The sequence below is a fragment of the Geotrypetes seraphini genome, chromosome 2 (genome assembly GCF_902459505.1).
Source record: "Geotrypetes seraphini chromosome 2, aGeoSer1.1, whole genome shotgun sequence".
NCBI lineage: Eukaryota > Metazoa > Chordata > Amphibia > Gymnophiona > Dermophiidae > Geotrypetes > Geotrypetes seraphini.
In genome coordinates this window covers 159908904-160197261 of record NC_047085.1, presented here as the reverse complement: position 1 = coordinate 160197261, position 288358 = coordinate 159908904, and the positions used below count along the sequence as shown (strand labels likewise).

Sequence of the window (288358 nt, the reverse complement as noted above, 5' to 3'; positions counted from 1 at the left end):
CTCCGATCCGCGCATGCAAATGAGGGCAACGGCATGAAAAATAGGCAGGGATGTGATTCACTAAAGAAAACCCTGCAACACCGACTGGGCTGGCTGATCAAAAAAAAGCGACTGCTGAGGACCAGTCGCTGAAGCCCTTTCCAGCTGCCCTGCCTTCTGCCACACTGCTCTCTGCATTGTCAGCCCCTATCCTGCAGCCCCGAACACGCTGCCTGCCTGCCCCGACTCTCCCACCCTTCCCCGCAATGCAAGCCCATGGTTTTAACCCACGGGCTTAAGCGGGTTAAAACCACGGGCTCCCAAAAGTTCCTCGATTGCCTATTATTTTTTTAATAGGCGATTGAGGAACATTTGGGAGGCCGTGGTTTTAACCCACTTAAGCCCGCGGATTAAAACCATGGGCTTGCAGTGCGGGGAAGGGTGGGAGAGTCGGGGCAGGCAGGCAGGCAGAGTGTTCGGGTTCGGGGCTGGAAGGCAGACATGTTCGGGGCAGACAGACAGGCAGGCAGCACTTTTAAAGGTTCCCTGGCGGTTAAAAAATAGAAGAAGAAAAAAAAACCCCTCTGATGGCCCGGAGGTCCCACGCATGCTCAGACCATCTACAGATGGTCTGCACATGCACGGGGATCGCTATAGCGCGATCCATGTCTGCAGATGGGTACGTTCCTCCGATCGCCCTCATCTGCATGTTAGAGTTTGCAGAATTCGTCGGACCTGCCCGATCGGGCCCGATCAGGCAGGTTAGTGAATCCTGGCCTAAGTGGCACTGAATATATCCAGTTATCTCCAGACATGCTGGCTGTTTAAATCGCTTTACATAACTATCCCCATGATGCTCAACTGCCTGCTTTAACCACCCCTCTGCTCAATTGATCCATTGGAAATGTGGCGTAAATCTTTGACTTATCTTATTCCTCAATGACCTCCAACCTCTATCTTCTCTTCATCAGCCCTCTATATTTTTCTCCTGCAACCATCTCCTATAAAACATCATTGGCACTAAAAATTGGTCCATAGAAATCTTTTGTGTCTTCACTGTTGACCAGTACCAACCTTTCTTCACCATTTTTGTACATATATCTAGTCTAACATATGTCCAAAAATATGCATGGGTTTATTAACAAATGATTGAAAATCACACAATTCCAGCATTTATTAAAATTCTAACAGAAGTGATAAGGGTCTTTTCAGTGCCCAATTTTCTTCAGCACTGATTTTTGAGTGCCATTTACTGACTCTATCCATATGTATGTGTGTGTATCCTATATAATAAAACCCTAGCCGCGCATGCGCACTTACCTGCGTGCTTCCGTGATCAGTAGATCCGTGTCAAGCAGAAGTGTGGATGCGGCGGCCATACAACTCGGAGAAACAGCACAGCCGCCGACTCCCCCCTCCCGCCCTCAACCTCTGCCCAAACCACCACCGCCAAAGCCTCCTCCTTCTAGCCGGCTCACCTGCCTTTAAATTATGAGAAAAGCGCTGCACCGCGCTAACTCTGGCCTCGTTGTCTTCTGTCCACTATGGCCTGCCCTCTCTGACTACTTCCTGTTTCTGCTAGGGTTGGCCGCTGTGGATAGAAGATGCCGAAGCCAGCGGTAGTGCGGTGCAGCGCTTTTCTATTAATTTCAACGCGGCGGCTGGGAAGGGGGCAGCGGAAAATGATGATGCTGCACAGAGAAGGCCGGGAAATACTGCTGCTTCACAGGCAAGTGTGTGTGTGGGGGGGGAAATGCTGATGCTGCACAGGGAAGTGTGTGTGTGGTGGGGAAATGCTGCTTCTGCACAGGGAAGGCCGTGAAATGCTGATGCTGCACAAGGAAGTGTGTGTGTGGTGGGGAAATGCTGCTTCTGCACAGGGAAGGCCGTGAAATGCTGCTGCAGCACAGGGAAGTGTGTGTGTGGGGGGGAAATGCTGCTTCTGCACAGGGAAGGCCGTGAAATGCTGATGCTGCACAAGGAAGTGTGTGTGTGGTGGGGAAATGCTGCTTCTGCACAGGGAAGGCCGTGAAATGCTGCTGCAGCACAGGGAAGTGTGTGTGTGGGGGGGAAATGCTGCTTCTGCATAGGGAAGGCCGGGAAATGCTGCTGCTTCCCAGGGTACTGTGGGGGGCGGAACCGAGGGAAGGGAAGGGGGGGTAAGGGAAATGCTACTGCTGCATAGGGAAGTGGTGTGGGGGAGGGAATGCTGCTGCTGTGGCTGCTGCACAGGGAAGTGGGGAGGGATCGAAATGCTGCTGTACAGGGAAATAGGGTGGGGGGAAATGCTGCTGCACAGGGACATTGAGGGAGAGGGAATGCTGCTGTGGCTGCTGCACAGGGAAGTGGGGGGAAAGAAAGACAGACAGACAGACGGGCTAAAATACTAGTATATATATATATATATATATATATGCAATAATTTAGCAAGATTAATTAGTACTACTTCAACAATGTCAATTCGTGCGCTCCCAAATGCACTAACTGCTTTCCGTTCATACTGTTTCTTTATCTGAATAGTCTTCATTCAAAATGGCTCCTAGTACATGCTAGGGGTCATGACAGCCATTTTGGATCCAGCTGTTGCCTTGGGAATCAGCAAGAGGGTTTGGTTGCTGCCCAGATACCACAAACTCACTCTGAAGACCTCTGACTAGATCTAGGGGTAGGAGATCAGGAGATGAGGGAAGACTCAGTGTGCAGGTGGACAAGATTTCTTCTTCAGAGCCTAAATGGTATCAAGAGAAGGACTTGGGAGCTTGATTAGTGTTAAGATGGGGACATTGGACTGCCTAGCCAATGTTGAGAGGGAGGATGGGACAGCCTGACTACTACTATTGGAGAAAAGGAATCAGATGGAGGACTGATGACACTGCACTTCCCTTGAAAAGTCTCGTGCACTACTGGTTTGCAAGTAACACCAATGTACTTATCGCTTCCTCATATGGTGGGAGTAACGTTGGGTGTAGAAGCATAGAAACATGATGGCAGATAAAGGCCAAATGGCCTATTCAGTCTGCCCATCTGCAGTAACCATTATCTCTTCCTCTCTCTAAGAGATCCCACGTGCCTGTCCCATACTTTCATGGATTCAGACACAGTCTTTGTCTCCAGCACCTCTTCCGGGAGACTGTTCCACTCATCTACCACCCTTTCTGTAAAAAGAGTATGTCCTTAGAATACTCCTGAGCTTGTCACCTCTTAACTTCATCCTATGTCCTCTCATTACAGAGCTTCCAGTCATGACAGCTAGCAGATGGTAAAGAATCATGCTCTAGCTGTCACAGCTTGTCGCGCCCAAGCCCAGCACATTTCCACATTGGGTAGCTAATGCCAGTTTTTAACTCAAAGGCTCCCATTTTAGCACCTAAATTTGGGCACCAAAATCAATACTCATTGCTATTCAGTATTCTATCTTTGAGCAGCTATTATAGAAGAGCACTGATTTTATTTGGCACCGATTTTTGAGGGCCATTTACCGAATCTATCCCTCTGCATGTACTGTATATGTGTGGATAACTGTCTAAGTATATTCAAAAATTATCCAGATAGTTTTGGGCAGGTGCTTTTAACCAGATATTCCACCACTCACTGGGTTTCTGAATACCAATCCCCCTATATCTATCACATTTATTTAGCCAAACAACTAATCATTTCTATAGTGTTACTAGATGTATGCAGTGCCATATATGTTATATGTAGGTACTCTCTCTCTGTCCCTAGTGGGCTCATAATTGGGTTTTGTACCTGGGGCAATGGAGTCACAGGAAGCTACAGTGGGAATTGAACCCAGGACCCTAAGATCAAAGTCTGCAGCACTAACCTTTAGGTTACTCCTCCACACCAACTGATACTGTATACCTTGTTTCTACTCTATTTTTCATTATTTTGCAGCTCAGTACTTTGCTTTGTATAGTAACTGACTCAGATTAAATCTAATCTACTACATATTATCAAAACACCTTCAATTTTTTATTACCTGTCAGCCTGCTCGGGATTTAGCCTTTGAAGAAATGAGCTATTTTGTCAGTAAATAGCTCTGCAGTGATGTGCTCAGACTAGTAAATACTATATATATCATAAATGAAAAATATACTCGACATGTAAAACTACAGGCTAGAGCTCTTTAGCATGGAAAAGAGACATCTAAGGAGAAATATGATTGAGGTCTACAAAATCCTCAGTAGTGTAGAATGGGTGTAAGTGAATCCATTTTTTACTCTTTTAAAAACTACAAAGACTAGGACACACTCAATGAACTTACATGGAAATACCTTAAAAACAAATGGGTGGAAATATTTTTTCCATTCAATGAATACTTAAGCTCTGGAACTCATTGCCAGAGGATGTGATAACTGTGGTTAGCGTAGCTGGGTTTAAAAAGGTTTGGACAAGTTCCAGGGGGAAAAGTCTATAGTCTGCTATTGGGACAGGCATGGGAGAAGCCACTGCTTGCCCTGGGATCAATAGCATGGATTGGCAATACTAGTTGGGTTTTTCCCAAATAATTTTAACCTGGATTGGCCACTGTGGAAGCTGGATACTGGACTAGATGGACCATTGGTCTGACCCAGTAAGGCTATTCTTACGTTCTTATAGATCTATAAGCAGAAACAGAGATTAATATTGTTCTTTCAGGACAAACTGGCAGTTCTATAATTGTCTCTAGGTTTTTATGTTTTATTTACCTGGAAACAAGGAAAGAAATAAACACTTGATAATGTTTTTTACTTGAAATTATGGAAAAGCAGTTGTTTGCTGTAATACTTCAATAAATCTAATCTAATCTAAGCTTCCATTTGTGAGTCGCACAAACCTATACAAGCTCAAGGCGACAGATCAAAGAGGAAGTGGGAAAGTAGAATGGGGCATGGAGAAGCAGGGGGAGGGGCCTAGAAGTAGGGGGTACAATACAGAAGCTGAAACAGTTAAATGCCAAAGAGGTGGGTCTTTAGGTTTTTCCTGAATGCGGTGTAGTTTGTCTCTTTCCTGATTGCTTCTGGGAAAGAGACCAACTACACTGCCTGACTTGCCTGGTTTTATGACTAGAAATCCAGTCCATACAAAGAAAAAGGGGAGAAACAATGACGGATGGTGAGGTGAAATGTCCCAAATGCTTAATTTCTTTCCATAAGTCTAAATTAATGAGACCCCTCGTAATAGGCTGAATCACCAGCACATATTTTAAAATGTCAATTAATTGCAAAGCCAAATCTAATCCCTTCTTTCTATGCAACAATGAACTCCCTTTCTCCCTCCCATGCAGCATAGCCACAGCTAGGAGACAACCCAGTACACATAATGTCAGTATCTCACAGCTGAATAGTACTGAAGCTTTTACAGATACAGAAATAGCACATTTTAGAAAAGGAAGTTTATTGCCACTCACAAAAGATTGGGGTTTTATTTCTTCATTTACTTTCTGCTAAAAGTTATATTTTCCATCATATGAAGTACTTGGAAAACATAAGGTTAATGGAATGTCTCTTGGAAAAAGGAAGATATGGGCCCTCTTCACAAAACTGGTGATAGAAAAGACTACAAGCTGGTATGCCTCGTCTTCATGGTCAGAAAAATAATAGAGACAGTGGTGTGCGGTGACATTTATAGCAGGGGATTCAGAAGATGAGCTAAACCAGGGGTAATCAACCGTGGCCCTCACACAAAGTCAGGTTTTCAGGATTTCCTCACTGAATATGCATGAGATCTATTTGTATACAATGGAGGCATATTCATTGGAGAAACCCTGAAAACCCAACTAGATTGTGACTCTCTAGCACCAAGGTTGGGCTTTCTTAAACATTGGTGCAATACCTACCCTTAATGTGCTGAAAATGTCACTTATTAAGTTTGCTACGTCACCTTTTGACTTATGTACTAGTGCAGGGATAGGGAACTCCGGTCCTCGAGAGCCGTATTCCAGTCGGGTTTTCCCCAATGAATATGCATTGAAAGCAGTGTATGGAAATAGATCTCATGCATATTCATTGGTGAAATCCTGAAAACCCGATTGGAATACGGCTCTCGAGGACCGGAGTTCCCTACCCCTGTACTAGTATGAAGAAACCTAAGTTCTGTATCACTATCACCTTTCCAAAATCTACCTTTCAGAGTTTTACACAGACTGGCATTACAACATAACATAATATAACACCATGAGTTATGTGGTATAGAACTGCAGATTCCATCAAGACAATACTTTGAGGAAGAAAGACTTTCCCCCTCTTTTACTAAGGTGTGCTAAGCAATTAGAGCACGCTACAAGCTAACGCGTCCATAGACTAACAAGCACGCATTAGCATTTAGTGCACACTAAATCAATTAGCGTGCCTTAGTAAAAGAGGGCCTTTGTGATATTTTGAGGCTGAAGCAGAAATTTATGATGGACCCACAAACAAGAGGTAAAAGCAGAGAGCAACAGACATATGACCTCCAGGGTGCATGCAACAAAATAAAATAACCTTTGCCTTGTCACCTATTCCTTCTTCAGGTCATACTCAAATAGGAGTGACAGTAGATAATGCAAAGTCATTGTCGCTATGAGCCAAAATGATGGTACAATTGCCTGAAACATCCATGAAAATGTCCTTAATACTGGAAACAGAACCAGTTAACAAAAGGTTTACCATATAGCTCCAGAAAAAAGAGGATGGATTGAGACATCCAGGTTTTGCTTCAATTGAAAGCAATGAAAGTAAAGAGGACAGATTGAGACATCAGGGTTTTACTTCTCCTCACCTCTCTTTCTGCAGCACCCTCCCCCCCCCCCCCCCCCCCCCCCCCCCGGCAGTAATAGGAGGCTCAGCGCCATGGCTGGAGAACATCCACATATATGCGTGACATCATCACATCGATGTCCACGCATTTCTGGGTGTCCTCCAGCCGTAGCCCTGAGATTAGTGTGCCGCAGCTTAAAAAGTTTGCGACACACTGGTATAGATGTACCTTGATAGAATATTGTAAAGTACAAGATTATATCACTGGTCTCCAACCGTTTTCATGTAAAAGGCCACAGTGTGAATATAAGAAAGCTCTGAGGGCCACCAAAAGGTTTCAAGCTTACAACATACTACGAATTTTGTAAAACGCCTTGACCTACTTGTTCAGACTAAATAATAAATATAAATTAATACTAATATTGATTGTACAACACTTCAAAGATTTTTTTTTTAACTCACTTTATTTTGGATTGTCAAAAGTAGCACATTTCATAAATGAGACACTTAAGATATTATTTGCATGATGGGGAGAAAAGGATTGAGTTAGGGAAACACTGGAGGGGTGAGGGAAAGAGGTGGCAAGTTTTAGGTAGACAGTAAAAAAGGACATTGATGAGAGAGTAGTAAGAACGTAATCTAGACAGATGAAGAAAATAAATTGAAAAGGAAAATGAGGGAAAAAAGGGAAAGGGATTGCAGAGGAAAGGTGTGGGAGAGAGAAGGAGAGGAGAGAGATGCCAGACCAATGGGGGTGAAAGGAGAGATGGAAGGGGGAGGCATACAGTTTCTGGAAGGGGCATAGAAGGAGAGAAGATGCCATATGAGGAAGAGAGACAGCAGACAGTGGATGGAAGGAAGAGTGTTACAAGAAGATGAGGAAAGCAGAAACCACAGAAGACAAAGGTAGAAAAAAATTTTCTATTTATTTATTGCTTTAGGAGACATGTGTCACTGTTTCTCTGGTGCACTGTATGCAGAGTCCAGCTTCTTACTGGTTCAATTTAACCTTTGTCTATGTATTTCTATTTTATTCCCCCTTGGAGCGTTTTTAGCGCCAGCCGTGGTGGTAGCAGCTCTGATGCTCAGAATTCTATGAGTGTCAGAGCTGTTACCACCGTGGCTAAAATCCACACTACAGTTTTGTAAAAGAGGGAGGGGTTAGTTTGTGATTACATATTCCATACTAGGCGAAGGTGTTTTCTGTGTTCTGTGTGTTCGAAAGACATGTTTTTTTTGTTAGGATTGACTGCAGGATTGATCTGTACTAGTCTGGCTTGTTTAGTTTTACAATGGGTGTATTGATGTTGTACTGCTCACTGCAGCATGTAAGATGCTGCCTTTTCCTAGGTACTCATGTGTAACATGTGGCTTGTTACTAAAAATCATGTTTTTCGTACAGATGGGGGTGTCACAAAATGATGGGCCCCGGGTGTCACATATGCTAGGTACGCCACTGTTGGGAGGTATGAGGAGTTACCGGCAGTTAAAACATGCAGAAGGCAACACCCAGGTGTTACATCATGTTTATTGAAGTTAGATGTAAACAGTGATATTAAGAAAAGTATAAAGGTGGGCTATGTGAATGTAAGGTCTGCCAGGAATAAATTGTCAATCGTTTATGATATGGTGGAGACAGATAACTATGATGTTTTATGTCTGGCAGAATCTTGGTTCTTGAAGATAGAGATTGTACAGGTGCGACAATGTTACCCCCCCCCCCCCTGATTTTAGCTGGGAATGGGCATGTAGATCAAGAAAGCGGGAAGGAGGAGGAGTAATATTTTATCGGTGTATATTAGGTTTTAGATGTGTGGGTGAGATGGTGAATGAGTATTATCTATTATCTGAACAACCAATACTGGAGGAATCTATATTTGTCACAGCGGATGTGGTGGCTCTGTACACAAATGTACCACAGTCGGCAACAGTCTCCTTAGTTAAAGCCCAGTCATCTAAGCTCAATATAACAAGTTCTAAACAACATATGTTGAACCAATTAGCTGAAATAGTTATTACTAATAATTATTTTAAGTTTGAGGATAATTTATACCTTCAAACTAAGGGAGTAGCAATGGGGGCCACTGTTGCCCCCACTTTGGCTTGTCTTTATATGACTGAGTTTGAGGATACATTCGTGTACAGATCCAGACATTTCCGATATGTTACTTGTTGGAAAAGGTTTATTGATGATGTATTTTTTGTGTGGACTGGTGGTGCAAGAGAGCTTAATCAATTTCTAGAAGAAATTAATCAAAAAGACCCGAATATTAAGTTCACGCATAAACAGGATAAACTTCAAATATCTTTTTTAGATATAAATATTTATAAATGGACAATCATATCACCACCAGTCTACACAAGAAGCCATCAGATCGGAATTCATTACTTCAGTATCAAAGTTTCCACCCCCGAGTACTTAGAAATAGTATTCCAATAGGCCAATTTCTTCATTTGAGAAGAATTTGCTCGGAGGAGGAAGACTTTGATAAACAAGCTAGGTTAATGTATTATAAATTTTTAGATCGAGGTTACCCTGGGAAAGTCATTAAGAGAGCTTGGAAAAGAGCAAAAAATTGTCATCGGCCGTGGCTTCTGCAACCAGTGGAGAACAACAATGAACAAAATACAGTCTGTGTCATGCCATATACAAATAACAGCAACGCTATTAAGAAGATTATTTTAAAACACTGGCCCATAGTTCGATATTACCCTGCATTGGCAGATAAACCAAAATATGCATTCTCCTGTGCACAAAATTTGGGCGAAAAATTGAAACGTAGGAAAACGGACCGTAGTATTTGCAGGCTCCCCCCCCCCCCCCTCCCAATCAATGATGTGGGAAATGCCGTCTTTGCCGGTATATGTTGGATCAATCGTACGTTGACATTCCTTTTTCTGGGGGTAAGAAATATATTTTATCTACCGGCACAGATTGTGATTCTAGCGGTGTAATATATTGTATAATGTGCCCTTGTGGTAAAAAATATATTGGCCAGACTAGTAGGAAAATTAAGGTTCAGATAACAGAACATCTTAGTAATATCCATAAAGGAAGAGTCTCCGCCCCTTTGGTAACTCATTGGTCGCAGGAGTCCCATTCAGTAGAAGCTCTGAGGTACACAGTTATATTACAGATTAAACAGTATGCAGGAGATATAACAAAGCTTTTAATTCAAAAAGAACAAAGATTTATCTATAATTGGCATTCATTGATCCCACATGGATTAAATTTGGATATAGACTGGTTAGAAATGTAATGTCGGGCATTTTCTATTTGATGTCATTTCCGGGTAATAGCAGTCAAGTATAGTACAACGGTTTTATAAATAGAGTAGTTTGCGGCGTTCATCTCTAGGTTGCCCTCCTTCCATTGCCTTCCCGGTTTAGAACGCCAATAACAGGTTTGAGATTGATAGTTTGATGATTTATTATGCGGTACAATAGATCAAGTAGATTATTAGATAGTGACAAATGTTTGATAGTTACTGGATTCAGTTTAACTATTTATTTAGTTTTACATAGTTTGTAATAAATAAATTTTATTGTTTTAACAGTGTCCCCTCCTGATGAAGAGCCGAAACTCGAGTCAGGGGGCCAGGGATCACAATATGGCTTAATAAAGGAGTTTATATGAAAGTTTTAGCACTAACCAGAGCACTGCACTTTAACACAACTGAGGTTATTGAAAGTTCATCTACCCAGCCACTTCAGATAAGTGATATTTATTTATCATCTACCAGTATTGATAATATTTAAAGGTTGGGCGAGGGACAGTGATGGTCCCTTTATTAACCTCAGTTCGATGATAACACTGAATCAATGGTTACATGGTCTGAGCACTTCACTTGACAAGTTTTAATTTTATTCTTATGACTAATAGTTTAAGAGCTGTGATTATAGAGACGGTAGTTGAGGTATTCATCACAGAATAATACTAGTTATCTCCCTAGTTAATGGAACATTTACTGCATGGGAATGACATACATAAGGGTGAGTTATTGGCATTTCTCCAGCACTTAGATGCAAACACTTATGCCAGCTTTATTGTTATCATTAAGGCCCATATTTTATAAATGGCACCTTAAGTTAGGTACCAGTAGGCACCCTACTGGCATCTAACTTCAGTGGAAAACACGATTTAATAATGATTAAAAGTGGTTAAAAAAAAAAAATGTAGGTGCCTACCAGTGCCTAAAAAACCGGCACCTATATCATGGCTACAGAGATGCTTTACGATGCCTAACTTCACTCTAGGAGTGGCTAATGCCAGAAGTGACATTAGGTATCGTAAAACGCCTCCATAGCCGTGATTCACATGAAAGGTAGGTGACAAAAATGCCGGCCTACATTTCTGGTGCCTACCTTTCATGAAGCTGTGATTCTATACACGGCACTGTTGTGTGATTGGCAGATGATCGGTGGCTACTTCATACGCGGCCAATGACAATCAGGGCAGGATTAATTTGTCGAGGGCCCTTAGGCACACAAATACACTGGGCTCCCTGCCACGCCCCACTACACCATGCCCCACCCCTACCATGCCACACCCCCTGCCCCGCCCCATGTATTTACTTCTATATTTCCACTTTATTTCTTTTATTTTAAAATTCAAAACAAACAATTACCATACCAGTGCCAGTGTACAGTTTTTCTTCTATGCAACCTCCAAACATCTCTGAACAAAACTCCCCTTCCTTCCTAGAGGAAGAGATCTTCAGCTGGCAGGGCTTTGGGAAGCCCACCAATTTATATTTTGCATTTGGGTAGGAGGCATGGGGCATAACGGGAAAAAAATTTAGTGCCCATCATTTTATTGGACTAATACATTTCTTACTTAGCTTTCAGAGGTTAAAACCTCTTTCTTCAGATCAGTAAACTATACTGCTGTTACAGTATCCCGTCCTGACCTGAGGAAAGGAATTTTGGTCTCTGAATTAGTAAAAAAATGTATTAAAATTAGTCCAATAAACAGGCTCACCTTATTTCCATTTTCTATTAATAAACAATTATCAATGCAACTACAATAATACTTTATCTTAAAGCAAAAATAAACAAAATAGAATTTTTTTTACCTTTGTTGTCTGGTTTCTGCTTTCCTCATCTTCGCATCATTCTCTTCCTTCTATCCACTGTCTGCCCTCTCTCTGCCTCTTCCATATGGCATCTGCTTTTTTTATATGCCTCTTCCAGAAACTGTCTGCCTCTCCCTTCCATCTCTCCCTCCCCCCATTGGTGTAGCATCCATCTATTTCTCACCACTCCCCCCATGGTGGCATCTGTCTTCTTCCCTTCCATCTCTCCCTCCTTCCCTCTCAGCAGATTTTAGCATCTCTCTCTCTCCTCCTCTCAGATTTGGTATCTGTCTCCTTCCTCTTTCCTCCTCTTCGCAAGTCTGGTATCTGTCTCCTCCCCTTCACCACTGCTCTGGCATCTCTCTCTCCACTCCCTTCTTCCTGTTCTTCCCTGGTCTTCCTTCTCAATTTATTTTCTGCCTCTGTCTAAATTCTTTCTTACTATTCAATCCTCAATTTCCTTCTTTCACTGTTGCCACCTTTCCCTCGCCCCTTCCAGTATCTAATTCTATCCTCTTCCCCCAATCCAGCATGTGCCCTTTTTCTTTTCTCCTCCCCACTATCTTCCAGTATCTGTTCCCCTCACCCGCCTTCCATTCAACATCTGCCCCCCTCCTCCACACTTACATTCAATGTCTGTCCCACTCTCTCTACCCCTTCCATATACTGTTCACCCTGTCTCGCCTCTTCCATCCACTGCCCTCTCTGCCCTTTCCATCCAATATCTGCCCAACCTCTCTTTTCCATATGGTATCTTCCCTCTTTCTATGTCCCTTCAATAAACTGTCTGTCCTGTGCCCCTTCTCTCCTTTGTACATGATTCATTTCAGCTTCAACCCCTCTCCATTTTTCTGTCTCCACCTCGTCACCTATGCTCTGGCATCTCTCTCTTCTCCTTTCCTTCCTTCTCACTCAAACCCATGGCCTGACATCACTCTCCTTTTCTTCTCTTCTATCTCTCCCTCCCACTTCATGCTCTGGCATCTCCTCTCCTTCCTTTCCCCTCTGGTCTGGCATCTGTCTCCTTAGTTTCCCTTCCCTACCCCCATGCCCTCACATCTTTCTGCTCTCCTTCCCTCCTATCTCTCCCTCCCCCTCTATTATCTGGCATTTTCTCTCTTTCCTTTCTCTCCCTCCATCCTTCCTTGCCTCTGGTCTGGCATCTGTCTCCTTCCTTTCCTTCCCCTCCCGCCCATGGTCTTGGCATCTCTCTTTCTTATCCTCTCCTTTTCCAGCTCTTCCTTCTCCCTCCTTCCTTCGCTCTCCCCAATTGGGTGCATCAGCATTTCACACACACCCCCACCCCATTGGGTGCATCAGCTTTCCTCTCCCCACCCTGCCCCGTTGGGTGCATAAGCATTTCTCTCTTTCCCTTCCCCCCATTGGATGCATCAACATCCCCCGACTGGATCAGCATTTCTCTCTCCATCCCCCCACCATTTGGTGCATCAGCATTCCCCCCTCCCCCCGACTGCCTGCCTGGTAAGGTCAGCTTCCCTTGCTGCCCTCTCACCGGTAAGAAACTAAACCCAGGCTGCGGGGCTCTAAACTGCGCGTGCAGGCTCGTCTTCTTCTCCGAAACAGGAATGATGTAACTTCCTGTTTCGGAGGAGAAAGGAAGCCGGTGCGCAGTGTTGAGTCTCCCCGGGTTCAGGGGGGCACAGGGCCGGCATTAGGGGAGAAGCAAACAGGGCAGGGGGACCCCGACTGCCTGAAGGTCAGATTCTCCTTCCTACTCCCTCTCTCTTAATGCAGGGAAACTTAACTCAAGTCGCGGGGCTCTAACTGCGTGTGGCAGCTTCCCTTCTTTGAAACAGAAAGTTACGTCCTGTTTCGGAGGTGAAGGGAAGACGGCACGCGTAATGTTAGCCCCCCCCCTCCGTTCGCTCTAACACTGCTCGCGCCGCCTTCCCTTCACCTCCGAAACAGGACGTAACTTTCTGTTTAGAAAGCCTGACCAGAAGTTTCATTCTAATCCCATAACCTCTCCGAGGTTCATTGTTCTTTCCCTTCCTATTGTTTTTTTTTTACCATAATTGTCTTCTCTTCTATCAATCAATTTGTATTTCTTTTCCTATCCTTTCCTCATGTTTTATTATGTTTGTAAAGTTAGTCTTCAATATGCTTTGTAAGGTTTGGTTCTCTGTTTGTTTTGGTTGTCCCCTTAATTTTGTAATTTTACTGATGTGTTCATCTCTTAGCATTTTGAATAAGCAATCAATCAAATTTATAATAAACTTGAAACTTGAAAGCTGCCACGTGCAGTTAGAGTCCCGTGACTTGAATTAAGTTTCCTTGCATTGCGGGAGAGAGAGCAGAGAAGGAGTAGGAAGGAGAAGCTGACCTTCAGGCAGTCGGGGCCACCCTGTTCTGTTTGCTTCCCCCTGTGACACGCTTATCCCTTGCTCTAACCAGCCGAGGGATTAGGTGTGTTGAGTTCTGGCCTGTCGGCGTGGCCTCCTCAGGTCGGAGGAAGGCTTTTCAGGTTATAACAGACCTAGGCGCCTGCCTAGTCTGCCAGGCCACACTGAGAGTAGCTTGTAAAGAGAAGACCACACAGGTAAGTCTTGTTACAAAAGAATGTTCTTGTACTTTATTGAACTCGGGTGTCTTAATACCATCAGCCACCCGCATGTCATGGCAAAAATATAAAACACAAAATAGCTTGCAGTTGTCAGAATGGCTTGCTCCAAATGCCACATACAGTTCAATACCCTGGACTTTTCAGTCTAAATACAGTAAAGGTAAATGAAAAATATCAGGAAAATAAACTTTAAAACTTTGCACACCTTGTGAACACAGCCAGAGTAATTACAGTTCCCAAACCTAGCAATGAATTTCTCAAACGTCTCAGCTTACCTTGCTGAGACACGGATAGGTTTTGCAGAGCAGGCTTCACAGCTCGTTACTATCAGCTGGGCTTCCTAGCCGACGGAACATAGCATGACATTAGGTAAGCTGTGAACTTTACTTAGGTTTTCACATGGAGCTTTCACACCCCTACAGATAAAGTTCCTTGAACAAACAATGCTCTCCGGGCAGTCACATAGTGTAACGGAGAGATTTTCCTGCTCTTCCCCTAATCACTGTCAGCTGGGCTTGGGTTACGGGAGCCAGCATAAGCAAAGACTTGCTTCCTTCCCCTTAGCAACTAACCTCCATGTCAGTGGGGAAATAGCCAGCTTCTAGCAGTGGCTCAGAGACGTCCATAGCCTCTGTCTGCTCAGCAGCCTCTGGGGTGGAGCTGAGGTAGTCCTCGGTCATCTCCACGTCCTCACTGCTGCGGGCTGGAGGAAAGAGACTTCTCCCCTCATCTGCCTCCAAGCCTTGCTGCTTCTGCCGCTGCCTGAGCTCGTTAGCTCTAGCCCTGTCCCGGCTCTCCCTGCTCTCTCTATTGAGATCCCATACTCTGTTTTTATGTTGGTTAAAGCCCCACCCCTCTCTCCTAGGAGCAGCTGTGTTAGGCAGGAAATCCCTAGGGAAATAATTCAGGTTTCTCCTAGGCTGGTAATGAGCATACCTTCCAGCACTGGTACTCCACTTCTCAATAAGAGTCCTATCAGGTTTTCTAGAGTACCTGTACTGAGATGGCGCGCTCTGCTGGATGTACCTATGTTCCTGTATCTCCTGCCCTACCTCATTGTCTGAGGGGTAGTCAGCCAAAACCAAACCTTTACTTTTAACCTGGTCAGCCCTTCTGACCAGGGACCGTGTTTTGCTTTTATCCTTTACAGGGACAAAGCTGGCCACAGGTTCCACTGTTCCCTCTAAGCTGAGCAGGAGTCCTCCACCCACAGTCTCACCAATAGAGGGTGCTGTTTTACTGTCACATTTTTCAATTGTGAGGGACAGGCAAGTTCTGCAGGACTCCAGGGAACATACCTGTCCTTAGCGACTGAAAATATTCCACCCCCTAGTGGTAGCAATGCAGCTGGAGGACACCTGCTCAGCTTACACACCCCCTAACATTGGCCCTGGGCCCCCCTGATAGTTTCAGGCCCTAGGCACGTGCCTACTGAGCCTATTAATCCGGTCCTGATGACAATGGTGCCATTTATACAATCCAGGCCTAAGTTCTTGGACCTAGTTTGTATTTATACTATTATGCAACTGTTCTATAAAGAAAAGTAGGCATATTGGTTCCTTTATAGAAGAGGTTCCTACTTGTTATAGAATGTCCCCATGTGTCTAATCTTATGAATTCTTAAAGAAAAATGAACAGAAACCTAAAATTGAGATACTAATAATTGAAGTGAATTACAGAAGAAATGGTTCACATCAAGCTGGTACAACAGACATAAGTAGATTTTGCAAGAAAAAGCCAGAAATAAAGATTCAATCCACACAAAACCAGCTACCCCACATCAGTTCAGCTAGACCTACTGCAACAAATCCACCTATGGAAATACCAGCATACAGATCTTGGAATGATTTTGAAGAGATTAAATTCAAAGACACAAAATGACTTCTCCTAAAATACTCCAAAGCAGCCACCCCAATAACCATAGGAATAATAACCCAATGGCTCAACTATCACATAAAATCTGGCCTTTTCCCTAAATCAGAAGGAGGAATTATCTTAACGCCCATTCCCAAGAATCCAAAACTCAGCCCCTCTGATGTGACCAATTATCAGTCAGTAGCTTCCATCCACCTATTTATCAAAATGATGGAAGGATATGTCACAGAACAACTCAAATGCTACTTACAACACTTTAATGTCCTCTACCCTTCACAATCAGGAAAAATCAAAGCACCAAAACGGTGGTCATAGCACAAGTAATATACAACAAAAAACTACTAAGCAAGGGTCACAATGCAATCATAATTCAATTTGACCTAAGCAGCATATTTTACCTAATAGACTTTGATCAAATGTCTGAGATCTTCAATGATACTCGGCACTATGCTATACATAAGGATGGTGTACTTTCTGACAGCTGGCACCTTCCCAGCATGGTCCCCCAAGGATCCCAACTCTTTCTATCAGTGTTCAACCTCTAATGCAATCCTTGGGAGCCAACCAAGATCTCGTATGAATAAAACATTTCATTTTTGCAGACAATATTTAATGATCATGCTACCTATAACGGCTGCATTAGCCAATACCCTTACCACTGTCAAAAAATGTGTCCACATCATAGAAAATTGGACCTCATCCCACTGCCTCAAACTAAGCAAGAACAAAATCAAATTCTTTTGGCTAGGACCCTCAAATGACCAACGCTACACTCCAAGGATTAAAATAGATGCCACAGAGTTTCCATTAGAGCTACTAACCTGAATCTTAGAATTAGAAATTGATAACCACCTATCCATGAAGAGCCACATACAATCAATGATAAAACAATGTGATGAAAAAGCTAAGATCCATCATAAAATACTTCAAAACAGAAGCTTAAATCCCTAATCCTATTTCGATTGGACTACAGTAATATAACACTAGCTCTTTGTTCTACAATGTTGCTATCGTGTCTACAGCCAGTTCAAAATGTAGCAATAAGACTCATATAGAGACTATAGAAATTGGAACACCTACAGTCCTAGTAAATGAGACTACATTGGCTGCCTATAACTGCAATGATCAAGTTTAAATTAGGCATTACTGCCTTTAAGATCCTGACAGGGAATGCCCCTGACTACCTAGAAGAGTTGGCCACCCTACTCCAAGGTGCCTCCAATAGATTTTCCACCAGAAATCTTTTTCCACTTATAATTCCCATCATTTAACAATATAAAGTCTACCAGTCAAATTACCTTATCCATCCAATATCAATTAGCAAAATGCTGGAACCAACTTCCATTTGCACTATGATCTTGTGACCACTATCTCAGGTTCAGAAAGCATTTAAAAACATTTCTGTATCAAGACAGGGAGTAACTGTAATGGTAATTGTAAAAGCCCATTTCTAAACTGTCAAATACAACTCCTGGAACATAACGATGAGCCAAAGATGACCTACTTAAACTTGTAATTTTGTATTTGTAACTGTATTAACTGTACTGATCTATCTGTACTAGCAACTCTATTGAATGTCCATGTCATACTGTCCATTATAATTTCCTGGGTAACTGACTCAACCTCTTGTAATGTAATCTGACCTTGAACTGAATAGGTAAAGGCAGAACAGAAAACCTGATTAACATAACATAAAATCATGCGGCTGGTTGTGAAGTTTCTAATAAGTGAAAATTTCTATATAGAAAGGTACAGTAAGGGGTACATCTCATCCTTTGGAAACTTTGTAAACATTACAATAGCCCTGAACCCAAAAAGCTTTTAGATCATGACCCTAACAGAATTATAAAGAATGAAGAGGTTGTGATCACCTGAGATGTTTCTGTTCCAACCAATTAAAATAAAACTTGATTTAAGGAAATCAGACAGTATAAAGAAGAAAAACACAAGAATGGCAATGAAAAGAGAAGTCCAAACAGGAAAAGAGAAGACAAAAAATTGCCTACAACCAATGTATATAAGAAAAAGGCAAGCGAGATGTCTAAACCACCAAAAAGAGAATTATATTTATTTTAATCAAGTCCATAACTAAAATACACCAAATGAAGTCCAAATACAGTTACTTGATTGTGAATCAAATATTTCTGATGAAGTCTCAACTAGGATCCCAGTTTCAGCCATGCCTTCCTCAGGGGACTTGCATGTAACCAGAAGGATATAAGACTTCTACATTAACTGTAAATCATGTTTAAAAAAACATGCATAAACAAAATATGATAAAATGAAAGTTCTCTAATAAAATATAAATAGTAAAACATATTTCAGTAATTAAACTAAATAAGACACACAAAGATCTCATAACCTTGAATATAAAACCATACTTAATAATAAGATTAAAAATAATAAAAATACCAATTTTAAATAAACAAAAGCAAAAAAGATTTAAACATAAAACATTCAATACAAAGTGAATCACCAACGTGCAGGACATGAAAACCATAATTAGAATGTACTGTATATGGCCTGGAGCGACTAAGAGATGATTTCCATTGTCATTGTAACAGAGAACAGAGCTACTAAACTGTATACATTGAACGTTACATCTGTCTAAATATGGTGAAAGAGCAATAAAGTTGCAGCAATTGTGCCTGTGGTGCTAAAGCAAAAAGTGCTATTTCAGCATTGCAGAAAAACACATGCTTAATACTTAACAGTGGAGACCAAGGTACACAACATAAGGTGAAAAGCAGAAGCATATAATACGATGATACATATATGCATGCCTTAGCGAAGCTTGGCTCACACAACTAACCAATCTGCATAGAAGATAAAAAGTTTCTTTTAAATTAAAATTAAAAACTGAGTAGGAAAAGAACCTTAAAAAACTTTAATCCACATTGTATGAACGTATTTTGATCATAGCCACAGTGATTATTCCGTAAATCATGTGAGGAGAAGATCCTCAAATACCATGAAATGTAATCGAAGAAGTTTTTCCTGATATTGCTAGACAAACCCAACGAAGACGTCAGGCTTTCTTGAAATTACATTCTAAAGTTCTACAATTATGGGGCTTATTCTGGCTTAATTTTCTTTTTGGGTCTTTCCAGAGGTCATATGTGCATGACCCACTCCCTTCCAAAATGGCCCACACCCTGTCCTGGTTCTGCATTCTTTAGAAGAGCAGTTAGTGGTTTTGCATACGTGCAGGGCCTGCTGTCCACATGTGGGTCCAAATGTTTCTATGTTTCCATGGTACAAGACACAAACAGCCATTTCTGTGCTATTCTTGAAGATCATGTGATTTGCAAGGAGAAATTACCCCACTTGTGGTTGGCAACTGTCAGTGAGGCAGGCTTGCCAGGGTTTGTTGGGTTGTTTTTTTTGCAGCTTCAGATCACAGATGTCCTTGTTGTGGATAGGCCTCATGCCTAGATTATTGTCCATTGCTTTGCCAAGCAGGATTCTCTTGTAGACAGGGGAAATGGGATCCAAGTATGCAGGATTCTTTTGTAGACAGTGAACATCTTTTAGGGTCTTATACAGCTGTACATCATGGGCCTCTCTTGTCACAAGTTTCTGTACTTTAGCTGGTAGTATTGCAAATCCTTCCATGCAGGCTGTGTGTTTCATCTTGACAGAAGAGCAGTTCCAGCTAGAGGAAATTTCCCCATAGTACCCAAAGGCAGCATCTCATTTCAAAGTATCAGTGAGATGCCCTGTTGCAGATGAAGTTACCCAGAAGCCAATTTTACTCAGCTTGACATGTTTTTATGTCCCCAGGGTCATGTCCCCAGGGTCTTCAGGTAGGGAGTCCAACCAGGATCCATCCGGGAGTCTCCCTCAGAATTAAGAGAGAAATGAATAAGTAACCCCCCCCCCCCCCCTTTATAAAACCATTGAGCAGGTTTTAGTGCCGGCCACAGCAGTAACAGCTCCAATGCTCATAGGAATTCTATTAACGTCGGAGCTGTTACCGCCATGACTGGCACTAAAAACCGTGCTACAGTTTTGTAAAAGTGTGTGTGTGGGGGGGGAGGAAGTTAAATTTCTTAATTTCATATTTTCTTTTGTCAGTTTAGAAAGATGATTTTTTTTCCTTTTTATTTTCATAAATGTATAAGCTATGGTTGTTCAATGACATGTTTAATCATTTCAATCTTTTCTGATCAAGAGTTGTCTTGCAATTGTATGTAAAAATTTATTTTAAAAAAAATGTAGCCAAAGACCCAAAAAATAAAAACAGGTTTGATTACAAAGTTATTTCCAACCAAATTTTGATAAGCTGTTGAATCCTATGAATTCCAGAAGGAAGTTCTCTTTGGCACAATGTACATACTACAGTACAGGAAATTAGACTCCACATACATTGGTGTAGGACTGAGGTTTGTTACTGTCATGGTACATGCATAATGAAATCCAATCCAATATAAAAAGTAACAAAAACAAATGTCACAGCTAAATTTTAAATTATTACCAAGTGAGACAGTGGAAGGAACCTACAGTGTATCTAGCAATCAGAAACGTGGAGAAAAAAACCTCAAATTAAGTAGCAGCATAAATAAAGAAATTTCTAGCTGCCTTAAATCTTATCACTGGATTTTTTTTTTAAAAAAACCTCCACAGAAAACTTGCTCCATATCTCAAAAAGGTCCAAACCACTGTCTGTCACAGGAAAATTAGGAATATCATTTATCTTTAGCTGGAGAATCAAACACACAGGGCTCAATTACAAAGGTGCGCTATCGGGGTTAATGCGCGCGACTTTTCATCATGCGCTAACCCCCGCGCTGGCCCAAAACTACCGCCTGCTCAAGAGGAGGCGGTAGCGGCTAGCGTGTCCGGCAGTTTAGCGCGTGCTATTAGGCGCATTAAACCGCTAGCACGCCTTTGTAAAAGGAGCCCACAGTTCATAGTCCCCAAATGTTTGCAAAATCTTCAATTCCTCAAAAACTCCAATGGTTCCAAACATTTCACTGCTCCACCAGAACAATGCATATTCCAATCCTTGTTTCACTAGATTATTTGACTGTGTCAGGGGAAGTCACTCAAATCCATACACCATTGACTCTCAATATGGCAAGTCATAAAATGAACATCTTTGCATCTGCTTCCAGGGGGGGACTATTTCCAGGGCAGCACCACAGTCAAAAGTTCCCAAAATGCATCATGCCTTAAAGAAATCCCAGAATGCACCATGCTTTTAAAATGTAAACAATTCCATTGTTTCATTTAAATCCCATGGCCATATTGTATTTAAAGAATAAATCCATTTTTGTTCTAGCTGATGTAATCTCTTCTTAATATTGTCTCAACGTGAAAATGATATACAACACTCCAACACAGTGCAATAAAATTATTTGAAACAATCATTGTTATTAGTGCAGTGTTGTGTAAGAGGATCCATTTCTCAAAGAAGTCTGTCCGGAATCGACCACAATGCCCCAGTGTTGGAGTTCCTGTCAAAGCTAAATTCAACCCGTCCTTATCGGTTTTGCCAAATATGGGACAAAGGGCTAGATTCACTAAAGATAGCGACTCAATCGCTATTAGCCGATTGTCTGGCTGATTTTCCAACAGCAATTGATTCACTATCGAGTTTGCATGCATATGATTTGCATGGAGGTGCAAATCATTTGTATGCAAACCCACCGACTCATTCGCTCAGTGAGCGATTGACACATGTGCAGAGCCCTAACAGTAGTGACAAGAGAAGCAGCCTCCTGTCACTACTGTCAGGGCTACTTCTTTTTTTTTTTTTAATGGAACAGATGTTCTGTGTGACTTAAACATGCACCATTGTCCCATTAAAAAGCTCCCTCACCCGCGCTAGCACCCCCGAGCCACCATCCCCTTTGAACCCCAAAAAGATGGCAGAAGAGATGCCCACTCCCTCCTGCCAGGAAAGACCTCCCCCTTCCCTCCCTCTGAAGAAAAAGGCAGGAGGGATGCCCACTCCCTCCTGCCACTGGAGGCCCCTCTCCCCCTACAGGCTCCAATGCCCCTTACCTTAAAGTTGGGAGCAGGAGGTGATGCACAGGGAGGGGCCTAAAGCCCTGATTAGCTCAGGCGCCTCAGGCTCCTTCCTGAGGCAACTGAGCCAATCAGGGACTTCCTTAGAAAGGAGCTTAAGGAAGTCCCTGAGTGGCCAATCAGGCCTCAAACAAGGACTTCCTTAGTCTCCTTCCTAATGAAGTCCCTGATTGGCTCAGATATCTCAGGCACCTCCCAAGGGAGGAGCCCAAGGTGTCTGAGCCAATCAGACACCTTGATGCACCGGGGAGGGGCCTAAGGCCAAGTGTCGTCGTGAAGAGAGGAGCAGAAGGTGTTTTCAGTGCCTCTTGCTCCCAACTTTACGGTATGGGGCACAGGGAACTGGAGGTATGCAAGCTGCTTGTTGGGGGACACACGGCACAGGCCGCTGCCGAGGATATTGCCTGCTCACCCATCCACCGAAGCCACCACCGGGGATCCCTCCTTCCTGCCCACCCATCTGCCATAGCTGCCATCGGGGATCCCTTCTTCCTGCCCATCAGAGGAAAGCCTTCTGGGTCAGCAGGGGGGGGGATTTCCCAGTTACCTCCTTCAGCGGCACTTGTTGGGGGGATGTGCAGGCAGCGGTTCACATGCTGCATGTAGCCGACCCAGAAACTTTATCTCCGATGTCAGAGCTGATATCAGAAGGAAGGCTTGTGAATCAGCCACATGTAGCATGTGAACTGCTGCCTGCGCGTCCCCCCTTCAAGTTTAATTGAAGGCAGAAGGAGCGAGTGCAGCTCGAACAAGGGGACATGATCTGGGACAAAGGGGGAAAGGAGCATGTTAATAATAATAATAATAATAATAATAATTTATTTCTTATATACTGCCAAAGCCGTAATAGTTCTAGGCGGTTTACAATAAAGAAGGGCTGGACAATCAGCGAATGGGTACAATCAGCAAAAGGGTACAATCAGCAGATACAGTCAGCGAATGGGTACAATCAGCAGATACAGATACAATTAATATATGTAAGCAAGGAATTGGTACAAAAAGGGTCAAAGTAAGGAGATCATGGGAGGGGAGGGGCACAATTTTGGGACAAAGGCTGGAAGGCAAGGAGGGGGCATGAACTCGACACAGAAGGAAGAGAGGGGCATGAACATGGGACAAAGAAGGGAGGGAGGAATGGAGCACTAACTTGGGACATTGGAGGGAGGGACTAGAAAGGGAGAATTGTTGGGCATGAGTGTGTGAGTGAGAGGGAAAGAGATGGGGGTACATGGGTAAAGGAGGAAAGGAAAATTGGGCATAGAGAGAGGTAGAAATGCATGGGGAAGAGAAGGATGAGAGGGAGAAATGTTGGCTAAGGTGGTGGAGAGGGAACAGAGGGACAGATTGATTGAAGGGATGCAAGGGGGAGGAATGTTGGACATAGGATGGAGAGAGAGAAGTGGCAGTGTGCTAGAGAGGGGTGATAGAAGGAGAAATGGCTAAAGGGCATGAGGCTAATAGGCAGTGGTGAAAAATGCTGCACATGATCCTGGGGATGAGAGAGGGTGAAATGTTGGGTGTGGCAGAAGGGGTGGGAGGGATGCCTGGATCTCTCAAGACAGATGGACCGTGAGAGACAGAGAGGGAGACATGTCAACAGGGCTGGATGAGAGAGGGAGAAAAGTTGACTCATGGAGATGTTGGTTGGGGAAAGGAATGAGGTCAAGAGGAGAGGAAGTGTGCAGGAGGCAGAAAGAAAGAAATATTGGATGCATAGTCAGAAGGAACTACAACCAAAGACTCATGAAATCACCAGACAACAAAGGTAGAAAAAATGATTTTATTTTCAATTTAGTGATCGAAATGTGTCAGTTTTGAGAATTTATATTTGCTGTCTATATTTTGCACTATATTTTTCTATAGTTGTTACTGAGGTGACATTGCATATTTTAAAGTCATCTGCCTTGACCTCTTTGGAAAAAAAAAAAGAATATAAATGATAATTAACATTTTCTCTGCGTACAGTGTCCCTTGTGGGTTTTTTTTTAATTTTGTGGTTACCATTATCACTAATAATAAAACCCTAAGCACGAATGCACACTTAGGATGGCGTGTTCCCTGCAACTGTGGTCTCTGGGTCCGTGCCGAATTCCATTTTTGAACACGGAGGCAGGGAACACGCCAGCGACTCCTCCCTCCCACCCTCACTCACCAACCGCTGCCGTCGCTGCTGCTCCTCCTCATAGAGGATGCACCAAGTGACACTACATATTGCTATGCATCAGGCTTTCTTCTTTCAAATTGCCATTAGTCACTTGGGCTCCTTCAAGAAGTCACAGTAGCAACCTGTCACTGGGCCGAGCACTGGGAATCCGTCTCTCACTTCCCCCATTAACAAACATTCCACAGCTGTGGTTTCTGGGCAAGTTCTCTCCGGAGTTTCAAAGGGCTCCACGTGATTTATTTGAAATTTAGCAGAGGCAGGCAAGCTCTCTCCCTGCCAGGATGAGCCGGGACCCCTGAGAGACACGCACAGAGAGTCCAGGACCAATGTAGGGCTAGCGATCGCCCCCTGTCACACTCATGCTCTTACCTACCCTACCCCGGGCTGAGCATGTCTGAAGTGCGCAGCAGCGGCACCAGCGTCAGTGTCCTATGGAGAAGATCGACCTCCGGTTCTGAGCAGGACTTCCAGTCCCAGGTATGGCCCCCCCATCCACTCTGTGGCTGTTCAGGGGAATTAGACATACCGCATTGCCAAGCTTCGTTAGTGCAGGAACCGGCGACTAGCCACCCCCCGTAAAAAGCGATCGTGGGAATTTAGGTTCCACTTCTGTCCTTGAAAGTGCCTGATTTCATTTTCTGGAGTTTATGTAGACAAAGTTGTCAGTGCAGGTGATCTGTTTCCATTTTTTAAGATGCAAATTGGTTTCCAGGCATGCACAACAGGGGCAGGCATGGCACAACCAGGGGCCAGGGGGAGAGGGAAAGGGAGCTGCTTTGTGGGGGAGGGGTGTGCTGGGGGCAGACAGCAATGATGCTTTGCTCTGGGAGGGAGGGAAACAGAAGGGGGCCTGGAGCAAGCAGGCATAGCACAGAAGGGAGTCAGGAGGCGAGGGAAAGGGGGCTACTTTGGGGGGACGGGTGTGCTGGGGGGCAGACAGCAATCATGCTTTGCTCTGGGAGACGGGGGAAACAGAAGGTGGCCATGGAGCAGGCAGGCATAGCACAGCAGGGGGAGAGGGAAAGGGGGCTGCTTTGGGGGAGGGGTGTGCTGGAGGGCAGACAGCAATCATGCTTTGCTCTGGGAGGGGGGAAACAGAAGGGGGCCACGGAGAGACAGGCAGGCATGGCGCAACAGAGAAATACAGGCAGGCAAGGGGCCAGGGAGAGACACAGACAGAAAGAATGACAGACAGACAGACAGACAGACAGTGTCCAAGGAGAGAGAGACAAAGAAAAAAAACCAGACATTAAAATAACGGGCTTAAATACTAGTGTATTAATAAGATTATATTGTGTGTACATGGAAAATGGATGGAAGAAATTGCATTACAATTAGTAATATTATTATGGGGGTGGAGTCTAGGATGGAGCTTGGGTGGGGGTACTTGGTTGATATTGGTTAGACTTAGGGGGTACTTGGCTTGAAGAAGCTGAGAAACACTGACTTTGAGGATCGCTACAGTATCTAACAACAAGCAAAGGCGCTGGTAATGTAGGCCAGGGTTTTAAAGGCCTACCTAGGTTTGTCATAGAAAGGGAAAGGAAAAAGGAATGGGTACTTGTATGTTGCCTTTTTGTTGCTTCAGCATTTCAAAACTGACATTCACAGTGGCGGGCACTGGAGGATTAAGTGACTTGCCCAGGGTCACAAGGGACAGCACCGGGATTTGATCTTACAACCCCTGGGTGCAGAGGCAGCAGCTCAGCCAGTGAGTCACAGCCCTTCCTCCCTAGTGCCTACTGGCACTTAGTGACATCTAAGACCAACTCCACCCCTAGACACACCTACTTAGGCGTGCGGCATCACTAAATGCCCAGGTATTAGTTACCAATCCCGGGAGGTGCCTCACCTTTTTTTTAATTGTTTTAAAATTTACTTTTAATAGCATGATCAAAGCAACTAAGTTAGGCACTGGCAGATGTAATCTAAGCACCTGCCAGCACCTAACTTTATGTAGCTCTTACAGAATTTCCCTCTTTCTCCCTCAGGCAACAAAGAGTTATGTAGTTTACCATGAGTCACAAGGAGCTGCAGTGGGACTTGAACCCAGCTCCCCTGGCTCTCAGGCCACTGTACTAACCATTAGACTATTATTCTGCTACAGATACAGGAAAGAGGGAAGGGAGAGGAGGTGGGGAAGGGGGACAGGAGGAAAGGAGAAGAGTAAGCAGCATGGAAAAGGCAGAACACAGGGAAGGAAAGCATGAAAAAGAAAACAGAAAAACAAGTATAAAAGAAAAAGAGAGCGAGAAGGAGAAAAGGAAAAGGGTAAAGGAGAAAGTGAGGAAAGAACTTCAAGAAAACAGGGAAAGGGGGGGAGAGAGAGGAGGTGGGAAGGGGGGACAGGAAGAAAGGAGAAGAGTAAACAGCATGGAAAAGGCAGAACACAGGGAAGAAAAACATGAGAAAGAAAAAAGAAAATCAAGCAAAAAAAAAGAAAAAGAGAAGGAGAAAAGGGAATGGGAAAAGGAGAAAGTGAGGAAAGAATTTCAAGAAAGCAGGGAAAGGGGGAAAGGAATGTGATGGTGCAAGCCAACAGCGTGGAAAAAATATAAGGACTCAAGAGGAAGGTGAGAGGATCTCCACTCTCACTTCGTCCCATACTTCAGAACTTTTTTTTTTTCATCAAAGATATAATAGCACCATCAAGCTTTAAATGTCACAGTGTTCAATTAATTTTGCTTCCCTGTTAACTTACCCATACAGTATGAATTTATTGATAATTATTAGAATGCACTATTAGAAATTCACTATGGATGGGTTTTCAAAATTCCAGTCTATTGTTTACACTTCAAAACTCATATCTCAAATATTGTTGAAATCAAATATGCGTTTTTAGTCAGGAACCAGAAACAAAACCAATTGCATAACTTTTGCAATCAGATTCAGACTGAAAATTGTCTAGCTAATAATAGATCCTGGATAAAGGGGATATTTTCACACAGCAAAAGGACAATCAAATTTGCTGATTCAGTTTCCCTCCTGCAAGCACATGGTCTTCTATGCCTAGGATGCAGTTTGAAGCAGGACTTTGGTTTAAATGTCCTACTTCAAATGACACTATCACTTAGGGCTCTTTTACAAAGCTGCGCTAGCGTTTTTCGCGCGTGCTAAATATTAGTGCGCGCTAACCCTGCGCTACGCACCAAAAACTAATGCCGGCTCAATGGTGGCGTAAGCATCGGCAATTTAGCGCATGTAAAGTGCGGGCTAAAACCGCTAGCGCAGCTTTGTTAAAGGAGCCATTAGATTGATCACAAATGTGTTACAGGGCACAATTATTTATTCTCTTTATACAGCTCATTGTACTAGAGAACTAGAAAATAATAGCCTTCATATCAAACAAGAACATAGGAAGGAAGGAAAGAAAGAAAATAAATAAATGATAGTATCTAAGTTTTTCCAATGGGGAAAAGAACTCTTAGTGAATCTGACCCTAAATATTGTTATCATGTTTTTAATAACTTTGATATTAATTATTTTTAATTGGGGACTCTAAGTGATGCCTGAGGGTTCTAATATGACGCTATTGTTTTAATGTTATTATGGTTTTATATATTTATTGTAATTTGCTTAGAAAATCATGGTCTAGGTGACACATACATGTTTTAGAAATTATAACAAGCACAAGCCTGGTGGAATTGCATATTGATTGGGCCCATGATAATGTGCTATAGATATAAGACAATATGTAAACGTATAATTGTGATCCATGTACCGCTTGACTCTGACTGTTATTTTGCTGAATTTTCCTATTTTCCTAATATTTGATAGGCAACCCACAAATCAACCTCAAACTGTAGCAACAAATAATTTCCTTGAAGGTTTTCCTCATTTCCTGACTGCGAAAGGCATAGATCAAAGGGTCAATGATGGAGTTGCACATGATGAGGATAAGATACATGTTGAAGTGAGACATGAAGCAAACACAGTAGAGGTTCTGAGGACAAGAAATCATCAGGATGAGGTGAAGAAAAAATGGAGCCCAACAGACTATAAAGATGCCCAGCAATATGGTCAGTGTCATGGCCCCCTTCATACTGGTTCTCTGATGAACTGAGTTGTAGCCGGGCAGAGCAGCTATCCTCATCACATGAGTGCGGGCGAGCAGGAACATGTGTATGTACAGAGACACCATGAGGAATAGCATGGTGAAGAACATTGTAATGAGACAAATAATGACATAGGTTGACTCGTAATAGAGGATGAAGATGATTCCACAGCCAGTGCAGAAGGTCCATATGCATGCAATAATAACCCCAGCTCGCCTCATGGTCATAATGTTATGATACCGTAGGGCATAAAAGATAGTAACATACCTATCTACTGCTATAGCCAGTAAACTGCACATGGAAGCTACTACAGATATGCAGATCATGGAATCAAAAACATTGTCAATATGACGCACAAAGGTTTCTTCCATAATAAGATGCTTATTGTTTATCAAATATATCGTTATTGTCTCCCAGGCATTAGACACACTGACAAGCATGTCGGCCACCGCTAAGCTGCATACAAAGAAGTACATAGGAGAGTGCAAATTCTTGTTCTTAATTATAGCAGAGATAACCAAGATGTTCTCCAGCAGGCTTATAATACCAAGCATCAGAAACACCTGAGCTGTGATGACCACTTGTTCGCATGATGAAGATTCGCTCAGGACCGTAGGCGCAGTGATGTTAGTACGCCAAGAGCTTGAGTTCAGTTCTGAAAAATGCAGCCAGAGGGATGTGTTCATTGCTAAAAGAAGTCTTCCCAGTCAAGTCGATGCGCTGTCAGACCATGTATTTAATGCTTTTTCCTAAAAAAGATACCAAATCCTTAAAAAGAAAAAGAAAACACAAGAAATGTGAACAAATACATGAGACGTGCAAGCTCCAAAGCACCTGACAGGTTCATTCTGTTTATTTTAGGATATCGTGTCCTTGTTCTATCACTTTAGGGGAATGTGTGGTGCAGGGTTAGCACCCTGAGGTTGGGGGTTCAAATCCCTTGCTGTTCCTTGTGACCCTGGGCAAGTCACCTAATCCCCTCATTGCCCCAGGTACACTAGAGTTTGAGCCTGCCAGGACAGATAGGGAAATATGATAACATACCTGAATGCAAACCACTTAGAATACAAGTGGTATAAAAATAATTAAATGAAACTTTCTTAGGATATTATTTATGAAGTTCACTTACCAGATATTTAACACAAGCCCTTCTTCTATGGGTCTGTATCTAGAGCTTCAGGGCAGAAGTAGCCTAATGATTAGTGCAGTGGCCCAAGAGCCAAGGGAACCAGGTCCAATACCCACTGCAGCTCCTTGGGATTCTGGGAAAGTCACTTAACTCACCATTGCTCCTGCTGTATATAATATGTACACCACTTTGACTGCAATCCCATCCCCTGCCCTTCTAAGAACTCACATTTTAAGAAAATATCCCAATCTACTCCTAGTATTAAAGTGAAACAACCACTTGCCCTACAAAATGTTTACTGCTGTGATGAAGCAGTCTTTGCTGGTATGCTCAGAAAGCAAACAAAAATTGTGCAAGAATTAAGGAGTATTTTCAGCTAGAACAGAATATTTCTCTTAACCATTTTGCACAGCACTTTTAAGTTGGGTGTTTTGTTTTTTTTAAACTGCAAAGAGGTACAGTGTCAAACAATAATAATTCATTTGTCATACATTGCTGGTAAAAATAAGCATGAGGCTAAGTCCTTTGTCATATTTACAGCATTCTTATGCTCACTCCAGCTGTATTCTATTGTATCAAATCATTGTTCATGCAGTCCTGAGCTTTGTTAATTAATTAGACTGTTTAAGCAACAGCTGATCTGAACATATATTCAGCTGGTGGCTACAACAGACTGATCAAAATCCTGTCAGCCTACTAGAATTTTACTTAAGCTGCCCACTGGGGATTTAAAAGAAAAAGGAAAGATCTATTTACCTGTATTTTCACTCACCATCTTGCAGTCTTCTTTCTCCTTAAGTCTAGCTTTTCTGCCTTTGGTTGACACAAATGCTGGCTCTTCTTTTCTGCATAGGAAGTCTGTTTCCTCAACCAAAAATACAATTCCTGGCTATCTGAACAATTGAAAGTGTAGGGGGAGGAAACAATTTTAAATTCCATAAAGCAACGATGCCCTATAAATTACTGTTCAGCTGTCTTTTTATACTCTCCTACAATTACTGACTTCGCAGCTCCTCCTCATTCAGTGTCTTGCATTTCTTTTTTCTTAACAGGTTTTACCATTACTCTTAAGAGAAACCTTTTAATTTCCCAGCGCCATCTAGTGGCCCATGCTTTTAAAAAGATCTTTAATTTCCACGTGTAAAGCCAACGATTACAATGCCTGAGGTCATGATGATTTATAGTCAGCAATGCAGTCTTATTTCTTCTAAACAGTAAAGCTAAGCATTAGATGTATTGGTGTGTTTTTACTGTTTGCTATGACGTTTTTAATGTTTCTGGGTTTTTTTCTGCTTTGCAATCTTTTGGAAATTCTTGCACCAGTCTATGAGAGCCATAACATTTCTCCAGATGCAAACCTTTTAATAAGGGTCAGTTCCTCCGGTCCCAAAACCATGATAACTATTTATGTTTAAAGTGAGATTGTATCTGCATGTATAGATTGTAAGCTGTACTGAGCAGGGACTGTCTCTTGTTATAATGTATAGTGCTTTGTATGTTTAGCAGCGCTATAAAAATGATAAATAGTAGTAGGTGGCTGGCATGAGTGTAGGCTTATTGCAAATTTAATCAGGATGATATATGCCAGGTTTTACTGAACAGGGTCAAGTTTTTTTGATTATTATTATTTCTTTATTGAATTTTCAAATTATTCACAAGATATCCTTGCTTAAGAAAAACAGAAGAAAAAAAATACAGCATTAATTCAAATCTCACAGGTAGCCAATTAAACTTTCTTAGACCACCATCTAATCTTCGGAGAGATCCTGAAAATTGTGAAGAGAAACAATAATAACAACAATATGGTAAAGAGGAATAGGCTTAACAGAAAGTTCCCATTAACAAACAAATATTCAATTAAACACTAACACCCTCTTCTATGAAACCGCACTAGAAGTTTTTAGCACGGGGAGCCGTGCTGAATGGCCCGCACTGCTTCCGATGCTTGTAGAGTTCCTTTGAGCATCGGGAGCAACGCTGGCCATTCAGCGTGGCTCCCCGCGCTAAAACCCACTAGGGCGGTTTCGTGGAAGAGGGGGTAAGGGTAGACAACTTCTTCATATCAAGAAATGCTCCAAGTGTTCAGGACCAAAAAAAAAACATATGTAAGTCCAAGGTATTTCACTAAACATTTACAAGGGTGGGCTAGTAGGAAAGTTGCACCCAGTGTCACTATCTCAGTTTGCATTGCCAAGAAAAGTGTCCGCCGCTCTTGCGTCTGCCTTGCGACATCTGGGTAAATCCAAACTCTTTTCCCCAGAAATGGCGATTGGGAATTTTGAAAATATAATCTCAAAAGTGCATGAGCATCCTGCTCAAATACAAAGGAAATTAATAAAGTGGCTCACTCTGTGGTATCTGTGACGGAAGATTGAAGTATTTCTGTAAGATTTAATGGATCCACAGCTTGTGCTCCTTCATCGGGAATGTCACCTATCTCCTTTTTTGAAGGTATATAATATATACAATTAAGTGGAGGAATTAAATCAAAATTTCAGTGAGGTATTTTTTTAGAATTTCTATAGGGGACATTCCCATTGATTTTGGAAAATTGAGGATATGCACATTTAGGGCTCCTTTTACTCAGGTGTGCTAGCGTTTTTAGCACGCGCTGAAGATTAGCATGCGCAAACCCCACGCTAAATTAAAAATACTAACGCAAGCTCTATGGAGGCGTTAGCATCTAGCATGTGCGGCATTGTAGCGTGCGTTAAGCGCGTGCTAAAACCGCTAGCGCACCTTAGTAAAAGGAACCCTTAATCTTCTGTTGTAATTTTCTAATTGCTCTATTTTTCTGTTTAGGATAACTTTGTCTTTAACCATCTCTGATTATAGAGTTTGTAAATCAATCACTTTAATCTTAACCTGATTACGTTCCATATTGAAATGTTCTGTAGTACCTTGGAGTTTTTCACCCAAGGTATTGACGGTACTTACAAGCGTCGCAGTTTCTTTTGAAGAGTTGAAAACTGTAGTGTTGAGCTTCATGAGAGCTTCCTATATGCTCTCTAACGACACCGCTGCCGGTTTTTCAAAATGAGGAAAAATCTTCATGATTTCTCCTGCCTCCGATTGTACTCTTGTGGCTACAGCCCCTGCTGCCGGGGTCTCCCTAGACAATAACATAACGCGAGACTCCTCCGGCTCAGCCACAGTGGACACCGGGTACGGTGGTGGAACTGGCATCAGGGGGGAGAGTGAAACCTCCTAGTCCAAAGCCCCAGCCTCTCTTCCATCCGGGAAACCGCTGGACACTCCTCCGATGCTAGGGGAACCAACTCCGACGAACTCCAGCATGGAGCATTGTAAAGGAGTAGATGTCCGGGCCTCAGGGGGGTCAGCTCGAACTATTCCTTTATGTTTGGAATATTACATAATCACTTCCAGTGGAAAAATATCACAAGAGGAAACAAATTGCTCCCGCTACTAATTGATTTCAGAGATGCCGAAGGTATGCTGCCGCCATCTTGATCTCCTCCTCAACATGGTCAAGTTTTGACAGAATTATGCAAAGAACAAGCTTTGTATAGTTTTATTTTTGAAACACTGTGTAGATGTGATTTACCAATTTCTGCTTTTGATGTGCATATGTGAATTTTGGGGAGAAATCAGTAGTTCATTTACCGTATATAATTGAATATAAACTGGGATTTTGAGGCCCAAAAATTGGCCAAAAAATGGAGATCCCAGTTTATATTTAGGCCAGCGCCCACCCAATTCCCTCCCAGATTTATCGCAGGCCTCCACCAGGCCACCAGGCTCAGCACCCTGTCCCCGCCCCTCCCTGCCCTGTCCATCGAACCTTCTCTGCTGCTGGAATCTCTGCTGGTCCAGAGGTGTAGTGGGCAGGAGTGAACTTTCCATGCTCCTTCCCCATTGCTAACCTGGTTGGTCGCTCGCTGCCACGAGTTCTGGCTGAGCGGTAACAAGCAGGAGCCTGCTTTGGCGCTACTCGGCGCTGAGCGGCTTCCTGAATGGCTCCCGCGAATTAAAACCTAAGTGAAATACAATTTTAAATTCAGCTGAATTTACCAGGATATATTAACAACAATATTCATTTTCTTTGGCAAACAGCATGAATAACAAACAAAATGCAAGAACTTTCCCAGGAGCATATGACACCCCAGAATTTTCTAAATCAAATAGGTATTATCTTACACATTTTCTTTTTTCTTTACTTTCCAAATCTTTCCTTTTCCCTTTCCTTTCCAAAGAAATTATTTTTTTTATATTTTTTAATATTTTTCAGGTACCCAGATCCAGGAATACTACAGGACAAACCACACTGGACTATTTTTGAATGCTCAGATGTTACCCCCAATGCTTTTTATTACTTTCCTTTTACCCCCTTTTTCCCTTTATAAAAGTCCCTGCTCCATTTAGCTCTCTGTGACATCTTTTTCTTGCTTGAATTTGGCTTTGGCCTTGCTTGAATGGTGAGGCTCTTGTCCCACATAGCGATGTTCTCTCTACCAATCTGCTTTCTTTTGTGAAGCTACTATCTGATTTTTGACCACTCAATAAGAAAAATCCTAATTTTCTTAAATCTTAGGAGATGCTGGACATAATTTAATTATAATATTAGTTGCCTTCTAGCTAAAAGGGAAAAAAAGCAGTAGATTATGTTCACTTTGCCTAATGGGATCTACTCTTAAAGGCTGTCCCTCCTACAGAAAATCTATCAAATGTAGTATTATACCCCTTCATACTTTGATTCAAAACCGACCTAGCAGGAGACAGGACAGATTTCATCATTCTATATCTCAATCTGCTGCCTTTGGATGGAGGCCTGTTACTGGTTAAAGGCTTCTATTTTATAGGTGAGTGGAATAGTGAAATGCAAAAACAGTAGAGAATCCAACAATATGTAGTAGGAGGAAAGAATTCCCTGGTAATATGTTTCTGTAGTTTATGGGTTACAATTACAATGAACTATTTGCATGTTTTACATCTCATTAATATTTAATCTATGGCAAATTATTGCTGCCACAAATTTGGACAAGGTGCATTAGAACCCTTTAAGTCGCATTTAGGTGCAAATAATGCAACTTAAAACTCAATGCAGCTTGATAATTCCCACTCCCCATTAGCGAGCTAGGATTGAAGTACTACTTTTAATAATAGGGTATACAGTACTCCCCCAAAATTTGCGGGAATCCCTGCGAACTTCAAAAAACCGCAAATACGTTTTTTAGGCAGGGGAGACAGGAGAGGGCAGCTGGAGAGCAGGAGAGGGTAGCTGGAGCGCCGGCGAGTGAAGGAAATCACTCGCTGTATGCTCTGACCGCCTCTTCCTGTACTAAAGTCGGGCCTCACCAATCACGCATTGGTAAGGCCCGACTATAGTACAGGAAGAGACGGTCGGAGCATACAGCAAGTGATTTCCTTCATTCGCCGGCGCTCCGGGTGCCCTCTCCTGTCTCTCCAGCTGCCTTTCCTGTCTCCCCTTCGTGGTCGGAAAATACCATGAATGACTGGGACCGCGGACCGTGGACCGTGAATTCACAGGGGAGCACCGTATATAGTAAATGCTTGGTAGCAGAAAACTTCAGAAGTAGGGTAACCTTTTAGGAGAAACAGGTCACTATAAATGAAAACTTTTTCCAAAGTTTGTTAATATTCCAGAAGCCATAGTTACAAACCCAATCCACTACTATTGCTTCTTGTCACTTTTGTGGTACTGGGCTCAACTGTGGACATGGAATTAGAAGCTGACTGAGACTGAGGGTAGTGAGAATGACTGGGGTTTATTTTTATTTTATTTATTTTTGTTGGGCTTGTTTAATTTTGCTATATTTTTCCTACTTTTATTTTTAGGATTTTTCTTTGGGGGTTCTTAGAAATTGAAGTTTTCCCTTCTGTTGAATTTATTGTATTATCTTTTCCCTCTTCATTCTCTTTATACAGGTAATTATTTCTTTCATAGGTACTATAGATAGATTGGGATCCCGTTGGGACAGAGGGGGAAATTCAAAATATCTGATTAGATTCTTGGCCAATTTAATTGCTTTGTAAACTACTTTGTATCCTTTAGGAGATTTAGTGGAATACAGTATAAGACACCACATTAAATTTAATTAATTAAATATCCCCCTCTTTTACGAATGTATAGCATGGATTTTAGCGCTGGCAGTGGTGGTAACTGCTCCGACACTCATAGAATTCCTATGAGCATCGGCGCTAAAACCCGCGCTATGCATTCGTAACAGATGGGGTATGTTTGGAATGGAGACATCTGGGAGGCAAAATCCATATAAATGACTGGATCAAAAATTCCTTGTCAGGGACGATAAGCCCAAAACAGCAGATATTTGTCTACACCAGGGATCTCAAAGTCCCTCCTTGAGGGCCGCAATCCAGTCGGGTTTTCAGGATTTCCCCAATGAATATGCATTGAAAGCCGTGCATGCACATAGATCTCATGCATATTCATTGGGGAAATCCTGAAAACCCGACTGGATTGCAGCCCTCAAGGAGGGACTTTGAGACCCCTGGCCTACACTGAAATACCTGCACATAGACCCTTTTATGACTGGTGCTGTTCTGGAGAACCCTGATATATTCTACTATTCTTCCACAGGGAGACCCAAAAAAATCAGGAGTGAATTAATCCTCTAATCTGTTACTGTGAGGAAATGTAAGGGTTCTCTGTTTTTTTCACTCGGAGCCAGTACTGTTTTTAAGCCAAAATAGTGTTATAGATTATTATTAAATGGATTTATTTATTAGGATGAATCTCCACCAATATAATATATCACTCTCTGACAAATTTCAGATTTTGTGGAAAAAACTAATGTTCTTCATCCTAACCAAACTGGTTTTAGACATCACCATAGTACTGAACTTTCATTGATTGGTATGACCACCTCTATTCAATACTCTCTAGATCACCACCAATCGACTTTATTAATCTCTATTAATATCTCTGCGGCTTTCGATACGATCGATCATCAACTCCTTCTTGACAGACTTCAATCCATTGGTATTACAGACCAAGTTCTTTCTTGGTTTGTATCTTACCTAACAGACCGCACTTCTACCGTTTTCTTTAAAGACTCAACATCAAAATCTTCATTAACTACTCATGGGGTTCCTCAAGGGTCTATTCTTTCTCCGTTATTATTTAATATTTTTCTTGCCCCTCTAATTACCTTATGTCAATCCGTGGGTTTTCAAGTTTTTGCATATGCAGATGATATCCAGCTCCTGCATTCAATAGATACTAATAAAATGTCTGATATCCAAGAGATCAGTGAGAAACTTGATCTAGTTCATCATTGGCTGAACACAAACAAACTGGCACTTAACATCAAAAAAACTAATGTGATGCTTTTCCCATGGAAAGAAAATTTCACTCTCATTACTCCTATTACTATAAAAAATGTCTCCCTACAAATAGTTAATAATATAAAAATTTTAGGGGTGACTTTTGACAACAAACTGAATTTTCATGACCACATCAGTAATATTGTTAAACCTACCTTTTATAGATTACATAGGATTCGATCAATTTCAAAATTTCTATGTCCAAAATCACTAAATATTCTTATTCACTCTTTGGTGATTTCTAAAATAGACTATTGTAATGCTCTCTTTAAGGGAATATCATTGAATGAAATTAAACGTCTTCAAATTATTCAAAATGTTTCCATTAAACTCATCACCAAATCTAGAAAGTTTGATCATGTTACACCTCTTCTAAAAAACGCGCATTGGCTCCCAGTTATTCATCAGATAACATATAAACTTTGCTTGCTCACCTGTAAGTCTCTTCTCAATAAAACTCCAGCATTTTTATATAAATTATTAATTCCGTATCATCCAAACAGAGCTTTAAGATCTAATGAACAAAATTTATTAACTATTCCTTCGCTTAAGATTATCAATACTAGACGGCAGTTTATCTTTTCGGTAACCGCTCCACAGACTTGGAACGTCCTTCCAATTTATTTACGAAAGGAGCAGGATTTAGGAAAATTCAAAAGTAATCTAAAAACATTTCTTTTTAAAGATGCCTTTGGTACTTAATTTAACAATCCTTAGGACAGTGATTTTATTGTATTATATTATGCTTTCATTTGTTTCCCTATTGTACTTTTCCTTTGTACTGCTTTTCTTTATTGAATTGTATTTCACATTCCCTTTTTACCTTGTGTTATGAGAATGATGTGTTAGTCTTTAACCTAATGTTATTATTTAAAGTTTATACGGTATTGTTTTCCATTGAATGTATTTTAAATTGTTCATCGCTTAGCAGTATGATTAAGCGATTAATCAAGAGAACTATTAAACTTAAAGCTTGAAACTTGAAACTTAGAGAAATATATTTTATAAAGATCTATTAATATGGAAAAAAAATATAGTTCTGCCTATTTCACATTTAGTTCTATAATAATAATAATATATTTTAAAAAGACCAAGATTCAAAGCATTTGCAATCAAACTAGAATTTTATTTCTTACTAGTGTTTAAACCCGTTAGATTAACGGGTGCTAGATAACCGCCTCTCCTGCTTTTGAACCTGGGCAGGGGCAGAGGCAGAGCCGGGGCGGGAGGGAGCGACGGTGGGAGAGCAATTTCAAAGCCTCGGCAGCGGCGGCTCCTTGACCAATCCGCGCTTACAATGGCCCCACACTCGCGGTCTGGCTGGCTCCCCCACCAAAGCCCTTCGCAGCGGCAGCCCCTCCCGCATCCGTCCCCGCGTCCCAAGCCTCTCCGAAGGCCGGCTCCCACAAAAATGGTACCCCTCTGTCCAAAGCCGCAGCGGCAGCCTCCCTCAAGACACATTTCAAATCTGACATATTGTAATCACAAAACAGAAAATAAAATTATTTTTCTTTACCTTTTGTTGTCTGGTCATTATTCATATCATGTAGGGGTCCCAGGCTATGGTTGGCTTTTGATAACTGGCTTGCCAGGGCCCCTTCTTTCTTCTTCCCTCCCTCCATCCCGGCAGCTGAAGGCAGGCACCTCCCCCCAGTGGTCTGAGACAGGAGGGAGTATCCACAATGCGCAGACAGTGTTAGGAGAGGGTCTGAGGGCAAAGAGGGGCTCAACAGCGCACAACCACCTTTCCTTCCCTCCCTCCATCAGGTGCAGTGCAGCTCCAGCAATGTTAAAAGGAGCCGCGTCAAAATCGGAGCCCTGCCACTGCCGTAGCACTTTCCCCTCTGCCTTGGTCCCGCCCCTTCTCTGACATATGGGACCGCGGCAGAGGGAATGTGTTACGGTGGCGGCAGGACTCCAATTTCAAAGCAGCTCCTTTTAACATAGGCGGAGCTAAACTGTACCTGATGGAGGAAGGGAAGGAACGGTGCGGGGCCATTGCAAACAGCTGACTTCTTCGGCTTCCCCCATTATCTGCACGGCCTAGTATTTTTTTAATTTTGGGAAACCGCCATGCCATTGCTGGAGAGCAGGGAGTGTCGCACACGGAGAGCATGAAGTCCAGCTCTGGCGGTGAGTGGTAGGGGAAAGTAAGGCTGGGGACTCGCGCATGCGCATTCCTGCGGCCACGGAACTACTGATCATGGAAGCACGCAGATAGGAATGCGCATGCGCGAGTTAGCCTTTTATTATATAGGATAGAGCAGAATTAATTATAAAATTAGGCAGGTAGAGTAGTTACAGATAGGATCGTTTAAGCAAGGAAAATAGTATCACACAAGACAAGATTTTGCTATAGTCAAATGATTAAAGTTACTCACAATTGCTGGTAGAAAAGTTCTTAAAATAGAGAAGAGACTGCATGGCCTAGTTGGAGGTCTGAGCACATGGTCGGTGCAAGCACATGGTTATAGGAGAGATGTTGCATCATGGTGATCCAGTGCTGGTTCGAGGGAAAGGAAAAGAGGTGGAACACTGGCACATCATCTGGCTTTATAGATGTGGATGGTTCCCATGATGCATCAAAATCCAGGGACATTTGTCCAATCCTCAGGGGCTATGTCAGAGCAGTCCAGTTTTTCCCTCGGTAATGTCATCTGATTGAATTTTCTTTTATCTTTGAGTGGCTTACAATGGCTAAGTAGGGTTTGATTAGATTCTATTGTTCTTGCAGACTGGGGTAGTTCATAGTTGAATTTGGTGTGAAGAGATGCTGGCCTACACCCTGTTCCACTGATACACCTATTATGGTGCAGTAAAGATCTGATCAGCACTGGTATCCACCCTGGCTGTCCTTTTGTTCTCCATTGAATAGGTGCATTTAACACAACACCTGGATAAGATGGCTGTGCCGGCTCAGAAACTAAGGGCTCCTTTTATTAAAGTGCGCTAGCATTTTTAGCGTGCGCTACAATGCCGCGCACGCTAATCCCACGCTAAACGGAAAATGCTAACACAAGCTCTATGGAGGCGTTAGCGTGTAGCATGCACGGAAATATAGCGTGTGCTAAAACCGCTAGCGTACCTTTGTAAAAGGAGCCCTAAGTCAGAAAATCGCTTTACTTTAAATCCATCAAAATTACTAATTTCTTAGGTCAGGCAATAACTTTATACTTTAACTATCATGCTACATAGTGTATTTTAACTCCAAGTAGAATTATAAAATCATATCATGCTACAATAGGACTCTTATTTCTTTGCTCCTGACATATCTTTATCTGTTTTGTCTTTTTTTCAATACAAAGGAGGATCCTAGTACCACTTATAGAAAAACCAATCTTAAACAGAGATTGGCATTAACCTGTTTAGCCAGTCCCCTTGGAACAACACACTGTGTGACTGTGAGCCCAACGGTACATGCTTTTGGCACTGTCAGAGCCCCAACAAGAGGGAAAATAATGTTACTTTAATTCAAGGGTGAGAGATAGAGCAAAGCAGCAAAAAGTAAAGTGAAGCAAACTGGATAATGATTGTCAGGCATCCCTCTGCTATGCAGTGCCTGTCTGAAAATGAAATGAAAATCTCAACAGGAAGGAAGTAAATGGCATATCATTACACAGCAGGAAAAGAGTTGAACAGGAGAGGATCCAGATGAGACCCTGAATTTCTTTGCCGAGAATCTGCAGCTGGGAATTGACAAGCTACAGAAAGGAAATATATAGATTCCCTCTACTAGTGCAGGTATCAAAAGCTGCAAGATTTGATTCCTGCTGATGAATATACGGCCAGTTTCCTGTATGTTATAGGTAATATTTTCAGCTGATGCATTACCTCTTTTTTGTTTTCCTTGGAGGTCCACAAAGCTGTGCCCAGTACTCTTTCTTGATCATTAACTTCCGCTGTCTGTTTCCAACTGTTGTGAGTTCATGGAAAGGTCCATCATATCCTATAATAATGATAAGGATATTATCTTTAGTCAAACGACCATCAACATTTGTGCCAGTGCAGTGAGGTCTTGTTGCAAGGAGCTAAACAGCATCACAAGCTTTATCCTTTCTTTTTTTTTTTTAATTTATTTATTGGAATTTTAATATAATTTCACAAGAGATCTCTTGTACAAGAAAATCAGAGGAAAAACATTCATACAAATTAACAACTTTAAAGAAGAGAAAAAATATTAAGTCTTTCCGAGAGAGAAACAAGATTGCGACGGGAGCGGACGCCTGAGAAGGAGGTTCCATCCTTTTCGGTCTGCCGGCGTTTCTTTTACAGCATTACTCTTACCTAGCCATGTGTAAGAGGAAAGGAGCCCTTCGCGGCAACCCTCCACGGTGATAGCGGCACCACGTCTGGTGCAGACCACAATTGAAGGAGCTTTTGCCCGACTGGGTGAATCTGCAGCCTCTATTTCAGGGGCATGCCCGAATTCGTTGGGCGAGCTCAGCCTACAGACTCGGGCATTGCTAAGCCCAGAGCAAAGGCAGCCACCACCGCAACCAGGAAGCAATTCAGTGCTGGGAGTGTCTGAGGATTCGATGTCCCGGGAGGAGAATTCGAGCCTCAGCGAAGAAGGGTTGGTAACTCCAATCACATCAGGAGCTGAAGAGGCTGGAGAACAGCAACAGCTACCCCACACTGCAGCAGAGGGGCGAGGAGCTTCGGGTGGAACTAAGATCACATTTGGGGTGCTGGAGAAGCCGGAGAAAATAGACATGGACGCTTTATGGCAGGCCATTTCAGTTATGGACGCAAACCTCAAATTTCCTTTTTCTACTTTAAGTACTGATTATGGGATTATCCATTCTAAAGTGGAGCAACAAGGTTTGGCCCTCAAAGATATGAGTGAAAAGATAGAAACACAGGAGATAAAAATTTGTGAAATGAAAACTTTGGATTTGGAATTAGTAAAGGAAAGAACATTTATTGCTAGGAAAATGGAAAGTTTTGAAAAACAATTAGAGACTCCTTAATTTTCCTAAATGTCCCTTAATTTCACCAACGGAGATGGCAAGGAAGTACTTTAAGGAAATTTTGCCTATTCCTACAGAAAGTTTGCCACCCATAGTCAGAGCTAATTATTTTCAAATAAAGAAACCTGTGGAAATGTCTACTCCAAATGAGATTCAAGGGGCAAATGAAGTGGATACTAATTTAACAACTTTTCTGGAAAACTCTTTAGAGGTTATAATGGAAAGAAAAACCTTGTTAATAACTCTTGCTTTGGAAAGTGATAGAGAATATGTCCTACGTCTGTATTTTCGTCATATAAATGATCAGTTTTTAGGTTCTAATGTTTGAATATTTCCAGCCATGTCTTTAAGATCCCAGAGGCGTAGAAATGAGTTTTTGGCATTGAGGCTGAGTCCTAGCCCTGGGACCCAATTTTTTTGTTGAAATTTCCTATAAAATGTTTTGTTACCCATCAAAATAAGAGTTATCTATTTTTTTAACCTAAACAACTATTAGGATTTATAGAATCAAAAGAGCAAGTAGTGTCCGTAGCTAAAAGTGTATAACTTGTCATAAATGGCTTTAGTAACTGCAGATAAGTGCCGCTTCCTACATAGTAACATAGTAACATAGTAGATGACGGCAGATAAAGACCCGAATGGTCCATCCAGTCTGCCCAACCTGATTCAATTTAAATTTTTTTAAATTTTTTCTTCTTAGCTATTTCTGGGCAAGAATCCAAAGCTCTACCCGGTACAGTGCTTGGGTTCCTACGGTCGAAATCTCCGTTAAAACCTACTCCAGCCCATCTACACCCTCCTAGCCATTGAAGTCCTCCCCAGCCCATCCTCCACCAAATGGCCATATACAGACACAGACCGTGCAAGTCTGCCAGTACTGGCCTTAGTTCAATTTTTAATATTATTTTCTGATTCTAGATCCTCTGTGTTCATCCCACGCTTCTTTGAACTCAGTCACAGTTTTACTCTCCACCACCTCTCTCGGGAGCGCATTTCAGGCATCCACCACCCTCTCGTAAAATAGAATTTCCTAACATTACCTTTGAATCTACCTCAAATTATGTCCTCTGGTTTTACCATTTTCCTTTCTCTGGAAAAGATTATGTTCTACGTTAATACCCTTCAAGTATTTGAACGTCTGAATCATATCTCCCCTGTCCCTCCTTTCCTCTAGGGCAGTGGTCTCAAACTCAAACCCTTTGCAGGGCCACATTTTGGATTTGTAGATACTTGGAGGGCCTCAGAAAAAATAGTTAATGTCTTATTAAAGAAATGGCAATTTTGCATGGGATAAAACTCTTTATAGTTTATAAATCTTTCCTTTTGGCTAAGTCTTAATAATAATATTGTAATATATAGCTAAAGAGACATATGATCAAGAAACTGTTTTATTTTAATTTTGTGATTATGATAAATATACCGAGGGCTTCAAAATAGTACCTGGCGGGCCGCGTGTTTGAGACCACTGCTCTAGGGTATACATATTCAGGGCTTCCAGTCTATCCTCATACGTCTTCTGGCGCAAACCTCCTATCATTTTCATCGCCCTCCTCTGGACCGTTTCAAGTCTTCTTACGTCCTTCGCCAGATATGGTCTCCAAAACTGAACACAATACTCCAAGTGGGGCCTTACCAATGACCTGTACAGGGGCATCAACACCTTCTTCCTTCTAACATAGTAACATAGTAGATGACGGCAGATAAAGACCCGAATGGTCCATCCAGTCTACTGGTTATGCCTCTCTTTATACAGCCCAGCATCCTTCTGGCAGCAGCCACTGCCTTGTCACACTGTTTTTTCGCCTAGGTTGAATAACTTGTTTTTTTCTTTTTCTTCTATTAATATTTTTCTAAAATCTCTCTCAATAAATATGATGAACTAAATAGGCTGATTTAAAGGAATAACCTAGATCACTGAGTTAAGTGAAATTGGGTTTATAAATTTTCTGTTAATAATCTGTATAAATCTGTATACAAGTATTTGATTTGCTTGTTTGAAATTTGAAAAACTGAATAAATAAAAAGATTTTTTTTTAAAAAATATTAAGGGCTCCTTTTACAAAGGTGCACCAGCGTTTTTAACGCACGCACCGGATTAGCTCACGCTAGCCGAAAATCTACTGCCTGCTCAAAAGGAGGCGGTAGCGGCTAGCGCGCATGGCAATTTAGCGTGCGCTATTCTGCGCATTAAGGCCCTCACGCGTCTTTGTAAAAGGAGCCCTAAGTCTTTCTTAGACCACAATATTAAAGCAAGGGAGGAATATTAAGAATGAGGAGCTACTCAGATGATGAATAAGCTTTATCCTATTTCAAGAAGACACTGAGGCCTATATTCTATAAACGGCGTCTTAACTTAGGCGCCCTACTGGTGGCTAAGTTAAGTGTGAAATGCCGTTTAAAAGACCTTTTAAAAGAATTTTCAAGGCGCCTGCCAGCACCTAAAAAAATAGCACTAGTATTGCATCTATGGAGGTGCTTTATGATGCCTAATGCCACTGTAGGCGTGGCTAATGCTGGAAGTGGCATTAGGCACCATAAAGCGCCTCCCTAGGAGAGAGTCACGGCAAAGGTAGCCACTGAAAATGTAGGCCTTGAAACCCCTGGCCTACATTTATGGCACATTTCCCAAAAACTGATTCTCTAAATGGTGCCATCGTGTGATTGACACGCAATTGGCAGCTGCTTTTAAGTTGGTCGACGACAATGGCACCATTTAGAGAATCCGGGCCTGAATGCTTGAGTTTTTGGAACATCACTGTATTTAGCTATCAGTAAAGCATGCTAAATTTTGGTTATTTTCCACAATAAAGTGCAGATATTGAAGATACATTTAATAAAGTACTACTAGATTTTTGCATAAGATGTCCTTTTGTCATTATTTGTTGACAGGAGAATGTTTTCATATTCTTTTGTGGTTGTAACACAGCATTAATGAGGTTCTAAGGAATCCATATTGGAGACTAGCATTATTCCTGTAATGATTTATTGTTCTTTTTAAATAAAACAAACTTGACATAAAATGTATTTTTATCAATGTATAGCTATAATATGAAGAAATGTGCTCCATTAAACAAAAATAATAACAAATTTTAAGAAAAACAGAGCTTTATGCAATCAGTGGCTTTGAGTGACCCCAGGATGGGCTTTAAAAATGTTTTAAAATTTATTTCCTGATCAAGCACAATCATAAAATTCATTAAAAAAATTTCAATTCGCACAGGAGTTTATCCAACTTTAGGCTTTAGATTTTTCTGGAAAACCCTGTTCTATCATTTTATGTACAACTGATGTTAAATTATAGGTCTAAAAATGAACCTAAAATTGCCAAAAGCAATTCAACAAAATGCCCCCCAAAATTTGGCAATAACTGTAGAAAGGGCCGCAGCCCCACACTGTGTCAGCCAATCAACTAGCAGTACGACCATGGGCAGACATAGGGCTCCTTCTACGAAGGTGCGTTAGGGCCTTAACGTGCAGAGTAACGCAGAGAAATTAGCTAATGTCGTTCCTCTGCATAAAAAGGGTTGCAGGGCAGAGGCTGCGAATTATAGACCGGTGAGTCTCACATCAATAGTGTGCAAACTCATGGAAACACTAATTAAAAGCAAATTGGACACGATCTTGAATGAAGGGAATCTTCGGGATCCCAGTCAGCATGGATTCACCAAGGGTAGGTCCTGCCAATCCAATCTCATCAGCTTCTTTGACTGGGTAACAAGAAAGTTGGACTTGGGAGAGTCTTTGGACGTCGTGTACCTGGACTTCAGGAAAGCTTTTGACAGTGTCCCACACCGCAGGCTGCTAAGCAAGATGGAATCGATGGGGTTAGGAGAGACACTAACTGCATGGGTCAATGATTGGCTGAGTGGCAGACTTCAGAGGGTGGTGGTTAATGGTACCCTCTCTAAAACATCGGAGGTGACCAGTGGAGTGCCGCAGGGCTCGGTCCTGGGTCCACTCCTTTTCAACATATTCATAGGGGATCTGACTCAAGGGCTTCAAGGTAAAATAACACTATTCGCCGATGACGCCAAACTATGTAATATAGTAAGTGAATGCAGTTTACAGAATTATATGGCGCAGGACCTGCTTACATTGGAAAGTTGGTCCTCAACCTGGCAGCTAGGCTTCAATGCTAAGAAATGTAAGGTCATGCACCTCGGAAGCGGAAATCCATGCAGGACGTACTTCTTGAACGGAGAAACTTTAACTAGGACTTCAGCAGAACGAGATTTAGGAGTAATCATCAGTGCAGACATGAAAACTGCCAATCAAGTGGAGAAGGCTTCATCTAAGGCAAGGCAGATATTGGGTTGTATCAATAGAAGTTTCATCAGCCGAAAGCCTGAAGTCATAATGCCGATGTACAGGGCCATGGTGAGACCTCATCTGGAGTACTGTGTGCAATTCTGGAGGCCACATTACAGTAAAGATGTGCGCAGAATTGAATCGGTTCAACGGACGGCCACCAGGATGATCTCGGGGCTCAAGGGTCTCTCGTACAAAGAGAGACTGAACAAATTGCAGCTCTACACTCTTGAGGAACGTAGGAAGAGGGGAGACATGATCGAAAAATTTAAGTACCTCACGGGACGTGTCGAAGTGGAAGATGATATTTTCTTTCTCAAGGGACCCTCGGCCACAAGAGGGCACCCGCTCAAACTCAGGAGCGGAAAATTTCATGGCGACACCAGAAAGTATTTCTTCACAGAGAGAGTGGTTGATCATTGGAACAAGCTTCCAGTGCAGGTGATCGAGGCAGACAGCGTGCCAGACTTTAAGAATAAATGGGATACCCATGTGGGATCCCTACGAGGGTCAAGATAAGGAAATTGGGTCATTAGGGCATAGACAGGGGGTGGGTAAGCAGAGTGGGCAGACTTGATGGGCTGTAGCCCTTTTCTGCCGTCATCTTCTATGTTTCTATGTTAAAATGCTGCGCACGCTAGCCGCTACCGCCTCCTCTTGAGCGGGCGGTAGTTTTTCGGCTAGTGTGCACTATAGCGCACGCTAATCCGGTGCATGCGCTAAAAACGCTAGTGCACCTTCGTAAAAGGAGCCCCATATTAACTGATCTTCTAGCTATAACCTAAATTGAGTTTGCCCCATACATCATTATAGGCTCCTTTTACAAAGGCAGTAGTTTTTCAGGTAGTGCGCACTATAGTGCCCGCTAATCCGGTGCGTGCGCTAAAAACGCTTGCGCACCTTTGTAAAATGAGCCCCATGTCTCCTCTCTCATGAAGTATTATAATAATGATGATTGCAGTTCCCCAGTACTGAGATCTCTTTTTTCGTTGCACTTTATTTATTTAAATTTTCAGGCGCTCTTCCCGTTTTGGCTGACACAGGGGTCTTTTTACTAAAATGGCTAGCGCGCCTTAATAAAAGGACCCCACAGTGTGGGGCCCTTTGTTCAGTTATTGCCAATTTTTTTTTTTTTTAGCATTTTGTTAAATTATAGGTCTATCAGCATTTTCTGTTTTATCCTTATTCCTGCTGTTTTAGAACAATACTATGTACATCTGCTCTTCTCTGTTACCTTGACACCTGTCATGTTTTAAGCAATCACCTGAACAAAGCTATATGGACTACATTTAAGGCTCCTTTTACTAAGCTTCGGTAGCGTTTTTAGCGTGCACTAACCCTGCGCTATGCGCCAAAAGCTAACACCAGCTCAATGGTGGCGTTAGCGTCTAGCGCGTGCAACAATTTAGTGCGCGCTAAGCGCGCACTAAAACCGCTACCACAGCTCAGTAAAAGGAGCCCTTAGTACCTCCTTCATGTTTTATTAAAATTTGATGGATCACTTAATCTTAATACAAAGCGATGAACAAATCTAATATTCTAGGAGGAATAACCCTCAAGTCCTATAATTTTGTTTACTTTAAAATGTTCCAGTGTATTGAATATTGCCTTCTCAGTAAATCATATCTAGGATTTGTGGATCGCTCTATGCCTATACAGATGTTAGTAGAAAAACTCAGAACCATAGAGGTCAATTTCTTCTGATGAAAGCAGGAGCTGCACAGCTGGGTGGTATTTTCTTTTTATGTTTCCCATGTAAATGTATAATAAGGTATCGAGATAATAAATATGTGTTTTTTGAACCGGCTCAACTTGACGCTGAAACGTTTGGAGAAGGAAGGAACAACAATATAATAGCAACAACTAATGGACTTAATTAATAGAATATAAGCTCCTTAATCCAGTCACTAGATACCTTTTTCTTATATAGAATTTATTAATTGATTTCCTTAAAGTTCACTCATAAATTCTTGGATCATCTTTTTGAGGACTTGAGATTGTTAGATTAGAGATTTTAGTACTATGGAAATTACTTTTCTTTATTTTTGTGTATGATCAGACAATCTTTCTGTACAAAATGTTTGATTTTGTTAAAAATGTAAAATGATAAATAAAGAATTAAAAAAAAAAAAAAAAAGATTCAAGGTGATTTACAATTACACAAGGGCCCATACAACCAAGGGGAGCTCACGGAAGAGCTGCGGAGGCGGATTACAATGAAGAAGAGAGCTTTCAAACAATAGCCAATGCGGCAAGGGGAGCTTACAAGAACAGCTAAAAACCCAATTCTTTGGAAAAGAAAAGATAGTTCTTCCCTGTTGATTTTAAGATTTTAGTTTGTCATAATTGTTATGTTTGTTTTAACTCATGTGAACCGTTTAGTTCTTAAGCGGTATTGAAAAACTTTAAATAAATAAATAAATAAGACATTGTGGAAACCAGCAGTCAAAGAACGTCATGAGGATTAGGCAGGACATTCGATGCAATAAGTTTATGGCAGTATGAGCTCGGAAGCTCTGGGAAGTCTGTACGGATCATCATGCTGATAGGTGGCTTTTGTAGAGAAATTATTTCCATTTTCTTCTGAAACTCAGGTAGTTTGGTTCTAATCTAGTGTCTTTGGGGAGGTGAACAGTGGGGAGGATCTGGCCGGCTGTGCACCCCCCCTAAGGCTGCCGTCAGAGAGGAAGTTCGGGACAGCCAATCGCTGCCTGGCTGGGTGGAACTTCCTCTCCGACGGCAGAATTGACGTCGGGGGAATGCTGGTCGGTCCGACGGTGGGAAGCAGAGAGAGCTTGGGGCAGCTGCGGCGGTGGCTTTGGGGCCTGTTTCCTCCGATGATGGCAGCAGTGGCTTTATGGAGGGTAGGAAGAAAGAAAGAAAGGGAGCAGGCAGGGAGACAGAAGGGAAACAGAAAAAAAAAAGGGGGCATCAAGAGAGAAAAAAGAAAGAAAGGGCAGGGAGAGAGGAAGAAAAAGTTAGGGGAGGGAATGAGGTCTGGAGGAGAGGAAGCATACAGGCTGAAAGAAGGGAAGAAAGACTGGATGCACAGTCAGAAGGTGAACGTGCAACCAGAGACTCATGAAATCACCAGACACGGTAGGAAAAATGATTTTATTTTAAATTTAGTGATCAAAATGTGTCTGAATTTATATATGCTGTCTATATTTTGCGCTATGGCCCCCTTTTACTAAACCACAATAGTGTTTTTTAGCACAGGGAGCCTATGAGCGTCGAGAGCAGCGCTGGGCATTTAGCGCAGTTCCCTGCGCTAAAAACTGCTATTGTGGTTTAATAAAAAGGAAGGGGGGTATATTTGGTCTATTTTTGTATGGTTGTTACTGAGGTGACAATGCATAGAGTCATCTGCCTTGACCTCTTTGAAAAAAACCCAGAATAGGAATGATAATTAACATTTTCTCAGCGTATAGTGTGCTTTGTGTTTTTTAAAAATTTTTATTGTTGGTAGATCATTTTGACTTGGTCATTTTAAAGTAGCTTGCAAGCACAAAAAGTTTGGGCACCCCTGAGCTAAAACGTTGAAGTTGTGTATTTCTATTTTATCCCCCCTTTTATAAAACTGTGGAGCGTTTCTTAGCGCCAGCCGTGGTGGTAGCAGCTCTGATGCTCAGAATTCTATGAGCGTCAGAGCTGTTACCACCGTGGCTAAAATCCACACTACAGTTTTGTAAAAGGGGGAGGAATTAGTTTGTGATGACATATTCCATACTAGGCGAAGGTGTTTTCTGTGTTCTGTGTATTCGAAAGACATGGTTTTCTGTTAGGATTGACGGTGTAGTATTGATCTGTGCTGGTCTGGCTTGTTTAGTTTTACAATGGGTGTATTGATGTACTGCTCACTGCAATATGTAAGATGCTGCCTTTTCCTAGGTACTCATGTGTGATGTGTGGCTTGTTACTAAAAATCATGTTTTTCGTACAGATGTGGGCCCCGGGTGTTACATATGCTAGGTATGCCACTGTATGTAAAGATACCAGAAAGCTGGCGAAGCAAAAACTTTAAGTAAATTGTTATTCTTCTAAGTTTTGAGTATTTAACCCTCCCACAATCTCACGGGCACTCGTCTTCCGCGCCTGCTCATAAATTTGTGGAGTATGTAACTTGTCGCTCATGCATATTTTTTTTTGCACACACCTCATCAATCCTTAGAGGGAACATTGCCTATGACCCCTCATTCCAGAGTTTCCTTTAAATTGAAAGACTCGCCTCATATGCATTTATGCTATGTAGGTATTTAAAAATCTCTATCATATCTCCCCTCTCCCGCTTTCAAAGGTCCAATTGCATGAACTATTGTAGAATTGATGATAATTAATATATACTAATGGATGTCAGCATGTGGTAATGCTTTTTTCATTCTAAAGTATGTGCAAAAAAGAAGGAACCAGGCCTCGGGGTTAAAACAGACAGTAAAAAGAAGAGGCACAGGAGATGTCAGAACCAACCTTCAGTTACGTATGCTTTATTGGTAATATATCAAAAAGTTCAAAAACAAGTCCTTATCCTTGAATGTTGAATTTAAAAGTAATGTCCTTCAGAAATTCTTGAAGTAGCGGAAGCTTAACCATGAAACACTGGCCATCATCAAATGGATCTAAGGAAAGTATCAGTAGCTACATTCTTAGTTTTTGAATATATAAATATAATTTTAAAAGACAAATATAAATACAGTGAGGATAAAAAGAGAATGAGTAACTGTTCTAAAAGAGTTTTTTTAAAGGCAATGATGAAACTTGGATAGCATATCTAAAGTGTTTGAAAGTATTGGCTTTTTCCTCCTATGAACAGTTAGGCCCTGATTTTATAAATGCTGCCTAAAGTTAGGTGCAGAGATGAAACTTAATTGTCTTAATTGGTGCTGATAATTGAAAGCATTATTAAAACAATTAAGAAGTGTTTAAAAAATGAATTAGCTGGTAGGTGCCTAACTTAACTGCTAGATTCACTAAACCATGATTGTGTCTCCGATCTGTTCCCAATTGCATGCAGGCTGATGAATTCACAAAAGGCCTGCATGCAAATGGGGACGATCGTTGACACGCCCCACACTCACTGCACGGATTGCTACAGAGCGATCCTGGAGCCTGCGCAGACCTTGACAGTAGTGACAGGAAAAAAATAGCCTCCTGTCACTGCTGTCAGGGCTTCTGGCGGCTTTTTTAATTTTAATTTTTTTTTTTTTTAATCAGGCAGATAGTTTGTGTGTATTACACACACAAAATAGCTGCTCGGTTAAAAAAAACAACCCCCCCCCAAAGTGCTTCCTCCCTCCCCAAACTCCTAAAAAAATTCCCCCCTCCCCAATGCTCCACAAAAGGTAGGAGGAATACCAATTCCTTCATGCCACCATCTGACGCTGTCCTCCCTGCCCGCACGAATATGGCCGCTGCCCTCCCTGCCCACGCGAATATGGCCGCTGCCCTCCTTGCCCACGCGAATATGGCAGGAGGGATGCAAACTCGCTCCTGCCCTACCACCAACTGAGTCACCTCTTCCCCCTCCCCAACAGGCACACAAGTCACCCCCTGGCCCAGCCCACCCCATGACCAGCCCACTGCACTACCCCGACCGGACTGGCCCACCCCTGGTCGGGCCGAGCCTGGCCCGACCCAGCCCGACACCTTCCCTGTACCTAAAAGTTGGGAGCAGGAGAGGTGATCAGTCCCTCCTGCTTCTTAGGCCTCCAGTGCTGCTGTCTTCCGGAGCAGGAAGAACTGCAAAGTCCTCCTGCTCCATCTCCTACTCCTGCGCACCATGAATGTGGGCCTTAGGCCCCGCCCCAGTGCACATGTGATGCACATGGAGGAGCCTAAGGCCCTGATTGGCTCAGGTGCCTCAGGCTCCTCCATTGGGAGGGTCCTGGGGCACCTGAGCCAATCAAGGACTTCCTTAGGGCTGAGCCTAAGGAAGTCCCTGATTGGTCAAAGTAATAGCTTAATAGAAAAAAGTTATTGATTGGGTGAAATCTCACTTTGTCCTTTTAACTGATGGTATTGTCAATGGGATTCTCTAAATGGTGCCATCGTGTGATTGACACGCAATTGGCAGCTGCTTTTAAGTTGGTCGACGACAATGGCACCATTTAGAGAATCCGGGCCTGAATGCTTGAGTTTTTGGAACATCACTGTATTTAGCTATCAGTAAAGCATGCTAAATTTTGGTTATTTTCCACAATAAAGTGCAGATATTGAAGATACATTTAATAAAGTACTACTAGATTTTTGCATAAGATGTCCTTTTGTCATTATTTGTTGACAGGAGAATGTTTTCATATTCTTTTGTGGTTGTAACACAGCATTAATGAGGTTCTAAGGAATCCATATTGGAGACTAGCATTATTCCTGTAATGATTTATTGTTCTTTTTAAATAAAACAAACTTGACATAAAATGTATTTTTATCAATGTATAGCTATAATATGAAGAAATGTGCTCCATTAAACAAAAATAATAACAAATTTTAAGAAAAACAGAGCTTTATGCAATCAGTGGCTTTGAGTGACCCCAGGATGGGCTTTAAAAATGTTTTAAAATTTATTTCCTGATCAAGCACAATCATAAAATTCATTAAAAAAATTTCAATTCGCACAGGAGTTTATCCAACTTTAGGCTTTAGATTTTTCTGGAAAACCCTGTTCTATCATTTTATGTACAACTGATGTTAAATTATAGGTCTAAAAATGAACCTAAAATTGCCAAAAGCAATTCAACAAAATGCCCCCCAAAATTTGGCAATAACTGTAGAAAGGGCCTAAGGAAGTCCCTGATTGGTCAAAGTAATAGCTTAATAGAAAAAAGTTATTGATTGGGTGAAATCTCACTTTGTCCTTTTAACTGATGGTATTGTCAATGGGATGAACATGTACTAATTGATTGCTAGTAAAGTAATGAGTTTGTTGAGCTCTCAGAGCTCCTTATGTGTTAATGCTAGTTGTTCATTGATACACCTATGTTGCAAGTTCATGATAATTATTGTTTAACCTCTGTTCCGGGGAAGATGGTCGAATCAATGATCAGGGAAGGTATCAACGAGCATATAGAAAAAAATAATCTGATGAGATCGAGTCAGCATGGTTTCTGTAAAGGCCGATCATGCCAGACAAATCTACTGCATTTCTTTGAGGGGATAAGTAAGCAATTGGACCAAGGTGACCCAGTAGACATTATATATCTGGATTTCCAAAAAGCCTTTGACAAGGTGCCCCATGAACGCTTACTGAAGAAGCTGTGGAGTCACGGGGTGGAAGGAAACGTGTACAGATGGATCAAAAATTGGCTGGCGGACAGGAAACAGAGGGTAGGAGTAAAGGGGCACTACTCTGACTGGATAGGGGTCACAAGTGGTGTTCCGCAAGGGTCAGTGCTGGGACCATTGCTGTTCAATATATTTATTAATGATCTAGAAACGGGGACAAAGTGCGAAGTTATCAAATTCGCGGATGACACAAAACTCTCCAGCAGGGCCGGAACTGTTGAAGAATGCAAAGAACTGCAGAGCGACCTGAACAAACTGAGTGAGTGGGCAAAAAAATGGCAGATGAGCTTCAATGTGGAGAAATGTAAGGTCTTGCACATAGGGAAGGGGAACTACATGTACAGCTATACGATGGGAGGGAGGGTACTCGGGGAAGGAAGCCAAGAAAAAGATCTGGGGGTATTGGTGGATAACACAATGAAGCAGGCGGCGCAATGTGCAGCGGCCTCAAAAAAAGCGAACAGAATGCTGGGCATTATCAAAAAAGGTATCACTACCAGAACAAAAGAAGTTATCCTGCCACTGTATCGAGCAATGGTGCGCCCACATCTGGAATACTGCATCCAATACTGGTCACCATACCTCAAGAAGGACATGGCAATACTCGAGAGGGTCCAGAGGAGGGCAACGAGGATGATAAAGGGTATGGAGAACCTTTCATATGCCGAACGGTTGGACAGGCTGGGGCTCTTTACCCTGGAGAAGCGGAGACTGAGAGGGGACATGATAGAAACCTATAAAATCATGAAAGGCATAGAGAAGGTGGAGAGGGACAGATTTTTTAGACTAGCAGGGACAACTAAAACAAGAGGTCATTCAGAAAAACTGAGAGGAGACAGATTCATAACAAATGCAAGGAGGTTCTTCTTCACTCAGAGGGTGGTGGACACCTGGAACGCGCTTCCCGGAGAGGTGATAGGACAGAGTACAATTCTGGGGTTCAAAAAGGGACTGGATGACTTCCTGGAAGCGAAAGGGATAACAGGGTACAGATAGAGATTTACCTTACAGGACATTGAGTGAACAGGGTATGGGTATTTTAAGTTAGGTAGGGAACACTTTCAGGTCATGGACCTGGGGGGCCGCCGCGGGAGCGGACTGCCGGGCACGATGGACCCCTGGTCTGACCCGGCAGAGGCAACGCTTATGTTCTTATGTTCTTATGTTCTTTTTCATGAGTTACAAAGCAGAACAAAAATGTATGGTCCTCTGGGGAATTAACAGAAAGAAGATTATCCAGGTAAGAATTAAATCTTTCATAGGGTTGCCTACAAGTTAGGAGCAGTTAGGCACCTTTTATAGAATCAGGGCCTAAATGTTTTTACACACAACTATCAATAGGTTTTGAAGAGTCATCTTCCATGCCTTGAACATCTTCCATGCCTTGAACATTGATGGGTCAGACCAGTGGTCCATCGTGCCCAGCAGTCAGCTCTCGCGGCGGCCCTTAGGTCAAAGACCAGTGCCCTCAGTCTAGCCTTACCTGCGTACGTTCTGGTTAAGCTGGAACTAGTCTAACTTCATCTTGAATCCCTGGAGGGTGTTTTCCCTTATAACAGCCTCCAGAAGAGCGTTCCAATTTTCCACCACTCTCTGGGTGAAGAAGAACTTCCTTATGTTTGTACTGAATCTATCCCCTTTTAACCTTAGAGAGTGCCCTCTCGTTCTCCCTACCTTGGAGAGGTGAACAACCTGTCTTTATCTACCAAGTCTATTCCCTTCATTATCTTGAATGTTTCAATCATGTCCCCTCTCAGTCTCCTCCTTTCAAAGGAGAAGAGACCCAGTTTCTCTAATCTCTCACTGTACAACAACTCCAGCCCCTTAACCATTTTAGTCGCTCTTCTCTGGACCTTTTCGAGTAGTACTGTGTCCTTCCTCAAGTATGGCGACCAGTGCTGGACGCAGTATTTCAGGTAGGGATGTAACATGGCCCGGTACAGCAGCATGATAACCTTCTCTGATCTGTTTGTGATCCCCTTCTTAATCATTCCTAGCATCCTGTTCTCTCTTTTTGCCGCAGCCGCACATTGCGCGAATGGCTTCATCAACTTGTCGACCAGTTCTTCCAAGTCACTTTTCTGGGGGGGTCTCTCTGAGTACTTCACCAGACATCCTGTATTCATGTATAAGATTTTTCTTACCGACATGCATCACCTTACACTTATCCACATTAAACCTCATTTGCCATGTCGCAGCCCATTTCTTGAGCGCATTTATGTCACGTTGCAGGTCTTCGCAATCCTTCTGCATCTTCACTACTCTGAATAACTTCGTATCATCTGCAAATTTAATCACCTCGCTCGTCGTACCAATTTCCAGGTCATTTATAAATATGTTGAAGAGCATGAGCCAAGCACCAAATCCTGCGGCACTCCATTCGTGATGCTTTTCCAGTCCGAGTATTGTCCATTTACTCCCCACTCTCTGCTTCTTATTCGCCAACCAGTTTTTAATCCACATGAGTATTTCACCCTCGATTCCATGGCTTGCAATTTTTCAAAGTAGTCGTTCATGCGGGACCTTGTTGATTGCCTTCTGAAAATCCAAATATACAATGTCACCCTTGTCTATCTGCCTGTTTACTCCCTCGAAGAAGTGCAGCAAGTTCGTCAAGCAAGATCTTCATTTGCTGAAGCTGTGCTGGCTGGTCCTCATCAGATCGTGTCCGTCAAGGTAGGCAATGAAGAGGTCCTTTATCAGTGCCTCTACCATCTTTCCCGGTACCAAGGTCAGATTCACCGGTCTGTAGTTTCCTGGATCTCCACCCTCGAACCTTTCTTGAAGATCGGCGTAACATTCGCCACTTTCCAGTCTTCTGGAATCCTTCCCGATTTGATCAACAGATTGGTTATTAGTTGAAGCAATTCAGCTATAACCCCTTTCAGTTTTTTGATTACCCTCGGATGGATGCCATCTGGTTTTTAAGCCTATCAATCTGCCTGCGTACCTCTTCTAGACTGACTGTCAACCCAGTCAGTTTCCTGTCTTCGTTTCCTGCGTATAGCCTGTCGGCTTCCGATATATTGTATATATCCTCTTCGGTAAATATAGACGCAAAAAATGTGTTGAGTTTGTCGGCGATGGCTTTGTCCCCTTTAGCACTCCCTTTATTCCATGGTCATCCAACTGCTCCACCGCTTCCTTCGCGGGTCGTTTCCCCTTAATATATCGAAAGAACTGCTAGAAGATTTTTGCCTCCTTGGCTATTTTTTCCTCATATTCTCTTTTGGCCCCTCTTACCAACTTATGGCACCTGCTTTGATGTTGTTTGTGCTTTTTCCAGTTTTCGTCCATTTTTGACCTTTTCCATTCCTTAAATGAAGTCTTCTTGTCTCTGATTGCTTCTTTCACTGCTACAGTGAACCACGCCAGTTCCTTGTTCTTTTTCCTCTTGGATCCCTTGATGATATGCGGTATATATAGATTTTGCGCCTCGGTGACTGTGTCCTTAAAAAGGGACCATGCTTGCTCTAGCGTTTTTATAGTGCTTATCTTCTTCTTATTCTTCTTACCCACCATGAGTCTCATCCCTTTGTAATTCCCTTTTCGGAAGTTCAGCCCCCATGTCCATGTTGAAGTGGATCATATGGTGATCACTGCTTCCCAGCGTCCCTTCTACTTCTACACCTTGCACCGGTCCTCGTAGTCCATTAAGAATTAAGGGATAAGAATTTATGTAAGGTTCCAATGATTGTTTATAAGTGATGTATTTATTGTTATTGTGAATGAATATATTTAACACTTAATGTAATTTTGAAAATGAATAAAGAATAAAAAAAAAAAAAAGAATTAAGTTCAGAATTGCATTTCCTCTCGTATTTTCCCTGACAAGTTGTTCCAGGAAGCAATATCCTATAGCATCCAGGAACTTGGTCTCCCTATCACAGCTGGAGGTGCCTAGGTTCCACTCTATCCCCAAATAATTAAAGTCGCCCATGATAACTGCATTGCCTCCCTTGCAGTTGCGTTTAATCTCGCCCATCATTTCTCCATCCGTTTCTTCGGACTGCCCTGGGGGTCGGTAGTAGATGCCGATCTTCGTTTCCATTCCATTTGTTCCCAGAATTTTGGCCCATAGAGACTCTACCTTATTTTTCATTTCCAGTGTGTTCGCTCCAGTAGACTCAATTCCCTCTTTGACATATAGGGCAATACCCCCACCTTTTTTACCCACTCTGTCTCTGCGGTATAGCTTGTATCCTGGTAGCACAGTGTCCCAGACGTTTTCCTCATTCCACCATGTTTCCGTGATGCCGATGATGTCAAGGTTATCTTTTTGTGCCATAGCTTCCAATTCCCCCATCTTATTCCTTAGGCTCCTTGCGTTTGTGTACCTACACTGTTACTTTCCTGCTTTTCCTCCCTTTCGATCCGTCAGGATTTCTGCCTTGCCTATGATCCGGTGAGTTTCCCTGCAATATTCCTGCATTGTATCCTCTGGTTATACCGTTTCTCGAACCATCGACTCTTGGTCGACTGTCGGCTCTCCCCTTTTTCCTAGTTTAAAAATTTCCCAATTTCTCGCTTGATGTTGCTTGCAAGTAGCCTTGTTCCATCTCTGCTGAGGTGGAGTCCATCCTTCCTGTATAGCTTGCTCTTCCCCCAGAATGTCATCCAGTTGCTCACCAAGTGGAATCCTTCTGCCTCACACCAGTGCCTTGCAGCTCCATCTTCCTCTTCTCATCGGCCCTGGGTACCGGCAGGATCTCTGAGAATGCTACCCTCAGCGTTCTGGTCTTCAGCTTCCTTCCAAGCATCTGGAACTGGTCCTTCCCTGCTGTAGTTCCTGTTGCTCACGTTGTTTGTCCCCACATGGATCACCACCACTGTATCTTCCTTTTCCTTTCTTTTTGTTTATTCATTTGTACATGTATCAACTATAAGAAATTTATAAGAGATTTTTGTACTCTGTTTTTAAGTAGGAGAAGAGGAAAGTCGTGACATACTTTTCTTTCAAAGTGGCAAACAGCCACTTAGATGAGATTAATGATCTTTCCTTTCAGGTTAAATGTAATACTTCTCTTTTTTTTCCACTTTGAAAGCAGTCAGTTCTATTCTTCACATCAGAATAAAAAATGTTGAGAAATGGTGCTGGTGTGAGCACTTGCAAAGTGGAACAGGAAAACCTTTCAGCATTTGTTTTGTGAATCACGTCCCTGCCTACTTTGCACGGTGTTCCCCTCATTTGCTTGCGTGGATTGGAATCGGATCGGCAGAGAGGTAAGTGAATCGGGCCGGAGTAAAACCGGGTCACAAAAGGGTCGCAAACCGATCAGTACATGATCAGTTTGCTTTGTGAATCTAGCCCAAAGAATTCCTGACGATAGGTTATCTCCCTCTTCCCACAAACTGTTTGCAGAAGGATGTCAATCACATCTTTCAGCTCCGCCTCCTTCCCCAGTAGACTGTACTGCCACCGTCAGTTTTTTCCCTTCTGCAAGCGAAATGAGACATTTTTCTGATCTGCTCTGACAACTTTTATTATTTTGGAGGGGTTCTCTGACTTTTGAGGCTTCAGTGCTAAGAGGACCCCAGTTCTTCTGGGGCAGCTCTGCTGGGAGAGGACACAGACTCTCACAGCAGTAATCTGCAGCTAGTAGGGCAATCATTTATGTCCCTGTGTAGTCAGCCTGCAATACATTTTTTAAGCTTGGCGTCCATTCCCCTAAAATCTAGCTCACATCCCTGATTTATCAGGAGCTTGAGTGCAGGCTGTATGGCCCCCATGGCAGTCCGAGGACTTTAAAGGGTGCCATCTGCATTTAACCTCCCCCTCCCCCCATCGCAGCTCATGGTTTTTAGGGGAGCTGTCTCGGTCCAGCTTCGGCCTGACCAGCAGCCCGAAGATAACAACATTTTGATGAGAATCCAGTCCAGAGGCAGGCATCTTCACCATGATTTCCAGCTACAGGTTACGCTGAAGCAGCCAGGCATCACCACAGCTCTGTAAGTACTGGCTATTGCAAGCTATAGGGAAAATTGGGGAGGAAGGAGGTCTGAAATTTAAATTTCTAACAGTTTCTGGGGCCAGAGCGAAAGCAGGATTGGACACTCTAGTTCAATCTGGTTGGAGGAAGGGATGTTTTGCATATTCTCTCCGTAGAAAATTCAGAAAAGAGCAGAGAAGACCACGCCTTCAAGTCAAAAGATATACTTTAATTACAACCATATAAACTGGAATACTGCCAGCTGAATATTGGGCCTATAGTGGATAAACTTTTTTTTTTTTCAAATTTCTCATTTTCCTCTGAGCTTTTCCCTCCTTAGGGATAGTAACTTCATAAAAAAGACTTTGGCAATCTGTTCTGTGACATCACTAAAGAGATTTACCACAATTGATGCTAAGCAGGTTTTTGATGCACTCAAGTTTTTGTTAAATACGAAGATGAATCAAAAATTAAAGGCAATTGTTAAATTACGTGATAACTAGAACAGAGCTAGTGAAATGCAACATATGTACTTGTGCATTGCCTGTTGGATAGTTCATCCACACACAGTGCAGCGCTTGGCCTTTAGTTGTGTGGCAGCCATGAGGTCAACAAAATGGATGCTCCATTGCACCATCAGCAAATTATCAGCATGGAAGGCATGTACAGATAAGTGGATTTTGGATGTTCTAGAATGAACTAAACTGGTTACTGTGGAAAAAGTGTTGTGCTATCACGTTATACTGCTTCCTGTTTATATTAAATGTTCACAGCAAATACCATTTATCTGCTAAGGAAAGAGAGATTGTTCACCCTCTCCAAAGTGAAGAGAATGAGAGGGCACTCGCTAAAGTTAGAAGGATAAAGATTCCGTACAAACGTAAGGAAGTTCTTTTTCAGCCAGAGAGTGGTAGAAATCTGGAACGCTCTTCTGGAGGCTGTTATAGGGGAAATCACCAGGGATTCAAGAAAAGATTGGATAAGTTCCTATTGGAACAGAACATACGCAGGTCAGGATAGACTTCAATAGGGCACAAGTCATTGATCTAAGGGCCGTTGCGTGAGCAGACTGCTGGGCACGATGGACCACTGGTCTGACCCAGCAGCTACTAATCTTATGTTCTTGTATTCTTTTGACTATGTAATATAGTGGAATTTTTTTTTTGGCTTTTTTTATACCTATGATGACAATGGGTTTACTGTGATACAGCTGTATGCTGTTTTGTATTTCCCATGTATTGCTTTGAGGGGTTTTTTTTCTCCACTTTTAGATCTTTGTAAGTCAACCGGTCTTACCCCAGTAGTAGAAGAGAGTTTTTTTATGATTTTTCCCCATTGATTTTCCAACTCTTTCCTGTGGTGTGGAGTGAAGTTTCTTTGGAAGTAGAATAAAACCACCATTCTTTTTTAGCTATCCCAGTTCCCTTTCATTTTAAAGTACTTAAGTATGCGTCTTGCAAAAACATTTTCATTTTCAAAAAAGAAAAATATCCAAAAAGTAACATAAAGAGGCAGGTGGACATTTTTCTTGCAAAGCCCTTCCAATTCGCTATTTTTGAAACCTATATTCTAGACGGATATCCATGCTGTTGATCAGTAGTTTATCTAAATCTGAAGGGGACTTGTTAGAGGTGTGGTGTGGGTGGGACTAGGGTGGGCTGACTTGGACATTTTTCTGTCATAATTAAACATTTAAAAATACGTCCAGGGCACAATTTGCACATCTAGGGCTTGACCTGTTTTAATAACAAATAAGTACCAAAAAGGTACCCAAACTGACTAGATGACTACTGGATGGATGTAAACATGACCCTCCCCTCCCCCCATACACACACACACACTTCCCAAGTCACTTACCCCCTCCCACCCCTCAAAGATATGAATAAAACATTGCATACCAGCCTATAGGAGAGCTTCAGATGCTATGGCCAGTCCTAGTAGAACAGCAAATAGATTCCTGGAGTAACCTGGTAGGCAGTATAGTCAACCATAGAGATGGGGGACTTAGGCCCATATACTACTCTAACTACTAAACATATGGCAGAATATGTGAGCTTTCCTTAAAGGGGCAGATGACTTGTGTTGGAAGTGTGGTTTGGGCAGGACTAGGGCGGGCTTATGATTTGGACATTTTTCTGCAATAATCAAACATTTGGATGTTTGGGGCTAGACCTGTTTTAACAATGAATAAATGCCAAAACGTTGCCCAGACTGTCCACATAACCATTGGAGGGATGAAGGCAGGACACCCTATATTCTCCCAAAGGTCACTGACCCTCGTTCCACCCCCAAAGATGTGAATGAAACAGTACATCCTGCCTGTGTGATAGCTTTAGATGCTAATGGCATGTCCTAATAAAGCATCATGCAAGTTTCTGGAGTAACTTAGTTGGTGGTGCAGTGGAATGTACAGATGGGGACTCAGGCCCATATCCTACTCTTAAACTATTACACTAATGGTGGATTATGTGAGCTTTCCAAACCCCAACCAAATCCCACTGTACCTACATATAGGTGACCCCTGCAGGCATAAGGGCTATTGGCATGCTGTTCAGTTGATTCCAATAGGTTTTGGGTGGGTTTTGGAGCACTCACCACACACTATAAGGGAGTTATGATGTGATGTGTACCTGGGACTTTTTATGTGAAGTTCACTGCAGTGCCCCCTAGGGTGCACCACTGCTCCGTTGGCATGTCTGTGTGGCCAGACTACTGAAAATGTTGGCCCCTCTTATATCCCAATGGCTTGTTTTGTATGTTTTTGTTTTGGGAGTGTTTATTTCAAAAATGGTTCAAAACATAGACACACTGAGGACAAGCACATCTAAGAAATAGCCATTTTTGCTTCTAGACATTTTTCTGTTTCAAAAATGGCCATGTTTACTACTGATCTTGAATGTGTGTTCTGAAAAATATCTAAACTCGGATATGGGCATCACCTGCCAAACTGATTATTTAAAAAAAAAAAAAAAACAACCCACTTTAAAAGCTTTCTGTAAAGGGGGTCAAGTGATGACAAGGAACTAAGAGGCAGTTCCTCAACTGGGCTTCACTTAATCCTCCCCCCCCCTAAATACCCTCATTTAGACTTGACTAAACAATGAACTCCCATATATCTATGATATTGCAGCAAATTCTTACTGGAGCAGTTTTTCAGAAGACCTGACCGAAAATCTCTTGGCCGTTTTGGATGATAAGCTGTCAAAAATCTGAGCTTCCAAAGATGGCATCAAAAAGAATCTAGAAAGTCAAGCAAACCAGTTCCAACATATGATGCAAAGGCTGGCACATCAAGAAAATAAAACAGATGTATTAGAAATTCAAATGCATGTCTTGGAAGCGAAATTGAAGCACCTGGCAAAAATTCAGGATGCCCAGGAGAATCAGAGTCGCCAAAAAAACAATTAGATGGTAGATCTACCAGAAAGTATAAGAAATATCAAGCTACGGAACATGGTGGAATCATGGTTTCCTGACTAGGTAAGCCTGGGTTCAGTAGGAACCTCTATAAAAGTAGACAGATGCACAGAATGAGACTCAGAAGGGATAGTGATGGGAGGCCCAGATCAGTGATCACCTATATATGGAAATATGCTAAAAAGATCAAATTATGGTACTGTTCTATAAGATTGCCCCTAAACCTACAAAGGTAATAGAATATTGATTTTTGTATGGAGTGATGGCTAGTTGCAGAGCCTTCCAATGAAATTGAAGATTACACCTAAAAATCACACCACCACTCATGAGCACTGTTCCTTCTAAGCTGAGCAGGAGCCTTCCACCTACTATCCTGCCATTGTGGGGTGCTGTTTCACCATCACATTTTCAATAGTGAGAGTCAGGCAAGCTCTGCAGGACTCCAGAGAATCTGCCTGTCCTAGTTGTTGAAAATACAATCTTGAAGCACTCATAGGTGTCAGAAGGGGGGGGAGCACGGGGGCCATGGCCTCCCCAAAAATAATTGGTGGTAGGACCTCTTGTGTGGCTCATAGCTCCCCACTGGGTTCCAAGGCCCCATCACCTCAAAAACTGCAAAGAGGGCTTTGGCATGGCACCGATTCTCCAGTGCTGCCAGGGTCCTTCTCTGCACAGGTCTTCTGCCGTGATCCACCCCCACTGTGAAGCAACTTCCTGTTTCCAGTTGGGCAGACCATGGTAAAGGAACTGTGAAGAGAAGGCCACAAGTAGCGTAAGAGAATCATTCTCGTGTCGACAATTTCATTGTAGTTTTTGAGGTAAGGAGATGCTTAGGAACTGGGTGGGGAGGTTATTTGGTAGAATGGAGGAAGGGGGAAGGGGGGAAGGAGGGAGGAAAAAGGAAGAATGCTGAATTTGGAGGGGCAGAAAGGAGGGGAATGGGGACACATGGATGGAGGGGAGGGGAAGGAGATGGTGTCACAAGGATGCAGGGGAAGGCAAGACGGAATGGGAAAGGAGATGGTGTACAGATGGAGAGAAGTGGAATAAGAGGGAAGAGATGGTGCACATGGATGGAGGGAAGGGAAAGAGGAGAGAAGAAATGGTGCACATTGATAGAGGAAGTGGAAGAGGAGGAGAGAGGAAGAGATAAAAAGTAGAAAGATTTGAAATGGAGGAAGAAAAATGGAAGAAAATCAGTGCCAAAGATGGTTGTAGTGCAAAAGATAAAGAAGGAGACGAAAGAAACAGCAAATGCATAAGGAGGTCTTGGAAACAGAATTAAGGGCACATGGAGATCAAGATGGTCAGAAAAAAAATTGCCAGATAACAGATGTAGGAAAAATGTTTTTATTTTCAATTTAGTGATTGAAATATGTCAATTTTGAAAATTTACATGTTGTTTTTATATTTTGACAGTCACCAAATATAAAGCCTATTAGTATCAAAAATAACTTAGAGTGAAGCTTAACTTATGTCTTCAATTGATGCATCACTCACAATAATGTTCATATTGCTCAATTCATTCTTTATCTTTTTCTTATAAAATTGCTTCAATAAATATAACTAGTCATCTTATTTGCATTTCTTTTAAATTCCTTCTTTCATGCTCATTCAATTCTTCTTATGACCTCAGGGCTACATCTGAATTACCTATTTCATGTATTAGAACAACACGGAGAATGGGGTGATCTGATCTAAATGGGGACCTTCCTTGAAACAGCTTTTTGCGAAACACGAATTCACGTCAGAGTTCCCCCCTGCTGCTAACTAAGATAAGTGCTGTTGGCATGTTAGTAACCTTTAAGGATTTATAAATGAATGAATTTTCGACCGATGAGGAGGCTTGCTACAATATACCTGAATTATACATGAAATAGGTAATTCAGATGTAGCCCTGAGGTCATAAGAAGAATTGAATGAGCATGAAAGAAGGAATTTAAAGAAATGCAAATAAGATGACTAGTTATATTTATTGAAGCAATTTTATAAGAAAAAGATAAAGAATGAATTGAGCAATATGAACATAATTGTGAGTGATGCATGAAATGAAGACATTTTTATATTTTATTCAGGAAGAAATGCATTTCTTTCTATTTCTTTTGTAGTGTACTGTGGGCAGTCTGGCATATTAGGGCTTTGTTTTTGTACAATAGTACTTTTAGATTGTATTTGGGGTTGTATTTGAAACAGGATTTTTTTTTTTTTTTCTGTTTTCTGCATGTGTGACTGAGGCCAGGTGTTCTGGTAGGGATAGAAGTCCAGAAACATTGATTGGTGTCGGGACCCCCGAGTATTTATTTATTTAAAACATTTCTAATCTGCCATTCTCCAAGGTGGCTCACATATTTCTATACATAATAAGATGCACATTTTAAAAGAAGCACAAAATCAAATCAAGTTTGTTTTCCAACTGCATAGGATTTAGTAAATTCCTATAAAAATAAAATTACGCTTATCATGGATACATTTCCTGTCATAAACTTTGATTTTCTGCCTACAGATTCTAATGATTTAGCGGCTACTCCAGTGGATCAACTTTGGAACATATTCGATTTAGGGCTCCTTTTACTAAGGTGCACTAGCGTTTTTAGCACGCGCTGCATTGCCGCGTGCGTTAACCTCGTGCTAAGCGCCATGAACTAACACCAACTCAATGCTGGCATTAGCATCTAGTGTGCGTGGTAATGCAGCGCGCGCTAAAAACGCTAGCGCAGCTTAGTAAAATAGGAGCCCTTAGTCTCTGAAAGTCAAGTTCTAAAGCTATGTGAAAACTTGAAAAAATGTAGTTGCAAATTGGATCCTTTTCCGTCGTATCTTTTTGGAGGTATCCCCCATAAGCTATTACATAGCTGACCTCACTGTTGAATCATTTTCTTAAAAATGGCCATTTCTCATCAAGTATGGGGCACATAATCCCGACACCTTTATTGAAAGGTGCTGATTTGGACTCTTCTGTTCCCTTTCATTATTGCCCAATTGTAAGCATACCATTATTGACGAAAATGATGGAATCTATTATCTCTAACCAACTTTCCAACTACTTAGAGAAATTTTTCATCCTTTTACCATTTCAACACGGGCTCAGACTGAACTTTAGCATCGAAACTCTTCTAGTGTCATTAATTTCAAAGATTCAAAACATACGAGCGCAGAACAAATATGCAATATTGTTGCAATTTGATCTATTGGCCACGTTCAGTGTAGTTCATCATGATATTTTGATCCATATGCTATCAGATATAGGTCTAAATCAAGTAGTTTTGAATTGGTTTTACTAAATTTCTATCATTACGATCTTATGAGGTTCATTTGGATGGTAAAACATCTTCTATTTGGAAGCCTGGATGTGGAGTTCCTCAGGGCTCCCCTTTGTCACCGATACTCTTTAACATCATCTATATGACCTCATTGAAAAACATTTGTCTCACATCTATGGAGACTATGTTTGCATATGCAGACAATATGGGGTGTAACAGGGCGGGGATGAGTGGAACTGGGCATGCCTGGGGGCGGGTCTAGGGGGGTCCGGATTTTACTAAAGTAAAATCTGGTAACCCTACTTCTTGTATAGATCCTCTTCTTCAGACCTGTGCTGGAATTCCTCTCTCACTCTCTCCTTCAAGCCTGTCTGAAGGTGTCCTGAAACTACCTCTTCTTTCTATGCCTCCAAGGTTATTGATTTGAAGGGAGACTTCCTTTATGCCACTTCTGCCTCATCTTTACAGCTCTCCGCCTCCACTCCCTCCTCCCCTCCCCCCCCCACCCACATGCACAGCTTTCTTGATAGCTGTGGTTCGCTCTGCCCACAGTTGCAAGCTTCTCTTCAACAACTCCCACAGCTCTGGTGACGGCATCAGTTCATGACTCTACATTCTTTTTTAAACTGATGCCACCATTCCTGGTGCAGTATCAGCTTTTTCCCTGTCACTCAAAGCTGATTGTACTTGCTTTTTTTTTTTTTAATTTGCTGCTTTTCACTCCCCTGTGGTTGCCTTTCCAGGCTGCTTTTCATTGTGCTGCTCATGCTGCTACAGCTCTGCTAACCCCAGTGAGAAATTAAATCATTTAGATATTCATTTACCCCCAGGCTACATTGTTATCATGTTGGTTTTTATTTAAATATTTGTTTTACTTATAATCTGCAGAGGCCATTTTTTATTGTACATAGTAATATTAGTTTGTTGGGGGGGGTTAAATGAAGAGATATTTCTCTCACACTTATTGTTCTTTCTGTAGCAGCATTATATTATGTACTAGTCTTATAGCCCGTTACATTAACGGGTGCTAGAATATATGTGTGTGTGTCTCTCTTTATTTCTTTCTCTCACTCTCTCTCTTTAGCCGCTTTCTTTCTTTCTGTCTTTCTTTTTCCTTGGCTGTCCATCACCACCCCTTGCCTGCTCCCCTTGTCCATTCTCCCTTCCTTTTACCTCCCCTGTGTCCACCACCACCCCTTCACAGCTCTTCTTATGCATCAGCAGCCCTTCTCCCTTTGTTTTACCTCCCCCCTGTCCAGCAGCACCTTCCTTCTCCCCCTGTCCAATATTAGGCCTCCGTTCCTTTTTCTTCTCCCCCTGTCCATCAGCACCTCTTTCCTTCTCCCCCTGTCCAGCAGTAGGCGTCCCTTTCTTTTTCTCCCCCCTCCTCCTTCTTATCCCTATGATACACTTACCTTGCTCTGCCCCTGATCAGAGGCTCCTGACAGCCGCCCAGTTGCACCCATTGGAAAAGTTCCCTCTGTGGCATCCCGCACCTCTCCTGATGCGACTCCCACTGTCTTTCTTTTTGTCTGTCTCTGTCCCTGGCCCCCTTTGTCTGTTTGTCTTTCTGTATATCTCCCTGCCCCTGTGTCTTTCTTCTTGTCTTTCTGTCTCCCTTCCTCCCTCTGTCTGTCTGTCCAAAGCAGCATTCCCTCCCCCTCCATTTCCCTCCCCCACACCAGTTCCCTGTGCACCTGCCCCTGTGTCTTTCTTCTTGTCTTTCTGTCTCCCTTTCTCCCTCTGTCTGTGCAAAGCAGCATTCCCTCCCCCCACACCAGTTCCCTGTGCAGTAGCATTAGCATTTCCTCTACCCCCTTTCCCTTCCCACAGTCGCGACTACAAACGTGGGCCCAAGTCCTTTGCTGCCCCCCCCTTCCCTTCCCTTCCCGAGTGCCTGACTACACATGGCGATTCAAGCAGCGTGTGCAGCAGTCTTCACACACTGCTTCGGGTCCTTCTACTGCCCTGATTTACTCTGGCACGTCCGGAGCAAATCAGGGCAGTAGAAGGGCCCGAAGCAGCGTGTGAAGACTGCTGCACACGCTGCTTAAATCGCCAGTCGGGCCCGTGGTAAGGGAAGAGGGGGGCGGCAAATGACTCGGCTCCCGGACAGCGGAAAGTTGCAGGGCTCCTCGGTGGGGGCGCTGAGTGGCCGCGATCCCTCTCCTCCCAGACCCCCCCCCCCCGGAGGAACGGAGATCGGCGGCTACAGCTGGCTTCGGCGTCTTCTATCCACTGCGGCCAACCCTAGTGGAAACAGGAAGTAGTCAGAGAGGGCGGCCCGCAGTGGACAGAAGACAGCAAAACCAGCGTTAGCGCGGTGCAGCGCTTTTGTCTTCATTTAAAAGAGGGTGAGCCGGCGAGAAGGAGGAGGTGGTGGTTTTGGCAGTGAGTGAGGGTGGGAGGGGGGGAGTCACCGGCTGTGCTGTGCTTTCCCGATCTGTCCGCCGCATACGCACTCTGGCCACGGACCTACGGATCAGGGATTACAGATCACGCAGGTCTGAGTGCGCATGCGCGGCTAGCTTTTTATTATATAGGATAGTAGGGGTGCCCACACTTTTTGGGCTTGCAAACTACTTTTAAAATGACTAAGTCAAAATGATCTACCAACAATAAAATAATTTTTAAAACACAAAACACACTATATGCAGAGAAAATGTTAATTATCATTTATATTCTGGGTTTTTTTCAAAGAGGTCAAGGCAGATGACTCTATGAAATGTCACCTCAGTAACAACCATATAAAAATAGACAAATATACCCCCTCCCATTTTACTAAACCGCGATAGAGGTTTTTAGCGCAGGTAGCTGCGCTGAATGCCCCACTCTGCTCTCGACGCTCATAGGCTTCCTGCGCTAAAAAACGCTATTGCGGTTTAGTAAAAGGGAGTCATAGTGCAAAATATTTTTCCTACTTTTGTTGACTGATGATTTCATGAGTCTCTGCTTGCACTTTCTTCTTCTAACTGTGTATCCAATATTTCTTCCCTTCTTTCAGCCTCCTGTATGCTTCCTCTCCTCCAGACCTCATTCTCTCCCCCAACTTTTTCTTTCTTTCTCCCTGCCCCCTTCTTTCTTTCTGCCTCTCTGCCTCCCTTTCTTTCTCTCTCTCCATGCCCCCTTTCTTTCTGTTTCCCTTCTTTCTTTGTCTCCTTGCCCCCCTGCTTTCTATCTCCCTGCCTGCCCCCTTTCTTTCTTTCTCCCTGCCCTCCCCCAAGCCACTAGGTTTTCCGCCACTGTTGCAATTGAGGAACAGGCTCTCAAGCCACTAGGTTTGCCACCGCCGCTGCCGCAGCCATCAGGGAACAGGCCCTCAAGCCACAGCTGCCCCAAGCTCGTGCAGACCAGCATCCTGCTCCCCGACATCAATTCTGACGTCGGAGAGGAGTTCCGGGCCAGCCAGGCAGCGATTGACTGGCCCGGAACTTTCTCTCTGATGTCAGAATTGACATCGGGGAGCAGAATGCTGGTCGGTCCGATGCTTCTGGAGGGAGGGTGGTGGGGGACATCAGGGAGAGGAAGGCTGATCGCCCGGTAGATTGGGACAGCAACACGAGTCTATCACGGAGCCCGTAATGGTCGATCACGTTCAATGTATTGGGCACCCCTGATACAGTATACACTTTGCAGCTCTAGTTTTGGATCAGTAAAAGGAGAGTTTTCACTGTATGCTGATTTATCACAGTATTCAGCAACCTGTAGGATAACAGTCCCACATGTTGCTGACTCCTGTGGTAAATGAATAATGCTGCTTTCGATAGACCTTGCAAGCAGAATCAGGACTTAAAGGTGTGGCTTGATGCATCTGGGCTGCATCTGATAGGGCTGTTGGAGCTTCCCTCCCCTTCTCCACCCCTTCTCCAATCCAAGCCTCAAACCTCAGATCAAAACCCAACCCCTTCCCATATTTAAGCTCCCAACTCCTCGAAAGATCCTACCAAGAGACTCTCTGGTTGTCCAGGTGGTGATTGGACAGAAGCAATCCCCAGTCATTTCTGCCCTAGTTGGTGCCATCTCCAAAATGGCATTCCTAGCATAGACTTGTGCTCCTACCACTAGAGGTTCATGTTTAGGAAACATGGGATCTCTTGGTAGCTCCTTTTAGGGATGAAAGGCCATTTGGTGTTTGGGAAGCTTGGCCTGGGGTTTGATGAGGGGAGGTAGGGGTTGGATTGGGGGAGCTGGGGTTTGATTGGCAGAGTTGAGGGCTTGAATCAAGAAGGTTGGTGAAGCTCTGACAGTCCTTTCAGATGCAACCTGGAAACACTGAGCCACAGCCTTTCAGTCTGTAGATGTCCCTTCCAAGCAGAAGTGGCATTCTGTCATCACTGTGGGTCAGAAGGAAGCCTTTCATGGGCTAAATGTGTCCCAAAAGTCATAGTTTGCTTACACTTGTTTTGGATCTACTTATGTAAGCAGTGGCATAGCAAGGGTGAGCAGCACCTGGGGAAATGGCGCCCCATCCCACCCTCTTCCTTACACCCACCCCCCAACCGCGAGTGTGCCCCCTTCCCATTCCCCGTAACTTTTTTTAACTTCTCCAACATGGGCAGCATGCCCACGTTGGTTTTGGTTCGCCCTTTGATGTCACATCCTAAGCATGGGTCCCAGAAGTGATGTCGGAGAGTGCACTGATGCCGATGTGGGCAGCAACCTCATGCCGGGGAAGTAAAAACGGTATGGGAGAAGGCAAGGGGTTCACCTGGCAAGGAGAGGAGCTGGGGAGGTGGAGAGGTGTATGAGGAATGCTGCACCCTTAGGAAGACCGTGTCTTGGGTGGAACCCCTCCCCCCCCCCCCGCGCCCTCCTTACTACACCACTGGATGTAAGTAGAGATTAGAAGACAGCCAACAATTGATTGGCCAAAAGTAGCATCTGGCCCTCACCAAGCCAGGTTTTCAGGATTTCCCAAATGAATATGCATGAGATCAATATGCATACAATGGAAGCAGTGCAGGCAAATAGATTGCATGCAAATTCACTGGGAAAATCCCGAAAACCCGACTGGATTTGGCCTTCGAGAAACGAAGTTGTACAGGCCTGATCTATATCTCTCTATCTATGGCCCAGGATTAGAAAAAGCCACTGCAATTATTAACACTACAAATCACTGTCGGACTCACAAAGAAGAAAACGAGAGGAAAGGAGTTAGTTTAGGGGATTCAAGGCAGCTTTCAAAAGTACCACAATAAAAGAGTCTCACTGACTAATATAAATCTCAACTCATCTCAGATATTGATTCCTGCTAACACATTGTACATATTTTCTAACTAAGTAAATTCTAAAACCAGTTCTAAAACAAACTTTCAACTATCTCCAGATCCAGATCCATCAACAGACAGTTTGTTTCAACCATTTTCAAATAGCCAGTATTTAATTTCTCAGAAAATTGTTTTGTAATTTTTTTCTAATTGAATATATGTGAATATCTTGTTCCAAATTTGGTATGACGGACCTCTTAATGTCTGGTTTCTGTTGATGCCAATATCAACATTGTTACTGAAGACATCTTCACTAAAAAAAAATATGTTCCAATATCAAAGTTCATTGGCCAATATGGACCCTTATCATGTCAGAAATATAAAATGGGGTTGATCCCCACATCATTTTAAAAACAGTAACAAGAAGCATAAATATACATTTTAAATGAAATAGGTAACCAATTCAAATCTTTTAAAAAGTTCCCAGAAAAAGTTCATATCATCTTTGTTTGGAATTTCTTTTCATTTCTGACAAATGTCAATAATAATGCAACCTCTTCTTAAAGAGTGCACACTACCCTCCAGATTCTATATATGGCACCCAGATTTGCATTCCCAAACGTGCACATGACCAAGATGTGTATGTAATTTAATTAACAAGCCCTTAACCATCAATAATTTGGTGCTAAGAACCAATTATTGAAGTTAATTGGTCCTCAAAATTTGCACGTGCATCTGACTGTGTGCTATTTTATAAGGCACTAGTTTTTAGCCTGTTACATTAATAGGTGCTAGCAGCCCTTCTCCCTTACTTTTACCTCCCGCCCTGTACAGCAGCAACCCTTCCCTGCTCCTCCTGTCCAGCAGTAGCCCTTCTCCCTTACTTTTACTTCCCCCCCCCTATCCAGTAGTACCCCTTCTCCCTTACCTGCTCCCCCTGTCCAGCATCTGCTAGCCCGGGCAGCCTCGGGGCTTTTGATAGGGCAGCCCACCTCGCATTATTGAAGTGGGCCGGCCTAGCAAATTCCCCACGGCTGCTTGATGAAACCGCAGCTGCTTGAGCTGCTGGTACGGCCTCGGGCTGGGGAAATGCCACTAGTCCCTGTCTGTGCGCCTGGCAGCAGTGCCGATAGAGAAACCGCCGCAGGGTCCTACTGCACATGCGGGAGCATGGCACCACAGAGTTTGAAGTGCACATGCGCACTAAGAGTTTTATTATAGCGGATGATGCCTAACTCTACTACCACATAACTCAAAAGGGGGCATGGCCATGCGGGTATCAGGGGCATTCTGAAAAGCTGTGCATATAGTATAGAACAGGGGTGCCCACACTTTTTGGGCTTGCGAGCTACTTTTAAAATCACCAAGTCAAAATGATTTACCAACAATAAAATTTTTAAAAACACAAAGCACACTGCATGCTGAGAAAATGTTAATTATCATTCCTATTCCGTTTTTTTTTCAAAGAGGTCAAGGCAGATGACTCTATGCACTGTCACCTCAGTAACAACCATACAAAAATAGACAAATATACCCCCCTTCCTTTTTACTAAACCACAATAGCAGTTTTTAGCGCAGGGAGCTGCGCTGAATGCCCCGCGCTTCTCTTGACACTCATAGACTCCCTGCGCTAAAATCCACTATTGCGGTTTAGTAAAAGGGTGCCATAGTGCAAAATATAGGCAGCAGATATAAATTCAGACACATTTTGATCACTAAATTGAAAATAAAATCATTTTTCCTACCTTGTCTGGTGATTTCATGAGTCTCTGGTTGCACTTTCTTCTTCTGACTGTGCATCCAATCTTTCTTCCCTTCTTTCAGCCTTTATGCTTCCTCTCCTCCAGACCTCATTCCCTCCCCCAACTTTTTCTTCTTCTCTCCCTGCCCTTTCTTTCTCCCTGTCTCCCTTTCTTTTTATTCTCTCTTCATGCCCCCTTTCTTTTTTTCTGTTTCCCTTCTTTCCTTCTGTTTCAAGTTTCAAGTTTATTAGGTTGCTTGTTAAATCGCTTAATCAGAATTCTAAGCGATGTACAATAAAATATACATATAAGGAAACAACAACAATACAAACAATTTCAATTATAACGTAAACAAAGGGTAAGAGGGAAAGAAATACATTTTTTTATAGTAAAGAAAGAACTTACAGGGAAAACACATAAGGAGATTAAAAAATGGGTAAAAAAATAATTAACTAGAATAACACTGTGTAATAAAATTTAATTAATTTGCAAATGCGTCTTTAAACAAAAAAGTTTTTAATTCGCTTTTAAATTTCCCAAACACTTTCTCCTCCCGTAAAAACATGGGAAGCGCATTCCAGACCTGGGGAGCTGTACATGAAAAGATAAATTGTCTTCTTGTATTAATTACTTTTAACGTAGGAATTGATAAAAGGTTCCGTTCACTCGATCTTAAAGTTCTTTTAACAGAATATGGAATAAGTAGTCTGAATAAAAATGCTGGAGTCTTATTTTCTAATGTTTTAAAGATAATAGTACATAATTTGTGTGTAATTCTGTGTATGACTGGCAGCCAATGAGCCTTTTTAAGGAGTGGTGTCACATGATCGAATTTTTTAGATTTTGTTATTAATTTAATGGAAGCATTTTGAATAATTTGTAGACGTTTAATTTCTTGTAACGTAATTCCTGTAAATAATGAATTGCAGTAATCGATTTTAGACATCACCAAAGAGTGAATAAGAATATTAAGTGCTCTAGGACAGAGGAATTTAGAAATGGATCGAATTTTCCGCAATCTATAGAAGGTGGTTTTAACAATACTACTAATATGATCATGATAATTGAGTTTATTATCAAAAATTACTCCTAGAATTTTAGTATTTTTAACTAATTGAAGAGGAATATTTTGAATCATAATAGGAGTAACTAAAGAAAAGTTTTCCTTCCAAGGAAACAGCATGATGTTTGTTTTTTTTATATTGAGAGCCAACCTGTTTTTGTCCAGCCAATGATGAATTTGCTCCAATTTCTCATTAATTGTCAAAATTTCATTTATGTTGTTATTGTTTAGGGGGTAAAGTAATTGAATATCATCGGCATAGGCAAAAACATGAAATCCTATAGATTGACATAATGTCAAAAGAGGTGCCAAGAATATATTGAAAAGTAAAGGAGAAAGTATTGATCCTTGAGGAACCCCATATGATGTTTGTGAAATTGAAGAAGAAGAATCATTAAAGATTACTGTAGATGTGCGATTACTGAAGTACGATGTAAGCCATGCTGTCTCCCTGCCTGCCCCCTTTCTTTCTTTCTCCCTACCCTCCACCAAGCCACTGCTACCACCATCGGGAAACAGGCCCCCAAGTTGCTGCCGCCGCTGCCATCGGATAACAGGCCCCCAAAGCCGCCGCACCAAGCTCTCTCTGCTTCCCTGCATCGGGCCGACCAGCATTCTGCCATCGGAGAGGAAGTTCCGACCAGCCAGGCAGCGATTGGCTGGCCCGAACTTCCTCTCCGACGACAGAATTGACGTCGGGGAGAGGAAGGCTGATCGGCCCGGTAGATCGCCAAGGCAAAGTGAGTCTGATCGACTCACTTTGCCCTGGCGATCTACCGGTAGATCATGATCGACCTATTGGGCACCCCTGGTATAGAATATGACCCCAGAACGCCTAACTTAGGCCAGCATTTACACCAGGTAATAGATGCATGGAATAGGATCCCAGAAAAGGTGGTGGAGACAAAGATTGTATCTGAATTCAAGAAAGCATTGAACAAGCACATGGGATCTCTTAGGGAGATAAGGAGATAGTGGATGCTGCAGATGGGCAGACTGGATAGGCCATTTGGCCTTTAACTGCCTTCATGTTTCTAAGTGTAAATCTGGCACTTACGTTACTCATCACCATAATGGAACAATGGATGACAGATCACAAATTGAAACTAAACTCCATAAACAACTAAATTCTTCTTTACAAGTCCTACTCCACTGAACTTCAGCAAGATCTCCATCAGAGATAATCCCTTGGCTCTACGACCAACCATCAAAATCCTAGGAGTGACACTCGACTAGACACTCACCATGGAAGATAAGATAAATGCTGTGGTATGCAAAGGATTCACCACTCTCTGGAAACTGCAATCTATCTGCTCATACTTTGACATCATCCCCTTCTGGATCTTCACCCAATTCCTAATCTTCAGCACCTTAGACTACTGTAACATTGCCTACCTTACCTGCCTCAAGAAATAGTACAACAGACCCTACTACAAACAGCTCCATTGGCTCCCCATTGAGGGCTGCCCACTGTTCAACTTTGGCTGCTTCATTAACGATGTTCGTTTATCCTGACGCAGCAATCTTTGTGCGAAACAAGGTTCTCTTGTTGATATAAATTTTTCGGGAGGTAGCAGTTCAATTCATTGTGGATACCTTCTAAATGCTGGGACTGTGGTGAAAGGCAGAAAGACTGGATTACACAGACCACAACAGAGAAAGGACCCTACCTTACAGCTAAGAGCTAAGTTTTTGGTTAACTTTTTGCTTGCTTGCTGTTTATAACGTACTGCTATTTGAAGATCTGCCTTCCCGACTCTAGTACTTATCTCTTGATTCACATTTCCCCTCACTGTAGGGTGCCAACATGTATAATTAAGCTAGAATAATTAAAGCCCTGTTTTTTTAGCTCTGAGAGGTTTTTTTCTCTTTGCAGGGAGTTTTTCTCTTGAGCTTTTTCCGGAGCTGGACCCGTGATAGTCATTTATCTCCCTGCTCTAAGTCTTTGTACTTTGGGAGGCTATTCTTTGGATTTTGAGGTCCATTTGTTAATATTGGTGAATACTGATTGGAGCTTGCTTGGGTGCCCCTTACAAAGAGGTAGACACTTCTTATTTTTTTGACTTGTTTGAATATATTTAATGTCAGTTAATAAATGTAGAGCCACATATGTATTATCTATCAGCTGTGCCCCAAAGATGGCATCTTTTTTATGATAGAATAATTAATCAGATCTAATGTATATTCTTTTTAATAATATAAGTAATATAAGGAATGAAATCTCCAGAGTTTTACTGGAGTTAGAAATTGTTAAGTGTAGTTTTCTTATTAATTCCTAGAAAATAGCTTGTAAATAAAGCATTTTATCTTGGAGTATAAATGGGTTAACATCACAGCATAAATTGATTCATTTCAAGAATGCCTTCATATTAGCAGATACTGCCTTGAGTCTTAAGCAAAAAGCATCTGTTAATGTGAATGCAGTTTAATTACCTTTCTTATATCCAGCATTTCTTGCCCCATGCATATCTTTATAAATTGCTTAGGCAGTGCAAGTTGTTTGCTTTAAAAACACTAGGACTATTTTCTTGAATAAAAATTTCCGAGAGTTAACAGAGGTCCAGCCCAAAATCTAATAGTGAAACAGGTAACAAAGGGGTCCTTCTACTAAGGTGTGTTAGGTGACGTAGGAGCATAGGAGGTGGTAACTGGTCCCATAGAAACTCTGAGTAAGTACCATACGCTAATGGAAGCATTAATATATGTTCTGAATAAAAAATACTATATACATCTCCAATTGCCAATTAGACCTACAGCAAACACATGGTAAAATCCCATAGTAAGGATGAGTGCATGGCGCAGTGGTTGAAGCTACAGCCTCAGCACCCTGGGGTTGTGGGTTCAAACCCCGCGCTGCTCCTTGTGACTCTGGGCAAGTCACTTAATCCTCCATAACCCCAGGTACGTTAGATAGATTGTGAGCCCACTGGGACAGATAGGAAAAATTATTGAGTACCAGATTGTAAAACCGCTTAGATAACCTTGATAGGCGGTATATAAAATCCTAATAAAACTTGAATAAGCTGCATTAACTGTAAAGGAAAAAGTGGCCCATTTGTCCACTAATGTAGTTAAGGCTTGAAATTGCTTTGCCATACAGGATTAACCCCTCCATGTCTCTGTTTCGGGTTATAATTAGGGGTGAGAAGCCAGAAATTTGTGTTTCCCCCTCTCCCATTTTTATTTGTTCTGGAATGGATGTTGTCAAGAGTGTGCACTTTTCTAAAAGAGTGTGCATTATCGCACATATTTGGGGTCAAATTTGCAAAGTATGCCAGAAATAAGACCCAAAATGCAGAGAACTGAGCATGAAATCTATAATGGAATCTGGGTACTAGAGAGCGATACGAAGACCATTACCACAGCAATACTGGGAATGCCACGGGAACTGTTCTCATGGCATTTTCATGGTAATGGGGGAGTATCTGCCACTGGTACTGCTGCTGTTTACCCTAACAGCAGCGATGGTGGTGTATACACAAAAATAAAGCTGATGTGGGCCGTTCCTTTCATTCTCGTGGCTGCTTGATCTGCCCAGAACTAGAAATGATATCAGAAGGAGGCAGGTTCGTCAGCCACAAGGATGAAAGGAATAACCCTGCAATGGCTTTATTTTTGTTTTGCCTCTCTGCTTGAAAGAAAGAATAGAATAGCTGAAGAAACCACGCAGGCCGAAGACAACCAGCACTTTGGTTTTCTAGATCTCTTCCATTACCTTAACTAACTCCCTTGATTCATAGAACACATATGGCTCTTCATTAATCCATCTTTACACTTGTGTCCCCTGAGGAGCAATTCTATAAAGGGTGCTAAAAGTTAGGTTCCAACATGTAGTATGCTAAACGTGTATTCTCTATCTGAATATGGTGCTATATGCTTCTGTTCTGTTCTGGAACCTTGGTGCCCAGATATTGTTATAGAATTGGTGGTAAGCAGAAGGCTAGATGAAATCCAGAGAATACTGAATCTAAACCTTCCAAACAACTCCCTTGAAACCATACCACCTATCAAGCTCAAGAAACATTTCACAGTACAGTACTCCCCTGATATTTGCGGGGGTTCCATTCCAGGAACCCCCGCGAATCTTGAAAAACCATGAATACGGTTTTTCATGGGGGAGACTGGAGAGGGCAGCGGGAGAGGCAGGAGAGAGCAGCCGGAGCACCGGCGAGTGCAGGAAATCACTCGCTGTATGCGCCGACCGCCTCTTCCTGCACTAAGTCGGGCCTTACCAATCAGGGAGATGTATGGATGGGCATGGACCTGTCAAACAATGATGTGCTTAGGTTATAGAATACAGTAAAACCTGGGATTGCAAGTAACTTGGTTTGGCAAGACAAGCAAAACATTTTATTAAATTTTAACTTGATATACAAGCAATGTCTTGCAATACAAGTACATACAACATACAATACAAGTACATACAAGTACAATACAAATACATCACAACTGAGCCGATGATTCTTCTCTCTCTGACGCTGTGGGAGTGTGGTGACTGTTCTAAATGAGCAAGGTCTTGCAATACAAGTACGTATAGTATTTTCTATTAAAGTTTTTAGGTTGTGGAACGAATCGTCTGAGTTCCCATTATTTCCTATGGGGAAATTTGCTTTGATATACGAGTGCTTTGGATTACAAGTATGCTTCTGGAACGAATTATGCTCGCAAACCAAGGTGTTACTGTACTGTCATTTGCCACAGACATGAGTTAAGTGGATGCACATAAATGTTGACTCATAAAGGTTGACACATTGTTTAATTTTATTATATTTTTATTATTTTGAATGTAATCTTGTAATCTATTCTTGGCACGGTTGGGAGGATGGGCTAAATAATGGAATGAATAAATAAATATTTGTATTGCATAACAAAATTAGCAGCTAGCCCTGATCAAGTGATTTAATCAGTCAGCAACCAGCTAAATAAGAACAACTGTCCATCAAGCCCAGCAGCCCATTCTCACGGTGGAGTAGTAAAATCATGTTTTTATCGTCTACGTATGATTAGATCCATAGATAAATTTTTGGAACCTAAATTATTAAATATTTTAATGTGTACATTCATTAATCATATCAAAACTTGACTACTGTAATTCTTTATTCATTGGCATTACCCATAAGGAAAAAAAAGTCTTCAGATTGTTCAAAATACAGCCATTAAACTTATAACAAACGCAAAAAAAATATGATCATGTAACTCCCCTTTTACAAAAAGCACATTGGTTTCCAATCACCCATAGAATTTCCTTCAAGATCATATTATTAACATTCAAAACCCAGTTATCTAAAGAGCCCCAATTTATACACAGACAAAAATATATATATATAAACCATGGGGAAAATTATACAATGTAAACATAAAAGTCCCATGTACTAAAAAAAAAATCACCAAAGTCATAATAAAAATTATCAGTATTAATATACTCAACAAAATACAGTATACACAAATAAGAAAAGTAACAGAAACAAATTGAAATAGTAAGGTATGATCAAAATGAAAGCATATTTCTACAATTCAAGGTTCCAAGGTATTTAATAGCCAGAAAATTGGCTGTCTGAAAAAAAGGGTTAAAGTACTGTATATGCAACCACAAATTAACAAAATACAGAAATCTTTCGCAGTTATGAGAAACCTTAGACAAGTCCGAAAATTCTTCGAAAAAACACAATTTCAGCTCCTAGTACAATCTCTAATCCTAAATATCCTAGACTATTGCAACATCCTCTACCTCCCCTGCCCTGCAATAATGATTAAACAACTACAAACAATTCAGAATACAGCTCTGAGACTCGTCTATTCATTGAAAAAACATGATCACATTACTGAGGCATTCATCAATTCTCATTGACTTCCAATCCAGGAAAGAATACAATTTAAATTCTACTGTATACTATTTAAAACTATAAATGGAGACAGCCCAACCTACCTAAACGACCGCCTCATCCAAACCACCTCTACCAGGCATAGAAAAACACACACCCCATTCACTTACCCCCAAATCAAAGAAGTAAAATGGAAAAAACTATACAACGGACTACTGGCCACTCAGGCAGTGAAGATAGACAACCAAGTCTCCAACCTATTGACAACAACCCCAGACTACAAGATGTTCAGAAAGGAAATAAAAACTATACTCTTCAAGAAATCCCTTAATAAAGCTTAATACCATGATAAAGCTTAACCCCCCTCTTACCATCCCCTCCCTAACCCCAGATCCTACTTTTCCCTCTCTTGGAAACCTTCTCTGATCTAACGTTGTAACCCTTCTTCCATAACTCTTTTTGTAATCCGCTTTGAACCAAAAGGTAATGGCGGAATAGAAATCTGTAGGTGAACTCCTACACCTAAAAAGGCAATGCAGACAACTAGAAAGGACATGGAAAAAACAGAAACAAGACCACAATAAAATAGAATGGAGATCCCAAATCAAACAATACAAAATCAAACTGAAAGAAAAACGTAAAGACCACTACTCCAAACTCATTGGCACCGAAAAACCAGACACCAAAAAACTTTTCAGCATTGTAAAAAACCTCACAGATACCAAACCCTTCCTCGCCACCCAAGGATCCCAGGCTCCGACAGCTTCACAACTATTGGACCACTTCAAAAATAAAATCATCACAATCAGAGCAACATTCAACAACTCACAAAATATTATAGAAGAGATACTAATAAAACCCACAATAGACGAAGCCATCTCAGCAGATAGGACTTGGACCAACTTCCCAGCGACACAATGGTCAGACCTGGAACGGCTGTACAAAAAATACAGCAAATCCTCCTGTGATTTGAACAACTGTCCTCCTTACTTACTAGCCACAGCATCCACTAAATTCATAGCTTGTCTCACGCTATGGTTGCAAACCACCCTCAGAGAAGGACAGTACCCTCCGGAACTTGGCGAAATCATAATCACCCCCATACTAAAAGACCCCAAAGGCCCAATAGACAACCCAACAAACTATAGACCAATCGCTTCTATCCCACTATACATCAAACTCATAGAGGGTCTAGTAGCACAATATCTATCCAACTACCTAGAAGACCACCACATTCTGCATCCAACTCAATCTGGTTTCAGAGCCAATCACAGCACAGAAACTCTACTGGTATCTTTACTAGATATAGCCCGACAGCACCTCAGCAAAGGAAACAAGTTACTAATCATCCAACTCGATCTTTCAGCAGCATTTGACTTAGTAGACCATCCAGATACTAGATGCCATAGGAATATCAGGTAAAGTTCACAACTGGTTCCAAGGATTCCTTCAATCAAGATCATACAGAGTTAAGTCAAAAGATCTTTTATCCGACCCTTGGACAAACCCCTGCGGAGTACCACAAGGATCCCCTCTATCGCCCATCCTATTCAACCTCTTCATAGCTTCCTTAGGCACTGCCCTAGATGCCCTAAATATAACATCTTTCAGCTACGCAGATGACATAACCATCATCCTCCCCTTTGACATCCAAGACCCCATCTCAAATGGACGCCTGAAAACAACACTGGAAACTGTGGAAAAATGGATGATGAGACATAAGCTGAAACTGAATGCGGAGAAAATCAAATTCCTACTACTAGAGAAGGAACAAAAACCATCACTAACAGAACTGGAAGTAAACACAATCAAATATCCTATACAGAGCACTCTCATAATTCTGGGAATACAATTAGACAGACGCTGCACAATGCAAACACAAATATACAAAATCATACAAAAAGCATTCTTCACCATGCGAAACCTAAGAAAAATAAGAAAATTCTTTACCAAAGAACACTACAAAATCATTGGACAATCCCTCATACTTAGTACCTTAGATTACTGCAACAGCCTCTACCTACCATGCCCAAACAACATGATAAAACAACTACAGACCGTTCAGAACACAGCCATCAGACTCATCTACTGTCTCAGCAAATTTGACCACATCACCCCCGCCTATGTAGACTCTCACTGGCTTCCGATAAAAGCAAGAACTCAATTCAAGTTCTATTGTCTACTATTTAAAGTAACCCATGGTACTGCCCCCTGTTACCTAAACAACCGCCTATACCGATACCACTCAAACTGATGAAGGAGAACTCAAAACCTATTCACCTTCCCCCCTCACAATGGTACCCGACGTAAGAAACTATACGACAGCCTTCTAGCGACTCAGGCAGCGAAAATTGACCCCACCATCACCAAACTGATGATCAAAACAACAGACATCAAAGTGTTTCGAAAATAAATCAAAACTTTTCTATTTAAAAAACACGTCCACACTAACTAATCTCCTCCCCACTCGCACAAGCTCATTCTCACGTGAATAACACATTAGTCAACTCCAAGAACCTTACCTTCCAAAAACTATTCTGATTCCTAAATAAGCATCTACCTTCAGTATCCAACAAACTTCCTCCTTCATTACTAGGTAATTTTTCTTCTGTAACCAGTATATACTGATATTCTCCACTGTACCCTTGTTATCACTTGATTCCCTTCTATGAAATTCTTTCGAAAAAATCTAGATCTCTCATAATCTATAATTCTCTACCGTACCATGTAAAGTACATGAATCACTGTTATGTAATTCTCTCGGTAATCACTGCTATGTAATTCTCTCGGTAATGTCCAGATCTCTTCTAATTTGTAATCCGCCTAGAACCGCAAGGCACAGGCGGAATAGAAATCACTAATGTAATGTAATGTAATGTAATGTAATATTATTGCACAGCCTTACTTTATGAGACTAAGGGGTCCTTTTATCAAGCTGCGGTAGGGGTTTAACGCACATAATACTGCGCGTTAAACCGCCTGCTGTGCTAACCGCTAACGTCTGCATTGAGCAGGCATTAGTTTTTTAGCCGACCGCGGGGGTTAGCGCGTGATGAAATGTCCAACACGCTAACCCCGTTAGCACTATACGGAAAGAGAAATGCTGTTGATTGCTTCCAGACCACGGGCCGCAAATAAAACCTGGAGAGCCACATGTGGCCCGCGGGCCACGTGTTTGAGACCGCTGCTTTAAAAGAAGACCATTGATGGCAGCGCAGATTAAAACTGCGGGTTAAAAGCATGGGTTCACAGAGGGGGCTTCTGAGCAGGTAGTGGGGAGTTTGGGCAGTGGAAAACTGGGGAAGCAGAAGTGGCAGAGCGAAGGGCACTTTTGATTATTTTTTTCAGGACGGAAGTGAGCAGGACAGTTGGCAAGGACGTGAGTGACTGGTCTTTAGCAGTCGCTCATGTTTGGATCGGTCAGCCCAATCGGTTTGTTTAGTGACACGCTGCCAAATTCATGTCCCCTCATTTGCATGTGTGGATAGGATCGGGTATGGATAGGATCGACCAAAAGGTTAGTGAATCGGGTTGGGGTCACAAAGTGGTTGTGACACGATCGGTGGGCTTAGTGAATCTGGGCCATAGTCATTGTGATTTAAACCTTATTCCTGAGGCTATTGAGGTTGCAAACACCTTAGCAGTGACAGTGTTAATGTTCCAAAGCAAAGACATTGTGAGCCTCTTAGTACTGAATCACTCAGATTTACAGCTCACCAGGACCTTGGAGCCTCAGGCAGAAGTAAATTAAATTCATCTCTGACTGTGGCTTTGAGTGTTTTTCTGTGCTTTTCTCATTTTTACCTAATGTGTCGCATCAACTTAAAACTTGCTGTGCTCTTTATGAATGTTATTTTTATTTTCTACGATAGGAATTTTTAAAGCATTTTTAATCTTCTGACTATTCATGAACTTCCTTCAGTGCTTTTAGCCAGGGTCATGCTGCTTTCTCTATATATAGCTTTATTATCATACAATATATATTTCTGCACACAAGGTTACACAGATAACATTTAGGGCAGGGGTGCCCAACGCGTCGATCGCGATCGACCAGTAGCTCAGGAAGGCAACTCGAGTCGATCGCACTCGTGTTGCCGTCCTGATCTACGGGCCGATCAGCCTTCCTCTCCAGTGTTCTCCCTAGGGCCTTTTAGCTGGGCGGTCCACCCAGCTGTCATCTGCCGCTGCTGAACATTAAAAAAAAACCCCAAAAAAACCGGCTTGGAGATTTCAGCCCCTAGCGAACTTATGCTCCGGGCTCTAACGTGTGCGTGCAGGCTTCTCTTCTCTTCCCTCCGAAACCGGAAGTTATGCCCGGGGAGGGGGAGGGGGGGGAGAAGGGAAGCCTGCACGCACATGTTGAGAGCCCTGAAGCAAGCGTTCGCTACGGGCTAAGGCGGGAGACATGTTAGTGAAGCATTTCCTCTTCTTCCTGCCGGGTCCTGCCTACTTTCTGTTTCCGCGAAGGCAGGACCCGGCAGCATTTCCCCCAACAGTTCCTCGCGATGCTGGTCGGCCGAAGCAGGGAGAGGTTGGGGCGGCGTTGGCTTTTGGGCGTGTTATTGGCGTCGGCTTTCGGGCCTGTTATTGGTGGAGGTTTGGGTCCTGGTCCCCGATGGCAGTTTGGGTCCCCGATGGCAGTGGCAGTGTCTTGAGGGAGGGCAGAGAGAAAGAAAGAAAGAAAAAGGGCAGGCAGGGAGACAGAAGGAAAGAAGAGAAACAGAAAAAAAGGAAAGGGAGGCAGAGAGAAAGAAAGGGCAGGGGAGAGGAAGGAAAAGTTGGGGGAGGGAATGAGGTGTGGAGGAGAGGAAGCATACAGGCTGAAAGAAGGGAAGAAAGACTGGATGCACAGTCAGAAGAAGAAAGTGCAACCAGAGACTCATGAAATCACCAGACAAGGTAGGAAAAATGATTTTATTTTAAATTTAGTGATCGAAATGTGTCTCAATTTATATCTGCTGTCTATATTTTACACTAAGGTCCCCTTTTACTAAACCGCAATAGAGTTTTTTAGCGCAGGGAGCCTATGAGCGTCGAGAGCAGCGCTGGGCATTCAGCGCAGCTCCCTGCGCTCTAAAAACTGCTATCGTGGTTTAGTAAAAAGGGAGGGGGGTATATTTGTCTATTTTTGTATGGTTGTTACTGAGGTGATAGTGCATAGAGTCATCTGCTTTGACCTCTTTGAAAAACCCTGGAATAGGAATGATAATTAACATTTTCTATGCGTACAGTGTGCGTTGTGTTTTTTTAAAATTTTATTGTTGGTAGATCATTTTGACTTGGTCATTTTAAAAGTAGCTCGCAAGCCCAAAAAGTGTGGGCACCCCTGATATAGGGGCTCGTAATAAAAAAAAATAAAAAATTCAAAAAGTGGTCTAAATCGGTACTTGGACGATCAAAAAGACAAATCAAAGCTGGTTGTAGACATATCTAAAACCAGCATAGGCCTTTATCCTTCCTCTGAACGCCTAGAGCGAAAAGAGGCGTTTTAAGAGGAGGGGAAAGGGCGGGAGATAGGCCGACCTAGATTTAGTTGTACTGCAAGTATAACCAAAAGTCTAGGGAGATGGTCTAGTCAGAACTTATACGTTTTGACTTAGACCAAGTCAAAACAGGTATAAATTCCGAATAGGGGCCGCTGAGCTTATCGTGGCTGCCGCAATCGGTTCAGCAGCCCCGGCAACCTGCCCACCCCCACCACAACAATCGCGGCAGGAGAGATCACAGTTCGTCCATCCAATGTTCAAGTAAGTTTAGCGGGGTGCCCGTGGTTAGGGGGGGCCCGGGCAGTAGGGAGTCGATCTGGAGGGTTGCAGGGGGTGCGCCGTGGGCAGAAGGGCCTGGGATCCCTCCTGCCCATATTTGAGAGGGGGTGCCTTCCGGCAGGAGGACTTGGGCTCCCTCCTGCCGGTATTCAGGGGGTGGTTGGAGTGCCGGTAGGAGGGCTTGGGCTCCCTCCTGCTGATATTGTCAGAGATTAGGGGGGTGTCGGTAGGAAGGCTTGGGATTCCTTCGGGGGGGGGGTGTGTCAGCAGGAGGGCTTGGGATCCCTGGCTGTTCAGGGAGGGATCTTGATCAGGGCAGGAGAGATTAGGCATCTCTCCTGCCACGATCGTTGCAGGGGGAGGGGATTCTTTAACCGGTGTTGTTTTTGACAGGCGCTGGTTACAGAATCCAGCTTTTAGGCAAAGGACTGACCCCTCCTTTCTTGTTTTGGGCGTTTGGGACTTGGGAAATTTTTGGGTTGGGAATGTGTGGTCTGGGCAATTAAACTGCTGAACGTAGAGGTAGGCCATTCTAAAAAAAAAAAAAAAAAAAACCCTCAATGTAGACAGGTTTTTGTTTTTTTTTTAGAATGAACATTTTCCTTGCTGCTACTTTCAGCATTTAGGGGGTTACACCAAAAGGGGACTTTGACTTTTTCTTGTATTATGCCCCTCTTAATGTATTTCCTTATGATTTAAATAAAAGAGAAAAAGAATATTAAAAGTCACACATAACAGGAAGAGACAGCATACCGGAGGATCCTGGGCTGCACCAGATTGAGACAGAGGACAGCAGCATTTGATGTCACACACTGCCGCCATGACCAACAGTTCAAGAGAGCACTGTGCCAATGGCATGCAGCCTTGGATAGGCATGTGGGATCTCTCGGCGAGAGAAAGAGATAATGGTTACTGCGAATGGGCAGACTAGATGGGCCATTTGGACTTTATCTGCTCATCATGTTTTTATGTTCCCCCCTCCCCCCCTATTTACTTCTGTTTGCCCACCTGAAAAAGGTCCCCCCAAAGGATACAGCTCAGGTGAACAAAGTATCTGCTGATTTGAATGCCTCTCTTCAGGCACAACCTAGCACTACTGGTAATCTTCCAGTACCTGTAATTTGTCCAAATTTGTCTAAAAATTTGGACCAACCTCAAGATATTACCTTAAAAGATATTTGACAAGTGGTTGTTAGGACCAAAGAATGCATAAAGACTACTATACCACAGCTGTGTACTTTTTCTCAACAAACAGTGGGGAAATTTCATGAGGTTGATACTGATTGGCAAGTTAGGTGTCAGACTGTCTCAAATGTCTTCAAGTTTGCCTAATTATCAATCGGTTTCCTCAGCTTTTGTTAAAGACAGTCTGATTATACATAGGCAATTAGAATTTCTTGAAAATCAAATGACAGCTAAAGCATTACCTTCATTGAATTTTCCTATTTGTTATCTACTGTCACCTGAGATCTTGTTATGCAGAAATTTCAAAGAGGTATTGCTTTGGGATAAAGTTAAAGAATTATTTCTGATTGTAGGTATGTTTCTGTGCCAAAAGCTAAGACCACTGAAGGTAACGCAAGAGGAAATTATTACTAGAGCAACCCTCCTTGCAACCTTTTTCAAACAGAACAGGAGAAAACCATGGAAGGAGATCAAAGCCCCAAGGTAATGAGTATAGATGGGTAAAAGAAGAGGTCCTAGGATAGGGTCTTGGGGTTCCCCGACTGATAGTGGGATGGCAGTGTGGAGAATCCGCCACTGCATATACTAAAGGTGAGATGTGAAAGATAAGAAGAGAACTAAGAAAGAATAGAACCCTGAAATCCAAGTGAGGACAGCATATCAAGGAGAAGGTGGTGGTCTACAGCAGTATTCTTCAACCTTTTGACACCTATTGACCGGCGGAAATAAAATAATTATTTTGTGGACCAGCACCAGACTATGGACCGTGAGTTGAAGATCACTGGCTAAGTCGTGCCCATCACTCAATCTCTGCCCCAGACCCCGCCCTCATAATAGTACTAATTGTAACACCATTTTTTCCATTCATTTTTCATATATACACATAATAAAATTTTATTAGCAACATATAATGGTTAACCACAAAATTAAAATACAGAAAGCACACTGTATGCTTTTCAACATTCATTCCTACCAGAAAACAGATAACCCCATGCAAATGCATGCAAAAACTAAAAGTACTAATATTTACAAACAAACCCTAAAATGCAAAACCCCATACAAATGCATGCAAAAACTAAAAGTACTAATATTTACAAACAAACCCTAAAATGCAAGACTGCAAGCAGTACAACCCCAGAGGAAAACAAACAAATGTATTTCTTCCTGAACAGACAAATCAGTCACTAAATAAACAAAATAAAAGCATTTCCCCTATCGATGTTGTCTCTCTCCCTCCATGTGCCTTGCCATCTGGCCTGCCCCCGGTGTTATCTTCGGGCTGGTCCATTGTGCGATCAACGCAGCATCTTCGGGCCAGCTCCCTGAGTGCTGCATTGCACAAAGCTGTGGGCAGCGGCTCCTCACGCGCGTTCTGTGCCTCATATGGAAGCCTTCCATCTGACGTTGCAACGTCAGAGGAAAGGCTTCTGGTTCAGGCGGGCCGCGGGTAGGAGCCTTTTCCCACAGCTTTGTGCACTGCAGCACTCAGGGAGCTGGCCTAAAGATGCCGTGTTGATTGCATCATGGACTAGCATCTGAAGAATGCTGTCTTGGGCCTGATGGACGTGCCAGCCCTGTGGACAGGCAGAAAATTTCTGCAGCCCAGCACCAGTCCACGGACCGGTGGTTGAAGAACACTGGTCTACAGTGTTCAAAGCAGCGGATGGATTGAGAAGGATGAGGGTAGAATAGAGGCCTTTGGATCTGGCCAAGAACAGATCATTGGAGACTTTAGCAAGGGCAATTTCCATAGACTGCAGGGAGCAAAAGCCTGATTGGTATGGGTCAAAAATAGCTAGGGATGACAAAAAGCAACGACAATGATAGTGAACAGCACACTCAAATAGCTTGGACAAAAAAGGAGGAGGGAGATGGGGTGCTAGTTGGAAAGGCAGGAAGTGTCCAGTGAAGGTTTTTTTGAGGAGTGGTGTAATAACGGCATGTTTGAAGACATCAGGGACAGCGATAGACTGAGGATGTTGCAGTTGGAAGAGATGAAAGTAGTAGAGATAGTGCTGAGTAGATGGGTGGGAATCAGATCAGAGGAGAAGATAGTGAGTTTAGAGGAGGAAAGAAAATGCGGTTTCCTTTTCATGTGATTTCAGGAAATGAAGAAAGGGTAGCAGGGACCGAAGGAGGGCTAACAGAGTAGGCTGGTGGAGGGAGAGGCAGAAGTGGCTTGGTTAAGAATTTACGGTTAATCTTGTGAACCTTGCCTTAGAGGTACTCATCCATAGTCGGGGGTGGGGGGGGGGGAGTGATGGAGGGGTTAGAGGTAGGGCACATTGAGTAGAGAGTTCAATGTGGCAAAGAGACGGCAAGGGTTAGAGCCAAGAGAGTCAAATAATTGTAGTCTTGTCTGGCAGGTGAAAGAGCAGACTGGAAGGAAGTCAGAAGAAATTTGAAAGGTATGAAGTCAGTCTGAGTGTGGGATTTGATCCAAAGACATTCAGCAGACCTGGCCTACAAGTATGTTGCTATAAACTGCCCACAGAAATTTGGTCAGGTGCCCTATTTCCCTTCACAATTTAATTTAATAACAAGCCAATTAGCACCAAATTGGTCACTAATAATTATTGGCACTAATTAGCATTCATTAAAATTTATGTGTTCAATGTAGGGGCTGGATTCTACATGTAAATTTTACACAAGCATCCCCAAAAGGGAGCACCACCATGGGAGGAGCATAAGTGAGTTAGGGGCACTCCTAGAATTTACACATGGTTTCATAGAATAAGGGAGATCCGCACATGATTTAGGTGCAAGAATTTCCACAAGGTTTTACTTTCCCAACTCTGAGTGCCATTTATAGAACAGAATCTAGTGTGAAATTTTATCAGCGTTGATTTTTTGGCACCATTTTGAGTCATAAGAACATAAGAGCTGCCATACTGGGACAGACCGCAGGCCCATCAAGCCCAATATTCTGTTTCCAACAGTGGCCAACCTAGGTCACAAGTACATAGCCTCAAATATCCAAATTTTGCCCTGGATGTTTTCTACAATGTTTCTACATGTAAATTGTTTTGCAGGCCCCCAAGTCTTTCCAAATGTATATTATGCTTTGTATTGAAGCTGTTGTGAAGCAGAATCCCAGGTAGAGAGACTTTAAAATCTGCTGAAAGATAATTTAAATATGCATCAGAAGTTGAAGGCTTAGATGTTACTAAATCATAGGCATCTACTCTGTGGGTGCCTGAGCAGCCCCAATAATTTTGGGATCTCGCGTGACCCCGTGCATCAATTCCTCTTCTGTCCATCTCCCTCCCTTCCCCTCAACCTTCCTGCTGTTTTGTACCAAGGGGGGGGGGGGCGCAGCCCATAAGGAGGTGCTTCGAGGCCAGTCATGAACATCCTCAGGCCACAGCAGCGTTCACAACTCACTGCTCTTGTTGGCTCACCATCTGTATAGTCCATTGCACTGACCACTAGACTACTCCAGCGATCTTGCTGCTCTAATAGGATTGGCCATAACATCTGAAGCTGTCATACAGCTGATATGTACTGTTTCATTCACATCTTTATGGGGGTGAGAGGGGATCAGTGATAACTGGGGGAAAGTGGAGGGTAGGTTATGCCTTAATCCTTCCAGTGGTCATCTTATAATTTTGGGCAGCTTTCTGGTACTTATTCATGCAAAGTTGTTAAAACGCTTGCAGATTGTGAAAAATTGCAGGCAGACCTTAGGAAATTGGAAGACTGGGCATCCAAGTGGCAGATGAAATTTAATGTGGACAAATGCAAAGTGATGCACATTGAGAAGAATAACCCAAATCACAGTTACCAGTGCTAGAGTTCACCTTGGGGGTTAGCGCCCAAGAAAAGAATCTGGGTTCCATTGTAGACAGTTTTATTTATTTATTAAAAAAATTTTTATACCGTTATATCAAAGCAGTTTACAAAATGATTACATACATAAAATCTTAAACTGAGACAAGTAGAACAGAAGAATTCAGTTCTTACAACAGAAAGATCAGTATTCAGAGAAATCCATCCACAAATAATTATGTTTTTAGCAATTTTCTAAAAGAACTATCACTGCATTTCCAAATTTGCCCTACAAGAGTTTTCCACAATTTTATTCCTGCACATGAAAAGGTCTTTGCATTAGTTTCAGTATATTTTGGGTTAACAATTGCTTTCAACAATGCAGAATTTTCAGAATGTAATGATCTTGTTGGTTGATAACTTGACATCTTGCTCTTAAAAAATTCTGGGATTGTGCCACATAAAAATTGGTGACAAATCATAATTGCTTTGTATTGGATTTTAAATACAACTGGAAACCAATGCAATTGTTGAAGATATGGTGCAATGTGGTCATATCTCGACATTCCTTCCACTCAATGTGCAGTGGTGGCCAAAAAAGCAAACAAGTTGCTAGGAATTATTTTAGAAAGGGATGGTTAACAAGACAAATAATGTTATAATGCCTCTGTATCACTCCATGGTGGAGTATTGTGTTCAATACTGGTCTCCTTATCTCAAGAAAAATATAGTGGCACTAGAAAAAGTTCACAGAGTGACCAAGATAATAAAGGGGATGGAACTCCTCTCATATGAAGAAAGAATAAAATGTTTAGGGCTCTTCAGCTTGGAAAAGAGACGGATGAGGAGAGATATAACTGAAGACTACAAAATCCTGAGTGGAGTAGAACAGGTACAAGTGGATTAATTTTTCACTCCATCAAAAATTACAAAGACTAAGGGACACTCAATGAAGTTACAAGGAAATACTTTTAAAACCAATAGGATGAAGTATTTTTTCACTCAGAGAATATTTGCCAGAGGTTGTGGTAAGAGCGGATAGCATAGCTGGTTTTAAGAAAAATTTGGACAGTTTCCTGGACGAAAAGTCCATAGTCTGTTAATGAGAAAGACATGGGAGAAACCACTGCTTGACCTGGATCGGTTGCATGAAATGTTGTACTCTTTGGGGTTTTGCCAGGTACTAGTGACCTGGATTGGCCACTGTTGGACCATTGGTCTGACCCAGTAAGGCTATTCTTATTGAAACTGGTCTAGCCTCAAACATCCAAATTTTGCCTTGGATGTTTTCTACAATGTTCCATTATTGCTGAAAAACGTCCAAATCATAATCTCACCCTAGTTTCACCCAAACCATGCCTCCAATACACCACTTTAAGATTTAGACACACTGCCAATGAACAGCATAGTTTTCTAGTGCTTCACAAATTGTTTTTTAAACACTTTTATATTACAATCAAGCCTTAAACAAACTCGATACAAAAAAATCTATATACAGTGACATTTGACATGGCATTTTCGACATGATGTCAAAATCCAAGTTTGGACATTTTGTAGAAAACTTCCAGAAATCCAATAGCAATCATAACCATTTCAAAACAAGAAAATGTTTATCTTTTTGTTTCAAAATTGGCCATTTCTTAGATGTGTTTGTATCTTTTTACATTAGTGACAGATTGATTTGTGCTTACTGGTGCATTTCTGTGAGGAACAAATTAAAGAAGCACACATAAATAAGCACACTCTGACAGTGCAGTCTGCATGGAAAGGAACATTAATCAAGAGATCAGCAGATAAACGGTGATGAGCTCATGGGCACAATAGCCTTATTAGAGATAATGGTCTTTGATTTTTACTTTTTGCATTTGGGGTGAAAGTGGTACAGTATGGAATAAAACTGCAATGTTAGTCTGATTTGTTTTAACATACCCCATCCCCTTTTTTTTACAAAACGAGCACGGTAAAATGCTAAAAACCGTGCTGTAGTTTTGTACAAGGGGGGATAATGTATAGACTTTTCTTCAGAACCCTCACAACAGTAGAATGATTTCCAAAGACCTTCACATAATAGAGGATAAGCTATGTCATACTGGGTCAAACCAATAGTCCATTTCTTCCAACTGTCCCTCCCCCAATAGTCCATCAAGTCCAGCATTCAACCTTCAACAGTGGCCAATCCAGGTCAAAAGTCCCTTTCAACATCCCAAAGAGTGAATCAATTCCATACTGCTCATACCCATTCCTTTAACTCATAAAAGAAGTGGAAGGATTTTTTGATATGACATCTAAGTCCAACTTTGGACGTTTTGAGAAAAATGTCCATTTTTTTCCCCCCAAAATGACTTATCTGGATGTTCGGGCCTTTAGTTTGTCTTTTTTGGGGGGACATTTACAAAAAAGAAAACATCCGGAACCAAATCATTTTGGACATGCTAGCAGAACAGTGAGGCACCTTAGGGGGCACTGCTGTGAACTTCACATAAAGAGTGCCAAGTATGCATCTCACCAGATACCCCTTACATTGTATGATGTGCCCTCCAAAACCTGTGTACCACCCCAATAGCCTTTATGCCTGTAGGTATCATCTATTTGTCAGTACAGTACATTTTTGGTGGGCTCACACTTTACTCCATAAGTGTGCTAGTTTGGGTGGGATATAGGCCTGGATTTCCTTTTCTGGAATCTACTGCACTGCCCACCAGGCGACTCCAGATGCTTGCTTGCCATTGTACTAGGACTGGCCATGCTCTCTGCAGATATCATAGTGACAGATATGTACTGTTTCATTCAGATCTTTGGGCTCTGGGAGGGGGGTCATTGACTACTGGGGGAGTGTGTGGTGTCCATGTCTTCATCGCTTCAGTACTCACAATATTATAGACTTCTTATTTCCCTCTGTTGCTTCTTCTCCAAGATGAACAGCCTTAACCTGTTGAGTTCAGTGGTCCCCAAACTTTTCAAGAGAGGGACCACATGGGATATTTATTTTCTAATAGCTGAGAGGGCTGGTAGGGGAGTCCCTATTGGAGTTTGCTGAATTTATTTCCATGCAGTACTAGCATCATTTTCTTCAAATGAAGAAGCCTGGGAACTTTACCAGTCTTGCTGCTTTTGCCACTATTGCACATGATAAAAAGTAAATTGGTCAATATTTAGCTGCCAGAAGCATCATTTCTTTAAATGTTGCTCAGCAGCAGCTGGATTAGACACCAATATTCAGTGCTGGCCCATAAGCAATTACTAGCTCTGAATATCCAGGTCTGGAAAAGACACCAGGAGCTGGCCTAGGTTATCAGGTAATTATGTAGGTACTCCTGCTGAATATTGACAATGCCCAAATAACTCCTGGCTCCACCTTGACTGCAACCCTGAATTGTCCTGGAACTAATCAAAGAGTGCTGTGGTGTTCAGAGCAGATATTTATTTAAAAATTTATATACCATATATTACCTATACGGTGTCCATAGTAACGAGCATAAAATGTTAAACAAACATGCCTAACTCAGTTGTTAAAAAACCAACACTCTTAAAAATGGTTGATAAACATCAGAAATCTTCAAATCCAGTTTGAATATAAAATTTCAACTCAAAAAAGCCTTCACAGACAGTTGGGTTTTTTTAACATTTTCTTAAAATTCAGTCTAGCAGCACACAAACGCAGAATTCCTGGCAGGGTATTTCACAGCTTTACACCCACTATAGATAACATAGGGCCTGTTTTACAAAGCCACGCTAGTGGCTGCAGCGCGGTAACGGCCCCGAAGCCCATAGAGATTTAAAGGGCTTTGGGGCCATTGCTGCACAGCTTTGTAAAACAGGCCCATAGTCGCGCCAATCTTAGGGCTCCTTTTACTAAGGTGCGCTAGCATTTTTAGAACCACGCGCTAAAAAAATAATACTAACGCAAGCTCTATGGAGGCATTAGCATTTAGCACATGCGGTATTGTAGCGTGTGCTAAGCACGCGCTAAAACCGCTAGTGCACCTTAGTAAAAGGAGCCCTTAATGTGGGAGATTGACATATTACCTTCCAAACATAATTTCATACTGTTTTCTGATCTCAGACTTCTTTTAGGCTGATAGATTTCAGTGACACTATCTGGTTAAATGACACTAAGGGGCAGTGGCATAGTGAGGGAGGGGGGACAGGGCTAACAGCCCCAGGCACCATCTTGATGGGGGTGCTGACACCTATCCTCCTCTCTACTCCACCCCACCCCTGCTCCTCCCCCACCCCTCCTCCGCTGCATACACGCCTTCCCTCCCCCATACCTCTGCTCGCACTAGCCTTGGCCCGCCCTCTGAAGTCACTTCCTGGTCACAGGACCAGGAAGTGATGTCAGAAGGAGAGCCGAGACTGGCGAAGGTAACAGATTGGCAATGCTGCTCACGTCAATGAAATTAAAGAGGTACGGGAGAAAGGAAGGGGTGCACACATGCAGCAGGGAAGGAGTGGGAGCAGAGAAGAGGGCAGGGGGGTGCCACTGCCCTGGATGCCTCCAACCCTCGCTATGCTACTGCTAAGGGGGGAATTCATCAAGGGATGCTAACTGATTTACCGTGCACTAAATGCTAAGATGTTCATAGGAATACTGTAGAATAGGCATGTTAGCATTTAGAGCGCACTAAATCAGTTAGCACCCTTTGATAAATTCCTCCCTTAATATCTGATCCTGGTCTGCTCAACATGGTTTATCTGGGAAAAAGCCTCTCCTGCTTGATTAAATTAAGAAGCTAAATGTTGATCACATTTCCTCCATGGGTGAGATGCAGCTTGAGACAGCAAAAGTATGGTGGTCTGATAAAATGAGCTTTTGGGCTGCGTCTGACCAGCAGTCATGATTTGGGCAACATCTAATTTTGCCTTTCACGGGGAAGCTGCTCCATCCCACTTTTCATTTTGGTCACCTTTCTCTGCACCTTTTCTAATTTTGCTCCATGTTTTTGAAGATGAGATCTGAAGTGCACACAGTACACAAAGTGCAAACACACCCATGCATCTGTGCAGAGGTACAATAATGGAGAAAAGAATGGAAATTCCTTTCCAAATAATTCCCAATATTTTGTCATTTGATTGCTGCCATCCACTGAGCTAAGGAAAAGATAATCCCTTCCTAAAATGCCCATTTTCTTTTATGTCAAAACCTGTTAACTTAAGCATTCCTTGTAGGCAAAACTGAACAAATATTTTATGTTCCAAATCACTAAGTAGTACTTGTGTCTCCTAATGGGTACACTGACAAATCCGTGCAGGACAAATGCGCTCCGACAATTTTGCACATGGACAAGTGCGTGCAGGACAAGTGCGGCCCGTAAGTGGAAGGTCCCGATTTGCTGACACTCCTCAGGCCCCAGCCTGTAAGTGGAAGGCTGTGATTTGCTGACACTCCTTAGGCCCCAATCTTTAAAGTGTAGTGGGGGGGGGAGTCCTTCCACCTCCCCTCAAAAAAGAGGGTTACTTTGTAACCCTCAATAAGACAAAATAGTATCCACCACCGCAATTGTCCATACACACACTTGTCCATTTGCGCAATTGTCAGTGTGCGCACTTGTCCATGCGCGCAATTGTCAGGGCACATTTGTCAGAGCGCAATTGTTCTGCACTCAATTGTCAGGTCACCCTCCTAATGGCAGAAAAGATGTAACAAATACTTGCAATAACAAAATGGAGGATGAGAGATTTTATGTAGAGTTTATAAACAAAATGGCAGAATATGTTTCTGCTTCGCCCTTTTACTTCCACTGGAGCAGCAGCGTGTCTGGCCGGCTCGTTCGTTCAAAGCCGCGGGTGGCGGCTCCTTGCGAGATCCGCGCCTGCGTCTGAAGCCTCTCTGATGTTGTGACATCAGAGAGGCTTCCGATGCAGGAGTGGATAGCGCAAGGAGCCGCCAACCCGCGGCTTTGAGCGAACGAGCCGGCTGCTGCTCTAAAAGGAAGAGAATGATGGCCTCCAGACCGCGGGCCGCAAATAAAACCTGGAGAGCCACACGCGGCCCGTGGGCCGCGTGTTTGAGACCGCTGATTTAATCTGTTCCTCCAGGAAGGATTTTTTCCCCCCCCCCAGAGGAACAGAGGAACTTAAGCAAGCTGTACATAAGCCAGCACTCAAGGAGTGAGGCTGAAATGAATCAGAGGTCTAGAATTACGCTTTTTTGGGGTGGGGGAAGGGGTAAGATAATTGAAACACGAGTTGGAATGGTTTCTTAGAACATAATTAAGTTCTGCATATTAATCAGTCTGGTTTCCATGCTAATTATAGCAAGGAAACAGCACTTGAAAACCAGCACTTTTTGTGCCTACATAATTAGATCAAGGTAGAGATTCTGTTATTAGATTTTACATCTGCTTTCATGGTAGCATAGTAACAGACGGCACATACAGACCAGGACAGTCTGTGTAGTCTGCTCGGCATGGTAGCTGGAGTCCTAAGTGCTGCTCCGTGCAGAAAATGCAAATTACCTCCTTTATGCTTTTGTATAAGATTATAGCTGCTGCTCTGTGCAGGTTACATCCCTTGTCATTTGTTTTCCTTTGATCCCATTTTGTTCCTAGATGAGGATCCTCTATGTTTATCCCATGGCTTTTTGAATGTTGTCACTGTTTTTGTTCCAACCACTTCCACCAGAAGGGAATTCCAGGCAACCACCACCCTTTATGGTAGAAAAGTATTTTTCTGATGTTGCTTTAAAGCTTACCTCCTTATGGTTTCATTTCTTCCCTCTAGTCTAGCTAAATAGCGTCCCTGCCTCTGAAAAATATTTCTTTGCTCATTGATCCTTGCAAGTATTTAAACATCTATGTCATATTTCCGCTGTCTTTTCTCTCCTCTAAGGTATACATATTCAGGTCTTCAAGTATCTTCACATACATCTTCTGGTGCAGATCCCATACCATTGGGGTCACCCTTCTCTGTATCATATCAAGTCTTGTTATAGCCTTAGCAAAATACAACCTTCAAAATTAAATGTAATACTCCATGTGGCGCCTAATGAATAGGGTTACCATATGGCTCAAGAAAAGGAGGACGGATTGAGACATCCGGGTTTTACTTCCATTGCTTTCAATAGAAATAAAATCCGGATGCCTCAATCCATCCTCCTTTTTCTGGAACCATTTGATCATTCTATTCATGAACAACTTGTACAGAGGCTTTAATTCCTCCTCTCTCTTTTCAGTTTTCGCATCTCTCTATGCAGCAATCCTGCTGGGACTTCCAGTGGCAGTCTCAGGAGGCTACTCATATCTTTTAACAATTATTGTTATTACAGAAAAATAATTAATGTGCAATCACCTGGATTTTCGATTATCCGGACTGCTCTCTGCCGAGGTTAGTCTGGATAATCGGCGTTCTACTGTATTAAAATGAGCACTCCATATAATGCTCAAAAGGAAACACACACTTTTTTCAGACAAAATTTTCTGGAAGGTCTGGAGATGCCGGTAACTGTTTGTGCGGGTGTTGGGGGCCTATGTGTCCACCACACACAACACATGCACAACAGTTGTACCCATTTTAGATTAAAAAAAACCCCAAACTAAAACACAACCAAGCCCTCAGTTGAGCCAGCAGCCACAGCTCTCCTGGATCAGCTGAGCCAGCAGGACTCACTGGAAGCACCGAGTTGGTCATGGTGAGAGTGGAGTCACGATCAGCTGAGCCAGTGCTGAGCTACAAAATCCTGAGGGAACAGTACAGTTTAGGGGGTGAAGAACTTTTGTGCACGAAAGAGGAACGGGACTTGGGTGTGATAGTATGTGATGATCGTAAGTTGGCCAAATAGGTTGAAAAAGCGATGGCGAATGCTAGAAGGATGTTTGGGTGAATAGGGAGAGGAATGGCCAGTAGGAAAAAGGAGGTAGCGATGCCTCTGTATAAGACTCTGATGAGACCTCATTTAGAATATTGTGTACTACTGGAGTCAAAGTCTATCACTCACAGACCATGTCTCCCAAATAGTGTCGACCTCCTTTTACTACCTACGCCAGCTGCGAAACATCCGTATACACTTCTCAGAATCAGAATTTGCCCAGCTACAGTATGCTTTTGTGTTGTCTTGCATGGACTATTGTAATGCATTACTAGTAGGTCAATCTGTCAAAAACCTATCCTGCCTCCAATGTGTGCAGAATGCTGCAGCCGGCCTATTAAAAAACTTGAGCATCCATGACCACGTCACCCCAGTGCTAGCATCAGTTCATTGGCTGCCTATCAAGTGCTGTATCTTCAAAGCCCAAGTCCTGGCCTTCAAAACCTTCCAGAAATTGGTACCAGGCTTTATGATTTCCAAGCTACCAATCTACAGCCCTAGCTGACCGTTAAGATCCCAAAAAGAAAGACGACTGTCCCTACCTCCTGGATACACCCTCAAAACAGAATCAGCCTGCAGACATGCCTACTCGCATTTCATTCCCAAACTATGGAACCTCATCCCCCCATCTATTAGATAACTGGATGACCTATGGAACTTTAAGAAGGCCATGAAAACCTTCCTCTTCACAAATCCAGTTCCATGAAAGACCAAGCCTTAAAGAACTCAAATAGACACCAACTAAGCCATATGTCTAAGTTCTACACCAAAGCACAGATTAGAAACATAGAAACACGAAGGCAGATAAGGCCAAATTGCCCATCTAGTCTGCCCATCCACAGTAACCATTATCTCTCTGAGAGATCCCAAGTGCCTATCCCAGGCCCTCTTGAATTCAGACACAGTCTTTGCTTCCACTACCTCTTCCAGGAGACTGTTAATTAGTGTATCTCAGATGTTTATATCTACTATAACTTGGTTATTGTACCACTTGCTTTCCAAATACATCTTGTCTGTATTATATTTGGCTATACTGTGAATGTACTCCTGTAACCCATTCTGGGCTCTTTTGGGAGAACAGGCTAAATAAATAAATGAATAAATAAACAAATGAACAATTTCTGGAGACTGCACCTTCAAAAAGTAGGAAGGCTACTAAAATGATCGGTGCTCAACAGAATATGGCGTATGAAGACAGACTCAAAGATTTCAATATGTACTGTATACTTTGGAGGAAAGGCAGGAGAGGGGAAAATATGATAGAGACATTTAAATAACTATAGATGTGGCATAAATGCGCATAAGGTGAGTATCTTTCAACTGAAAGGAAACTCCAGAGCGAGGGCATGGGATGAAGTTAAGAGGTATAGACTCGGGAGTAATCTATGTAAATACTTTTTTTTACAGAAAGAATGGTAGATACAAGGAAGTCTCCTGGTAGAGGTGGTGGAGACAAAGCTGTGTTTGAATTCAAGAAAGCATGGGACAGCACCTGGGATCTCTTAGGGAGAGGAGGAGATAGTGGATGCTGTGGATGGGCAGAGTGGATGGGCCATTTGGCCTTTAGCTACTGTCATGTTTGCAATCCGGCTCCCGCCGCAGGCACAAGTATTAGTGCTCTTTGGAGGACCACTCTGGAATAAGCACAGCAGAAAAAAAAATAAAAAGAAAAAAAAACCCTTTCACCAATAATTGCCAGTTGCAAGTTTTATTCTCCAGTTCAGCTTGCACTGGTTCTAATACAGCCCCACCAGCTGATGATGCTTGGAAAAGATTTATCATAAACAAAAGTTCTCTTTTACAGCAAGTCCTTGCTTCAGTCAGGAAAGAAAACAAAAACCAAAACTAGTCCCTTTTAAACCGGGTTTCTTTCTCACAGTCCTGCTGCCATTCTTTGCTCAGTTCTGGGCAGCATTCTCGTTTTAAGAACTTACATACAAGAGCCCCTCCTGGGCTTTAGCTCCACACCTTTGTAGGCTTGGCACAATTATTGTATTGTCCACTGTTTCTTCAGGAAGTTCTCCCCATCTGACTGCCTGAAATCTAAATACCCCCACTACCCTTCTTATTTCTGGGCAGTGAGCTGGGAACCATTCACTCTGGTTTTAATGGTCTAAGATTCCCCTCACAAAAGTTCCCACTATCAGGGATGTGCAATGTCAGGTCACTGAATCCACTCTGGGCTTTATTTCTCCTTTTACGGTTAGTTAGCATTACCCATCCCCCCACTCACTATGCTTTGCTTGCATACAGGGATTCTGGTTTAATTTCTGTTGCTAACCAATCCTCACATTCACACATCAAACTCTCATTCATTATACAGTCCCACATAAGGACAGAAATGTTTCTTTAAGTACTTTAGCCCATTGTTATAGAACAAACTTTCATTCTCTTCCCCCACACAGTACCTTACTCACTCATGCTGCATTCAGACATATAGTCTAAGGCTTCTGGGCTGCAGTCCATTTCATTCCCCCTCAGAGATATCTCCCTCTACTTCCATAAGGGACTCCTCACTCTCTGAAACTGGATACAGGCTATCCTCTGAAGCAGCATTTGGCAAGCCGTGCTCATGGAGCTGTTCCCTTCCAATTAGTCTCTGCTTAGGAAGCAGAGTCTTATCAGCATGGCAGCGCTGTGGGATGGGTTTCTTAGCAGAAGGCAGTAAGATAGAGCCTTCAGTTCCCTGTTCTGTGAGGAATGTCTTTCCCTCCAGGTTCCTGATTGCTTATGGGTGTTCTCAACTGGCTTTGATTTATTCTGTTGGGGGAACTTTCACTGGTGCTCTAACCATGTTCTGCCTGTCAGCTCCACCCCTTTCCTTAACCCTTGCTGTGTTAGATTGCCTGACCAGAGGTTTAACTAGAGAATTAACAGATGGCTTATAAAAGGAATTATAATGGCTTGGAACAGGGATTCTATTCTTCTGTGCTATCCCTTCTCTGCAATGGCGTACCTAGCATATGTGACACCCGGGGCCCATCATTTTTTGGCACCTGCCATCTGTGCGAAAAACATGATTTTTAGTAACAAGCCACACGTCACACATGAGTACATAGGAAAAGGCAGCATCTTACATATGCAGTGAGCAGTACAACATCAATACACCCATTGTAAACCTAAACAAGCCAGACTAGTACAGATCAATCCTACACCGTCAATCCTAACAGAAAACCATGTCTTTCGAACACACAGAACACAAAACACACCTTCGCCTAGTATGGAATATGTCATCACAAACTAACCCCTCCCCCTTTTACAAAACTGTAGTGTGGATTTTAGCCACGGTGGTAACAGCTCTGACGCTCATAGAATTCTGAGCATCAGAGCTGCTACCACCACGGCTGGCGCTAAAAAACGCTCCACAGTTTTGTAAAAAGGGGATAAAATAGAAATACATAGACAAAGGTTAAATTGAACCAGCAAGAAGCTGGACTCTGCATACAATGCAACACCACAGAAACAGTGACATGTCTCCTAAAGCAATAAATAAATATAAATTTTTTTTCTACCTTTGTCTTCTCTGGTTTCTGCTTTCCTCATCTTCTTGTTACTCTCTTCCTTCCATCCACTGTCTGTCATCTCTCTACCCCTATATGGCATCTTCTCTTCTATGCCCCTTCCAGAAACTGTATGCCTCCCCCTTCCATCTCTCCTTTCACCCTCATTGGTCTGGCATCTCTCTCCTTTCCTTCCCTCTCCCACACCTCTCTTCTGCAATCTCTTTCTTCCCTCATTTTCCTTTTCAATTTATTTTCTGCATCCATCTAGATTATGTTCTTACTACCCTCTCATCAATTTCCTTTTTTCCTGTCTACCTACAGCTCACCACCTCTTTCTTTCACCCCCTCCAGTATTTCCCTAACTCAATCCTTTTCCCCCATCATGTGCACTCCTTTTATTTATCCCCTCCTTCCATCATGTTTTCTTTCTCTACCCCTTCCATGTAGTACCTTCTCCTCTCTCTGTCCACTTCCATCGTGTACTCCCCTCTTTCTCTCCTCCCATTTCCTTCCTGCATTTGCTCCCTTATTTCTCACATCTGCACGTCCATCCAGCATAGGCTTCCACTCTACCCGCCACACTATCATCCAATGTCTGCCCTTTCTCTCTCCATCCACCCCTCTTCAATCAGCATCTGCCCCCTTTCTTTCCCTCCAATCCAATTCCATCCAGTATCCTTCCCCCTTATGTCTCTTTCCCCTTTCCCTGTACATCAATTCCATCAGCACCATCCTTCCATTCCACCCTGCCCCCCTTTCTCTCCCTGCACCACTCTTTCATTCCAGCAGTCCTGCTCCTTTCTCACGATAACTGTAGCTGCCAGCAGCCGGTCCACCCCACTCTGACGTACTAACTCTGGAGCAGAGTCGGCAGCCGCGTTCTGGAAGGTCCCACGATGACTCCAGGCTTTGCTCCGGAAGAAGTAAGTTACGTCGGAGGGGGTTGACCCGGCAGACACAGGGAGTTGCGGCAAGGACCTGCGATGATTGCTTCTGCTGGGTCCACCCCCTCTGACATAACTTACTTCTTCCGGAGCAAAGCCGGCAGACGAGTCATCAGGGGACCTTCCTGCACCTCAACGCAGCTGCCGACTCTGCTCTACAGCAGTATTTTTCAACCTTTTTACACCCGTGGACCAGCAGAAATAAAATAATTATTTTGTGGACCGGCAAACTACTAAGTCTGAAATTTAAAAAACACATTTCTGCCCCGTCTCCGCAAGCACAGTCCCCGCAAACCACCTGATCCCATCCGCATAAGTCTGAGTTATGATTTTATATTGAACATATTTTATTAAAGTATAAAAAGAAACAATATTCTGTACAATTGTCATTTTATAAATATAAATATACAAAGCAAGGACCAACAAAACCCCTGTCTCCCCTCCCCTTCACATAAATTCCCTCATCTATCAAGAAAACTGAACAAGCCAAATTATTATAGAATGCTACACAGAAATATCATGCTAACAGAATACTGCAGTCACACTTGACAGGAATAGTGTTAGGGGAATGCCCCCTGGTCCAAGAGAGCCCTAAGCCAACTGGAAGCTAAATAAGCACTGCTTGGGCTTTGCAGTCCCCAGTTATGTCTCTAGCAGGATACATATTTCAAATCTGATATATTATAATGACAAAATAGAAATAAAATTATTTTTTTCTACCTTTTGCTGTCTCTGGTTTCTGCTTTGATCTTCTTTTCATTCTTTTCCTTCCAGCGTCTGCCCTGTCTCTTCAATCCAGCAACTGCCCATTCCATCCACTGTCTGCCCCTTCTAGAAATTGTCTGTCTCCCCCTGCCATCTCTCCTCTAACCCCCCCCCCTTTGGTCTGGCATCCATCATCTTCCCTCTGTTCCCTCATGGTCTGGCATCTTTCTCCTTTCATCTCTCTTTCCCTCCCCCCTGTAGTTTTTAGCATCTTTCTCTTCTCATTTCCTCCACTCAGATCTGATATCTCTGTCTCCTTCCCCGTTCTCTGGCATCTCTCTCTCTCTTCCCTTTCCTTCTCTGGTCTTCCTTCTTTATTTTCTGCGTCCATCTAAATTAAATTTGTTCTTACTATGCAGTCATCAATTTCCCTCTTTTCACTATGTCTACCCACAGCATGCCACCCCTTTCCTTCACCCCTCCACTATCTCACTAACTCTATCTTCTTCCCCCATCCAGCATCTTTTTTCTTTATCCCTCCTTCCATCCAGTATGTGTTCTCTTTCTCTACTTCCATTTAGCATTTGCTCTCCCTTCTCCCCACTTCCATCATCTGCCCTCTTTTCTCCCCACTTCCATCATCTGCCCATTCTCTCTCTTTCCCCCCCACTTCCATCATCTGCCCTCTTCTCTCCCCACTTCCATCATCTGCCCATTCTCTCTTTCCCCCCATTTCCATCATCTGCCCTCTTCTCTCTCCCCACTTCCATCATCTGCCCATTCTCTCTCTTTCCCCCCCACTTCCATCATCTGCCCTCTTCTCTCTCCCCACTTCCATCATCTGCCCATTCTCTCTCCCCCCCACTTCCATCATCTTCCCTCTTCTCTCTCCCCCTTCTCTCCACTTCCATCATCTGCCCCTTCTCTCTCCCTACTTCCATCATCTGTCCCCTTCTCTCAATCTCTCCATCCACCACAGGGCCATCTTTCTCCCTTCCTCACCTTTCCGATTTTGGTAACAAGATCGGCAAGGCCCCCCCCCCCTCCGTGAAAGCATTCAGCGGCATCGCCCCCCCCCCCCGCCGCGACAGCACTCAAGTTCGGCCGCCTCCTCCTGGCATCAACAGAACTTCAGATCGGCAACAGGTGCTCAATCAAAAGCTTCCCTCTGATTGAACTGCCTGGGCAGAAACAGGAAGCTGAGTCTGGGGAAGCTTTTGACTGAGCACCTGTTGCCGAACTGAAGTTCTGTTGATGCCAGGAGGAGGCCGAACTTGAGTGCTGTCGCGGGAGGGGGGGGCGCCGATGTCGCTGAGTGCCGTTGCGGAGGGGGGGCGCTGATGCCACTGAGTGCCGTCGCCGGGGGGAAGGGCGCTGATGCCGCTGAGTGCCATCACCGTTGCAGCCCAGGAATTTTCCGGACCTGGCCCGCTGTGCACCCCCCCTAAGGCTGCACCCAGGGTGGCCTCCCCCCCTCCCCCATCCCCCCCTTGGTACGCCACTGCTTCTCTGTTCTGCCCTGCCTGTCTGATCTTAGCACTGGGAACAGACTTAATGGGCAGCTTCCTTGGCTTAGGAATGGGCACATTTGCTTTAGTGTCAGGGTTTAAGGCAGGTTTTGAACCCATGACAGGGGTTTCCCTGTCACAATATATATGATATTTCTCAACACTTATTGTCTTAGGGTTTGTTTTTCAAAGCTATGGTAGTGGCTGCTGCTGCGGTAATTGCTCTGACATCCATAGGGATTTAATAGGTGCTGGAATGTTTGCCGCGCTGCAGCCACTACCATGGCTTTGTAACAGGGGGAGTTAATCTCTTGTCAATTAAGCAATAGAAGGGCCAAGGGGTATCATTGTTGGGCTGTACTCAGAGCATCAGTAGGCCATAATCTGGCCCTCTATAAGCACTAAATGTGAGGTAGTAGGCATCTCAGAAATCTGGTAGATGGAGGATAACCGATGGAACAAATTATATCACAATGATAGGACAGATTAAATTGGATGTGGGATTGGTGCTATAAATTAAAGAAGGAATTGAGTCAAACAGAATAAAAAATTAGCTGAAAATAGTATGATTCCACTTGTGGTTTCAGTGTTGTCTCAGTTTAGATAGCAACAACAAAGATGCTATTGGTCACAGCGGTTGTGTTGGTGTCCCCTAAACTGAGACACATGTAGGTCAAACATTACAGCCATTACAGCTGTGTTGATAAGAGTGTATGTGTTAACTCTCATAGGTGCACAAAATGTTTTTAAAGGTTATAAAATAACTCAACTTTAAGATGTGTCATAGAGACTTTAAAGTGCAAAATAGGTTTTAAAATGACATTAAAACAAGGTCATTTAAAAACCACAGGTGTGAGTACATTTCTATACTAAAGTGCTTTGACTATTACAAGGGGCCGTTGAAAACTTCTCAGCCCAACCAAGAGAATGATGTGGAACTATGACACCTACAATTATTCCACACTTTTCCTGACACTCCGATGCTCTCACACACTGCAAATCACTGATATTGCAGCTTTATTGCTGCCAGACTTTCACCAGAGCCAGCAAATACCTTTTCAGGGCCTTCATGATCAACTTGTCATTCCTGGCTGCTTCTTCAGCCCCTCAACATCTTTGCCACCAGGCCTGCCTGAGTCTTCTGCGTATGCATGAAAGTTTGAAACACCAATTCCTCTCCCCAGGGCATGGCATAAATGTATGCCACTGCAGCAGGACTGATAACAGCCTGCTTCCTCTGCCAGAGCTCTGTGCAGCCTGGGTCCCTGTCATGAGCCTGGTTCACAGCAGGACCTGTGGCTCTGCCCCTAGCTGCCTACATAAGCTCCAGAACAGTTCCTAAGCCCCACAGAAGACAGATCTCAGCAGTCATTGCCTTCAATTCACCCAAGCTCCAGGAATCATCCCAGCATCCCTGGGTAAGCACCTGCTTACAATAGCAAACTAGAATTCTCATGTATAGAATTCTAGTAACAAGAATACTGGTAGGGTTATACTATTGTCTGCCTTACCAATAGATGTCCAATAAATGGTGATATTAAAATTGTAATGTTCTTTCCTAATCAAAATGTCCAAAAATTATATTTGGTCAGAATGATATTCCATTTTAAATCTTAAATTCTTATTGTATGAATTACGCCATGTGAGAAAAAGATGCAACCTACTGACATTACCCCTCCATAATATAAAAATGTATTTATTTATTTATTACATTTTCTATACTGTTCTCCCTATTGAGCTCAGAATTGTTTACATGAATTTATTCAGGTACTCAAGCATTTTTACCTGTCTGTCCCAGAGGGTTCACAATCTATCTAATGTACCTGGGGCAATGGGGGGGGGGGGGTGTGACTTGCTCAGGGTCACAAGGAGCAGCATGGGTTTGAGCCCTCAACCTGAGTGTGCTGAGGCTGTAGCTTTAAATGTCATCAATATACTGCTTGTAAAGTCTCAAGTCCTCTTTGAATTTATGTTCATTGAGAAATGTTTTCAAACTTGGCAACATAAAAATTGGCTATATCGGGGGCCACAGAGGCCCCCACTGTTGTTCCTTTGATCTGCAGATAATATTTCTCATTCAAGCAAAAGTAATTTTGAGTCAAAGCGTTAGTAGTGAGTATAGTAAATCTGTTTGGTTTACAGGAATGGGTATCTCTCTCATGTAAGGTCTGTTCAATAACACTAATAGCATCGATCTGTGAGAGGTTTGTACACAGGGATTCAAAATCAAGAGTGACCAAATATCTTTCTAGTGCCCGTCAAATTCCTCTAAGATTGGAATTATGTGTGATTAATCATGCACATATGAATTAATCGTTGGGACAAATAGATGTAGAAAAAAATCAACAAAATCTGACAAAGGTTCTAAGACAGAGCCATTTTAAGAAATGATGGGTTCACCTGGTGGTTCAGTCAGTGATATATTAATTTTTAAAAGGATATATGTAGTTGGAGTAACAGGATGTTAATTAATCAAAAACTGTTTCTCTCTAAATGTGATTATCTATTTTATGTGGATGAGCATATATTCTTTAAATGCTGGATTGAACCTGCATCAAGAACATCCTTTCCATAGTTCTTTTCATGATTTTCTTGTGTGGCATGAACTCCAGAATCAAAAGTCCTTCATCATCCCGGAAGACAGTTGCCATTCTTTGCCTGCAGATTTTTCTGTCTTGAAATTTTGGGGGGTGGGGGATGACTTGTGTTGCCCCTGCCTTGACTCCATTTTGGACTCAGGATCTCTGTGATAGACCCAAGTCTCATCTCCAGTCACCAGATGATGAAAAAAAAATTCACTTGGTCTTCATGGAGCTTCTCAAAGTTCTCCTGACAGCACTGGAGTCTTGTGGACTTCTGACATGGTGTCAGCATTCTTGGAACCCATCTTGCACTAACTTTGGACATGCCCAACTTTTCATGAATTATTTTTCAAACTGTACCTGCAGAGATTCCCATTTCTTCAGCTATTCAGGAAAACTTAATTTGTCTATGTGACAAAATGAAATCCTCAACTTTCTTGCTCATTTCTGTAAAAGTTGCTTCCACAAGCAGTTCAGCGTGAGGGTCATCTTCAGTGGACTCTCTACCCCACTTAAACTTCTTGCTTCAAACTTTTACTTAGTATGTTAATGGGACAGACTCACCATAATCTGTAGTTATGCATTCATGGATCTCCTTTGCCTTTTTCCTTTCTTTTGTGAGAAATTTTATCACTGAATGGTGTTCCAAATCTAGCAGTTTCTTATTTGATTCGCACTAGGATTCTCCAGACATCCTGTCTCTTGGAATATTAGAATCATACTGAACCGCAACTGTTATGAGTAATCTTGATAATACTACAAGCAAGACTTCTCAATGTATATAGAACTTAAAGTATAAATATATATATAAATTGTATCTATACAATCTTCACATACACTCAGAAAATGTGTGATCCGACCAAGAGCCTAGACTCCTAAAGCCGAACACACTGTCCCATCACAGTGTATGGCTCTAGTGTAAAAATGTTGGCTAAGGCAAAATGCTCTTTGTGTACTAATAATAAAGATTTTCAGTAGCAAGAAAAATGAATTTACTTAACTTAAAAAATTGTTGCAGGTCCCGACATGGACAATTTATACATTGAGAAGTCTTGCTTGCAATATTATTAGTCTACAAATTTGACCTCTCTACCCTTAAAACCTCTTTGTAAGTCCTCTCCACCCAGCACATTTGAATGAGTAATCTTGAGACATAACATGCAAAGACTTGTTTCAACATGCTTGCTACTTTCCTTCATACTCAGGTAGATAAATTATAGAACGCTCCTTTTATGTCAAAAAGCAGGTTGTGGGCATGCATATGCATATTTTGCAAAAGGTACTTGCCTTTTAAGTATAGCTGGATACTATGGGCCTGTTTTACAAAGCCGCGCAACAACAGCCCCGAAGACCTTTAAATCTCTATGGGCTTCGGGGCCGTTACTGTGCTGCAGCTGCTAGCGCAGCTTTGTAAAACAGGCCCTATGTCTTACAAAATATCAGATCTCCCACAGCAAATTCTCAGGACACTATGAAATAGTTAACACAATCAGCACACTTATATGTGAGATAATACCTGAAAAACCTTAAAATTTATTAACAATTTAACAGATTAACCAGCAGAAAAATCCACGTCAATCCCTGTGGTTGAACTCCAAGATTCAAATTGGTGAGTCTAAGATCCTCTGGAAGCATTGACTGCAGGTGGGTATACGTACATTAGATGATGTTTTATCAAATGGGAAAATGCTTAAGTTTTCACAACTGCAACAGACATTCGGCCCTTCAAAATCTCAAGTATTTAAGTAGTTGCAGTTGAAGCAGGCTATTCAAAAGGGGTTCCCTGATTGGCAAAATTTAAAAACTCTGTATACTTTGCCAGGTCTGTGCTTCCAGACAGATTTGCTGGGGCATCAGGCAGCCAAGTGATATAAATTAATATCTGAATTTTAAAATAAAAAACCAAAAACTAGTCTTAAAGACATTTAAAACATTGAAATAAAGCAACAGATTTCTGCTACTCAATGGCCATGAATTTGGTCTTGGAGGATGAGATGTACAGCATCAGCATCAATGAGACAAACTTGTTTTTTTTTTATTGCAAAGGACTTTTTGGACCCCAGTTCGTTTGCAAAAGTTAGATAGTTCTAAATCTAACAGATGCCGGCACTGTCATCTCGATATAGGGACATTGGATCATCTGTTGTTCTATTGTCCTCTAATACTTAATTTTTGGAAATCGATATGGGGACAGATTAATACCATATTGGATTAATCGATTCCACTGACATATGATATTGTCGTATGTGGAACGCTATTACTTCCTAAACCCCCTCTAGACTGATATAAAAATCGACTACTCCTTGTCATGACAGGGGTAGCTATGCAGATGATTACTCGTAATTGGAAAAATTATGATCGCCTTTGTTTTCCTTTTTGGTGGGCAAATTTATATTTAACCTACAGATATGAGAAAATGTATGCTGATATGTTGGGACATAGTAATCTATTCAAACTGGTTTGGGGCCAATTGACGTCTTTTATTACCACGTTATAATTGTCTTTATCTTCAATGTTTGGGGATCTGCACACACATCCAGGGCGGGAGGGAGGTGGAATGGATATCTCCTTGATTCGTTTTAATCTTTGATTGAATATATTGGAAGAGATAGGGAGAGGATATATTCTTATGTATGGTTATTGAACGAACATAAGTGCTTACTTTATGATTCATATTTATATACTGTTCTGCACTTTTTGTTATCTTTGAACATTAATAAAGAATTATAAATCTTCACAACACACAAACCACAAAGAGCTTCTGTTTCTTATCAAAACACAGAGCTTCAGCTTATTCATAACAGGACAAGAAACTGAGTGATGGATTAAGAGCTCCTTTTACAAAGGCACGCTAGGGCCTTAACGCGCGGAATAGCTACGCGCGCTAGCCACTACCGCCTCCTTTTGAGCAGGCGGTAGATTTTCGGCTAGTGCACGCTAATCCGGTGTGTGCGTTAAAAACCCTAGCGCACCTTTGCAAAAGGAATCCCAAGTGTATGTTAAGGGGGGCTGTGTAGTTGGGGTAGCACTTGAGGTCTACGACTAGAGAGGGCCCATATAGCACTGGATGAGTACAGGTATAGCATCACTTAGGACCTAAGGACACCCTTAATCTGTTCCAGAAGGCATTTGTGATTCTGCCAATGGTTATTTTAAAGTATACAATAGTCAAATCCTCCAAAAGAGACAAGACCTCCATGCACTATCAGAATTCTATACGAATGTAAAGTAATTCATCTTTGCAGAGACAGATGTGTAAGCAAGACAGATTAATGTCTACTTAATTCTGACATTTACTACAATTAGAGTGGGTGCACAAGTCACTCATGAAGATGAGTTAATTACCTTATGTCTATTCTGCAAAAGGAAAATTAAAATTGAAACAATAATGATCTCGCAATCACTTCAGAATGTAACACTTCAACTTTACATATAAACAGAACAGCAAAGCTGAGGTTCAAGTTATTGTACTTGCTGACATTTCATATTTCGTGTAAGCAAAAAAAAAAAAAAAAAAAATTAGCATACAAAAAAGAGGAGAAAGATTTATTTATTTTCTGCATTATAGAAAAAGTTTGTTGCATGAGAGGACCTTCATAAAGTAAATATTACATTACATTTGTGATTTCTATTCCGCCTGTGCCTTGCGGTTCTAAGCGGATTACAGTTAAAAGAGATCATTGTTCATACTTTATAGGTAAATCTCCAAGGGGCAGGTGTGGCTCATTGGTAGAGCTACTGCTGCTTCACCCAGAGGTTCTGAGATCAAAACGCAGGACTGCTTCTTATGAAACTAGGCAATTCACTTAATCCTCCACTACCCACCACTTTGAATGTCAGTTTTGAAATGCCAGAGCCACAAAGAGGTGATATACAAGTCCATTTCCAGTCAAAGGGTTAAAAGCCAGAACCAGTAAAAATATCTGTTGGACCACTAAATGACTGAGGGATAAAAGGGGCATTCAGGGAAGACAAGACTATAGCAGAAAATTAATCTCCCTCTTTTATAAAGCTGTGTTAGCAGCTGCCACATGCCAAATGCTCCTTAAAACTATATAGGCTTCAGAGCAGTTACCACAGCAGCAGCCACTGGCGTGGCTTTGTAAAGGGGAGGGGAGGAGTAAATGAATTCTTTCATTCAGCCTTCACCCAGGAAGATATGGAGGAAATACCTTTGTCAGAAATGGTATTCAGTGCTGATGAGTCAGAGAAACTGAAACAATTCTCTAAAACATTGGAAGTTGTAATGGGGCAATTTGACAAATTGAAGAGTAGCAAATTGCCTGGACCGAATAGTATATATCCCAGATTTCTGATAGAATTGAAAAATGAACTTGCTGAGCTATTAGTAATTAGTAATTTAACTTTAAAATCCAGCATAGTACCGGAACACTGGAGGGTGGACAATTTTTAAAGAAGGGTTCAAGACATTGGGACACTGGATCATCTGCTGTTTTATTATCCTTTGATACTTAGCTTTTGGAGGCTAATATGGGGTAGAATTAATAACATTTTCTAACCATCAATTCCTTTAACATATGAGGCAGTCATTTGTAGTATAATATTACATGTTAAGCCCCATATAGATCAATATAGAGGTCGTCTTTTCCTTATAATGACTGGGATAGCCATCCAGATGAGCACTAGAAACTGGAAGATCTGTGATCGTTTAAATTTTTCGTTCTGGTGGGCAAGTCTTTGCTCCAGTTATAGATTTGAAAGAATAAATGCTGAGAATTTGGGGCATGGTAGTATATTTAAATTGATATGGGGCCCATTGACATCTTATGTTACCTCATTATAATTGTTGAATGTGAGTCAATTTTTGTTTATTTAAGTACTTATCCAGGGAAGGGTGGGAGGGGCGGGGGTTATTTATGTCATAAATTGATTTTTAAATTTCTACACTTGGGATGGTTGGGAAGATATCATTATTTAGAATAGGGTAAGGTTTTCTTGTAGTAATATGTTTTTGTGTTTTATTGGATAAGTATTGGGTGGGTGGGGAAAAATGGTTGATTATGAACATGTGTAAGTTGGATGTGCTTTTATTGTATCATTATATGTTGCATTTGTGTATTGCATTTTGAAATTTTGAAAATTAATAAAGAATTTAAAAAAAAAAAAAAAAAGAAGGGTTCAAGAGGCGATCCGGGAAATTACAGTCAGCTCCGTTTAAGTGCAAGGCCTCCGGACCAGACTGCCACGTGCGCTTAAACGGAGTACCACTTTTTAGTCATGAAAAATCACAGTATGCTGTAGTCAAATGCAATAAAACTTTTATTCAGCAAAAAACACACCGAATACAATTTAACACGGTTCAGTTATAGAAACAGCACTGTTCCGTCTAATGCAATAAACTGTAAACCTTTTTTTAAACCAACATTCTACTGAAATAATCAGACATTGTTTTCTGCACGCAGATTGCACAATTCAGGCTATGTAAAACTGTTCATACTCATGACATCCATTTATCCCCAGATAGCAACTCAGCGTGTGTAGGGACTTCAGTACGTCCGAGAAGAAAACAATCTCTGCAGGTGTTTCATTAGTTGTGATGACTGCAGCAGTATCTCCGTCCTCATCAGATTCTTGGTTGTCTGCAGTGTCCTTTATGACTGTCCTTTATGACTGTACAGAATTAGTGCTGTCAGATTATGTGGGCACATCGTTGTCAATGGCGACATACAGTTCAAACTCTTGTGGCGAAAGTCCAACTGGGGGTTCAGTGGACGAAGTGTCTGCTTCAGTTGCCTAATCAGATGTGTGAATGAAGCTCGTCTGTCGATAGCAATTTGAAATCGTTGATGATGAGACTCAACTCCATGCCTCCCGTACTATGTGAAGAGAGTCGAGCACTGTCATTTTTCTCACGAGCTCAGCAGCTCAGGGGCTGGATTCCATGCTTGCCTCAATCACTGCCATCACATATCTTAGAACGAGTGACCTGAAATGACATTTGAAGTTTGTGATTATCCCTTGGTCCATCGGTTGGATCAAAGAGGTCATTTGGCAGAAGAAACATGAGTTTGATGCTGGTTAGTCATACATCATTGTTGTGTGCTGCACAGTTATCAAACAGCATTACAATGTGCCTCCTACGCCTTCTCATCAGATTGTCAAGTTTCTGCAACCATTCAATCCACAGTGTCGCCGTCATCCATGCATTTTTGTTGCTTTCATATTCAACTGGTTTTTGAAGAACTGAGGATTTCGATTCTACCCAATCACCAGTGGCTCGAGCTTTTCACTACTGTCCATATTGCAACTGAGCAGCAATTTCAATCTTTCCTTTGGCACCTTGAAGCCAACAGTTTTGCTGAGTTTAAAAGCCAATGTTCCAATCAGGGATGGCACACCAGTACAGACCTGTCTCGTCGCATGGTTTATATCCACAAATGACTGATGGCAACACTTCCGTGACCCATCATTCTGTACCAAACTCATCTGTGTCCTGTTTATCACCACGCTGCTTTCTTAAATTTTATGCCATTATGAACTTTACACCTCTCTAGCCATCTGTTTGTTGCTTTGAAGTCTTCTACACCCAGTTCTTCGAATAGCTGAGCTGCTTTCTCCATCAGCAACATCTGTTCAACATCTCCAGCCTTCCCAATTCTTTTCCGTTTTCTGGTAGGATTGCTGTTTTTTTGCCAGTCTTTCAATATGGCTTACTTTTTTTTTTTTTTTTTGTAAATCCACAAAATCTGGCTAGGTTGAATGCTGTAATGTTTTACAATAGAGACCTGACTCTCCCATTGGTCAAGTCTCTTTAAGATATCGACATATTTGGCCAAAGACAATGATTTTTGTCCATGCAATGCCTTGGTGCAGTTCCGAAAGTTCGAACACCTGGCCAGGCCTAGACTGTTGTTCCGAAACACGTGGTTCATCCTCGTGAGAATGTGATTGCTTTTAACTGGAGTGAACATAACATGAACGAATAGAGGTGGGACCTATAACTTCAGTACGCATAAGCGGATTGTGTAATTATTAGAATTGCAATTATTCTTTTTCTTGATGATCTTATCTCATTGGGAAAGGGACCTGTCATATCCGACATGTTTCACCGACAGGCTGCTTCAAGAAAAGGTCCCCCCTTCACAACTTATTCTATGTATCGGGATGGTGCATTTTGAAAGGTAAAGTTCTTTTTTATTGGTGAATTATGTGGAAATGAAGGGGATTTGTGAAAAAACTTGCTGCATCTACACCAGTGACTAAAGGCCCAATGGACAAACATCTGACTGGAATAACTCAAACAGTGAATACATTTTTATCCTCTCTTTCTATGGATATTTTATCTCTGCGTCCTGAAACTAGACCAACTTCACCCCTGCCTGCCTCGTAAATATTCAGGTGGAGTCTGTAATGGGTTGCAGGGCAAACCTGAAAAAGTGCAAAATCCTGTTGTAGCTTCTCAAGGACTGATAACTTTCCTAAATTGCAACCAATCAGTTTTGATACAGCTGAGATGTTTTTTATTCATGATATTCCTGAGCGTGATATTTTCTTAAAAGACATTTGGGAATTGGTCACCCATATTGAGAATTTGCTTAAACGGAAAGTAGCATAGTTATGTTCTTTCGCTAGTCAAGTTGTGACTCCATATCTGTCTTGCAAGATGATGTTACCAAAATTAAATCTGCTAGTGAGAAGATAAAATCAAGTAAAATCACTTTGGTCAATTAGTACGTCAGTTGTGAAAGAAAACTTATTATGCATCATAAATTGGAACAATTGGAAAATTGTTTGCGTGTTAATAAGCTACGCTTTTTAAATTTTCCTTGTTCACCTTTGCTTTCAGCTGAAATAGTGCTTAGAAAATATCTTAAGGAAATTTTAAAGTATGTACTTGCCTTCAGCACTACAAATGTAAACTTGAGGAGCGTTGGATGTAGCCCCAGCATTAGCAGCTGGGGAACTTAGGCCTGGAGTCTATAAGTAGCACCATCATCCATCAAAAATACAGCTGCCTATCGTGTATCAATCACACAATAATGCCCTTTTTAGAATTGTGGCTTCATGAAAGGCAGGCGCCAGAAATGTAGGACAGGGTTTCCAAGGCCTACATTTCCAGTGCCTTTCACTTGAATTGTGGTCCCTTGGGTAACCTGACAGGCAAAAGGAATTTCTATCCCTAAATATTGCTGCAATTGTCTTTCTTGCAGAACTTTTATCATGTTTGACTCTATGTCAGTGTGCATTACTTTTTAATTCAGGGCAGCTTTGGATCCAAAAGGACTGAAGGACAACCTGCAAATATCTTCACATGAGGAAGCACACCAACCAATATGTGCCAATAACATCCATCTCCATCAACTGGTCTCTCAAATCCCCTCCCCCCCTTCCTTATCTAGGCTTATGCCACCAAATTTCCTTCTCCTTATCCCCATACCACCCCAACAGGTCCAGCATATCTCCTTCTCCTTCCTTCTCACCCAGCATCTCTCTTCCTCCCCACTCCCACTAAGTCCTCAGATCCAGCATTCTTAAAGCATTGCCTTATTTAACAAGTATCAAGTGCCATTTTGAAAGATTGCAGGTGCCAAAAACAGGAGTGTTTGAGCATTTCTCCTTCCTTTAGAAACGAATGGGCAGCTGGGGGGATGTCTGGGGCAGCTGAAGTGTGTGAAGACCTCTAGGGCAGGCCTCATTGATTAATTGATTTGGATTTATATCCCATCCTCCCCTAAGAACTCATAATAGGTTATAGCTTACATTCATAGTGTTACAAAATACAGTTTACATTCAATGTGTTGATACAATATATACCTTGTTGTTCTGTGTATGTATAGAAATTGTTGAAGATTCCTGGAATTTACAGGTGTGACAGTTGTCACCGATGATATGAAAACTGAGATTGTGAATAAATCAAAATTACGTGAATAAATTAAAATACAGTATCTGCACAATACATTGGAAACTCAGTCTTCAGGCCTTGTAATAAAGAGATTAAGCTCACAGATTGGCATTCCCTGTCTAAATTGTTGATTCTACATTTCAGCTAATGCTAGGAAGTTCAGAAGGTTGATTTTGTGACTCTTAAGAGACATAGATTTATGTACCATTCTTCATATGGATATGGGGATAAGGTTCTCAGAGGAACAGGAAATTTGGCTGTTTTACAGAGAATCTGTTTCTTATAGATTAGAAAATACAAAACTACTTTGAAGGTCATACAGAAGTTAAGATGTGTCTGCAGGAAGTAGTGCTTTTTACCGACATGATTGATATTTGGAAAGGTCAAAGATCAAAAGTGATTTAGGAAGAAAACTTAACAGAATGGACTTTTAATGTTAACATTGATATAAGGCATTTTTGGAAAGGAAGTCATGTGATCAACTGTGCCATTGTATTCTAAAGCATGATAATTACTACAAATGATGTCACATAGGGTATAAATCTGTTTGCCTTGTTTTCTCGCTTTGAAGAGCACTGAAATTCTGAGGGCTTGCTCTTCCCAGACTATGGAAGCTCTGTCAATAAACATATTTGGTTTTTACATGGCTTTTCCTCGTCTGTTATTAGAATTCACAGAACGGAGTCTCTCGCCCATCATGTGGGAGAGAGAATCCATTCTGGCAATTCTTTTGACCTCAATGTTCAAGTCTCCAGCCTACTTGAACAAAATTGATACATAAATGATTGGTTTCTTTGATTGTTTAATCCCTGAGTTTCAGTCTTTGGAGAATTTCACTGAGGTAATATGGGAAGATAGGGTTTGAGGGGTAAAGGGAATGGCTAGGAAAAGAGGTAGGTTTTTATGACTTTTCTAAAGTTAAGAAATCCTTTAATGGCTCTGATTTGGGGAGGTAGGCTATTCCAGAGGTTTGGTAGGAAATGGGAGTAAGATCGTTTCCAGGCTGTCTGGAGTTGAAGGGAGTGTCCTGAGGGCATGTATAGGTGTATTTCATCCTGGGAGAGTAGCACTCTCCTTGGGGTATAGAGAGGAAGTTCATCTGAGAAACATTTGGGTGTCATGTTGCAGAGTAGTGTTCTTCAACCGCCGGTCCTCAGAAATTTCCTGCCAGTCTGTGGCCAGAACGTGCCTCGGGCCTGAGGAGATCAATGCACAAAGGTGCAGGTGGCGGCTCCTACACGCATCCTGCGCTGGAACTGGCAGCCTTTTCTCTGACGTCAAAACCCAATGTTCTAGATCAGTGTTCTTTGACCGCTGGTCCGCGGACTGATGCCGGTCCGTGCAGGGTCAGTGAGATCAGGGGGGTCAGATTCAGCACTTGCCTGCAGCAGCACAGCAACTCACTTAGGCAACCTTAGGGCTTTCGCCGAGTCACGGCCCGCCTCCGATGATGCAACTTCCTCTTTCCTCATAGTCCGGCGTGACCCAAAGGACCCAAGGCTGCCTAAGTGAATTGCTGCGCTGCTGCAGGCAAGTACTGAGAACTGCCGGGAGGAGAGCAGAGGGAAGGGGAGGAAGCCACTGTTGGAGGCTGGAAAGCTGCTGGACAAGGGAAAATAAAGGGAGAGCTGCTACTGGACCTGGAGGGAGGGAGAAGAAGAGATGCTGCTGGGAGGGGAGGAGAGAAGGGAGTTACTGTTGGATAGGGGGAGGAGGGAAGGGAGAAGGAAAAAAGGAAGGAAACAGCTGGCAGGGAGATTAGAGGGGAAGAGTAGAGGTCTGCACGGGAACGGGGGATCGCGGGAATCCTGCGGTTCCCGTGGAGGTCCCGCGGGAATCCCCCCTAACCCACGGGACTCCCACGGGGACCTCCCTCTGGCCCACAGGACTCCCATGGGGATGGAAGGCTTTGGAAGCAGGGTTCGTCCATATAATATAATGGACACATCAGCCATAGTAAAAGAGGGGGTTTATAAGTTAATTACCTGAACAGAAAACAAAAAAAGGGTTCCACCAAAGAGATTCCACAAGGAAAACAGCAGCGCAAACACAAAAGAAACTGGAATTGATGATCCTGTCAGAAGTAATTGCTGCTTTTTATGGGGACGGGCGGGGATGGAGATAATTCCTTGCGGGGATGGGTGGGATTTCTGTCCCCGCGCAACTCTCTAGGGAAGAGGTCAGGGTGGAATGGAAAGAGACCGAGGAATGAGAAAGTAAAGAGAAATTGATGCTGAAAGGGGGTCAGCAGAGAAATAAGGAGAGAGGGACAAAGATACTAGAACTGGTGTAGGAGAGATAAAAATGAAGAGAGCAGTGAAGCTGGAATGAATCATGTAGAAAGGAGAGAGGGGGCGCAGGCTGGATGGAAAGGGGCGAGGGGCATAGAAAGAAAGCAGATACCATATGGAAGGGGGAGAGGGCAGACAGTGGATGGAAGGGCAGATGCTGGATTGAAGAGACAGAGAGAGCAGACACTGGAAGGAAAAGACTGAAAATAAGATGAAAGCAGAAACCAGAGACAACCAAAGGTAGAAAAAAAAAATAATTTTATTTCTATTTTGTGATTAGAATATATCAGATTTAAAATATATATCCTGCTAGAGCTGGTGTAAGACATAACTGGGGACTGCAAAGCCCAGGCCGTGCTTCTTTAGCTTCCAACTGGCTTAAGGCTTTCTCTGAGCAGGGGGTGCCCTAGTTGCAATCTCCTAACACTATTCCTGTCATGTGTGACTGCGGTATTCTGTTAGCATGATATTTTTGTGTAGCATTCTGTAATAATTTGGCTTATTGAGTTTTCTTGATAGTAGAGGGGATATATTGTGAAGGGGAGGGAGACAGGGGTTTTATTGATCCTTGCTCTGTATTATTTGTATTTATAAAATGACAATTGTACAGAATATTGTTTCTTTTTATACTTTAATAAAATACGTTCAATATAAAATCATAACTATTTGAGGCTTGTGCAGATGGGATCAGATGGTTTGTGGGACCGAGCTTGCAGAGACGTTTTAAAAAAATTTCAGTCTTAGTAGTTTGCCGGTCCACAAAATAATTATTTTATTTCCACCGGTCCATAGGTGTAAAAAGGTTGAAGAACACTGCTCTAGATACTCAATAATACAGGAAGGTATACATTAAGCGTTTTGAAAGACAGGGCATTTAAAAGGCAAATACTGCTCACATTCACACTGCTTGCAGAGGAAGATAGATGCTTTTTTAACTGGTATGGAGAACAAAAATACATGTGGTTACCAGACCATTTATATCTACAGCTTATGTTCTTGTTATTCTTTTTGTCCCCCATCTTCATGTTTCAGAAGGAAAATGGTCCAAAAATGGCCAGTGTTTCCAGATCACCAACCTTAAACATATTAAAACTGTTTCCTCAACTCACAAAAACGTAGAGGGGGGGAGAGGAGTTGATAAATCAGGACAGTCCTCTGATCTCTATGACCTGTAGGGTCTGAAGTTTTTCATAAGCATGCAATTTCTCTATCAAGCACCACGTCCATATTTTATTTCTGAAATTACATATAATAGCTGCCTTCTTAAGGGACATAAAAAAGTTATTTTCAAATCATTTTTCTAAAAAACTAAGCTAATATGAATAAGAGAGAGTATGACATGACCCAAAATATTTTATTTGGCATAAAACACATTAGATGAGACCATATATCTGTAATGGATAAACTACAGAAAAACATTTACCTTCTATAGAACAAATGTATAATTAATTCTGAAGTTATGTCACAATTTTTCTTCAGGCCCATAACGACAATACTTAATCACTAGAACGAGGAAGGTTTACATATATTATTTTTTCCACAGGATTTCTATGAAATGATACTCTAACAATTTCCATTAGTACCTAGCATGCAGATATACTTCTAAATACTTGAAAATATCCAATGTCAGTTTCCCTCTTATGTACATACAAAAGTCCATCTGTCTCAGGCAGGCAACTGTAATTCCTTGTTAATAAGTGACTTTTCCGGCAGTACTCTGCACACATAATAAATGAAAAAGAAACTTAAAAAAAAAAAACCACCTCTCAACACTATGTAAACCCTTTAATCTTGTAGTGACTTTCTGGATCTGAGCTTTGTTTAAAAAAAAAACCAAACAAAACACCTGATTCTTCTGCACTTCCATCCAGCAATTTCTTATATTTTTTCACAAGTGTTTTTCGAATGCAAATACTAAATATATACCTGCAGAGATAAAATGAGAAAAAAAATTAATTTCTCTACACCTTATAAGGAAATCTACAGCAACATATCAATGCCAACTTGGTTACTTCACAACACCCCCTTCCAGATTCAACTGACCATTTTATAGACTAACCAATTTACTAAAGCATACATGAATACCAGTGTCCACTATGTCAGATGCAAAACCAATTTCTCAGTAACAAATTCCTGGAAAACAGAGCTCCGTACACAGAAAAATTAGCTGAAGATGATTGATAAATACTAAATTGATTTACTTTTCAGTTCTATACCATTTTAAATCTCTCCTTCATTAGTTAAATAAGCTGACCATTTTTCAGTTATGCTCAGAACATGCTATTTACCAATATTTGGCCGAGTATTGCCTTAGAAAATCAATGTCGTTTCTAAATATATTTCTAAGGTGCTCTTCAAATACGTTACCCCACTTCAATGAATGCTTCAAATGGTTCTCTAAACATTTCAATAGATTTCAATAGACCTCAGAACTACCATTCCTCCGTCCCACAAATGTGTCTCAACGGGGAGATTCAAGTGGTGAACTCCTCACCGGTCTATTCAATTTAAATAATGTGCAATTCTTATCATTTTTATAAAGAGATTTTAGTATGCACTTTTCTCAATAATGGTGAACTTTCAGTTCTCCATATAGGCTAGCGGTGAGACCCGACATGTTTCACGAGAGTTTCTTCAGGGGTCTACCCTTTTTAACTTCGGTGCTCGCTTCAGCTTCAGAGCACCGAAGTTAAAAAGGGTAGACCCCTGATGAAACTCTCGTGAAACATGTCGGGTCTTACCGCTTGCCTTTATGGAGAACTGAAAGTTCACCATTACTGAAATAAGTGCATACTAAAATCTCTTTATAAAAATGATAAGAATTGTACATTATTTAAATTGAATAGACCGGTGAGGAGTTCACCACTTGAATCTCCCCGTTGAGACACATTTGTGGGACGGAGGAGTGGTGGTTCTGAGGTCTATTGAAATCTATTGAAATGTTTAAAGAACCATTTGAAGTATTCATTGAAGTGGGGTAACGTATTTGAAGAGCACCTTAGAAATATAAACAGAACATGCTATTTGGCATTAGCTGACAATTTGAATAGTGGTGATGCCACTAACAACTTGATTTAATGACCAAGTTAGAAGAAAAAAGAAACATAAGTGAGAATAGTTAGCTAGACCTGAAGACTCCCCCCAAAAAACAACAACAACAAAAAACTACACACCACCAATGTGGATTTAGTAAACATATTTTTCAGTTACAGGAACATGCCTTAGAAAGGTGTGGAGTTTTAAAGTTAATTGCATATGGGAATGGCACAATAAAAACAACAACAAAATTACTAACCAAAGTGATATTTCCAAACAATATTCATTTGTAGATGGCATCTATATGTAACCATTATTAGGAAAAAATGACAGTCATTGTCTTCCAGCTGCTGCATAACTAAAGCCATCTTGGTTTTAATTTTCTTTTAAACCCAATGCAAATTTGCTTACCTCTCAATAGGTGCTCTTTAAAGACAGCAGTTGAATCACCAGCTATAGAAATAGATCATGTAACTACATTCAGAAGCAAATGGGCATGAATCTTCCGTAACTTGATGGAAAAGCAAAAGCCTGACATTACACATGCAGTACTTCCATGGCTCCACTAAGTTCCATAAAATCAGATTTGATTGGGAGAAGAACTTTTAAGGAGAGTAGGGAAGGACTGTGACTGATGAACTGCTATCTTTACAGAAGCAACTTTACTTTCTCTAAAGGCAAGCTTCTCACTCAAGTTACAGAGTTACTTTAGCCATCATAGCCAAGCACAGTCTTAAAAATGGAAAGAGAAGCAGCAGCAGAAACTGACAGGGATTATTTTTTGCTTGACATTTTTCTTCAAGAAAGGACAGCAAATTCATAAAAATGGACTCTACAGGAAGACAAAATCAGGCTCTACCTCTCAATGATCATGGAAAATAGACAGTTCAAACTATCCTGATGTTAGAATATATCCAGCTAGTAATGAAACATGAATGTGTAGAATGAATGCCGTTTTACACTCCAGGGAGTTAAACCCGAGATCACTGATTCTCAACAATAAATATTCCTAAGATAGATTTGCATTCACTGCCTGCACTGTGTACAAATCTTCCTCATACATATTCATTGTGGATATCCTGAAAAACATGCTAGCTAGATTCATCCCAAGGAGTGGGTTGAATACCATTGCTTTAGATGCATGACCATTGTTTTCAGGGCCCTAACAATTTTATAGGAACCTATAAGAGCTGCAATACTGGTTCATGACATGTACTTCTAAAGTCAGCCCTGTCTCATCATAATAGAAGGTGCTATTTGCTAAACAATTAGAAATGCTGTACACCATCATTGTACTCCCAGGTATTTTAGGGTCAAAAGAAACACAAACCTGGGTAGACTCTATGGATTTGAATAAGGTTCAGGTAACAAAAGTTCTCCATTAATCTAGTGAATAATGGCTTTTTATCTTCATAGATATGTACTCAGCTTTAGAAAAATCGAGAACCAGCAGGTATTTACCTCTCTGGCAAAGCAGCTCAATATCAAAATCACAGGCCATAAAAACTAGATAATTCTCGCACATACCTCACAGGTTCCACCAGATGAGAGAACTCTTTCATGTCAGGGAAAACTGATTTCCTGGCTCATTTCAGAATTCCATTTAGTATTGTGTCACGTATGTAACCTGGGACAACACTGTGAAAGACTGGAGCTTACTGTTCTAATGTTTTTCCCCACAGAGATCCAGAATCGAAAACTTGTGTCCAAGTGGCACTAACAGATGGGTTCCAGCATTAAGGCCTTTTAAAAGGCAGATTCAGCTACCATAGTTAATTAGGTGTCATTGATTCGTGTTCTGAGTCCTAGCGACTTGATGAATTACAGATCTAAAAAGAAATCAGGTCCTCCAGCATCATCTCCATGGTTGTTTTCAATGTGTCCAACCATCTGGTTGCAGGTCGCCCTCTTTGCCTGGTTCTTTCGATCTTCCCAAACATGATGTCCTTCTCCAATGATCTTTCTCTTCTGACGGTATGACCAAAATAAGACTGTCATAACTTATCATTCATTAATTTTTCTATCTTGTTCTCCCAGGGGAGCTCACAATGATTTACATTAATTTATTCAGTTACTCAAGCATTTTTTCCCTGTCAGTCCCAAAGGGCTCACAATCTATCTAATGTACCTTGGGCTTCAAGTGACATAGCCGGTTTGATCTCTCCCAGAATCAATTTGTTAGTTCTTCTGGCAGTCCAGCACCAAAGCTCAAATGAGTCAAACTTCTTTCTTTCTTGTTTCCATAGTTTCCAACTTTTGCATCCGTAATTGACCAATGAGAAAATGAGTGCATGGACAAGTTCGAACTTCATCTGGAGTGTTATTTCCTTGCCTTTGAATACTTTTTTGAGAGCATTCATTGATGAGCAACCAAGTGCTATTCTGCAGAGTATTTCTTCCCTACTAGTTGCTTCTTTGTTTACGAAAGAGCCCAGGAGATTGAAATCCTTTACAACTTCTATCACTTTCAAGCTCAAAATCATAATTTTCTGTGTTCATGATCTTCATCTTCTTTATGTTCAGTTCTAACTCCATGTTATGACTTTCAGCTTTGACTTTTCTCAGTAGATATAGCATGGCTTCTTTGCTGCTGGTGATAAATGTTATATCATCTGCATAGGACAGGTTGTTTATATTTTGGCCACCAACTTTGAAAACAATGCTCTCTTCTTCCAAATTTGCCTTTCTGAAGATGATTTCACCGTAAAGGTTAAACAGGTAAGGTGACAAGTTGCATCCAATCAGTATTGATACATTTGGTTCTCACTGCAGCTTCTTAATTTTCATAGAAGCTTTTTATCAGCTAAGTTACGTATTGTGCTAGAGTTCCCCATCGTTTATCATGATCCGCACAGTCAAAAGCTTTGCTGTAGTCAATGAAGCAAAGGTATAGGGGCTTTTGATATCCTTTGCTTTTCTCCAATATCCATCTAACATTGGCAATAATGTTGCTTGTTCCTCAACCTTTTCTGAAACCAGCTTGAACTTCAGGTAGTTCTTGCTCAACATATGATTGTAGCTTTTGTTATATTATTTTCGCAATATTTTGCTGGCATGTGGAATTAATGCAATTATTCTCTAGTTGTTACAGTCCTTGGCATAACCTTTCTTCGGTATAGGTATGAACAATGATATTCTCCGATCAATTGGCCATGCTTTTCCTTTCCATGAGAGCCATGATAGCACCTTCTGAGCCTTTGATTAATTGAATTGGAATATTGTCAATTCCAGGTGACTTGTTTTTCGATAAAGCTTTAATTGCTGCTATGACTTCTTTTAAAATAGCTGGTTCTTCTTTGGCATCAATTTCCAGTTAAATTTCCCCAATGATATCCTGATTGTCTTTTTTGTATAAATTTCAGTATATTAAATTTCAGTATACTCTTTCCATCTCTTTTTAATGCTTTCTGGATCATTCAATATCATTCCATTGACATCTTTAAACATCCCCAACCGAGGCTGGAATTTCTGCAGAAATCTTTTAACCTCTTGAAATGCTAATCTGTTTTGTCTGTTTACATGTTCCAATTCAATTTTCTGACAAATATCCTTTAGATATCATTCTTTGTCCTGCCAAACTTGATGTTGAAACACTCAAGTTTTATTTGTGATACTTTTTCACTATCACTGGAAAATTTTGCTTGTCTGCTTTGTTCTGCTACTTTTCTAGTTTCTTCTGAGATTCAAGATGATTTCTTGGCTTTCTTTATCTTTTAAAAGGCAGATTCAGTTACCATACTCTTGTATAACAACCAGGGTATTCAAATCTCTCAGCTGCCTATAAGATGACACTTCATAGTGCTGGTCTTACAAACAGGAAATACAGTGATTGTGGTAACTCCTATATCCATTTCCATAATACCTAGAATGTGGATGAACACTGCCATCAGTCATCCAGGAGGCTAAGAGACTAATTCTTGACCTATTTTTCAAAAAGGACAGCCATCCTATTCTCAGGAAAAAAAACAAACTAGGAAAGGTCCTCATGTGGAGACTTATACTTGTTTTATGACACAAGAACAGCCCATTGGAGATGCAGAAGGATATATGGTCATGCAGAGAATCATTGTGGGACCTCATTTGCCTAAGACAAAATGGGGTAAAAGCAGGACAATGTGTGAAAAATAGTTGTTCAATGGTAACAGAGGGATGCCTTTTAGGAAGTAAATTATAGGGAAGCTAGGATTCAAATCCTACCGATGTTCACTGTGACCTTGGGCAGGTTACTGCACGCTCTGTTGCCTCAGATACCACTTAGATTTCAAACCCTGTGTGGGCAGGGAAATATCCATTTAGATTTTAAACCCTCTGTGGACAGTCACCTTGGGCTATCAACGAAAAGCTATGTGCTAAATATAAATAAATATTCCTCTTCTGAACATTCTTGTGGCAGATATCCAGAGCTCCAGAATTCTTCAAAATTCAAATCAGGGGATACTGGTTCTATGATAGGTTGAGGATACATCCACCCTGGAGCCAACAACCTCCATTACTTAAAATTCAGCTCCTGGAGCTATGAAACAGAGGTCAAGGGGTAGGAAAGTCTTCCTGCTCTGAAGCCATTCAATTAAATGCACATGGTGCCAACAAAGGCTTGAGGCACTGGACTGGGTTGACACTAATATACTCAGCATTGAAATGGAAGTGTCAACAAGAGAAACACTTGACACATTAAGAGACATGAAGATGCTCAGCCCCAGGACCTGATTGCCTCGGCTATATTAAGTAAACACTTTCATGATCCTCTTGACCCAAATCCTCAAAAAGTTCTGATAATAGCACAGAAGTCTACCTCATAAGAGAGTGCGTGCGCTCCATAGCTCTCTGAAGAACACTTTTGAAGGCTCAAGATTAGATCTTTGGAGAGCAGCATGGCACTATCTGTGCCTGGGAAGCAGAACTCACCTATAAATGCAGCCACTTTAGAAAGTGCACAACTTCAGTACACAGTTCCAGGAGCCAGAAGGGTGCAAGAAGAGACTTTTCATCATTATGCCATTTCTGTAGAATTCTCTCCCTGCAGAGACTTACCTATAGAACAGATTTCAGTAAAAGCCTGATTATTTACCAAGATATTCTAAATTTTTTTTATAGTAAAGGTGCTACATATTGGGACTCGTTAGATGTAATGATTTTATTTTTTGAACATTATTATTTTATTAAGTTATTTTGTATTCTTGTGTTTTGCATTCTTGGACTATTAGCATAGGATGATCCTCACCATGAGGATCAGCAATGATTCCCTTTAGTTTACTGCTTGAGTGTTCAGACCCTTTGTCTTGACCTGAGTAGGGAAGGTTGGAGAGGGAGGCATGAACTCTCTCACAACATTTTGGCCAATCTTTGAACCAAGAAACTGAAAACTCTTATGCATAGCCACAGAATGAGTTCTTTGTGTAAACTTGTGATCCTCACACTGAGCTTTTTATACCAGCTTTATAGAAACTAGATTTTACTTCATTGAGAAGGAAGAATTGGAACATATCATGCCAAAAACCAAACCACTGCCATTGATATCTTGATACAGAAAGTCACAACCTCCCAGTCATTATGACCTTGGCCTAAATTTCGTAATTATGGGTATCTTATTTTACTTACAACTTACTTATATTGGTGTTACTGTAGATTTATTTATTTTAAATTTTTCTATACTGCTTAAGAACTAAATGGTTCACATAAGTTATACAAATATAACAATTCTAACAAACTAAAATCTTAAAATCAACAAGGGAGAACTATCTTTTCTTTTCCAAAGAACTGTTTAGTCATAAGAATGTGGTGACAAACAATTGGGTTTTCAGCTGTTCCTTGAATTGAAAGGGTGACATTTGAATTATATTTAAAATATTATTTCTACAGTTATGCCTACTCTGAAAGCTAAAGCCTTTACTGAAGTTGGCATATTTTATAGTCGCAAACATTGATCTTACCTACAATAGATTATTTTAACTCCTTGTTTTTAGGTATACCATCATCCTGTATGTCAACCTTCTAAGAAATTCAAATACTGAAGCTCTTTTGATCACAGGCTGTGGCCCAATGGACAATAATATACCAAAGTAGACATTTAGGCCCTGATTCTCCAAAGTGCCGTCCCGATTTTAGGCAGCTGTAGGCGTCCTACAGCTGTCTAATCAGCCAATCGGGATGCACGTTTAAAAAAAAAAAAAAATGCTCCCCAGGCAGGCCTGAAGGCACTTCCGGGAGCCTAGGGAGATCCGCAAGATGCCTAAGCTCGTCTAAGGGCCTTAGGCGAACCTAGGCGGCCCTACGCGTCTCCCTAGTAGAGGAGAAGCTTAAAATGTAGGACAGCAAAATGCTGGTCTACATTGTAAGTAGACGCGGCCGCTATACTTATCGCGGCAAGGGATCTCTCTGCCGCTATAAGTATAGCGGGCCACGGCCTGTCCGATCGCTAGCAGGAGGGTGCCCAATCCCTGCTGCCCGAAGACGCACCCCCCCCCCGACACTACCGACCGCCCCCCCCACTACCGACCGCCCCCGACATTACCGATCTCTCCCCCCCGACAATATCGATCGCTGGCAGGAGGTTGCCCAATCCCTCCTGCCCGAAGACGCACCCCTCCCCTCCGGCGCTAACAACCCCCAAACCTCCACTCCACCAAACCTGTTCTTACGGCCAGATGGATCTTGCACGTCCAGCCGGCAGGCATGCCTCGTCGAAATGAGGCGGGCCCGCCCCTTCCCGGCCCATCCCGCCGAAGCCTAAGTCTAAGGTCTGATTGGCCAATCAGGCCTTAGATTAAGTGGGGATGGGCAGACCCGCTATGCCTAAGGCCTGATTGGTCCAGGCTTCTAGAGCTTGGGCCAATCAGGCCTTAGGCTTCGGTGGGATGGGCCGGGCCTGCCTCATTTCGACGAGGCGTGCCTGCCGGCTGGACGTGCAAGACCCATATGGCCGTAAGAACAGGTTTGGTGGAGTGGAGGTTTGGGGGTTATTAGCGCCGGGGGTTTAAGCACCCTCCTGCCAGCGATCGGTCAGGGGGCCGCGGCCCGCTATACTTATAGCGGCAGAGAGATCTCTTGCTGCGATAAGTGTAGCGGGCCGTGTCTAATTTAACCCGATTCTCTAACCAGCGTCTGTAACATGGACGCCGGTTACAGAATCGGGGTTTAGTTTAGGCTGATTCTGATTAGGACGCCTCTCCCGGGCGTCCTATACAGAATCAGGGCCTAGGTGTCTTACGGGCCTCGCCTTCAATATAGGCGGCCTGCCTGGGGAGCATTTTTTTTTAAAAAACGTGCAATCCAATTGGCTGATTAGACAGCTGTAGGACGCCTACAGCTGCCTAAAATCGGGACGCACTTTTGGAGAATCAGGGCCTTAGTATTGGCTGTAAAGCATTAATCCTCCAATCAGTTTAAAATTCAGGAAAATAACAATTTCAACGAAAAAAAGCATCTGCTCATGCTCTCTCTTCAATGTAATCACTGCACCCCCAAAAACCCAGAAAAATATTTTGGGCTTCTTTTACAAAGCCACGTTAGACTTTTTTTTTTTTTTTTAATTGCCAGCCACAGCAATATTAGCTCCGACGCTCATAAGAATTCTATGAGTGTCAAAGCTAATACTACCATGGCCAGCGATAAAAAAAAGCCTAACGTGGCTTCATAAAAGGGGGGGGGGGAGGAGTTTATAAAGACAAAAAATTTGAAAAATTCAAAAGCAATTCCCATAATGAAATTGTGAAAACTGGGGTTTTTCCCCCTCTATTTGAAGCATACTTCACAATTAAATGCACTTTCTTTAGTTGAAATATCTGGTCAGAAATTAAATACACTGGTTCAATAAGCCTTGAAGTCCTCCAAAGCACATTTCATTGATAATGGCTTCCTTAGGGAAAGGAAAGGATCATTCTTAAACTAAGGAGACTGATCTCAAACATCTTGAAAAGTTCAAAGGAGATGACATCTCTAAATTGTGATTTTTATGTTTAACACTCACTGGCTGCCTACAGCCCAGCAAATACAGATTAAAATGACTGTTCTTGTTCAAGGTATCATAAGGTGTGTCTTTACAAGCTCCTACTGCTCTGATTTTAGATTCAAGACAGAGCACATTATTGCATTTCCCTTCAGTCAGAGAACCCCAGTTGGCCATTACTCAGTCAATAGTAGAAGCAGTAATTTGGAATGCAATACCGTATGATGGTAATTTAGAAGAAGAGCTGCTTTTGTTTTGAAAATGCCTAAAAACATTTCTGTCTGCTGATATTTTCTAATTTATCATTTCAAGATGTTCTGTTTTATTGTTTAATTTCATGATATAATTTACTATTTTAAAACTGTATGTTTTATTAATCCTCATTTAGAATTACACTTCTCCCTCCATATCTACGGTTTCGCTTATTCGTGATTTTTCGTCAGCTGACTCCGCCCACCAAAATTACATCACTCTTCCTCGCACTGAGAATTTCGTGTTTTGTGTATTTGTTTGTTTTTTCAAAAGGAAGTGTGTGTGTGTGTGTGTGTGTGTGTGGGGAGGGGGAGCGAGAAGGATAGAGTGAAACAATTACCCCTCAGAGAACATCCCCCCTCTGTCTACTGCGAGATGATTGGCTGGATTTCTGCAGGTGCAGGCCGCCCATTAATGCGGTATCTCGTCAGTCGCAGGGCTTTGGTACTCCGGGTCACTGTCAGTGCCTCCCGATCCTTGCCGAAGGTGTGTTCGTGTGTCCCCCACCTCTTCTTTGTCCTTTGTGTAAAATTGGAGCAGACGCTGAATGGAGCCGGCTGCAGATTAGTGCAGAGCATGGATCGCATGGCCTGGAGGAGAGAATGGAGAGCAGAGCCGTCCCTTTCCAGTACATTCATGTGCAGCTGAAAGGGGGAGCGCCATGGGGTTTCACGTTGAAATGGGGCCTGGAACACAGGGAGCCATTAATTGTGTCCAAGGTAAGCAAGGGGCAGAGAGGCGATTATTGGTGCTGGCCCGCCATGCACTCAACAATGTGTACTTTTCCCCTGCTCAGAAGCTCTTTTAAATCCCCGTAGTACACTACTACATTCGCGGTTTTAATGGTAAAAACGCTGACTTTTACAGAAAACCGCAAATATCTATTGAAAAGTTATTCACAGTTTTTCCAGATTCGCAGCTGTATTCCGCCCGCATCCACCGTGAATACGGAGGGAGAAGTGTATAAAGATAAGCAGGTTTGGAAATTTAAAAAAAATTGTCTGGGTGCTACAGCAATAACTGCTTTAGTGAAAAATATCCATGGGCCAGATTAGATGAATTGCTGTATTGTTCTTTTATCAAAAGCACTGGGAAGACAAAAATCTTAAGCGGGGACAAAAAAATGGAGTGTTTTGACACAAAAAAGAAAAGTTAAGATTTTTATTTAAAATCTGTGTGGCAGAAATTCTTTTAAGACTCATCAGATGTTCTCAACAGACAAAACCAACTGATGGGAGCTAGAAGGTTGCTGCAGTACAGGAACTATTGTGCATGGATAATAAATGTGTTTTGTCTTTCCAGACAGCTTTTGAAGATTCATGTCTCACACCTAGCAGAATCCAACCATATAAAACCCAACAACTGAAGTGCAAATGAGATACTGGCAAAAAATCCCTTTGTAATATCAATTACAAAATCTTTTCACATCCACTATTATTGCCATTTGTTAATACCTACAAAAGATTTTTTTTATATATCTTGAATAAATTTTATTACAAAGGGATTTTTTGTGTTTGCACCTAGCAAAGTCACATGATCCACCTAAATATTTTTCAAAGACAAACTTTACAGAGCCAAAGTATCACTGCTGCTACAAGCCTTTTGAATTAACTTCATTTTTTGCTCAGTGACAGAAAAATAAGTCTTATTACTTGAAGAGATTTTTTTCCCTTTACCTCTATTAACAGGTATTTCAAGAGCTTTCCTTTTTTTAATGTAAGATTTATCAAATTACAATCAAGCAACAGAAACCTGTATATCAATGTTGATCCAAATCTCCACTGAAGAAAAAAATAAAAGCTTAACAGAAGGAAATATCGTCAATCTGCACATAGGCCAAGTCCCCAAGATTAGAAATAAGGGAAATAACTAAGGGGCTCTTTTACTATGCTGCTTTAAGTATCTAATTAGAGAATGACACGGTGGCGGTTTACCCGCGGCCACCGCATTTTAGCTGCGGGTCACCCGCCGAAAACGGGGAAGAAAACTAGCAGTCGCTGCGGCGACGGGGACAAGGCCATTCACCGCACGCGGGGCGGTGAATAGTCTTGTCCCCGCAGTGAGGCATGAAGGATCGCGCGGTCCCCGCAGCTCACACCCGCCTGCCCAATCGATTCTAGTGTTTAGCCAGCTCTCTCCCTTCTCCTCACCTTAGTTTGTAGATTTTCTTTTTCGGGGACCCGCACGCGCGGCTGCTCAGTGTTCAATCTTCTGCTCTGACGCAACCGGAAACAGGAAGTTGCAGCAGAGCAGAAGATTGAACACTGAGCAGCCGCGCGTGCGCGGCTCTCTGATAGCGTGCGGGTTGCCGAAAAAGAAAATCTACAAACTAAGGTGAGGAGAAGGGAGAGAGCTGGCTAAACACTAGAATCGATTGGGCAGGCGGGTGTGAGCTGCGGGGACCGTGCGATCGCTAGTGTTCCCGGCTCAAATTGGAAGGAGGGAGTGAAAGGGAAAAGGATTCTGGGCCAAGGGGATGAAGTCGGAAAGAAAAACCCACAACAGGAAAGAAAGGGAAGGACTGGCAGGTGAGCCAGATGCTAGAAGCAGGGGGGGGGAAGAAAGAGGGAAAAAAGCTAGATGGGGTTGAAAAGAAGAGACACACTGGTATGGAAGAGGAAGATAGGGGAAATCTGGACACAGGAAGGTAACAGAAAGAGGGGAAATTATGTGCATGGGGCATAGGGACAGAGACATAAAGGGGGATGGTATATGGACACAGGGGGGGCAATGACAGATACATAGGGGAGATATTAGAAATGGAGAAAATAGGAGCACAGAAGCGAGATGGTTTGTGGGGATGGGACAGGGACCGAGCTCGCAGGCTCCAGTGGCTTGCACAAATTACATTGTAACGTGCCATGAAAATAAGAGGGAGGAAGGTAGATAGATAAGCCACGTGAGAGGAGCTGAAGGGTAGTAGAAAGGAACAGATGGTAAAGGAGGGAGGGAAGGGTGGTGGTGGAAAGGAATAGGACAGACATTGAAGGAGGGTGGAGAGGAACAGACCCCGAAGGGAAATGTGGAAGACAGAGTGGGAAGAAGACAGATGCCAGACTATGCGGGAGCGGAGGGAAGAAGATGGGTGCTAGACCAATTGGGGGGGGGGTTAAGGGAGAGGCACAGTAACAGCAAATGGAAGACACAGAGAGAAGACACACAGTGGATGGAAGGAATTCAATGAGAAGATGTGGAAAGCAGAAACCAGACAACAAAGGTAGAAAAAAAAATTATATTTATTTATTTATTTTATGCTTTAGGATAAAATAGTATATTAGTTGTGTTGATAAAAATTTATAAACAAAGCCCTGCCAGCTGAACATCTCTTTCTCTAGTTCAGCAGCAGGAACTTTGATTTATAAGAAAGGAATAAGCTAAATATTACAGTACTAAGGCTTATATGGATGCAGCGGGGACGGTGACGGGGCGGTGAATGGGATGGCAGTGGCGGTGACGGGGCGGTGAAAGGGATGGCGGTGACGGTGACGGGGCGGTGAAGGGAACGGCGGTGACGGGGCGGTGCAGAGGATGGTGGGGCGGTGACGGGGACAGATTTTTTCCCCGTGTCATTCTCTATATCTAATGCAGTGTTAACAGTTCAGACAGTATGGGCTAAAACAAGAACCCTTGTTTTTTATTTATTGTAATTTTAGTATATTACTGCAAAGATTTATCATTGTTTAAGAGTACAGAAAAATTCCAGTATAAAAGAAAACATAGTAGCTCATCATTACTTAATAGGAACAGGCAATTAATAGTTATAATTATTCACTTAAGTCCATGACCTAGTGGGCAGGACAGCAAGCAGCAATGAAAAGAAAATCACATATTAATTATAACAGCAATGACAAATCATACGGAAGTGGTTTACTAAGCAGAAAGCATAACCGGAGAACTAGAAAGAGACCTTTTACTGATTACAAACGCAGAAAGCTGAGAAGATTCAAAATTGCATATAAAACTGATTTCAATTTAATTACACACTTGCCAGGAAACAGTAGGAAAAAGAGTGCTCCCAAATAAAGAACAACTGGTTTTAGAAGAAAAACCTTCTTCCTTTTTTGAGTTTTAGTCAAAATCTGGAAACATCCTGACTTGGCACCTCAAAAATGGAGTATCTCTTTTCTTGTAAAATATTCACAAAAGCCAATCTCAATCAAAGGACAATGTCAATGCAATAATCAAAGTAGAAAACATGATGGCAGATAAAGGCCAAATAGCCCACTGCAAATCTGCAGTAACCATTATCTCTTTCGCTCTCTAAGAGATCCCATGTGCCTATCCCATGCCTTCTTGAATTCAGACATGCCACCTCTTTTATTAAGGTGCACTAAACGCCAACGCGTGCATGTTATCCTATGGATGCATTAGCATTTAGCCCGCGCTAAAACGATTAGCGCACCTTAATAAAAGAGGGCCATAGTCTCTGCCTCCACCACTTCTTCCGGGAGACTGTTCCATGCATCTACCTTTCTATAAAAAAAAGTATTTCCTTAGATTACTCTGGAACCCATCACCTCTTAACTTCATCCTATGCCCTCTTTCCAGTGCTTCCTTTCAATTGAAAGAGACTTGACTCAAGTGCATTTATGCCACATAGGCATTTAAACGTCTATCATATCTCCCCTCTCCTGCCTTTCCTCTAAAGTATACATATTGAGAACTTTAAATCTGTCCCCATACGCCTTATTACGAAGACCACGCACCAGAATTGTACATAATATTCTAAATTAGGTCTCACCAGAGTCTTATACAGGGGCATCAATACCTCTTTTTTCCTACTAGTGATACCTCTTCCTATGCACCTTAATTTCCTTCTAGCTTTCACCGTCACCTTTTCAACCTGTTCGGCAACCTTAAGATCATCACATACAATCACACCCAAGTCCTGCTCTTCTGTTGTGCACATAAGTTCTTCACCCCCTAAATTGTACTGTTCCCTCAGGTTTTTGCAGCCCAAATGCATGACCTTGCATTTCTTAGCATTAAATTTTAGCTGCCAAATTTCAGACCATTGTTCAAGCTTTGCCAGGCATGTCTACTCTATTGCAGATTTTGGTATCATCCGCAAAGAGACAAATCTCACCCGACAACCCTTCAGCAATATTGTTTTAAAAAATGTTAAAAAGAACAGGCCCAAGAACAGAACCTTGAGGCACAACACTGGTAACATCCCTTTCCTCAGAGTGATCTCCACTGACCACTTACTCTCTGTTGTCTTCCACTTAACCAGTTCCTGACACAGCATGTCACTTTGGGGCCCATCCCAAGAGCACTCTTTATTTATTAGACATCTGTGTGGTACACTGTCAAAGGCTTTGCTAAATACACCATGTCTAGTGCATTCCCTCTGTCCAATTCTCTGGTCACCCAGTCAAAGAAATTGATCAGATTTGTCTGACAATATCCACCTCTAGTGAATCCATGTTGCCTCTGATCCTGTAATCCACAGGATTCCAAAAACTTCAACATTCTCTGTTTTTGAAGCGTTTCTATTAATTTGCTTACCACAGAAGTTACTTACTGACCTGTAATTCCCTACTTTTTCCTTATTTCCACTTTTGTGTAGAGAGGGTGGTGGATGCCTGGAATGCACTCCCGAGAGAGGTGGCAGAGATGAAAACTGTGACTGAGTTCAAAGAAGTGTGGGATGAACACAGAGGATCTAGAATCAGAAAATAATATTAAATATTGAACTAAGGCCAGTACTGGGCAGACTTGCACGGTCTGTGTCTGTATATGGCCATTTGGGGGAGGATGGGATGGAGAGGGCTTAAATGGCTGGGAGGGTTTAGATGGGATGGAGTAGGTTTTAACGGAGATTTTGGCAGTTGGAACCCAAGCACAGTATCGGGTAGAGCTTTGGATTCTTGCCCAGAAATAGCTAAGAAGAAAAAATTTAAATTGAATCAGGTTGGGCAGACTGGATGGACCATTCGGGTCTTTATCTGCCGTCATCTACTATGTTACTTTGAGACCTCATCCACCCTTCTCCAGTCCTCCGGCACCACTCTCTACTCTAGAGAAGCATTGAAAAGTTCAGTTAGCAGAGCCACCAGAAACTCCCTAAGTTCCTTCAGTACCCTCGGATATACACCATCCGGCCCCATCGCTTTATCTACCTTTAAATGAACAAACCCTCTAAAAATCAATCGGGGTTTACCACTCCATCATCCCTATTCACATTTGTCTTCTGCGGTCCCACTCCCAAATCTTCAGTCATGAACACAGAACAGAAATATTTGTTAAGCAAGTCAGCCTTTTCCTTATCAGCGTCTACATATTTCTCCCCTTCACTTTTGAGTCTCACAATGCCACTTTTGTACTTCTTCCTATCACTGATATATCAAAAAAATGCTTTGACTCCCCGTTTTACTGTGTCAGCTATTTTTTCTTCCAATTTGTATCTTTGCTTTCCTGACTTCTCGACTAGCCTCTTAACTTTTTCAGATATTTTTGCCTGTCTTCCTCTTTCTGTGATCTTTTGTAATTTATGAAATCTAACTTCATATTTCTTACCTTTTCAGCTACTAATTTTGAGAACCAAAGCGGCCTTCTTTTCCTCCTACCTTTATTTACTTGCCTAACAAAAAGATTTAACTACTTAAGTCTCAGTTGCTTCAATGATTTCAGAAACTTTCAAAACGTCAGTTTCCATATTTAAATCAGATGACTTAACAATTTCTTTCTTTACCCTTGGTAAGTAGATACAGGCATTTATCTGAGATCTGTAATACTTCCTTAAGGTACGGAACAAACATTTCTGAGAGAAATAAATGGGAACTTTGGAAAATGGATCAAACAAAGTTGGAATACCTAATTGCATTCTCCAAATTATAAATCCTCCTACTCAACCTGTAGGTCAGATACTTTTTCAGCATGAGTCTCTGTATTCTTAGTTATTTGATCAACTTGATTTTGAACAGAAAAATTATTATCAAAGTTCTTATGAATAATAGAATTATTATAGCAAATTGAGAAGACCTTACCAAGATCAGAGACTGCATTCCAAATGGTTTCTGAAATTGAACCCCAACAGAAATAGCCTTCAATTCTGCTTCAAACTTGGAAGCTATAGGAATTGCTCTTTCTCTGGCTACTACTGCCAAACTACCCAATGCCGACACCGCAGGTTGCTCCAGAGGCAATAGAATCATTGGGTTTTTTTTGTATAATCATGTTTATTGAGCAAAAAGAGTCAACATACATTCATAACATGGCAAAGTGCAATACAGTATATCACAGCAATGGTGCCCAGTGAACATAAGAGCAGAACCAAAAAGCACAGTTACTTACCGTAACAGGTGTTATCCAGGGACAGCAGGCAGATATTCTTAACGCATGGGTGACGTCACCGACGGAGCCCTCGGTACGGACCTTTTTAACTAGAAGTTTCTAGTTGGCCGCACCGCGCGTGCGCGAGTGCCTTCCCGCCCGACGGAGGAGTGCGTGGTCCCCAGTTAGGATAAGCCAGCTAAGAAGCCAACCCGGGGAGGTGGGTGGGACGTAAGAATATCTGCCTGCTGTCCCTGGATAACACCTGTTACGGTAAGTAACTGTGCTTTATCCCAGGACAAGCAGGCAGCATATTCTTAACGCATGGGTGACCTCCAAGCTAACAAAGAGGGAGGAGGGATGGTTGGCCATTAGGAAAATAAATTTTGTAACACAGATTGGCCGAAGTGTCCATCCCGTCTGGAGAAGGCATCCAGACAGTAGTGAGTAGTGAACGTGTGAACTGAGGACCAAGTGGCCGCCTTGCAGATTTCCTCGATGGGCGTGGAGCGGAGGAAAGCCACAGAAGCAGCCATAGCTCGGACTCTGTGTGCCGTGACAGCACCTTCCAGTGACAGACCGGCCCGAGCATAGCAGAACGCAATACAGGCAGCAAGCCAATTGGAAAGCGTTCGTTTGGAGACAGGATGACCCATACGGTTAGGGTCGAATGACAAAAAAAGCTGAGGAGAGGAGCGGTGAGCCCTGGCACGGTCAAGATAGTAGGCTAGGGCACGCTTACAATCCAGCGTGTGCAGCGCCTGTTCCCCAGGATGGGAATGGGGCTTAGGGAAAAAGACAGGCAACACAATGGACTGGTTGAGGTGAAAAGCTGAGACCACCTTAGGAAGAAATTTAGGATGGGTGCGCAGGACCACCTTGTCATGGTGAAAAACAGTGAAAGGTGGATCAGCGACCAGTGCATGCAGCTCACTAACCCTCCTGGCAGAGGTGATGGCAATCAGGAAAAGCACCTTCCAGGTAAGGAATTTGAGCGAAGTTGAGGCAAGAGGCTCAAAAGGAGGTTTCATGAGAGCTGATAAAACCACATTCAGGTCCCAGACGACAGGAGGAGGCTTCAGAGGCGGTTTGACATTGAAGAGACCTCTCATGAACCGGGAAACCAGAGGATGAGCCGTGAGAGGTTTTCCGAGGATAGGCTCGTGAAATGCAGTGATGGCACTGAGGTGGACTCTGATGGAGGTAGATTTGAGACCAGCATTGGACAGAGAGAGCAAATAGTCCAGTACAGATTCCACCGCCAAAGAGGTGGGATCCTGATGATGCCGTAGACACCAGGAGGAGAACCTGGTCCACTTCTGATGGTAACATTGGAGGGTGGCCGGTTTCCTGGAGGCGTCCAAAATGAGACGGACAGGCTGAGATAGATTCTCTGGAGAGGTCAGCCCGAGAGAAACCAAGCTGTCAGGTGGAGCGAAGACAGATTGGGATGTAGTAGAGATTGATGCTGCTGTGTAAGTAGAGTAGGAAACACAGGAAGAGGAATGGGCTCCCTGGAGCTGAGTTGGAGCAGGAGGGAGAACCAGTGTTGTCGTGGCCACCGAGGGGCGATGAGAATCATGGTGGCCCTGTCCCTGCGGAGCTTGAACAAGGTCCGCAACATCAGAGGAAGTGGAGGGAAGGCATACAGGAACCGATCCTTCCAATCGAGCAGGAATGCATCTGGTGCCAGACGATGAGGAGAGAAGAGTCTTGAACAGAATTGGGGCAGCTGATGATTGTGAGGTGCTGCAAAGAGGTCCACCTGCGGAGTGCCCCATCGAGCAAAGATGGAGTGGAGTGTTGGAGGATCCAGTGTCCACTCGTGAGGTTGAAGTATGCGGCTGAGATTGTCGGCCAGGGAGTTCTGTTCGCCCTGGATATAGACCGCCTTGAGGAAAAGATTGCGGGCCGTGGCCCAGGTCCAGATGCGTAGGGCCTCGAGGCAAAGGAGGCGAGATCCGGTGCCGCCTTGTTTGTTTATGTAGTACATGGCGACTTGATTGTCTGTGCACAGGAGAAGAACCTGGGGGCAGAGAAGATGCTGGAACGCTTTGAGAGCGTAGAACATGGCTCTGAGTTCCAGGAAATTGATGTGATGCTGACGCTCTTGTGGGGTCCAAAGACCCTGGGTGCGTAGATCCCCTAGATGGGCTCCCCACGCATAGGGGGAGGCATCTGTGGTGATGGTCATGGAGTGAGGGGGCAGATGAAAGAGTAGACCCCTGGAAAGATTTGAGGAGTTCAACCACCATTGGAGAGATTGCTGAAGAGATGATGTCACAGAGATGGGATGAGAAAGAAGATCCGTCGTTTGTGACCATTGGTTGGCGAGAGTCCATTGAGGTGTCCGGAGATGGAGGCGTGCCAGAGGAAGGACATGAACTGTCGATGCCATGTGGCCCAGGAGGACCATCATTTGTCGGGCAGGAATGGTGGGATGCATGAGGACCTGACGACAGAGATGGAGCAGGGTCCACTGACGATCGGAGGGAAGAAAAGCCCTCATTAGAGTGGTGTCCAGAACAGCTCCGATGAATTGAAGTCGCTGGGTGGGAAGCAGATGCGACTTGGGGTAGTTGATCTCGAACCCCAAGAGATGGAGGAGAGTGATGGTAGCACAAGTTGAGGCGACGGTGCTTTCACCAACCAATCGTCCAAGTAGGGGAACACTTGGAGGTTGTGAGATCTGAGGAAGGCCGCTACCACTATCAGGCACTTGGTGAATACCCTGGGAGATGAGGCGAGGCCAAAGGGAAGCACCTTGTACTGATAGTGAAGGTGGTGTACCTGGAAACGCAGGTAGCGGCGAGAAGTCTGATTGATGGAGATGTGAGTGTAGGCCTCCTTGAGGTCCAGGGAACATAGCCAGTCGTGTTGAGAGAGAAGAGGGTAGAGCGTGGCAAGTGAAAGCATTCTGAACTTCTCCTTGACGAGGTGTTTGTTGAGGTTCCTGAGATCGAGAATGGGACGGAGGTCTCCCGTCTTTTTGGGTACCAGGAAGTAGCGGGAGTAGAATCCCTGACCCCTTTGGTCTGGAGGTACCTCTTCGATGGCATTGAGAAGAAGGAGGGATTGAACCTCCCTCAGGAGGAGGGGGATTTGAGATGAATGAGAAGCAGACTCTACGGGAGGGTTGTCCGGTGGAAGAGTCTGGAAGTTGAGAGAGTAGCCGTGGTGGATGATGTTGAGGACCCACTGGTCCGATGTGATGACCTCCCAACGGCTGGAGAAAATGGTGAGACGACCTCCGATTGGTTGTGGAAGAGGTAGCGAAGGTGGAAGACTGGCTATGCCCTGGAGAGAAGAGTCAAAAGGGCTGAGACGGCTTAGCAGAAGGCAGAGGCTTGTTAGGTTGAGTGGATTGAGAACGTGCCTGCGCCTGGTGATGTTGCTGCCGTGGCCGCCGAGACTGTTGGGAAGGCGGGTTGAGTGGTCTGGCTGAGAATCTGCGCTGGTATGAGGTTTGAGGCCTGTAAGGACGTGTAGGCGGAGCCTTCTTTTTTGGTTTAATCAGGGTGTCCCACCTAGTTTCATGCGCAGAGAGTTTTTGGGTGGTGGAATCCAGGGACTCTCCAAACAGTTCATCCCCAAGACAAGGGGCGTTGGCTAGACGATCTTGGTGATTAATGTCCAAGTCTGAGACTCTCAGCCAGGCCAGGCGGCGCATGGCTACAGCCATGGCAGAGGCACGGGAGGTAAGCTCGAAGGAATCATATATCGAGCGGACCAGAAATTTTCTCAATTGGAGGAGACCAGAGATTTGTTGCTGAAAAAGTGGGATCTTCCTCTCTGGGAGATACTTCTGGAGGGCTGACAACTGCTGGACCAAGTGTTTCATGTAGAATGAAAAATGGAAGGAATAGTTGTTCGCCCTGTTGGCCAACATGGCATTCTGATAGAGCCTCTTGCCAAACTTGTCCATGGTTTTACCCTCTCTGCCAGGGGGGGTGGAGGCATAGACACTGGAGCCCTGAGTCTTCTTTAAGGTGGATTCAACCAGGAGGGACTCATGGGGAAGTTGTGACTTATCGAATCCTGGAATAGGGATAACCCTATAAAGGTTATCTAACTTGCGTGGGGCCCCAGGTACTGTAAGGGGGTTTTCCCAATTTTTATAGAAAGTCTCCCGTAGGATGTCATGCACGGGTAGTTTAAGAAACTCCTTGGGAGGTTGCTCAAAATCCAGAGCCTCTAGAAAGGCTTGGGATTTCTTGGAGTCTGATTCCAGAGGGAGGGATAGGGCGGCAGACATCTCCCTGAGAAACTTTGAGAAGGAGGATTGCTCAGGCCTGGAGGTGGCATCAGGAGCTGAGGGATCCTCATCAGAGGAGGAGAGATCTTCCTCGGTACCGGGGGGAGACTCTTCCCACAAGTCTGGGTCCCGGACCTCCGGGTGTGCATGACGCGACACCGGGGTGGAAGGGTCGGTATGGTGAGTCTTGGACAAAGATTTCCCAGAGCGTACCGAAACGGTACCGGGGGAGGAGGACCGGCGTCGGTCCCGGTCCCGGGAAGAATGGTGCTCCGCTCGGTCCCGAGGAGGATCCGCAGTGGCATGTTGGGCCGAGAGAATCGGCATGGAGGTATTAATAGGTACCGATGGGGTGGACACCGGTGGCTCGGTGCGGGGCTCGGGCCGGTCTGGTACCGGAAGAAGCGGTGCCAGGATAGTAGGCAACAGTTGCTCGAGCTGACGTTTCAGCTGGTCTTGCAGTTGACCCTGGAGGATGGCCGCAATTCGGTCATCCAGGGGAGGCACCGGAACCGCTTTCTTTTTCTTCGGTTCCTTAGGTGCCGCTCTACGTCCCGGCGATGAGGAGGCCGATGATGAGGCACTCACCGAAATCGGGACGGAGCGCTTTCGGGCTCGGCTCGAGGCCGGCAGGGTCGGTGTCGCCACTGTGGCTGGTGGGCGCTCGAGGGAAGGGGTAGGCTTCTTAGCCGGCTTACCTTGCGCCAGCGGCGCCGATGTGGGGTCGGGCGTCGTCGAAGCCGACGGTGCCGATTTCTGTGGTACCGCTGTCGAAGTCGAGGATTCCATGGTCGACCCGGTGCCGAACAACAGATCTTGTTGGATTTTTCGGTTTTTAAGCGTCCGCTTTTTAAGAGTGGCACAGCGGGTGCAGGAGTCCGCCCGATGCTCTGGCCCCATACACTGTAAACACCAATTGTGTGGGTCAGTGAGGGAGATCGGGCGTGCACACCGCTGGCACTTCTTGAAACCGACCTGCGGGGGCATGAAGGGGAAAACAGCCTCCGCAAAATCGAATCCCGAGGCCTGGATAATGGCAACAGGCCCCGCCGGGGCAAAACGAAAAAAGATAGAAAAAATCAAAGTTTTTTTTTTTTTTTTTTTGCAAACTAAAAGAAAAGAAACCCGAAGGTGAATACAGATAAAATAAGAAAAAAATTCGCGAGCGGGAAGGCAAAAAAAAGTGAGTTCAACGGTCGTTGAAAAACACACGCGTCTTCTTCGCTCCGCGGAAACGAAGAAACTGGGGACCACGCACTCCTCCGTCGGGCGGGAAGGCACTCGCGCACGCGCGGTGCGGCCAACTAGAAACTTCTAGTTAAAAAGGTCCGTACCGAGGGCTCCGTCGGTGACGTCACCCATGCGTTAAGAATATGCTGCCTGCTTGTCCTGGGATAAAAAACAAGAATGTGAAGAGCAAGGCCATCAACATCAAGAACATATCCATAGTAAAACTGACTGTAAATAGATGCCCATTTTTGTAGAGAGGCCCTAAAAGCTCCTCCGAGGAAAGAGAATCCCAAAGTCCCCCAATCAACCAACAGACATGCCTACACTTACCCATCAATACCCAAACCCCTCCCCCCCCCTCAAACATACCGCACGCAAACCAAAGCATAGAATATCATGGAGAGAAAACAAAGGCAGCAGCATAGACTAAACTAAACTAAACCTTAAGTTTATATACCGCATCATCTCCACGGATGTTGTGGAGCTCGGCACGGTTTACAAGAACTTAAAATATAGGAAGAGAAGGAAAAAAAAGGTTTACATGAACTTATATATAGAAGAGAAGAGTAAGGGGGGATAGAATTACATTTTAGTGAAAAGCCAGGTTTTCATTTGCTTGCGGAATAATTGGAGGGAGCCCAGGTTCCGCAGCGGGGTAGTAAGGTCGTTCCAAAGACCTGTGATTCTGACATAACAGAGCATATACAATGAGATTCATAATAAGAGTAATAAGAATAAGAGCAATAAAAACCAGAAGGAGCATTATAAAGCTCAAGCCAAAGTTAAGACAGCACAGGACAGCAGAAATTTCTCCCACAGTGCACAATAGTCTTTCCAAGGATCCTGTGGACTTCGAGAACAAGTCTTTAACTCATAATGTGCCAGAGTGTTCATGCGAGATTTCCAAACTGGAAAGGAGGGCGCTTCCATAGATGCCCAGTGCTGCAGAATAAGTTTCTTACCCAGTAAGACAGCATGAAGAACAAATTTCTGTGACATCATGGTGAGGTGTCCTGCACATCTCCCAGCAGAAGAGCAGGAGGGTTCCATTGCAAGGTGCAAACCAGTTTGGCGTCAAGATAGTGACGCACCGGTTCCCAAAAAGAGAGCGCCGAACACTCAAAGAAGGAATGTAGAAAAGTCCCCAGAGAAAGGTGACATTTAATGCAGGTATCATCAGGCCACAAACCAATAGTGAAGCCTCTCGACCTAGTTAGGTAAGCACGATGTAACACTTTAAACTGAGTTTCCTGTAGAGAAACAGCCTTAATAAACAGGTAAATATTTTGAAAGAAAAGTTGCATATCACGGATAGAGACTTCCAATCCCGGTTCCCAGTTCCCGGGACCACTCATTCACAATAATCTGAAGACACTGTTCCCCTTGAAAATTCCTGCCCTTTCTGTACCAAGTAGCAATCTTGTTCAAGTGTGGAGGGGTAGCAAGGGCTTCCTCATCCAAGGTGCCATATCCCCAGGTGTTAGCATAAGTAGTGGTTAAAGAGTCATAATAATGTTTTAGCTGGAGATAAAGATAAGTATGTGTAATGATGGAAACGAGGGAAATTGGCCACCACCCAATTGTAATAAACCCCCTATGGTAGCAGCCCGCTCCTCCCTGCCCTACAAACCAGGCAGACCCAGGAGGCCTGGGATGAAACACAGATTACCAAACAAGGACAAAAAGGGAGACGGGTGCGGCACTTTATGTTGAAGTTCCCTCCACCAAGCCCAAGCCTTGCAAAAGGCAAGAAGGAAAACCAATGTGGGATAAGTCAAGGATGTAGTGGTGCCCGATCCTATGCACAAACGAAACGAAAGACAAAGGGGTGCAGCAAGTGGGTAGGATATCTGGAGGAGAATAACGCTGGTGTGATGACAAACATTCGTGAATCCAGCGGAAGATGGAGGCAATGTTGTAGAGTCAAATGTCCAGAAGGCCAAGGTCTCCCTGTGACTTAGCTCGAAACGGTTTGTGGAAACTAATTCGCGCTCTTTTGGCATTCCAGATAAAAGTACGAATAATAAAGTTAAAGTGACGCTCGTCCTCCTGGCTGATCCAGAAAGGAATCGATTGGACAGCGTACAAAAGCTTAGGAAAGTTGAATCTGCCCAGGAAGTGGACTATCTGACCACACCAGAGGTAAATTTGACTGAATTTTTGGAAGATACACAGGATGTGATTCAGAGTCGATCCACCCTGGTAATAACATACATGAGCGAGATGGATAAGATGTTGATAATGAGACTTTATTTCAAAAACAGGCTAATGAAATTTTGTGGGGACTTGGTTAGGATTTTTCCGGATGTATCTAGAGCCACTCAGTTGAGAAGGAAAGAATTTTTGAAATTGAAGGATAGAGTGTTAGCACTGGATGCATCCTTTTACCTGAAATTTCCCTGTAAATGTATGATTAAGTTACAAGATAATGAATATTCTTTTTGGGATCCTATACAACTACAACAATTTTTGGTTGCAAGAGAATAGAAATAGAAATAAGATTTGTTTCATCTAGTTGAGAATTTGAGGAGAATTAATATAAATAGTATCCCATTTTAAGGAATGATTCAAGGTTCTTAGTGTGAACCAAGAATTCTTGTCCTTTATTTTCTTGAATTCTATTTTGTTAGAAATAGCAAGGTATACTCCCCATTAATGTGGGCTTAAAAGGAATTATGTATGTATGATTTGATTATGTATTGCTTTATGTGATTTTCCTTTTTTCTTTTGAATTATTGGATATTGTAATGTATTCAAAATTATAAATAAATAAAAAAAAAGCTTAGGAAAAAGAACCATTCAGAGATAATGGGAGATAGCGCCATCTATGACAGAGGGATTTAATCCAGCCGATGGCTGCCGAGATATTTGCATCATAAAGCTGTTGTGGGTTACGATGAAGGAGAATCCCCAAATACTTTAGTTTCCCTGGCGCTATCCCCACTCCTAGGCGGTTGAACCAAGGATCTCCCGGTGACTCATGTGACAAAAGGGCCTCAGTCTTATCATAGTTAATTTTTAACCCGGAAAATAGGCCAAAGGAGTTAATAATATGCATCAAGTGAGAAAGATGGACGTCAGCATGCCGAACATAAAGAAGCATGTCGTCAGCGAATAGACTAATACGGAACTCGTGCCCACCTATACCGAAGCCCTGTAAGTTCGGGTCCTGGTGGATCTGGATAGCCAAGGGTTCAAGGGAAAGAAGGAAAAGCAGGGGAGATAACGGGCACCCTTGCCACGGCTCAAAGGGAAGGGCTCAGAGACCCCCCCCCCCCCAGTTGATCAACAACTGGGACGTAGGGCAGTGGTACAGAGCAGACACCCAGGCAACAAAATCCCTCAAAATGCTGTATTGGGCCAAAACCCAAAAAAGATGCCGCCAGGATACCATATCGAACGCGTTTTCTACCTCTAAGCTGGTTATCAATGCTCTATCCAAAGCTGTATACGGGAGTTGCAAAACCGTGAGCACTTTGAGTAAGTTCATAGAAGCGTATCGGCCAGGGACAAAACCTACCTGGTCCTCATGTATCAGACCAGGAAGGAGAGTATTGAGACGGGCTGCCAAAATCTCAGCCAGAAGTTTGATATCTTGGTTCAAGAGAGAAATGGGGCGATAAGAGCCTAATTGGTCCACAGGTCTTCCTGGTTTCGGCAAGATGATAACGTGAACCCAGTTATGAGTGTTCCCAGGCGGAGTTTCCAACCTGAACCCCATAAAGTAAGCCTGTAAGCAGTGCAATGCGATTGGTGGCAAAAGCTTATAAAACTCCAGGCCGAAACCATCCAGCCCAGGCATTTTTGTCAGTTTGAGTTTCCGTATGGCCATCTGCAATTCCTCCTCACGTATCAGTTGGTTAAGCATATTCCGTTGAGTTTCAGAGACCCCCGGCAACTTCAAAGAGAGGAAAAAGTCAGTCTGAGCCAGATCATCGGACGGTTGTTCAGCATATAAATTTTGGTAGAAGTGAATAAATTGTTCCTGTATGGCCTGTCTTTTATATGTGTGATCACGTGCTTAACTCTCAGAGGGCGTATTAAATTGGCAAGCAAATGACTTGTTTTGTTCCCCCAGACGTGTAGTTTATATTTATAAAAGTAGATATTCCTAGTAGCGTGCTGGGTCAGAATAGAGTTAATTTGACATTTAACGGTTTGAAGCCTATCCCGTAGATCCGTCGTTAAACTAGAGATGTGAGATCTCCTTAGGTGCTGCAACTCCACGGTCAGGGTTAACAACTTCTTTTCACGTTTCAGAATCGTTTTCTCTCTTGTCTCAGGAGCCCTCTCCCATGAAGTAGAACTGTCCAGGGTTATCTTCTGGACATCTACCACCGGGCTCTCAAGACTTGCTGTATGTAGCTGAGATGGTAGGGATCGCAAAATGGGGGTTAATGATAGCTCAGTGCAATAGCCTGACACCATTCCTCCTGGCACTGGAGCAGAGGCATCCAGCAACTCTCTGAAGCCCAGAGATACCGGTGTTCGACGATGTGTATACAAATCCATCAGTCCCTGAAATGAAGAAGGCTGAGCTGAGGCCTTTACCCTTCTTTTTTCACCATGCTGAAACAGTGTGTTGAGCTCCACACTAAGATGCCGCCACCATCTTGACTCCTCCCATTCTAGTCAAAACAAGAGCCTTTGTGATAAAAACACCATATTAACTAGCTAATGCAGGAATGGGTTGGGTCTGGGCATGTTAGAGTCAGGAGAAGGTATAGTTGGCTGTGACTGCTAGCACATTAGTAACTACTGCATACTAGCTGTCATAACTGCCGATAGCACAACCAAATTTTTCACCATCTCAAAATGAGACGGTAAGTGCAGCTATACTACTGAAGTCTGGTACCATGGCTGCTGTCAAACTATGTCCACAGTGGTGCCCCAACCTGCCCTGCCTCCATGACACAAGCAGGAGATCCCAATCCCTCTCCTGACACATACAGGAGCTCCCCAATCCATCTCCTTCCCAATACATCACTTTAAATGGCACCTCTTATTTATTGGGATTTATTAAACACCTTTATGAAGAGATTCACTGAAGATGATGTACAGTACAAACAGATTAAACTAATGGGTATTTTTAACGCAGCAAAGTAATAGTAAAATGACCAAATAAATATAATCAATGTGCATGGGTAAAGTTGGACATGGAAAAATTGAAATCTAATAACAGGACCAACACGATATAAATCTCAGAAAGATGTATATTTAACAGTATCGCTGAACAGTCATACAACAGATATATGTCATCATAACAATACAAAGATACATTAATAACATGGAAGAGCATTCAAACACTGATAAGATATTAATGCTGAATACTGTTATTTCAATTCAAAGAAGCATCTTACTATGTAGCCAAGAGGGCAAGAACAGTTGAGATACAGTGCGTTCTCACTATTTGCTGAGGTTAGGTTCCTAGAAAACCCCATGAATACCCAAAATTATGAATACAGAACCATTGATCCTATGGGGAAAAAGGGGGGTTGGGTTCCTGCGCGACCCTGTTCACTGTACTTTTTGCTATCTTAAACCAAAAAGTTATCATTTTGTATACCCTTCTTGTAAATAACAGCGTGCTTATTATATTCTGCATTTTATAAATGTACTTTATTCACACTTTTTTTGTAAAACCAATCTTTTTTTTGGTGTAACAACACTCACACACCTCTCTATGAATATCTTCATTTTCATGAGAATATACTCTGTATGACTGTGAATAAGCGAAAATGCCCATGAATAGCAAAAACAAGTTACTCTATTTTGTGTGAATAAACAAAAATGCCTTGTGAAAAGCAAAAAATGGGTTACACTTGATTTTGGATGAATAATCAAATTTGTGAATATGGAACACACGGCTAAAAAGAACGCACTATAGATGGTGACAAAATGAGTAATACAACATCAATTGGAATAAACAGTTGGGTGGCTAAACTGAAGGCAATTATACAAGCAGTTGAAGGAGATCTAAAGAACTAGTCTAAGTTGCAGGATGTATAGCAAACAGGGAAATTTAAGAAAAAAACATGGCACCCAATGGGTATACCCTTGGACAAAAAAAGAGAAACTGTTTCCATCTTTTTTGGGCCTCGGGATATATCTAGAGATGAAATAAATTTTACAATTCTGAATCAGTTTCTCCTGGTTTTGTTTTTTTTTTTAACTAAGAACTCATTCTGCCTCAGCAAAGTGCAAAATAAACCATCAAAGTAACAGAAGTCACCATCATAGAATCAGAAGACTTACAATGCTGAAACATCCAAGCGGTCTATTGATGTCCCCCCCCCCCCAAAAAAAAAAAAAAAAAAAATTAAAAACAAAACAATTCAGGGGTAGATAATTTGATTCTTCAAGGGCAATTTTACAAAACACAAGTGTAGCAGCCGGATTTCATGGTATTTACCTAGGTAGCAGCCTTGTCATTACATGATTATCATCTGGTACATAATAGTTATTTATTTCAGGGACTGGGCCAGGATTGGAGATCTCCCCAGGAGGCCGAAAAGGCACTATTCCTCACACACACACTACACGCTTAATGCATCATGGGAAGAGCTCTGAACCATATAAAACTTTAAGGAACATTCTTAAAGTAACTTAATTCGAAAGCAGAGGCATTATTAATGCAGAATATTCACATTATGTACATTGATTCTTCTTATTACTTCATAGCTTTTATACTTTCTCCACTCCTTGTAAAAAAGAACCTGTGAAAGGTCCTTGCTTTCTGTCTTCCAATAACTTCCTTCACTTACATTTAAGAGCCAGCAACATTTAACTTCCAGGTTGAACACACTTATATAATTCAGATGATCAAGAGTTACAGCACAGGTGGTGCATGTGGCCCTTGGGCCGCGAGTTTGAGACCATTCTCCTAGATGGGACTGCAGGATATGTGAGGTCTCTCTCTTTTCCCAGGAGGTAACTGCTAATGGAAGGGACCCAACCCTCAAGATCTTACTGTACCTTACAATTTACTAGGTCTGTTAAACCGGATGTCACAGTGTCTACTATTTACCTTAGGTAAGGTTTACCCTAGGTAAGAAAAAAGAAAGACATACCACACAAACCAAATAGGCATAAAAGCCCAAGACACAAAAAACTATTCCAATTACTAAAAGAACTCACACAGACACCAAACTCTACCTAGCCAAAAACGACAACCCTCCTACCTTCAGCCACCCTTTCAGCTGAATACTTTTAAAACAAAATTACAACTGCCAGGACAAACTTCGCAGGAACCCCAACCCACCTAGAAGAGATCACAATGCCCCCCACAGAAAAATAATCAACTGCAGCAGATAGAACCTGGTCCCACTTCTCCACAATACGACCTTAACAAACTATAAAAAATACAGCCAAGCAGTTTGCAACCTCAACCAATGCCCTCCATACCTATTAAAAACCTCCAGCCTAAAATTCCACACTCTCCTCATGCAATGGATACAAGCCATGCTCATAGATGATCTTTTCTCACAAGACCTCTCTGAAATCATTGTCACCCCGATCTTAAAAGACCCATAAGGAGCAACAGATCAACCATCCAACTACAGACCCATAGCCTCAATTTCACTATAAGTCAAGCTAATGGAAGACCTCGTAGCTAAATTCCTCACCAACTACCTAGAACTACCTAGAAAATCACAATTTGCTCCACCTTACACAGTCTGGATTCAGAACCAACTTCAGCACTGAAACACTACTAGGCTCTCTTCTGGACACAGCTAGACAACACATCAGCACAGACAAAAAAAATTATTATTCAATAAGATCTCATCGCAGCATTTGACCTGGTAGACCACGACATCCTGCTACAAATACTAGATACAATAGGAATCACAGGCAAAGTACACACATGGTTTCAAGGATTCCTACAATCTAGGACCTACAGAGTAAAGACAAACAAAGAAAAATCAGAACCATGGTCCAACCCCAAGGATCACCATTATCCCCAACACTCTTCAATTTCTACATTGCATCCCTCAGCACCTGCCTAGACAAAATAGGCATAACCTCCTATAGCTACGCAGACGACATCACCATTCTCCTTCCTTTTGATCAGCCAACACCCGCCATGACAGACACACTACACAGAACTCTAGAAACAGTGGCAACATGGATGAAAGTCCATAAACTAAAACTGAACCCAGACAAAATAAAATTCATACTTCTCGAAAAAAATAAAACTCCAACCATAACAAACCTAGTAATAAACTCAATCACATACCCCACTCAACTCACTCTAAAACTTCTGGGAATGACGATAGACAGATGCTACATCATGCAACCACAAATCAACAAAACAATACAGAAATCATTTGCGGTCATGAGAAACCTAAGGCAAGTTTGAAAATTCTTTGATAGAAAACAATTCCAGTTCATGGTCCAGTCCCTAGTCCTAGGTCTCCTTGACTACTGCAACATCCTATATCTCCCCTGCCCCGCAACAATGATAAAACAACTACAAACAAAACAAAATACAGCCCTGAGACTAATCTATTCATTAAGAAAACACAATGACATCACCGAGGCATACCCCGACTCACACTGGCTCCCAGTTCAAGCAAGAATACTATTTAAATTCTACTGTCTATTATTTAAATCCATAAATGGTGACAACCCAGCCTACTTGAATAACCACCTAATCCAAACTACCACAACCAGACAACAGGAGAACCTAGACACCATTCACATACCCTCCAATCAGATACATCAAATGGAAAAAACTGTACGATGGTCTTCTAGCCACAGAGGCAGCAAAACTAGACCACCAACTCTCCAATCTACTAATCACGACTCCAGACTACAAAACTTTCAGAAAAGAAAAGAAAAAAAACAAACCTGCTATTCAAGATATCCATGAAGACTAACTAACACCGTATGAACCATTTCAATCCTCTGAAGCAACCCGCTCTACTCTGTAACACCTCTGGACATGTCCAGAAATCCTCTTCTGTAAACCGCCTTGAACCGCAAGGTAATGGTGGAATAAAAATCACTAATATAATATAATGTAATGTAATGTTTCTTGAAAAAAGTTGTTTGTTACATTAAAAAAAGGGGAAAAAATACCCTCATCCCTCTTTCTCTTACGAAAAGATGGATGATCATTATTATAAAAAGAGAATAGATGCTATACTCTGCAATTATTATTATAGTAGTTTTTGTTAGATAACCTTTATAAATAAGATGACCAGAAATTTAAATAATTAAAAAAATGATCCTACATGTATTAAGATCAGTCAAAACCTTTAAAATTCTTTAAAATCACTGTGTATGTTGTAAACACCTTAAGTAGTTAAACTTCTAGTTAAAATATCATTTTAATATTGTACTTCACCGATTGTCCAGTTTTTAAACCGCCTAGAATTCTTTTGATTGTGGCGGTATACAAAAATAAAGTTATGTTATGTTAATTAAATTCAGCTGAATTTTTACACTCAAGAGTTCTTTCCCTTAAATATACAGAAATCTCTAACCGCTGGATTCTATAAAGGTCGCCCAAAATTGCATGCCAAAATTTAGGCACAATCCTGAGATGTGTGTGAAACTTAACTGGTTAACAAGCCAATTAATGTCAATGAATGGATGCTAACTAGAGAATGACACGGGGAAAAAAATTTGCCTCATCACCGTCCTTGTGGGCTTGGTCCCTGTCCCGTCCCTGCGAGCTCAGTCCCCATTCCATCCCCACAAACCTACAGAGAATATTGTTCTTTAAGTAGAAGGAGTTAACTAAAGTGGATGGGATTGGGGAAGGGAGGTGGGTAGATTGATAGGGAAGAGTCAAAAGGGGATAGCGATTCAAATATTCTTAATCTAGCCTCTTTCCCAGCATCTTCCCACTCTCTCTTCCCCATTTCCCAGCGTCTTCTCTCCACTCTCTCTTCCCCATTTCCCAGCATCTTCTCCCTACTCTCTCTTCCTCATTTCCAAGCATCTTCTCCCCTCTCTTTCTTCCCCAGTTCCCTTCGGCTCCTTCAGTGTCTTCTCCTCTCCATCCCCCCCTCCCCAGCACCCTTCATGCGGTCCAGCAGTTCACTCCCGCCGGCCAGCTGTGCATCTCCCTCCCTCCCTTACCTTCTCTTTGTGGAGATTTCTATAAGGCTATGCATTGTATTGAAGCCAGAGCCTTGAAGTCGTGTTGCTTTGGCCGCTGGAAAAGTCTCCTCCGATGCAACCGGAAACAGGAAATTGCATCAGAGGAGATTTTTCCAGCAGCCACACACGACGTGACTTCAAGGCTCCGGATGCAATACAACACATAGCCTTATAGAAATCACCATGAAGAGAAGGGAGCGAGATGCATGGCCAGATGGCCTGCGGGAGAGAGAGGGCTGCCGGACTACGCGCTCGTTCACCGCGCGTGCTTACTCTCTTAACTGCGGAGACAAGACCATTTACCATTCCATGGGGTGGTGAATGGCCTTGTCCCCGTACTCGTGGTGACCATTTTTTTGTTACCGTTTTGGCGGGTTACCCGCAGCTAGCCGCAGGTAACAGCCACCGTGTCATTCTCTAATGCCAACAATTGCTGTTAATTAGCACCAATTAGGATTTCTATGCGTGTATGTGGCTGTGTGTTATTCTGTAACACTGGACGTCCAAATTCCATTCAACATTCAACCCAACCCAAAAGGGGGCATGGGTGGGTCAGGGCATTCCAAAAATGTGCACAGTGCTATAGAATACTGTGACTACATGCCCACACTGGACACTAGGAATTAGAACCTGGTTTCATCAGGTGTAATTCCTGGTGCTCAAATCTGGACACAGGAATCAGTTCACTCCACGCTATCCTTAAAGGATGTTCATTTTGGAGTGACTTTTATGAAATAGCGCTGTACACAGATTTCTTTTCCATTGCTGATTTTTGAGCACTATTTACTGAATCCATGCCTAAATGTCTCATCTGAATACAGATGCACATGTACAGAAATTTCACCCACCCCCAATAAAATCTAACCCATACCCACTAAGTTCCTTTCCATTTCCACAATTAATCTCCCACCCTTACCCACAGGAGTTGATACTATTATTTAATTGCTCACAGCTCTCTATTCCCTCCCAATCCCAACAGCCACTCATGGTTTTATTTTTTAGATGGTATTCAGTATTCAACCAATGAGTGTTCCAAACCTAATTCTGGTGTTCCAGACTAGATGGGCCATTTGGCCTTTATCTGCCATCATGTTTCTCTCTCAGTGCATTCCAAGCATTTTTCTGAAGTCAGAGATTTTGACTACACCCTCATGGGAATCCCATGGCAACTTCTTCCATCCCCACGGGATTCCTATGTGGCTCCCTAATCTGAATTCCAAAACTTTTCTAAGGGGACCTCTGAACAGCAATCTCACTGCTTTAATAATCAGGTACCGTATTTTTTGCCCTATAAGACGCACCTAGGTTTACAGGAAGAAAACAGCTCCTAATTGGTGAGGCCCGACTTTAGTGCAGGAAGAGGCGGTCGGAGCATACCGCGAGTGATTTCCTGCTGCTCTCACCTGTCTCCCCCACTAAAAACCATATTCACGGTTTTTCAACATTCATGGGGGTTCCTGGAACGGAACCCCCGTGAATATCGGGAGAGTACTATATATAAAATCCTTACTCCCCCAAATAGTCTGGAAACTCAGCATGCTCTTTCCTATCTGCCTGATGGGAAGGCAAATAAGTGTTTGGATTCAGTGTACTTTGTGTTTTCCCCAAAGCTTAGTGATAGATGTATCTGAATGCATGGAAAGAGTGTAGAAGTGAATCCTTGTAAGATAAGACTGCAAAAAAACAAAACAAAACAAAAAAAACCCAAAACGTATAAATGAACAGGATGGCATATGGACAGTGCACCAAGATACTTGTGCAGTAAGGTAGAGGTTGTCAGCTCTGCTTTACCATAGACTAGTTCTGCAGTCATCTATGATATTCTCTAAAAGAAGAAACAGTTTCAAATGCAATTCTTGCAAAACCAAATAGTGATTAAACATTTCATTTTATAAGGTTAGTTATTAATCTCCTGGAGGACAAACCCACTAGGTGTGGCCCAGCCTACAAAATGGCTGCCAAATACAACTGCAGATATGTTCCACTGATAACCTCCAGTGGGATATGAAACTTTATATGTAGAAAGGTATCTATTACTTACTTGCTGCTTCCCATTCAGATTTTGATAAAGTACCCTAAAAAAATAAAATAGTGAAAATAAGGAAAATGACAATAAATTATACGTTTGAACAAGCATGTGAACTTTTTCCTGAAGGGAGAAAAAGGTATTCACAAAAAAAATAAAAAATTAAACATGCATCAATTTGTGAAGCTAATAAAATTACAGTTTATTATGCACAGCTATGGAAAGAACATTAGTTAATTGAAATAGACAGCCACAACACACTGAAAACTAATGTTGGCTTTTACAAAGCTGCAGCAGAGGTTTCCACCGTGGGCCAGTAAAGTAAATGCTTTGATGCTCATAGAATTCCTATGAGCGTCGGAACATTTATCTTGCCGGCCCACAGTAAAAACCGCAGCTTTGTAAAAGAAGCACTAAGTTACATAAATTATGACTATATACCTAAGGTTTTTCATAGTCAGTTTCAATAAAAGCAGCAAGGCCTCTAGTTACTATTCTTCTGACAGCTCCAGAGATGCCACTTCTTTATGAGAATCTCTTCTGTACATCTATCAATTTGAATAATTCAGGTGAACAATCCTGACAAATGATCAAAGAAACGTCCCAGAAAGATAGGCTAAGAACTCAAGGAGCTAGATTCACCAAGGACACCAATCGTGTCCCGATCACTTTGCGACCCTGACCCGATTCACTAACGTTACTCCTGATCCGATCCGCGCATGCAAATGAGGGGGAATGGCACTAACCAAAATCAGGAATACCAACTGGGCTGGCCAATCAAAAAAGAAGTAACCGATGGGGACCATTCACTCACGTCCTTTCCGACTGTTCTGCTATCTGCCTGAAATCCCAGCTCTGAAACCATCAAAAAAGCTCCCTGCTCTCTACCGCTCTCCTCTCTTCTGCCCTGCCACCCTGCCAGCCCGTGTTTTTAACTTACGGTTTTAATCCGCGGGTTAAAAGCGGGGCTGTACTTCTCGCCACCAGCCGCGGCTGATCTCAGCATGCAGCGACACGATGCCCTGACCTGGCATTTTCCCGTTCCCTAGCGTGAGAAGAGTCGCGCTACCATTCTAGGGCAACCGTGTGTTCATGGGGCAGGGAGGAAGACAAGGGCTGGAGTGTACTCTTCTGTGCGCCTCTGTATTTTAAAAAGGTGTAGGGTTATATCTGGAAGTCCCGATCAAAAATAACTTCCACTCCCAGCATTATTATCAATACAGCCTTACTGTATAACTCGATCACCCCTCTCCCTCCAGCGCTTGTGCTGAAAGCAAGCGCATGCGTAGACCATCTACAGGCAAAGAAGATGGTCTGCACATGCGTCTTGATCACTCTGCAATGATCTGTGCAGTCGATGTGGGGCGTGCCTACGATTGCATTAATTTGCATGAGGAGGCTTGATGAATCGATCACCCAGGGAGACTCAGCCACGGATCACACAGCAAAGGTAAGCTTAGTGAATCTAGCCCAAGGTTATATAGCTTTTACATGCCTTGAGGATATATCTACTGTACCTAAATCATCCTCAATAATTTATTTAATCAATGAAAAATACACTGCCACATGACTACCTGTGGGCTTATAAGGAACTTTCTTTTTAAGTTACATGAAATTGTCCGACTTCCAGTCTACCACATACTCATACATACAAAACTTATTCCTAGCTTACATACCTCAATATTACAAGCTAATCGGTTAAGAATTAATACTTGAGTATTATAGGAGCCCTTTTACTAAAGCTTAACATGTGCTAAGAGAATTAACATACACTAAATTCTAAGCGATCCATTTTATACCCATAGAGACTCATAATCAAAACTTTTAAAACACCCAAAAACCAGCCTAAGTCCGCACTTGGACATCCTAATAGCAGGGACAGCCAATGCCGATAATAAAAATAAACTCTCTGGATGTGCAGCAGCACTTCTAAGCTGCTGTGTATCCAGAGAGCAAAAGGGCATGTTGGGAAGTGTGTTATGAGCAGGAATCGGGCAGGTTTCAAACTGGACATACCCCAGCCATAATCAAAGCTTTCCTAGAGGGAACTTAAGATGCCGGCAGTTAGACCTGTTTGAATTGCGTTTGTAAGTTCCACAAAGGTGCCCAAATTGATAAGATGACCAACGGAGGATTGAACGCATGACCTCTCCTTACTCCCCCAGTGGTCACAACCTCCTCCCACCACCCAAAGAGCAAAAAAAAAAAAAAAAGCAACAAAAACCCATAGTCATCCCATCAGCTGATTGCAGAAGAAGGAATCCCCCTTCAGTTGAGTCTGCTTCAGGGATTCCTGGCAGCTCAGCTGACGGGGATTCCCCCCTGCCAGGATCAGCTGAGCCACGGAGGGCTACACCAGCTGAGCTACACCCCTCCCCCAACATCCTTTGATATTCCCCCACATCCTTCCAACATCCTGGACCACCCCGACATCACCCCCCTCCCCCCGCCCCCGGTACCTTCAGAAGAGCAAACGGCAGGAAGGAAGCTCACTCACTCCTGCCTACAGGGCCATGTGCTGCAAATGAAGGGGCTTCCCCCTCCCAGCTCAGGTGCTGGAGATTTCTTCTGCCTTGATCAGACAAGGTGGTTGGTGGGTATGTCTACAAAACTTGCTTTTGTACGCTTTTATTTTTGAAAATGGGCAAAAAAGGTAGACGTCCTTGCTCATTTTCAAAAATAAAAGATTGACGTTTGGCAGCGCTGGAAATGGACATTTTTCCTGCTAGGTCTGTGGACGTTTTGCACAAAATGTCCAACCTCAGACTTAGGCACATTTTTGATTATGCCCCTCTTAGGCTTCTTAGCATTTAGTACATGCTAATTCTATTAGCGCACATTAAGCTTTAGTAAAAAGGCCCCCATAGTTAGTAAACTGACATAACATGTGGTGGTCTTGTTCTGCCAGTAACAGCATACCATAAAAAAAAATTAAATAGTAGGTATTTGTGATGAAACCATCACAAAAACCTGCTAAGATTTTAAAGACCTAAATGAACTTTGCTAGAAAGTTCAAAAGCTTATATAAAAGGGTATTAGTACAATTGCACATACCATATTGCTTATTCTGGGAGCAGTCTAACTAAAATTCTCCAAGTGGTCTCAGAAAGGGATATCAGTGCAACACATGATGTTAACAAATCTTTTTCATGTGTTATCAAATTTTTCCATTTATATGAGTACTTACCAATGGAGCCTTTGATTGACTATTTTTCAGGCGTTCTTTCACATGCTTGTAATCGTCTTCATTTTCAGATACAAGTTTTGAATTCTCATCTGCAGGATATTGCTGAGAGCACATAAAAGATCACTTACAATGGTATATATAGTCTACAAAAATTATCCAAGGGCACCAACATAAAGTATGCCCCACAGCATTCTGGAAAAATCCTTAAAGAAAGGATTTTCCTGGATTTTCTTATATGATGATGTAAAAATCAACCCCAAAAGGTCATTTTTTGTCTTCAAAGAATGAAAGATTAGGTTCTTACTTTTGCTATTCTTCCTTCTTGTAAATCTGCACTCTATTCCTGAATAAGTGGGCTATGCATCCCATGTCATGAGACAGCTTGTAGGAAGCCTTATTTGCATAATTTTTCTGACCCTCTCCTCTAACCTCAGGCCCTCTGGTCTCCAGTTTGTGCAAAAGCTGAGTGACATCTGTAGAGAATACAGACAGAAGGGTCCTTTGAGGTGGAAGAAGATCTCTTTTTTCTCAAAGGACCCATGGCAATAAGAGGGCATCTGTTGAAAATCAGGGGAGGAAAATTTCATGGCGACACCAGAAAATATTTCTTCACCGAAAGGGTGGTTGATCACTGAAATAATCTTCCACTACAGGTGATTGAGGCCAGCAGCGTGCCAGATTTTAAGAAAAGATGGGATTGGCATGTGGGATCTCTTCATGAAGGAAGTTAGGGGGTGGGTCATTGGTGTGGGCAGACTAGATGGGCCGTGGCCCTTTTCTGCCATCATTTTCTATGTTTCTATGTAAACAAGTCTAATCTGCTCATAACAATCATGAACAAATGAAACATATCATCAGACAGTATAAACCTGAAAGAAACTGTGCTATAAAGAGATGCAGCCTGCACTAACAGAAGGGGGCACCACAGTTAGGGTCCCCCAAGACAAAGTGCATAACATGTTCGGATGGTACTGTTAGAAAGGCTAGTCAAGAAACCATAAGTTCAGCTTATCAGTACATATCGAAGCAGACAATCGGTGAATCAGCAATTCCCAGGGCGTGTTCTAGGAAGAGAGTGTGGATTTACAAGAAAGAAGATTAGCAAAGGTAAGAACCCAATCTTTTGTACAATCCCACTCTATTTCTGAACAAGTGAGAAGTAACACAGCAGTCCTGTAGAATCAGGGTGGAACGGATGAGCCTGCTGTCAGAACTGAAGAACCGAAAGCAGCATCCTGCTTGGCCGCCACATCAAACCTGTAAAACTTCTTTAAAGTATGCAAAAGAGGACGGGGTAGCAGCTCTGAAAATCTCCTAAGGAGAAATCACCAACAACTCTGCCCATGAGGAGAAAACACCTCTAGTCGAATGAGCCCTCACAGAAAGCGGGGGTTTCTTTCTGGCAACAATACAGGCAGATGAAATAGTCATACGAATTCACCTTGAAATGGTGGTTTTTGAAACCAGCCTGCTTTTCCAGAATGGTGGGGGGACCTACCAGTACGAACAGGTGGTCGGATACACAAAACTCATTCGTGACCTCCAAATACCGCAACAAAACTCTGCACAACCCGAGGAAATAAAGGTAGGTAGCTGGACCTCCTAGTTGATGTAGAAACTAGAGACCACCTTCGGGAGAAAGGAGAGAACAGAGCGCAGAAACATGCTGGAATCTCTAATCCTAAGAAATGGATCTCTACTGGATAAAGCCTGAAGTTTGGAAACCCTACGGGGTGAAGTTAAAGCCACCAGGAAAACTGTCTTAACATTAAGGATGCCTGTTCTAAAGGCTCGTAGGGCAGACAGGTAAGCGACTGGAGAACCAGATTGAGATTCCAAGTTGGACAAGGTAGCTGCAGAGGGGGACAAAGCCACAATGCACCCCTAAGGAACCTGAGAATGTCTGGATGTGCATCTCAAGAGGCTTAGGACCAAAACAAGAAAGACCGGCAATCTGAACGCTCAGAGAGCCAACGGCCAGACCCTATCTGGAAGGAAAGCAAGAATTAGTGATACCGACAACAAGGTCGGATAAGCGTTCTTCTGGATGCATCAAGATTGATAACATCTCCAAGCCTTCACATAGGCCACTACAGTTGGCTTCTTTTTGCTGCACAAGAGACTAGCTATCACCCCTGAAGAGTAGCCTCTGCGGACTAAGGTAGCGCGCTCAAGAGCCGTGCCATAAGATCAAAGCAGTCTGGTTCCTGGAACGGAATCGGGCCCTGCATAAGGAGATGAGGAAGCATGAGCTGTAAATAAATTAATTAAAGAAATGGGTCTATACGATTCTAGCAATGTTGGGTCTTTACCCAGTTTGAGTAACACGGTGATCAAAGCTTGATTAGATAAATCTGCAAATCCCTTATCAACTGCTTGTGAAAAATAGTTCCATAAAGAACTTCCCAGTAAACCCATCTGGATCTGGTGATTTATACAATTGTAACACTTTAATGGTTCTAAGAACTTTTTCTCTGGTTACAGGAGCATTTAAGCTTGCGCTATCGGACTCGGACAAATAAGGCAAAGAAATGGAACTAAGAATTTGTTGTATCAAATTGTTTTTGTTCGGTATTTCAGCCTTGTAGAGTGTTCTATAAAAATTAACAAATAGGTCCTCAAACTTTTGTGGCTCAATAGCAATGTTGCCTGACCCATCCCTCAAGGAAGTAATATATAAAGAGCCACTCCAGTTCTTAGTCAGTCAGGCTAATAAGCACCCAGGCTTATTTCCAAACCTGTGCAACTTATAGTAAAAGAGATTATGTTGGGCTTTCTCATGGAGTAAGGTATTACGTGCCACTTGAGCAGTGGTAAATGCATTTTTATTTTGCACAGTTGAAGCAGTAAGATAAAGGAGTTTACTTTATACTTCCTCACCCTCTGCTCCAGCTCAAGGATTCTGGCAGCCAACAGGATGAGCACTGCGGAGCAGCCAACCTCCTAGAAGCAGAATGCAGCATGAGGACGCAAAGTCACTTAAAAACTTAACAGAAGAAAAAATAAACACAAACAGAAAAGACTGGCTCCTACTGGCTCACTTGTAGGAAGGCATCTAGAGACCAGAGGGCAGTCCCAAGGCAAGAGGGGAGGATCAGAAAAATTTTGTAAGTGAGGCTTCTTACAAGCAGTCTCTTGACATGGGATGTATAACTCACTTGTCCAGGAATAGAGTGGGATTGTACAAGAACAGATAAGCAAATTTTCTTATTCTCAGGACAAACAGAAAAGCAATCACAAATATGGGAATCCTAATTCATAATACACTCCCTTCTCCGTATTCGCAGTGTTTAGGGGCAGAACCGGCCTGCGAATATTGAAAATTCATGAATAACTTTTGGTCCGGCTCTGACCCACCCACGCCTCCCTCCTGGACCTTACCTGGTGGTCTAGCGGTGACACGGAGCAGAAGCAATCTTCCTACACTCCGGCCCCATGCAGAGCCATCTTCGAAAATGGCTGCCGTTGAGTTCCCATTGTAGTCTCGTGAGATCACGGGAACTCACAGCAGCCATTTTCTATGACAGCTCTGCACAGGGCAGGTGTGTAGGAAGATCACACCTGCCCCGCATCACCGCTAGACCACCAGGAAAGGTCAGTTCACTGGGGGGGGGGGGGGGTCCCAGCACAAAAAAAACGCAAATAGGTGAAACCGCGGGTCCTGAAACCGCGAATAAGGAGGGAGGAGTGTAGACTTCAACAAAAAGAGGAACATATCAACAAGACCACCAGTGGTGGAACCTTTATGTGGAGTAAAGCTTTATTTCTCTCTTTTTTTTTTTAAATCACTACTGTAACCTGGGTCTTTGTGATTTCTGGACAGAAACTGAAGTAAACTTGACTATACTTTTTTTTCCCCCCTGCAGCATATAAATTCACCTCTAACACAGATTTCTGGGAAATGTCTAGTCTTACCCATTTATGGAAAATTAGCCATATATTTTATTTCTGACCTTGTTCCAGTCAGTTTCCAATTAGATGCCTTGGAAAATAGTAAATGCTTAAGTTTATAGTTTATTCATTTGTATCCCACTTTATACAAAGCGGGTCAAAACAAATACATACACAATAGTAAACACAACAATACACACACAATAAATGAGTCACAAATAATAGAAAAAAATATATAAGCCAGGATACACGAGCAGCTTGTTGGGGGTACGTGGCCTGGCTGCCACTATTGGGGATCCTTCCCTGCCTGCTGAAGCCACTTCTAGGGATTCCTCCCTGCCCGCCCGCCCGCTGCTGAAGCCACTGCCAGGGATCCCTCCCTGCCTGTCTGAACACCCACCCCTGAAGCCATCCCTTTTATTTTGTCGGAGCTGGACTCGCTTCATCCTCTCTCAGCAGCAACTCCATGCAGGGATGTAGGCAGTGACTCACACGCTGCGTAGCTGACCCACAACCTTCTCTCCAACATCAGAATTGACATCTGAGAGGATTGTGGGTCAGCCACTTGCAGTGTGTGAACAGCTGCACGTGCCGTCCCTTCACGGAGTTGCTGCTGGGAGAGGATGGAGTGAGTCCAGCTCTGACAAAGTAAAAGGGATGCTTCGGGGGTGGACAGGGGTGGACAGCGGCGGGCAGGGATCTCTGGCGGCTTCTGTGGACGGGTCGGCTTTGGGGGAGGTGGGCAGGGATCCCCGGTGGCGTTAGCCGCTTCTGTGGACAGGTAGGCTTTCAGGGGAGGGAGGGAAGCTGCTCCAGAACTGATGGGGTCCCCTGTCACTGCTGTTAGGGTTCTGCGCATATGTCAAATCGCTCACTGAGCGATTGATCTTTCGGGTTTGCATACAAATGATTTGCACCTCTGTGCAAATTATTTGCATGCAATCTTGATAGCGCATCGATTGCTCCTGGAGAATTGGCCAAGAGCAATCTAGTCAGTATCTTCAGTGCATCCAGGCTTTTGTTCCTTAAATACATGATATGAGATACTGTAAAAACTGTTGTGTGTTTACTCAGGTTTCCTTTAATATTACATTTTGTTTAAAGATCAGAAACCATTCAGTGTGACATACTGTATGAGCAATAATGGGAAAATCAGAAGATGAGGCAAAACTTTTTTACTAACTGTATATTTTAATGTTACCACTTTATGCTCTTTGCCAACTTTCCCCAGATCCAAACTTTACTTTAAAGAATCCTTATGTGCAGAGTAAGAAAAGTAGGAAGGTTCCCTATTCTTGGTCTCTTTAATACTGGTCTAGAGAAGATCAGTAATCCCTTAGTAGTAAAGTATTACCAGTATTCAATTTGGCCCCCACACCCTTCTGAACTGATACCTTCAGCATCATCTTTCTTGCAGAGACATCTGGAGCTGGAAGGCCCTTTTAAGCTGGGCTTACAACCAGGGATGATATGCTCTAACCAAGACACATTGAATTTGCAGCAGAAGAATGCTTGGAGCTGCTTGACTTCTTTTCAGTTGTCAGAAATAGCAAAAAGCTAAATCACATATGAATAACTTTACCCTTTATACAATCACATACACAGATAGAATGTTTACCAACACAGTTATTGAAAATTTAAATTATGTAGAAGAATTCATAACATGTCCCCAAAATTCCTCTTTTATGCAACCAAATTTCTGTGTGCATTGGCAAACAGTTTGGGCAGACTAAAGTGTGTCACAGAGCATATGGACAATTATCTAGTTGAAACTAATTTTTAATTCCTGTAAGTCCTGACTAAGCTCTGGAAAATTTTACCTCTCTTTGTGCTAATAATCTATACCAAAGTAACCTGAACTCTCCTTGTTTGGCATGCTACATACCTCCAGAGCCTGCATGCGTTTTATTAGCAATTTGTGTTCCTCGTTCTTTATCTTCTCCTCAAAAAACTCTCGAAATGTCTTTTTGTAGACTAGTTTCATTTGATATTTCTTAGCCATTCTGTCAAGAGAAATGTTCATTTGCATATACAGTTTTTAAAATCCATGCACAAAAATGGTTATATTAATGCAGCATGAGCCCATTAGGACAAAAAAAAGAAAAGTCCTACTGTATTAGGAATTAGTGACATCTTATGGCTTTAAGTAGGATTGCATCTCTTCCTTACCTAAAATTACAGTGAAAAAGGCCATGAATGCAGAATCACAGAATTTAGGACACTGCTTGCTTGCTAACCGGAACAAGGGCATCAATAAGCTCCTAACCACCTGTCACATAAACACACATGTATGCATGCATAGAAATACACCCACAAGCCACAAAATCATGGACCTTAATAACTAGGCCTACATAATCCCAATTTATTATGGCCAGGTCTCATGAGTTGAGGCTTAAGGCTAGTACTACAGCCCAGGCTGTATAAAAAAAGTCAAACATTATCAACCCTCTCGGATCTGAATGTTAATGCTCATTAAATGAGTAAATTTTATCTAAATAGGTGGGAACACGGGTTTTTATTGGTTCTAGCCCTTACTCTCATTGTATGTTTAACCTTAGATCTCTTCAGTTCCTTTACACACAGACGTACTCTAAAGTTAAATTCTTCTTTTGGGGATTCTAGTTTTCATTTAAAAAACAATCCTTATTTTTATATCTATCTTCTCTCTAAACTAATAAGCAATGCATCCCATCATCATTCAGTGTCACAGTAGATCACATTAAATACTTGGCCATATACAAGTGGGAAAAAATGTGCAGAACAATGACTCATGGAATGCTTTCCAACCCCTCTGAATGTAAAATGTTGGCCAGTAGGGGTTGAATGAATTTGCATATGAAAGGCTATCTTCTCAGATACCGCACCTTCACTTTGGAATGTATATTGGTAACTATTCCTCCAGGAACTTGTCGAAACCTTTTTAAAACCAGCTACATTAACTAAACACACAGGTGCCTTCTACAGACCCCTCACGTATTCAAACTATGAGTGGTCTAATTATTTCATGTGTTGCCCCACCCAAATCAAACCAATCTAACCTTGGAGCCAAATACTAAAATATTTAAAAGAGCAGAAAGCCTAAAATCTGTAGCTCTCAATCCCAGTCCAAAGGGTCTCAAAAATCATAGAGAATAAAGTCTTTCAAAAATTAATAAACTATCTGGCATAGTGTTTAATTTAAGAGACTTTGTAATTTAAAAACTGAGGAGGGGAGAGTTCAAATATTATCCAGCTATCTTGGTCAGTATGCATGCTCCACCCTCCTGAACAGGTTCATGCAATGATGCGAGACGGAAGTCCTAAAACATGTGTAATAATACTTCTCACAAGTTTCTGATTTGTTTTCTGAGCCCGACAGTCTTTTTCTGCATTGCTCTAGGCTGATGATATGAAGGTTTAGTTTAGAATTATCTTGTAGTCCATGTAAAACACCTGCTATTGGTAAGTAACTTGGTCAAATGACAACTGAATCCCATTATTTAATACTGGTTGCTTTGTGTACTGCTTCCCAGAGCTGAACAACAATATCTGTTGTCTTGGGACAGTGGCATCCTGTGGTTAAACTGTAAAATGCATCCTTTGAAATCTGTTGACAGGAACATTAAATGGTTTCATAGATCATGAACAAGGTTTTAATTTATTGCTCATGGGAACCACACCTTTCAAACCACTCCTCTCCTTTTCTCTCTAGGCCCGAAACTCGCAGACAAAAGATATACAAATACATACAAGTACAGTGGTGCCTCGCACAGCGAACGCCTCGCACAGCGAACGCTGCACACAACGAACTTCATTTCATGATTCATACAACGAACTTCGTTTCACACAACGAAGTCGCCCGAGCTTCCACGATCGCTGCCGATGTATTGCATCCTTCCGCGCAGGCACTGCAGGCAGTCGTTAGTCACTGCGCTTAACGCGTTTCACATAACGAACTTTTCGCATAACAAACTTGCTCCTGGAACGAATTAAGTTCGTTGTGTGAGGTACCACTGTACATAGACAAATTGGGAAAAATGTCAAGAGCCAAGCTTCAGATGCTCTTCTCACATTTTCTATACTTAAGTTCTGCAAATCAATCATTCTATTTGTTTATCCAGCACTGATGATTTCTACTCCAAAAGACATCTTCATTCCAAATAATTGTAAAAGAAAAAAAAATCTACTTACTCTACAAGCAAAGGAAAATATACCAGGAATTCTGGGACATTGACCACCTCTTCCAAGTTGAAGTCATATTTGCAGCCAAATAAAGGATATTCTCCCTTTTTCTGAAACATGACTGTGTACACCTCATTCCCAAATGAGTCTGTATCTGAAGCTTCTAGTCGTTTTCTGTGGAAAATGGGGGAAAAATAATCTGTTTTTTCAAACAAAACATAGAAACAAAACTGCTTACCTGTAGCAGTAGCAGGTCAGTCACATTATCGTATGTGTAGCCAAGAAGAATGAACTTTCTAGAGCTTTCTGTTAAGAACATAAGAATTGCCATACTAGGACAGACCAAAGATCCATCGAGCCCAGTATCCTGTTTCCAATAGTAGTCACAAGTATCTGGCAAGTTCCCAAGGAGTAAAACAGATTTTATGCTGCTTATCCTAGGAATAAGAAAGATTTTCCCCAAGCTTTAAAAAAATCTGTGGCTGTTCTGCAGATGTCTGGCAATTCTGTATGTTAAAACCACCAGATTAGTTTGTCCTGAAAAGGAGCATGATTTCAGATAGAGCAAGACTGTGTGAAAAAGTTGTACTTTCTATAGCAAAATTCACCTGCTACCATATATGCATAAAACTTGCACATTTAAGTGCTATCAGCTAAAAAGCAGTAAAATTCTTCATAAAATGCTTTAGAGTTCAAACATGTACTTTCTACTGGTTAGTTATATGTTTAGAATCTGAATGGCACGTGGACAGCCCAAGGTTCCTGAGGAAGGCCGTAGAGGCCGAAACACATGTGTCGAGTCATCACACAAGACTTTGTGATTTGTGCAATACAATTGCATACCAACATTTCTTCTGACCTCCGCTGTGCTTGTTGGGTACAATTCTGGAGACCACACATCCACAAAGATGTAAACAGGATGGAGTCGATTCAAAGGAAGGCTACTAAAATAGTCGGTGGTCTTCATCATAAGGCTTATGGGAACAGACTTACAGATCTTAATAAGTATACTTTGGAGGAAAGGCGAGAGATGGGAGACCTTTAAATACCTACATGGCATAAAATGCACAGGAGGCAAGTCACTTTCATTTGAAAGGAAGCTCTGAAATGAGAGGGCATAGGATGAAGCAGTAATCTAAGAAAATATGTTTTTACAGAAAGGGTGCATGGAACAGTCTCCTGGTAAAGGTGGTGGAGACAAAGACTGTGTCTTAATTCAAGAAAGCGTGGGACAGGCAGGTGGGATCTCTTAGGGACAGTAGGAGATAGTGGATACTGCGGATGGGCAGACTGGAGTGGCCATTTGGCCTTTATCTGCCGTCATGTTTCTATGTTCTTATGTGGGTTGGTTGAAGTTGCCCAGAAATGTAGATGATGTGGGGTATAAATTTTTTTTTTTAAATAGTAAAAATATACATTTAAAACAATTATTCTCCCAAGACAAAGAACACTCACATGTTCTAGAGATTAGAATCGATAGGCTCACAACAGGCACAATAAACATCTTTGAGAAAGAAAATCTTTGAATGATTGAATTCAATCTACCTATGATGTGAGCAATTGCTTTCATACCACTGGAGACGACAAACAAAAGAGCTAAAAGAAGCATGCAGGTGAGATGCAATCTTCTCAATACAGTAAACACAAGCCCCATGTACAGAACACAATGTTTTTAAAGATTGCTAAAACCCATATGTATTAAATGTGCACGGGCGGACAGTACTTTTGGACATGCTTTTTGGGAATGTCCCGTTGTCCAAAGATTTTGGCAACAGATAGTGACATATTTATCTACCTTAGTGGGCAAACCCATACAGGGTTCCCCTTTACAGTTAATGCTGATGTCCCCAAAGCCTACAGCAATATGGCAAGGGGACATATAATCTTATGTTGAAAACTGAGCCTTCTAGCCATGAAAATTATTCTGCAGAATTGGACGGTGGCAGAACCACCAGCATATTGGCACTGGCGTAATAGTGTCCATCAACTGATTATATGGGAAGCCCGAGATGCCAGAGGGTCCCGGAAATGGAAGATTCTTTTTAGCAGATATGGGACCCTTAGGGACCCAAAGGGTCATAGTTTGTTGTTACATATACTGGATTGAGTCCTTTTAGGATCAGCAAGGGTGAGATAGGGGAGGAGGCGGGTTGGGGGGAATGCTCTGTCTCAGTATGCAGGGAGGTATTAAGTGTTTAACTTTGTTCTACCCTATTGTTAAGGGGGGACCGTATTTAATTTGTTATATGAAAATTTGATGACCCTGGAGCAGCGGTTATTTTTTTCTGTGTAACTTTTTGTTGCTGTTGGCATTGCTGTTCTTAACATAAGAACATAAGCAATGCCTCCGCTGGGTCAGACCTGAGGTCCATCGTGCCCAGCAGTTCGCTTATGCGGTGGCCCAACAAGTCCAGGACCTGTGCAGTAATCCACTATATATACCCCTCTATCCCCTTTTCCAGCAGGAAATTATCCAATCCTTTCTTGAACTCCAGTACTGTGCTCTGCCCTATTATGTTCTCTGGAAGCGCATTCCAGGTGTCCACCACACGTTGGGTAAAGAAGAACTTCCTAGCATTCATTTTGAATCTGTCCCATTTCAACTTTTCTGAATGCCCTCTTGTTCTTTTATTTTTTGAAAGTTTGAAGAATCTGTCCCTCTCTACTCTCTCTATGCCCTTCATGATCTTGTAAGTCTCTATCATATCCCCTCTAAGTCTCCTCTTCTCCAGGGAAAAGAGAGCACAGTTACTTACCGTAACAGTTGTTATCCAGGGACAGCAGGCAGATATTCTCAACAGTGGGTGATGTCACCGACGGAGCCCCACAGCGGACAGCCTCGAAAGCAGTGCAGCACTCAGAAACTCTTAAAAAAGATCTTCAAGCAAGTCTGCTTTCGAGGCTGTCCGCTGCGGAGCTCCGTCAGTGACGTCACCCACTGTTGAGAATAAGCTGCCTGCTTGTCCTGGGATAATCCCAGTTTCTCCAATCTCTCAGCGTATGAAAGGTTTTCCATACCTTTTATCAGACGTGTCGCTCTTCTCTGAACCCTCTCGAGTAACGCCATATCAAGAGGGTTCAGAGGAGAGTGACATGTTTGATAAAAGGTATGGAAAACCTTTCATACGCTGAGAGATTGGAGAAACTGGGACTCTTTTCCCTGGAGAAGAGGAGACTTAGAGGGGATATGATACAGACTTACAAGATCATGAAGGGCATAGAGAGAGTAGAGAGGGACAGATTCTTCAAACTTTCGAAAAATAAAAGAACAAGAGGGCATTTGGAAAAGTTGAAAGGGGACAGATTCAAAACGAATGCTAGGAAGTTCTTCTTTACCCAACGTGTGGTGGACACCTGGAATGCACTTCCAGAGGGCGTAATAGGGTACTGGGGTTCAAGAAATGATTGGACAATTTCCTGCTGGAAGTGGCATTGTCATCAATAAAATTGTTCTAACATAAAAGATTACTAAAACCTAGCAATATAATATTTTTTCAGGTACACAACATTTCAACATGAAGAAGCACTTACACAATTTCAAAGCCATTTGGTGTTGTGCCAATGAAATAGCCTCCAGGACAGAGCCTCTCACAGGCGTTTCTGAGCATCATATCTGCTTGTTCATATGTCTCAAATGAATAGTGGTAAACAAACTGGCAACTGCAGATGTCAAAGGAAATTCTTGGATCACTGTATTTGTCAGTCAGAAGCTCCTGAAACACATTTGAAAAATGAACAGGACTATTTTTTTTTTATAATTCTTTATTCATTTTTAAACTTTCAGCAAGTGCACAATATAAGTAATACATAGATTTACTAACATCACTTGATAAATCTATCAAGATCATAACAAAGGTATATATATCTAAACCCTTCTTCCCTCCTCCCTTTCCATACAATTATTTAATTGAATCAATCTTTGTCATATTTCTTTTTTACATTTTTATTTTTATTTTTTTTCATTTATATAAACCCTCCCCTTTCCCTTCCAATCATAAATAATGTTAAGAAAATGGTGTTTATTCATTACAAAACAATGTCAATGGCCCCCATATTTCATTAAACCTTTTATAATTTCCATTTTGTATTGCTATTGAACGTTCCATTCTATATATGTGACATAGTGAATTCCACCAGAAATTAAAATTAAGTCTTGTGTGATCTTTCCAATTTGTAGTAATATGTTGCATGGCAACTCCTGTCATAATCAATAAAAGTTTGTTATTACTTGCCGATATCTGACTCTTTTTCCTCATAGATATGCCAAATATCACAGTATCATAAGTTAATGCTACAGGATTATCTAATAAAGAATTTATTTGATCCCAGATCGAATTCCAAAAGGCTAATATATAGGGACAGAAAAATAAAAGATGATCCAAAGTCCCTACTTCAAGCTTACAATGCCAGCATCTATTAGACATTGAACTATTTAATTTTTGTAATCTAACAGGGGTCCAAAATGCTCTATGCAAAAGAAAAAACCAAGTTTGTCTCATAGATGCTGACAGTGTACATCTTATTCTCCAAGACCAAATTTGTGGCCATTGAGATGCCAAAATTTGATGTTTAATCTCAATGCTCCAAATATCCCTAAGACCATTTTTAGGTTTTTTATTAACCAATTCACTAATAACTTTATACCACTGTGCGGCCTGGTGACCCAGAAAATCTGCCTGGAAGCATAAAAATTCCATGCTGTATTGAAAATTTAAAGTTTTCCATTCAGGGAACCCTGCCTGAATGGTCTGCTTCAATTGCAACCATTTATAAAATTGTGATTTATTCAGTCCAAATTTATTTTGCAATTGTGTAAACTCAAGCATCTTTCCATTTGAAATAACATCATTTAAAGTTCGTATTCCTGCATTTAACCAATGCCTCCAGACAATCTTAGTTCCGCCAATCTGAATCTTGGAGTTTAGCCATATATGTCGATTTACTAATAGGAATTTCAGTTAAATTACTTACATATCTTAGAGTTTTCCATGTATCTAATAAAAGTTTATTTTCTTTATACAATCTGGGCATCTTGATACTGAGAATGTGACAAAGATGTAAAGGAGACAGGAGTCGCCATTCCAAGTATAACCAATCTGGAATGTATTCAATGAGATTTGGGAGGACCCAATACATACCTTGACGTAAAATATAGGCCTGATGATACCTATAGAAATTTGGGAAATTTACCCCACCCTCCTTAATTGATTTCTGTAAAGATACCAAAGCAATTCTAGGACTATTAACATGGCAGATGAACAGATGTTTTGCTTCCATGGGCTCTGATGCAATCTATCAGCGTCTTAAAAAATTATATTTTATATTTAGATTTTATCTACAAAGATTTCTGTTGCTGCTGCTATTCCACCATATCCCCCATTCCCACCACCACAGACAGACCTCAGACCTCAACCAAGAGCACAGTTCTTAGAGAAACCAATTTTTCCAAAGCACTGGAATCTTATAGTGTAATCAATTAACTGAGTCACTGGTTTAAGGACAGGAAATAGAACAGGCCTAAATGGTTCAATTTTCAATAAAGAGGGGGCGTGGCTTGGACGCGACTCAGATGGTCGGGTGAACGACTAGCTCCGTGTAAACAAGCCAAATTAAAGAAAAACTACAAAAATAATCAAAATCTAAAAAGAAAAAAGAGGATTTAACAACTTATTATGGCATCCAACAAACAAAATAAAGGAGAACAAAAAGCTGGAGGATCTGGATTAGGAAGTAATAAAAGATCAAAACCGGAACCCTCAACTCCTCCCTTGAATATACCGTTACCATCTGATGAAAGCCCCGACGTTATGGAGGAATTAAGACAAATAAAAGAAATTGTTCTAGACAGCAATAAAAAATTGCAAAAGGCAATGGACGATGCGGCATTACTCACCAAGAGAGTAGAGGTAACAGAAAATAGAATAAATATTCTGGAAGAAAACTCAGAACAAATAAATATTGAAATGAGACAAAATAAAACATTATGGAAAGAAATATCAGAAATAAAAAGGGATCTTGAAGACAGTAGAAATCGCGAACGTAGAAATAATTTACGTATTATCGGGATGCCGGAAGGGGTAGAAAGAAATGACCCCATTACCTTCTTACAGAATTTTTTACCTAAAGTGCTCCCATTGAAATTTAAAACAGCTTTAGAAATTGAAAGAGCACACCGGATTCCAACCCAAAGGAAAAATACACAACTGGGTCCAAGAACTTTAATTTTCAAATTGCTCAGACATCAACAAGCAGTAGAAATCAGCCAACTAGCCAAAGAAAATAAAAATCTAAAATGTCAAGACGCAATAATACATATCGTCCCTGACTTCGCTAAAGAAACTGCAATGAAAAGAAAACAATTCTTGGACATGAGACCACAATTAAAATCAATGGGGGCTAGATATGGTCTTTTATATCCGGCGATAATGAAAATAACTATCAATAATACAACCCAAAATTTCTCAGACCCCAAAAAACTACAAGATTTCATAGAACAAAATGAACAACCTATGTCTTCTTAAAAGTAAGTGAACATATCACATTTAATTTTAATTTCTATACAATATATATACTTTTAACTATGAATTAAATGACTTACAAAAATTTTACAGTTGAAAAATAAATTTAAAAAAAAAAAAAAAAAATTCTGACACAACGGACAAAAATCCACGAGGATGGAATTATATTTGAATATATGGAATGTTCTTGTAAAATAACAAGGAAAGAACACTTCATACGAGTTAACGTAAAGTCAAAATTCTTAACTAATTTCCATAATAAGATTCTACAAAATGAAATAAAACAAACTTACAAGAGATGTCACGAGGATGGAAGACTTCCGTTTGAGGTTCTGACGCAGAACTCTGCTTATATAGCTCATTGACTTGGAGTGCACTGTCTGCTGATTGGAAAAATAAAAGGGGCGTTGCTTCGCGAGGAAAGAAAGGAGAAAGAAAAAAAAAAAAAAGACTCCTCCATTTAAAATAAAGAACATAGACTTATGGACAGAGACTTGATAAGATCGGACAAGACAAGCATGGAATCTACGTCTGAAGAATGATAGACTGTGTCCGGATAGCTAGGGGAGACCCAGCAATGGTCGAGATCGAAGAATGGAGGCGGCTAAAGGGTTGTTTTTAAATTTTGGTAATGGTGACAACAATGACAGAGGTTGAGGGACGTGAATTTCATGGAGAATGATGGGCTGGGACGGAGCGGACAGAAGAGATATTGAGCGAACTCTCCGACAGAGGGGAAATTCTGTTGTTGCCAACATTGCTGTCTGCTATCATTTCCCCAATGTCAGAATACAGGAATCAATGGTGGATACATTACTTTTCATTGCCTCTGCCTGACTCATATATACCAGACTTGGAAAGCGAGGATTTGGTCATCGTCTACACAGCCTGAGATCGAATGTCTTTGATCCAGAGTCCCACCGTTTACCAGCCCGTTTTCTCTTCAAGGCTTAATGCCGGTAAACTCATAAACAACAAAACAGAGATCTCCTATCTACCCCAGTAACAGCAACGCCAGCACACTCCGAATTTCAATGACTGCAACTTCTCTACAGTGGAGGAAATTACACAGACACTGAGGACAACTTTCTTGGAACAATAATTCAAGATACAATGTTGAGACAAGGGTGATGAAACGTGAGAATAAACACATAGAAAGTTGAACAAGGCAAAATATAAACTTATGAATTATCTTTAATTTTTTCTGAAGATTTTAGATGCAATTCATATCTTTAAATAAGTAAATGTTAATACTGTTAATGAGTTTTATGGGTTCTCATTCTGTTCAACTCAAAAATTTCATATGGCTTAAACATAAATGTATGAATGCATAAATACTGTTATAATTTATTATAAATCCTATATAATACTAATATAGATTCTGGAAATTTATAATTAAAATAAATAGAAGGAACAAACAATTGTAGTAAATATAGTAAATTTGAGTAATAGCTTGGGAGTTAATTACACCTAACCATTATATGCGTATCCAAGTTTTCGTATTTAAATGGGGTAGGGAGGGAGGAAAAGGATTAGTAAAATTCAATATAAAAATGGGTAAAGATTGGGAAAGGGATAATATAAAAAAATTATTAAAATGGGATAAATTAATAAAAACTAATATTCAAAGTTTATACTTTAAAGAAAGATACTTTAACATTATAAATGGAAATTAAGATATTATCACTGAATGTTAATGGTCTAAATCATATAATAAAAAGGAAAAAAGCTTTATTATTTTTGAAGAGGCAAGAAGCTGATATATGCTTCATTCAAGAGACCCACCTCTCAGACATTGAATCAAAAAAGTTAGAAGGGGGATGGGTCAAACAATGTTTTTTCTCACCAGCAAAAGGAAAAAAAGCAGGTGTTGCTATTCTAGTAAATAAAAAATGTAATGCTTCATTTAAATTGAGGGCATCGGATACTAATGGAAGATGGATAAATGTGGAAATGAAAATGGGAAATACTACCATGACGTTAATTAATATATACGCCCCTAATTCGAACCAAAATGAATTTTTTAAGTCTATTCAACAAATGATATTACCACTGGCTACTTCTAATTTAATAGTAGCTGGGGATTTTAATGCTGTTATGGATCCTCTATTGGATAAAAACCCAAGTAGATATATGAAATCTATGGGTCTAGATAATTTGATACACTCATGTGATTTGATAGATATTTGGCGAATACTTCATTTTAATGGACGAGAATTTTCTTTTTGTTCTCATGTTCACAATTCTTTTTCTAGAATAGATTATATTTTTACTTCAAAGAATTTGACACATCAGATATCACAAGCTGCCATTGATCCAATCATTTTATCTGATCATGGTGGGGTCTGGATTAAAATTAAGATTACAGATCAATATATAAATAGACCATACTGGAAGTTTGATAATACATTGCTTGTTGAATCAACCTTTATTGAAAATCTTCAAATAAAAATGAAAGATTTTTTTCAAATAAATGATAATAATGAAGTCTCTAAAGAAATATTATGGGATGCTTTTAAAGCATCAATGAGAGGTCAAATAATCTCATATTCGGCTTATCTTAAAAAACAGATCAAAAAAGAATTTATAAATTTAGAAAATGAGATTAAAAATTTAGAAAAAAAACTAACAGAAAAATGGGAATATTCTACTCAACAAGCATTAATGAAACTTAAAATAAAATATAATGAGATTTCATCTAAATTGATCAGGAAAGAATTATTTTCTCAACAAACATTGTATTATGGAAACTCAAATAAGGCAGGAAGAATATTGGCAAATTACCTTAAAGCAAAAAAAAAAAACAAAATTAATTGCAATAAAAGATGAAAATGGCGTAACACTTACAAATATTGATTCTATTTTAAAACAATTTTTAAAATTTTATAGATCCCTTTATTCTTCTAAGACTTATTCAAATAAAAAAAAAGAAGGTTTAGAATTTTTACAAATGTTAGAGGGTCCAAAAATTCCTGAACATATAAAACGAAATATGGATGAACCAATATCACTAAAAGAATTAGAAACAGCTTTAAAATCCCTTAGAGTTGGATCCGCTCCAGGTGGTGATGGATATACGATAGAATTCTATAAAACATTTCAAAAATTTTTGTTACCCTATTTACTAAATCTTTATCAATATCAAATTAATAAAGGTTCAACAAATGGCACTATAGCAGAATCATTAACTATCGTTTTGCCAAAGCCAAATAAAGACCCCACTTTGGTTTCAAACTATAGGCCAATATCTTTAATAAATGTAGATGGTAAAATATTAGCAAAAATATTAGCTTTAAGATTGGCTAAAGCTCTCCACATATTATAGGAATGCATCAAACAGGATTTGTAGCTCAAAGACATTCATCTCATAACTCATATTGGCATTTCATATGTTATACCTATCAAAACAAATGAACGAACCTACTTTCGCTATATCTCTAGATGCAGAAAAGGCTTTTGATAGAGTAGAATGGACTTTTATGTATCAAGCAATGGAATGGTTTGACATAGGTCCTGGATTCATACAAATGATACAAACATTATATAGCTCCCCTTCTGCTAGATTATATATTAATAATACATTTTCAGAAAAATTTAATTTACAGAGAGGAGTTAGACAAGGTTGTCCCTTGTCTCCTTTACTGTTTGATATTGTTTTAGAACCCTTAATAATAGCAATTCAACAAATGAAGGAGATACAGGGTATACCACATTCAGATAAAGAATACAAAATATCAGCTTATGCTGATGATTTATTATTATATTTAAGGAATCCAGAATATACCATTCCACATTTACTTGACCTAATTGAAAAATTTGGAAAATTTTCTGGATATAAAATAAATTGGAACAAATCAGAAATACTTCCATTAAATGTACATTGTACAAAAGGATTATTTGATACATTCTCTTTTGTTTGGAAAGAGGAAGCAATTAAATATCTTGGAATTTGGATTACAAAAAATTTGAACGACACAATGAAAATTAATGAAAAATGTTTATTACAAAAAGTAACAGAGATGTGTGACCATTGGAATCCACTGCATTTATCTTGGTGGGGAAGAGTACAAACAATTAAAATGATGATCTTGCCTGTAGTTTGTTACCAAATGGGAATGATACCAGTTTTCTTCCAAGATTCTTTTTATACAAAGTTAAATAGGATATTAACAAAATTTATTTGGCTTGGGAAAAACCCCAGAATTGCTCTAGTGACATTGCAAAAAACAATTGCGGAGGGAGGGGTAAATTTTCCCAATTTTTATAGGTATCATCAAGCCTATATTTTACGTCAAGGTATGTATTGGATCCTCCCAGAACCCACTGATAATATTCCAGACTGGTTCTGGCTAGAATGGAGACTCATGTTTCCTTTACGTCTTAGTCATGTAATTAGTATCAAAATGCCAGGGCTATACAAAGAACATAAAATACTTATGGATACATGGAAAACTTTAAGATATATAAGTAATCTAACTCCTATCCCAATTAATAAATCAACAATTCAAACGATTTGGCTAAACCCCAAGATCAAAATAGGCGGTTTCAAAATAATCTGGAAGGACTGGATGTTAACAGATATTCGTACTTTAGATGATATAATAAAAAATGGTAAGTTGCTGGAGTTTTCACAATTGCAACATAAATTTGATCTTAATAAAACACAATATTTTAGATGGATGCAATTGAAGCAATCCATTCAGGTAGGGTTCCCTGAATGGAAAAATCTTACCAATTATCACAGTTTGGAATTCCTGTGTTTCCAGATTAATTCAATAGGTCATGAAGCTGCACAGTGGTATAAATTAATATCCGGTTATATAAATAAAAAACCAAAAAATGGTCTTAGAGACATTTGGAGCATTGAGATAAAGCACCAAATTAGTGCATCTCAATGGCCACGACTTTGGTCTTGGAGGTTAAAATGTACAGTTTCAGCATCTATGAGACAAACTTGGTTTTTTCTTTTACATAGAGCTTTATGGACCCCTACACGTTTACATAGAATTGATAGCTCTAAATCTAATAGATGCTGGCACTGTCATATCGAAATTGGGACATTAGATCATCTTTTATTCTTTTGTCCATTCATATTAACATTCTGGAAATCAATTTGGCCTCAAATAAATAGGATGTTAGAAAATCCAGTAGCCCTGACATATGATACCATATTGTTTGGAACAACTATGAGAAAAAAAAGTCAAATATCATCAAGTAATAACAAACTTCTACTTATTTTAACTGGAATAGCAATACAACAAATCACTTATAATTGGAAAAAACATGACAGATTAAATTATACATTCTGGTGGAATTCTGTATGCCACATATACAAAATGGAACTCACTATAGCAACACAAAAGGGATATATAAATAAATTTCAAAAAATATGGAGACCATTAACTGAATACTGTAAAGAATGATTAATTTTCCCATGTTTAGAATTAGATAAGAAAGTAAGGGGGGAACTGTAAAAAAAATTTTATTCAGATATTGAGGTTCTGAAGGGAGGGGGGAAGGGAAGGGATAGTATAATATTAAAAAAAATATATATAAATTTAGATTTTTGAAATATTAATATGAATTAAAATATTAATTTTTATATAAAATTAAATCAAATATTAATAGATGAGATAATCAAGTATGTATATATATAAATTTTTATTGAGATTATGTAATTCACTTGATGTAACATTTGAAAATGAATAAAGATTAAAACACACTCAATTTTCAATAAAAGGTAAAAATCATGGAGAGTCTCAAGAATCCTTTTTAGAACATTCAACAAATTTTTCCAAAAGTTCTCAGATTCAGAATCTCAGAGAGAGCGAGATCAGAAGGCTTTGAGCATGTGCAAATGCTCAAAGCCCAGTCCAGCCCAGCACAGGCAACAGGAAGGATCTCCTTTGACGCACCGCCCAGCCCAGAAGAGGGAGGATCTTTGGGCACCGGCATGTCCTATGCGTTGGTGCTGGTGCCCAATCGGGGTAAGGGATTTCGTTTCAGTGCTCGGGGGGATGTAGAATCACAGTGGGGGGGATGACGCGAGTGGGTGGGGGGATGCTCGTCGGGGGGGGGGATGCTGGATCGGGGGAAGATGGCACTCGTAAATCGAGTCAAACTCGGTTTCTGAGGCGCCGATTTTGTGAATGTTTTGCTCGTCTTGCAAAACACTCATAAACCGGTGCACTCGTAAACCGAGGTTTGACTGTATTAGCTTTTCCTTATTTGTTCTTGATTTTTTTTTATTCCTATTTTCACCTCTCCTGCCACGTTATCCCTCCAACCTGATACTCTCTCTTTTAAGAACCCTTATCTCATCCACCCGCTCTTTGAACCCCACAGTTCCTCTCCTTGTCCTCATCTTTATTTTTCTTTCTTCAGCCCATCCTTCACCTTTGTATCATAGCCCATGCCTCCCAGCTTGCATTCATTTTAGCTCTGTTCCCTCTTTCATATTCAATGTGTCTTTCCTCAGCCTCTGTTCCCTTCCCTTTCCTCAGTGCCTGTGCTACTCTTTGCTTCCTAATTCCTTTCCCAGAGCATTACTCCTCCTCTCTATGGTAGGCTTAAGCAGGAAGCCTGTCTGACCTATTCTGCAGCTCTTCTCTGTTCCTTGCTATTAGCCCCATTGGTTAGATATTTTTTAGCCAAACAATAGGCTGCAGGGGAAGATGGGACTAGTAGCTTAGGAGACATCAACCTTCCATCCTGCTTTTTTCCTTGTAGCCTATTGGCCTGCTAAGGAATGTATGAACAATGGACTACAAGGGAAGGCAGAAGCAGTAGCTCCAGAAACACAGTCTTTCTTCCTGCAGCTCTACTGTACACACATACCTCGGTCACCATGTATATATATCTATCATAATAAAACCCTTAGCGCTCATGTGCACTTCAAACTCAGTGATCCCTGCCTCTGTGATCCCGTGTCACACGTGCGCAGTAGAAGGAGCCAGCAGCGGTTTCCCCATTGCCCTCACTTGGACCCGATCCTTTTCAACATATTTATAGGAGACATGACTAAGGGGCTTCAAGGTAAAATAGCATTATTCGCCGACGATGCCAAATTATGTAACACTGTGAGTGACACCGCAAGTAAAAATGATTAGTCTGACAGCATGAGGCAGGACCTGCTTTTACTGGAACATTGGTCCACAACCTGGCAGCTGGGCTTTAATGCGAAAAAATGCAAGGTCATGCACCTTGGTAACAATAATCCGTGTAAGACATACACACTGAATGGTGAAACCTTGTCCAGGACTACAGCAGAGCGGGATTTGGGGGTAATCATTAGTGGAGACATGAAATCAGCCAATCAAGTGGAGAAAGCTTCATCTAAGGCTAGACAAATGCTGGGATGTATCCGTAGAGGCTTTGTTAGCCGGAAGCCAGAGGTCATTATGCCGTTGTACAGAAGCATGGTGAGACCTCATCTGGAGTACTGTGTGCAATTCTGGAGGCCGCACTACCGTAAGGATGTGCTGAGAGTTGAGTCGGTTCAGCGAATGGCCACCAGGATGATCCTGGGGCTCAAGGATCTCTCGTATGAAGACAGGCTGCACAAGTTGCAGCTATACTCTCTCGAGGAACGTAGGGAGAGGGGAGATATGATAGAGACGTTTAAGTACATCACTGGTCGAATAGAAGTGGAAGACGACATTTTCCTTCTAAAAGGACCCTCGTCCACAAGAGGACATCCGTTGAAAATCAGGGGGGGGGGGAAATTTCATGGGGATACCAGGAAGTACTTCTTCACTGAAAGAGTGGTGGACCATTGGAACGAGCTCCCGGAGCAGGAGATCATGGCCAGCAGCATACAAGATTTTAAGAATAAATGGGATGCCCACGTCGGATCCCTACGAGGGTAGCATAGAGGAGGGCAGCTTGGGGACGAGTGATAGAGTGTAGATTAGGGGAGGGTTGTTGGAGTGGGCAGACTTGATGGGCTATGGCCCTTTTCTGCCGTCATTTTCTATGTTTCTATGTTTCTTCTATTGCGCATGCTTAGGCACCTTAAGCACAGACGCGGTGACCACGGTGGCAATTCCCCCCTCCCGCCCTCACTCCGTCTAACAGGACCAAGGAGAGAACAAAAATAATGGAAGCAGGAATATCGACGCTCAGCATCTGGACTGTGGTTGGCCCAAAAATAGGGATCCCGGTTTATATTCAGGTCAATGCCTACTCCCAGAATTTATTTTAAGGCTGCCGCCGCAAGGCTCTGCCCCCCTTCTCCTCCCTGCCCTATCATACCGCTGCCGATCCGTGGTGGAGGTGCAGGTGTAGCAGGTCCTCTGCCAATCCATGGTGGAGGTGCAGCGGGCAGGAGCAAGCTTTTCAAATTCCTGCCCCACTGCTAACCGGCTGCACAATCGAATTTCCTCATCTGAGCGGCACGAGCAGCAGCGCAATTTGGCACTGCTGCTCGGCGTTCAGCACCTCCACCACGGATTGGCAGAGGTATGAAGATAGGGCCGGAGAGGGTGGGGGACAGAGGGCAGAGCCTGAGAGGAAGAATGCAGAGTGACAGGGGAAGGAAGGAAAGGTGCTGGATGAAGAGCCTGACAGAGGAGAGAAGGAAGGAAGGGTGCCGGGTGCAGTGCCTGATAGGGAAAGAAAGGAAGGAAGGGTGCCGGGTGCAGTGCCTGATAGGGGAAGGAAGGGTGTTGGGTGCAGTGCCTGATAGGGAAAGGGAGGAGGGAAGGGTGTTGGGTGCAGTGCCTGTCAGGGGAGGGAAGGATGTTGGGTGCAGTGCCTGTCAGGGGAGGGAAGGGTGTTGGGTGCAGAGCCTGACAGGCCAGGACACTTGAATATTAAGCCGCCCGACTTATATTAGAGCAAATCATTTTTCCTCCTTTTTGGGGGGGAAAAAGGGGGGTCTCGACTTACATTTGGATTGACATATATTCGAGTATATACGGTATATAAAATATATAAACTGCTTTTTGAATGTGTAAACCTCATAGAAAAAGTGGTATACAAGTTCCATCCCCTTTACTTTTAATATTTATTTTACATTATTTTATGATTTATCATTACTGCAGTACATATTTCTTTTAAATAATTTATATTTAATTTGTAAGTCATCTGGGGCTGGCAGGAGCTTCAAATGTCAACAAACAGTAAAAATGTGTACAGCTTATTTTGAAAGCTCAAATTCCATTAACCAAAATAAATACATAAATGGCTACACAGTAGCCAGAAATAAGTAAAGAAGATACCTTAGTGGAATCAGCAGTAATAAATTCTGCACTAAAGATATGCTCATTATAACGGCTTCGGCTCTTCATGTCATTGTAACGTTGCTGGCACTGCTGTATAGAAACATCAGCTAGATCTAGAAAAATAAACATAAAAAGAAGAGAATCTGAATATGTCCATATGAGCACTAGAGTTATTTCTTCCACTGAGTCAATGGAGATGGGGAGGTTTTAGTACATTTTATTCTATCCTATCTTCATGTAGGGTCAAACAAAGAAAAAAATCAAAGCGATAATGCCATTAGGTAGTCAATCATGAAGTACGAGTCTCACTACACTATAGACAAAGCAGGTATTCTACAATATACCTCAGGAGTAAGAGCCTCCAACACAGAAGAGTACAAAAAGGTCTGCTGAGAACAGAAAAGAAAGCTAACAAATACACATTTGTAATGAAAAAAAAAATGTATCACATATATGTCAACCTCATAGGTATAAGAGGGTAAATAAGCCTTCCCTGGAAAAGTGAATAAAACCGATGAACATTCAAATGACAGGTACCATTCATCTATAAGAGCATTCATATTTTTTGTTTGTTTTAAAATTAAATTGTTTCACCGTGTCTAAACTGTGCTTCCCCACTACCCTACTCCCAACATTCAGAAATAAGTCACACAAATACCTATGGCAAAAGATAAGTGTTGATAAAAATGAATAACAACTCCTTAACCCCGCCCCCCCCCTTTCTTTTTTAAATCCGCGATAGTGGCTGTTGTGCGGCAAACGCTACGACTTCCTTTAAATCCCTATCAGCGTCGGAGCAATTACTGCCGCTGTAGCCACTACTGCGGCTTTCTAAAAGGAGCCCTAAGTTAGGTAGTTTACATATTACACATACCCACTAATATTTCTTCTCATGCGATTTGGATTAGAGAATGACACGGTGACAAAATTCATCACCGTTCCCGTCCCCGCGGATAACCGCGGGAAACTATCTTCATGCCATTCTTTAAGGAGAGAGGGAAGAATCAGAGTATGAATGGCCACAACCTCTGACCCACAAGCTTTGCTTAAAAGAATGCTGGTGTAGAAGGACTGAGGTTGAGATAGACACTAAAGAATGACAGTCTCCGGTATCCAGATATTGTGATGTCATAATGCCTCATTCCACCAATGCCTAAGAGCCAAACTCATCAGTAATGTCACAATGGTTTGATTGTCCTATACTTGGCTCCCATAAGAATCAGAGTATGAATGGCCACAACCACTGACCCACAAGCTTTGCTTTGAAGAATGCTGGTGTAGAAGGACCGAGGTTGAAATAGATATTAGAAAATTACACGGGATTATTTCCAGCGGTTATCTGCGGGGACGGGAACGGTGATGAATTTTGTCACCGTGTCATTTTCTAATTTGGATTTTGATCACACCTTTTCAGTAGTAGTTTAAGATGAATTATATTCAGGTACTCTAGGTACCCGTCCCTGAAGGGTTTACAATCTAAGGGCTTCTTTTACAAAGGCATGGTAGAGGTTTTCACTGTGGACCGGCGAGGTAAATACTCCGACACTCATAGGAATTCTATGAGCGTTGGAGCATTTCCCTTGCTGGTCCACAGTAGAAACTTCTACCACAACTTTGTAAAAGCCAGAGTAAGTTTGTACCTCAGGCAATAAATACGAGGTCTGACAATTAAGTTTGTGAACTCATCTTGGAAAAGGAGCTAAATACCTCATTGCTGAATATCAGTAAGGTCACCTACAAAGTACTCCCAGAGTTACGTGGGTGCTGGCAATATTCATCTATTCTAATTTAGGTCGTTTAGCTATAAAGTTGCTAGCAGTCGCTGAACACTCTTCTCAGCCTACAAGCCAATGCAGGAGTAACAGATAACTGACAGGGCAAAGTGTAAGGACTCGTATGCGGTTTTACAGGAAAGAGGATTATCGAGGTAAAAACCTAACTAAACTAAACTAAACCTTAAGTTTATATACCGCATCATCTCCACGGGTGTTGTGGAGCTCGGCACGGTTTACAAGAACTTAAAATATAGGAAAAAAAAGGTTTACATGAACTTATATATAAAAGAGAAGAGTAAGGGGGGGGGGTAGAATTACATTCTAATCCTTCCTTTCTGTGAAAACAACATACAATTCCTTATAAATGGGATGTACCAGAAGCCAATATGCATGGATGGGGAGAGGGACCTTAGGGTGATAGTTTCTGAAGATCTAACGGTGAAGAAACAGTGTAACAAGGCGGTTGCTGTTGTAGAAGGATGATGGGCTGTATAAAGAGAGGAGTAACCAGTAGAAGAAAGAAAGTGTTGATGCCCCTGTACAGGTCATTGGTGAGGCCCCACTTGGAGTATTGAGTTCAGTTTTGGAGACCTGGCGAAGGACATAAAAAGACTTGACGTGGTCTAGAGGAAGGCAACGAAAATGGCAGGAGGTTTGTGCCATATGAGGAGAGACTGGAAGCCCTGAATATGTATACCCTAGAGCAGGGGTAGGCAATTCCAATCCTCAAGAACCACAGGTAGGTCAGGTTTTCAAGATCTCCACAATAAATATGCATGAGATAGTTTTGCATCTCAAGGAGGCAGTGCGTGCAAATTCATCTCATACATATTCATTGTGGATATCCTGAAAACCTGATCTGCCTGTGGCTCTCGAGGACTGGAATTGCCCACCCCTGCCCTAGAGGAAAGAAAGGACAGGGGAGATATTGATTCAAACATTCAAATACTTCAAAGGTATTAACATAGAACATAATCTATTCCAGAGAAAGGAATATGGTAAAACCAGAGGGCATAATACGAGGTTGAGGGGGTGGTAGATTCAAGAGTAATGTTAGGAAATTCCTCTTTACAGAGAGGGTGGTTGATGCGTGGAATGCACTCTCGAGGGAGGTGGTGGAGAAGAAAACGGTGACAGAGTTCAAACAAGTGTGGGATGAACACAGAGGATATTTAATCATATAATAATGGGTATACATTGAAGGAACTAAGGTCAGTACTGGGCAGGCTTGCACGGCCTGTGTCCCGTATATGGACATTCAGTTGAGGACGGGCTGGGGAGGGTTTCGATGGCTGGGATGGTTAAGATAGACTGGAGTGAGCTTTGATGGAGACTCCAGTAGATAGAACCTAAGCACACTACTGGGCAGGATTCAGTTTTGGAGACCATATCTGGCGAAGGACATAAGAAGACTTGAAGCAGTCCACAGGTTCTAAGGCCGCAGAAGCTGCTCGCAACATTTGTGCTATGTATATAGTGGGTGCTATAGCTGAAAGAATCGCTCGTGATTGGTATGTCAAGTTCAAAAATGGAGTCGGTAGATAAATGTTCCGACTCCTCAGTTTGTTGTAGGAGAAGTGTAGGAGTCTATGCCGCTGGAAATACTGCTTAGTGAAATCAAATGAAGCTGCAACTGCATTCTTAAGTATGAGTCGCTCTTAAGTCTGGTATCTGTAACTCAGGGACTGCCTGTACAGTGTGGCCCTCGCAATGACCCCCCCTCCCCCCCAAGCCATAAAGACTGGCATCTGTCGTGAGGATCACCCAAGACTCTATGCGGAGTGGTAGACCTATGGATAGTGACTCTGGCCAGAGCCACCACTGTAGATTCTGGCGCACCTCTGTTATCCAGGCTAATTGTGATTGGAGAGAATCCTTCTAAGGTGACCAATGTGCTAGCAGTGGACCCTGTAGGACGCAGGTGTGCTCGGCTTTGCCAAGATTTCCATAATCTGGCATCTGAGCTTCAGCTTGAGTGGTTCTGGGAGAAAAACTTAGCCCTCTACTGTGTTGAACAGAACCCCCAAATACTCTAGACTTCAGATTGGCTCTTTTTAAAATTTATAATCCACCCCAGGTCCTGTAGAAGCTTGTCTGAGACACTGCCCAATGACATTCCATCACTGATGGCTCCCTGATCAGCCAAATGTCCAATTATGGATGAACCCAAATGACTGCTTTGCGTAGAGGCGTTGCTTCCAACACCATTACCTTGGTGATAGTGCGAGGTGCAGTTGCCAAACCAAATGTCAGTGCCGAGAATTTAAAATGGCTCTCTAGCACATAGATCCTGAGAAACCTCCTGTGGTCTGGAAAGATGGGGATATGCCATTAAGCCTCTGTCAGATCAACCAAACTGATGACCAATCTCACTGTTTCCATCTAGAAACTGGGAACCTTCAACGCTGCATTGACTGCCTTGCGATCCAGAATTGGTCTCAAGTCTTCTTTCTTTGGCACAATGAAATATATAGAGTATCTCCCTGAGCCTAAGTCTGTTTCTGGAACCAGCTCTATGGCTCCAATTTGTAACCACCTTAGTACAATCGAGCTGATCCTTGGCCACTTTCTCCGGTCTTCCTGCCAGAGAATCCAGAAAAATGTCTCTGAGGGGGCTGACAGAATTCAAATTTTTATCCTTCTCAAATGATGTCCAGCACCCATTGGTTTGAAGAAATCTGTGCCGAAGTCTCACAGAACTCTGATAGTCTCCCTCCTATGCATGGGATCTTGGCTGACCTGGCATCATTGGGACTTTTTGGCATTTGCTGCTGAGTGAGAGTCGGATGCAGAGACTCTCCTGGAACCTCCAAACCTCTGTCCAGAGCCCTGAAAGGACCTCATAGATAAGGAATCCACAGACCCATAACGCGGTCTCCTGTAGCTGCAAAAGAAACCAGGGCTGTGGAGTCGGTAGATAAATGTTCTGACTCCGACTCCGATTCCTCAGTTTTTTGTACTTCAGACTCCGACTCCAGGTACCCGAAATTTCCTCCGACTTAGACTCCTCGACTCCGACTCCACAGCACTGGTTAATTTTCAGATCGTTAAAATGGAATGTCAAGTTGAGAGAAATGAGCATTTTCGACACCACCTTCTTTTTGCTTTTAATCAAGGTTCTAAGGCCGCAGAAGCTGCTCGCAACATTTGTGCTGTGTATATAGTGGGTGCTATAGTTGAAAGAATCGCTCGTGATTGGTATGCCAAGTTCAAAAATGGAGTCGGTAGATAAATGTTCCGACTCCTCAGTTTTTTGTACTTCTGACTCCGACTCCAGGTACCCGAAATTTCCTCTGACTCCAACTCCGACTCCGACTCCACAGCCCTGAAAGAAACCATGACTGGAATTGCTGGAATCTTGTGGTTTACTGTCTGGCAAGGACTTGGGACAATGAATCATCATCATACTGAACATCAAGTGGTCCTGTCAATTGCTAAGTCGCCCTGAACCTTGAAGGGGAGCTTGATCACGATGGTTTTAGATGCCGAATCACTCGCTCACTGCCTGATCCAGAACATTCTGCAGGTGGAAATAGAATAATCTGACACTTTACTCATGACCCTAAGCATGTCATAAATAGCATCCGCCACATAGTCCACAACTTCCAGAATCACAGGAGGGCACCCTGCCCTCACCTGCGGCCGGAATCTGGTGAGGCATCATATGGCAGGCCTGTAACACAAAGGAAGCTGCAGTTGCAACTTTAAGGCCTAGAGCCAAAGCCTCAAACTGCCTTTTGAAGAGTAAGTCTAGTTTGCGATCTTGAGAACCCTTCAGGACTACTCCCCCTTCACTAGGCAGAGAAGTTCTCTTAGTAAACTGCATCCTCTTTAGGCGTAGTAAACAATTGCTGAAAATTAGAAGTCATTGAATATAATTTCATCTTTGCCCTGGTCCCCAACAGGGGATCCTATGACGTGTCACAATGCTCCGTTATCATCCTGGTAATCTCTGGATGTGAAGGAAAGTGTATTGGCTGTGACTTAGTACTGCTTAGCAGTGAAAGCTGGGCAGCCTAACTTTGCAGGGACTCTAAATCCACAGAGAGACTATAATAACATGTTAGATCCATCAGTATAAATAGCCTGTGCACTGATCCCTGGTTGCCTGCTCCAATCTGAAATTCAGAATCCTCCAAAGAGAATGCATGACGGGAGAATAGAGAATCACATGCAACCCCAAATCTTTCCAGTCTTTTTCCTAGTGGACCTCTGCTTCCTGCAACTCTAACAGCTGCTGCAAAAACTCACTCTGTGGAGGAAAAAAACTCCTCTTAGCACTGACCAGCTGGCTCACAGACAGAGCTGACAATCCTTTATGCTTCTAGTAAGCTGCATACATCAAAGACACAAAATCTGGGTCAAAGACCTTACCTGGGATCTCCAGGGACCTCTATTGGTCTACCATGTCTCCTTTCAGGGTCAGGGGCATCTAAGTAAAATCACTTTGCTGGCAATGTAGAATCACGATTTAGAGCCTCTACTAAGCACCGTAATATTGACCACATCAATATGTTCATCATATTATTATATTTGATGCATCATCATTGTTATACAAGTTTTAATGTTGTATTTGTTGTTGTTTGCATCAATAAAAATTGTTTGAACTTAGAGCCTCTAGCAGGGCTTTACTACCAAGATCTCAAAATTTCTGTCCCTCTTGACCCATAGAGTGACTCCTGCTCTCTCCCTCGCGCACCCTGCAGCATACAGGATGCTCCTCAGTCAGCCATCTAGCACAAAAAAACAATCTGGGGAGTCCATAAAAATTGATACCAAAATTGAGACAAATTGTGGCAGAAGAAGGCTTTTAAAATAAAATTAGGAAATCCAAGATAGCCACTGTGGCATTTTTTTGGTGCCATAAAATGGCCCAAGGAAGCAAAATAAAAAGTTCAAAAACACACAAAATAAGATTTTATCTTTATATTTCTTTATTAATTTTCAATTTAAATCAAGCTAACCACTTGTACAGAAAGCAATAGTCATAATCAAATAATCATAAGGTAATTAACATCCAATAAAGAAACATTATTTAACTATTTATGCTCAAGTCCTCCTACTGGATCCAAGTTTTAAATTTAGCGAAAAATTAAAATAACAGAAATTTTTTTGCAAGATGCTAAAGGCAGAAGCACTGAAAAAAAAGGTTTCTTAATTATATTAGGGTTCAAGATAATCCTCCATCCAGACGAGACATAGCTACAAAAGTTGTCAATTGAGATGGCTCAAAGAATACATATTTAACAGAACGGTAACACACTATACATTTACATGGGTGTCTCAAATAAAAGGTAGCCCCCAGAGAAGTAACCCCAGATTTCAAAAGAAGAAATTCACGGCGACGCCTCTGTGTCTCCCTTGTAAGATCAGGAAACATTTGTACTTTACAACCAAGAAAAATTTTCTGTCTATTTTTAAAGTAAAGTCTTAATAACCATGTTTTATCTAACGGAAGCGCCACAGTTAGAATCAAAGTTGCTGGCGATGCCAAGTCTTTATCAGATGTCTCCAACAATTCTGAAACATTTAAAGTTTGTTGAGCCAGTTCTTTTTGTTGATTTACAGAAACTTTCATCGGCAAATAATAAACACGTGTGAATGGTGGTAGCACTTCTTCTGATACTTCTAGGATTTCCATCAAGTATCTCTTAAGCATTTCTCTTGGATTTACCATTTCTAATTTAGGAAAGTTAATTAGCCTTAAGTTATTACTACGAGAATTGTTCTCAAGCATTTCAACTTTCCTTCTCAAGTTGGTATTGTCTTTAATTAAAGTCTCTTGAAGTTGTTTAGATGTAATTATTTCCTTTTCAATTTTCTGAATAGATGCATCTGAATCAGACAATTCTTTCCTTAAATGTTTAAGTTCCTTTGTATGTTTTATAATTTTTTCTTCCAGATATTGAAATTTAGGCGTAGTAGACTTTATAAAACCAGCAATTAAGTCCCATAATGAATCTAAGGTTACAACTTCAGGTTTAACCAAAGAAATTGAAGATTTTAGAAAATAAGATTTTAGAGATGGGGGACCTTGGGACAACCCCAGAAACCCCCAGTTTTGCTTAATTCAGACCCACTTCAATTTTCCTATAGACAATAATGAGCTGTACACACAGAAATGCCAAGTGTTGTGTCTGCAACAGCTTCTCACTGCAGCTGAAGATGGAGAAGGAATTTCTGCCTAAGACAAACAAAGGTGGCTCTAGCAGCTTGTCTCTTCTTCGGTTGGGGGGTGAGGGGTGAGCAGCCAACCTCTGCCAAACCTCACAGCCAGTCATAGGGTCAAATCAGCCTGCAATCAATTGCATGACTCCGCAGGGGCAAGCACTGTTCCCAAGGGACCTAACAGCAGTGGCATAGTAAAGGGGATGGGGGGACGGACAGACACCCATCCCGGGTGCGGTCTCCTCTCTGCCACATCCTGTTCCTTCCCAACCCCCCTGCCACCCATGTGCACCCCCTTCCCTCGTACCTCTTTAATTTTCCCTGCGCAAGCAGCATTACAAACTTGCTGCCCAGGTCGATGTTGCCTCTGTCTGATGTCACTTTCGGGCCCTGCGCCTAAGAAGTGATGTCAGAGAGATAGCAGACTTGACGTAGGCAGCAAGTTTGTAATGTTTCTCGCGCCTGGAAAATTTAAAAGGTATGGGGGAAGGGAAGTGGGGGCGGAGAAGAGGACAGGGGAGGGGCACGCGCACCCTCACTACGCCATTGACTCCGAGCTTCCAAGTGTTAATGCAAGTCAGCCGGGCAGGTATTATTTTAAAAATGTGGCCCTTCTGCTGCAGACCCCGAGGTTTCAGGTTTATTTAAAAATTTGATATACCGCCTTATCAAAATTCAACGTGGTTTTACATAATATAAAAACAAAAAATAAAAAGGGCATGAGTTAAAAACAAATTACAATTAATATTACAAACAATCAAACGCACAGACAAAAATTAACATACCGATACAAAATGGAGAAAGGTAGAAATACATTTGTATAATGAGAAAGAGAGAGAGAAGGATCAAAACAAAAGGGAGGGGATGTCTGACCCTTCTCCCAGGCAGAGCTGTCCCAGGAATTCTTACTGGGACAACTACTGGGAACATCTTTTATCACAGAAAAGCCTCAAGAAGATTGAATTAAAAAAGTGAAAATAAAAAATCTAGTGCAAAGCAGATCAAAGGACATTTCTCAACTCATTTGCAGAGTTAAAAGCTGAGAACACTTCCACCTTGAAGAGATTCTTTATTACCTGTGCATACAAGTTTGCCGATTTTGCCTTTTTTCCACTTCAGCAGATCTCCACCCTTTCCACAGCCCAGATCCAGCACTGTGATGTCTTCCTTCTTTGTTTCTCGTACCTTATCTAAGAATTCTCCTAAAAAATAAGCCAAGAAACAGTATCAAATCAATCTACTTTTTCTTTTACCAATCTCCAAAAAATAATTTTTTGTATTTCTTTTTCAACGACAGCAAACAACACAACCATGATATGACAGGGCTTGCTACTATTTGGGTTTCTGCCAGGTACTAAACAGTATACAGGGCTACATGGACTACTGGTCTGACCCAGTATGGCTGTTATGATGTTCTTATGCTGAATAGCTTAGTGGCTACAGATTCAGATGGAAGCGAGGCAGCAGATATTTTTTTACTTCAATGTAGATAATCCTCCCAATTTGGAATGTAGAACTCGCCCCTATTCAGTCCACGTTTCAACAAATATTATGTCAAAGTGCCTCAGGATCATTTGAGTCCAGGAGGCCCTTCGCATGATCATCTAGAACAGGGATCAAGTCCCTCCTTGAGGGCCGCAATCCAGTCGGGTTTCAGGATTTCCCAATGAATATGCATTGAAAGCAGTGCATGCACATAGATCTCATGCATATTCATTGGGGAAATCCTGAAAACCCGACTGGATTGCGGCCCTCAAGGAGGGACTTTGAGACCCCTGATCTAGAACAAGCATCGCTTCAAGATTAGTCTAAAACCAGATATTCCATCATCTGGAAACCTATAATGAAGGTGAGTAGATGTTAAAAAAAAACAGAAAGCACTGCATTACCTGTAGAGGCTGGCATTCCTAACTGGTATTAGGCCACATAAAAGAAAGTCAAGGCACTATAGAACATTCTCCTTCCCTTTTAGAACTTGAAGATATAGGATTGGGCGACACATTGACGAAATGGGTTGGGAACTGGCTTGGAGGTAGGCTTCAGAAGGTACTGGTGAACGGCACCCCCTCCAAAATGATGGAGGTAATCAGTGGAGTGCCGCAGGGCTCGGTCCTGGGCCCGATCTTATTCAACATCTTTATAAGAGACTTGGCAGAAGGGCTGCGAGGTAAAATAACATTATTTGCCGATGACGCCAAACTAAGCAATGTAGTGGGCAAAAGCACAACAGACATAAATTCAATGTCCGACAACATGATGCACGATCTACTCCTACTGGAGCGCTGGTCTAGGTCCTGGCAACTCAGCTTCAATGCCAAAAAATGCAAAGTCATGCACCTGGGCAGCCAAAATCCATGCAAGACTTACACCCTTAATGGCAAGATCCTAACAAGAACTGAAGCAGAACGAGACTTAGGGGTGATCGTCAGTGAGAACATGAAGACTGCCAATCAAGTGGAGCAAGCTTCATCCAAGGCAAGGCAAATCATAGGTTGCATACGCAGGAGTTTCGTCAGCCGTAAGCCTGAAGTCATTATGCCATTGTATAGATCCATGGTGAGGCCCCACCTGGAATACTGTGTGCAATTCTGGAGGCTGCATTACCGTAAGGATGTGCTGAGACTGGAGTCAGTCCAGAGAATGGCCACCCAGATGGTCTCGGGACTCAAGGATCTCCCGTACGAGGAACGGCTGGATAAGTTGCAGCTGTACTCACTCGAGGAACGCAGAGAGAGGGGCGACATGATTGAGACATTCAAGTATCTCACGGGCCGCATCGAGGTAGAAGAAGATATCTTCTTTTTCAAGGGTCCCGCGGCAACAAGGGGGCATCCGTGGAAAATCAGGGGCGGGAAACTGCACGGGGACACTAGGAAATTCTTTTTCACTGAAAGGGTAGTTGATCGCTGGAATAGTCTTCCACTTCAGGTTATTGAGGCCAGCAGCGTGCCTGATTTTAAGGCCAAATAGGATAGACACGTGGGATCTATTCACAGAGAAAGGTAGGGGAGGGTCATTGGGGTGGGCAGATTAGATGGGCCATGGCCCTTATCTGCCATCTATTTCTATGTTTCTATATTTCTATATTGGAACATAACTAATGTTACGCCCATCTTTAAAAAAGGATCGAGAGGTGACCCGGGGAACTACAGACCGGTGAGTTTGACTTCGGTTCCGGGGAAGATGGCGGAAGCGCTGATAATAGTCAGCATCGATGAGCATCTAGAAAAGAATAAACTGATGAATACAAGCCAACATGGCTTCTGCAAAGGAAGATCATACTTAACGAACGTATTGCACTTCTTTGAAGGAATTAACAAACGGATGGACAAAGGGGACCCCATAGACATTGTATTCTTAGATTTCCAAAAAGCCTTTGACAAGGTACCCCATGAACGCCTTCTACGGAAACTGAAGAACCATGGGGTGGAAGGAGACATGCATAGATGGATCAAAAATTGGTTGGTGGGAAGGATGAAAAGGGTAGGAGTGAAGGGCCATTACTCTGACTGGGGGAGGGTCACGAGTGGTGTTCCGCAGGGGTCGGTACTCAGACCACTGCTGTTCAATATATTTATAAATGATCTAGAAACAGGGGGGAAGTGCGAGGTAATTAAATTCGCAGACGACACCAAACTATTTAGTGGAATTAAGACTAAAGAGGACTGTGAAGATATATAAAGGGACCTGAACAAACTGGAAGAGTGGGCGATGAGATGGCAGATGAGGTTTAATGTGGAGAAATGTAAAGTCTTGCATGTAGGAAGCAGAAACCCGAAGTACAGCTATATGATAGGAGGGATGGTAATGGGTGAAAGTACCCTAGAAAAGGACTTGGAGGTAATAGTGGATAAGACAATGAAGCTGTTGGCGCAGTGCGCAGCGGCCTCTAAGAAAGCGAATAGAATGCTAGGTATTATCAAGAAAGGTATTACAACCAGAACGAAAGAAGTTATCCTGCCGTTGTATTGGGTGATGGTGCACCCGCATCTTGAGTACTGCGTCTAATATTGGTCGCCGTACCTTAAGAAGGATATGGCGATACTCGAGAGGGTCCAGAAAAGAGTAACACGATTGATAAAAGGTATGGAAAACCTTTCATATGCTGAAAGATTGGAGAAACTGGGGCTCTTTTCCCTGGAAAAGAGGAGACTTATAGGGGACATGATAGAGACTTACAAGTTCATGAAGGGCATAGAGAAAGTGAAGAGGGACAGATTCTTCAAACTTTCAAAAACTACAAGAACGAGAGGACATTCGGAAAAGTTAAGAGGGGATAGATTCAGAACCAATGCTAGGAAGTTCTTCTTTACCTCGGCGAGAGGGAGAATTAGAAGTCCTTGAGCATGTGCAGATGCATGCTCAAGGTAGGCAGAAGCTGGAAGATCTTCTAGGCACCGGCACGATCTGTGACTGCGTGCTGGTGCCAGACGGGGAGGGGGGGGGGTAAGTTTAAGTTTTTTGGGTGGGGGGGGGCCGGTTCACGCAGGGGGGGGTGCCAGTTAGAGCGAGGGGGCCTTTGCGAGCGGGGGGGAGCGATGCCGGTTATCGGGGGGGGGGATGCTCGCAAATCGAGTCAACACTCGGTTTGCGAGTCAAAAGTTTGCTGAGTGTTTTGTTTGTCTTGCAAACACTCGCAAACCGAGGTTTGACTGTACAGTAAAATACAGTAAACTGACAGGGAAGCAACCCTGCAGACTGGCACTACCTCAGGATTTTTTTTTTTTTTTTTAGAACAGACTCCACTGGCTCTCAAAGCAATATGCCTTGCTTGATTTAGGGGGCAAGGCTTATTGCTGAGGCTCCTCTAAAAAAATGTGGGGAGGTGGAGGAAGTGGGGTGAGGGACCCCGCTCGAGACCCACCAGGTATGACACCTCTGAGGTCAGACGGACCCCCAAACAGGGCCCGCCCAAGCTCTGTCCGGCCAAAAACAGGGACTAGAAACCCCCTAAACAAATTCCAACAGCCCTACCAAGGGAGATGGGTACAGATCACTCAACACCTGCTGGAGACTGAAAGACTGATGAGAATAGAGAAGGGAATATATTATATACTATTCCACAGTTTTGTTTTCAGTCTCTACCTGCTGGTCATAATTGGATATATACCCATTCGTAAAAATTAACCTCTACTGGTCTGGAGAGTGCTAAAGAATAATTGGTTATTCAATTTTACTAAGCTGTTTACAGAGGGTTAGCTTTCAAGCTGTCTTGTATTTGAATTAAAGTGTTCGCGGATTCATTTTAGCACTAATGCACCTTTAAAAATTATTTTTTAACATGGTGTTTGAATACAACAAATCACATATGAATAGTGATATATTTTGGGATTGCTGCAGGATTGCCTCTTTTTAGACTATATGTTCTTTAAATGGAGCCTTTTATTGTTGTTTTTAGCTATACTGAACTTTGATGGGCATATGCAAATTTAGCGAACCTTCACTACTCTCCGCCAACCTCATTTGCATGAGCGTTTTTTGGAGAATGACTTGCTACAATAAACGGCTGTAACAGCAGCCCATCATTTTTTAACGTAAATTTTTGAGAATCTAGCCCCTATTGGGGTTTTTTCCCATATTGATTTCAAATATCCTATGCAATATTTGCATTATCTGAGAAAAATATCCCTTTGACAATATTAAACCAATAAGGAAAATTTTATGAGAAAATTTTCCAATTCTAATTTTTCTAGAAGTCCATTTTCTTTAGCTGATTCCATACAAAAAGAAGAAAGTTAAGCATTGTAAACAGGGAGGGGGGGGAACATTTACATATCTGCTAGCCTTTCCATATCCCATGTAGCACCCTCTAGCTCTGAGCAATAGGCACACCCATTACCCATTGAAAAAACATGTTTCTCTTAAAGGAATATGGATGACCAGCAAAAATGGAAAAATGAACAACTCAGTGCAAGCTATTTACCAATGAGAACACTCTTCATCCAATTGTTGAAGTTTCGGAGGAAGAAAATGCGACTCTGGCTTCGTTTTTCCAGCCCAGACTCCTTAAGGTCATTATAATGTCTTGCCACGTTGTCCCCATGGTTGCCTTCCAATTTCTGTGCAGGAACACAGTGTAAAGAAAATTTGAAAGGAAAGGTCATAGACAAGAAAAGAATCAACAGCAGTTTTGGTTTAAAAAAATAAAAAAAAGTTCTCTGCTGGCTGTCAAAAAAAAAACCCCAACCCATCTATTTCTTAACCACTTCTCTTTATACATTTTTTAAATGAAATGTCTTACTACTTAAACTATTTCTTTAAAGAAGGATAGAGAATAAAAATATTGCATATTTTATAGAGCTGTACTGAATATTGGTAATCGATTCAATTCAGCCTTGAATAGTGCCCCAAATACATTATTCATATTCAGTCAAATAGCGATTATAATTCAGATATGAATAGTCCAGGTCTCTACTGTGCTAAATCCTTCTGAAATATACACATGATCTTCGATTTCATGTTGCTTCCTTTGTTATGCTAAAGCTTAATTTCCATTATTTGTAGTTGGTGTTCATATTCAGACAAATAGTAAATTATGCTATTCAATACAGCTCTATTTTGTTAATGCCAATGTCACAACTTAATAAAATCTTTTCCAGTCCACCTCTTCACACTATCTGCCTGTTTTTCATGAATCATTTGAGACTGAAGTTGGCTGCTGTGTATCTAGAAAAAAAGAAATAGGAGTATGATAATTTCTAAATGTTCTACTTAAAAACATTTCATTAAGCATGGCAGCCTTTTTCAAAATATTAAGAAAAAATATAAAGCTATCTACAGAACTCACTCTTTGGCACCAATTTCCTTAATATAACTGAAGAAAAATGGGGAGACCCAATAATCCACAGTGAAAACAATCCACCGATGAAAACAAAAACAAAAAACTATGGATAGGATGTTCTGAAGATAATTTAAACACTGACATATAAAAACATGAAAATTCAATTAAAAAAGTACAATGATAAAAAATACAGTGATAAAAATCCAACCGTACCCCTACACGGTCCGTGTTTCGGCGAACACGCCTTCCTCAGGGGTCCTAAAAGGAAGAGGTAATGATGAATAATGATAAAGAGAAAGATAAAAAGATAAGAAGTGACTGTGATGCCAATCTGGAGCATGCATATTAGTGTCTATACTTGACTGCAAGATAAAACAAGTGAGACAAGTGTGATCATGCTATATGTGCTTAATCTTATACTCTAATACACACCATGGCACTTTTTCTTCTCGGCCTTTTTTGGCACATTTTTTCCTCTTATGTCTCTTGTCGATGTTTCAAGCCTCTCTATATAGCATAAGAACATAAGCAGTGCCTCTGCTGGGTCAGACCAGAGGTCCATCACGCCCAGCAGTCCGCTCACGCAACGGCCCATCATGTTCAAGACTTGTATAGCAATCCTCTTTCTATACCCTTTTCCTTCAGGAAATTATCTTCTTGAACCCCAAAACCGAACTCTGTCCTGTCACACCCTCTGGAAGCACATTCCAAGGTGTCCACCACCCTTTGGGTGAAGAACTTCCTAGCATTGATTCTGAATCTGTCCCCTCTTAATTTTTCCGAATGCCCTCTCGTTCTTGCAGTTTTTGAACGTTTGAAGAATCTGTCCCTCTCCACTTTCTCTATGCCCTTCATGATCTTTTAAGTCTCTATCATGTCCCCTCTAAGTCTCCACTTCTCCAGGGAAAAGAGCCCATTTCTCTAATCTTTCAGCGTATGAAAGGTTTTCCATACCTTTTTATCAATTGTGTCGCTCTTTTCTGAACCCTCTCGAGTATCGCCATATCCTTCTTAAGGTATGGCGACCAATATTGGACGCAGTACTCCAGATGCGGGCGCACCATCGCCCGATACAACGGCAGGATAACTTCTTTCGTTCTGGTTGTAATACCTTTCTTGATAATACCTAGCATTCTAGTCGTCTTCTTAGAGGCCCCTGCGCACTGTGCTGATGGCTTCATTGTGTTGTCCACTATTACCCCCAAGTCCTTTTCTTGGGTACTTTCACCTATTACCAGCCCTCCCATCGTATAGCTGTACTTCGGGTTTCTGTTTCCTACATGCAAGACTTTACATTTCTCTACATTAAACTTCATCTGCCATCTTGTCACCCACTCTTCTAGTTTGTTCAGGTCCCTTTGTAAATCTTCACAGTCCTCTTCAGTCCCAACTCCACTAAATAGTTTGGTGTCGTCTGCGAATTTTATTACTTCGCACTTCGTCCCTGTTTCTAGATCATTTATAAATACATTGAATAGCAGTGGTCCAAGTACCGACCCTTGCGGAACACCACTCATGACCCTCCTCCAGTCTGAGTAGTGGCCCTTCACTCCCACCCTTTGCTTTCTACCCGCCAACCAATTTTTGATCCATCTATGTACGTCTCCTTCCACCCCATGATCACACTTGGCTCACTTGTTTTATCTTGCAGTCAAGTATAGACACTAATATGCATGCTCCAGATTGGCATCACAGTCACTTCTTATCTTTCTCTTTATCATTATTCATCATTACTTCTTCCTTTTAGGACCCCTGAGGAAGGCGTGTTTGCCGAAACACGGACCGTGTAGTGTCCGGTTGGATTTTTATGACTGTATTTTTTTTCATTGTACTTTTTTAATTGAATTTTCATGTTTTTATATGTCAGTGTTTAATAAATTATCTCCAGAACATCTGTATCCACAGTTTTTTGTTTTCATCGCTTAATATAACTCTGACCATATATTTTCAGTTGATATTCATAGAGGAAAATCTACAAAAATTTTAAGGGGGTCTTTTACTAAAGATTAGCACATATTATCTGCCACTATTGAAATAGGATATTTAGGGAGCCCCAACAGAGAGGTTTCAATAATGGTGAAAAAAAGCCAGGAATGTTTAAGAGGAAGGCAGAGTAAAGGATTCAAATTATCCGTCATCTTCTCTGCAGCCTGTAGATACAAGGAAAAAAAAAACAATTTGAAGTGTTGTATGCAATGCTAGAAGCCTAAAAAAATAAGATAGGAGAGTTAGAGTATATAGCACTGAATGAAAAGGTAGATATAATAATGCATCTCAGAGACATGGTTGAAGGAGGACAATCAATGGGACATTGTGTTACCTAGGTACGAATTATATCGCAATGATGGAGTAGATCAAATTGGAGGAAATTCCATGTGTGAAGGGAAGGAATATACAGATAGGATTATATTACCTTCCCCTAGAACAGAATGAGCAGACAGACGAAGAAATGTTTTCAGAGACTATGAAAGCTGGCAAATAATAATAATGGGTGATTTCAATTACTCACCAAAAAATGTACACACTCTATTTGCAACTACTAAGCCTTCAACTCTTCTTACAAAAATATTAAAAGGGAGAAAAATACCAAAGTTCAGCTTCATAGTTAATTTAAAAAAACCTCCCCTTTATAACAGTCCAAAAATCTTCCATTAAAAAAAAAAAAAAATCAATGGATTACAAAAAGTTCTCTATAGTTCTTCAATATAATTGCACTTCACACATCAGGCTTCTTTTAGATCCCATCTGAACAAAGTTCAAACTTCAATAACCACAGTGAAAAAAACAAAAATCTCTACAGATTACTTAGCTGCAAGCCAAACTGTGGCATGTCTCCAATCGCTTCTTTCAAACTTCACTGCCAGTGTCATTTTGTTTTTTAGACAGCAGTGAATTTTGAAAAAGAGTAAATCCCCAATATAGCCAGGAGGCGAAACAGGGGGTCCCTGTTGGATTAGTTGCTGCAATATACTGTGGAAGTGTTCAGATGTCATTTAAAATGTGGAAGTAATGGGGCTGTACTTAAGTCTCCACAGTGCCTACCTATCAGATCTGTCTGTTCAGCTGAAGGGAAAGGAAAGGATTTTCTGCCTCAGATTTTCACCAACCTCAACCTTCAGGATTTTCGGGCTGCCAGTCAGATGGACTCAGACTGAAACCTCCACCCCCATGGAACCTCTTGGGGTGGTGAGAAAATGCAGCCAGCGCTCCAATATCCTGAGGTCTGTTACACATCCAGAGCACATCCAGCCTGCGCTTAAACCTCTGACAAGTTCAGAAGGTAAGTATACTCCCTGGGGCATGGACCCTGAGCTCCAAAGCCAGCACCACTGGCTCCACAAGTCCACCCAAAGCAGCAGTTTGGCTCTTTGGAACTGTGTCCTTTCCCAGGCAGACAACCCTCCAAAGGGTCACTAAGAAACGAACTTTAAGCAAAAAAAAATAAAAAAGGAAGTAGAGCAGAAAGACTTCTGAATGGTTCACTTGTAGAAATGAAAACTGCAGGGGGTTCTGTGTTCCTTTGCCAAGTGGCTGGATTTCTGCAACACCCGATTCACAGGTTGAGATGAAACACCTGTTGTAATGACTCCAGAGTGGATGTAACAAAAAGATATAGTGGAATTAGAAAAGGTTCAAAGAGCAAACAAAATGATAAAGGGAATGGACTCCTCTTATATAATGACTGAAGTCTATAAAATCCTGAGTGGTGTAGAATTAGTACAAGTGGATCGATTTTTTGCTTTTTCAAAAAATTACAAAGACTAGGTGACTTTTAAAACCATTAGGAGGAAATATGTTTCACTCGGAGAATAGTTAAGCTCTGAAATGCGTTGCCAGAGGAAGTGGTAAGAGCAGTTAACATAGCTGGTTTTAAAAAGGTTTAGACAAGGTCCTGGAGGAAAAGTCCATAGTCTGTTTTTGAGCCATGAGGGAAGTCACTGCTTGGCCTGGGATTGGTAGCATAGAATGTTACTACTGTTTGGGTTTTTGCCAGGTACCTGGGACCTTGATTGGCCACCATGAAGACGGGATACTGGGCTAGATGTGTTACGATATGATTAATTTTGCTGAATGTAACAATTTTAAAAAAATATAGCCTGAACTAATTCTGGGGCAGACATCTGAAAGGCTCTAGCCATCTGTTTTCATACTGCAAACCTGAAACAAAGAAGTTAAATATCCTTTTCAGTGAATACAAAAGATCGCTAGGTTTGGTAACAGTGTCAAACAGATATGCAAAATAATAGAAGATGCAGTAGTGCCAAACTGAACTCTATTCTCCAAGCTATGAACAGCAAATTAGAGGCTGGAGCAGAACAAAAGACAAAGGGTTTGGAACAAAAGTCTTAACTACTTAAGAAGTCAGAAGCTGGGATATAACAAAAGAGAAGCCAACTTCATAAAACTCCCAATGACTCTCTTAATCCTATCAGAATTTAGTTATCAGAAAACAAAGAACCAGTTTGAACTGAATTCCTGACTTGTGATTGGATCTGACTTCCAGCTCCTATGGTCCATAAAAAGGGGTGATTCACCTAAGCTCTCTCTCTTTGGATTGCTGCATGACACCTGCCCAACTTGCTAGACTTCTCATCTGTATCCAAGACTCCATGGTCCACTCCAAACCATTCTTCCAACAAGAGAACATCATCTCATGCTATCCCCTGATGACAGACTTCCTTCATCCTTCTAACCAGAAGCAACAATAAGAAGGAAGAATAATTTGGGGGCCTTTATCAGAGTGAGTTACTTTTAATCCTGTTTAATTAATCATTCTACTTCTTCAGCAATATTTTATCTTATAGAAAATTTCCCTTGTTTAAAGATCCCTAAATGCTCTTAAGTATCTGTTCTTAAATATTATACAGAGCTAAGTTATAGGCAGGTGGAGGTAGTCTTAGTCCCTTTTTGGCTTAAGGCCTTAAACGTTGAAAGCAGAAGCAGGGAAAATGTCCATAACCAAAAAAACGTCCAAAAGGAGGTTTGTTTTGATAATGGCCTGCCTCTACATTCAGCTGTTTAAACGCCCAGACCACCTACACTTATCCCCCATAATGAACCAAAAAAATGCCTGAGCCCCAAACGTCCAACCCGGCCCACAGGAGCGGCCTAAGACTCCTGGGCCTATTCTGATTGGCCTAGGCGCCTTAGGCCCCACCCGTGGGTGGGGTTTCAGCCGCCTGGGCCAATCCGGCCCCATTCTGGAGCCGGCTGGCCTACCGGACGGGCGGGCTTGGCATACGTCCGTCCGACCAACATTTCAAAGGTATGGGGGTGTGGGATTGGGGGTGCGGGGGTCGTGGGGGGGTCGCGGGTTGGCGGGGGGGCCGATTGGGGGTTCGGTCGTTGGGGGGGTTCTGTCAAGGGCAGGAGGGCCTGGTATCCCTCCTGCCCGTATTGTAGTGGGGGGTGGGGGATAGGGGGTCTGCCTGGGCAGGAGGGGTTGGGCTCCCTCCTGCCCCGATATCGTCGGGGGGGTTGTCGGTGCCACGGGCAAGAGGGCTTGGTCTCCCTCTTGCCCCGATGTTGTCGGGGGGTGCCGCGGGTGCCTGGGGCAGGAGGGCTTGGGTTCCCTCCTGCTGGACCGTAATCAGGGGGGAGGTTAGCGATCGCGGGGCAGGAGGGCTTGGGCTCCCTCTTGCCCCGATATCGTCGGGGGGTGGGGGGCGTCGGTACCACGGGGCAAGAGAGGGGGATGGGGACCCATACCCTCTGGCAAGGCCCCATAAGACCAAGTCAAAGCCTCACTTAGAGGCACTAAGGAGTGCAACTGGGGACTGCTAAGCAACCCTTCACACTCAACCAGGTACGGTTGGAAGCTGCAACCCTGAGAGCAGCTGCTAGGTTACATCATGCTGCTTGGCTGCAACCAGTGAAGCAAGGAGATAGTGCTTCCCTGGCCTATCGGCATGACCTACCACTTGCTGAAGGCAGAGAAAACTATTGGATTATTTCAGGGAGCACCTCAACTTATGCTGGTGAAGTCACTGGCAGAATTCAGGTTTCTCTATCTCCATCCACTGGTAGGAAGGGATAACACCCATTTGTGCAGGACAGTGAAGCAGACAAAGAAAGAAGCATTTGTCTTGTTTATTTATCACCATGACATGGGTCCTTATCAGTCTCTCTCTCAACCCCCCCTCAACCCCCAGCAGCCTTCACCCAGTCGTTCTCTGTCTCAAAGCAGCCACTAATTTGCTATTCGCAGCACTACCTCACACTGCTCCTCCTGGCTCTGTACAACAATCAGTCTCTCCACATCAGTACACAAAATCTGGAAAGTCTCAGGGTTTCAGGTCTTGCAAGACTTCCTGGACCGCATAGTTAAGTATGTGAAGAGCTTGATCGCTGTGCAAAGGAGGAGCAGTTTGAAGCAGCACTGCAAAAGGAAACAAAAAATCTTCAGTAGGGTATGAAATCCAGGCAGTGGGGTGCAAATTTTAGGCACCATGGTGGCCTGGTGCCCGGAATTTGTCAAACCCTGTATTGAAGTAATAGCACTGCAATACTCATTTCCAAAAGAATGCGTATGAAACTGTAATAATCAATCTAAGAGGGCCTCAGCAAGTCATTTTTTTTTTTTCTTACAAACCTTCACTGCAAAAAGACTCATACTTTACTAAAAGATATTCATTATACTCACTAGGTATTTAGTTGGAGAATCATCTGTTTCCAAGTTTCTCTTCCGTGATGTACTGTCAGTTTGACTTGACATCCTAGAAGCACCATTCTTTTCTTCAGAACTACTTTTTTCTTTGCAGTCCTCTTCTGTAGGTCTGCACACAGTTTCTTTCTCTTCCTCAAAAGATTTCTTCTCTGTTGCAACTTCTTCATTGCTTACCAAACTGTCCATTTTCCTTAGGTATATTGCCTTCTTATTGGATTAAAGAAATTATGTCTGTCCATTCATTCAATTACCTGAAATAGTAAAGAAGTGAAAACTGTATTATATTCAAAACACTATCTATAATAATAAAACGCTAAGCGCGCATGCGTACTCGCGCCGCGTGTTCCCTGATCCCTGATCTGTCGGGATGTGCCGGCAAGAGTGTGCCTGCGCGGTTATTACGTCACAAAAGCCTCCCTGCTCTCCACCTTGCGCCGCTGCGTGTAGCTGCTTTCAAAACTCCCTGCTGGGAGGGCAGGGATATGGGAGTGCGAGCTACTGGAGGGCCCGGTAAAGGTCGGAGTCGCTGCTTCCAGCTGGCTGCGCCCACAGATGCAGCTCAGATGTCGGGAACACACCAAGGACTTTCCGTGGAGCCGCTTACCGTTTTTGGGCTTAGAGTCAGTGCCGGGTCCGGAGGAGCCAGAACGGGCCTGGCCCTTGCAGGCGCTGCCGCAACCGAAGGTGTCCATGTCCGGGGCGGTGTTGAAGGACATAGGAAGAAAAAGCAGCAGCGGAGGCCTGAGCAAGGTGCTGGCACGGGCGGCTGAGACAGTGGATACCGAGGCTCATGGCGTTCAAGGCGGGAGCTCTAGAATCATGTGGCTTTCTTTGTAGCACCCATGACATACTCTGCCTTGAAATATACAGATATAATTGTGTTTTGAAAAATGATCAGTGTTTATTCTAAAGTGGGTTGTTGTTTTTTTGCCTGTCTTTATTGATGACTGGTTCTGTGAGTGCTGTATAAATCACATTGTGCTATGCAGCAACTATGAATAAAGCTTTCTATGAATCATAATCTATGCTTTATTACCAGCTGGTTGTAGTACGTAAACATTTAACTTTCTATAAAACTTATTAAAATAATCATTATTATTATTTATAATACAGCAGTCTTTTAGAAAATAGGATAGTATTTTTATTTCCATTTTGCAATGTAATGTTCCTTTAAAACCATGTGTAATGTTCTGTACTGGCAACATTCCTACAAATAAGAAGAATTTTGGTAAAACTTTTTAAATAGTTGTGTGGATCTTGAATTGATGAAACCATCCTTTTGCACTGTTTTAACCCAAGGTGGAAGGATCGCCATGTTATCTGGCCAGATTTCTATTTTGGTGCTCTCTGTGCATTGTGGGTCTGCCGAAGGATGATTGGAGCCCCCCCTCCTTTAATGAATGAGCAGCAGCAGCTGGATTGCTGGCCTCACTCTGCCTCCCACAAACCCAGACCTTTTCGTACCTGGAGAACCCAGCGAACAGAAGCGATAGACGCCCGAGCAACTTTATAAACCTGTCTTGAAACGAGATCTCGCCGGATTTAAGGGGGGGTGAGATATTCTTGGCAGAGAAACGCGATTCTGCTAACCTGTCTCTAAAGGCTCTGGAAGTAGTTCACAAGTTCTGCGGCTGGGCAGTCTTCGCCTGTCCCAAATCAAATGTCCGGGCGGTGCGCAAAGACCGCAGGGGCCCGAGGGTGACAGGCACCACACCCGGGATTTCCTGCATGGCATGTTGCTGAGTGCGATCCTGCCATGGGGACTGCATGGGGAGACCGCTGGGAGACAGCCAGCGCTCCCGGTCCAGGGCTTCCAGCTATTCCCGCAAGAGAGCAGGTAACACAATCACGGTCTTGAATGGACAACTCTCCGATCCTTTGATGGAGCAGGTCGATCAAGGCTTCATAAGTCGCTTTGCTGCTGCTCTTCCTGATGCTAAATCTGAGCCTGATGCTGTTTTTATTTCTTCCTCTGAAAAACATTAGCTGTACGATTATGGATTGCTGATTTTTGGTTTGCTGGGTGGTGAGAGAAGATCAGGGGGTGTCAGCTTCAGACCGAGGAGTCCCCCCCCAGTAGTTACTTGGCGTGCAGAATAAGTAATGGCTCTTTTGCAGCTGGAGTTGCGTTGTTAGATATGATAATGGAGGTTGGGAATTTAAACATAATTACTCACTTCCTTTATTAACAGGAGCTGGAGCTAAATAAGCAGATGCGTTAAGGAAGAACAGAAAAAAAGAAAAACAGAAAGCGGCTAAGGAGAGAGAGAGAGAAAGAAATACAGACAGATACCACATATATTCTAGCACCCGTTAATGTAAAGGGCTATAAAACTAGTTCATGAATAAGTCATATATTTTGAGTGACAGCAACTTTGGTTTTGCTCTTATGAATCGCACATTGTGCGTATGCAAAGCTTCTAAGACAGGGGTAGGCAATTCTGGTCCTCGAGAGCCACAGGCAGGTCAGGTTTTCAGGATATCCACAATAAATATGCATGAGATTGATTTGCATCTTAAGGAGGCAGGGCATGCAAATCCATCTCATACATATTCATTGTGGATATCTTGAAAACCTGACCTGCCTGTGGCTCTCGAGGACTGGAATTGCCTACCCCTGTTCTAAGATATCAGATAAAGATACAACCAGAACTATAGAGTCATTACATCAAACCTTCGACTCCAACTCCTTTATTTTTCTGCTATCTGACTCCTACTATGTATAGTAAATCTAAGAGAAACAAGACATTTCTTTATGTACAAAATTAGGACTAAGAGATCACAAAATACATTTGAAGTTTGAAAAAAGAGCCTGAACAAAAAAAATATATGGATTTGCCGGTGTGGGAGTGCACTCTGCCCCTCCCCCTCACTACCACTGACATGATTACACTGAGCCAGTTGGAAGGCTCAGTGAAACACCCAACACCTTTTCATTGGCTCTGTCACTTCTTGAACCGGGAGCAGACAGACAGGATTTGCTGGCGTAGGAGCACACTCCGCCCCCTACCCCCCACTGACGTGACTACGCTGAGCCAATAAAAGGCTCAGCGCCTAACGGTGCACCGCCGTTTGGCGTGCTGTCAAAGGCGCCTTAGCGAGCACCACACCAACCTAATAGACACTGAAACCCAAGACACTAAAAAATTATTTCAAATACTTAAAAAACCTAACTGACACCAAACCCTACCTGACCACTAACAATACCCCCCCCCCCTCAGCCACCCTATTAGCAGAACACTTCCAAAACAAAATTACAAATGTAAGAGCTACCCTCAATGAACTCTATCCATCTTACTGAACTCACAATTCTGCCCACAGAAAGAGGTTCAACTGCAGCAGACAGAATATGGTCCCATTTCCCCAACATACAATGGCCAGAATTCAACATTCTACAAAAAATACAACTTTGCATCCTGTTACCTCAACAACTGTCCACCATATCTCCTAAAAACATCCAATACAAAATTCTGTGTTCTGCTTCTAAAATGGATACAAATCACGCTCACAAGTGGCCACTACCCAATTAACCTCTGCGAAATCATCATCACCCCAATCCTCAAAGACAATAAAGAACCAATAAACCAAACATCCAACTACAGACCCATTGCCTCTATTCCGCTCTATGTCAAAATAATAGAAGGACTAGTAGCCAAATTCCTCACTAATTACCTAGAAAACCACAACATACTCCACCCCACGCAATCCGGCTTTAGATCCAACTTCAGCACAGAGACACTACTAAGATCCCTCATGGACACAACTAGACAACACTTCAGCACAGGTTAAAAAAATGATGCACATACAACTGGACCTGACCGCTGCATTCGACCTGGTGGATCATAACATCCTACTACAAATCCTGGACACAATAGGTATCACAGATAAAGTGTACTCTTGGTTTGAAGGATTCCTAAAATCAAGAACCTATATAGAGTAAAATCAGACAAAGAAAAATCAGAACCTTGGTCTAAACCCTGCGGTGTTCTGCAAGGATCCTCACTATCCCCTACTCTTCAACCTAAACATGGCCTCCCTCAGCACCCACCTGGACAAACAAGGCATAACCTCCCACAGCTACACAGATGACATTACCATTCTCATACCTTTTGATTAACCAAAACACTCCATGACAGAAACAATACACCAAACAGTGGCGACTTGGATGAAGAATCACAAACTGAAATTGAATCCAGACAAAACAAAATTCATCCTCCTCAAAAAAAAAACAAAATACCAACCATAACCAACATAGAAATCAACACAATCAATTACCCCATACAATCCACTCAAAAATTACTAGGAATAACAATTGACAGATGCTGCGCCATGTAACCACAGGTCAATAAAACGATACAGAAATCATTCTCAGTTATGAGAAACTTAAGGCTAGTTTGGAAATTCTTCGAGAAAACACAATTCCAGCTCATAGTACAGTCCCTAATACTAGGTCTACTTGACTACTGTAATATTCTCTATCTCCCCTGCAACAATAACAAAACAACTACAAACAATTCAAAACACAGCACTGAAACTCATCTACTCATTGAAGAAACATGACCACATTACAGAAGCATATCTCAAATTGCATTGGCTTCCAATTCCAGCAAGAATACAATTTAAATTCTACTGCCTACTATTTAAAACTTTATACGGAGACAGCCCAAACTACCTGAACAACCGCCTCATCCATAACACCTCAACCAGACATAGGAAAACTCACACCCCATTCATACACCCCCCAATCAAGGAGGTTAAATGGAAAAAAAACTATTTGATGGCCTCCTAGCAATCCAAGCAGCCAAACTAGACAACCAAATCTCCAACCTATTGACGGCGTCCCTAGACTACAAAACATTTAGAAAAGAAATAAAGACCATTCTCTTCAAGAAATCCCTGAAAAAGACTTAACACCGCAAGTTCAATTCCCTCCTCTCACTAAAACCCTAACCCAAAACAACTATCCATACTCTTTACTCCTTGAAAATGATCAGATTCCCTTTGTAATATCTCTTTGTAATACTTCCCCAATAATTCTTTTGTAATCCGCCTTGAACCGCAAGGTAATGGCGGAATAGAAATCCCTAATGTAATGTAATGTAATTTATAATCTTAAATACCTATACTATAATGTTGTGAGCTTTTATTTTGAAACTGGAGTCAGTACATTTTTACAAACTCCACTCAAATTATTTCCCATTAACTCAGTGGTCTCAAACTCAAACCCTTTGAAGGGCCATATTTTGGATTTGTAGATACTTCGAGGGCCTCAGAAAAAATGGTTAATGTCTTATTAAAGAAATGACAATTTTGCATGAGGTAAAACTCTTTATAGTTTATAAATGTTCCTTTTTAGCTAAGTCTTAATAATAATATTATAATTTATAGCTAAAGAGACATATGATCAAAAAACTGTTTTATTTTACTTTTGTGATTAAGATAAACATACAGAGGGCCTCAAAATAATACCTGGCAGGTCGCATGTGGCCCCCAGGCCGCGAGTTTGAGACTATTGATGTAGTGTATAACAAAATTGACTCAAAAACCACAAATGACCTAGAAATATTAACCGGCAAGATCACCAACACACAATTAGAAGAGGCACTAACCGTGACACTATTCTACATCCCCCCCAAAAAGTGGTCTAATACTAGAGAAGAGTTCTTCGAATACCTCACCACCAACACCCTAAAAGGAACATATAACCTACTACTGGGCGACATGAACGTTCACCTAGAACAAGTGGATAAACCAAATGTGATAGAAATTGTCACTTTCCTAAAAACCCTTGGTTTCTCAGTATCAAAACCAGAGAAAACACACGAAAAAGGCCACCAACTAGACCTAATTACCTTTTCGCAAAAAGAAGTCCCTGACGCAAAGATCCAATACAGCATAGGGGCCTGGAAAGAATGCATCTGGTCAGATCACTACATCTGTAATTTTGATCTTTATTGGCAAAAAAAAAATCACCCCAACCAAAGTATAAAAGAAAAAACCCAAACCCAGCCACAATCACCAGAAGAGGAACTATAAATAAACCCAATAGAATTCTGGACCCGCTACGAATTACAACCCAAAATGGAGGAAACATAAAACTTCCCAAACAGATGTGCAAAATCTAGAAAAGAAATATTAGATCTAATAGCACCATTCCAAACATACAAAAAGAAAGAAAGGGAACTAAATGAATGGTTCAACTCCGAATTACTAACTCTAAAACAGGAACTGAGAAAAATAGAAAGAACCTGGCAGAAAACAAACAAAGAAGAAGACAAAATACATTGGAAACAAAAAATGAAAATCTACAAAAATCTGATCAGAGAAAAGCGAACAACATATTACGCACAAAAAATAGGGACACCCAAAACAAATAGCAAAGAACTATTCAAGTTGGTAAACAGACTAACAGACACCACCCAAATCATGCTACAGAATAATGAATGTGCACCCCCGGCAGAAACTCTTGCCACGTTTTTTAAAAACAAAATCTTAGATGTAAGAGCGACAATACCTTCACCTGCACCCAACTTTGATTTCCAACCAGAACCCCACGAAAAAGAAACAAGAGTAGACATGCTCTGGAACCGTTTTGAACCTCCAAACTGGCACCAATACCTAACCCTTTACAACAAATATACCAAATCAAACTGCCTACTGGACGTATGTCCTTCCAAGACCATGACAGCAGCTACACTTGATTTTAAAAATGATCTATTTAACTGGATAGCAACCACTCTTACTGAAGGAGCATTCCACGAGGAAATGGGGCACATACTAATCACACCCATTCCAAAAGACCCAAAAAACTCACTAGCCCTAAAAACCAACTACAGACCAATAGCAAGCATCCCCTTATTCACCAAGCTGCTCGAAGGACTAGTCAATTTGAAATTAGTGGATTATCTAGACAAATATAACATCCTCAGTGAACACCAATCGCAATTCAGAAAAGGGTTTAGCACTGAGACAACCCTAGCCTCGATGCTTAATCACCTATACGGCTTATTCAGCAAAGGAACAAGTGCACTAATTTTACAACTAGACTTTAGTAGCGCTTTCGATCTTGTTGATCAGGAAATAATGTTACACTGCCTAGACGGAATAGGAAATACGGAAAGAGTAAGAAACTGGATATAGGGTTTCCTAACAAAAAGATCTTACTGGGTGATTAGTGGAGGGACGTACTCAAACACCTGGAAAAACCCCTCGGGAGTACCACAAGGTTCACCACTGTCACCTACTCTCTTCAACATCTACATATCATCCCTAGGACACCTCCTAAAAAAGCTAAACCTAATCTACTACATATATGCAGATGACATTTCTATTTTAATCCCTGTGAACAGCATAACAAACGAGACCTCAGAATACATTTCTCATATTATGACCGAAATAGAACATTGGACAATAAACTTCAAGCTGAAGCTAAACAAAGAAAAAACAGAAGTCTTCCTTGCAAGCCCAACAGACAAAATTACCAATACAACGCTACATATAAAAGATCATGACTACCCGATTACTAAAACAATAAAAATATTGGGAGTCACACTAAACACACATTTGACAATGGTGGAACACACGAACATAGTGGTAAAAAAATGTTTCCTGACACTATGGAAATTAAGGTCCATCAAAAAATATTTCGACCCACTATCATTCAGACTATTGGTGCAATCACTAATGCTTTCAACACTGAACTACTGCAATATCGTTTACATGGGTATACCCAAAAAAACTGTAAGGAAACTTAGGATTGTCCAAAACACAGCGGTCCGCTTGATATTTGGATTGAAAAAGAGCGACCATGTTAGCCCCTACTATAGACTGCTTCACTGGCTACCAATGGAGGCGCGAATAATATTCAAGTTCTCTTGCATATGTTTCAAACTGGTTTGGGGACTAGCACCTACATACCTGCTACCTCACTTCATTCTATACAGTCCTACAAGACAAACCAGAAACAGCAATCTATTTGCATACCCAAGCATTACCAGCTGCAAATATAAATCCTTTCTGGATAGAACTTTTATGTACCAAGCAAACAAACAACACTGGTTAGACAGCTACATAAATAGAGCAAGACTGACATATAATGCCTTTAGAAAAGTCATAAAAACTGCCTTATTCAACAGAAATATCACCTAATAAAAGTATCTACACCTAACACTAAATAAGCCCACTCCTGCTTTTAAATCTGAAATGTCTAACATTTGCTAACAGTCAATATATTATATTTCGCTGCCTTTGTAAGATTCTGTTTGCTGTATATACTGTATTTCACTGCCTTTTGCAAGTTTCTATATGCTATATCTCACTACCTTTTGTAAGATTCTATATGCTGTATCCCGGATTTCTACATATTGTAACTCGCTGACTGTCCAGCTCTCTTCGGTGTGAACCGCCTAGAAGTCTCACGACTATGGCAGTATAGAAGAATAAAGTTATTATTATTATTATTATTAGATTTTCAGAAAGCTTTTAACAAAGTTCCTCAAGAGAGGCTCTTGAGAAAATTAAAGGGTTTTGGGATAGGTGGCAAAGTTCAGTTGTGGATTAGGTATTGGTTATCGGATAGAAAACAGAAAGAGTACAGGGTTAAATGATCATTTTTCTCAATGGAGGAGAGTAGTGCCACAGGGATCGGTGCTATTTAACTTATTTATAAATGATCTAGAAATTGGAACGACGAGTGAGGTGATTAAATTTGCAGATGACACTAAACTGTTCAAAGTTGTTAAAACGCAAGCGGATTGTGAAAAATTGCAGGCAGACCTTAGGAAACTGGAAGACTGGGCATCCAAGGGGCAGATGAAATTTAATGTGGACAAATGCAAAGTGATGCACATTGGGAAAAATAACCCAAATCAGTTACCGGATGCTACGGTCCACCTTGGGGGTTAGCGCCCAAGAAAAGGATCTGGGTATCATTGTAAACAATATGATGAAACCTTCCGCCCAATGTGTGGTGACGGCCAAACAAGAAAACAAGATGCTAGGATTAAAAAAGGGATTGTTAACAAGACTGTTATAATGTCCCTATATCGCTCCATTGTGCGACGTCACCTGGAGTATTGCATTCACGTCGTCACAGGAAACACTTCCAGGTCAGCCGCGGGAGGCGCATAGGAGCCACTGCCAGTGGCTTTGAACAGAAAAATAAAAAAACACACTGCAGCAAGACGGAGGAGGGAGCTGGCCAGAAAGTAAACACCCGGGGGTGGCAGAGGATAATGCCACATCGTTCTCGAGGGGGCCGCACGAAACACCAAACTGCCCTCGAGTGGGGGGCGGGTTGGACACCCCTGCTGTAGATGATATATATGTGCACTGGCCCAGGGCACTACCTCCCGGGAAGCCACAATGGACCCCAACACCTGAAGATACTGCCAAGCAGTAGGGTTTGGAGGCTTCAAGAGATCTCCGATTTGTTTCTGGAGTGTCTGTTTGCATGGCTCGGGAAGAAAAACGCGACCTTGTAGCATGTCATAATAAACTCCCAGATATTCCAGTGGTTTTAGTTGGCTCTTATTGAAATAACAATTCAGCCCAAGCACTGTAGAGGAGAGACACTACAGTCTCCACAGCTTTCTCAAACTCCATTCTGGATGTAGTTCTGATCAACTAGTCGTCCAGATAGGGATGAACACGAAGCCATTCTGCTGAGATAAGCTGCCACTGCCACCACCATCACTTTGATGAAGGTGCAGGGTGCCGTCACCAACCCGAAGGAAAGGGCTGTAAACTGGAAATAGTGCTGAAGAACATGAAATCTCAGATACTTCCTGTGACCTGGGAATATGAAGATAAGCAAGAAATTCCCCCAGAGCCACTGCAGCTAATAGCACGCACCGTCTTCATGCGAAAGTGCGGGATCTGCAGAAAGACGCTGACCGACCTGAGATCCAGGATGGCCTCCAGTCTTCTTGGCAATCTTATACAACTTTATACGATCTAATCAACAAAACTAATGCAGATTTTTATTTTCTTGAAACCGACTTACGTAAAAAGTCTCAAAGTGGGCCAAAAAATGGATGTGTTAAAAAATTTCAAAGTTTAGCCCTCTATGGCTCCTGTAATAATGAAGCTATTCCCATAAAATATTTATTATTTTGTGACATGACTTTGTTCTCAAATATATGATTTCAATTTATAAGCTAATCATATTACTTTATGATAAGAACATAAGAATTGCCACTGCTGAGTCAGAACAGAGGTCCATCATGCCCAGCAGTCCGCTCACGCGGCGGCCCTCTGGTGACGCTCTTCCAGTCCGAGTATTGTCCATTTACCCCCCACTCTCTGTTTCCTATGCTCCAGCCAGTTTTTAATCCACGTGAGTATTTCACCCTCAATTCCATGGCTTGCAATTTTCCGAAGTAGTCGTTCATGCGGAACCTTATCAAACGCCTTCTGAAAATCCAGATATACAATGTCGTCCGGATCGCCCTTGTCTATCTGTCTATTTATTCCCTCAAAGAAGTGTAGCAAGTTCGTCAAACACGATCTGCCTTTGCTAAAACCGTGCTGACTGGTCCTCATCAGCCCATGTCCGTCAAGGTGATCAATGATGCTGTCCTTTATCAGTGACTCTACCATCTTTCACGGTACCGAGGTCAGACTCACCGGTCTGTAGTTCTCCGGATCTCCCCTCGAACCTTTCTTGAAGATCGGTGTAACATTCGTCACCTTCCAGTCTTCCGGAATCTTTCCCGATTTGATCGACAGATTGGCTATTTGTTGAAGCAGTTCAGCTATGGTCCCTTTCAGTTCCTTGATGACCCCCAGATGGATGCCATCCGGTCCCGGGATTTATCGCTCTTAAGCCTATCAAGCTGCCTACATACCTCCTCTAGACTGACAGTTAACCCTGTCAGTTTCCTGTTTTCACTTCCAGCATATAGCCTGATGTGTTCCGGTATGCTGTGTATATCCTCTTCGGTAAATAAGACGCAAAAAGCGTGTTCAGTCTGTCAGCGATTGCTTTGTCCTCCTTTAGCGCTCCCTTTATTCCTTGATCATTCAACGGTCCCACCGCTTCCTTCGCGGGTCGTTTCCCCTTAATATATCGAAAGAACGGCTTGAAGTTCTTCGCCTCCTTGGCTATTTTTTCCTCGTAGTCTCTTTTGGCCCCTTTTACCGCCTTTTGGCACCTGCGTTGTTGTTTGTGCTTGTTCCAGTTTTCATCCATTTTTGACCTTTTCCATTCCTTAAATTAAGTTTTCTTGTCTCTGATCGCTTCCTTCACCTCTACAGTGAGCCACGCTGGTTTTTTGTTCTTTTTCCTCTTGGATCCCTTGTTGATACGCGGTATATATAGATTTTGCGCCTCGGTGACAGTGTCCTTAAAAAGGGACCAAGCTTGCTCTAGCGTTTTTACAGTGCTTCTTATCCTCTTGACTTTAAATTTTGTGATTTTTCAAAACTCATCAGAAGTGGGATATTTTCAACCAGCTTTTGCAAAAGAGTAATCTGAAACATTTTTGAACAAGTTCTGTTCGAAAAAGCATGTTTCAACCCTCCTGAAAAAGTTGGTCTTGTTTTTCAATGTCAGCAAACAGTGCCTGAAAATAAGGGTCAAATGTCATAGAAGTTTCTGTAGTAACAGCATACATTAACATCCAAATACGAGAGCTCTTCAAGTTGTACTTATTATATGACTATTCTTTTGCATTTTTATAAGGAAGATATTTGATTGCATTGGTCTATGGCTAACGTGACCATTTATTTTTTTCCTCAAAACGAGACATCTACTTTCTGTTTCCTGTTGTGTTATTGGAGAAATTCAGCAGCCCCACGTGACTTCAAGGCTCCTGCTGCTTTGTAGAAAGAAAATTAAAACTTGCAACATAGGTAAGGGGGAGGGAGGGAGATGCCTGGATGGATGGTGGCGACTGGATGGACGGCGGCGATCAGCAGGAAGGAGCGAGGGGGGCTGCTGGACTGCATGCATTCTCGCAGAGACAAAGCCATTCACCGCTCCACGGGGCAGTGAATGGCCTTATCACCGTGGCGACCATCCCCCCCCCCCCCGTTTCAGCGGGATACCCGCAGCTAGCCGCAGGTAACAGCAACCGTGCCACTCTCTAGTTCAGATCTTTTTCATCCATGGTCTCCTCTATTTTTTAACCTGGTGGGGTAGAATTGAAACTATAAAAATGGTCCTAGCACCAAAAATCAATTGTATATATATACTTAGTATGATTCCTATTTCATTCCCAGACTCTTTCTAGAAGAAAATTGACATGTTAATACCTAAATTTATATGGCATAATTGTAATTCATACATTGCAAAAACTTAAGCTACCATGAATTTTAGGAGACATAAACCTACCAGATTTTAGGTTGTATCACTGGGCTTTTCAAATTTTGCAGGCAAAATTCTGGTTCTTAAAAGATATTATTGCTAACTTCATTTTGAAAAAGATCTGATTGGTAATGTCCCTTTACATTTACTTCCTTCTATGGACAGATTTAAGTACAAGGACAGTTTTTGCATATTAAGAGCAGCATCTCATGCTATCAATAATGTTATGATTCATCTACATCAGAAATGGACAGATATAATAGGTATCTCTCTTTGGTATACTTCTATATTTGATTGCAAAATTTATTGTAGAACTAGAAATGCATGGTGTGCAGCAAACCTTTGGTTATTCTCACAACTTTATGAAAATGGTTCTTCGATTCCATTCAGACTATTTGTGATAAGTATGACCTAGACCCTAAACAAGAACCAATTTGGTTTTTACTAACTCAATCTAAAGATACTTTTCATAGCTTGTTAACCACTGACGTAAGTACTCTGAAATATCCACGTTACTTCCATTTGCACATCCCTTTTGCAATCTACAAAATCAGCATCCTTAATATATAAAATCCTTCAGGCTAACAAAGCCCAGTCTGAAATGAATTGTAAGTGGAATGCACAGTTGGATTTACAATTGACCACTTCTGGTCTCAAGTATGGAACACTATTTTGAATGTATTCTCCATGTTTGCTCCTTTGGACTTGTATGCCGCTTTTTTGTGTGCGTTTACACATTCAAAGCAGTGGGCAAAGGAGGATTAAATGACTTGCCCATGGTCACAGGGAGCCACGCTGGGATTTGAAATGACTTGCCCATAGTCACAGGGAGCCACGCTGGGATTTGATTCCACAACCTCAGGGTGCTGAGGCAGCAGCTCTACCACTAGACCACGCCTCACCTCCAAGAATAGTCGCTATACTGCAGAGCTAAAAAAAATAAAATAAATCACAACTGTGTGGAATCTAAAAGATATAGGTACTCTGGGGTATGCTGGTGGGGGAAGGTTGCCTCCTAAATCCTGGTATGCTAATACAGTATTGACTATTCCCCTCTTGTCCAATCCCAGTACGATTCACTCTCTGCAACCTCATCCCAAGCAAGAAAACTAGGCTTATGCTAATAAATCAAAACAACAAAGATGTCTATCGTCACTGGACCACTAATTTAACAAGAAATAAAGTGCGTATCCACCACTGCACCACAGTTATCTGTGCTCTCTCCACCTGGGACACCCAGTTTGAGTCGGTGCCATCGTGCTCTTTCGAGCTTAGAAAACGTAGCCCTCGAGAGTGCAGGAGCTACCGATGCAGAGATACCAAGTGCCGCAGTCTGCTACCCTCATACTCTTAAACGCATTCAGGGACCGAGAGGGGCGGGACCAGTCTCCGCTCGCAGTGGTCTGCCATCATCACACTCCCTTCTATTTTCCCCGATCCAACAGCTCTCCCTCAATCCCCATCCATACCTCAGATCACCCGCAGCTCTCCTTCTCCAGCACCCCGTCCCCTCTGGTACGCCCCGCCTTTCCGGAAACAGGAAGTCGCTTCAGAGAAGAACAGGATGCTGGAGAGAAAAAAAAAAAAAGTTGCGTCAGAGGAGGGCGGGGACCCCCGAATCTTTCAAGCCACCAGCAACAAACTCCGAGGCTCGTAGTCCTCCGCTAGCCCACCTTCATCTAAAGCCTTTTTAGTCCCTTCTTAAGCGGACCAAGCTTTCTCTGACGCGACTTCCTGTTTCCGGCAGGGCGTAACGTGGCCTAGGGAGAGAAATAGCGTCAGAGGAGGCGGGGCGCTGGAGAAGGGAAGCTGCGCGGCCAGTGGCGGGTGATCTTAGGCATGAGTTTGAAGGTAGGCTGGGGCTAGGGGGAGAGGTGTTGGGTTGTGGACCGGGCGGGGAGAGAGAGAGCTGGCAGACCGGAGGGAGGGGAGGAGATGCCGGTCGCATGCGAAGAGGGGTGCTCGGTGTGCGAGAGTGATCAAACGGGCGTGACTTTGTGTCTCTGCTTTAGGGTGCATCTTATTCCATGCAGCTGCCAATAGTTTTTTGAAGAAATGCTTTGAGACCGGAGGGGGGAGGGGGGTGTTGCACAGTGACCCTGTTTGAGACTATTTCGTTTGACCATTGTGCCGTAGCCATGATTTATTTCTGTAGCATATTTCTAATGGGTTATAGAAATAATAGTATAACTTTCTTTTTTCTAGAAAAACGTTTGTTTGTTTTTTTTGTTTGTTTGTGTGGTATATTCGTACTTTTTGTAATATTTGAATGCTTAGGTCCTTCAGACTTGTCTCCCGTGTCCTTTGATGCAGGCGTTGCATCTTTTTGCTATTCCTTTTCTCTACTTTCTTTTTTAGAAATAGAGATTTGAGAAGTGGTCACAATAATCCAGAGGCTGACTTTCAGAAGCCAAGCAAGTTGCTACTTTAGTGGTTCCCCCCCCCCCCCACCTTTATAAAAGAAGGTTATACAGTGACTTAAATCTATCTAAGGTGTTCTTGAATGTTGCCACTGTACATCCTGTAAGCAGGGCCACAGAGTTGGCAAACATATACCAAAATCAGCTTCAAAATGAAAACATACAACATTTATATGGTAAATTTAGAATTTTTTTTTGTTCAGGTTCTTTGCTCAAACTTCAGCTAAATATATTATATGGTCTATTAGTCCTGCATTTTTATATAAAGAAATATCTTGTTCTTGTAATCCAATTGCTCTTATATTTTTCTATACAGAGTAGGAATTGTACAGCAGAAAAATAGTTGAGTTGAATGTTTGATGCACTGACTCCTGCTTTAAGAAAGCACCTTATAAGGGTAGTTCTAGAAGGACTTTCTAGCATCTTACAGAGAAGATTTTTGGTTAATAAATTTATAGTATAAGGTAGAGTGTGCAGAATTGTCCTGCTCTGACTTATTTTGCGTGTTGTGAATCTTGGTTGTGGCAAAACTTGAATGATGGTGGGACTGCTTCATGGCATACAACTATTTGCTGCTATTAACAACAGAAATGGAAAGATTATATACAGTATATTTAAAAACTGCTTTTCTGTATACACATCTGAAGCAGTGGAAAACATGAATTGCGCTATAGCTGAGGCATAAACCACATTACCAGATCACAATTACATTTTATTAAAATACTGATTAAGTAGACCAATTTCTCCAACCAAGACTATGGTGCTTATTTCAAAGCAAATGGATGTCTCAGAATAGCCAAAAATAGTCCATCTGTCAAAAATTTCCAAATTGTGACTTGTCAAAGGCAGAATTTGAATGTCTTACACTGCAGTTCATCCAGATAAGTGGGTATATTTAGGAAGGGTCCAGTTTAGGATGTTCAACAGCATTAATGAAATGAGAAGAAATGTCCAAAGTAGAGCTGCCCAATTTGCAATGCAATTCAGTGAATAGATTCGAATTTAATCATTTTTCCCAAAAAATCGGACTCTCCAGTTCAGTGACCAACACCCCCACTCCCAGTGAGACCTGACATACCTCTGGGCCTCCTAAAACAGCAGCGGTAGTAGCCGGCTGGCAGAGGCAGTGCTCTGAACAGGCTTCTTGTGGCCTGCCCCATGGGGTCTTCCTCTGCTGCATCACTGATGCAACAGAGGGAAGCCCTGGTGGGGCAGGCCTTGTGCAGCCTGTTCAGTGCTGCCTCTGCCAGCTTTAGGAGCTGCTGCTGCTTTAGGAGACCTGAAGGAATGTCAGGTCTCACAGTGGGGGGATGGGAGGAAAGGAGGGAAAGTTGCTGCAAGGGGGGTGGGAGGAAGAATTGTTGGGCATGGGATGGAGGAGAGATGCAACAAAGATGTAGAAAGGGGTCAGAGGGACAAATCATGCATATGGTGGAGGGGAAGGGAACATGCATGGAGAAGAGAAAAGGAGAAATGTTTGACATAGAGTGGAGGGCAGGGAGAGATGGTGCATTGGGAGAGAAAGAAATGTTGCACATGATAATGGAGGGGAGGAAGGGAGAAATCTGCATTGAGAGGAATAGAGAGGTTTGACCCAGGGCACAAGGCAGGGAGAAAGAGAGAGATGATACAGTGGGAAAGAAACAGAAATGTTGGATATGGCAGTGGAAGGGAAGGTACAGAGATGGACAATGGATGGTGAGTACGGAGAAAGAAGAAAAGCAAATTGAATCAAATCATATTGGAAAATTGATTCAATAGGCCAAATCAAATTGAAAATTTTTTACTTGAATCGGGCAGTACTAGTCCAAATAAAAAAAAGGATATCCTAAGTTAGACTTGTTTCAATCATGTCCACGGTATTAAAAAGGATCCCTGAGTGGCTGACCACGGGATTAAGGCAATTGCTCCTCTTTAATCCCCTAGTGGTTACTCTATCTCCCACACCCCTCAAGCGATACTGGAAAGAGAAAGTAGGCTTCCTGACAATATCAGGTATTTTAGGCATTCTGAATACAGTACAGCAGCAAACTGGTCTGAAGGGTAGTCTAGTGCTTAGTGTAGTAGACTGTAACCTAGGGAACCCAGCTCAAATCACATTTCAACTCTGGGTTGTTTTGGGTTTTTTTTACCTTCAAAAACAGAGATACCTACTGTACTTAAATATTAGACACATGGAAGCCTGAGGGCTATTGAGGCACCTACGGCATGGCATCTAGTGTCACCTAACAGTAAAATATGCATGTTTAGGGTGGAGAGTGATTTAGGCATTGCTAGGCATGATTCTCTAAAGGACTTGGGGGAAGATTCTCAAAACTTAAACGGTAAAATCTTACAGGCTGCTACCAAGGTCGCTATTTTAACTAGTTCAAAAAGGCAAGTCAATCTCAAAAGACCCCGTATGCAAATGAGGTTCATGGATGTTCACGTAGGCTTGCTAAATTTACATGAGATGATTTGCTTGTGGTAACGATCAGCACGTGTGCAGAATACACCCGCATATTAAAAAAAAAAACCAAACAAATTGAAGATCGGCAGGAGAGATGCCCACTCTCCAGCCACACTCGCACAACCTCCGGACATCAACCCCTGGCAGCGGAAGAGATGCCCACTCTCTCCTGCCACATCTCGCAATCCCTGACATTACTGCCCCTCCCTATCTTATTGATGAAGCACGGCCGGAGGGATGCCTACCGCTCCAGCTGGCAGGCACAGCTCCTACCCCTTCTTGGTGTATCCTGGGATGTGCTGGGGAAGGGCCTAAGGCTCTGATTGGGCCTTAAGTGCCTGGGCTTCTAGGGTTGGGTGTTAGGAGGTTGTGCAATGGTTGCAGAAGAGAGGGCATCTCTCCGCTTCCAGAGGGGAGAGGGTTGTGCGATGGGAGGGAGTGGGCATCTCTCCTAATGCCAGATGTCTGGAGGTTTTGCAAGCATGGTGGGAGAGAAAGTAGGCATCCCTTCTGCTGCCGTTGGGAGGGGGGGGAACAGGTGGTTGTGCGAGCACTGCGAGAGAGAGGCCATTTCTCCTGCATATCTTCAATTTGGGGTGGGTTTTGGGTTTTTGGTTTGTTTTTTTTTAAATTTGCGTGGTGTGTCTGAGCTGTCAAACCTTACTTTCCTGTCGGTGCCTCAGGCACTGATCAGAAAGTAAAACTACAACGGATCAGACTTGACGATGAATTTTGGCCGCAAATGTGATACAACGAAGTTAGAGACTCACTCGGCAATGATAGAGAATCACTCGGAGTGCTCATTTTAATATTAATGACCTCGTACTACATTTGCATAGCAGAATCAGAGACCGCTACGAAATTCTTAAACTGTTTTGATAATCCGCCGCTAAAATACATGCATTCTAAACCGGCTGGAACTGGTTTAGCGAGCATGTTAAAGGCACATTTAAGTTTTGAGAATCTTCCCCTTAGACACCTTAGGCCTTTAGAACCCTAGCCTATATTATAGGCTCCTTAAGTCAGGTGTCGCTAAGTGCGATTCTGTAATGGGCACCTAAGAATGATTGACATGCAATAGGCGCCTATCTTTTTAGGTGCCCATTACAGAATCCAGCCCTAAATGTGTTCAAGATAAGTTTAGAAGAAAGCTCCAAACTAATAACACCTGTTTGCAAAGCTACAATGATGCATCAATTAGGAAAAGACTTCAGTGCTCCATAAATAAAAGCTAAAGTTGAAATTAGGAAATAGATTGACATAATCTCTTTATTAAGCACAATGGCTGTAAAGCAGGAGGAGCAAAAGTAATCCTCCTAAAATGAAGGTCAATATGTGAAGAAATGGATGGAACTATCCAAAGTTCTCAATGTTCAGGTAAAGAGAAATGTAGAACATATGTTGCCCTGAACAAAATGCAGAAAAATGAAGGTAATTGGAATGTTGAAATCTGGAGGAAACTGAAAGAGTCATTGGAAAGAAAGAGCTATTGATAGAGGCAAATTACAGGCATACAAAAAATAAACTGCACAAGCACTCTCTTTCTAGCTGACTTTCTTGTCAGTAATCTTGCTACTTAGTACCAGGATCAGTCCTTAATAAAAAGAACTGGCAATGAAATGGGTATCCAGCTGTTATCCTTCTATACTACTGTACCAGCTATAATAAAGTTGCTAATGAGTTTTTGGCTAACACTCTTGCCCCAACAATCTTGAGCCATTGGACAAGTGGTGTATGAGTTGGAGGTGCTGTTAATGAGCCACCTGGTGATGAGTATAAAAGGGAAGCCGAATAAACAGGGCTTGCTTGCTCTCCCAATCCTAGACCTGTATGCCCACACCATGAAGATCTGCTTTGGTCCCCTGGGATTTTAAGGTATGCTGGGTTTGTAAGGAAGATTTTCTTGGCAAGTTGTTGGCTACAAGTCATGCTGTTTGGTTCTAGATATGATGCTACCTAACCCTGCTAAATCTGTGTACTGTGGTGGTGATTTAAAGAATTAGTAATTAGTTGAGAAGAATCAAAGGTTGGAATTACATTACATTACATTAGGAATTTCTATTCCGCCATTACCTTGCGGTTCAAGGCGGATTACAAATGGTTTGTCCAGAGATTAGAAGTATTTAGGGAGTAGTTTGTACATTTCTTTGAGTTGTTAAGGATTACATCTGAGTTGTCATGATATTAGAAGTTCATATGTAGTGGTTGCAGGTGTGTGTTTGGTTTTATGTGTTTTATGAATTGAAGGGTTTTTCTTTTTTGAAGGTTTTGTAGTCTGTGGTTGTGGTCAATAGGTTGTAGAGTTGTGGGTCGAGTTTTATAGCTTGAGTGGCTAGGAGGTTGTCGTACAGTTTTTTTTCGTTTGACGTTTTTGGTTGGAGGGTGTGTGAATGGTGCGTGGGTTCTCCTATGTCTGGTTGAGGTGGATTGAACTAGTTGATTGTTCCAATAGACTGGGCTGTCTCCATTTATAGCTTTAAATAGTAGACAGTAAAATTTGAAGTGTATTCTCGCTTGTATTGGGAGCCAATGTGAGTCGTGGTATGCCTCTGTGATGTCATATTTCTTCAGTGAGTAGACCAGTCTTAGGGCTGTGTTTTGTATTGTTTTATCATGGTTGCTGTGCAGTAGTCTATTAGACCTAGGATTAGGGATTGTACCAAGAGTTGGAATTGTTTTCTGTCAAAGAATTTTCTGATTTGCCTCAGATTTCTCATGACCGCAAATGATTTTTTTTATTATATTGTTGAATTTGTGGCTGCATTGTACAGCCTCTGTCTATTAGCACTCCCAGGAGTTTTAAAGTGGGTTGGATGTGGTATATTGTAGTGTTTATGACAAGGCTTGTTAGGGGTTTGTTATTTTCGAGTAGGATGAAGTTTGTTTTGTCTGGATTTAGTTTTAGTTTGTGGTCTTTCATCCAAGTTGCTATTGTTTCAAGTGTTCTTTTTGTATACAGTGGTACCTCGGATTACGAGCATAATCCGTTCCAGGAGCATGCTCGTAATCCAAAATGCTCGTTTATCAAAGAGAGTTTCCCCATAGGAAATACTGGAAACTCGCTTTGATAGAGATTTGCATGTAATGGAAATGACAGGCATGCAAATCTGCTCCATGCATATTCATTAGGGCTATCCAGAAAACCCGATTGGCCTGATGGTCCTCCAGGACAGGATTGGGGATCACTGCTTTAAAACATGATAGTACCTTACCACTGATTCCTATTGAGTCCAGTATCTGTAGAAGGATGTTATGGTCTTCCAGGTCAAAGGCTGCGGAGAGATCTAGTTGGATAATTAGCATTTTTTTTCCTGTGCTGAGGTGTTGTCTGGCGGTGTCCATGAGTGAGCCAAGTAGGGTCTCAGTGCTGTGGTTGGTTCTGAAGCCTGATTGTGTTGGGTGGAGTAGGTTGTGGTTCTTTAGGTATGAGTTTAGGACTTTGGCTACGAGGCCTTCCGTTAGCTTGACATAAAGTGGTATTGAGGCTATTGGTCTGTAGTTGGATGGTTGGTCTGTTTCTCCTTTGGGTTCTTTCAGGATTGGCGTGATGATGATTTCGCTGAGATCTTCTGGGAAAAGGCCGTCTGTTAGTAGGGTTTGTATCCATTGCAAGAGTATGGTGCAAAATAGTGTACGGGGGGCAGTGGTTGAGGTTGCAGGTTGCTTGGCTATATTTGTTGTAGAGTTTGTTGAAGTCTGACCATAGTATTGGTGAGAAGTGGGACCATGTTCTGTCTGCTGCAACTGCTTCTTCTGTGGAGGGTGTTGTGATCTCTTCTAGGTGCATAGGTGTTCCATTGAAGGTGGATCTTATGGCTGCGATTTTTTTCTTTGAAGAATGTTGCTAAGATGGTGGCTGTGGGTGTGGGACATTGTTGCTTGTCAGGTAGGGTTTGGTGTCTGTGAGTTCTTTTTGTAGTTGGAATAGTTTTTTTGTGTCTTGGGTTTCTTCTCCTATTTGCTTTGTATAGTATGGTTTTTTTTGTTTGTTTTTGTATTCTCAGTTCAGTTTTCTCCATGTTGCTTTTGTGGAGTCTTGACTGTTTTTCCTCCATTTTCTTTCTAGTTGTCTGCATTGTCTTTTTTTTTTAATAATCTTTATTCATTTTAAAATAATTTCAATAAGTGAAGAACAATAAATAAAACATTTACACTATAGACATCACTTAAAATATTGGAATATTCTTACAGACCAATAACCCTCCCACCCAAATTATTCTTTATCATTCAAGAATCTATAGATCTATCATAATTCCGTAATTCACTACATATTTTAAACATAAAATTACACATTTATCCACTTAGACATATTTTAAACTTATAAACCACCCTGCCCCATCTCATATCTTATTTATTGTTCTTCACTTATTGAAATTATTTTAAATTGAATAAAGATTATTTAAAAAAAAAAAAAAAAATTCAGCCCTCGACTTAGCCTGTGTTTTAGATTTTGGCCCCTTATGTGATTTTGACACCCCTGCCTTATAGGAAACAAGGAAGAGGCAAAAATGTGTAAATATTTGAAACATATTTACACATTTTTTCAAAGATGGGGAAGTTGTAAAATTGGGGCATGAAATGAAGCTGCATGGAGGTAAACTTTAAGAGCACTATCAGGAAATACTTTTTCATGGAAAGAGTAGTGGATGCCCTCCTGGTGGAAATGATTAGAACAAAAGCTGTGACAGAATTTAAAAAATAAAAAAGTGCAATTTAATGTAGAAGATTGCTATATACTTTTCCCTCCGTATTTGCGGGGTATGCGGGCGGATCATGGCTGCAAATTTGAAAAAAATCGCAAATAACTTTTTGTTATTTGCTGTTTTTTGTAGTAGCCAGCGTTTTTCCAACTGAAACAGCAAAAACTAGAGCTGAATGTACCTGGGAGTGTGCTGGATGCCAAGTATGTGAGTAGCTCTCTTGATCTTGCTGGCTGGGCTTTGTGCAGGCTCTGCTTCCACTCTGTGTCGCAACGAGAGGAGGTGGGGGCCTGCATGAAGGATGCGTCCATTTTCAAAGCGCTCGGCACTTGCGTTTCCTGCGCTGTCTTCTTCAGTTCTGTGCTGTGAAAGGCGAGAGTGGCTAACGGAGGAGATGATGCGCTGGGTTGGCGGAGGAGATGATGCGCTGTTTTTGGGTAGGAACTTTAATCATGATGTAATTTTGGGGGGTGGAGTCAGCAGCCAAAAAATCGCGAATAAGCGAATCCGCAGATACGGAGGGAGAAGTGTATAACAAGAGGATGAAATTTAAGCAATCACTTTATACATTTTTTTTTTGAAGTGTGAAAAAACCTACACAGAGCAGAAGGAACAATCCTAAACAATGGCATAGTTGGTGTACTCTGTGCTACTGCGCGGGATACTAGTCTCAATTATGCTTTTTGTCTGATGGCCATATTGAAGTTGACAAAGAAGTGCTAGCAAAATCTGAAACTGGAAGAGAGAGTGCAGCGTCCCCTGATGAAGGAATCATTTGATGCTGAAACTTGGATCCTTGATGGAACTTAACAATAAAACTTGCATACCGGTTGATTAGGACATCTTTCTTGCCTTGCTTTTGTTTTTACCCCCCAGATTATAATTCTAGCCAACTTCCACTAGGCAAACTAGATGAACTGGTATGCTGGTTTTTAGCTGCCATCATTTATTACATTACTATGAACACCGAGACTGCTTTAAAATTTAAAAAAGATCTTTCTTTTTTTTTTTTTTTTTTTCATTTAACAAGGATGATCTTAAGGTGGCCAAATAGGGTCTGATTGTATGTGATGATAAGGTGACACTATTGCCTACAATATTAATGTCAATGACAAATTTCTCTTGTTTAAAAAAATTGATGAATTAAAGAAATGCTTTTCTTGTATTTTCTTGTTTTCTGATTCACTTTTACTTTTTTCTTATGCTAAATACCATTTATAAACCTTGGATTGCATTATTCTGGGAGTGTTAAGCACCAACGTTAAGAATGGTTCACCAAAGCTAAGTATATAGAAATGCCAGAAAGCTTTTGGGTCCAGTAAAAGTGGCTAGGTGGTAATAATTAAGATTATGACTTTGATACAGTGACTAATACTCAGAAAAAAAGTTAAAGTTAAGAAAATGAAATACAGTTAGAGTATGGGGGATCAAAGAACCAATGATAGCTCGCAAAAGGCAATTCTGACAAAGAGAAATTCTTAAAATCAGACAGCTGCGAGCGCTGGAGGTTTTTGTATCCTCAGTAGAGTCATAATCATTTGAATATGAATAATGCAATCCATCGTTTATAAATAGTATTTAATATAAGAAAAAACTAAAAGTGAATCAGAAAAAAAGAAAATATGAGAGAAACATTTCTCTAATTCATCAAATGGGTGTCCAGTCAAAAGCACATGAGATAATCACACATGAGATAATCACACATGAGATAAACCCACCCAAACAATGATGCGCAGGACGTCAGCGTGCTGGATTTCAACACTATTTTAAAGTGCTGTGAGGGTGTGTGGGGGGGGGGGAACCCCCCAAACTTTACTTAGAAATGTTGCTACTCCCTTTGGGGGTGGGTGAGGGAATTGTCCATTACAGAGCAAACAGTAATTTTTCCCTAAAAAAAACAGGGAAAGGGGCTGTTTCCTCTAATGCAGAGGTTCACTCCCACACACCTCAACAGGAGCGCCAACATTTCTAACTAAAGTGGGGGGATTCCCCACACACCCCCTCACAGCGCTTTAAAATAGTGTTGAAATCCAGCACGCTGACTTCCTGCGTACGATTGTCTGGGCAGGTCTGTCTGCGCACGATTGTCTCGCGTGGTTTCGTCTATGAACTGTTGAAATGTATGTGATGATCTTAAGGTGGCCATATAGGTTGAAAAGGTGATGGCAAAAGCTAGAAGGATGCTAGGTTGCATAGGAAGAGGTATGGCCAGTAGGAAAATGGAGGTATTGATGCCCCTGTATAAGACTCTGGTGAGACCTCATTTAGAATATTGTGTACAATTCTGGAGACTGCCTCTTCAAAAAGATATACTAAAATGGGGCATGGTCTTTGCCATAAGGCATATAGGAACAGACTTAAAGATCTCAATATGTATACTTTGGAGGAGGGGTGGGAGAGAGGAGATATAATAGACGTTTAAATACCTACGTAAATGCACATGAGTCGAGTCTCATTTGAAAGGAAGCTCTGGAATAAGAGAGCATAGAATGAAGTTAAGAGGTGATAGGCTCAGGAGTAATCTAAGGGAATACTTTTATACAGAAAGGGTGGTAGATGTGTGGAACAGTCTCCCAGAGGAAGTAGTGGAGTTTAGTGCTGCCCGATTCGATTTTCCTGCCCAATTGGGTGCTTTTTTTTTTTTTTTTTCAAAACATCCTGGTGGGTTTATTTTATAGCTTCTTCACCCATTCCATCCATTTAGCCCTGTCCCACGCACACTGGCGCTGTGGTATAAATAAAATAAACAAACAAGACTTTTCCTCTCTGTTAAATCCTAGCTCACATTTGCAGTCTAACACCACCTCTGGCAGGATACATATTTCAAATCTGACACATTGTAATCACAAAACAGAAAATAAAATTATTTTTCTACATTTTGTTGTCTGGTAATTATTCAAATCATTTTGGTCCCAGGCTATGCGACAAACGTCTTCTGATAACTCGCTTGACAGGGTCTCGTGCCCGTTTGTCATTTTCTTCTTTCTGTGTGCTAACCATCCATTTTCCATCTCTGTCCTCCCCTTCCGTTTCCCTTCTCTCCCCCGGAGGTCTGGCATCTTTCCTTTTTTTTCGTCTCTATTCCCTTAGCTGCAGCGATGGACCCCACCATCCCCAGATCCACCATCTCTCCTTTTCTCAACTATCCTTTCATCCAGTATCACTCTCCCTCCTTCCTCACCAGCTCTCACTTTCTCTTTCTAACTACCCTCCTATCCAGTATCTCTACCCCCTACACACATCCCTTGTGTCCAACTTCTCTCCCTCTCTGTTCCTTCCCTCCCTAAATCCCATTGTCCACCATCTCTCTGCCTCTCCTGTTTTTAGATCCATTATTTCTTCTCTCCCTCCCCCAAGTTCATCGTTGCCACCCCCACCTACCTTTATTTTTGACATTACAACAAGTTGCCAGTGGCGGTAGTGATTTAGCGATCCACTCCTACCACCACTCCTTGCGTCTTCTCTCCACTGCGGTTCCGCTTGGGCGGCCGAATAGAGAGAAGTTGCCTGGAGTAGCAGCAGGGTAGTGAATCGCATTCACGACCGCCGCTTTTGCCTGGCCGGGGAGGAGAAATACTTCTGGCCAGGGCGGAGAGAGCCTTGCTGCCACCGATCTGCACGCAGAGACCCGTTCAGGCTTTTTCTCTGCCGCCGGAGTCCTTGCTTCTGATGTAACTTTGCGAAACCAGAAGTTACATTAGATGACAGGGCTCCGGTGGCAGAGGGAAAGCCCGAACGGGTCTCTAGTGAGGGGGGCCAACGAATCTGTAAGTTCAACTTTTTTTTTTCTCTTCTTCCAAAACAAATCGATTCGAATTGATGCACCCAAAGAGAATCGGTGAATCGATTCAAATCGGGCAGCACTAGTGGAGACACTGTGTCTGAATTCAAGAAGGCATTGGATAGGCACATGGGTTCTCTTAGAGCAGGGGTCTCAAAGTCACTCCTTGAGGGCCACAATCCAGTCGGGTTTTCAGGATTTCCGCAATGAATATGCATGAGATCTATGTGCTTGCTCTGTTTTCAATGCATATTCATTGGGGAAATCCTGAAAAACCGACTGGATTGCGGCCCTCAAGAAGAGACTTTGAGATCCCTGTCTTAGAGGAAGAGGTAATGGTTATTGTGGATGAGTAGACTAGATGGGCTATTTGGCCTTTTTCTGCTCTCATGTTTCTATAACAGAGCAAGGCTATAAATAACAAAAAGGATTCCTGTAAGCACACAAAACTTAAAGACAACATGCTATATTATGGAAAAAGTAAACAGGAAATTTACAAAAGAATAGAAACAAAGAACAACCTCCATATATTTTTTTTTGTGTGTGATTTTACAAAATCAGCCTCCCAATAACTGACCTTAAGACAAAAGAGGCATCTCTCCCTTCATCATTTCAAAACAAAAGCACCAGTGACCAAAGAATGCCTCTCAAGCACAAGCATCATAGGCTCAATTAATGTCATCTCAAAGCTGCTAGAAGACGCTACAGTTTCTCCCAGTTCCTCAGGGCCTTCAAATGTGTAGCCTAAGGGGTCCTTTTATCAAGCCGCGCTAACAGGGTTAGCATGTCAGCTATTTCATCATGCGCTAACCCCCATAGCCGGCTAAAAAACTAACGCCTGCTCAATGCAGTTGTTAGCGGCTAGCACGGCAGGTGGTTTAACACGCGGTATTACGCGCATTAAACCCCTACCGCAGCTTGATAAAAGGACCCCTAAGTCTACCCATAACACAAACATACTACTATTACTACTTATTTCTATAATGCTGCTAGACATTAAACATGTAAAAGACATTCCCTGCTCAATAGAACTTATAATCGAATCAAAACAGATTATAGCTGCCTAGCACCAAACTTGGCGTAGGAGTCTGGTGGTTGCTTCAAATATTGCACTAAAGTTATCTGTCCAGCAAGAAAATACTGCTAGACTCTAAAATGTTGTGCTATTTTCAGGCCTAGAACTGGTCAATTGAATAAAAATATCCCAGGATCCCATAGGATACTATGACACAACAAAATCTGAATTCTATAAAGGACTGCTTGCTAGAAAGCTCTTTCCTTCAGATAGTGCCACCAATATGCCTCATGGCTCCTCTCTCTCCCACAGAGCCATCAATAGGGGGAGAAGATCCTAAAAGTCAATTTTGCATTTAATATATTAAAGCCCTAAGTGCGCATGCGCACTCCCACCTGCGTGTTCCCGTTTTCCATGCGCTATAGGGCACTGCAGGTAGGAGTGTGCATGCGCAAGAATCCCTCGAGGCGGATGTCGGCTGCGGTGGCTGTCAGCGGCTGCAGGCCGCGGCGGAAGATGGCTGAAGCCTGGCTAGAGGAGGACGAGGAGGAGTTGCGAGAGCTCCGCAGAGGCAGGAGGTGAGGAGAGAGAGACAGAGACAGATGGATGAGAAGGACAGAGGGGCTACTAGGGGGACCAGGAGAGATGTTAGGGGATAGGGAGAGATAGACTTCAGGGAGTGTGGAGGGGGCAGGAGAGAGAGATGGTCTTGGGGAAGAACAGAGGGGGACAGGAAAGGGAGAAATGGAAATGGTAGGACCACTGCTGGTTTGGGGCACTGAGGGAGGAAAGGTTGGTACGTCAAGACTGCTGCTGCCGCCTCGGGTAAGTAAAAAACCCTGTCAGGAGGGCCAAAAGGGTACAAAGGAAATGGTGAAAGTTGAGGTGGTGGGACTGGGATCAGTGGGAGGCAGGGTCCGGGCATGATAGAGGCGGAGCATGGGTGGGGTCAGAGTCAGGGTCAGGGTATAGGTGGGGCTATTCTAGCACCCGTAACTGTAACGAATGTAACGGTCTAAAACACTAGTATGCTATATTATCTTATTCCTGTATAACTAGGGCTTTTGTGGTAGTGCAAGCAGCAGCTTCCATTTTGCCCAGTTCTCAGTAACAGAAACATAGAAATAGATGGCAGATAAGGGCCACGGCCCATCTAGTCTGCCCACCCCAATGACCCTCCTCTACCTTTCTCTGTGAGTAGATCCCACGTGTCTATCCCTTTTGGCCTTAAAATCAGGCATGCTGCTGGCCTCAATAACCTGAAGTGGAAGACTATTCCAGCGATCAACCACCCTTTCAGTGAAAAAGAATTTCCTGGTATCCCCATGCAGTTTCCCGCCCCTGATTTTCCAAGGATGCCCCATCATAAATGCGTCATAAATGTCCAGCTCCTCTTCCTCCATCATCTAGTGAGTGACTGGCACAGGGCACTGCGTGCATGGATTGTGATACAAGGTAGACCAGGGTTGTTCAATGTTGATACTCGAGAGAAATAATACAGTCAAGTTTTTGGGATTTCCCCGATTAATTTGCATGATATCTATTTGCATGCATTGCATGCAAATACATCTCATGCATATTCATTTGGGAAATCCTGTAAACCTGACCGAGTGAGGGCTGAGGTTGGGCAACCCTGGTATAGACCAATCCCTTTGTATAAATTGAATCCTCGCACACACCCTGCAAAAAGGCTGTCTCCCTCAAAATCAATTCTTTGATCCTCCTATGTTTGCAAAAAGTACACCAGCTGTAGATAAAAGAACTGATGGGGCTGAGGCAACATGTATGAACAAATCAGTGTGTCAGTCAATCAATTCATCTTTATTTTTAAAAAAGCTGCCTTAGAGGCTTCAAGCCTGGAAAATAGGAGTACTTTATGTCGGCTCTTTGGATTTCACAAAACTATGTCTTCATGGAAATGCAGTAAGGCAAGATCCTTTCTCCCTCTAAATGTAAACATTGTATATTTGGTGACAATAAAAGAACTAAGTGTTTATTTTTAAGATATTAAGGGTGTAATTTACTAAAGGTTTCCCAATTTGTCTATGGAGAAAATGCTTTTTCCCTAGCAACAGCAGCAGATGAATCCAGAGACCAATGGGATAGCCCACATCTACCAGAAGGCGGAGATAGAGAAACTGATTAACAGGTGGTCCTATTGGCTGGCACTCCTCCTGATTACCCAGTATTCTCTATCTCCCAGCAGGTGTGGTCGCTGTTCCCCTAGCTCCTGGACTCTGGCTGTGACTGGGCCTTTATTTTCTCCTGTTGAGATCTTCTCTTCAGTGAGACAGGGGTGTCCGGCTGATCGGTGCCGGCTTTAGAGGTTACACTTGGGCCCTCCCTTGTCCCTGCCTCACCCTCCCTCCAGTGATAGAGGGTATACCTAGGTCTCTCTTTTTCTTCTTTCCCTTAAAAAAAAAAAAAAAAAAGTGAAAGAGACCTAAATTACTATATATGAATGTGCCCTTCCTGTGGGGCTCGGCCGGCGTCTGCCAGCCCTGCCCACAAGGTTGTGAGTATTTCTTTTTGTGAATTTCAACTGTGGTTTCTATTTTCTAGTGGTGTTGGAGCTGTGAGTTTTGTTTTTGCAGTTGTCTTGGAACTGCAGGGTTTGTTGTTGGTGTCCTGAGTTCTGCGGGTTATGTTTTTGTAAATTCTGTGAAAACTGCGGCTGTGCTGTCGCGTGGTTCCCCACCTTGATTATTTCTGAATCACTGCACTTGGGACAGTTCGCTCGTGTTATCTATGGAGCTTAAATTTTGAGTTTTTCGGGTGTATACTTCTTTTCGCCTGGTGGTCTCCAACTTTGTAAATTGGGCGCGATTGTCCCTTCCCGCGCGCGGGAGACGCATGCTTGTGCTAATGCTTGGTCGAGAGGGCCCTAACGTTTCTGGCCTGTTCCCTACAGCTGCCGTTTACCCGGCGTGGGCCGCAGCGGGGTTCCGGTTGCACGGATGGCCATGTTTGCGGAGCCGGTTTCTTTCAGCGAGCAGGAGGCTCGCGCTAATGCTCCGATGCTGGCGGGGGCGCCGCTGCGTCCTCGGAGTCGGTTCGGCAGCTGACTTCTCTCGGCGCTCCCCGCAGTCTCCCTGTTCTTTTTATTTAAAAAAAAAAAAGTAATACAAATTGATCCGGCTGTGGGTTACATTTGCTGTTGCTGTTGCCACGTCAGTTTGATTCCCTGTGAGAGTTGTTCTCCAGCAGCAGTTCTTGAGGAGCCTTCTGGCTGTGCCTAAGGTTGCTGGAGTGGGAGACCCATGCTTGGCTTCTCAGTTGCAGCTTCTCCCTGCACTGAGTCGGTACAGGCAAATTGCCGCTGAGGGAGATCAGCGGCAGGGAGATTCACGGATCTTGGTTCAGTCCTATCCTATTATCTCCCAGGGTGGCTGTATGGTAAGGATTCTGCCTGGTGTCTGTTTTCCTCTGCTTGGTGCCTTGGGGCCACGCAGCTGGTATCTGGTAGTGCTATAACAATTTTCCTGGTACTGGAGTGCTAGGTATCCGGTTGACCTGCACGGTGCTGATGGCGCGGGGTGGCTTGGTAGCACCTGGCCCTTTCCAGTGTGCAGGGCTCAGTTTTATTCATTTCTGGAGCGACGCCAGGACTGTGTTTCCAGGTTGCCATTCCGGATTATGTGGCACCTTATTCTCCTGCCGTCGGCTACGTACGTACTTCTTCACCGAAAGAGTGGTGGATCATTGGAACAGACTCCCACTCCAGGTGATAGAGGCTAGCAACGTGACGGAGTTTAAGAGAAAATGGGATACTCATGTGGGATCGTTAAGGGAGTAAACTCAGGGGGGAGGGATACTTGGAATGGGCAGACTTGGTGGGCTATAGCCCTTTTCTGCCGCTTTTTTCTATGTTTCTATGTTCCCGTCTCCTTGACGCCATGTACTAGGCTACTCTTGGAGGCGGAAGCCCAGGCTATTTTGCCTTCTCCTTGATGTTTCTATTTCGGGAGGGGGGTCTTCTCTTTAGGACATCCGGATTCATGGACTTTGCCAAGGGGCACTGTATCCTGTTTGTGCCTTCCTGTGAGGTCTTCCCTTTCGGAGCAGTTGGTTTTGGGGGACGCTTAAGTGGTGTTATTTCACTCCTAGCTGTCCCGACCCTTCTTTTCAGTATCCAGGCTGTATAGTCCAGGTTGGCCGGGTTCTTCTTCTTCTTACCATCTTTCTTAAGCTGCGAACCTGGGGTCTTCTCCAGGTGGTTTTCTTTCGTCGAGAGCTTACCACTCTCATCCAGCCCGTTCCCCGGCCTCCTGGGTGTCATTCGATAGGGGTCTGCTGACTCCTTCGATGTCCTAGCAGCGAGGGGGGGGAGGATGTGAGCATGTCTGGTCAACCTGGCATCCTCTTATTCCTTTGCTGGTTCTTTCTGCACCTCCCTGTATGTTGGGCAGCCAAAGGTGGTGCGGGTGCAGGGTCCCCTTTGAGAATTCCTGGTGCTCGAGGCGGTAATTCTGGTCCCCCCGGTCCAAAAGGTGCAGGGATGTGTTGCAGTTTTCTTGTTGGGGTCGATTAGTGGGAGTTCTTTACGGCGATCGGTCTCACAGGCGTATTCTCTCATATCCCCATATGGCCATCGCATCGCCGGTATTTGCACTGGTCTCCGAATTGGTGCTTGGTTTGCTTGCCTCTCTTGGAGCAATGCTTTCGGTTTTGCCCCATGCCACCCAAGGCTTCACGTTCATTTTAAAACATGAGGGCAGTAGTTTTTGGCACTTCCGGGCGTTTTGCCTACTTTCTTCTTGTCTGGCGGCTTGATTTGGACGTCGTCTGATCGGGCCATTTGCCTGCCTTGATAAGGGGTGGTTTCTTTTCCTCGGTTCTTTAGACATGACTTCGAATTTGCGTGGCGCTCTTTTCTCTTGTACTACTCACAGGTATATCGGGAAGCTGTGTTTTATTCATATGGGAGAGAACTGTGTTCTTACCTGAGGTTAGGGCGAGGTTTCTCAGTCTCAGGTCTGCGTTCTTATTCGGTCACCATGACCAAGAGTATGGGATTCTGCACCGGTTCAAGGTTCCATGTGGCTGACTCCCCTGGAAACTTCGGCTTGCTTTCCCATGCTAACACTTCAGCAGTCGCTTTTGTTCCGGTGGTTCCCGGTATCTCAGGGCTCCAATTCTTTGGTAGGCTCCTCAAGCATAGCTCTGTAGGATTTGGTGGCTCACCGAGATTTCTCTTTTCAAAGGCATGCCTCGGTCTTTGCTGGACTAGCTTATGGTCACCACACATCCCGGGCTGTCGGGTTGGGGGGCTGGATACCTTCCATCCTCAGCTCCAGGAGTCTGGTATTAATAGGCGACTCAGTACTTGTTCGCTCTTCTACTCTGGAGCATGGTCGGGCTACCTTTCTGGAGCTTCAGACAATTCTTCCGGAATGACACTGTAGGTCTTTTCAGTCAGTATTATGATGGGGGTGTTTCTCTACAGCCTGGGCAGTAGGTGCTGTACTCAGTTGGCGGGTAATGTTGTGGTTCTACTTCGATGGGTGGACCCTCATCTTCCTCTTCTGTTGGCAGTTCATTTTATGAGTCAGGAAAAGAATGTAATGTAATGTAATTTATTTCTTATATACCGCTACATCCGTTAGGTTCTAAGCGTTTTGAAGAAAATATACATTAAGATTATAAATGAGAAGTAAGAAGGTACTTAAAAAATTCCCTTACTGTCCCGAAGGCTCACAATCTAACTAAAGTACCTGGAAATTAATAAAGAAGAGAAAATAAAGATGGTTGAAAAAAGAAAAATTCTATGTGAATTTATAGGATGGAAATTAAACTGACAGTGAAGAACTGTATGAAAAATACATATGGAATTCAGTTAGAGAGGGTAGGTTACAATCTATTTATGGTATTTGTTTAATTGGAAGGTGTTAAGGTGGGTAATTTGGGGGAAGGTTATCTGAAGGTAGGTGAATCTTCTGGAGGTAAAAGAGGAGGGGTTAAGATATTTGGATGAATTTTTTGAAAAGCAGGGTTTTGATTTCTTTTCTGAATGTTTTGAAGTTGTCTGATATTGTCATAAGATTGGAGATGGAATGGTTGATTTTTGCTGCTTGTGTTGCTAGAAGGTTGTCAAACATTTTCTTGCGTTGTGTGCCTTTGAGTGGGGGGAAGGCGAAAGGGTTCGATGTTCTTCTGTGTCTTGAGGTGGAGATTTGGTTTAAGCGGTTATTTAGATAGGAGGGGGAAGAGCCGTGTAATGCTTTGAATATCAGGCAGTAGAATTTGAATTGGATTCGTGCTTGTATGGGTAGCCAGTGAGAGTCTAAGAAGGCAGTTGTTATGTGATCATATTTTTTGAGTGAGTAGATCAATCTGAGGGCGGTGTTTTGTATGGTCTGGAGTTGTTTTATCATAGTGGCTGGACAAGGAAGATATAGGGAGTTGCAATAATCCAGCAGACCTAAGACTAGGGATTGGACGATTAGTCTAAATTGTGCTTGGTCAAAGAATTTTCTGATTTTACGGAGATTTCTCATGGTTAGAAAAGCTTTTTGGGTTGTTTTGTTGATCTGGGGCTGCATTGTGCAACATCTGTCTATCGTAACTCCTAGGAGTTTTAGTTCGGGTTGTATTGGGTATTTGGTATTTTTGATTTTCAGTTCAGTGATGGTAGGAGTTTGGGCTTTTTCGAGCAAAAGGAATTTTGTTTTTTCAGAATTTAGTTTTAGTTTGTGATCCATCATCCATTTTTCTACTGTGTCTAAGGTTGTTTCTAGCTTTGTTGTGGTGGTGGTCTCTGATGGGTCGAATGGGAGGATTATGGTGATGTCATCAGCATAGCTGAAAGATGTGACATCTAGGGTATCTAAAGTGGCTCCTAGGGAGGAGATAAAGAGGTTGAAGAGCGTAGGTGAGAGAGGTGATCCTTGTGGAACTCCGCAGGGATTTGTCCATGGTTCTGATTTGATATCATTGTATTTTACCCTGTAGGTTCTAGATTTGAGGAACCCCTGAAACCATTTGTAGACCTTGCCTGAGATTCCTATGGCGTCGAGAATTTGTAGTAATAAGGTGTGGTCAACTAGGTCAAATGCTGCGGAGAGGTCTAATTGTATTGATATCATTTTTTTTCCTTTACTGATGTGTTGTCGGGCTGTATCTAGTAATGTGACAAGTAGTGTTTCTGTACTATGGTTAGTTCGGAATCCTGGTTGTGAGGGGTGGAGTAGGTTATGTTTTTCCAGATATTCGGTGAGGTATTGTGCCACTAGGCCTTCTATTATTTTAACGTACAATGGTATTGAAGCGATAGGTCTGTAGTTGGAGGGGCTATCTATTGGGCCTTTGTGATCCTTTATGATTGGAGTGATTAAGATCTCTCCTAGGTCCTGTGGGAATTGGCCTTCTGTCAATGTGGTTTGAATCCATAGCATGAAGTTGGTTTTGAATGTGGTGGAGGCGTTTGATAATATGTAGGTGGGGCAATTATTTAGGTCACTGGAAGCATGGCTGTATTTATTGTAGAGTCGGTTCATATCCGACCAGACTAGAATTGGGAAATCGGACCAGCTTCTGTCTGCTACGATGGCTTCGCTAGTTGATGGGTTTGTTGTTATCTTTTCTAGATGGGTGTGTGTGTTGATGAATGTAGATCTGATATTGGTGATCTTGTTTTTGAAATGGTCTGCTAGGTGGATGGCTGTTGGTGGGTGAATACCTTGGGTGGAGAGGTAAGGTTTGGTATCTGTGAGGTTCTTTAATAGATTAAATAGCTTTTTTGTGTCTGGGATTTTTTTGCCTATCATATTGGAGTAGTAGGTTTTTCGTTTTTCCTTGAGTTTGGTTTTGTATTGATTAATTTGGTATCTCCATGCAGAATGTGGATAGACTTTCTCTCCGCGCCATCTGAGCATGGCCCATTTTGTGTATGTTAATGTGTGCAGCGCCGTGTACGCTCTAGAAGGTGTATAGGTGAGTGATAATAATAATAATTTATTTTCTTATATACCGCCAAAGCCATGGTAGTTCGAGGCGGTTTACAACAAGAGGCGCCGGACAGTCAGCGATAAGTTACAAAATAGAATCAATGAATACAAGTACACTGGAAGCAAGTACAAATAAGAGGCGCTGGACAGTCAGCAGTGAAATCTTCTACATCTTGGATATTGGGAATTTTGGCTCAGGCGTTCCAGCTCTTTTTATGGATGCGGGATCTCCTGGGCGTAGACCTCATGGCCTCGTCTCAAAATTCCAAGCTTCCTAGCTTCTTCAGCCGGCACAGGGACTGGGAGTCAGAGGGGGTAGCAGCGTGGCTTCTTTCTCGCCTCTCGTTTCTCCCTTTTTCAGTGTTTTCCCCTGGCTGATCTTAGCTTGGATTTGCCATCTCGAGCTCGCTTTCCAGGCACAGTATTTGTAGAATCTCTAGCTTGGCTGCACCATCCTTGAGATGCGGATCTGATGAGTCTTTCGACAGCTGGACTATGAAGTTTCCTGGTATCTCCAGATTTGCTCACATAGGGTCCGCTCAATATGGATATTCGTACTACTTTGGTATTACGACCTAGCTTTTGAGTAGACATGACTGACCTGTTATGCGAAGCAGGTTGTTTCTTCTCTTATCCAGGCGCTACAGACGTCTTAGCCTGTGGCTTCTGCTTCCTTTTGGAGGTTTTTCCTTTCTTGGATACTTCTCCATATTTGCATCCTTCCGGAGTTCCTTTTTGGCACAGGGGCATTGCCGGGGGCTTAGCGTTCAATTCCCTTCCGCTTCTAATGCCATTCTTAGTTTGTTATAAGAGCCAGGTATATTGCTCTTCGATTACTTCTCAGCTTCATGTAGTTCAATTCTTAAACGGAGTATGGTATATTTGTACACCAATTAGAAAGTCCGGAGTGCAATTTTCATGTGCTTCTTCGCAGTTACCGAAGGCTTTGTGTCCTTCTTGTGCCATGGAACACGGGGTTTCTTGTGGCCATAGCTTCGGCTCTGCAGTTTTCCGGGTTGCAGGCCTTGTTCAGCGGGGATTCCTATTTCTGATTTTCAAAATCTGGGGTATCTGTTCGGACGGTACCACAATTATTTCTCAGGAGGTGTCATCCTTTCTTTTATGACCCGCTCACTTTTCCTTCCTTCTTCCTGGGAGGAGAAATGGGGAGACGTGCGTTTCTTCACTGACTTTTTTGAATGGGCGTAGCGTTCTCCGTGAGCAAGGTTTCTAATGACTTTTAGTTGTTTAGATCAGTGATTCCCAACCCTGTCCTGGAGGAACACCAGGCCAATCGGGTTTTCAGGCTAGCTCTAATGAATATGCATGAGAGAGATTTGCATATGATGGAAGTGATAGGCATGCAAATTTGCTTCATGCATATTCATTAGGGCTAGCCTGAAAACCCAATTGGCCTGGTGTTCCTCCAGGACAGGGTTGGGAACCACTGGTTTAGATCACCTTTTTGTATTCTTCCAGGGACGCCTCAAACATATGGCGGCGTCCAAAGCCTCCATCGCTCGATGGGTCCAGGTGGACATTCTTTATGCTTGCTTGCTGGCAGGGAAGCGGTTGGCGAAAGACATTCATGACCATTCTGCCGGAGCGATGGCTACTTCTTGGGCTCGGCCCAGGGGTTTTTCCTTGGAGGAGATTTGTCTTGTGACTACTTGGTCTTACGAGAGTGCTTTCTCTCCGCATTTCTGCTTGGATGTGGGGGCGCTTGCGGTAGGGGCGTTTTGTGCTTCGGTTGTTGCGGAGGCGGCGTTTGCTTCCCACCCAGATCGAGGATTGCTTTGCTACATCCCATTGGTCTCTGGATTCATCCGCTGCTGTTGCTAGGGAAGGAAAAATTATGTTCTTACCTGTTAATTTTCTTTCCCTTAGACGCAGCAGATGAATCCAGAGCCCCACCCTTTCTGGATATTGTCTCGGTTTTTTCTTTTGCAAGTTTCGCAGTTTGTTATTGTGGCAGGTTGTTTTGTGTATTGTTGCATTTGAGATTTGTTATGGGAAAGAAGTTTTTTACATGCTATGCCTATTGCTGGTTCCGGATGCTTGGGCAAGGAACTATACTGGGTAATCGGGAGGAGTGCCAGCCAATAGGACCACCTGTTAATCAGTTTCTCTATCTCCGCCTGCTGGTAAATGTGGGCTATCCCATTGGTCTCTGGATTCATCTGCTGCGTCTAAGGGAAAGAAAATTAACAGGTAAGAACATAATTTTTCCGTAAGTAGGGCTCTAAGATTCTAACACTTTTTTAAAAAATTTATTTTAGTACTGTATGGGTTTCACCAGTGAGCTCTACAATTGTGATAGCTGCTTAAATTGTGACCTGATCATCACAGCTGTTCTGTAGAAATGTCAGGTTTATTTTGGCCACTAGAAATTTTGTAGAAAATTGCATTACTATCTTTAAAAACAGCACTATGACAGGATACGTTTTTCAAAAATCTTCCCCAATCCTGTGGGTAAACTGAATTTTTTTTTTTTTTTTTAAATATCAAAATCATTCAATTCCTAATCCCTCAAAAACAAATATTTTCTTTAAAAATAAAGCTTCTGGGGTCAGTTTTTAGAATTGATAGTTACAGGGCCATGCCTAGAATGTTCACTGTGATCAAGCGTTTTGAATGTTACAATGGTGCATACTTTTAAGACTTTCCTGAAATGAATGGCTTAAAAGAGCCAACGCAGGAGCCATGTTCTCAAAAGCAAACTGGTTTCTTTCTGACTTAAAACCCTCTTCTGGGCTTATTTTTACAATTCAACCTTTACTTTCCTGGGTTTTGTAAAACTTAGGTTATAATGCAATCTCCACTTCTTTTTATTGCCCATGTTCATCATTAAATTTTGAACACAATATGAAGTATACCATTCATTCCAGGACTATAGCACAAGTTAACCTGGGTAAGCCAAACCATGTAGTACAGTAAGGAAACTGTGTGTGTGTGTGTATTCTGTTGATTGGCATTTGATACTTCTGCTACGTATGCTGCTCTAAGCATGTGAATAACAAGTTGTTAAAACCAAAAGGAATTGACCCCAAAATATCCACCAAGAAGAAAATCCAGAGAAAACCAAAGAAACTCTGTGGAGTGACGATGTTCCTAAATGGACTTTCTATTGCAAATGCAAGCAGTGTCTCACTTCCAGCTCACCACACAATTGGACCCCTGAAGAAGACTTTTTGTCAAAACGCAACCCATGTTGGGTCCTGTATCCCTAGCGGACTAGGTCCTTTAAGGCTTTTATGTGGATGATTTATTTTTATGTGTTTGAAATTATTTTATGTGGACGATTTCAGTGTACCTTTGGAACTTTGACACGTTCAAATAAAGTCCATTTAGGAACATCGTCACTTCACAGAGGTTTTTTGGTTTTCTTTTAACAAGTTGTTAAAAAATGCAAAATGAAAAATCCAAATGCAATCTCTGGCCAAAGAACAGTAGTTAAGAATATTGCACATCAAGTAGATGGGATGAATGTTTTCTGACTTGTTTTTCTTTCTCTTACCATAGGAGTCATAATCTGCAACTTATCATTCACAATGCAGAGGAATTTCTTCCATGCATTAAGTCGCCACAGTGAAAAGATATGTATGGCACCTCTTCACAATGGTTTTGTGACCTGCTGCAGAAATCTTAGAAAGTATTCTGTCTTGCCCCACATAAGATGCCATATGGTTGCTGTGAAGGCTTCTCAGAAACAATGGATCCATGTTTCTGCTTTAATCTGTGCCTCTCTGGAAAAGAAGCCTTCAGCTAGCCCTGTGTCCCAACAAGAGGATCCATATCAGAGAGGAGCATCAGGAGGAGACACTTCATTTCCTGGAAGCAGTACTAGAGATAGAACCCCTGAGGCAGCTACAGTCAACCAAAGTGCCACAGAGACTGATCCTTTGCAAGACACTTCAATTAGTCTAGTTCAGAGATTTAAAAAGACTTTTAAGCAATATGGAAAAGTATTGATTCCTGTGCACCTAGTGACCTCAGCATTTTGGTTTGGATCATTTTACTATGCAGCTATGAAGTAAGAACATCTTTAGTTTGTATTTTTTGGAGGGGTGCATAATTCTTAAATTTCTGTAATATGAACATGTGGGTGGATATTTTAAAAAACCTTGTTTCACTGAACATAAGAATTGCTAAACAGTCAGATTAAAGGTCCATCTTGTCCAATATTATGCTTCCAACGGTGGCCAATATTTTCTCCCATTTATTTTAAAAGTATTACCATGTAATTTTATAGATTATTCCAGGACAAGCAGGCAGCATATTCTCTCAGATGGGTGATAGTGCAAAAGTGTTCTGTCACTTTAAGTTCTTTAGAAGTCTCAAGACTGCCTGTACCGTGCATGCTTGAGTGCCTTACCACCTGACATTGGCTCACGGGACCATACGTTCTTAGTTTTCCACAGAGCTAAGAAATTGTGTTTTGGAGTAACTCCAAGTGCATGTTCTCTAACCCTTTTTTACCTGCCTTCCCATCATTTTCAGTTTTATTTTCCTCATTATTTCATTTCCTAAGTATTTTCCTTTCGAATTCTTTGTTTTTTATTTTGGATTCCGGATTTTTGAGGCCCCTCTTGGCCTCTTCGTAGCCCGGTTGCATCGACAGTTTTATGGACTCCAGTTTACTCGACATCCATTACGATTGAGTCCTTCAACCTCACTGCGTCTATTTTTCCATCAATGTTCAACCCTTCCAGCAGGTTTCAGAAGTGTACCTGGTGCAATAGGGCCTTCAGTGTCTTGGTCCTGGGCTTCGGGTGGATTTGTGTGTCTGCTGTTCTACTCTCCAGAAGCATTCTCTGAAGGCCAAGATCCTGCAACAAGAAAAACCTTTCGGGTTCACTCCAACATCAACCATGTCTTCACTGTCACTTGGTGTTAAGCTCTGACAGTACCATCGACTTCGCCTCCTAAAAATACTCACACTTCACTATCCACTTGTACATCTTCTCAAGCATTGAGTAAGTTGATGCATGTCAAATGCAGATGCAAGAGATCAAGATTAGAGAATGACACGGTGAAAAAATTGGTCCCCGTCACCGCCCCGTCCCCGTCTCACCATCCCCGTCACCGCCCCGTCCCCGTCTCACCAACCCCGTCACCGCCCCGTCCCCGTCTCACCATCCTCTTCACCGCCCCGTCACCGCCACTGCCATCCCATTCACCGCCCCGTCACCGCCACTGCAATCCCATTCACTTTTCTTTATTTACGTATAAAGGAAACATTCTTTAAAACTTTAAAACTTAGTTAAATATTAGTTAATAACTATACAAAAACAAAACACGCAGAGAAAAAATTAATTAATAAAAATTCTCAAAACTGACACATTTTGATCACTAAATTTAAAATAGTTATTTTTTATACAGTTTTTCAATCACTAATCTTCCACCACCCCTGGGGCTAGCAATGCAAAAACAAACACGACATGTACTTTAAATGCTGCTACGGCTGCAAGTCTCCCCTCCCCCCAGCGATCACGGCAGGAGGGCACCCAACCCCTCATGTAGACCCCCCCAACGGCCCTCCCGACAATCGCAGCAGAAGGGTACCCAACCCCTCCTGCCGGTCCTCCCAATGGCCTCCCCTAAGATCGCCGGCAGGAGGGTACCCAACCCCTCCTGCTGGACCCCCCCCCCAACGAACCCTCCCACCCCGGAACCCCCTTAGTCTTACTTTTCAAGTTGGACCGGACAGCTCCTCGCTCGTCTGGCCAGCAGGCCTGCCTCCGTCCAAATGAGGCGGGCCCGCCCCTCCCCTCCCCTCCCCTGCCTCCCAATGGCCTCCCCTAAGATCGCCGGCAGGAGGGTACCCAACCCCTCCTGCTGGACCCCCCCCCAACGAACCCTCCCACCCCGGAACCCCCTTAGTCTTACTTTTCAAGTTGGACCGGACAGCTCCTCGCTCGTCTGGCCAGCAGGCCTGCCTCCGTCCAAATGAGGCGGGCCCGCCCCTACCCTGCCCAACCCACAGGATCCTAGGGCCTGATTGGTCTAGGCACCTAAAGCCACTCCCGCTATAGGAGGGGCCTTAGGTGCTTGGGCCAATCAGGCCCTAGGATCCTGTGGGTTAGGCAGGGGAGGGGAGGGGCGGGCCCGCCTCATTTGGACGGAGGCAGGCCTGCTGGCCAGACGAGCGAGGAGCTGTCCGGTCCAACTTGAAAAGTAAGACTAAGGGGGTTCCGGGGTGGGAGGGTTCGTTGAGGGGGGGTCCAGCAGGAGGGGTTGGGTACCCTCCTGCCGGCGATCTTAGGGGAGGCCATTGGGAGGCAGGGGAGGGGAGGGGCGGGCCCGCCTCATTTGGACGGAGGCAGGCCTGCTGGCCAGACGAGCGAGGAGCTGTCCGGTCCAACTTGAAAAGTAAGACTAAGGGGGTTCCGGGGTGGGAGGGTTCATTGGGGGGGGGGTTCAGCAGGAGGGGTTGGGTACCCTCCTGCCGGCGATCTTAGGGGAGGCCATTGGGAGGCAGGGGAGGGGAGGGGCGGGCCCGCCTCATTTGGACGGAGGCAGGCCTGCTGGCCAGACGAGCGAGGAGCGGTGAAACACAGGTAAATAGCGGTTCCTAGAAGGGGGTACATTGGCCCGCGGGGACAAACCTGTTCACCGTTTCCGCGGTCGGTGAATGGCCTTGTCCCCGTCACCGCAGCGACTGCTAGTTTTCTTCCCCGTTTTCGGCGGTGACCCGCGGCTTAAATGCGGTGGCCGCGGGTAAACCGTCACCGTGTCATTCTCTAATCAAGATCTCCTTCTCTACAGTTAGTGTCTCCTCAAAGGCGTGCCTCCTCATCGAGGTCACCAACACCTTGATACACTGCAGCACCGATGACATTGACTGTACTGATTAACATCTGCAGTGCCAGTGCAATCTTTACAGGAGCAAATCGAGGAGCTTCTCCGAAGGGAGTTGGCACTTATGTTGCAAGAGCAACCAGCCCCTATTCCTCCCTCGGCTTCATTGGCCTGAGCATTGTTCCACCAGGGACTCTGGTACCAAACCTTTCATACCTCAAAGGTGTCATACCATTCAGTCTCGTTCACCTCGACGTCATAGTACTTCTCACTCTGCATCAGATCGGCACCAAGACATGGACAGAAGTTCTCCAGACACTGCAGTCATAGCTCTTCTAAGAGACATCAGTCTAATCTAAAGATTCAGACCTATTGGATCCAACTCGCTCTGATCCAGACCTCTCTGCCCCAGAATCCTATGGTTTAACATCAGATCGTTCTCTACCACCTAGGAGGTTTCCGCCAAAGAGTTTATAATTTTACCAGATTCATCCATCAGATGGGGTAAACCCTACCAGTTAAAATGGAATCTGAATCTGAGCCGAGTTGTTTGATGCCTTGGACTTTGAACAGATTCCTAAAGGTTGCTTGAAATTTCTATTTCATCACCTAATGAAAGATAGATACTATATTTGTTTAAAAATTGGGAGACATCTCTTCTTGTTCCTGTAGCACCAAGGAAACTAGACTCCCTTTACAGAGTCCAGGCAGATTCAGGGTTTAACAAACCTCAACTACAACATCAATCATTTAGTTGTGTCTGCCCTCAAAGGATCATCTCCTGGGAGAGAGGGCCATACCCTGGACACTGTTAACCAGTTGTATCATTGGTTACAATTTTTATATGACTTTCTGCATAAAACAATTAGTCCAGCAGTTGTCAAATTATGAACAATTTATTCCCAGTGACTTGAGCAATTCCAGGATATTACTCACAATGTTGCTTGAGACTAGAAAATTCATGGCAAGATCAGTCTTTGATAAATTTAATGTCACTTCTAAGTCTTCAGCACTCTCTGTTGCCATGTGTCGGCAAGCCTGGTTACGAGTATCTGATCTAGACCATAATGTTCAGAATTGACTAGCAACTATCCCTCGTCTCTTGGATGAATTGTTTGGAGATAAAATCAAAGAAGCAGCTCAAAAAATGACCAAGCACGAGCAAAGTATGACTACTCTTTCTACTACTAAATCTTCTAAACCTCTAGACCTCCTAGATAACAGGTGTTAACTTACAAGTGACGCTATGCCCAGCCAACTTCTATTTCCAGGGCTCCTCCACAAAAGTGCCCCAGGCAACAGCGATCTTACAAACCTCAGACTCAACCTCAGCAAAAAATTCACTCAGTCCTTTTGACTCCCTCATCCAGAGTCTAGCCACCGTTCTTCCATCACAATCTCATCCTTATCCTATCGAAGGTCCATTAACCCATTACTACCATCATTGGACTCATCACAGCTAACAACTAGGTTTTGCAAATGATAAGGCTATGCCCTTCATCCCCGTGAACTGCCTCCAAACAAATCTCTAAGAGCGCTAGTTTCAGCTCACAGCAGACCTCCATTCAACAAGAACTCTGTCAACCAAATAGTTGATCAAGCATGGTCTCTGCTGAAAAACACCATCACAGAAGCACAGAATCTTCACATACCGAAGATATCTAAAGGAAGGCGGAAGAAGAACAAAGGAGAACCAGCGTGGTTATCAAAAGAGGTGAAAGATGCAGTGAGGGAGAAGAGGAATTCGTTTAAAAAATGGAAACGAGAAAAAACATTAGAAGCCTGGAACTGTCACAAAATTGACCAGAAAAAGTGTCAGTGGTAAGAGACGCCAAAAAAGTCTATGAAGAAAAGATAGCACAGGAAACCAAACATTTCAAGCCCTTTTTTAGATATATAAAAGGTAAGAAACCAGCAAGAGAGACAGTGGGCCCTCTCGACGACCAAGGAAAGAAAGGGTCAATTAAAGAGGATAAACAGGTTGCCGATAGGTTAAATTCATTCTTTGCCTCTGTCGTCACAAATGAGGACATTTCAACAGTGCCAGACACAGGAAAGATATTCACCAGAAGCATAGAAGAAAGCCTCACAACAGTAAATGTGACGTTGGACATGATATACTTTCAGATTGACAAACTGAAAAGCGACAAATCCCCTGGACTGGATGGAATTCACCCGAAAGTATTAAAGGAACTTAAGGTCGAAATTGGTGAATTTCTACAATCTGTGGTTATATGTCAATTAGAACCGGGCAAATACCAGAAGACTGGAGGATAGCAAATGTTATCCCAATTTTCAAAAAAGGATCAAGAGGTGATCCAGGAAACTATCGACCTGTGAGCCTCACTTCGGTTCCTGGGAAGATAATTGAAACACTGATTAAAGACAACATTGTACAACATTTGGAGGATCACAACCTAATAAGGGCTAGTCAACACGGATTCAGGAAAGGGAAGTCATGTTTGACAAATTTACTACAATTCTTTGAGAAAGTGAACAAACAAGTGGATAGTGGAGATTCAGTGGACATAGTTTACTTGGACTTCCAGAAAGCGTTTGACAAGGTTCCACATGCAAGGCTTATGAAGAAACTACTAAGCCATGGAGTAGGAGGAGAAGTGCACAGATGGATCGGCAAGTGGTTGGAGAACAGAATGCAGAGGGTTACCATAAATGGGAAATTCTCGGACTGGGAGAGGGTGACTAGCGGCGTGCCCCAGGGCTCGGTTCTTGGGCCCATCTTGTTCAATATTTTTGTAAACGATCTGGAAGAGGAAACAACTTGCAATATAATAAAGTTTGCAGACGATTCAAAACTATGTCGGGCGGTTGACTCTCAAAGGAACTGCGAGGAACTCCAGAAGGATTTGAACAAGCTGGAAGCATGGGCAACAAAGTGGCAGATGAATTTTAACATAAACAAATGCAAGGTGATGCATCTAGGAAAAAAAACCAAAGAACACGAGTATAAGATGTTGGCGGCGACATTAGCAAAATGCGAACAAGAAAGAGATTTGGGGGTACTGATTGACAGAACTCTAAAGCCTTCGGCACAATGCGCAGCAGCGGCGAAGAAAGCAAACCGGATGTTGGGGCATGATTAGATCGGAAGATGTAATAATGCCACTTTATAGAGCAATGGTCAGACCGCAATTGGAACACTGTGTACAACACTGGTCTCCATACCTCAAGAAAGATATAACTCTGCTGGAGAGGGTACAGAGGCGAGCCACGAAACTTGTCAAGGGATTGGAGAATTTGAGCTACAAAGAGCGCCTTAGGAAATTGGGACTGTTTACCATCGAGCAGAGAAGACTGAGAGGGGATTTAATAGAGACTTTTAAATTAATAAAGGGATTTGATAAAATAGACCAAGAAGAAGCATTACTAACTTTTTTCGGAGGTGACATGGACAAGAGGTCACAGACTGAAACTGAGTGGCAGCAGGTTCAGGACGAATGTCAGGAAGTTCTTTTTCACACAGCGAGTGCTGGGAATTTGGAATGCTCTCCCGGAGGATGTTGTGACAGAGATTACTGTTCTGGGATTCAAGCGCAAGTTGAATGCACACCTTCTTGCAAATCATATTGAGGGCTACGGTATATCTGGGTCTCCAATCAGGAGTACCTAAATGGGTCGTCACGTGTGCGGATCACCGGACTGGATGGACCTCGGTCTGATCCGGTGAAAGCTTTTCTTATGTTCTTATGTTCCTGCAGCTGAACACCATTGAGCCAGTTTCTCCTCAACAAAAATTGCCATTGCTCTTACTTTGTGTGCTGTCCCCTAGTCTTTTTATTCTCTTTGAAAGAGTAAATAATCGATTCACATTACCTGTTCTACTCCACCTAGGATTTTATAGCTCTCTATCATAATCCCTCTTCCCCCCAAAAAAAATCTTGGCTGTCTCTTTACAAAGTAATCCTTGTAAGCCTTTTCTCATATGAGAAGAGTTCAGTAACCTTTAATTATTTTGATCGCCTTTTCTTTCTACCTTTTCTAATTTTGCCATAACTTTTTTTGAAATGCGGTAATCATACTGGGATGCATGGAGAGGAGCCTTAGGCCCTGATTGTTTCAGATGCCCAATGATGGACTGGGAAGGGGAAGGCCTGCCATTTTGGAGTGGTAGCCTGCGAGGTACAGGGTGGTTTGGGTGGTGTGGGGGTGGTTCAGGGGGGCGGGGAGCAGCATTCAGTGGCAGGAAAGAGTGGGCATTCCACCTAACAATTTTTTGTAAAGTACAGGGGGAAGGAGAGGGGAGGGGTATCCTGACATGGGGGGGGGGGTCAGTTCTGTTGGGAGGGGGGTCATCCGGTGGCAGGAGGGAGTGGGCATCCCTCCTGCCTCTCTATTTTTATTCTGGGGGTTGTGTGTGGGGGGGAGGGGCTCGACTCTGCTTTTTTTATGGGACAGATATTTTGCATCAATTACATGCAAAATATCTGCCTTCATTAAAAAAAAAAATCTGTGCCATTTAAAAAAAAAAAAAAGGCAAAAGCCCCGAACAGTTGAGTGGCAGGAGGTTGGTTTGGGGCTTCCCCAGCCACTCAGTTGTTCAGGCTTTCCCAAACCAGCTCTGTGCATGTTTGAGAGCCAGATTCTAAGCAAGCTATTGGATGAGATTACAACTGCCCTCCTCAAAACTCATTTGCATGGGGAGCCATTTAAACAATGATTTGTCATTTAGAAATCAGCCAAAAAATTGCCCCACAGAGACCCACACATTCTTTAACAAGCAGTTTTAGCACATCTAGCTCTCTGTCCTTCCTGGAACCTTAACAATGTGTTGGTGGGACTCTCAAAGCCTACCTTCAAGCTCTTATAGGAGACTACTCTCGTGGACCTGACTATCAAGTTGGTTTTTTCAGTAGCCATTACTGCTGCTAGATTTGTCTCAGAATTGTAAGCCTTCTGCAGGGATCCTTACCTCTGTATCACGAATGTGGGGGTTTCCTTGCAGACTGTCCCTTATTTCTTGCTAAAGGTGATTCAGCATTCCATATCAACAAGAAGGTGTTGGATATCTAGAGGGCTATCTTGTGATATCTGGAAGTTATGATTTTCATCTGACATCTCTTCGTTTTGACAAATTCAACAAAGAAGGGGAGGCTGGCTTCCAAAGCTACCATTTCAAGATGGATTAAGTCAGATATTTTGTCATCTTACATTGTCTGCGGAAAGCAGCCTCCTTTAGTTCTTTGAGTGCATTCGACAAGAGGGGTTGCCTTTTCTTGGACTGAATCTAGAACAATTCCACTGGATGAGATTTTGTCGAGCTGCAACTTGGTCGTCGCTTCACACTTTCACCAAATTTTATTGGGTGGACGTGATGGCACAGGAGACTCCTCGTTTGGAGCCTCTATTTTGCGGGCAGGCTTGTCTATCACTCTGGGTTTCTGGGACTTTTTAGGTATGTTCCTTGGTTCTGTATACCACCCTATTGCGCTAGAAAAAGAGGTTAGGTTCTTACCTTAATAATATCATTTACAGTAGATAAGGATGGTATACTAAACACCCCACTGATAGTCTATGCACCTGCCTGGACTGTTTGCTGCCTGAAGGTTGCATCTCCTGAACGTTCTGCCTGCTATTGTTAATTTGAAGACATTGTATATTGCATGTATATAGTTCAATGGGGATTTTCTCCTGAGTTCCATATGGCTTATTGTTGGTAAGGATTGTTGCCTTTGTTCCCTTCTTCTCCTTGGCATGTCTATGAGCATTGTTCTCTTTTGTGTGAGCAGATCAAGTTCCTGTTTGGGGGGGAAGGATTTTCCCGTTCTCCTTTTATCTTCTGTAGAGTTGTTGCCTGCTTTAAAACTAACTGGGGGCAGCAGATGGTAAGGAGAAGGAGGAGGTGCTGAAAATGGTGATCAGTATCTCCTGCAATGGACTCATGGGAGTGGATGGAATACCCTTGGTTCAGCATACCATCCCTTACTACTGGAAAAGATATTATCAATGTAAGAACCTAATCTCTTTTTAGCGGTCAGAGAAAGATATTAAAGAGCAGTGAACATAAGAATTGTTCCTGTTGGGTCAGACCAGTGGTCCATTATGCCAGCAGTCTGCTCACGCGGTAGCCCTCTGGTCAAAGACCAGCACCCTAACTGAGACTAGCCCTACCTGCGTACGTTCTGGTTCAGCAGAAACTTGTCTAACTTTATTTTGAATCCCTGGAGGGTGTTTTCCCCTATCACAGACTCCGGAACAGCGTTCCAGTTTTCTACCACTCTCTGGGTGAAGAAGAACTTCCTTACGTTCGTACGGAATCTATCCCCTTTCAATTTTAGAGAGTGCCTTCTCGTTCTCCCTACCTTGGAGAGGGTGAATAACCTGTCCTTATCTACCAAGTCTATTCCCTTCAGTATCTTGAATGTTTCGATCATGTCCCCTCTCAGTCTCCCCTTTTCAAGGGAGAAGAGGCCCAGTTTCTCCAATCTCTCACTGTATGGCAACTCCTCCAGCCCCTTAACCATCTTAGTCGTTCTTCACTGGACCCTTTCGAGTAATACTGTGTGCTTCTTCATGTACGGCGACCAGTGGTGAGTGAGATGATCCCTGAGGGATATAAGAAACATAGAAACATGGCAGATAAAGGCCAAATGACCCATCATGTCTGCCCATTTGCAGTAACCATTATCTCTTTCTCTTTCCGAGATCCTACATGCTATCCCAGGCCCTTTTAAATTCAGGCAACTGTTAGATTTCTTTGAGGTGATCTTCTGCCGAACCTCATCCCCCTAAAAATGTAGAGCTCGGGGGTGGGGTGCAATAGTGGGAACTGCCTGCAGAGCTGACTCTATTCCATTACATAATTAAGCTTCCCGGACTTCTTTTAAGGCTGGGTTAGGCTTATTTTCTGCCTGATACTGGTAGAGTGGATGACCACAGATGGGGGATTTTGGAGAGGTACTGGAAATACTTAATGTGGATGCCCTCATCACGATTCTTCACGAGAAGACTTCTGTGCCTGTACAGGAGGGGAACTCAACTCTCAAGAAGTATGTACCATCAGAGAATGACATGGTGACAAAATTCATCACCGTTCCCATCCCTGCGAATAATTGCAGGAAACCATCTCCATGTCATTTTTTAAAGAGAGAGGGAAGAATCGGAGTATGAATGGGTACAACCACTGAATGCTGGTGTAAAAGGACTGAGGCTGAGATAGACACTAAAGAATGACACAGGATGGTTTCCAGCAGTTATCTGTGGAGACGGGAATGGTGATGAATTCTGTCACCGTGTCATTCTCTACCATCAGTGACATCTGTACCTAATTTATCCAGAGGTTGCTTTTTATTTTGTTTTTAATCTGTTTGTTTCAAATTATTTTTCCTGGACATCCAGAGACTGTGTTCCTCTTTCTGCTTTCGTACTACAAGGAACACTGGTGGTCCTTCATTTGTGTTTGCTCTTTGAAATATGTACCTGGGCCTTGCTATGTGAAGTTCACTGCATTTCCCCTTAGAGCTCTACTGGGATATATATGTGTGGCCAGTGTACTAAAAATGCTGTCCCTACCTATGTCCCAATGGCTTGTTTTGATGCATTTTTCTTTTGAACTTGTTTGTTTCAAAAATGGTTAAACATAGAAACATGATGGCAGATAAAGGCCAAAAGGTCCATCTAGTCTGCCCATCCGCAGTAACCATTATCTTTATCTTCTCTTCTCTAAGACTCTGTCTCCACCAACTCTTCTGGGAGACTGTTCCATGCATCTACTACTCTTTCTGTAAATAACTAACCAAGCACCTCTTAACTTCATCCTATACCCTTTCATTGCAGTTTCCTTTCAAATTAAAGAGACTCAACTCATGCGCATTTACATTACGTAGGTATTTAAACATCTCTATCATATCTCCCCTCTCCCGCCTTTCCTCCAAAGTATACAGATTGAGAACTTTAAGTGTGTCCCCATACGTCTTATGACAAAGACCACACACCATTTTAGTAGCCTTCCTCTGGACCGACTCCATCCTTTTTATAATCTTTTGGAAGGTGCAGCCTCCAGAATTGTACACACTATTCTAAATGAGGTCTCACCAAAGTCTTATACAGGGGCATCAATACCTCCTTTTTCCTACTGCCCATACCTCTCCCTATGCAACCTAACATCCTTCTAGCTTTTGCCATCACCTTTTCAACCTGTTTGGCCACCTTAAGATCATCACATACAATCATACCCAAGTCCCGCTCTTCTGTCGTGCACATAAGTTCTTTACCCTCTAAACTGTATCGTTCCCTCGTGTTTTTGCAGCCCAAATGCATGACCTTGCATTTCTTAGCATTAAAATTTCAGACCATTCTTCAAGCTTCACCAGGTCTTCATGTTATTCACATCATCCGGCGTGTCTACTCTATTTCTGATTTTGGTATCATCTGCAAAAAGGCAAATCTTACCCAACAACCCTTCAGCAATTTTGTTTATAAAAATGTTAAAAAGAACAGGCCCAAGAACAGAACCTTGAAGCATATCACTGGTAACATCCCTTTCCTCAGAGCAATCTCCATTGATCACTATCCTCTGTCACCTTCCACTCAACCAGTTCTTCACCCAGCCCATCACTTTGGGACCCATCCCGAGGGCACTCAGTTTATTTAATAGATGTCTGTGTGGAACACTGTCGAAGGCTTTGCTAAAATTTAAATACACCATATCTAGCGCACATCCTCTATCTGTTTCTCTGGTCACCCAGTCAAAGAAATTGATCAGATTTGTCTTACAAGACCTACCTCTAGTGAATCGATGTTGCCTCCAGTCCTGTAATCCACAGGATTACAGAAATTTGACCATTCTTTGTTTTAAAAGCATTTCCAGAAATTTGACCATTCTTTGTTTTAAAAGCATTTCCATTAATTTGCTTACCACAGAAGTCAGACTTACCGGCCTGTAATTCCCTACTTCTTCCTTACTTCCACTTATATGGAGAGGGACCACATCCGCCCTTCTCCAGTCCTCTGGTACCACTCCAGACTCATTGAAAAGGTCAGTTAGCGGAGCCGCCAGAAGTTCCCTAATTTCCTTCAGCACCCTAGGATGTACACCATCCGGCCCCATCGCTGTGTCTACTTTTCTTTTAACTAGCTCCTCATGAACACAACCCTCTGAAAATCAATCGGGGTCTATTACTCCTCCATCCCTATTCACATTTGTTTTCTCAAGTCCTGCTCCCGGTGCTTCAGCCATAAACACAGAACAGAAATATTTGTTAAGCAATTCGGCCGTTTCTTTATCAGCTTCTACATATTCCTCCCCTTCACCTTTGAGTCTCACAATGCTACTTTTGTACTTCTACCTATCACTAATATATCTAAAAAATGTCTTGTCTCCCCATTTTACTATGTCAGCTATATTTTTTTTTTTTCTTCCATTACATCTTTGCTTTCCTGACTACACAACCAGCCTCTCAACTTTTCTGGTTATTTTTGCCTGTCTTCCTCTTTCTGCGATCTTTTGTACCTCTTATTCCTTACCTTTTCTGCTACTACTTTTGAGAACCAAAGTGGCCTCCTTTTCCTCTTACTTTTACTTACTTGCCTCACAAAAAGGTCTGTCGCCCTTACAATCGCGCCTTTCAGTTTTGCCCACAGCATTTCCACTCCTTCCAGACATTCCCATCCAAACAATAATTCCTTGACGTAAACCCCCCATCCGAACAAAGTTAGGTGTGTTTTTTTTTTTAAAGTGTAGAACCTCTGCTTTTGAATGAGCCTTCTCTATACATATCTTAATATTAAACCATACCATGCAGCCATCACTGGATGCCAGATCACTCACTATAACATAGTAGATGAGGCAGATAAAGACCCGAATGGTCCATTTAGTCTGCCCAACCTAATTCAATTTAAATTTTTAAAAAATTTTTTTATTTTTTTAATTGAAAATAATTCTTATAATGTTAAACAAAGTAAAGACATGGATTACTTAAACATAATAATAAGGAAATTACAGTAAAATTTTAAAGTACCTAAACAATAAGAAATCCATCTAGCCCACCAATTATGGGAGGAAACATTCATTAAATTCAAATTAAAGATATTATGGAAATCAAAAGAAAAACAATATGGGAGGAGAAAAGACTACCAACCTTCCCTTTATTTTCCTTACTATCAAAGAGTGGTATCGTATACTAAGACCCCCTTATCTGAACCCCCGAAATCAACTAGGCTTTACTACCCTGAAGAAAAGAGTCTAATTGTAATGGGTCCCAGAATACATAGGGCTCCTTTTACAAAGGTGCGCTAGTGTTTTTCGCGCACGCACTGGATTAGCGCGCGCTACTCCAAAAACTACCGCCTGCTCAAGAGGAGGCAGTAGCGGCTAGCGTGCGCTATTCCGCGCATTAAGGCCCTAACGCACCTTTGTAAAAGGAGCCCATAATCTTTATCTTGGATGTGCAGAAGACATTTGCAAGGGAATTTAAGAAAATAAGTAGCTCCCAACTCAATAGCTTTAGGTTTCAAAGCCAAAAAGGCTTTCCTCTTTAGCTGTGTAGCTCTTGAAACATCAGAGAACATCAAAACTTTATCTCCACATAATTTTTTCTCTCTATTTCTAAAATAGTTTCATAAGAGTTTTATTTAATTCATTTAGACAAGAAATTAAGGGAGTAGCACGTGTTGGAATTGTGTCCTGGGAGTCCTCCAAGAAATTAGTTAAGTCAAAATAAATATTTGTTAATTGATCGATTCCCCTTTCCAGCTGGGAGCTTCTTTTTTTGAGGAATATAATATAAATTTGGAAACACCATTGTATCAGAGTTAGTTACCCTTTTTTCTTCTTAGCTATTTCTAGTACTGTGCTTGGGTTCCAACTGCTGAAGTCTCCACAAAGCTCACTCCAGCCCATCTACATCCTCCCAGCCATTGAAGCCCTCCCCAGCCCATCCTCAACCAAAAGGCCATATACAGACACATACCTTGCAAGTCTGCCCAATACTGGCCTTAGTTATTCAATATTTACTATTATTTTCTGATTCTAGATCCTGTGTTCATCCCATGCTTCTTTGAACTCTGTCACTGTTTTCCTCTCCAACACCTCTCAGAAACCCTTTCCCCATTTGTAAGAACTAAGTCCAGTATGACCCAATCCTACGTGGGTTCCATTACCAACTTCTGGAACAGGGAGGATGGATGAGAATACCACCTATGGCACCTGACTGCTTCACCTTCTCTTACATTGCCACAGAATCATATTTGACATGTTTGCAAAGGTACCCGGTAGCATCGTTAGTGCCAATGTGGATGAGCAGCATCGAATAGTAGTCATCAGGCTTGATGAGTCTCGGCAAGCTCATCATAACATCTTGGATTTTGGCACCAGGCAGACAGCATACCTGTCATGACATGTCTGGTCTGCAGATGGATGCTTCTGTACCCCTCTGAAGGGAATCGCCAACTACCACTACCTTACGCCTCCTAGTGATCACAGATCCAGTAATTTTGGGGATCTCAAGCTTTGGTCCTTCCTCTCCTTTGGATGCTCTCATCTCTTCCACTTCCAGGACAGCATACCGGTTCTTCAGTTCAAGGACGAGGGGAGTCACACTACCAATCTTACAGTGTTCTGTAATCTGAGTCCAGCTGCCTTCCTTCAGCATAGCCTCTTCTTCCCCACTGCTGGAAATCTTTGACTCTTCATGAAATATTTCATCGATGTACCTCTCATTCTCAAGGACACTTCTCAGTCTTGCCACCTCCTCTCTCAGTTCTTATACTTCCTTCATGAGGGATTCAATCTGAAGACAGCTTGTACATGGAACTACTCCCTCTGCCTGGGTAACATTTTCTGTCTGCACAGAGACAAAAGTTGTAACCTGTGCAGCAGCTTTGGTGATAATAATGTTTCCCAGCCATACTGTGGTACAGAAGTACTTGCACCTGGAAGAAAAAAAACAAAGCAGACGGTAGTTCACAGGTTGCTGTGAAATCTATCTTTAATGTAGATCCTCTACAAACTCTCTTTTAGAACCAGGCTTACTGAGGGTTAGGCACTAGGCCAGCATTCCTCTCCTCAAGGGTCACCTGTGGAGTCAAGCACAACTGAGAAATAGCCATTTTTGAAACAAAACATCATGTTCACTATTGGATTTTTGTGCATGTTCCACAAAATTTCCAAACTCGGATTTGGTTGTCATATCAAAAATTCCCATCCCTCCACTTGTTTTGCATTCATACACTGAATTTTTAATTTTTTTTTTTTTTTTTTTAAATACATTGTCTTGAGAGTTGATGTAATGGAAGAAAATTCAAAAAAAATTTGAAATAAACTTTTAAAACTTAAGGTGGACAAAGCCATAGGACTAGATGAGATACATCCCAAGCTATTACAGGAGCTCAGAGAATATGTTTAGTAGAATTGTGTACACCATGCTCGATATGATCCACTTGGCTGTCGGCAAAGCCTTTTAATACTATTGCTCCTAGGAAGCTCCTGAGTAAACTGAGCAGCCTGGGAATAGATCCTAAGTTGGTGAAATGAATTAGAACTTGTTTACGAACAGTTGACAGAGGGTAATGGTTACCGTATTTCCCCATATAGAGACCGCGGCCTATACATCGGTTTTACAAACCCATGTATGGGGCAAGGCCTAGTTAAATGAGGCAGCCTATGCAGCAATTTTAAATCATCCCCCCTCCTCCCATACCTTTTTTGGAGCCCCGTCGCTAGATGGTGCATGGCTCAAATCTCCAGTGGTGCAGAGCAGGCAGCAGTGATCTCTTCAGCATCTGGCCTGCACCCACACCACTTGCTAAGTTGCTGACATTAGTTCTCGTGAATCCCACGAGAGCTGATGGCCATTCAGCAAGAGGTGTGGGTGCAGGCCAGATGTTGGCGTAATCGTGGCTGCCTGCCGTGCACCACTGGAGACCCGAGACGCGCACTGAGTGAGGGGGCTCCGACAAAGGTACGGGGGGGACGAGAATAAGATTGAAAAAGGCAGGGGGAGGTACTGGAAGTTAAGTCATGGCTAATACCACGGGGCGGCTTATCTTCCGGTTTTTAAACATAGGCCGCCCTTTTCTGTTGCCTATACATGGGGGAGGCCTAAGCAGAAGGGTGGCCTATATGCAGGGAAATACAGTAATGAAATTCACTCTGAGAGAAGTAGGTAATAGTGTGCCTTTGGATTTGGTCTTAAGATATATCCAATAGAATCTATTTTTAAACAATATTACCAAGAGGTTAGAAAGAAAAATTTGCATTTTTGCAGAGACATGAACTGCAACAGAGTGGATTCCCCATAGGGAATAGACTACATATGAGGAGATCCACAAAAACTGAATGACTTATTGAATGCTTGGCAATTAAGCTTTTATTATGAAGAAAACTGCAGCATCAGACTCACGAGAACTGACGGCAAAGGCACGCAGGAAGCAGGGCAGGGCTGGAGACAGAAAAGATCTCTCCTGCCCTGCACCGCCGCAATTTGAGGAGCAGCAAGTCCAGCGAGGGAGGTAAGAGGGGAGGATGATTTTTTTTTTTTTAATTGTGTAGGCTGCCCCACTTTTAGGCCACCCCAGTTAGTGGTAGATAAGCGGTGGCTAATACAATGGGGTGGCTTATCTACCAGTTTTAAAACATGTACGGTACTCCCCCAATATTCACAGGGGTTCCGTTCCAGGAACCCCCGCGAATCTTGAAAACCTACAAATATGTTTTTTCATGGGGGAGACTGGAGAGGGCAGCGGGAGAGGCAGGAGAGAGCAGCCGGAGCGCCGGCAAGTGCAGGAAATCACTCGCTGTATGCTCTGACCGCCTCTTCTGTTCTAAGTCGTGCCTTACCATTGAGGAGCTGCGTGTCAAAACAGTGGTTTGCAGTCAGAAAATACCGCGAATGACCGGAACTGCCGACCACGAAAGACCGGGAAAACACTGTATAGGCATTTGTGCGGCCTATACACTGGGGTGGCCTATATGCGGGGAAATACGGTACTATGGTAGTGCAATACAATGCATTTATTTTCTAGCATGGTTGTGTGCAATTATTTTGTTTTAAGAATGTTACTTCTATTAAGCAATGCTACAAATAAAAATAAGTTTGACCTAAATGTTCTATTAAGGTTTTTGTCAAATGGCTGACTCGTGCAGGAACCTTACCTTATTTTTCCTATAGGATCCATTGAGGTGCAAAATGTTCTGCTGGACCCTAACTTCTATTTTCCCATAGGCACAGCATTTTGTCATTTTGCGGTTCACGGACTTTTCCAGGAACCATACTACCAGGAATAATGTGTATGGGGCTGTCTGTGCTGGCACTTTCATTTTGTTCAAACATGCGCATGGTGAGCTTCCTTCACTGCAGAAACTTTTGTACACATCTGTCTGTCTTCCTCCAATGAACATGCAGGGTCGGCATGCTTGAAATTATCATTTTATTAGCTTACTTCAGGGGTGTCAAAGTCCCTCCTTGAGGGCCGCAATCCAGTCGGGTTTTGAGGATTTCCCCAATGAATATGCGTGAGATCTATTAGCATACAATGAAAGCAGGGTAAGCATAAATGGGAATTTCTCGGACTGGGAGAAGGTAACAAGCGCCGTACCCCAGGGCTCGGTTCTTGAGCCCATCTTATTCAATATCTTCATAAATGACCTGGATGAGGGAACAAAAGTAATATAATCAAGTTTGCAGATGACACAATACTATGTCGGGCAGTTGGGTCACAAAAGGACAGCGAGGATCTCCAGAAGGATTTGAACCAACTGGAGAAATGGGTGGAAAAGTGGCAGATGAAGTTCAACATAGAAAAATGCAAAGTGATGCACCTGGGTAGGAAAAACAAGGAACATGGATATAAAATGTTAGGTGTAACATTGGGCAAAAGCGAACAAGAAAGGGACCTGGGGGTACTAATAGACAGGACCCTTAAGCCGTCTGCTCAATGCACGGCGGCGGCAAAGAAGGCAAACAGGATGTTGGGCATGATAAAGAAGGGAATCACGAGTAGATCGGCGGACGTCATTTTGCCGCTTTACAGAGCAATGGTCAAACCACACTTGGAATACTGTATCCAACACTGGTCTCCATACCTAAAGAAGGATATAACCCTGCTGGAGAGGGTATAGAGGCGAGCCACGAAACTAGTAAAAGGAATGAATAATTTGAGCTATAAAGAGCGCCTTGGAAAACTGGGTCTGTTCACCCTCGAAAAGAGGAGACTGCGAGGGGATATGATAGAGACTTTTAAAATACTAAAAGGATTCGACAAAATAGAGCAAGAAGCACCTTTATTCACATTGTTAAATGTGACACGAACAAGAGGTCATGGACTCAAACAGAGGGGCGGCAGGTCAAGGACAAATGTCAGGAAGTTCTGTTTCGCACAGCGAGTGGTGGACGCTTGGAATGCTCTCCTGGAAGAGGTTGTGACGGAGACTACCATTTTGGGATTCAAGCGCAAGTTGGATGCATACCTTCTTGCAAATCACATTGAGGGATACGGGTAATCAAGGTCTCCATCAGGGAGCACCTAGCTTGGCCTCCGCGTGTGCGGGTCGCCGGACTTGATGGACCTAAGGTCTGATCCAGTGAAGGCGTTTCTTATGTTCTTATGTTCATTGGGAAAATCCTGAAAACCCGACTGGATTGCGGCCCTCGAGGAGGGACTTTCACACCCCTGGCTCTCTGCATCACGTGGGTTTTAATTTTTGGTAGAGCTGCGTGCTTAGGTTGAAGTATCTTGGACAGTCACTTTGCAGTTATGCATTAAAATTACATTTGTTTAATACGCTAACAATACGCTAATACGCTAACAAATTGTTCTGCAGAATTGTCTCTTTGCCAAACTGATAGAGGAAATGTCAATTCAAGCCTTATTGAAAAGGCATGCACAGCTCAGTTTACTTTCCCTTCCTCCTGGCAATTATAAATATTAGCCATGGTCTGCAAATTTAAAACTGCTTCCTGTGCTCAAAAGTTCTAGCCTTTTATCATCAACATGTAGACAAGGATAAGTATTTGTTGTAGTTACTCATAACCAGCTGGTACTATATTGCCTTTTCCAGGAGCTACAGTTCCCAAAGGTCAGGCTATACTTAGGCACTTGCTATCTGCTATTTAGATATCCAGCTTTGGTGAGAGTCTGCCCTGTGCTACATCCAGAGACTTTACACTGCACTCCAGGGTCACCATGGCAGCTTCTGAAACATCCAGGCCACAAAGACTAGTGCATGGTCACAGCTAGGCTTAAAGTAGTCTCAGAAATAGCTCGGAGAAGAGGAATTTGTTATGGTGCAAAAATAGTAATCGACTGGAGCCTCGGCCGTCGCACTTTATTGCATGACTTGGCTGTATGTTGGGTAGGGCAAATCTGAGCTCATTTGCTGTGCATAGGTAGCATTACAAGAATTGATCAAATAAATTGACTGCGCGTGTAAAGGGATGCTGGCGAAAACAATGCAGTCCAAAAATAGCATACGGTATTTGCAAGTAGCAGTACCATGGTAGGATCACTCCACATCTACATCGTTGTCCCCATTAAATGTGTGTTACCTATGGCTTCTTGCTTATTTTGTTCATGTTTTTACTGCTGCCTCTGAACATCTTAAGGTGGTGGTGAATTGTTAATATGGTAGTGTTTGGGGTTTTTTTTGTTTTCTTTTGTTTGGGTTTTTTTTGTAATCTTAAAAACTATGCTGCTTTTACTAATGCGTCCTGTAGTTAAATAAAAATGCAGTTTGAACAGGAGAATCTAATAGAAGAAAGAAGACATTGCATAGAACAGTTCTGGGATAGTGAACAGTTTATTGCAATAGTAACTATTTGGATAACAATGATGGACCTTGGGGTTGATGCTCAAAGCCGGACCTAAAGCCTGCAACACAAAACCCCATAGCGTAACAGTGCAGAAAAATAGCTAAAATAGTGCTTAAAGAAAATTAGTGCATATTATTTTGCCTAACAGTCTGAAAGCAAGGGAAGAACCCTACTTAACACATGCACACACAGGTTTTGAGACACATAATAATAATAACAACTTTATTCTTCTATACCGCCACAATCTTGCGACTTCTAGGCGGTTTACAATCAAGAGAGCTGGACATTCAGCGAGTTACAATGTGCAGATAGTCAGAGGAAATACAGAGTGCAGAAACTTTAAAGAAGCAAAATTATAGATATATAATTTGCTGAGCGAGAGTATAAGGAGTACAGATTGGAAGAGATTTCCAAGTGGGCCTGTTAGGAGAAGACCGTGCAATTCAAAAATACAGCAAAAATTACAATAGGATAACAGTAACAGTTTATGTATATCACAGAATCATGAAGTTCTATGCGGAGAGAGGAAAAGGGTAAGAGGTCAGGAGGACCGTTATTGAGGAGAGAGAGAAGAGCAGGTCAGTTGTTTAGGTATTTCAGGAACAGGTGTGTTTTTAGGCGCTTCCTAAATTCCTCGTAGGTAGTGGGCGAAAGCAGTTGATCTAGGTCTTTACCCCATAAGGCTGCTTGGTGTGAGAGAAGGTGATCATGGTGTTTTTTCAGTTTGCAACCTCTAATTGGAGGGGAAACGTGTGCTTCTCTTACGTTTGTTGGTGGAAAAGGAGAAAAGGTCCGTTATGTATTTGGGGGCTAGTCCATATAGTACTTTGAAGCAGAGGCAGGCGAATTTAAACTTTACACGTGTTTCCGTCGGCAGCCAGTGCAACTGCCGGTAATAAGGTGTCACGTGATCGAATTTCTTCAGCCCGAAGATGAGTCTGACCGCAGCATTTTGCATTATTTGAAGACGTCTCGTATTCTTTTGGGAAATTGCCAAATAGGCTATGTTGCAGGAGTCAAGTTGACGTAGTACGAGGGACTGCACCAGGATTCTGAATGCTGACGTATCGAAATAAGATACGTCCGATGGGCCTCTGCGCATGCGACGATGTGATGATGACATGCATGTGCGTGATGATAATAATAATAATAATAATTTATTTTCTTGTATACCGCCCAACCAGTAGTTCTGGGCGGTTCACAACAGGAGAATACTGAGACATTTCAGCACATGGTACAGTTTCATAGAACACACTATCTACGTACAATCTAAAATTAATGGATCTGAGTTTCCAGAGAGTGAAAAAACACCCTTTCTGATTACGGAGTCCACCTGATTCTTGTGCACATGTTCAGACTCAATTATAAGCGTTAGCACACCAGTGTTGCCGTTCTGCACCTTTAAATATGAGCCTATCAAAAATTGTTTGCACAGGCCCCAATGTGTGCTTTTACTTTCAATTTTGCTCAGACTCGCAAGTTCGGTTTTTTCCCACTATGAGCACTTACAGTTGCACAGGCTTCCTTCCACTTGCAAAAGAAAATAAAAACCTGCAGTTTAATGCGCGAAATTGACAAGAAATCTTCTAAACACATTTCACGCCTCCCCTGACTTAGCAGTAAATATTTAGCGTTGTAGACCACCATTTCCTTCTGTGCATTGCAGCGCTTTCATTTCTTCGTTGGGAAGGAATAATATTGACCTCAACATCCATTTAGGTTCAATTTGTGGCCATTTTTAGTGAATTCACTAACAAAGCACTTAGGGCTAGATTCACAAAGCAAACCGATCGTGTACTGATCGGTTTGCGACCCCCTTAGCAACCAAATTCCCCTCTGGCCCGATTCACTTACCTCTTTGCTGACCATCCTCCGATCCGCGCATGCAAATGAGGGGAGGGACATTCAAAAGTAGGGAAGGCAGCGATTCACAAACCAAAATTCTCGATCCGACTGGGCTGGCCGATCAACCCCTAAAGCGACTGCTGGGGACCAGTCGCACACCTCTCTACCGACTCTCCTGCTCCATTGCCGCCCTGCTCTCTGCTACCCTGATCTCGCTGCCTGTTCCAGGGGCTGCAGAAGCCCTGTGGAAGGGGGGAGAGCAGTGCCTGTTGGCTCCCTGACTTCCAATTATGCTGCATCTAGCAGAAATCAGTATTAGCAGCCTTCCCTGCAGTGCGAGTTCGTGGGTTTAAAGCGGAGCTGCACGCTGCAATGCAGCCCCGCTTTAAACCCGTGGGCTTGCACTGCAGGGAAGAGGCTGCCGTAGCTGGGGTATAGGAGCAGGAGAGTCGGGCCCCCCCCCAAAAAAAAAGACTCAATACGCATGCGCAGACCGTCTGCAGGGAAAACAGATGGTCTGCGCATGCGCGGGTATTGCACACCAGCGATCTGAGCAGGCAGATGGGAGCATTCCTCCGATCGCCCTCATCTGCATATTTGTCTTTTGTGAATTTGTTGGACCTGCCCGGATCGGGCCCGATTGGGCAGGTTAGTGAATCTGGCCCTTAAAACTTTGAGCATTTGGTGCTGTATAACATACACGCAAACCCAGGGTTAATTGCATGTTAACACCAGTGGTAGTCTTGAGCAATGGCTCCATAGAGCATTGAGGTAAGTGTCATCATATTGCTGGAATTGTCTTACCATGATAGGAACCAGCTTCACTTGTAAACAAGGGTATATTGGTAATGATCTCAATTTCAAATTTACTTTGTATTTGCATCATCATATGCATTGGGCCAAAGAGAACCTCCTGCTACTCATAATGTGCTCAAGCATATACAAGGTGCTCTTGGAAATTCTTTTTCCATCAGGTTGTTGGCTGGGGCCATTCCTGTATTTTTTTTTCTGCCTCATTTTCTTGGTCTCCAGTGGCATTTTTTGGTATTTGATTCTTTTCTGTATACTGGCTGTCTGACATCAGCAAGTGACTCCCTAGTGTGCCGCAGCAGATTCCAGGAAGATTCCAGGTGTTCCCCAAAGAGACACTGGTAAGGAGGAGAGGCGCTGGCTGACAGCTTATAGGCCGTGCCTCTTGCGAGAGGCACATCCTGTAGGCAGTCAGCCGGCATCGACGACTTTCCTCCTTTCCCCACACCTCCCCTCCTCTAGGATCCCCCCACCGAAGCGACGGGTTCAGGGTTGCGGCCGATGGGCCTCTGTGCATGCGACGATGTGATGATGACATGCATGTGCGTGATGATAATAATAATAATTTATTTTCTTGTATACCGCCCAACCAGTAGTTCTGGGCGGTTCACAACAGGAGAATACTGAGACATTTCAGCACATGGTACAGTTTCATAGAACACACTATCTACGTACAATCTAAAATTATATAATAAAAGTAATACAATTGTTAAAAACATTCAAGTACAATGTTAAAAATTATTAAAATATACTATGACAATAAGAATAGAAACAAAAGACCTCATTTAAATATACCAAAATTAATATTCTTATTTGTCAAATAAATAGGTCTTTAATGATTTCCTAAATGTGAAGTAAGAATTAGATTGAACAATCATCGGACTTAGTCAGGAGTTCATCTTCCCAGCTTAATACTCTTAAGCATGAATTTCAAGCACTAAGCACTTCATATAAAAGATGAAAATCACAATAAAATAATATAATAAGATTAATTTAAACAGATGTCATCGTGTTGACGTCCGCTCCCTTTAGGTGCCTTTCGGCCGGGGCACTAGGTTTAATGTGCTGCCGGCTGAAAAGTATGTGGGACCCTGCCCTAATGGCAAGATATGTAGTAGTTTAGTACAGAATCTGTTTTCTTTTTTCTATGCTGACTTTGAATTTTCTTGTCCAGAGTACAACATCCTGTGGTGCAATTTTTCTTGCTGTATGCTGCCTTGAGTAAATTCCTTCATGAAAGTGATAAAGAAAATCTTATCAAATTATATCAATTTTGAAAAAGTTAAAAAACCTGGCTATTTTCACAATAGTTAATTTGATTTTTAGCTGTCGTATAGTAATTTTAAGCAATTCAATATACTTTTTTCTAACTTTTTCCATTTCTGTTTTTATTCTACAGTTTTTACTTGTTTATGTTTCATTTTTTAACGAATTGTAAACCGAGTCGAGCTCCTTAGGGAGTAGATTCGGTATATAAAATGAAGATTAGATTAGATTATCTATCTCGTCAGATTGTTGGGTTCATTTGTCCTGTCTCTTTATAAACTTTCATAATGAGTTAATTTTAGGTGTGCCCGAAATACATGCAGCTGCGACCTTGGATAAAACATATGGTATGGCTGTCAGTTTTGCTGCCTAGTCTGTCCAGCTTTTCTTCTTTTTTTTTTTTTTTAATTCTTTATTCATTTTCAAAATTACATTAAGTGTTAAATATATTCATTCATAGTAACAATAAATACATCACTTATAAACAATCATTGGTACATTACATAAATTCTTATCCCTTCCCCATTTCCCATCCCTCCCAACCATATATTCCATTATCATATAAAATATGTAATAATAAAATACCCCCCTCCCTACACCTTAAACTGATAAATATAAGGGAAACAATTTTATTTAATCTTTACAATATTTTGTTAATGGTTTCCACACATCCTGAAATTGTCCAGCTTTTCTTTACACGTCATGCAGTGTCATCTTGCAGTTGAATTTGGTTGGATGTGGGCTTAGAGCGATCCTTCTCTGAAGAACAGATGTACCATTAAATCTTTGGTTCTCATCTTTCCCCCCTCTAAGCCAGGGGTGTCAGTCCCTCCTCGAGGGCCGCAATCCAGTCAGGTTTTCAGGATTTCCCCCAATGAATATGCATGAGATCTATTAGCATACAATGAAAGGAGTGCATGTAAATAGATCTTATTCATATTCATTGGGGAAAACCTGACTGGATTGCGACCCTCGGAGGGACTTTGACACCCCCTGCTCTAAGCAAAATTAAAAACCCTAAAATTTCCCCCCTTTTAACAAAACCACACTGGTGGCTGCCAGTGTGGTAACTGCCACGAAGCCCACAGAAGTGTAAAGATCTTTGGGGCCTTCCAAACAGCAGCTGATAGCACGGCTTTGTTAAAGGGGGGGGGGGGCTGTTCTATAAAAATTCAACACAATTGCATATATGAGAATGTGAAAATTATGCTTTGCATTTCTATATTTATTTTTTAATGTTTCAGTAAATACTAATTACACATGATTAAAAAATATTAGGTTATAAACGTGTATACCATAATTTCCCTTTTATTTGTACTGTAGTAAAATGGTGTGGTAGCCATGTTAGGTTATATATAGAAATAAGTAAAACAAGGTGATGCATTTTTTTTGATTAGTTTTCAATGGTAACCCTTTTTCATATCAGAAATAAGCAAATGTTGACAAATATCAGACCTCTGATATTTCTACCGTAGAAAATACTCATGTAATGACTGAGATTCTAGTATTTGACCAGCAGGGAGCAGCATGGGACTGTGTTTAGAAGCTAGTCAGTTCACCCAAGTTTTTCAGTATGTTCCATTAATGCATAACATTGCTTCCAAGATGCAACTATTTGATGAAGCTGTTGAAGTTTCCTGCATTCATGAAACGGGTCCTGTTTTTGAAATTGCTGGGGTATATGTAGAATTGGGAAGTGACTTTTTTGAAAACTGTCTACTTTACATTTTGCAAAATGGTTCATAGTTTATTTGTAGTGTTTTATGCACACAGTTCCCCAAACATAAGGCCTAAAGCCTCCTCTTCCTGTTCCTCTTCCAATAGTAAAAGAGTAAATGATGACTAATGAAGAACAGCATGTTACATCCAGTATATCCAGAAAAAGTGGCCAAGATTGAACTTGCTGCTCCATGCAGGTCACCCTTTCCAGTTTAAGATTTACCTTTGCTCTGTGCAGGTTATCCCCGTCACACTCTGTGTATGTTTTACTTTGTGGAGATACTCTTCTTTTATTCTGTTCCATTTTCTATATAGGCATCCTTTGAATTATGTCCCTGTTTGCATGCTTAGTCCCACAGCAGAGTATTCTAGGCATCCGCCACCCTCTCTGTGGAAAAAGTACTTCCCGATTATTGTTTTTACTATCCACCAACCAAAATAGCTGACTCTCACCCCTTTGTGCTAGTTCCCACCTAACCTTGGTTTTCCCCTTGTCTCTCCCCACCCCTGATAGTGGGCTGCATCCTCCTCTACCAGCCTAGACCCAATTTTCATTTAAACAGCGCCATTCTCTGTACAGCCATGCGGTACAAATGAACAGTCTAATCTTGGCTAGCAGAGGAGGAATATGTGGCCTGATGTTTAGCCATCATTATCTCTTCTCTTTGCTGTGTGCCTTCTGTGGAGGAGGGTGCAGAGAAATAGAAGAGAGCTGCTGATATGCAGAATTATGTGCTGGCAAGTGGCGAATTTTGTACAATTTCCATCTTATGCAGTTTTGCAGAATTCCAAGAGTATCATTTGTTGATTTCTCACACACATGTGTTATATGTATATACTTTTCCTCTGGCTTGCATATTAAAATCCAAATGTGGTCATCAAGAAGTTTTAATCTTTAATTTATAGTGGCGGTGCAACATCAATATACAGTATATGTGAGGAGTCGGAATCCATAAGTCTCTTACTTAACCTCTTTTATGCATTTATGCAGTGGGCCATGTGGTAAAATGGCATGTTTGTGGTTTTCCTAACAGCAAAATGGCCCTCCAAATAAGAAAACATCAGTGGCTTATACTTAAAATACTATGTATTAAACCTGAAAAAGGAAAGACAGTAGTTTAATTCACTCTTATTTCTTCCCCTCCCCCTATAGAGGCGTAAATGTTGTTCCTTTTCTGGAGTTCATTGGGCTACCTGAAAGCGTTGTGAACATTCTCAAAAACTCTCAGAGTGGGAATGCACTGACTGCTTATGCCATGTATAAGGTAAGTATCTCTCGTTACTTCTCATCTCTGAACATGTAAACTCCATTTCAAAACCTGAGAATGAACCTACTTGTTCCTAAGCAGTCTGGGTTGGCTCTTTTGTTTTGGTTTTTGTTTTAATGCAGTTCTGCCTGGAAATATTCTTCCCTCATGAATACTATATTTGTTTCTTTTTTGAAAGCCTCTCTCTCCAAACTTTCTATCAAATATTTGTCAGCAAGGCACCATGTGGTGTCCAGCATTCCTCTATCTCCCTTCCTCTGTAGTTTTCTGTGTTTAATTTTCTTTTCATTTTTAAAATATAATTCTGGAAAGTTTCATGGTTTATTTTTCTAACATAACATAAAATGGGAACTGACATTTTAAATATCGAAAATCAAAAACCATTTTTATACATTCCAGTAAATCGGAATAATTAAGATTCTAAATCGTAGGGAAAAAGAACCAGCTTCCTAGCTTTGTAGGTATAACATCGGTCCTTAAACTCCATTATTAGTCAAACAACTTTCTTATCTGAATGTATCCAAAGTCACTTATCTGTGTATTTGATCTTCACCCATATAAATGCCCAATGGATTCACTGTCGTATAAGCTGCATCTAGGATAAAAATCCTTAATATTTTCACGACTGATGGAAATCATGCTAAACTCTTCTTAAATTATGTCATGGCATCAGTCCTGGGACAACGCCATATATTCTCTTCTGTACTTATCACCCCCTCCCCCCCTTTTTATACTAGTCTACTATGGCCCAGAATGCTGAATGCCACAGTAGAAACCTCTACCACGGCTTAGTAAAAGAGAGCCTAAAAGAGCAACCAGTCGGCTAGGAAAGCCCATATCGGACCAGCTTAGAACATGTGGTTGTTCCTGTCGACAAGCAGATGGAGATGGAAGCAAAATAGTTTTGTGTGATTTGCTTCTTAAGTGCACCATGCAGCATTAGAATGCTCTGTATTTCTCTGCCTCTAGTGGATGGTGATGGTACATTGTGCGATCCTGAGCTGGTTAAACCACAGCAGCTCCACTGGTTAGGTGGCGTTAAGCTGCATTATGATATAAAAGGAAAAATTGGATGGGAAGAGGAGCTTGAAGTCCCTGTACAATCTTATTCCACAATAACTGATCTCTAGAGCTGTTAATCTCTAGTTCTTAACTTTGTTAATTCTACTCAATTTGTAAACCGCATAGAACTTCATGGTCCTGCGGTATATAAACTGTTATTATTATTCCCTTTCTTAAAGTAGGGTTATTATTTATTGGGATTGAGGTATCTCTTGGAGATGTTTTAATGGGAGGCCATTTCTTAGAGACCTGATAGTATCTGGTTACCAGTTGAAAATGGATAGACTCCTTGATTATGGATGCCTGTATGAACTGAGGAGCTTTTGATTATCAGTGGGGAATTCTCTGGGTCTTAGTCTCTACACCTACCCTCTTAGTCTTGCAGCAGGATGAATTTGCCTCTGGGAAACCTCAAGTATATTTTATCTTATTTTTACGATTATGGGGCTCATTTTCAAATAAGAAAGATACCCAAAAAGTGGCCTAAAGGAGCAAATGAACATTTTCTTACCAAACCATCCCAATGCGCTATGTTCAAAACCTGCTTTCTAGATGGATTTCTATGCTGTTCGTTTAACTCTAAAAAGGGGTGTGTTAGAGGTGTGGTCTGGGTAGGACTAGGATGGACTTGGGACATTTTTTCTGCCATAATTGACCATTTCAGAATACATCAGGGCACAATTTGGATGTTTGATTTTATTTTAATACTTCACATACCACTAAAAACTGAAGTTCCATATTGGTTTCTAGTGCAATAGGTGTGTCATTCTGGACAATAGAATATTCTGTTACATCCCTTTTGAATTCCATACGCTAGATGTTCAATCCCAACCCACAGTCCGGGTGTTGCAGAAATCCACATCTTTTCTGAACACATGCTCCACCCTCTTAGCCTGAGAGTTAGTAAACAATCCCAGTTTCATTTTCTGCAAGCAGTCTGTGCAGAAGTCTTTTTTGCAGTTCTGTGTCTTATTTCTTATTTTTTCACTTAAAGTTCACTTAGTTTGTTTTGGTGGTTTCAGTGCCTTCAGACCCCTCCCCAGTGGTCTCTTGTCAAAGAAAAGGATGCAGTTCTGTGGTGCAGCTTCACAGAGAAACTCTGGATCTGTGGATCCAGCCTGCTGTGTGCTACCTTCAAGTACCTGGGGTCCCTTCCCTTGGCAGTCTGCTAACCGGTGACTGTCACAGGTTTCTAGCACAGGCTGTATGCGTCTGGACAGAAACTCACCTGGATTTAAAAGCACGGGCTGGCTTTCCCACCCATGATCGTGTGGCAGAGGATCTGTGATAGTAGAGGTTGTTGTCAGTTGATGGCTGGCAGGCCGAAGAACTTCAATTCTGTGCATTTGGAGCTATTTCTGAGGCAGAAAGTCCTTTTTCTCCACTTTAAAAACACTGATAGGCAAAGGCACTACAGCGACTGTAAGTACCTCTGTTATTTACTATGGGAACTTCGGAGATGGCTTGTGGTTCGTTTTAAACTTTGTTTTTCACAGTTTCTGTGGGTAGGGTTTAGGTCCCCCACCTCCCCAGACCCCAAATCACTATTTTTTTTGTTTGTTTTTGTCTTTTTTTTTAGCATGAAAGCGTGACGCTGGCCATCTTGGATTTTAAAATCATTTTTTCTGCCTCAAAAACCCCTCGATTTGACTCAAAATTGATTGGAATGGACTCCCCAGGCCCTAATCTATTGGATGTGGACATTGATTGTGCTGGATCAGCGATTTGTAACGCGTGCCTTAGCGCGCCGAGGGAGGGAGGGGGGATCTGCGGACTTTGCCTCCTCTGTGTCCTCTTGGGCTGGGGATTTGACCTGGGCCATTTCTGGAGTATGGCGCAGTACGCCTGCGTTCTGAATCTGGGTACTCTTGATGAGACGCATGTACCTCAACAGAGCTCTGCCCTGGTTGCGGAATGGGCCTTTCACCAGATTTTATTCAGCTCCTCTGAACAGCGTATCCTGAGACCCCACTCATTTGACACAACCAGCAGGTGCGTGGGGGCCTTTTTGGCCTATGGCATCTGTGGCGAAGCTTCTGTTCAGGAGCTCTCTTGTTTGGCTGTGCCAGGCCTCGATTTCAGTAGTTGCCATTCAGATTTTATGATGTTTCTGTCTCCTACTACTGTATTTAATTTGGATCTGGCTGATGCCTTTGCTGAGACTGGTCTTCTTGGCCGCCTTGAGTGTCCAGATTTGGGGTGCTGCTGATTTGAAAGAGCTCCATTTGGATTTTCCACCTTCCCATTCTGTGGATTTGGTCCGCAACGTTGGTTGACCGATCATCTGGAGCTTTGGGAAATTTGACTTGTACTACTCGCTATTCAGCCCCTTCAAAAAGACCAGCGGTGCAAGTTTCTTTGATGCCACGACAGTGGCGTATGTACATCACAAGGAATCTCTAGTTCTCCCTCTCTCTCCACGTCTTCTGTTTTTCTCGGTGACCCAGGGGCTGGATCCCAGTTCCTGGTCCTTCTCGCAGTAGGTATTCTGTCTGATCTTACAAGATCTGGTATTTGCCCCAGAGGGTCTTGTTGGCTTCAGCAGAGAATTTGAAGTCCGGGTGCTTTTTCGGTTGCGAACAGTGCGGAAGCTAGGGCCGGATGCCTTGGTTTGGCTGGCTCACGAGTTTCTGTATGATGTTCCCTCCTTAGCTTCTGGTTGGTCAGGTTATCTGCCGGACAGCAACATATCCCTGGTGTCTCTAGTGGCTCCAGATTGACCTTGCCGCCCGTGGTATGTGGTTCTTGTATGTCTACAGGGGGACGATAAGCTCTGCTCCCTTTTCATCACTATGTTCTCGGTTGGGGATCAGTGTCCATGGAGAACCCATGATGTTTTGCTCTTACGCTCAGCCTTGATGATGCGTGGTTATTCAGAGGTAGTTCTCTCAACTCTTTTGCACTCGAAGTAACCCTCTCCTATGGCTTCCGCCAAAGCCTGGCAGGTTAGGTAGTCCTGGCTTTCCTTCAGGAGGGTTTAGACAAGTCTGACAGTGGCCTCCCTGAACTGTTCAGGTTGCAGGTTTTTCGTGTTTTCGAGCACAAAGTGGCACTAGTTCACTTACTGCTCTTCCAAATGTTACTAGGTATATGAAGGGGGGCGCTTCATCTGTGCCCTCCCTGGTGTCTTCCTTTCTCTTCAAGACTCTAATATAAACCGAGATACCCCCCCTCCCCCCAAATTTTATATTCTAGTATATATGGTATTCTTCTTAGAACCTCTCCCCGTTCTTTACTACCCTGCAACTTTTTAAATTTCCTTACCCTCCCTCAGTAAAAATATATCACACAACTTCTCTACCACTCTGCAAACTGCCCCACCCACAACTACGCAAACTACTCTCCTGGTTTAATGAATGTGACTGAGCAGACTGGATAGACCATTTAGGTCTTTATCTGTTATCATTTACTATGCTACTATTTTTTTATATCATGGAGACAAAAATATATATCAGAATTCAAGAAAATATGGAACATCTGCAGAAAATTAAGGGTAGATAAGAGGGTACACCTCATGATCGCTGTAGATTACATGACTTGTCTTTCTGTTTTATTTTTGTTGTTTAAAAAAATTTGGCAAAATTATATTGAATATTTGATATCTGAACTTGTAAAACTAGCTGTGATGTTAAATCACCATTGACTATAAGCAGCATGGCAACAGAATAAAATAGGAGAAAAAAGTACCACAACTGGAAGAGAAATTAGAATTACAGTGGTACCTCGGTTTACGAGTGCACCGGTTTGCGAGTGTTTTGCAAGACGAGCAAAACATTTGCAAACTTGGTGCCTCATAAACCGAGCGCGCCTCGATTTGCGAGCGCCCCCCCCCTGCGAACTGGCACCCTCCCGCCGCGACCTGAGGTCTCCCCAACCCACCCGAACCCTCTTTTTACTTTGATGTAGCCTCCGCACCTGCACCAGCATGTCCTGTTCTGTGCCGGTGCCCGAAAATCTGCCTCCGGTGCTGGGCCTTGAGCATGTGCGCATGCTCAAGGCCTGAGAGTTCACGTCCAACGTGAACTCTCACGTCCAACGTGAACTCTCAGGCCTTGAGCATGCGCACATGCTCAAGGCCCAGCACCGGAGGCAAATTTTCGGGCCCCGGCACAACACAGCACAGGATATGCTGGTGCAGGTACGGAGGCTACATCAAAGTAAGAAGAGGGTTTGGGTGGGTTGGGGGGGACCTCAGGTCGCGGCGGGGGGGTGCCCGATGGCGGCGGGGGTGTGCCGGATCGCGGGGGGGAGAGGGTGCCGGTTCACGGGGGGGGGGCCTTCGGGGGGAGCAATGCCGATTCTCGTGGGAGGGGGGGAGCAGTGCCACTGGCCTCGGGGGTGGGAACGTATCAAAGCGAGTTTCTATTATTTCCTATGGGGAAACTCGCTTTGATAAACGAGCATTTTGGATTACGAGCATGCTCCTGGAACGGATTATGCTCGTAATCTAAGGTACCACTGTATTGATATATAGCTGTTAGTAAATAAGTGAAAGCGGATCAATTTTTAAAATATAATTTTCTTTTTGTGTTTTCACTTTCAAAGATTGCAACACCTGCAAGATATACTGTAACCTTAGGAGGAACATCTATCAGCGTTAAATATCTTCGAAAATATGGCTATTTGTCTACTCCACCACCTGTGAAGAACTACATACAGGACAGAATGGAGGAAACTAAAGAGCGGATTACGGGGAAAATGGAAGAAACCAGGGACAAGATCAGTGAGAAAATGGAAGAAACAAAAGATTTAATAACAGAAAAAATACAGGAGACCCAAGAGAAATTTTCCTTCAAGAAAAAAAAGGATGAATGAAAGCACTCGAGGTTTCAGTAAATAAGTCTCCTCCTTTGAAATTAATCCTCATTCTTGCCCTGAAGTGAATTCTGTCATGCCACAGAATGTTACCAGTTATCTACAGTTCAGTAACATGCATAGTAATAGTTAGAAGCCAGCTCAATCAATATATTTTCCTGTGGTGGCATGCCCAAAAAAAAAATCTGCAAATATGAAAAGTAACTAAGTGTGTGCTTTATAGGAAATGCCGACAGACCCACTTAGCAAAACCTTATATTTCCTAAAAAGAAGAGGATCAGGCATCCTAATAAACATTTTTGCTACTTCATTAACCAAACCATGCTTCAGTTCCTAAGAATTTTCAATGATGTGATAAAATGAATTCTTATAAATAGTTGGTTACAGACTTTTTTTGATACGTTCTTGGTGTGCCTGGTCGTCTTTCTTTTTTAAAATCCAATTTAAATTACTATCAAGTGTAAACTACAGTGGTCCAATGAGTTTGTTTGTTTATGTGAAATGAGTCGCTGGTGGTTCCATTTAATGAAAACCACCAAAATAAGAATTCCCTGTTGTTCACCTTATCAGAGAGATCAGAGAATATATGGTCATGGAGAGAATTTTCCTCTTGCCTTCTGATGTAATTCAGTCACGTCAGTGGGACAGTTGAGGAAAAGACATACTACCACTATACATATAGGCCTTGATTTTATAAAGTCTGCCTAAATTTAGGCGCCGATAACAGCACTGATTCTATGAAACTTAGGTGCCCATTATAGAATCATGCTCAGTGTCACCTAAGCATGCTTAACGGTGCTTTGCATCCTAACATTTAGGTGTCCTCCAATTTATTCTAGTGTGTTCTATGCCTAAAGTTAGACACCAACACCTGATTCACAAAGAGGCGCCTTACTCAAAAACATGTCCATGAGCTACCCCTAACCATACCTAATTTTAATATAGGCGCTTTGGGCTAGATGCCTACTTTTTATAGAATTTAATTTTTTTTTTAGCTAGGCACCTAATTTTCAATTAAGGCTGATTGTTGAGTGCCAATATCAGCACTGATTAAACCTATTGCTCATTTAAAGTAGGCATCGATATCAATGCCTAACATTTGGCGGACTTTATAGAATCAGGGCCATAGTATCAAAAAATGTATGAATAGATGACATTTTCTAGTGCTCTCAAGGCAGAATTGTTACAAATTCTACAAATTTGCTTAAAACAAAACAGAAAAATACATACAAGTTCAGGCCTGCAGAATTATCCGTTTTTATAGGCATTGTCTCTTGTTGCTCAGCCTTGATGTCTAGTCTTATATTCCGATGACCTCTTTAAAAAGACAAGGGATAAAACACCTTAATCTTGAATACATTTTAAACGTAAAACCAACTCACTAACACTTAATATAGAGACAGAATGTGAACTGTAGACAAATGGAAGGATGTGTGAACAAATAGTGTCTGAAATTTCCAACAGTCACCAGATGAGTTAATATGAATAACTTGATGATGTACTCTGATTCTATATTCATAAATTAAAGCAGACTTCAAACTCCAGGATTGTGTATCTATTTATGTAGAAACAGAGAAATTATACCAAATTATCTTTTCCTTGAATCTTGACAAACTAGTTCAGTCGTGCGAGTATTTGCCCTACTAATAGTGGATAAAGACATAGACAAAATGGTAGAAACTATTTTATAAAGAACAAAATTACTGAACACACAGACAGACTGACATGTTTCAGTGGGACAGAGTTACCGTATTTTCACGCATATAACGCGCGCGCTATACGCGTTTTTACCTACCGCGCATACCCCTCGCGCGTTATACAAAAATTTTTTTACATAGTTCCCACCCTGCCCGACGCCCGATTCACCCCCCCCCAGCAGGACCGCTTGCACGCGCTCCCACCCGCACCCGCATCCACGATCGGAGCAAGAGGGAGCCCAAGCCCTCTTGCCCGGCCGACTCCCCAACTCCCCGACAATATCGGGCCAGGAGGGAGCCCAAACCCTCCTGGCCACGGCGACCCCCACCCCGCACTACATTACGGGCAGGAGGGATCCCAGGCCCTCCTGCCCTCGACGCAAACCCCCCTCCCTCCAACGACCGCCCCCCCAGCCGACCCGCGACCCCCCTGGCCGACCCCCACGACACCCCCACCCCCCTTCCCCGTACCTTTGGTAGTTGGCCGGACAGACGGGAGCCAAACCCGCCTGTCCGGCAGGCAGCCAACGACGGAATGAGGCCGGATTGGCCCATCCGTCCCAATGCTCCGCCTACTGGTGGGGCCTAAGGCGCGTGGGCCAATCAGAATAGGCCCTGCAGCCTTAGGTCCCACCTGGGGGCGTGGCCTGAGGCACATGGGCCCAACCCGACCATGTGCCTCAGGCCGCGCCCCCAGGTGGGACCTAAGGCTCCAGGGCCTATTCTGATTGGCCCACGCGCCTTAGGCCCCACCAGTAGGCGGAGCTTTGGGACGGATGGGCCAATCCGGCCTCATTCCGTCGTTGGCTGCCTGCCGGACAGGCGGGTTTGGCTCCCGTCTGTCCGGCCAACTACCAAAGTACGGGGAAGGGGGGTGGGGGTGTCGTGGGGGTCGGCCAGGGGGGTCGCGGGTCGGCTGGGGGAGCGGTCGGAGGTTCTTGGGGGGGGCGGTCGTTGGAGGGAGGGGGGTTTGCGTCGAGGGCAGGATGGCCTGGGATCCCTCCTGCCCGTAATGTAGTGCGGGGTGGGGGTAGGGGGTCGCCGTGGCCAGGAGGGTTTGGGCTCCCTTCTGGCCCGATATTGTCGGGGAGTCGGCGGTCCTTCAGGGTGGGGGTGCGAGTGGTCCTGCCGGGGGGGGGGATGTATCGGACGTCGGGGCAGTGCACGGAAAGTCAGGGAGGGTGAACGGAGAGTCGGGACAGCGCACGGAGAGTCGGGGAGGGCGAAAGGAGAGTCGGGGCGGCCAGAGGAGAATCGGGGCGGGCGAAAGGACAGTCGGGCTGCATGCGTGGTATACCCGTGAGCGCGGTATACAAAAGTTTTTGTACATAAAAGCGTGGTTTCTGCGCGCTATACCCGTGTGCGCGTTTCACACGGGTGCGCATTATCTGCGTGAAAATACGGTAATATGGATTTAAAGTGCAATAGGTGTCTAATTCTGGATAAGCATATAGTCTTCCCATGGCCGCGAGCCTCTGCAGAAGGAATCCACTCCAGATTTTTTCTATAGCCCTACTGCCACCTACAGTTTTTCCCCTTCTGCACTTTTATTTATTTTAGTCTCTTTTTCTTTTTTGTCTTTTTCTGCAGTTTTGGTGCTTAGCTTTCCACTTTCAGGGTCAGCACTGCATGTGTGGAGTAGAAGCAGATTGAGGTCTTCAGCTGACAGGCCAATCCCTCCTGTCTGTTAGCCAGCCTGCAGCAGTGTTTTTAAAGCTTGGGCTGTCCCCTGTTACTGTTTCTCACCTACTGCTTAGCAGGGGTTTGAGCACAGGCTAGGAGGCTCAGTAGTGTCTTGCAGAGTGCCGAATTGCATTTTCTCCTCCCCCTTCTGCTTAAGCATCAATAGGTCTGCAGGGATGGGGGCTCAGATTCTGTGTCCGACTGGCAGCCTGAAGATCAGCATTGGAGGAGATGTTCTGAATGAGGCAGTGATTTCTCCTCCTTTTCCAGCTGCTGTTCAGAGCTGAGGCAGGCTGCAGCACATTACCAGTACAGGTCACAGTTAGTAAGGCTGAGGTGAATCATGAGGGGTCAGAAGATCCAGTTTTCAATAGTTTGTGTTTATTTCCCCTCCCCAAAAATCCTAAATTTGGCAGATTTTACTTTTTATTTCATTGTTTTTCAAACTATTTTTGGTGCCAAAATCCTGATGGTGGCCATCTTGGATTTTAGCAATCTTTATTTCAAAAGTTTCTTGCAACTCCAAAACTTCTCGTTTTGCCTCAAAACTTGTTGGGATGGAGTCCTTGGGCTCTCTTACGTCTAATCCATGCCAGGAATGTGAAAATTGTTTGCCTCAAGAGCATACTTTCACCATGTTCCACGCCACATGTGAAGGAAAGGCAGGAACATCCGGCTTAGCCTCTTTATGCTCTTGGGCTGCAGAAAGGGCGGCTAGCCTGGGAGTTCAGGCATTTTTCTTTTCTGGACCTAGAGACAGTGGCTGTCCCATGCAAAAGGGTACAGAGCCCAAGAGATGCAAATTAGTCATCTGTGGGTGATACTCTGCTACCTGGTACAGCTTTTTCACCTGAATTCAATTTAATGTGAAAAACCATCCTTCCAAGGAAAAGTTGGGTTGTGCTTCAGACACTGCACATGAGGGCACAGCCTTCCTGAGTGCATTTGCCTTGCAGTCTACCACTTCCCAGAGCTTGGCAGACCTTTTTGATGGGGACACAGATAAGGGACACATGAATCTCTCACTTTCCCCTTATTGTCTCAGGATGCACTTCCCATTTCAGGGGACGCAGGCTTGCAGTCATGCTTTGACTCCTGTTGTGGCTTTGGATCCTGGGGAAGATCCCACAGTTCTGTGCTTATTTAAGCCCACAGCTCTGCTAGACCTCATTTCTGAGTCATTGCAGGAGCTAAATTTAGACTCTCAGCCAGTTCCATCTACTTCCTCCCTTATAAGTGGAGTGAGGATTCAGTCTTCTACAGTTCCCTGGCATCCAGACATTAATGTCTTTAGTCACTGAGCAGTTGGATTTTCCAGAGGGATCCCTCAAGGTTGAAAGCCATGTCTTAGCTGTATCTTATGGCGCCAATGGGCTGGTGATTCCAGCTGTAACGCTACTCTCAGCAGACTCCCTTTTAAGGGGCAGTTATTCGGAAAGGGTTTGGACAATCTTATGAATTGTGTGATAGACTGTCGGCCCAAGACTCTGCCTGACAGCAGACCCAGAACCTCTAGAGCAATGGTTCCCAAACCTGTCCTGGGGGACCCCCAACCAGTCAGGTTTTCAAGATATCCCTAATGAATATGCATGAGAGAGATTTGCATATAATGGAAGTGACAGGTATGCAAATCTCTCTCATGCATATTCATTAGGGATATCTTGAAAACCTGACTGGCTGGGGGTCCCCCAGGACAGGTTTGGGAACCACTGCTCTAGAGGCTCAGATCGCTCTAATTTTCTTGGCTCCAGGCGGTCTTGGTAGTATTCCAGCTCTACTTCCCAGAGATTCTCCCAGAATTACAGGCAGAGGTTTTCCAGACCCAGATAGAACCAGTCTTCAGCACCTCATACTTTTCCCTCCGCCAAGAAGTCGCGATGACGCTAGGTCTTAGGCAGTCCCGCTCAGGATAGGGGGGGCAGCTCTCAAATGTTCTATAGTCCAGGGCTGAGGTCCTCAGTATGTTTATCATAATCACAAAAGTAAAATAAAACAGTTTATTGATCATATGTCTCTTTAGCTATAAATGACAATATTATTATTAAGACTTAGCCAAAAGGAAAGATTTAGAAACTATAAAGAGTTTTACCTTAAGCAAAATTATCATTTCTTTAATAAGACATTAACTATTTTTTCTGAGGCCCTCCAAGTACCTACAAATCCAAAATGTGGTCCTGCAAAGAGTTTGAGTTTGAGACCACTGTGGGCCTCTGCAGAATAGATCGGCAGCAAGGGGGCAATGTTGACGGATCGATGTGTCCATTTTTTTTTTTTTCTTTTAGAAAATGAATTGATTTGAATCGGGCAGCTCTAGTATACACCCCTGACATTAAGAACTACCTCAATTTGCAAATGGAGAAGTTTTTTAGCGGGGGGGGGGGGACAGAGAGGGGAATGGGGTAATAGAGTTTTGTGAGACTTGCCCAGAGTCACAAGGAGCTGCAGTTCTTAGCCTGATGCACTAACCATTAGGCCACTCTTCCATTCCTTAATCAGTTCAGTTTCTTACAAGTAGAAGTAGCAAAAACCAACACTTATATGTGCATGAAGTACTTCTTACACATGCAACGCTCTAGTGATGCTACTCATTTTTTTTTTACTTTTTTTTTCCTTGTTCCTGAAGTGCATGGCAGTAAGTATACATGCTTCTTTGGCAGTGCTATATGTTTTAGAAAAAGGCTGTGTTTGCTATGCGTTTCCTAAAATACTACGTGTATATTTTGCACGGATTGACCTAAATTCCATTTTCTATACAAAATTATCTCCTATTTGTTGTCAACCTCCTTATTTCTATGTCTATAAAAATAACATTCTTTCCTAACCAGACTGCAGCATGTGGACTTTCCTCTTGAGGTTTCTGCATTTTGAGGGTAGAGCTAGAACAAATTTAAATATTCATGAATGACCTAAAAAAGTATGCATCACTTTTTCATTCAAAATTAGCATGTGACCATTAAAGTGTGTAGGCAGTAAGGGTTCCCATGCTAAAACTATGCTAATTGGTCAACAAGCACCAATGCCCACTCTAACCAATTAGCACAGGTCATGCCTACTCTCCACTCCCAAACATGCTCCAAGTTCTAAAATAAAATCTATTTTTAGTGCACCAATCCCAAAAGTATCACGGGACACCTGAGCGCTTACCACAGTTTAGTAAAAGGACCCTATTTGCAAATTTGTTCTAGTAATGGTGTATGTGTGTTTGTGTTCATGTAGTGGAAGAAGGGTGAGATTCAAAAATAGAAACTTTAGCAGTAAACTCACACACAATGCTGTATTCAATATCTTGTTCCTCTTAATGAACTGTCATGTTATATTTAAATAGCACCTTAAATGTACGTATAATTATTACATATAGTCATGACTTCGGACAAAACATCAACTATGCAAACAGCAGGGCCACTTTTAGCAGTAGAATTATCCTGTGGTCAGATCACCACGGAAGCTATTTTCATCTTTGTATTTGTCTCTTAAAGCTAGGGATGTCTGTGCATTCCTGAACACATTACAGTAGCATTCTTTATAAGGAGCTAATTACTTGGTACAACGGTCCATATGTATGACAGTGATCTGTGATTCTCACAGCACAGTCTTTATTGTGTGCAGACTGGTCTAATGTCTCTATTATTAATTCTACAATTGCTGATCGTCTTGTGTCAAAAAAGCAAGACATCAGTGTGTTTGTGTGAGTACTTAAGCCAATCGCAACACCAACACAATAGGTAAACACACAAAATCTGTGGCTCTTAAACAAGTTTTTTCAGTATACGACACTGCCATAGTTTTCTTCTGAGACATAAGAAAATAAAGCCCTAAGAAAACAAAATGCCCAAGCTTTTTGTCTTGCAGAAAAAATTCAGCATCAATTTAGAAAAGTCTTGTAAATCAGTGCTGCCATCCTATTAAAAAGATTTTAGCTTATTCCTGTTGTACAGTCATTATTCAAACAGACAGTGGAGATGTCCAAGAAAAACAGGTGTGTTAATATGTTTCTAAGTGCTGCTTTATTCATGTGATCACTCGATATGCTTTATTCATTTTAGTGACTCGATGTGTATATGTTTCGGCTCTATACGGCCTGCATCAGGAGTCTCTTGTTTAATATAGCACAAGCCTTGAAGTGATAAATGGTGGTACTTTTATAATATCTGCATAACAGCCTTTACATAACAAATATGTCAACACACTGAGCACCTTTGCAGAGTGGTATGCCTTCTGGATCTCTCCACTGTCTGTTTGATATTGACTGTGGGTGATTCTCCTATTTCTTTTGCTGTATAATCATTCTACATTTTCTAGTCTATAAGTGTGTCATCCTGTAGAATGCATTCAAGGTGTGAATCAGCTAACCAGATATCCTCAAATTTCATAACATATACAGATGGTGATAAGATTGCATATTCCTGGTCTAAGCAGGCAATATATGCCAAGGACCGGGAGCATCCTGAACTGGAACCATACCCTGTGTGAACACACCCCCTATCACCCCCACTCCATCCACTATACTGCAATCGCCACAGGACAGACAATGGACAGGGAGTGCGTCTTGCAACCCAGCTCTATTGTGCCATGTGTGGCCACACTGCCCTCAGGACAGCCTAGCTAAGGTTGATCTTCAGCTGCATGGAGAACTTACCATTTGAATCATCTAAGATATTTTGAAATCATATGCATATTTAGAAATGCTCGTCCTTTCAAAGTACCATTGTATAGTTTAGTCACATGTAACTTGAAATGTCTAAATTAGAAATTATACTTATTTGCATGAGCCCTAGATTTATAGGTTTAGTAGCTCAATATTGTTGCTTAGAGATATGTTATACTCTACACTTCCCCCTCCGTATTCGCTGTTCCATATCTACGGATTCACTTATTTGCGATTTTAAACCTAAAATTCCTTTTTCTTTTTTTGGGCTATTTTAAGTCCAGTAAGCCCCCCCCCCCTCCCCTTTAAGCCTTATCTGGTGGTCTAGTAGGTTTTCGGAGCAGGAGCAATCTTCCCTTGCTCCTGCCCCATGCAGATCGCTCACAGGAAATGGCTCAAGAGACTACGGGAGCTCAAGGCAGCCATTTCCTGTGAGCGATCTGCACAGGGCAGGAGCGTGGGAAGATTGCTCCTGCCTGAAAACCCGCTAGACCACCAAGTAAGGCTTAAGGGGGGGGGCTTACAGACTTAAAATAGCCAGGGGAAGTGGGGGTTATGGGCAGAATCGGCCTGAATATTATTTGCGTTTTTTTTCATATTTGTGAGCCGGCTTTGCCCCTAACCACTGCGAATACGGAGGGGGAAGTGCAGTCTGGAAAAAAAAAAGACTAGTCAAAATTTGGTCCAAAGAAACCTTTTTATTCACAACAGCGGCAGCTGAGGGATGAAAACTGTGCGCCCGACTTAGCTAAGTTTCACCCTTCTGGGCTTTATCAGGGGCCCAAAATACCAGATGGTGAACCATAAAAATTTGCACCAGAGCTGGTAAATGTTTCTCACCCTTAGCTAACAGTTTGTTGTCAAACTCTGATGCAAGTTTTTATGGTTCATCTGGTATTATAGACCCCTGATGCAGCCCAGAAGGGTAACAAGTTGGGTGTAGTTTTCACCCTTCCATCATACTACTTTGGACCATATTATGGACGATGTAGTCTTTTTTTCTGGTCTGCTCATTTTTCCTGCTGATCTAGCCCTTGTGGACCATTTGCTTACTGGAATGATTAGAGTACTGGTATATACTGTATGTGGCTTATAGGTGCACATAAATATCATAACTGCTGCAGTTCTGCCTATGTACTAACCTGTAAATATATATATTTTACACAGTATATATTTTACAGGTAGGCATACACAGGGGCAGATTGAGTGGAGTGTACACTTAACTTTAATTTATAGCATACTGTAAATTAAATGTGTATCTCCAACATTTAGGTATGAGCATTCTTGTATATCAGTTCTATGGTTTACCTATGTGCTCTTGTCTAACCATATACACTAGTTATGCTAGTATTCTCTACAGGGAAGTAGCCACCTACTTTCCTTTATAGGATGGCTGCAACATTGATGCTCTCTGGCCACTTGCATACAGGCATATTGTTATAGAATTGCCCACATTAACATCCAAATAATCCTTTCAAGTACCTTAGGTAAAGAAAAAAAATTATGTGGTTGGCATCACTGCAAACTGCTTAAATGCTTTCCAATGGTGATCTCATTAAATCCCAATTAATCCTGCCTGCCAATATTGATCCAGCAGCAACACAAACGGATAAGTCCAACAGAAGCAGGATGATGCCCTTTTTTCTCCTGGGCAAATAAAAGTAGAAAAGAACCACAGTAACGAGAGCAGCAGCTTTGCCTGCACAATCCAGATTTAGAAGCATTTGAGCTGGCCTCCCAGACTAGTTGTGAATTGCTTTGTGTACCAGCAGCATCAGGTTGTTGGGTTTTATTTTTTTTTAGGAGGGGAGGGGGGACATTGGACAAATGTCCAGTATCACAAGTAATGTTATAGAGGTAGAGTTTTTGTACTCTGGTGACTAATTTATGGTACTTTATACAGTGCTAGAGAATGCATTTTCAAAAAGATATAATACAGGACTGAGTTAGTTCAGAGGGTGACTATTAAAATGATCAGTATAAAGTATTTGAGAACATACTTAAAGATATACATATGTAGGAAGAAAGATGTGAGGGGGGGAGATATAATAAAAGACATGTAAATACCTCTGTGGCATAATTGCACAAGAACTGTGGAATAAGGCTGCACAGGATGGAGGTAAAGCAGATACTTTACCTGTAGCGGGTGTTCTCTGAGGACATGTGGGTGACTCCATCCACAGAACCCAGTACGGACACTGCTAAGTGCGCTGTCACTTCAAATCTTTAGGCAATGACCATACTGCACACGTGCCGTGCCTTCCCACCCGTTGGCTCACAGGGCCATTAGTTTCAGTAACATAGTTAAGAAGCCAATTAGGGGAGGTGGGTGGGGACAAGCAGGTAAAATATTCTCAAATGTGAGACTTCCAAACTGCCAGAATCATGGGTCTGGCCAAGGAGGCACCAGCGATATGGGCACTGCCTAAAAAAATTAAAGTGACACTGCACTTGGTAGTGTCTGTTCCAGGTTCTGTGGATGACATCACCCATGTGAGAATTTTATGCCTGCTTGTCTTTGAAGGGATAGATTCTGAAATAATCTAAAGTGTAGTGGATGCATGGAATAGCTCCCAATGGAGGGGGTGGAGTCAAGGACTTTATCTGAATTCAGAGGATCTTGTAGGACAAGGAAAGAAAGGATAGATGCAGATGGAAAGATGGTGTAGATGTTTCAGGCTAGATAATAATAATAACTTTATTCTTTTATACCGCATTACCATGGAAGTTCTGTGCGGTTAACAGAAGAGACTGTACAATTACAGCGAAGATACAATTTCGTTAATGTTACATTAGCATTTTAGGCAATGCATTTTTCAATCTAGTTAAATTTACATTTTAGACAATACATTTACGGAGAAGTAAATTTTTGCAGGAAGGTAATATATTCGGAGTAGTTATGTTTGCTATGAGTTACTACAGCAGAGTTACAAATAGAAGAGTTACATACGGCGGTAAAGAGTCTGGGGAGGGTCGAGGTCAGAGGAGGAGGAGGGAGGGGAGGAGAACGTTCAGAGGAATTTGTCAAAAAGGTAGGTTTTAGTTAACTTCCTGAAAGTTTGATAGGGGGGGGAATTGGAGATGAGAGTGGAGAGGCATTTGCTCCATTTGCCCACTTGGAATGCTAGGGATCGGTCGAGGAATTTTTTGTAGAGGCAGCCCTTCGGGAAGGGAAAAGAAAACAGCCTGTATGGTCTATCTGCCGTTGTTTTCTATGTTTCAGGATGCTTGGCACTTTCTGAACCCACTCCTGAGTTTCTACGATTGATGTCAGTATGTCTAAACACTGGATTTGGAGACCAGAAAGCCCATTAAAAAATCCCATTACCAAATTACTTTGACAGAAGTAAAAAGTTAAAAACCAATTATTAAAACTTCATATATCAAATGTGTATCATATTAACTTGTATTTTAGTCCAGAAACTTTGGGATATAAGCACTGCATAAACATGACCAACCCACAGGCTTATTTTATGTAGAACCATTGACAGGAGAATTAGGGACCTAGCTGTGTGCAAATGTTTAGGCACCTCTGGTCAAGTGTTATGTTTAAATTAATCTCTTAAGTTAAGCGAAGCTAACTCAATCTCTGCATGGTATAAAATTACTGTATATATTATTAAATATCAACTAACAAAAACACAGATCATTACCCACAATATCCAACCCACAAAATTAACAATCAAAAAAGGAGAGGGGGTGTAAAGGGGGGTGTACACCCTCTCTCCTTTTTTGATTGTATATTATTAAATATAACATATTTCAATAAATCTTAATGCATAAGCTATCTGGACAAGTCAGCTTGCACCACCCTTCTGTATGCTCTGGTGGTCTCCCAATTAGACTACTGTACACAATATACACTGGCCTGTTCTCTAGTTTTTTAAGATTGCAATCCATTCAAAATACATTTATTACCCTCCTGACACATGAAAACTATTTTGACCACATAAGCCCTCTCCACTCTAAACATTACGGTTACTAATTTCTTTTAGAATTCAACATAAAATTCTCACCTAAACACATAAAGGCCTCCATAGGGAATCACAGTCCTATGTAGTAGCTTTGACTATCTCTAGTACCCTTGGCTTAACCACAAGATCTATATTGTATTTCCCCCCAACTTGGTTCTTTTGTTCTTGTTTTGTCTTCCACCTCATTTTGGAGTGCCTTTCCCCTCTCTTCATAGATTTAGGTCCTCTTTGAAGGCTCAGCTTTTCATCCATGCCTTTCCAGGTGAGGCAGAGTCAGTGTGGTGGTGACACTATGATGGCTTCAGACATTCTATATGTTTCCCTGTTCTATCCATGAACTGTATTCCTTTTCTATTTTCTTATAGTACCCTTGGAAGAGTGGTATAGCAAAAAACCCCAATAAACATATAATTCCTATTCATCTAGGGGTCCTTTTACTAAGGTGTTCTAAGGGATTTAGGGCCTGATTCTCTAAAGGACGCAGGTCTTGGCAGCTGCTGATCGCATGTCAATCATGCATCGGTGTCCTTTAGTGAATCGCGTCTTTTTTTCTAACAGACACCTTAAGGGCTCCTTTTACTAAGCCACGCTAGCGGGCATAACGCGCGTGACTTCATCATGCGCTAATCCCCGCACTGGCCAAAAACTACCACCTGCTCAAGAGGAGGCGGTAGCAGCTAGCGCGGCAGATGGTTTAGCACACGCTATTACGCGCGTTAACCGCTAGTGCAGCTTAGGAAAAGGAGCCCTAAATGTAGGCCAGGATTTTCCAGTCCTACATTTAAGCATCTGTCTCATGCCTACGGAGATGCATAGGGATGCCCAAGGCCAGTTCTGGTGTAAACCACACCCACGCTGGACTTGGGCATCGGTAGACATGCCTAGACACTTCTATAGGCATCCTTCGTGGTGTGGATTTTTTTTTTTTATGTGCATCCCCATTGGCTGTTGAGATGGTGGTAGGATGTTTACTGTTTGGAGAATCAGCCCCTTTGAGTGAGCTAAATGTTAAGAAGCCTATCTTATACATAAGGGCTTCTTAATATTTAGCATGCACTAATCATTAGTGTACCTTAGTAAAAGGACATCTTGATTTTAACTGATAGAAAATAATAAAGTAAATATGCCATGTGCAAAGGCTTGGACACCCTTTCAATTGATTCATTGTTAACTTAATTTTTTTTTTTAAAGTTGTTAATAAGGTCCAAAATGTTTGGTGACTGCTTAGGCCTTCAGTTAGTCAAATGAAGACAGTTATGTGGTTACTCTTAACATTTCTACCTCTCAACTCTTGATTGTTATTCTGTGCATTTGAAAATAAAGATATTTCATTCTTATATAGCAGTGGAAGGCTATTTAAAATCTCTGAATGCTTGTAGCCAACCATTTTTAACTTTCAGAAACACTGTTAAGAATGGAAGTTGCATGAAACTGTACAAGTCAAGGCAAAATCTGGAAGACCAAGAAAAATTCCCCAAAGCTAGTCAAAACAGAACCCCCAGATTGCTGCATATGAAATGCTGAAAAATTTAGGTGAAACTGTAGTAGATGTTCACAGAACAGTGTTGCTTATAAAAAAAAAAAAATGCTCTAAATGGGAGAGTTGTCAGATGTAAAATTTTCTATAAATCTTGTTGCCTAAACTTTGCAAAAGAAAACCTGGGCAAGCCTGAAACTATTTGATACAAAGGTCCTGATTCTACAAAGTCCGCCTAAAGTTAGGTGCTGATATTGGCACCGATTCTATAAAAACTTAGGTGCCCATTATAGAACCATGCTTAGTGTTACTTATGTGTGCTTAGGCAGTACTCAGTATCCAAATATTTAGGCGTCCCCAATTTATGCCAGGGTTTTCTTCGCTTAAAGTTAGGCGCCGATGTCAAAGCCAAATGGCACCTAATTCACAGAGGCACCTAACTAGAAAAATATGCCCATGATTTACCCCTAACCATGCCCACTTGTGGCGAAGGCACTTTGGGTAGGCACCTACTTTTTTTAGAATCAAGTTTTTTTAGTTAGGTGCCTAACTTTCAATTA

General features: G+C 42.4%; 3 protein-coding genes across 9 annotated transcripts; 1 reads left to right on the top strand and 2 right to left on the bottom strand.

Moving 5' to 3' along the window:
* Positions 1 to 26918: 26918 nt before the first annotated feature.
* MC5R (melanocortin 5 receptor) lies at positions 26919 to 41273 on the bottom strand. 4 transcript variants are annotated; one of them, XM_033934001.1, is made up of 4 exons: positions 41221 to 41273; positions 40768 to 40882; positions 30367 to 30503; positions 26919 to 29249 (listed from the first exon to the last, which is right to left on the bottom strand). In XM_033934001.1, exon 4 carries the CDS (start codon positions 29165 to 29167, stop codon positions 28190 to 28192), a length of 978 nt encoding a protein of 325 aa, XP_033789892.1. In that variant the 5' UTR covers positions 29168 to 29249; positions 30367 to 30503; positions 40768 to 40882; positions 41221 to 41273; the 3' UTR covers positions 26919 to 28189. The 4 variants fall into 4 exon arrangements, with proteins under 4 accessions (XP_033789892.1, XP_033789893.1, XP_033789894.1 ...); XM_033934002.1 differs by lacking the exons at positions 40768 to 40882; positions 41221 to 41273 and having other exon boundaries at positions 26919 to 29230; positions 30367 to 30759; XM_033934003.1 differs by lacking the exons at positions 40768 to 40882; positions 41221 to 41273 and having other exon boundaries at positions 26919 to 29230; positions 30383 to 30759.
* Positions 41274 to 120186: 78913 nt separating this feature from the next.
* RNMT (RNA guanine-7 methyltransferase) lies at positions 120187 to 217353 on the bottom strand. Of its 3 annotated transcripts, none has more exons than XR_004538387.1 (12): positions 217333 to 217353; positions 203329 to 203603; positions 195828 to 195963; positions 190981 to 191106; positions 181959 to 182074; positions 169751 to 169932; positions 166229 to 166393; positions 163944 to 164061; positions 158168 to 158269; positions 154996 to 155029; positions 126793 to 126918; positions 120187 to 120777 (listed from the first exon to the last, which is right to left on the bottom strand). XR_004538387.1 is itself a non-coding variant. In XM_033934157.1 (11 exons), the coding sequence occupies exons 2-11, from the start codon at positions 203536 to 203538 to the stop codon at positions 120740 to 120742; spliced, it is 1227 nt and encodes a 408-aa protein (XP_033790048.1). In that variant the 5' UTR covers positions 203539 to 203603; positions 217129 to 217278; the 3' UTR covers positions 120187 to 120739. The 3 variants fall into 3 exon arrangements, 1 of the variants encoding a protein (XP_033790048.1); XR_004538386.1 differs by lacking the exon at positions 217333 to 217353 and adding an exon at positions 217129 to 217278; XM_033934157.1 differs by lacking the exons at positions 126793 to 126918; positions 217333 to 217353 and adding an exon at positions 217129 to 217278.
* A 5-nt stretch (positions 217354 to 217358) lies between these two features.
* On the top strand, positions 217359 to 275866 carry FAM210A (family with sequence similarity 210 member A). 2 transcript variants are annotated; one of them, XM_033934159.1, is made up of 4 exons: positions 217359 to 217510; positions 241493 to 242003; positions 268331 to 268442; positions 274053 to 275866. In XM_033934159.1, exons 2-4 carry the CDS (start codon positions 241522 to 241524, stop codon positions 274320 to 274322), a joined length of 864 nt encoding a protein of 287 aa, XP_033790050.1. In that variant the 5' UTR covers positions 217359 to 217510; positions 241493 to 241521; the 3' UTR covers positions 274323 to 275866. The 2 variants fall into 2 exon arrangements, with proteins under 2 accessions (XP_033790050.1, XP_033790051.1); XM_033934160.1 differs by lacking the exon at positions 217359 to 217510 and adding an exon at positions 222383 to 222403.
* Positions 275867 to 288358: the final 12492 nt, after the last annotated feature.

Coding starts and splice junctions, on each gene's coding strand:
- MC5R (XM_033934001.1), bottom strand. CDS start 29,167: ATGAACACATCCCTCTGGCTGCATTTTTCAGAACTGAACTCAAGCTCT.
- RNMT (XM_033934157.1), bottom strand. CDS start 203,538: ATGGACAGTTTGGTAAGCAATGAAGAAGTTGCAACAGAGAAGAAATCT. Junction 164,062..166,228: donor TATTTTCCTTTGCTTGTAGA/GTAAGTAGATTT, acceptor TTCTCTTGACAG/AATGGCTAAGAAATATCAAA. Junction 120,778..154,995: donor ATCTGAATGGGAAGCAGCAA/GTAAGTAATAGA, acceptor TTATCTCTGCAG/GTATATATTTAGTATTTGCA.
- FAM210A (XM_033934159.1), top strand. CDS start 241,522: ATGCAGAGGAATTTCTTCCATGCATTAAGTCGCCACAGTGAAAAGATA. Junction 242,004..268,330: donor TTTTACTATGCAGCTATGAA/GTAAGAACATCT, acceptor CTCCCCCTATAG/AGGCGTAAATGTTGTTCCTT. Junction 268,443..274,052: donor CTGCTTATGCCATGTATAAG/GTAAGTATCTCT, acceptor TCACTTTCAAAG/ATTGCAACACCTGCAAGATA.